This window comes from Neofelis nebulosa, chromosome 8 (genome assembly GCF_028018385.1).
Source record: "Neofelis nebulosa isolate mNeoNeb1 chromosome 8, mNeoNeb1.pri, whole genome shotgun sequence".
NCBI lineage: Eukaryota > Metazoa > Chordata > Mammalia > Carnivora > Felidae > Neofelis > Neofelis nebulosa.
Genome location: NC_080789.1, coordinates 24,993,488 through 25,256,803, shown reverse-complemented (window position 1 = coordinate 25,256,803; position 263,316 = coordinate 24,993,488). Strand labels below are relative to the sequence as shown.

At 40.4% G+C, this 263,316-nt stretch overlaps 5 protein-coding genes, 1 long non-coding RNA gene, 1 other non-coding gene and 3 pseudogenes across 10 annotated transcripts; 5 read left to right on the top strand and 5 right to left on the bottom strand.

Moving 5' to 3' along the window:
• The first annotated feature begins 39,707 nt into the window (after positions 1 to 39,707).
• SNRPF (small nuclear ribonucleoprotein polypeptide F) lies at positions 39,708 to 46,120 on the top strand. Its single transcript, XM_058741727.1, has 4 exons — positions 39,708 to 39,938; positions 41,809 to 41,934; positions 45,371 to 45,435; positions 45,994 to 46,120. Exons 1-4 carry the CDS (start codon positions 39,936 to 39,938, stop codon positions 46,058 to 46,060), a joined length of 261 nt encoding a protein of 86 aa, XP_058597710.1. The 5' UTR covers positions 39,708 to 39,935; the 3' UTR covers positions 46,061 to 46,120.
• On the bottom strand, positions 45,052 to 104,253 carry CCDC38 (coiled-coil domain containing 38). 3 transcript variants are annotated; one of them, XM_058741723.1, is made up of 16 exons: positions 104,061 to 104,253; positions 94,887 to 94,940; positions 91,071 to 91,171; positions 89,745 to 89,910; positions 84,176 to 84,240; positions 81,281 to 81,444; positions 81,090 to 81,170; positions 78,536 to 78,696; positions 76,636 to 76,725; positions 75,914 to 75,971; positions 61,636 to 61,705; positions 60,427 to 60,578; positions 58,769 to 58,904; positions 53,871 to 54,076; positions 51,312 to 51,405; positions 45,052 to 47,079 (listed from the first exon to the last, which is right to left on the bottom strand). In XM_058741723.1, the coding sequence occupies exons 2-16, from the start codon at positions 94,924 to 94,926 to the stop codon at positions 46,966 to 46,968; spliced, it is 1,698 nt and encodes a 565-aa protein (XP_058597706.1). In that variant the 5' UTR covers positions 94,927 to 94,940; positions 104,061 to 104,253; the 3' UTR covers positions 45,052 to 46,965. The 3 variants fall into 3 exon arrangements, with proteins under 3 accessions (XP_058597706.1, XP_058597707.1, XP_058597708.1); XM_058741724.1 differs by having other exon boundaries at positions 76,645 to 76,725; XM_058741725.1 differs by lacking the exon at positions 76,636 to 76,725.
• On the top strand, positions 82,788 to 84,402 carry LOC131519059 (uncharacterized). Its single transcript, XR_009265434.1, has 2 exons — positions 82,788 to 83,844; positions 83,891 to 84,402. It is a non-coding gene; the product is annotated as an uncharacterized LOC131519059 (long non-coding RNA).
• A 542-nt stretch (positions 104,254 to 104,795) lies between the features above and the next one.
• Positions 104,796 to 122,101, top strand: AMDHD1 (amidohydrolase domain containing 1). Its single transcript, XM_058741726.1, has 9 exons — positions 104,796 to 105,021; positions 106,251 to 106,357; positions 108,127 to 108,191; positions 110,670 to 110,947; positions 113,193 to 113,418; positions 115,806 to 115,930; positions 120,083 to 120,176; positions 120,756 to 120,916; positions 121,780 to 122,101. The coding sequence occupies exons 1-9, from the start codon at positions 104,885 to 104,887 to the stop codon at positions 121,865 to 121,867; spliced, it is 1,281 nt and encodes a 426-aa protein (XP_058597709.1). The 5' UTR covers positions 104,796 to 104,884; the 3' UTR covers positions 121,868 to 122,101.
• Positions 122,102 to 126,753: 4,652 nt separating this feature from the next.
• Positions 126,754 to 153,904, bottom strand: HAL (histidine ammonia-lyase). Its single transcript, XM_058741722.1, has 20 exons — positions 153,229 to 153,904; positions 152,561 to 152,621; positions 152,426 to 152,453; positions 152,021 to 152,095; positions 151,855 to 151,927; positions 151,693 to 151,759; positions 151,347 to 151,384; positions 150,400 to 150,525; positions 146,509 to 146,648; positions 145,123 to 145,170; positions 144,334 to 144,481; positions 143,484 to 143,579; positions 143,324 to 143,382; positions 142,144 to 142,224; positions 139,701 to 139,766; positions 139,452 to 139,617; positions 136,800 to 136,934; positions 132,312 to 132,420; positions 132,143 to 132,212; positions 126,754 to 128,953 (listed from the first exon to the last, which is right to left on the bottom strand). Exons 1-20 carry the CDS (start codon positions 153,473 to 153,475, stop codon positions 128,813 to 128,815), a joined length of 1,974 nt encoding a protein of 657 aa, XP_058597705.1. The 5' UTR covers positions 153,476 to 153,904; the 3' UTR covers positions 126,754 to 128,812.
• Positions 129,108 to 129,225, bottom strand: LOC131484113 (U4 spliceosomal RNA; annotated as a pseudogene).
• A 6,250-nt stretch (positions 153,905 to 160,154) lies between the features above and the next one.
• Positions 160,155 to 194,663, bottom strand: LTA4H (leukotriene A4 hydrolase). Of its 2 annotated transcripts, XM_058741720.1 has the most exons (19): positions 194,398 to 194,658; positions 187,861 to 187,991; positions 186,234 to 186,354; positions 183,491 to 183,559; positions 181,753 to 181,857; positions 180,429 to 180,481; positions 178,478 to 178,550; positions 178,065 to 178,205; positions 177,203 to 177,226; positions 176,446 to 176,516; positions 175,662 to 175,773; positions 174,968 to 175,112; positions 173,900 to 174,003; positions 173,475 to 173,545; positions 171,059 to 171,113; positions 164,201 to 164,296; positions 162,174 to 162,256; positions 161,152 to 161,256; positions 160,155 to 160,434 (listed from the first exon to the last, which is right to left on the bottom strand). In XM_058741720.1, exons 1-19 carry the CDS (start codon positions 194,554 to 194,556, stop codon positions 160,317 to 160,319), a joined length of 1,836 nt encoding a protein of 611 aa, XP_058597703.1. In that variant the 5' UTR covers positions 194,557 to 194,658; the 3' UTR covers positions 160,155 to 160,316. The 2 variants fall into 2 exon arrangements, with proteins under 2 accessions (XP_058597703.1, XP_058597704.1); XM_058741721.1 differs by lacking the exon at positions 162,174 to 162,256 and having other exon boundaries at positions 194,398 to 194,663.
• Positions 194,664 to 195,063: 400 nt separating this feature from the next.
• TRNAD-GUC (transfer RNA aspartic acid (anticodon GUC)) lies at positions 195,064 to 195,135 on the top strand. Its single transcript has one exon. It is a non-coding gene; the product is annotated as a tRNA-Asp (tRNA).
• Positions 195,136 to 206,126: 10,991 nt separating this feature from the next.
• LOC131483792 (small ribosomal subunit protein eS24-like) lies at positions 206,127 to 207,331 on the bottom strand (annotated as a pseudogene).
• A 37,287-nt stretch (positions 207,332 to 244,618) lies between these two features.
• LOC131483791 (cofilin-1-like) lies at positions 244,619 to 245,120 on the top strand (annotated as a pseudogene).
• The last annotated feature ends 18,196 nt before the right edge of the window (positions 245,121 to 263,316 follow it).

Genomic DNA, 263,316 nt, shown 5'->3' with positions numbered 1-263,316 from the left:
CTCTCATTCCATATACGCTGTGTTGTGGTGTGTGTGAAACGACGTTGTGAATTAAGTTAAGGCAAGCAATTTAGCAGCAACCAGAAGCAGCTAAATGTGGATAGGATTGCTCAGGACTGCTGCTTATGGAAGGAGATTACATCGCACTGGAGTCTGGGACATTTGCAAGCACTATGAAAATACCATTCTATGCACACATCCAGGGGCTAGGCAAACGTTGAGTAGAAAACCATGTTTTATTGCTGTGTTCATTTTGTGTCTTTGAATATTTTCCAGAAAATTACGTTACAGAGACCATTCAGTTGTGTGTTACTGATGATGACAATTCAGTTTTGGGTCTCATGCACATATTTTTCAAGACTCACCTGGGGATATATAAGAAGTTTGTATCTCCCAGGAAGAAATGGGATGAGATCAGCTTCATCCACTTGGGAGGCATTAAAATTATTCTTCTGACCAATACTGGGGAGTGGCAAAAGGTATGGGGCAGCAATTTGTATAACACTTTAGAAAATAAGCCTTTTGAGTTTTCAAATATTGGCAACGTTGGGACTTCCTTCACGTCTTATGGCTATGCTCCCATTGGAGTCACTGAAACACCTCTCTAAATTATTCTTTTTACCAAATAAATGCTAGGAAATTATAACAGTCAAGGAATTGTGGCACCAATATTAACCTAATAGCCAAAGCAAATGAAGGAAGGAAAGAAAGAAAGAAAGAAAGAAAGAAAGAAAGAAAGAAAGAAAGAAAGAAAGAAAAAGCACATTTATCATTAACCTGAGTCTGCTGTATTGAGGCAGAACTTCTCATTACAAATTTCAGAAACATTTACTATATGCACCAATCCTGCCTTGAAAATATACTTCCTTGATTGCTCTATAACTGATTCTTGTTCCCTTTAACAAGACAATGGCAAAGCAGTCTTTCATATTTAGTCCATACAAAACATTATTGTGTTTTTCTTATATTCTTATACTTAACTGAGAGCACCTGCTAGATATAACAAATTTTCATTAAATATTTTTTATTGAGTTATGTTAAAATTATTGCTATATACTAAGAACAGGGCTAAGAAGAAAACTAATGAAACCAGAATGATTCCTCATATTCTAAAGGAACCTGTACCCTTTATACCAATACCTTCCATACAAGCAGCTCAGGAGAGAAAAGTAATTAGCATTCTAATCAATTTCATTTGGTTATACAGTCTAGCTATAAATTTTATTTCCATTTTGAAGAAGCTGTCCAGGGGAAGTTTAACTACATAAGAAAAATTGGGGTGCCTGGTGGCTTAGTCCATTAAGCTTTCGACTGGCTCAGGTCATGATCTCGAGGTTCAGTGAATTAGAGCCCTAGATAGGGCTGTGTGCTGACAGCTCAGAGCCTGGAGCCTGCTTTCAGTTCTGTAACTCCCTCCCTCTCTGCCCCTCTCCTGCTTGCACTCTTTCTCCAAAACAAATAAGCATTAAAATTTAAAAAAAAATAAGGAAAATCATGCTCAGTAATGAGTTGTATGTCATTGCTTATGATTATTTTATAAAATTTCAGTAATGTTTTCAGAATTTTCTTTTTTAATTTTATGAATTAGTAGGAAGCTTAGAAAACCTATGAAATTTCAATAACAAGTTTCCAGAAGCCACATATTTGACAAATTAAATCTAGAATACTCCCAGGAATTTGGAAGAAAGCTAAAAGGGTTGTTAAGAACTAAAATAGATGGCAAAAAGTCCATGCACTAAAGACCTTATTCATGGGAGAGCTCTTCAGATGTTCACTTAAATTATTCATGCAATGTTAATAAGTTTGGTTATGCTGTTTTCTTAGACCACAACATATTAGAAGTAACAAATTAGAATGAAGTGGGATGACATTAAAACAAGGAATGAGTTGAGGCAAGCTGGTAATAAGGAGAATGAGAGAACTATAAAAAGTAACCATAAGGACAAAAAAATACACAGCAGTCTAAGTGAGGCCTTTCAGTGCAGAAGCAAAGCACCAAAAGGCTGAAAAGGTATCACCCTGTTATAACTTATCACAATGAGTCAGGTTCCTGATGGAATCTAGAATATTCAACATCAGAGAAGACCTTAGGGATCTTTGAGCCTAAGCTTACCCCATAGGAACCCTTTGAGCCTATGCTTACCCTCTTCACAAAATCTCTGTCTAATAGTCATCCAGCTTCTGTTCTAGAAACCTCAGTAAACAAAAGCCTCAAAAGCAGTCCTTTTCATTTTTGGTAGTGTTCTATATAACCATGACATCTCTCTTCTTAAAATTCTACTATGTTCAGGGGTGCCTGGGTGACTCAGTCAGTTAACCAGTCAACTTCAGCTTAGGTCATGATCTCAGTTTGTGAGTTCGAGCCCCGCATCAGGCTCTGTGCTGACAGCTCAGAGCCTGGAACTTACTTTGGATTCTGTGTGTCTCTCTCTGCCCCTCCCCTTGCTCCCTCCCTCTCTCTCTCTCTCTCTCAAAAATAAATAATAAACATTACAATTTTTTTTAAAAAAGCTCTACTTATGTTCATAGTTTAGCTTTCTGCAATTATACAGAATAGGTCCAATTTCTTTTCTGATAGATATTCAGAGACTTGAAGTCAAATTTATACACACACACACACACACACACACACACATATATATACATATATATATAATTTATTGTCATGTTAGCTAACATACTGTGTATACAGTGTGCTCTTGGTTTTGGGGGGGTAGATTCCCGTGATGAAGTCAAATTTTATTGCTCCTCTTAACTATTCTTTTCTCCAAGTGTTTAATAGTCCATTTGGCATGATTTTCAAAACTTTCACCATCCTAATCCCCCCTTTCAGATATACTACAATTTGTCAATGTTGTTCTTATATTGTGCATCTAGGACTCAACTCCAGGTTTATCTGTATTGGTGTAGAATAAAACAGAACTGGGGTCCCTTAACTTAGGTCTAAGGCTTACGTTTCTGTAGCCTAAAAATGCATTAGCAGCTTTGTGGTGTCGGCTGATATTATCCTTGAAGCAAATTAAAATCCCCTTTTCAAGGCAAGGGAATTAAAAGCAAAAATGAACTACTGGGACCTTATGAAGATAAAAAGCTTCTGCACAGCAAAGGAAACAACCAACAAAACTAAAAGGCAACCAACGGAATGGGAAAAGATATTTGCAAATGACATATTGGACAAAGGGCTAGTATCCAAAATCTATAAAGAGCTCACCAAACTCCACACCCGAAAAACAAATAACCCAGTGAAGAAATGGGCAGAAAACATGAATAGACACTTCTCTAAAGAAGACATCCAGATGGCCAACAGGCACATGAAAAGATGCTCAACGTCGCTCCTCATCAGGGAAATACAAATCAAAACCACACTCAGATATCACCTCACGCCAGTCAGAGTGGCCAAAATGAACAAATCAAGAGACTATAGATGCTGGAGAGGATGTGGAGAAACGGGAACCCTCTTGCACTGTTGGTGGGAATGCAAATTGGTGCAGCCACTCTGGAAAGCAGTGTGGAGGTTCCTCAGAAAATTAAACATAGACCTACCCTATGACCCAGCAATAGCACTGCTAGGAATTTACCCAAGGGATACAGGAGTACTGATGCATAGGGGCACTTGTACCCCAATGTTTATAGCAGCACTCTCAACAATAGCCAAATTATGGAAAGAGCCTAAATGTCCATCAACTGATGAATGGATAAAGAAATTGTGGTTTATATACACAATGGAGTACTACGTGGCAACGAGAAAAAATGAAATATGGCCCTTTGTAGCAACGTGGATGGAACCGGAGAGTGTGATGCTAAGTGAAATAAGCCATACAGAGAAAGACAGATACCATATGTTTTCACTCTTATGTGGATCCTGAGAAACTTAACAGAAACCCATGGGGGAGGGGAAGGAAAAAAAAAAAGAGGTTAGAGTGGGAGAAAGCCAAAGCATAAGAGACTCTTAAAAACTGAGAACAAACTGAGGGTTGATGGGGGGTGGGAGGGATGGGAGGGTGGGTGATGGTATTGAGGAGGGCACCTTTTGGGATGAGCACTGGGTGTTGTATGGAAACCAATTTGACAATAAATTTCATATATTTAAAAAAAAATCCCCTTTTCAGGGGCGCCTGGGTGGCTCAGTCAGTTGAGCGACAAACTTTGGCTCAGGTCATGATCTCACGGTTTGTGAGTTCTAGCCCCGCGTCAGGCTCTGTGCTGACAGCTCAGAGCCTGGAGCCTGCTTCTGATTCTGTGTCTCCCTCTCTCTCTGCCCCTCCCCCATTCATGCTCTGTCTCTCTCTGTCTCAGAAATAAATAAACATTAAAAACAAATCTCTTTTTCATATATTGATGTCTTAAAGAGTTATTGATAAAAGATAAAATACATTTTGTCTAATCAGAAGAGTTCTATTAAAATACATTGAAGGTGGTAAGCATTCAATAAATATGAGTTTAAAGAAAAAAATCAACAAACTCAGATTGGAAAATTGGAAAAATGGTGAAAACTTCTAAAAACAACTGTTGGTCCTGAATGGGATAAGTATCTATTTTCTGGGAAAAAAAAATCACTTCTATGGAAAATTTGACCCTTCAACAACACTGTATACATGTGGTATTACTATACATTTGCAAAGAAAGGAAGAACTTGGCAATGGTGATATTTTTAGTGTACCTAGTATCTTTCCTCCGTGAAACTGTAAACATGATCTCATTTATCCTTGAAGCATCAGTGTGAGGGAGGGAACAGAAATAGTTGCGTGCATTTACAGAGAAAGTGATATGAAAGATATAAGTGCCAAATTTAGATCATCCAATAAATATACACTGGAGATAGAACATGGTTTCCAGATTGGGAAAAAAAAATCATTGTTTATCCATCAATTTTCCATGAATACTATCTTACCTCTCTTGGAACTAGAAGACTACTGGGAGAAAATTAAATGGAGAATTCTTTCCATTGAAATAATCCTATATTTTGTTTCCTACCTGGTCTATGCACTTTAAAAGCATCATCTTGGGAATTTCCTTAAGCTTTAATCTAAGCCTCCTGCCACTGGCACTGTTTCTTATTTCATGTGCTTCCTGGCTACAGCTGCTCATTCCTAGGAAGGGAGTGAGAGCCTTTGAAACTACATGTACTCTTCCAGGAAGGTAAGCAGTACTTTTCTTAAAAAAAAAAAAAAAATGCACGCATGCTCTCTCATGTTTAAATTAATTATATGGAGCCTAGAAAGTTCGAACAAACAAGAGCAGTTTTGTTGTTGCAGAGATAGCTACTCTGGACAGTACTGTATTGACACAAATTTTAAACGCTTTCTCCTGTAAGTGGCTCTTAACTAGAACTTTCCGTACATACTGCTATTTCTGACACTGATGAAAAGATGTCAGAGACAAATTATTACTCTTTTAACTGTAAGAAAATAGACAAAGAAACAATTACTAAAGGCCCCGTGAGGATCCAATAAACAATATGGATGAATCCTTCCATCCATTTGTGTCTTTTACGTAATAGTGTTGTGGTTAGGAGCATGGACTGGTCTGACTCCCCAGGTTTGATCCTGGCCCTGCCACCTACTAGCTGTGTGACTGTGGGCAATTTATTTAACCTGTATGTGCAACTATTTCCACAGCTGCCATATGGCAATCATAATAGCACCTAATTAATAAGGCTATTGTTAATATTGAATGAGTGAATATTTATGAAGTAGTAGGCAAGAGCAAGACACAGGAAACACTTTAAGTTTTGTTAAATACACATAATAGTAAAATACAAATCCATCACGTGCATACACTCTCTTTTGACCTGCTCTGGAATTTCATCCTCAAGTTATATAGAAATATTTAATAGGCAGAAGCTAAACCATTGTCCTGGCTTAATTTTAAACTTCCTTTCTTCCTTTCTTTTTTTATTTTTTATTTTTTATTTTTTTTTTAATTTATTTTTTTGGGACAGAGAGAGACAGAGCATGAACGGGGGAGGGGCAGAGAGAGAGGGAGACACAGAATCGGAAACAGGCTCCAGGCTCCGAGCCATCAGCCCAGAGCCTGACGCGGGGCTCGAACTCACGGACCGCGAGATCGTGACCTGGCTGAAGTCGGACGCTTAACCGACTGCGCCACCCAGGCGCCCCATCTTCCTTTCTTTTTTTAGAGGGAGAGAGTGCGACAGTACATTAGTGAATGTGGAGGTGGGGCAGAAGGAGAGAGAGAGAGAGAGAGAGAGAGAGAGAGAGAGAGAGAGAGAGAGAGAGAGAATCTTAAGCAGACTCCATGCCCAGCTCAGAGCCTAACCTGGGGCTTGATCTCACGACCTGACCATGAATGACATCGTGACCTGAGCCAAAATCAAGAGTCAGACGCTTAACTGTCTGAGCCACCTGGGCACCCCTACCCTGGCTTCATTTTAAATGTTACACTACATCTATGAAAGCATCACACAGGAAATGAAAGTATGAAGCAATAAATCTTCTCTAGCTAGAGGGAGAGGGAAATTAACACTGGCGGAGCAGCTACAACTTCCAGGCACTTTACAATTCTCACAACTATCCAAGGTTAGGTCATCAACTCTTTGATGAAGAAACTGAAGCTCAGGGGAAGTTAGATACCTGAGCCAGGTTGTAGAGCTAAGTAAGCAGACAAGTTAGGATTTGAACTCTGGTGTGTCTGATTTTATTTAATTTTTACAATTTTTTAAAATTCGTTTCAAATGTTTATTTAAATTCTAGTTAATTAACATGTAGTATAATATTGGTTTCAGGAGTAGAATTTAGTAACTCATCACTTATATACAATACCCAGTGCTCATCATATCCAGTGTGTCTGATTTTAAGTGGAATCTTCTTCATTTCCTTTTACAAGAGAGGTAGCATGATGAGGCAGTTAGAGGAAGATTTCAACAGTAAACTGCCAATGTCTTCATTGGTTAAAAACACTCCTAGAATGTTTTCTACTTTGACAATCACAGTTTATTAACCGCCATCTTCCTGCTTATTACCCAATCTCACTTATGAGATTTAGGGATGAATACCCAACTGTCAATGAACAGCTCTACTTAGACACCTCAAATTCAACACATTCAAAACTAAACTCATCATCTTTCTCCCCTAACATGTCATTCCTCCCATATTGCCTATCCTGTGAAATGTCACAACTACCCATCTACTAGATCAACACAAAAAGAGTCGCATTTTCCAAACTTCTGCAGAACACTCTTGTACAGTGAGATATACGAAGTGTTCTGAGGAAAAAGAGTTCTGTAGTCAAATAATCTTAACGTTAAGTTAAACAGACTTCTCAGAATCTTTAACACTAAGTTCATTTCAAACCCCCAAGAAATGGATATGATATTAGACAGGATTACAGTCAGTTGCATGAACCCAACTCAGTAGCTTAACCAAACAGATTGATTTTCTTCTCATGATAAACGGTGTACAGGAGGCATAGAATCTGGTACTAGTGCAGCTGCGCGAGAAGGTCATCAGGACTTGTGTGGTTTTCTTCCTCATGGTGAAAATACGGCTGCTCTACCTCTAAGACATGTGTCCCCATTCTAGGCAAGAGAAATGGAAAAAAAGAGAAGGGAAAAAGATATATTCCGGGTTAGTCTTCAAAAGCTTTCCCAGCAGCCTTATACACCTTCTTATATCTAATTGTCCAGAACTGCATGCTGTGGCTTCTGCAGGTCAAAAGGAAATCTGGGGAGGCGAGTATTTTATTTTCAAATGTTTATTTATCTATTTTGAGAGAGGGAGAGAGAGAATTCCAAGCAGGCTCTGCACTTGCTGTGTGGAACTTGATCCCACAAACCGCAAGATCATGACCTGAGCTGAAATCAAGAGTCAGATGCTCTACCGACTCAGCCACTCAGGAGCCCCATAGGGAGGTGAATATTTTAATTGGGCTTGTTGCCACTCTGAACAAAACCAGGCTCCTACTGGAAAGAAAAGGAGGTTGAATATTGAGTAGACAGCTGTATATGTCATCAAAAGTTAGCAATTTCATCAGTGTATTTGGTCCAAGCACCTATTAGCATATTTCGTGGCTCCCCATCATTGACAGATGGAATTCATGCTGCTTGCTTGGCGCTCAGACCTTCTGTGATGTATCAATCAGCTCCCGGCCACAAGCTCTCTAGCCCCACCCACAGTGAGCTACCTGTGGTCTTTGAGATGGACAATGGAACTTCATGCCCCTTCTCTCCTCCTTCTGGCTAACTCTGGCAAATTCTCAAAAATTCAGTTAAACTGCTGTGACACCTTCTCCCCCTCCAACTGGGTTAGTAGTCTTTCTATCCTCCTTTGTATTACTATATTATTCTCAACTATGTTGTTTTTCCCCTTCTGTACTGAGTGGGGGGGGGGGGGGAACCCAGGAAGCACAATTGTATTTATACTATATTATCCTCAACTATAGTTTTTTTTTTCTTATCCATTGAGTGGGGAAAAAAACAACCAGGAAACACAATTATATTTATGTTTCAATTATAACTATGGGAAATATACATATGAAAAAGGCATGGAATATATCAGTATGTTAGAGATGATTGTTTTTCTGGCTTCTAAAATTTTAGCAATACCATATAATTGTTATGGTTGCATTTTTATTTCAAAAATAGAACAGCTTAAGGCAGAATATGATAAAGCAGGACCTGAAGAGTGGCATATAAAGTAGGCAATTAGCAGCAGGTTGAACACATTGGGCTTGGGAGGTGAGAAGAGCTATGTGAAGGATGTGGACCAAACTCGGTCCTAAGATTGGGTAGGTTTGGATGGCTGTGGTGGCAGATATAGGCAAGCCTTGCTGGTGCTGGTCACACAAATGCTCAGGCCACACCTATATGTTCACAATGAGTAGCATCCATTAGAAGGGAATCCAGGGGATCAGGAGGAGACGGGGAGGAAAAAGTATACTAAGACCAGTTAAAGGCTTTGGTGAGTCAGGCTGATTTGTGTTGGGAAATTACATTATTATAGTTGTCATTATCTGGAAATGGCATATAATAGATAAGAGAAGAGAGGATCTAGAAGAGAAGTGAAGGGCTTGTCTATGACAAGAGCTGAGTCCAAACCAAGGTGGTGATAGGGCAAATGGAAAAACAGAGAGCGATTGAGAAAAAAAAAACAAAAACAAAGAATTCACAGGACTTTGTAATCGTTTGGTGGTGGGATTGGCCAAAGAAGTTAAGAATGACTTGGTGGCTCTGAATCTGGTTAGTTGAAAAAAGTGATAGTTTCTTTTTCAGAAATAGGAGAACCAGGAAATTTCAGAATAGGAGAACCAGGAGAACCAGCTAGTCTGGGAGGTGGACCAATAGGAAATGGCCGATTGCATTTAGAAAAAGTTGATTTAGATAGAATAGCAGGCTAGTCACCTCCAGCAGACAGTTAATCTGGCTTCGGAGTTTAGCAGAGCAGTGAAGTCTCCAGATACAGGTTTAGGAATCATTTACACAAGGTTACAGTTGAAACAATAAACAGAAAGAAATCCCCAAGAGAAGCAGGATATTTTAAAGAACACTTACCATCAGTATTGTAACTTTAGATAATTTGTAATTATCATGATAAAACATTAGTGTAGGAAAGACCTTGGAAGTTATTTAGGCCAGTCTCTTTTTTCAACATGAAAAAACAACAACAACAACAACAACAACAACTGAGGACCATTGAGATTATACATTTAAAACCTAAAGCATATCTACTGTAGGCTCGAGGGTATTCAAAGTTAGACAGCTTGTTAGGGTTAGTGACTGAATTGGGTTTGAACTTTCTCTGTGTCCAGTGACTCTTACATCAGCAATCAAGAATACAAATGTTTTGCTAAAATTTTCTGGCTCTTTAGTTTAAAATCAAAGAAACTATTCTCAAAATATTAGAAAAACAGTTTTTAAAAGACCACAATTTCCTAAAGAAACAATTTGATTTAAAAAAAAAAAAAAACACCTTTGTCTATAGGTAGGATTTCAAAATAAATAATATAGGACAATGTATTCAAACTACTTATTAAGCTAGCTATGCTCCTGGTCTAACTTTAACATGATAGATCTTAATTTCCCTGGATATTTCCCTTAATTTCCCTGAAAAATTGCACTGCAATTTCAAATGTAAACATATTTCTGAGAATTTTTAATTTAAACCTCACAAGGTTACAATGCAATTTAGAGGGCAAATCTCTGACACCATTTGCTTTAACCCTAAATTCAGTATGATGGACCTCACCATAGAAGAGAGATTCAGTTACTAGGAATATCAGAAGAACTTCACTACACAATGCTTACAGCTCAAGTAATAGCTTCAGGGTATCAATGCATTTTAAAGACCTGCACGTGAGGGGCAACTGGGTGGCTCAGTTGGTTGAGCATCCCATTTCGGCTCAGGTCATGATCTCCAGGTTGGTGGGTTCTAGCCTAGCGTCAGGCTCTGTGCTGACAGCTCACAGCCTGGAGCCTGCTTTGGATTCTGTGTCTCCCTCTCTCTCTGCCCCTCCCCTACTTGCTCTCTGTCTCTCTCTTTCTCTCTCTAATCGCTTCTTGGCCTTTTGGCTAAGATCAAGTGTCTCTCTCTCTCTGTCTCTCTCAGGTAAATAAACATTAATTTTTTTTATAAAAAACCCTGCAAATGAGTGGTAAAAGACATTGGAAGTCCATAGACATAGACATCCAAGGCTATAATAAAAAGTTCATTTATGTTCGTGCAAAATTCAAAATAACACCTTCAATTTTCTACCTTAAACCTTCTCTACTTATAAATGCTATTTACTCACAGAAATATTCCCTATGAAATTTGAGGAATTAAAACCTCAAAGCCAAAGTTAACACAAAATCAATACAAAAATATTCATTGTTTTGGTGAAGTCCAAGCACTTTTTCATGCATGCAGTTGGTCTCTGTAACATAACTATAGAAGATTTCTTCATCATAAAGGGATAGTACATCATTTTCCCACTTTCTTCCCTCTTTCAGGAATCTTTGAGTAAATGCAAGTTTTATTGCAAGCAGAGAAGGAATCTTCTTTAAAATTACTAATAATTGTTAGAATACATGATATTCCTATTATCGACAGAATTCCGTTTTTGGTGACAAAAATATGGAGAATTGTATTAACACTGTTTAAACAACATTGAAATTTTTATTAAAAAGAATCCTGAGGCATCAGGGGATTTCTTAGTCTACTAATGACCCTATAGGAAATTTGTTCTGTGAAACTATCATTTCTCTGGACTCACATCCAGCCAGCAGGGGAAAAGAAGGAAGTACAGATTACTATCTCTTACTCTGAAAAAACAAAACAAAACAAAACCTGCACACTTGAGGTAATAAGTAGCTAAAGCCAGTAGCTTCAAATTCTTTTCTCCGTCTCACTGGTGTGGTCCTGGATATAGTACTTTTAAATACACACAGAGAGTTCAGTACACTTAAGGCTTCCTAGCATATGTTTTCTTTTCTTTTTTCTTTTCTTTTCTTTTCTTTTTTCTCTTTTCTTTCTTTCTTTTCTTTCTTTCTTTCTTTCTTTCTTTCTTTCTTTCTTGTACACAAAAGGATATTCAATTGCCCCTTTATGGACTCAAAATATCCTTCAATCAGTAAATAAATGTCTTGAATATGTATATCATCCAAAGGGATAAGTAAATAGAGTCGTATATAGATGTAAAAACTCCCCTGTGCAAATGTGAATGAACTTGAAATTTTGATAGGGCTTTTTTCTCCCTTATTATAACCAATAATGATAGCTAGCATTTACTGGGGACTCAATGTATGGCAGGCCCTGTGCTAAACACTCTACATACATTATCTTCAATCCTTGCAGTCACCTAGGAGGAGAACTTTAGTCATCATCCTCACTTTAACAAATGAGAATTGAGACTAGCAGCAGAGCTGAGACTATAATGCAAGCCATGTATCTCCAAAACTCATGAGCAAATCCATCATGTCCTTCAAGGGTCTTTGGGAAATGTAGAAAAACGGCAAGAAGGGCAAACTCATCATCCCAAGAAACTAGTTTTCATTTTGGCACATTTCTTTCTGATCTTATTTGTATTCATACAATTTTTGTTCCATACTCTTTTTCACTTATTATTATTATTATTATTATTATTAGAAATTCTCCCAAAACATCAATTTTCATGACCACATACTGTTCCAGCAAGTGCATATACTTTGTTCTACTTAATGCCACATTTATTTGGACACTTGGGCTATTTTCAAATTTTTGCTGTTATAAATAATACTTTTATGAATATCTTTGTGATTTAAATATTTTCTTAATCTGGGATTATTTCTTTGTAATCATTAAAATGGAAACACCAGGACAAGGAAAAGTTACATTAAAGCCACATTGCCAAATTTCTTTTTCAAAAGGGTTGCACTAATATGTGGTGCCTGTTTACCTCACTCCTACCAGCACTGGGTATTATATTTTAGAAATATAAATTTCTTAATTCACTATGTGGAAAGTGATATTTTAAAATTTGCATTTCTTTGATTGGATTGTATGTAAATTGAAATTTTTTTCTGTGCTTGCTAATCAGTTTTATTTCACTCTTTTCACTAGTTTCCTAAGGTGGAAACTTAGCTTTTGATTTTAGATCTTTCTTCTTCTTTTTTTTAAAAATTAATTTTTTTACTTTTCGAGAGAGAGAGAGACTGCACAGACAAGGGAGAGGAGCAGAGGGAGAAAGAGAGAATCGAAGCAGTCTCCGTGCTCATTATGGAGTCTGATGTGGGGCTCAATCCCACTACCCTGGGATCTTGACCTGAGCTGAAATCAAGAGTCGATTGCTCAACTGACTGGGCCACCCAGGTGCCCCAGATCTTTCTTCTTTTCTAGCATATGCATTTAATGCTGTAAATTTCCCTCTAAGCAGACTGGTTTTGCTTTGTTCCACAAATTTTGGTAAACTGTGTTTTTATTTTTTAAATTCAAAACATTTCAAATTTCTCTGGAGATTTCTTCTTTGACCCATGGGTTATTTAGAGGTATGTTGTTTAATTTCCAAATATTTGGGGGTTTTCTAGCTATCCTTCTGTTATTTATTTTTTAGCCTAATTCCATTATGGTTTCCATTTCATTCCACTTGAGAAAATGCATATTCTGCTGTGGTTGGATAGAGTATTCTATAAATGTTAACTCAATTAAATTGATCTCTTCAAGTCATCTATATCCTTACTGTTTTCACCCTTTTCAAATTCTACTTACTTTTAGCAACTAGTGAGCAAGACAACAGAAAAGTAAATAGAAAGCTAAATTACATTTAAAGCTTATATTGTAGGAAACAGATTTCCATATGTGCTTTCCATGAAGTTTTTAGTTTTTGTCTATTACCTCTTTCTAACAATGAAAAGGATGTATGAGAGGAAAAGCTGGGTAAGAGGGTGAGCCAGAAACACAGAAGAAAATGTTGAAAGGAAACACCAATCACGTCACTAGTCTGAGATTTTTCCATATTCTGAATGATCCCTATTTGAAAAAAAAAACAAAACTTATTGCCCAAGGATTTTATCTTTATCAGTCTTCTTTAGAATTCATAATTTTAATGAAAAAAGCAACAATATGACACTTAAAAAGAGCATCTATAATCTTGTGTTTTGAACTGAGCCTGTTTTCACTGTAAAATATCACCAACTCATGGGTATAGAGTTGGAAAGGTAATAGCCAGTAGAGAAAGTTTGGTTGATTACATAGTATTATAGTTTTAAAAGCTGCTTCAAAAGCAATAAGACTATTTGGGAAATCTTTTTCATAATAAATGTGTTCTTCCTTTAAAATGTAAACACTGAGCCAATCTTAGAAGCAAACATTGACTGCATACTTATGTTAAGTCAGTTGTTGTATTTTAGTTACAACAATGCAAAAACGTGAAGCATAGGTTTACTTTTTAACTCCAGTGCTGTTCAAAGATCACCTATTGGCCTCTGAAGGACAGGTGGCATGTCTGTTATAGTTTAACAAGTGGCCTTTGGGTGAAGTATAGTCATTCAGATACCTCTGGATGCTTTCGATGCTCTCATGTGTGGCAGGGTGCACTTGCTAAAAACATTCTCCTCTCTAGATCTGGAAACATAGATTCTAGATCTTAGGCATGGAGCATGTATTCCAGACTTCCCTTTTGAGTCACAAATGAAAAATGCCATCTTGCAATTGAGACAGCAATTCCTTTGCCAAGAAATCATTCTTCCTTTCTTAATATTGACATAAGTATTCCAGTTCTTGGTAAATAAAATAGCTTCCTGTTTGCAGTACATATCTGAGCATTTCATCCTTTCGATAATAGAGTTTACAGGTTTTATTTTTTAGAAGTACAGGTTTTATCTTAGAAGTACTGGTAACTCTACCAGGCTCCCCAAAGAATTTCAGATTCACCTCAAATACCAGCAACTCAATTCTGTTCTACTACTCACATTTGTTTGGTTGGGTTGAATTGAAATTATATTATGTTTATAGTTAATTTTAGGAATGTTTACATCTTTAGGAAATTGAATTTATTTTTTTATGGACATGGTATAACTCTCCATGTATCTAGGTCCTCTTTTAGACATTTCAATAGATTTTTATAATTTTCTTCATAAAAATCTTGCCAGTCTTTTATTAGACTTACTTCTAGACACTATTTTTGGTTTTTTTATAAATTATATTTTTTTAAAAATAATATTTTTTAAGTCTCTGTTGTTGGTATATTGGAATGTAATTGACTTTTTTTTGTATATTGATCTTTTATCTAACAACCTCATTAGATTCTTGGTTCTAATAATTTGTAGTCTTTTGGATTCTTCTCTATAAACAACCATACAATATGCACAATAGTCCATTTGTTTCTTTGTTTACAATCCTTATAACTTTTATTTGTTTTTCTTTGCTAATTACAATGGCTAGAACATTCAGTACATTTTGAATAGTCACAATATTGGAAGGCTGGTGCTCTTCTTTATTATCTCATGAGGTAAGCAGTGTGTTTAAAAGATGTTTTCTTCTTTTTTACACAGCACTAGGTGTTTTGTGCTAAGAGAATTCAAGTTATATTCACTATTGCCAGATTCATATCTTATCTTTAATTATTTCCCATATCTTTACCTTTTCTACTAGTTGAATCGTTCTTTATATACTTTCTAAGTCCATGTTCTAAATTAAATTTTCTCATTTCCAATGGTATGTTTTTGTGAAACTGAATACTGATTGTGAAATCAATTCCTTATTGAGAAATTATCTCTCTTTTTATTCAAATTACTTCTTAACACTCATGGTTGCCAGGAAAAACTTAATTTAAAAATAAAATTTCTTTGAGATGACTATGGGTCTATCTAACACTTTTAGTGAAGTGCTCTTTATTTCTTCCTATAATGTTTCCAGTACTTCCAAACATGTAGATTGCTTTGTTGTACAACATCAGAGGCATCACTCGCATCACCGTCTCTGTGAATGGCATGCTCTGGAATTGTGCAGTGCACAACCTGCAAGGCTAATGTGGTAACCTTGTCTATGTATTTTACTTTTCTGTCTAATTAGGACTGTGAGTTATCTCTCAAGTAAGTAGTGATAGTCTACAAATATCTGACTCTAAAATAACCCTAAGTGGGTTTCAAAAAGACTGTATGGCTATAAGCAGAAAAATATTCTGTTTGGAAGACATGTTACTATAATATAACTTTAGTATGGCAATCTCCTTCTCCTATCCCAAATCAGTATTTATTCAATGTTCTTTACTTTAGTATTGTGTAATTAAGTAAATCGTCACTCTATTTATATAAATACAATTAGGATGAGAAAAAAATGGGAAGAGTTGGGGAGGAATTCTTTGGGGGGAAGAATCAACATAAAACTAATACAATTATTATTAGTAATAATAATATTTGTGATGAGATAAGGATAATGGTAAGATGGTGATAATAATAATGAATGCTTAGCTCCAGATTTAGGCTACACTGGAACATAGTTTCTGACATTAAAAAGTCTTTTAAAAAGAGAGAGAAAGGTTTACATAGCATAGTTGTTACTTTCTCACTAAGAAATGTCAGTGATAATGAAGCATGCCAAACATACAATGACACCAGATTTTCAATTGCAACCTTTTGAACTCTTCATTGCATGCCCAAGCAAGGTCAAAATTAATTTTATCTGATTGAAACCATAAAGTTCTCTTTAGAAAGGTAGGTCTTGGGGCGCCTGGGTGGCGCAATCGGTTAAGCGTCCGACTTCAGCCAGGTCACGATCTCGTGGTCTGTGAGTTCGAGCCCCGTGTCAGGCTCTGGGCTGATGGCTCAGAGCCTGGAGCCTGTTTCAGATTCTGTGTCTCCCTCTCTCTGCCCCTCCCCCGTTCATGCTTTGTCTCTCTCTGTCCCAAAAATAAATAAAAAACGTTGAAAAAAAAAATTAAAAAAAAAAAAAAAGAAAGGTAGGTCTTAATTTTAGAGAAAAAAGATCAGAGATTGTACCCAGTTCATCTTTGTAGCTGCACATCTAGAGCTGTAAATAATATATACATATATATGTATTTTTTCACTCACTCATTCATTCAGTATTGGATATCACAGGTCAAGACCTCTCAGAGGGGTAATGCCACAAAGGAAATAACATATGTTAGGTACTTTGGTAAGCACATGCAACTTTCACTATCAAAAAAAAAAAAAAAAAAAAGCATCTGTCGGATGGAGCCAAAATAAGTGTAAATCAATCATGACCTTGATAGAAAAGGGTAAATTTGGGTGCTCTAATGTATTGGCAGATAATGATGCTAACATAGGAGTTAAAGCGAAGGCAAAAATCTAGACTACAGGTTATAAGAAAATGTTGTGAATAGTCAAGAGTTGGAAAGCAACTTAAGTTTTAAAAATAAAATAATTTGTCCTGGGAATGTATAAGGCATATTAGGCTTGATGCTACTATGAGGAGACCAGGGGCAGCAACTGTGATGAGTTCATATTTATATCACTGGTGCTGGGCAAAAATAAGTTCTCAATAAATATCTGTTGAAAATGGAGGAAGGATGATCTATTAGATAGCTATGTGACCTAGTTAAAAATATTCCAACTCACCAATGTCACATGCGGCTAAAGCAAATCTGTTTCTGAGTTGTTTCTGTGGGTGTGGTTCTCAGCCAGGATTGGTGACACATCAGAAAAGATGGCAAACAGACTGAGAACAAGTGCTGCAAAAAGTGATCTCACTATAACAGCATGGGTGGGCCTGGTAGGTCAGTTCTCATACAAGCACATTCGTTCTAGAAAATTCTCATATGACTAAGAAGAAGCTGACAGAAATTGAACAGATTTCATCATTAAACAGAGAACATCAAATAGGTAATGGAAAATGTTGAATGACGGTAGGAAGAAACATTTTTAGATACTTGCATAACCTTCTGCCTCTTTCATTCCCTTTCACATTCAGTTTTCTCCTCCCATCCCTACACCCCTACTGTCCCTTCCCTACAAGGTAGAGATGCTTCCCTATAATCAATTCAAGAGCACTGTCTTTGGAGGTTAAGTAACTTCCACAAAACCACCTAAGAGACAGAGTCAGGGTTTTGAAAAGTTCCTCGTCATTACCATTCTACAAAACTAGATTATGCAGTAGTTACATAGCAAGTAGAAAGTAAAATGCCTTAAAGGGTCCCCTGCCCCCTACATTCTGTCATTAAGCAGCAATTATCCTTCAACTCAAAGATTCCAAACTTCCTTACCAGAAAAATCCATCTAAAAGTTTCTAAATTAGGGGCACCTGTGTGGCTCATTTTGGTTGAGCATCTGATTCTTGACTCTTGATTTCGGCTCAGGTCATGATCTTGGAGTCAAGGGATTGATCCCCACATTGGGATTCACACTGGGTGTGGAGTCTGCTTGGGATTCTGTCTCTCTACCTCCCTCTGCCCTTCACCCCGGCTTGCGCACTCTCTCTCTCTCTACAATACAATACAATACAATACAATACAATACAATACAATACACTTTCTAAATTACCCACCAAAATAAAACAAGAAAACACCAAAGATCCAGAAATCTCCAGGAATAAAGAATAGAGGTGGGCAAGGACAGGGTGAGCATGTTACCTTTCACTTAACCTCTTTCATAAAGTGGGAATAGTAGTAATATGTATCTTATAGGTTTTGATAGGATTAAATAAGTTAATTAAAGAACTTAGAAAAATGCTTGGCACTTAGTAAGCATTTAATAAAAGCTAACTATTATTTATCTTTTTCCTATCAGGTGCAGTGGACATTTTTTTTCCTAATTAGCCTAAAGAAAATTTCAGTATCACTCTGTGTCTTCAGTTTCTGTAGCCCAAGATGTGATTTCTAGCATATGCTCATGTTTTTAAAAACTCTATGTAACTTATTTGGATATTCTGTGTTGTAACGTGATACAGCATACCATGAGTTACCATTTTCATCAAACACATATTGCTTTAACACAAGTGAATTAACAGATTATTGATCATCCTGCAAAGGCAGAATGGTGAAATGGTTAAGAACCCAGACTCTGACATTTTCACTGTAGTTTAGAACCCCAGATATTCTTCTCACTAGCAGACTGACTTTGAGTGAATTATCTATCCTCTGTATGCCTAAGTTTCCTCATCTGTAAATTGGGATAGTAATAATATCTTCTTAATAGGTTTGCTATGAGGATTACATGAATCAATATATAGAAAGTCCTAGGAATAGTGCCTTGCACATACTATGCACTTATGTGAGTTATTTCTTTTATACTTTGTCCATCTACTTGCAAAATTAAATTTTGTTAATTGATTTTTTAAAATTTGTCAATAAAGTGTTCATAGGGAAACAAATATCTCCACTCTAAATGCCTAAATATATTTAACATATGATTGAAATTCAAGCCCTTCTGCCCATCTGCCTAATTTTATTATATTGTAATCATTGCTTTAATCCTATTTTGAACTTCAGATACTTAGTTGGAAGTTGTTGTCTTTTATTATCTGAGCCTGTAACTTTTCCCCAAATCCATGCATATGTTTAAACTACAATATTTATATAATTTCCTGACAAATTCCCTAACAAATCAAACTGTTAGAATATAGTAAATGTGATAAACACTTAGAATATTTTATCTTTTTATACAGATCCTGCTAAACATCACAAATCTTAGGGCTCAAAGATAAAATAAAATACACGGACATATTTTTAATCTTTATGTGTAACTACTGTTTATGAAGAAGTGAAATGAACAACAGGCTCAAATCAAGCAGGGAAATATGCTAGTGACTCATCACATTTTAATGCTGCTTAATTTTCAGGCTTCCTGTGTGAATTAGCTAAGAGATACAGCAATTTAAAGAATAATGACTAAAACCTTTTCTATTTCCTGCTTAATTTCCTTCTGAAGGAAAGTATTCATTTTTAAATATTTTTCAGACATTCTCTATGTAAAGAAAAACCAGTGAATTAGAATTTTCTTAACAAGCACATCTTTTAGAAAGAAGAATTTCAGATGAAGGAACAAGTGAATAGAATAAAAGTATTTTTGCAAGTTCAGAAAGAAGGGGTCTATGTAGATCTAGATAAAAAAAATTCAATCAAATATCATCTGTGTCACGTTGATGTGATTTGTATTGTTGTTATTCTGCGAATCTTCCGATCTTGTTCCGATGTCTGGCATCATTCACATACCTGCACACCAGGTGTAAGTGAATTAGGGCAGCCCAGTAGAAATAACCTCCCTTAGGGAAAAAGGATAAATAAAGAAGGTTTGCCATTTGGGTCACTCCTTGGAAAATGCCAGAGGTACAGTACAAAAAAGAACTAAAACCACAAAGACATTAAGAAGGTAACTTACAAAGAAACCAAAGTGATTAGCTTTCTTATTTGTAATTATGGAAAAACATTACATTCACATTACTAAGGGTGTAGATGAGATTTTCTTTAACTACAGCTAAGTCCTCTCAGAACTGGATTTTTTAAAATATTATGTACAAAAGTTAAAACTCTACTTATTTAAAAGCAATTAGCTATCCAAAAATTTGTGTCTTCCTCTGCTTCCATTTCATGAATTTTAAGGCATTAGCTTTAGCATTTTTTAGAGCATAGGTTGAAAAGGCATTTTAATTTCCACCTCAGAGTAATTTTAAAACCACATCAATTATTTCTCATGTGCAGCTGTTTTTTATCCACAAATTATTGCTCTAGGCATTTTTACTTTACCACACATTTCAGAAGAGAAGGAATGAAGGGGAACCAGCTAATCTACAAATGTTTCACCAACAGTAGATCAGACCCAAAAAAAAGTGTGTGTGGGGGATTATGAACCAAAACTTCTTTAGTAATAAGAACTGCTCATTAATTGTCTAAACATTGAATATACACTCCACCTAACTTGCATTTAATTATCACCAGAAGGTGGATTCCCAGTTTATCCCCCCCGCCCCCATTTATTCATCCAACAAATACTTACTTATGTGCCGGGAAACATTAAGTGAGGTGTCAGACTATTCTCAAGAGACTTACAATCTGATTGGGAAGACAATAATTGCACATTAAACAATGAGAGAATCATATATAGCAATGAAACACTCTATAGAGACTGCGCTGCCCAGAAGAAGAAAAGTGGAATGGAGAGGATGATAGGTATGGATAAACTAGAGAAGGGCAGGCAGGTCCATTCTCCAAAGGCACAAATGAAGGTTTAAAGTGAATGGAGAATGTTTGGGATGCACTGGGTAGGCATGTTTTAGAGGAGCAGGGTACACAGAGGTGAGCAAAACAGCAGAATTTAGCACTGGCAGGGAATTTAGAGGTTATCTTTCTGAACATGCAAAAATCTCTTTTATAACATCTCTGGGGGCACCTGGGTGGCTTAGGTGGTGAGGCATTTGACTCTGTATTTCAGCTCAGGTCATGATCTCATAGTTCGTGAGTTCCAGAACCCCTCATCTAATAGTCTGGAGCTTGCTTGGGATTTTCTGTCTCCCTCTCTCTCTGCCCCTCCCCTGCTCCTGCTCTCTCGAAATAAATAAATAAACTTTAAAAAAAAATCTCTGGATGAAAGCCATTTAGCATCAACTATTATGTGTTTCTTGTTTGTTTGTTTGTTTGTTTGTTTGTTTAGCAGAACACTTATGTTCCAGTTACTGTTCTAAAGCTTCTAAAACATGAATTCCGGCAGTCTCATAACAAGCCTATGAGAGTGGTATGACAATCGTGCCCACTTTACAGATGAGAAAGAAAGGCAAGGAAAGGACAAGTAATTTCCTGGTGAGTGACTTGTCTGGGGTCCTCTCACACATACTCTGGCTGCAGAGTTCATGCTCTGACCAGGTGTTCACCTTTTCCCAGGATAGATGGCCTTTCCGCTGTTGACAGGCTCAAATGATTAGACACGAGTCGAAAAGCTTCTAAAATTTCCCAGAATTATTGGTGATGTAGATTTTCCTCATAAAAATCCAGATTTCAAGCAAAGAACACTTTGGAACTCTAACGATTTGAGTCTAAGTGAGTTAAAACGGCCATGAAGTACAGCTGTCTAGTACTTGTTTAATACTAAACCCAGTGATTTTTGAAAAATTCTCTTAAAATATATAAAGTGAACCTAATTTGAAAAATTTAGTGATTCTGTACATAAAAATAAATGTAGCTGATGTATTCACTTGTGAGGGTCTTTAACAACTTAGCAGCTCAGGATACTATAAAATATATAAAGGCCATGGGATCACTTCAGAGTAGAATTTTCCCTGTGAATTTGAAGAATGTTTATAATTAAGAATCTTCTTAGTAATCTTTAAGAACCTCGATGCTACTTGGGAACTTAGGCTTCTTATCCTAAAGCCAGATTCATATAATCCTAAATACTGGATTCGTTCACTCATTCAGCCAGTTCTGGCTGAGTTCCCTCCATGCGCCAGACATTGTTTCAAGCATTGAGGATTCCGTAGGGAACAGAACAGACCATGTTCCTGCTCTCATGACACTTAACACCCTTTGGGGTGAGGGGCACAGCTAGTATTTAATCAGGAGTGTAACATATTTTCTGCTTTGCCAAAATTATACTATATCGGATTCCCATCTGCCCCCAATTACTTCTCCTAAGAAGGAGAAAAGACTGTAAGACCTTGAGATATATAACTCAATAAAAGGAAGATATAACTTGAGCCAGAAAGTAAGTCCGTTTTTCCATGGAGCAGCATAAGGAAGTGGAGCCAGCTTTCAGGAACACCTGGGTCTAATGCTATCTCCCAGCAATCCTCCCTGAACTTCTCCCAAGCTGAGAAATTCTAATTTTTAAAAAATGCTAATAAGTTTTGAATTGTCAAGAATGATGATAAAATAAGCACTTAAATTCAGCACCTGGCATTAGCATATAAAAACAAAACATTTTATCATCGAACCAGAAATTGACAGTATGATCACATGTCATTATTGGATTGGAGCTTGGAGCTTGGCTGTAGAAATGGAAATATAAGTCTATTGATTAAGTCTACTGTGATTCACAGAGGGTGATTTCCTCCACGGAAAAGGCTGGTCATTCAGTTACGCGCTTATGATGAAGCGTTTATAAAGAGAAGTCACATGTTTCTAAGTTCTAAGGCCAGTGAGAGAGAGTTAAACCAATAACTGAAAATGTACAGATTTTATTGGATAAATGGTTAAATATTTAGTTGTGAAAATATAAGCTTTTCTCCATAGACTTAAAATGTTTATAATGATCACTTTCTTTAGGAAAAACATCCTAGAGACATTGTTAATTATAAACAAAGAAGGATCAGTACTCAAGCTCTTTGGTTTAAGGAAGCAGAACTCTGAATCTTTGTTTAATTGCCTAAATAAAACTACTGCATGGAGCCCTTTTTGCCTCTGATAAAAGCCACATGTTCCTGTATATCTGTGAGAAAGGGTTGTAGAGGTTTTTGGTGGCCATGTAGTTAGAATCCAACTAGATTCTGTTCTTTTATAGATGCTTTTATTTTCCACGTGTAATTTCACAATGGGTGCTATAACCAGCTATTTGGTCACTGCAACAAACCGGGTCTCCAGAATACTCTTGTTTTACTTTACCAAGCCCTAGCACACGTGGCAGAATTGCACAGTACTAAATTCTGGTACCAGTTGATACCATTCTCACGGCATTAATAATTTTTAAAAAGTGATCCATTTCATCTGTTGTAACTATAGCTTAAGTAGTTCAAACAAAAGGGTTGTCATGATAAAGAAGAATCCTGCTTGTTATTTAACACCTGATATTGGTAGATTGACAATGTGACTAACAGAACCATGAGTCCCCTGGAAAGAGGAGGCCTTTTGAATAAGGAAAGAATCTGGAACAAAGAAGATAAAGAGGTTTCAAGCTTAGTTGATTTTGAGTATCTTCACACTATGTAGTGAAACTTCATTAACTTGTATTCATAAAATCGATTACCGTCACCTAGTTTGGGCTAAAGATTGCTTTAGAAATATTTATGATACATGGCACCTGGATGGCTCAGTCAGTTAAACATCTGACTTTGACTCTGGTCATGGTCTCACGGTTTGTGAGTTCGAGCCCTGCATTGGGCTCTATGCTGACAGCTCAGAACCTGGAGCCTGCTTCAGATTCTGTGTCTCCCTCTCTCTGCCCCTCCCCTGCTCACACTCTGTGTCTCTCTCTATCTCAAAAATAAATTTAAAAACATTAAAAATTTTTTAAGGAAATATTTATGATGCAAAAGAATCAATAATAAAATTTTAAAGTAGTTCTTTCCAGTTAGGATGTGTACAGTGAAAACAGTTGGAAAAATAGGCACAAGGAAATATTTTTAATTTGTGGAGCAACTCTGGAAATTTAGTTTGCTCCCCAAGGAATATCAAGCTTCCAAGTAAATATCTTGGGATATTTAAACAAATGTATTATTATACATTGGGATATAAAACAAATGTATTATTATATATTTTTTCTTTTCTTAAATATTCTGGTAGAAAAAATATACAAGTACTTTGATTAGTATCTATTACCCAAATATTTCTAAAATAGATATTGCCTATTTTTGGTCAATACCTGAATTTACAGGGTTAGTTTCCATACTATTTATTCACACAATCAAACTGTGTAGCTACATCATGTGTACAGGCCTCAACCACACTTTCTCAGTTATTGTCAGAGTAAAAGCAGAGTTTAAGAAGTTTGGGGGAAGGGGCACCTGAGTGGCTCGGTTGGTTGAGTGTCTGACTTTGGCCCAGGTGGTGATCTCATGGTTTGAGGGTTCAAGCCCCACATGGGGCTTGCTGCTATCAGCTTAGAACCTGCTTCAAATCCTCTGTCCCCCTCTCTGTCTGCCCTTTCCCTGCCTGTGCTCTTTCTTTCAAAAATAAATAAACCTTAAAAAAAAAAGAAGAAGAATTTGGGGGAAGTAGGGCAAGTGCTTTTGCCTGTCTCAAGGATTCCAATCTGGCATCCATGCTTGAGCTTTAAGGAGGTCTGCAAATCTGCAGAATTAGCCTGAGACAATTTTTATGTATTTATATAAAATTTTTCATAAAGTCCATGTTTTTCATGATTATCAAAGGTCTTTATCCCCCTAAAAGAGTAACAATTATTGATTTAAGGAGTCCTTGTTTGTGGAAAATGTAGTGCTCCCTCCAATAAACTGCAATACAACTTTGAATTAAAGGATCTAAGATGATGTCCCTTCCCCATTGACTACAAATTGGCTTTGAAATTAGAGTCACAATATTTCCCTAGCAAGTCTTCCACACCTTCCTGCCATTTGAAAGAAAAACAGTTCCAAATGTAACTTTATACATTTTGGTGATATTAAACATTTCTTCTGTTAAAGTTTCTTGTATCTTTTGTCTGTTGAGCCAACAGTATTTCTACAATCCTGTTTATGTGCAGTAGATATTGAAGAAAAGATGATGAACTACAACAGACATGTCCCTAGCCTTCCGGGATGGATATATAGCAGATAGCACTCTTACTTTTCCTCATTCTCTATATCAACTGGAAAAAAAACCATTATGAAACATATCCAAGTTCATCTAATTTCAGCTAGAAAGTGCTCTTATTAAACTAAATACATGAAGTAAAGTGACATCTAGTGTTGGTTAAGTGGAATTGAACCATAAGTCAGGACACTGAGTAGTTAACTTATTCTTCCGAAACAATGTTTAACTTGGCTTAACCTACTCGTAAAAGCATGGTTTTGTCTCCTTAAAAAAAAATATTTTGGAGTAAAATTTAATAATCTGAATTGAAATGTTAATAATATTGTTTTTTTCTTTCTTAAAAAATAAAGTACTCAAAGTGTAGAGAAAAGTATAAAGAACAAAATAATACTCATGTTCTATAAGCCAATTTTGGCAAATCTTAAATTTTGCTATATTTGCTTTAGATGGTTTAAAAATAAAAGATAGTAGACATATGTGATGCCGTATGAAACTCCTTCCTGATTTTATTTCCATCATTTTCTCCTCAGAGGTAACCACTCTCTGGTTTATTATCTTCATGATTGTTTTTATGCTTTCATCATGTATTTTTGTACCTATAAAGTTTATAATACTGCATTTTTTACACTTGATATTAAAAATAACATATTATATAAATCCTGGTGCAGCTTGCTTTTTCTAGTTCAGTAGTATGTTTTTCACATTTATTCATATTGGTCATTAGCTCTACTGATTTATTTTAACAAATTGGCTGGATTATACCATAATTTATTTTACAGTTGATGGACATCTGAGTTGTTTCCAGTCTCCTGCTCTTATAAACCATGGTACAATGAATACTCTTGTATGTGATCTCTTGTGTGCACATTTGAGAGTTTCTCTAGTCTGTAGGCCTAGAACATGGGGCTCAGGTATATACTTTTAAAAACATCTGTAGATATTGAGAATTTGCTCTCCTAAAGAGTTGTACCAATTTACATCCTCACCAGCAGTGTAAGAGAATTTCTATCGCTTCTCACCAACAGTATTCTCAGGCTTTAAAGGTTTGAAAATCTGCTGGGTGTACAATGTTATTTCATTGTTATTCAGTTTGTATTTCTCTGATTTGTAATAAACTGAGCTTCCTAAGAAATATGTTTTTCCCACTCAAGCTTTTGTGAATTGCTTATTCCTCTCATGTGTTCACTGGATTCCTGACATTTTCCTTACTGAATTGTTAAGGTTTTAACATATTCTTGATATAAGTACCTTGTAGGTTTGATGCATTGCAAGTATTGTTCCCCTGTTTATGGCTTGGCTTTTCATTATGTTCATGGGATCTTTCCATTTTAGTGTAATCAACATTATCAGTATTTCCCTTTTGGTAGCTTATTTTAAAAATCTTTCATTAAGCTTTTCTCCTTTATTTTCTTCTAAAATGTTTAAAGTTTTGATTTGCATGATAGACTTCTGTGTTGTTAACGGTTGTGTATTTTATGAAGTAGGGAATTGTTCCCTCCCATGTGGATAATTGTTCCAACATTACTCCCTAAAAAGACTCTCTTTTCCTCATTGTTTACTTTTGTCTTACCATCACAGCCACTCAAGAATTTAGTTGGTAAAATTTCTCTTGTATAGTAGAACCTTGAGTTTTCCTCAATTGAGTCAAATGTTTCTACAGACCTCCACCCGAGGCTTTATCCCTACTCGTACTCCAAACCTGGTTTGCCATCTGTCTGAGAAATATGAATTGTGGGTGCTTGGGTGGTTCAGTCTGTTGAGCGTCCAACTTCAGCTCAGGTCCCCGTGTCAGGTTCTCTGCTGTCAGTGCAGAGCCTGCTTTGGATCCACTATCTCCCTCTCTTTCTGCCCCTCCCTCACTTGTGCTCTCTCTGTCTCAAAAATAAATACACATTAAAAAATAATTTTAGGGGTACCTGGGTGGCTCAGTCAGTTAAGCATCTGACTTCGGCTCAGGTCATGATCCCATGGTTTGTGAGTTCTTTGAGCCCTGCGTCGGGCTCTGTGCTGACAGCTCAGAGCCTGGAGCCTGCTTTGGATTCTGTCTCCTTCTCTCTCTGCCCCTCCCCACTTGTGCTCTCTCTGTCTCTCAAAAATAAATAAATGTAAAAAAATTTTTTTTAATAATTTTAAAAACTTATAAGAAAAGGAAACATTAGTCAATCTCAGGACCATTCTTCCTAATATTCTCAGACTTTGTGTCTATGTTCTGGCCACTAGTATTTTCTTCTTAGTTGTTCGCACTTCTATTCTGGGTTATTCTGTTCTATTCTCAGTTAGGGTGAGCAACCACCCCAGTTTGCCAAGGACGAAGGGGTTTCTTTCTCCAATGCAGGACTCTACGTGTTAAAACAGAGACAGTCCCTGGCAAACTGGGATAGGACGGTTGGTCACTGTAGTTCCTACTTGCAGTTTCAGCTTCCTTCTCGTTGACTCCTTGACTCTAACCAGGGTGCTATATCTTGCTTACCAATCATCTTTACATGGAACTTATATTTGTTGAGGTCCTACTCTATATTAAAGACTGAAGCATTTTCACATCACATAGTATCTCATTGAACACTTATAACAGCTCTGTGTGACTTTCTTTTACCCATGAGAAGAATTGCATTTAATTGGCAAGGATCACAAAATTAGTGACATAAAACAATGAACCCATGCCTAAAATATATTTTTGACTAAAAATATTTTCTTTCTACATAACTTGCTGTCTTCCTAACCTGAGGAAAACACAGCTGTAGTTGCATACATGGGTCGACACCTATCCAAATGGAACTTCTGGGGGAATCCTATCATACCTAGTCTCACTGTCTATTCATTTTGGTCTAATATGATTCCTGCCACATTTGACACTACATGAAATCACCATCATGTTATAAAGCACAGGCCACAATTCCATTTGGCATGCAGCAGGACAAACATCTCAAATGTTGCATTAAGATAAAAACTAAGAGGGGCGCCTGGGTGGCGCAGTCGGTTAAGCGTCCGACTTCAGCCAGGTCACGATCTCGCGGTCCGTGAGTTCGAGCCCCGCGTCAGGCTCTGGGCTGATGGCTCGGAGCCTGGAGCCTGTTTCCGATTCTGTGTCTCCTTCTCTCTCTGCCCCTCCCCCGTTCATGCTCTGTCTCTCTCTGTCCCAAAAATTTAAAAAAAAAAAAAAACGTTGAAAAAAAGATAAAAACTAAGAAGAAAGATAAACATGAATAGTATCACATGGCACCTCACATTGCCACATTAGAGTATCAAAATGTCACTGCGTGGTTATGGGATCTTTCCATTTTAATGCATCTATTTTATCAATCTTTTCCTTTTTAGAGCTTTTTAAAGAAATCTTGCAGTAAGTTTTTCTCCCTTACTTAATCCAAACCCCAAATGTTATTTTTATGTTAATGCAAAATCATATACAAAATACAAAATAGTATTATTTGTATTAAATTAGTCCTCCCAAATATTAACAAGAGTTAGGCAGGAGAGCAAATGATCCAATTTGTTTGGGAAACAAATTTTTTCTAGAACTTCTCAATCTTTATTTTGTTAATTTGCTTTGTGATGTCCCTACGCAGAGATAGTGTAGCATTTTCCAAATGATTTGACCATGAAGCCTTTTTGTTTTGTTTCATGACTTCTCAATGACTTTGAAATATACATGGGGAAATGCTGTTGTCATCTGTAACAGCACATTACCCTCCAGGGGGCAGCAGATTCCCTTGGCATATGGCCAATCATCTGTTCATTGAACAGAATGACAAAGGTTTTAGAACATGGTCTATTATTTCTGGTAATGGATGTAAAATTTTTAGTTCCTGTGGCAGAAATAGGCATTGAAATTTAACTTATGGTTAATAATAAAATAAATGTATGGCACTGAGATATAATAATCAAAAATAAACCAGGTGAGTCTCTGATCATAATTACATCATTGGACTGTAAAGTTCAGATCACAGGTCCAATCTTTTCCTTCTTATCTTCAAACAACAAATATTAATTGAATGTTTCATAAGCAATAAAATGAAGTATTAGAATCAGTTCCTTTCCCAAGGAACTTACTAAGAGATGGGGCAAGGGGGGCAGTAATATTTAGATAAGACAACAGCCTGGCTGCAAATTAGAAACACCTAAGGGACTTTTAAACAACAATAATGCCCGGGTCCCACCTCAGAACAATTAAATTGGAATCTCTGTGGTTTTAGGCATGGCATTTAAAAAACTGTTCTCTGATAATTTAATGAGTAGTCAGGATTGAGAACCACTGTATTAAAATGATAAAATAATGTTTTAGGTAAGCAGTTTCTGGTGTTTTCAAAGAGGAGGAGAAATTTAGGCTTTTTTTCCCCCAGATGGAATGTTTTAAATGTAGAAGTTGGTAAAGCATGTGACTTTTGATCTCAGGGTTGTAAGTGCGAGCCCCATGTTGGGTGTAGGTATTACTTAAAAATAAAATCTTAAATTCCACATAGGAGTGAAATAATATGGTATTTGTCTCTCTCTGACCAACTTATTTCACTTAGCTCCATCCACATTGTTCCAAATAGCAAGATTTCATTTTTTTTATGGCTGAGTAATATTCCATTGTGTACATACTGCATCTTCTTTATCCATTCATCAGTCGATGGACATTTGAGTTATTTCCATAATTTGTTGATAATGCTGCTATAAACATTGCGGTGCATGTATCCCTTTGAATCAGTATTTCTGTATCCTTTGGGTAAACTAGTAGTGCAATTGCTGGATGGTAAGGTAATTCTATTTTTAACTTTTTGAGGAACCTCCATACTGTTTTTCAGAGTGGCTGCATCAGTTTGCATTCCCACCAACAGAGTAAAAGGGCTCCCCTTTCTCTGCCTCCTCACTAACATCTGTTGTTTCCTGTGTTGTTAATTTTGGCCATTCTGACAGATGTGATGTGATATTATAGTTTTGTATTTCCCCGATGATGAGTGATGTTGAACATCTTTTCATGTGTCTGTTAGCCATCTGTAAGTCTTCTTTGGAAAAATGTCTATTCATGTTTTCTGCCCATTTTTAACTGAATTATTTATTTTTTGCATGTTCAGTTTTATAAGTTCTTTATATATTTTGAATACTAACACTTTATCAGATGTGGAATTTAAGAAACAAAACAGATGAGGGGCTCTTGGGTGGCCCAGTCGGTTAAGCACCCAACTTCGGCTCAGGTCACGATCTCATGGTTTGTGGGTTCAAGCCCCATGCCAGGCTCTGTGCTGACACCTCAGAGACTGGAGCCTGCTTTGGATTCTGTGTCACTCTCTCTCTCTCTGCCTCTTTCCCACTTGCGCGCTCTCTCTCTCTCAAATAAGAAAAACATTAAAAAAAAAAAAAAGAAAGAAAACAGATGAACACAGTGGGGTGGGGTGGGGTGGGGTGGGGTGGGGGATGAGAGGCAAGCCAGGAAACAGACTCTTAAATATAGAGAATAAACTGAGGGTTGATAGAGGGAAGGTGGGCCGGGATGGGTTAAATAGGTGATGGGTATTAAATAAGGCACTTGTTGTGATGAACACTGGGTGTTGTTATGTAAGTGATGAATCACTAAATTCTACACCTCAAACTAATATTACACTGCATGTTAACAAACTGGAATTTAAATAAAAACTTGAAATAAAAAATATAAAATCTTTATCTAAAAAAGATAACCTTTGAAAATAAAATGCAGGCAGAAATAAGGGCTCGGGAAATAAAGCAACTGAGAGATTTTTTTTCTTTAAGTGTTTCTGTGACTATGTAAGTAATGTATACACTGATTTCTGAACATTTGGGGGAAAAACAGAAAAAAAATCAAAATAACCCATAATCATATCACCCATGAGAGCCACCATTAACATTTTGACATATTTCTTTTGAGAAAGAGGAAAAGAGAATTGAGACAAGTTAGGAATGGAGTATAACCAGGTGTATAGATAAAATCAACCAATAGGAGAATACTTACTAGTACTTTATGAAACTAAAACAAGACATGAATGGTTCCTAAGAAAATATAAATTACATCAGTTGACTCAAGAATAAATAGCAGAAAACCTGAATAGATCTCTAACTGTGAAAAACACTGCAAACATTTGCAGAAACTTAATTCCATGAGATAAATATCATTACAATCCCCATTTTACAAAATGGGGAAATTCGAAAGGCTACATGTCAAGAAATTAGCAGAGCTGGAACTTGTCAATAGCTCCCATTATTGCAATCACCATACTCTAAGAGGTCTGGACCCCAACAAGAAAAAGCTCATCCTATGGTAGGGAAGTCATTTAACCATCAGTAACCCAGCACCTAATCTGTGCTAGGCACTGTTCTGAGTGTAGGCAATGCGAAGATGAATAAGCATGCTATGGTCCCTGTGCTCAAGAAGTTTCCAGATGAGTCCAGACAGACAAATAATTATACAGACTACACTGCAACATGCTAATTGTTATAATAGAGATAGGAAAAAAAAAAAAGTGTGGTCAGAGCTCAGAAGCAGTGATGCCATGGGTGACAGGGAAGAGCTCCTATTGAAAGTGCCATTTGAACTGGCCCTAGAAAGGTAGGCAGAGAAAGGAGAGAAAGAAGGCATTCCATACAGAGGGAGCAGCAGTTGCAGAGGTAAAATGCTATAGATAGTCTCCACGTTGACTTCTTCATGAAATCTTTCTTTCAAAAACAACGCAAAGAGACATTGGGCTGCTTTTGACAGAGGGCAGCATCCTTTCCCTATTCCATCATGACAAAAACTGCTGTTAGTTCATGTTAAAATGGTAGTGATATTTGGCAAAAATCTACTATATTCTTCCTTAATGAGTTGTCAGAGATTCTGCCATGCCATTTGTCTTCTAAGCAATGTATTATGAAGGCTGTCAGTAAAGAGTAAAGATGAGGATAAACAATGTATTCAGCAGTCAGCAGGGGGCTGAGAATCTGTTCATTCAGAATCAGCAGGGGGCTGTGGGAAAATGTCTATTCTTTAAGCAAGCCTATGAAGGACTACCATTCAAAAGAGATGGTAGGTTTGTAAGAAGCTAAGAAAGTCTTCCTCTAATTTAAACTCCCAGGAGCTTTCTGTGGCCCTCTGCTTACAGACGGAGGATGAAATGAAGCATAGCAGACATTCTGATATAAGAGTGATCTTAATTTGACCACTCACCAAAACCTAATTCAGAGACTGACAGATGAATCTGATACTATACAGAAGGTTATGTGTATGGGTAATTAAGTTGACAGTCACATATGTCAAAATAATTCACACTCAGTCTGCAGTATAGGAATTTCACTGTCTTAGTGAGGCTATTAACTATGCAGGTAATTAAGAATTAAAATTGCTTGTTTGTTTTTCCTGAAGTTCTTACAGTTTGGGTTAGAAGAGCAAAGGAACAAAGTTTAGAAAATGACAGATTTGGGCTCTGAGACTTATTCCTTGTGGGACTTTGAATAGGTTGCTTAGCAACTCTAGCTAATAATACCTACTTCACAGACTCGCTGTAAGGATTAAATGAGATAATATATGTAAAGGGTTGGCATGTAAGTATTCAATAAATTGCAGTCATAATGATGCTGCTGCTGGCGTAAATATTATTATTATATAGATTCAAGGACAGTCTAAACTTTTCTCTGAACACAGTATGTTCTGATAAGAAGAAGAAAATTTTTACTAAACATAACTATTGATAAATTAATTATATTATGAATAAAAATTATTGTGCTGATAAATTTTATCTCATACTGTCACTAATACGATCTAACCTGTTATCTATAATCAAGCAGAAACAGAACCAGTTTTAGTTCCCCTTCTTAATTTATCACATTTCTAATTGTTCTACTACACTTTAAGAATCTAGGTGTAAGTATTAGCAGCATTGAAAAATATCATTTTTCAGTTTATCATTTTAAAACAATCATAGTTTACTGCTGAATGTTCTCAACATACATGGTAAACTGAAAGGTTTAACCTACTAGAAACTTATTGTTACTTAAACTGAAAAGTGATTCTGTCCTTTATTTGAGAGGATAAAGGGTTACTCTCCTGTGATTGAAACAATAGTTACCACCCAAGGGATATTATTTATTATAATGTTCATTTTCTCCCGTTATTAATTTAAACTATTAGAGAAAAACAGTAATGTGTTGAAGCTGATAATATCCTTAAAATGACCTATTTCAATTCCTCAATTTGGTGGAAAACTAAGCCTGGCATTTAACCAAATACTAAGTGTGATACTTTTAACATTTTTGCTTTCAGAATTGCAGCATCTATAAATATACCCTATAATTGCTAGAAGTAAATAATATAACTAATCTGGTATGAAATAAACCTGACTTCTTCTAACTTGGCTGGTTCTCACACCTAAGGATAAATATCAGCTATTTGGAACATTGTAAATAACATTCAGTGCTTCATTTCTACAGTTCTTTAAATAACAGCCCACATTATTTTGGTAATACATGGAAACATTGTCTAATGCCTGAAAAGTTACAAGTGGTACTCAAAATCCCTCATTTTAGCTGTTGGATAGATAGCATCGGATGCAGAATATTTGACTTCGGGAAATTTTACACGTTTCCTGGAATACAATTAATATTTTTCTCAAATACTTGTCTATATTGTCTTGTTCACAGTAACTACATTACATATTGGTCAACAAGATCAAATAATTTTTTAACAGGAGATACTCTTTCAGTCTGAGAATAACACAGAATGGGTTTTTCCTGCAAAAACAGTTGATGTCTATCTATAAAACTTGCAGTAATTATCACAAAAAACTAATATAGACTTTTTAACCCTATACTTCAACAATTTTTCACCCATACACATTCAGTCATGCATGTAAAGCTGTCATTTCCAATCTAGACCTTTTCTGATTAGTCTTAGCTATTCTGAAGCAATGCAAATGAGAGTGATTATGTTATTGCTGTTGGGGCAATTAAATGCTCTATTTGTTTACTACTGAAAGCCCAACTGATCTGACACACAGTCAAGTTACAAATAGTTCTGTGTCTGATATTAATGAATGCCCATAATGCATTTTTCCAAAGTTATCTCTTCACAGTTAAAATGACAGAACTTTCTATGAAAATCCTTCCCCTCTAAATCAGTGGTTCTCAACTAGGGGGAACTTTGCCTTCCAGAAGACATTTGGAAATGTCCAAACACATTTTTGATTGTCACAACCAGGAGAAGAGGAACAATACTATTACCTAACGGATAGAGGCCAGGGATGCTGCTAAACATCGTACAATGTACAGGTCAGGACATCCTCCCACCCCCCCTGCTATCACCCCAATGAAGAATTATCTGATCCAAAATATCAATAGTTTAAAAGTTCTGGGGGTGGATGATGGTGATGGTTGTACAACAATGTGAGTGTACTTAATGCCAATTAACTCTACACTTAAAAATAGTTAACATGGTAAATTTTATGTTTTGTATATTTTACCACAGTTAAAAAAAAAATCAATAGCGCTGAGACTAAGAGCAAACAGGAGAAGGGATTTCTAGATGGAGAGAATATCAAGTGTAAGTACATGGAGTTGTAAAAAAAAGCGTGGCCTGTGATTCAAAGGCAAGTGTTGTGGTTTGTGGGACAGAATGGAAAGAGATGAAGTTGGAGAGAAACTTTGGAAAGGAGTTTGTTTTAGGCTGCTAGTAATCGGGAACCATCCAAGGTTGGCTAGCAACAGAATAGTATGTCCAGACTTTCATTTTGTTTGGGAGGATGGAGCTTAGAGATACCTCTGGCAAAAGGTGGGTAACAGATAAAAAGGTAGAATAGCAAGTTTTGTTTTTAAAAATTTGAGTCAGTGTAGGGGCACCTGGATGGCTCAGTCGATTAAGCATCTGACTCTTGGTTTCGGCTCAGGTCATGATCTCATGGTTAGTGAGTTCAAGCACTGTCATCGCAGAGCCTGCTGGGGATTCTCTCTCTCTCTCTCTCTCTCTCTCTTTCTCTCTCTCTCTCTCTCTCTCTCTCAAAATAAATAAATAAACCTAAAAAATTTTAAAAAAATGATTCAATGTAAACCTTCAGACTATGAGGAAAGGTGGGAGAGATTGTATGGAACAGGAGACTGTAGGAGAAATTCCATGAGATTTTGTTTTGTTTCCTCTGTGTTCTGCAAACACTGAAGTTTCCATTTGGACACATTAACTTGTTAATGCCTGTGTGTCCATTAGGAATTTTACTTGAAACTCACCACTGCCACCCCATGGAAGTATGGCAAAGAACAGCAGTATGTTTAAAGTCAATATTTAATGTTGATCATCTAGTTGAGGGCTCCCAGTTTTTTTACCCCCAAAGTCTTTTATTATCTACCTTCCACCACCCCATAACTTGATGCTGTGATTTATGAAACTGAAAGACATCATTTACTGACCAATTGCTTTCCCATTTTTATAAATTAGATACATATATAAATGCCAACCAGAGCTTCTGATCCATGATAATCGACCAGTATTTAGAGTTGATTTCATTCTTTTTTTTTTTTTTTTTAATGTTTTTTTTATTTATTTTTGGGACAGAGAGAGAGACAGAGCATGAACGGGGGAGGGGCAGAGAGAGAGGGAGACACAGAATCGGAAACAGGCTCCAGGCTCCGAGCCATCAGCTCAGAGCCTGACGCGGGGCTCGAACTCACGGACCGCGAGATCGTGACCTGGCTGAAGTCGGACACTTAACCGACTGCGCCACCCAGGCGCCCCTTTTTTTTTTTTTTTTTAATGTAGAGTTGATTTCATTCTAATCAAAATCAAAGAAGCATGACATTTCAGTCTTATACAGTCTCCATTAGCTAAATGTACAATTGTTTGACTATACTTCGTTAGTTGTTTTGTTTTTTGATAATAAAAATAGTTTGCAAAATCTCAATACTACCTACAAAGTGATCCAAGTCTCTAAAAACAAAACAAAACAAAACAAAACAAAACAAAACAAAAACAAAGCGATCCAAGTCTAGGGTTGTGTGTTTATAAACCACTGATCTAATCCACTGATTTTCATCAGGGGGTGACTGTGCCCCCCTGGAGGACTTTGGGCAATGTCTGGAGACAGTTTTGGTTGTCACAACTTGCGGGGGGGGGGGGGGGCGCGAATTGCAACTGGCATCTAGTTGATAGAGGCCAGGGATGCTGCTAAAATACATACATTCTACAATATAGGGACAGACCCCCAACAAGAATTGTTTGGCCCAAGATGTCAATAGTACCAAGGTTGAAAACTCTGGTCTAGTTCAGTCCCTCTATTGTATAAATTAAAAAAATGAGACCCAGAATTGTTAAATTCTTCCTTTTATTTCAGAAACCTTACTTTTTTGAGGGAGGGAGAGAGAGAGAGAGAGAGAGAGGGAGAGAGAGAGAGAATAAGCACATGTGGGGGAGGGGCAAAGAGAGAGGAGAGAGAGAATCTTAAGTAGGTTCCACGCTCAGTGCAGAGCCCTACAGGGGGCTCGATCTGACAACTTTGAGATCATGACCTGAGCCAAAATCGAGAGGCAGAGGCTCAACTGAATGAGCCACCCAGGCACCCCTTGTTTAATTTTTAATTAGACAATGCATTCAAGGATTCCAAAAATAGTACATATATAAAGGTATTTAGGACTTGAACAGACATTTCACCAAAGATATACTAGTGGCCAATAAGCACATGAAAAGATGCTCAACATCATTAGTCATTAGGAAAATGCAAATCAAAACCACAATAAGAAGGTTTTTAAAAATTATTATTAGGATTACTAGAAAGGCTATAGTATAAATTTTTAAAAATTGAAAATAACAGGTGTTGGTGAGAATGTGGAGAAATTGGGACTCTTGTACATTGCTTATGGGAATGTAAAATGGTGCATTATTGGAAAACGTTGAGGACTTCTTCAAAAAGTTAAGCATAGAATTACCATATGACCCAACAATTCTTCTTGTAGGCCTATATCCAAAAGAATTTAAATACAGGTTCTCAAACAAATACTTGTGCATGGATGTCCATAGCAGTATTACCCACAATAGCCAAAAAGTAGAAATAACTCAAATGTCCATCAACAGATGCATGGATAAGCAAAATGAGGTTATATAGACGCAGTGGAATATTACTCAGCTATTAAAAATAATAAAGCAGTGCTATGTGCTACAATGTGCATACCTTGAAAATATTATAGGAAGTGAAAGAAGCCAGATACAAAAGGTTGCATACTGAATTACACCATTTACTTGTCTAAGTTTATTTATTTTGAGAAAGAGTATGATTGGGGGAGAGGCAGAAAGAGAGGAAGAGAGAGAATCCCAAGCAGGCCCTTGTGCTGTCAGCAGGGAGCCCGACTCAGGGCTCAATGCAGAGCTTTAAACTCATGAACCATGAGATCATGACCTGAGCCATATCAACAGTCAGATGCCCAGCCAACTGAGCCATCCAGGTGCCCCTATGTGATTCCATTTATATGAAACATCGAAACTAGGTAAATCTAGAGAGACAGAAAGCAGATTGGTGGTTGCCAGTGCCTAGGGGGAGGGAGAAATAAGAGGTGACTACTTAATGGGTACAGGATTTTCTTTTGAGGTATTGAAAATGTTTTGGAACTAGATAGAGGTGGTGATTGCAACAACTTTGTGAATATACTAAATGCCACTGAACTGTATAATTTAAAATAGTAAATTTCATGTTATGTGAATATCAGCTTAATAAAAGGAAGTTAAATATATATATATATATATATATATATATATATATATATATATATATATTTGGTGAAAAGCTTATCTTTGTCTGTTTTCAGCCGAGTTCCTACCCATAGGTAACCAGTTTTCTTAGTATCTGAGGAATCTTCCAGTATATTGATGCACAGAGAAACAAATGGATAGATTATCTCCCTCTTTTCTTTCATACAGAGGTAGCACATTATATAAGTTATTCTATTCAGGATTTTCTCAGCAATTTACCTCTGACATGGACACTTTTGAACATCACAGGCCAGTTTATTTGGTGAAATGTTCCTAAAACTGGTTCCTCTGATATTTCCTAATGATTAGATTCTGATTATGTGTCTTTTGTAAGACTAGCACAAAAGTGCATCTTCTCATTGCATCTTATCAGGTGGCACACTATTTTGATTTGTCCCATGGCTAACAATGGTCATTTGATCATTGGATTAAGGTGGTACCTGAAAGGCTTTTACCATAAAAGCAATCAATCATATAACATGTGCTATTAAATCCACCACAAGTGTTTTCAAAGACATCTTCTGCTATCTTATATATTGACTTTTTTTTTTTTTATACATAACCTCATGTATACAAATAACTTTTATGTGTCAACTCAGATTTTCTGAGTGTTGTCTGTGTCCGGGGTCCTGTCTCTATAGTTACAGACTACTTCATGAGGTCCCAGGTTCCTCCACCTGTGGCTCCTCCCATCACGCTAAACTGTAAAGCCAGGGAGTTGATTTCCTCAGCTCCGCTCTGCAAGGAGATAAGATGGAAGTGGTAGGTAAATTCCCTCTCAGTGCCTCCCTTTGTTGAACTGTTTCAAAGCATAATATTTCAATAAACTTGTCCAGAGGCAGCCTGCATGGCCAACCGAGCGTTTCTGTGAAGGAGCTGTGGCCAGCTCATTAATGTAAAACCTAGCATCTGTTTCTCCTTCCGCGTCTTACCTTTTTTCTTTTACGCTTACTGCCCTGGGATTGTGCCTGCCAATAAAGCATTCACACTTAAATTTTTCCTTGGGGTCCATTTACAAGGATCATGGGCCTGACGCCATGGGAGAAATTTCTTTTCAACCAGAGTAATGGAAACAAGTGTGCTTTTCCTGAATTATTTTTTTAAAAATATTATGGAAATTGGATTATGTAACCAATCATATTTCTCTTTGCTAGGACGCCATAAAGTTTAGAGACAAATGTACAGCCCATCTCTAGCCAGTGCATAAGGCAATATGGTGTAAATGTCTGTATTCCAATCTTTTTTTTTTTTTTTTTTAAGTTTATTTATTTTGAGAGAGTACGCACACACGTGCGACTAGGGAAGGGGCAGAGAGGGAGAGAGAACATCCCAAGCAGGCTCCGTGCTGTCAGCACAGAGCCCAAGGCGGGCTCAATCTCACAAACCTTGAGATTATGATCTGAGCTGAAATCAAGAGTCAGAGGCTCAACCCCCTGGGCCACATCCAAAGTCTTACCCATTACTGCAAATGCCTCCATACACATTTGAACCTCAATTCCAACTCCATTTTCTTAAGGCCACAAAAACAAAAAAACAAAAACAAAACCCATCAATGCTCAAAGTGCTTACTCTCCAAGAACTGCATTTAGTATTTCAGATCAGAGAAAGGTAAAAGTCTGCATCTGGAAAAAACAAATGAGATTCTGATCAATACTGTTACATCAGAAGGATAAAAGACTGCGACTGTGCCGGGTTTCTGGTGGCAATGCAAAAGAAATAGATCTATAGGGAGGCCACCACACCATATCCTAGACTCAATTTGACCTCATCTTAACTATATTCTGTACTTCACTTTCTTTGGTGAGTTTCACCTTGGTCTAGTCTTGCTTCTCGCATTCCCTTTAAAGTGGGTTGAAATGAGCATTGCAGAACAGAGGAGACTGTGGCAGAGGGGCGCCCAAATCACAGAATCTATGGGAAAGCGAACACGAAACTCAAGAGCCCAAAACCCGTTCTCACAAATGCGAAAGGACCAGCTGGTGAGAAATCACGTCCGCTCTACAGAGTACACAGCATTTCTCAGTGGAACTCACAAGGCAGGTGAGCAAAGGAGAAACCCCCGCCCGCCTCACTGGAGAGTTTCCCTAGCAAGGGCCCTGGAGCAAGTGGGGCTACAGAAGTTTCCCACAGGGCTGTGCGCGGCGCGGAAGCCTCAAACACTCACGCTACCGCTGGTTGCCAGGGGACACTTCACAGCCACCTCCTCCAATCAGGACTCATCTCTCTGTGCCCAATCACAGAAGCCAAGAGAGCTGTAGTCGGAGGTGAAAGGTCACGCTGCTGTTTGGCGGCCATTTCTCTGGAGGCTCCGCGATTCGCGCCCAACTGTAGCTACTCCAGTCACGAGGGGCGGACGACAGCTGGGTCGGCGGCGAGTGGCCTGCAGCATTTGCTTATAGTCGCGATGGTAAGCAGGAAGAAAGCGACCGGAGTCGAAGAGCCAAGGGAGAGCGGGTGACCGGCCTCGCCGGGCCCGGGGCTTGGTTCGCTCGGTTCCCATTCATCCGCGTGGGGAGCCGCGCACCCAGTCGCCTGCCTCTTTCTCCCTGCTCTGCGAATCTGAGGCTCGCGCTCTCCTTCCGATGCCCTTCCCTCCCCAGAAGTGCCCCTGACCCCATGCCCCTGTTCGTTTGAATGTGAGCCTGAGGTACCTTGCTGTCTGGGACCACAGGGTCGAGGTAAAGATGAAGCGGTCTTTATACCCCACTTATCCCACTCCAAAATCGGCTTTAATTTCCATCATGTTGGGATTCCTGGCCCTGCAGCCCACTGGAACACAGAGTGCAGGCTTTGGAGCATTCATTTGTTTGTTTAGCAAAAAAATTTTTGAGCGCGCGCTACCAGATGCTGTTCTAGGCGCTAGAGTATAAGGTGAAAAGTACTGAGGCGGACCCTGCCCTAGCTTTACTCAGTCGGGTGTGAGAGATAGACTTTAGTCAAATAACATAAACATGTAATTACAAATAATGTGAAGTACTGAGAAGAGAGCAAACAGGATGCTGAGAGGGTGCAAGATGGTACATTAGGAGACAGGTCAGGGATGGCATCCCTGGTAGGATTTCACTAACTAAATAGGAAGTAGGAAATCCAGCCCCTTAAAGAGGAAACGTGTACGAAGCACGGGGAACACGAGCATATGGGCCCCAAGGCTGGAAAGAAAGCTTGACCAGTTGGAAAAATTGGCCGAAAGCTACACCGCTTGAAGAACATGGTTATGAGATAGGATGGGGAAGACCCTTAGGTGGTGTTAAGAGGTCTGGATTCTACTTCCAGTGCAATTGAAAGCCATGGAAGCATTTTAAGTAGAGATATCACATGATAAAGATAATACTTATGTGCATAAGTTGGAGAAAGACCAGAGTGAAAACTGGAAACCCATTAGGAGGTTATTGCAGTAGCTCCCATGTTCTTTGAGATTACACTGTATATGCTTATCTCAGAGGGGTTTAGTAGCCAAGTTCCTTGGTTCTTTTCTTTCTTTGGGCTGATGGGTGAGCAGATGAGAGAAGGAAAAATCTGAATTCACTGGGAGATACTACTACTGGTTTGTTGAATAAAAACTATCGATTGCCCATATGTAGCCCGGAGGCTTTACTAAGTCAAATAAGACCCAGCAGACCACCTAGCTCCTGGATTCAAGTGAAAGACTGAAATGTCATCTGCCCCCTCCTTATCTCTGTAGCCTCCTGTTTGGGACTCTGACATCACTGGATTGTTTGTCCTTGAGATCAACTTGTTGCTTCACTCTTTACTCCTTTTACATAGGTAGCCTCTTGTATCTAGAACAGCCCTTTCTCCCTCTAGAAATACCTCTCATCCTTTAGAACAGAAGCATTACTTCGGGCAACCTCTCCTTTTGACTTTGGATTGATTGGTACCCTTACACATGCTATCTCTTCTTACTATATTGCAGTGCAATACCTATTTGTATGTGTTTTGCCTCTCCCCCTCCCAGTGTGAGCTTCTTGAGGACAAGGACTATAGTCTACATTATTTTTTTCGCAGCCTTTGTTTTTTTATAGCCTGGAACAATGAGTGATGTATAGTAGGTATTCATTGTTTAAGGGAATACTGGATGAAATTGTCTAACCGGGTATTTAAATTTCTCATATGCTCTTCAACAAATAAAAGTGAAAATTAATGCAGTAAGTGAGAGTCAACAGCTTGCTTTATTTCGATACCATAAAATATTGGTGATTTCGGTAGAGGGGAGTAAGTAATGAAAACTGAGCTAAGGAAAAATAACTGATTGAGATCTTTTTTTATTCTTCATGCAGAGTTTGCCCCTCAATCCCAAACCTTTCCTGAATGGATTAACAGGAAAGCCAGTAATGGTGAAACTTAAGTGGGGAATGGAGTACAAAGGCTACCTGGTATCTGTAGATGGCTATATGAACATGCAGGTAAGCTAAGGAGATAAGGATCATTAAATTATATTTATTTTGCTTTACCTTAACTCCTCAAGGGCTTATAAGAATACAGTCAACTAAATTGATAAACATAAAACAAAATTCAAGAAAAAAAAGTCAAGGTCAAGAAGGCTGTTATAATTGTGATAAACTGTGTACAAGACCTGTTAAACCAAAATTCAGCCATAGAATTGACTTCTAGTGGTTAAAATAAAAAGAACTGAGATACTTGATTCATAGTGGTATAAAGGAAACACAAATGGTTTTTTGGTTTTTGGGGGGGTTTTGTTTTTGCAGAACAAACAAAACTCTCCAAGCACTTAGCTCTGAAAGACGTTTTTCAAGTGACATTTTTAAGTCTTTTAATGAATGCTAAAGACACAAAATCAAAGTAATTCAATAAAAGTATTTCTTGAGGGAGAGGATAGGCCAAGCCAAAGGAATTGTTGAACTGACTGCATGTGTGTTAAGCTAGCTTCTGTAAATGTTTAGGACAGGATTTTTTTGTTTTTGTAATTGAGGTAAAACATATGTAATGTAAAATTTACCATTTTAACCATTTTCAAGTATAGAACTCTGTGACATTAAGTACATTCACGTTATGGTGCATCCATCACCATTATCCATTTCTAAACCTCTTATATCATCCCCAACTGAAACTATACCCATGAAAAGATAACTCCCCATTTCCTCTAACCCCTGGTAAACATTATTCTTTCTGTTTTCATTCTGGGTACCTCATATAAATAGAATCCTACAACATTTGTCCTTTTGTATCTGGCTTATTTCGTTTAGCATAATGTTTTCGAGGTTCATCCATGTTGTAGCATTTATCAGAGTTTCATTCCTTTTTGTGACTGAAATAATATTCCATTGTATGTATATACCACATGTTAATCCATTCTTCTGTTGGTGGACATTTGAATTGTTTTCCACCTTTTGGCTTTTGTAGTACAATGAACATGGTTATATAAATATCTGTTAGAGGTTCTGCTTTCACTTCTTTTGGATATGTATCCAGAAGTGGAATGATTGGATATAAAGTCATGCTTTGTTTAATTTTTTGAGAAACTGCCATACTATTTTCTATTAGCAAAACATAAAGGATCAGTTTCTCCACATCCTCACCAATATTTGTTACTTTCTGTTTTGATAATGGCTATTCTAAAGACCGTAAAATAATCTCATTGTTTTGATAATCATTTCCCTGATGATTAGTGATATTGTGATCTTTGTGTGCTTATGGCAATTTATACATCTTTGGAGAAATGCTTGTTCATGCCCTTTGCCCATTTAAAAACTGGGGTGTTTTGTTTCTTTGTTACTTTTGTTTCTTTGTTACTTTGTAGTAGTTTACAGCCAGGTTTTTGATGAAAGAGTTTGAAATTATATTTTCCTGAAGCATAGGTATTTATGTGACTGATTAATGGCAGATGGATTTTAAAGGTAGTTGGTCAGTCCAATCATGACTCTAAGTATTCCAAACTGGTACTTCTTGTAGGAAGAGTATTAACAGGGGCACCTGTAGGCAAAAAGAGCTGAGATTTTCCTTAATTCAAGAGGTTACCACTTGAACAGATGATGCTTAGGTCCCCAAAGTTCTTATAGAGCATGGTTTTGGCCTGGATAATTCCTCAAGCAGGAATCATTTACCAAGGCCATAGAAAAATCTGAAGAGTAATACCAGTCTGTTGAAATGTTCCAGACTTAAATAGTGGTAGTGATTACACAGCTTTATGAATATATTAAAAACCACTGGGGGCGCCTGGGTGATTCAGTACAGGTCACAATCTTAGGGTTTTTGAGTTTGAGCCCTACATTGAGCTCTCAGCACAGAGCCCACTTTGAAGCCTCTGTCTCCCTCTCTCTCTGCCCCTTCCCACTGTCAAAAAATAAACATTTAAAAAAAATTCGGGGTGGGGGGAAAAACCCACTGACTTGTATCCTGTAAAAGTGAATTTTATGCTGTGGGCATATATCTCATTAAAAGAAAGAAGTAAAGAATACCCACAGAATATTTGGTTTTAGAAGTAATGTAGTTTCTAGTGAGCCTACCAGAGTTGTGAAGTATATCTGAATAATTACAACCACGTTAATGAGGCTTTTGAGTTTGTTTATTGAATGAAAATTTATTGACTGCCCATTACGTGCCTGGCTGTGTGAATATACCAATGAACAAAACAAAGTCCCTACTTTGAAGGAGTTTATGTTTTAGTAGTGGGAGATAGTAATATAATGTGATATCAGGTAGTAATAGATGCTATGGAGAAAAAGCAGAAACATAGTGTGCAGTGTTAGATAGAGAGCCAGGGAAACTGAGTGAGGAACTGAAGAGAGTATCTGAAGAAAATGCATCTCAGTTTGAGGGAACAGCAAGTACCTGGGCTTTGTGGCAGGAACTTGTTTGGTGTGTTTCGGGCATGGCAAGAAATCCAAAGCAGAATGACTTAGAATGATAGAAGAATGGAATGGTAGTCATAGAGGACTTTTTACGTGATTGTGATTTGTAAAAGTTGCAAATAAAGTTTTTTACCTATATGTGGAAGGAAACCTAAACTTTTTGACGTAAAGTTAGAAATAATAGTTTCCTGAAATAACTATAAATTATGGTTACTCTGAATTGTTTAACTTTCTCTTAAGAACTTATTTCTGTCTATTAGCACATAATTTTTTTTTTTTTTAATTTTTTTTTTTCAATGTTTTTTATTTATTTTTGGGACAGAGAGAGACAGAGCATGAACGGGGGAGGGGCAGAGAGAGAGGGAGACACAGAATCGGAAACAGGCTCCAGGCTCCGAGCCATCAGCCCAGACCCTGATGCGGGGCTCGAACTCACGGACCGCGAGATCGTGACCTGGCTGAAGTCGGACGCTTAACCGACTGCGCCACCCAGGCGCCCCATATTAGCACATAATTTTTTAAAATTCTTACTCAGTTCTTTGGTTTGGTTGTTGACCAATATAAAAGTATTAGATATTTTAGCTATAGATTTTGTACCCATTGGGTTCTTCAATGTGATATGGTGTTATTACTCAGTTAATACCTGGTTCCTTAGAACTGTATTTTTGGAAAGCATTTAAATCACAACTTATTCATAAATTGGAGACTGTCTTCCTTGACATGCTGTTTTAATGTCTAATACAAAGGAGTGTTACATAACTGAGAGATTTAAAAACTTACATTGAAACAAGCTTTATTATATATTCTATATCCATCGATGTTAACTTTACTGAATGTTTATATGAAACCCAAAAGTACTACAGTAGTAAAAGAAAGCTAATATCCTGTTAATTATAGATAAATGTGAGTTGTTGGTATAGAAAGGTTTCAGTTAATAAGTTGTCTCACCAGTATTACCTAATATTTTAGGTAGTGTTACACTATTTTTCTCCTATATTATTATACTAATATACTTTCTTTTTATTTAAAGCTTGCAAACACAGAAGAATACATAGATGGAGCATTGTCTGGACATTTGGGTGAAGTTTTAATAAGGTAACAAGAATAGTAGTATATGTAAGGAGTTACTAGTGAGCACTAGAAATCCCTGTTTTAAATTAGTGTCTCAATTTCAGAATTACTTTCTTTAAATCACTATTAACATAATATTCTACAGTTAGACTTAAAGAGTTTTGAAACCCTTAAACTTGTCAAAGAAGATGGAAATTTTTTGGAGTTATCCTTAAGATTTTTCTAGTGTTGATACTAAACTTTCTAGCTCTTGGTGTAACCTTTTTCAGTGGTTTAGGTGGAAGAGCTTGGTTTTGAATTTTAGTTGGGTCTGGCTGCTATTAGGGATTTTCATTATATTCATTTTGAAATAGCTTCACACCTTCAAATTTGAATCATTACCTTTGGAAGATCATAAAGATACCATTTCATAATACCTACTTGGTAAATAAGTGCCATGTGCTTTTAACAAAACTTTTTTTTAAAAAAGAAAGAAATGATGCATTGTAAATTGTAAATATTATAAATATCTAGCAATAGTAATTCAGATCTTAATGTGGTTTCCGGTTGGAACAACAAAATGGACTGTTTTTCTATTTACAGGTGTAATAATGTCCTTTATATCAGGGGTGTTGAAGAAGAGGAAGAAGATGGGGAAATGAGAGAATAGCATCTTTTGTGGGGAATTTTTTTTATATATATTTCTAGACAATAAACTTTTTTTTTTCAACTTGTCTTGTGAACTATTCCTATTCAGATATTTAAACGCAGAGCTCAAATGTTGAAACAGTTGAAGGATTATTCACAGAATTAATGCTTTAAAAGACACTCAACTTCATTCAAGTTGGTTTTCTTTTATAAGCTCAGTATTCTTTTTTTTTTCTATAGGGAGAAAATTATATGCTTAATAAACACTTATGAAGGTGAATTTCAGTGCTTTTCTTGTAATACTATATTAACTGAGACCTTTTAAAACAACTTTCTTTTAAAGTTATTGAACCACTTTTGTCATGTATAAGGTTAAATATTTCCTTAGAATTAATGTATACTGTTTCATTTTACTTAGTAGTCAACAAATTACCTGTTAATTTAAGTTTTAAACTCCTCAAATAGATGTTTTAGAGTTATACACTGTTAAAATGTATACTCCATAGTGATAAAATGTACACTATGAACTGTGGACTGGCTGAAAACAAATTAGATCATTTAAAGTCCTAGATTGTCAGAGAATGCCATTATTGCACTTTAATGCTCATTCACCACATTGCTAACGCAATGTTAAAGGAATGTAACATAAAGTAATGTAAGTTAAAGTACACTTTGGATGTGTAGCTCCAACTGGGATAACCCAAAGATATAAATGTTTAGCTTATGGTATACTACTTAGGATATGGTAATAAAAGCCTTCAACAAAAGAAAATAACTCCCATTGCCAATCCTATAACCATGAGAATAAGTGCCTGTCTTCCTTAAATTGGTTAGGCCAGCATATGGGGCAGAATATTGCCATTACTGAAAACCAAAATCTACAAAATGCCTAAAACATTCTGGCAGTAAATGTCTTAGTGCACCTATTCAAGTGAAAAAATATTCTTCCTCTAGTGATTTTGTTCTTGTATCCTTGACCAAAAGTAGTTCATGTTTGTTACCAGATGGAGGTTTTGAACGATAGGTAAGTCTTCTTCCCAGCTGAAACAAAAGAAACAATACTTACTATTTTTCATCATAACTACTTTCTATTGAATTATAAGTAAAATAATAACATTCACTTGATTTTTCCCAGGAATTACATGGCTCAAAATAGTAAAAAAAAAAATCAGTTACAAAGGGATTGATAACCTAATGGGTGTCCAACATGCTAGGCAAAATTACATAATAAATAGAGCACCATAGTGTGCGAGAAGCAGAGCAGTTAGGTTTTATGCGAAGTTGGGTGATTTAGGTAAAGTCATCAAAAAGCATATGTTTCACAATCAGCAAAACTAAAAGGCCACCAATGGAATGGGAGAAGATATTTGCAAGTGACATATCAGATAAAGGGTTAGTATCCAAAATCTATAAAGAACTTCTCAAACTCAACACCCAAAAAACAAATAATCCAGTGAAGAAATGGGCAAAAGACACGAATAGACACTTCTCTAAAGAAGACATCTAGATGGCCAACCGACACATGAAAAAATGCTCAACATGACTTATCATCAAGGAAATACAAATCAAAACCACAATGAGATGCCACTTCACACCTGTCAGAATGGCTAACATTAACAACTCAGGCAACAACAGATGTTGGCAAGGATGCAGAGAAAGAGGATCTCTTTTGCACTGCTGGTGGGAATGCAAACTGGTGCAGCCACTCTGGAAAACAGTACGGAGTTTCCTCAAAAAATTAAAAATAGAACTACCCTATAACCCAGCAATTGCACTACTAGGTATTTATCCAAGGGACACAGGTATATGCTGTTTCGAAGGGGCACATGCACCCTAAGGTTTATAGCAGCACTATCAACATAGCCAAAGTATGGAAAGAGCCCATATGTTCATCGATGGATGAAGATGTGGTATATATATATATATATATATATATATATATATATATATATATATACACAATGGAGTATTACTCAGCAATCGAAAAAAAATGAAATCTTGGGGTGCCTGCGTGGCTCAGTCAGTTACGCATCCGACTTCAGCTCAGGTCATGATCTCGCGGTTCGTGAGTTTGAGCCCTGCGTTGGGCACTGTGCTGACAGCTCAGAGCCTGGAGCCTACTTCAGATTCTGTGTCTCCCTCTCTCTCTCTGACCCTCCCCTGCTGTCACTGTCTTTCAAAAATAAATAAACATTAAAAAAAATTTTTTTTAAATGAAATCTTGCCATTTGCAACTACATGGATGGAACTAGAGGGTATTATGCTAAGCGAAATTAAAGACAAATATATGACTTCACTCATGTGAGGACTTTAATATACAAAACATGAACATAAGGGAAGGGAAGCAAAAATAATACAAAAACAGGGAGGGGGACAAAAACATAAAAGATTCTTCAATATGAAGAACAAACAGCGTTACTAGAGGCGTTGTGGGAGGGGGATGGGCTAAATGGGTAAGGGGTATTAAGGAATCCACTGAAACCATGTTGCACTATAAGCTAACTAACTGGAATGTAAATTAAAAAAATAAAAATTAACAAATCTTAATAATGAAAAAAATCATATGTTTCAGATAGGGCCAGCCTAGTAAAGCACCATATTTGAGGCCAACATTGCACTTCTCAGTAAGTGCCATAGCCAGTTTCTCCCCCATTGGTTAGAAGAGATCACTTTCCTTGGCTGAATGCCAATTGATTGGCATTTAAAAATCCTGTTAGATAAAAACGTGAGAAAACCATGTACATCTTCTTAAACATTAGTAATCCTGTTGGCTCTTACATAAACCTTTCAAGTGCGAGGAGTGTGGGAAGGGCTTCTGTCGGTGTTCCATCAGGAGAAGTTTAGGGAAACCTTCGGTTTGTACCTATTCATTTCTTCTAAGGCATTGACTCAAGTATATCAATTATTCTTCTCTTTTAGTCTCCTTTTTTCCTCCTTTATTTTGTTTTGCTTCTATATCTGAATTTGTGTAAATTAAATGGATGAGAAAACTGTTCTATTGAAGATGAGATTTGATGGGACATCTCCAGTGTCTCAAAAGAGGCACTAACCCTATGTAAGACTGCCTCCTGCATCGCAGAATTTGACATTCCTGGCCCAAGGTAACTAACAAGGGCAGTCCTCCCCATCATTTGATCAACCAAAGTGTTCTTAGGGTCTAGAATCCCAGAATTCCTCGTAACATAAACTTTTTTCTCTGTCCAAACAATTTCTTTTGGTAACCTTTGTCATTAATACTGAGAAAATTGCCAGAGATGAAGTGCCCTGACTGGGTAAGAACTATCAGAGGTCTTTGTACATTATCAGCTTATCAGATTGCTATTGTTTTTCCATTTTTCTTCTAGTTTTCGTTCTCTCATTTTTAGCCTGTTAATTCAATTCAATAAGCATTTATTGAGTATCCACTATGTGCTAAGCTTTGGGGGTACAAAGTCATAAAAATTCACAGTTTGGGGTGCCCGGTGGCTCAGTCAGTTAAGCCTCATTGATTTTGGCTCAGGTCATGATCTCCCAGTTGTTGAGATTGAGCCCCATGTTGGGCTTCACACCGACAGTGAGAAGCCTGCTTGGGATTCTCTCTCTCCCTTTGCCTGCACCCCACTCATGCACGCGTGCTCTCTCTCCCAAAATAAAAAAACCCTAAAAACTCACGGTCTAGAAGGAAAGATGGATATATTAAGAATAATCATTTCAATGTGATGAGTTTAGTGAATAGTGTGTATATGTGGATGGGTGATGAATGGTAAATTCTCCTTTGGGAGAAAGAGGACAAGTCAGGTCTTCATAGGAAAAGCTAAACTAGGGAAGTCAGACCCTTTTAAAGATGAAAGGCTTAGGGGCGCCTGGGTGGCACAGTCGGTTAAGCGTCCGACTTCAGCCAGGTCACGATCTCGCGGTCCGTGAGTTCGAGCCCCGCGTCAGGCTCTGGGCTGATGGCTCGGAGCCTGGAGCCTGTTTCCGATTCTGTGTCTCCCTCTCTCTCTGCCCCTCCCCCGTTCATGCTCTGTCTCTCTCTGTCCCAAAAATAAATAAAAAATGTTGAAAAAAAAAATTTTAAAGATGAAAGGCTTATTTAAATAAAGTAATTTAAGATCATCACTTTTTGACATATATTAACAGTTACCACACTTCAATTTTTTCAAGTACTTCGCTCAAAAGACTGGTTGTGAGGCACACAATAAACCTTCCCTGTAGGTTAGAGTTACTGTGGTAATCAATGTCCATGGTAGCTTTGCAGATAACCATGGAATTGGCTTCCCCGAATATATTTCAGACCCTAACCCAGAGGAAGGAGAGTAGCAGATAGAAACACAAGGCCCTCCATACCCAGTGTGAAGTCATGGACCACATGGACTCAGTGACTGCCCAATCCCATACTTATTATTGGACAGATGATCTTGCAATATAAAGAACCTTGACTTCTGGTCCAGAATCTGCTGCTAAACTGAAGCGACTCTGGGTAAATCATCTTAACTTAAACTATTAATCTGCTTTTACAATATGAAGATTAGAAGACCCATCCAATTATATGTAATTCTCTGGGTTTGCCGTCTTTGTTGTTGAATGAAAGAAGCAAGGTTCATGGTTACTATTTGTAAGAAGGAGAATATATACAATAACTACATAGAACATTTCCAGAAAGATGCAGATGAAACTTAGGTGGTTGCATCCAGGGAGGGGAACTGAAAATTTCTTACTTTTCACTAAATACTCTTCTATCTTTTGAACTTTGAGCCATATGCTTATTACTATCTAAAAAAATTATTTAAAGAAAAAATTCTCTGGTTTCATGAACCTGGAGCTAAAAGAAGTGAGGCGAAAGGCTTTTTTTTTTTTTTATTAATTTTTTTTTTTTTTAAATTTATTTTTGAGACAGAGAGAGACAGAGCATGAACAGGGGAGGGGCAGAGAGAGAGGGAGACAGAATCGGAAGCAGGCTCCAGGCTCTGAGGCATCAGCCCAGAGCCCGACGCGGGGCTCAAACTCACGGACCGTGAGATTGTGACCTGAGCCGAAGTCGGACGCTTAACGACTGAGCCACCCAGGCGCCCTGAGGCGAAAGGCTTTTACTAAAAAGTGGGTCTAATGGAGAATCGTAGACCCAGATATTTGAATTATCCTAAAAGTAACAAGAAATCAGAGACCAACTGACGCTGTGACCAGGAAAGACTATTTTGCTAAAGTTCACCCTTGATAAATTAGCTGAATTAGGTATTTCACAGAAGCATTCAGATATTAGATGTAGCTGGACCTACTGATAACAAAACACAAACCTTTTTCTTTGGTTGTGCCACTGCCCTTTCCAGAGCAGCTTTTAGCCTTTCCTCTTGGTGTCTTTGTTTTTCTTTCATTTTATCTTCACGTAACCTGTCAAAAAAGGAAAACATTTTTGCAACTATAAATCACAAAAAGTAGAAAAAAGACCTATAGTATTTGGTAATGAACTACCTAAATATTTTATGATTTCCCTTAAAGTTAAATAATACTTTACCTTCACTCATACTATGGCTTTTGAATATTCAGGGGAAATGTCAACAACAGATCCCATTCGTGTTAAAGTGGGAGAAAATGCTTGTCACCATTTTGGAAGGAGTAAATCTATCTACCTAGATCTTGGTCTAAAACAACCACCTCAACAAAGCCTTCTTGTTACTCCACTTCTGTTTTAGCACTTTACAGTTAATGTGGACAAGGCCACTTGAATTAACACCCAGCCTCCTCCTTTCGTCTGTTTACTAAAGTATAATGTGTAGAAAAATGCATGAATCACAGCGTATATTATATAGTTCAGTGATTACCACAAAAGTGTACTTTTCCAGTTAATCTTTTTGAATGGTATCCTGAAATTAAGACCAAGAAATGCTATTTGTCTTGTTCTCTTTAGAGTTCTTGTAAGGATAAAATTACATAAAATGACCTCTGCATATTGGGCCAATGCCTAATGCAGAATAGGCCCTCAATAAGTGATAACTATTTTATGGGCTCCTGTAATTGTAAGTGTAACATTTATTGAACATTTTTTATGCAAAATTAGGTTTATGTGTCTAACTCATGGGAAAAATAAAATTCGTTTTGATAAGAATGATAAGCAATTAGAATTAGATTCATGTATCACTATTGAAAATAAGTTGTGATTACAATCCAATGAAAATTATTTCCTATTGTAGAAAAGAGGCAAGTGCTGTTAGTGTAATCAGTCATAGAGGTCTTCCCCCCCCCCCCCATTTTCATTTTCATTTTATTTATTTTTATTTTTTCCATTTTCATTTGAGAGAGAGAGAGAGAGTACACAAGCTGGGGAGAGGGGCAGAGGGAGAGAGAAAGAGAATTCCAAGGAGACTCCACACTTGGCACAGAGCCCAAAGCAGGGCTCCATCCCACAACCCTGGGATCATGACCTGGACCAAAATCAAGAGTTGGACCCTCAACTGACTGAGCCACCAGGTACCCTAGTCATAGGTCACCTTATGGAAGGAGTAATCTTTTATTTACAATTTAAAAAAATTTTGCTGTATATTCAATAAAATCCCACCAAGATCACCTTTATATATATCCTGGACTTCATTTTTATATGGAGGAAACAATATCCCCCAGTAAGCAATAACAAAATATCTAACATTAATGCTAAATATTTGAATATTTATGTGTCAAGCATGCTTTAGTACTTTTACATAGATTATTTAATTTAATCCTCACCACAACCCTATGAAATACTATTATTAACTGCCATTTTAAAGAAAACAAAACAGACTTAAGAGAGGTTTTGTGGTCTACCTAAGGTCACAAAAGTTGTAAATGGCAGAACCTGCAGGTCACCTGTAGTGCTCGTCTGCCTCTTAACATGGGTTTTTTTGCTTTAGCATGAATGTTTTTCCACCTATCAGCATTCTGTATGTGCCACATTATACTAGGGATCATATATTTATAATCATTGCCTGAAAGGTAGTATGTACATAAAATCCTTGGGGCACCTATGTAGCTCAGTTAGTTGAGCGTCCAACTTTGGCTCAGGTCATGATCTCATGGTTTGAGAGTTGGAGCCTAGAATTGGGCTCTGTACTGGCATTGCAGAGCCTGCTTGGAATTCTCACTCTGTCCTCTCTCTCTGCCCCTCCCCTGCTTGCACTTTCTCTCAAAATAAACTTAAAAAATTAAGATCCTTATTTAACTCGGTATGGAAATTTGTAAATCAGTGCATTCTCCTGGAAAGGCCCCCAGGTAGGCAAGGCTGTGAGGGTGGGAGGGGGTGCTGTTTGAGGGATGATAATCCTCATGTAGTTGTCTTGAGGACCCGAATGAGTTAATATGTAAATGTTGTGTGTGTGAAGTGTTGGCAGTTATGCACTGAGGAAGAGTTATGCCCTCATTGCATGGCTCTTTCAAACAATTCCTTCATGTGTAGTCTCCTTCCAGTGAAAGGCTCTAATTCTATGCTTTGGGCCCTCCATGACGAGTGCAATTCCCCTTCCACAAGATAGCTGTTCAAAAATGTTTGTATAAGTAGTGAATATTCATTCTGAAAATCCATAGTTTCAGGGTAAAATGACCCTTCACCCATCCCAAACTGGATCAGTTGCCCAGGTGAACCAGTGCTCATTACCATTGCCAGTGACACATTATTTCATAAGAATATTTGATGACCGTGTCTCCCACATTAAATAATAGCTGTATGAGAAGGACATACTCTACTCATACTCATTGGGTCTAGTGCATTTCTATCGCGATCCTTGCCCTGTCATAGGGGCTTGTTCAGTGTTTGTGGAATCCCAGCAAAAAGTTTCTCAACTCATTAAGTCATTCACTACCCTCATATCATAAGACATTGACTATACTTTTGCCGCCGTTCTTTCTGTTTTATCCTCTCAATTGTCTCCACATTTTCTTTGGGAATGGATTCAATGAGATCACTCAATTCCACCAGGCGAGACTCTACTTTTACCAGCTTTTGAACTGGGTTGAGACTGCCAACATCAGCATCTCCAATGCAGACCTTGTATACTTGATTAATTTTTTTACTAAGAGATTCTATCAGTTTTTCCTGAGATTGAAAAGGAGAGCAGAAAACATAAGATCTCATCACTATTTCCTTGTTCATTCAATAAATGTAGAATTCCGTTTTACTACATTGCAATGAAATATAGTAGCTCTTATATGCTACTAAACATTTCTTTTTAAAAGAAAAACTAATAGAACAGTGAGACGATGTAACAGTGATTATATCATAATTTAGAGTCACATTATTACTATAGTAACACCTTGGATTATTTTAAAAATATTTCAGTCTGGGTATAAAAAGCAATTTTAATATGACAATACCTTTTTGCTTGAGTGTTTTCGTGTATCTGATTCCTTAAGCATTCAAGTAGAGGCACCATATGTATACATTTTAAATCCTTTTTTGGCCACTCCAATGCATCTCCTTGCAATGCAGCACGTGAGCTTCCTTTTTTTGCACTTACTACTCTTAATGAAACTGTAATCATCCTGTATGCAAGCTATCTGTATACATGCCTTATCTTCCCTTCTAGACTGTAAACACCTGGAGTTATTTTGTACATTTACACGTATATCTAAAGCAGCACTTTGCATATAACTATGCACTTAATAAATGTTTGCTGAATGAATGAGCGCATTCTCTCTGAGGGAAAAAAAAAGTTGTCAGCAAACAGATTCCCAGGTTGGCCTGCAAAGCCTACTGAATTTAATTTTCATTCATTCCATTGGAAGCCATTGCAGTATTCTGATCCAAGCAGAGGCTTAGGCCAAACCTTGCTGATCCCTGTACCTGGCCACTGCGCTGTTTTAACTGTTGGTAGAGATGCTCGAGCCTGTAGCTCATGTGTTTCAAGACCATAAAATTCTCATTCTTTCTCCACCGTGTACCCGTCATTCACAGTTAAGAGGACCTCAATAAACTGCTGGGCAAAGTAAATCATTCTCCAGGTAGCATCCTGCCCCCATGCCTGCTTCTGCTCAAGAAGATGAGAATCATCATAAAGCCAAGGACAAATAACACTCAAGACGTGGCTCCAAGCCATGGGACACCCCTCCTGGAATCAGACTCCTTACAGAGCTACCAACACTTCATTGCAAGTCAAGATCTGTTACTAATGGTTTACTTCCAACAGCTTGTCCCTCCCACCTCCTGGTTTAACCACCTTTCTGATGGTCCCATTTACCACTAATCACCCTTTTTTTTTGTCTCTAAAGTAACACTTACTGTATTTCCTGTTTATATTACAAACATGTTCCTTTTTACACCTGAAACTAATATAACTGTATGTTATACTATACTAGAACTATACTGGAACTAAAGTTTAAAATTTTAAAAAAATTCTCCTTTTAGAAAATTGGAGAAGCATAAAGTAATATTAAAGGAAAAAGTAAAAGAAAAAGCAAAAGGCCTATTTGCCATAAATCTCCTTTTTTTCTCTCCCTTTCTAAATAACATTAATTTCCTATTTATATTAACACTTCTAGAAAACTTTAGAAATAGAAAAACTATAAAAGGAAAAATAAAAGTATACCCATCCACCAAGGAGAAGTGTATATTAGGTATGTAAAAACAATTTTGCTGCAAGGGGAGTACATTAAAAAAAATTTTTTTTTAAAATATTTTGAACACTGATGCTGAGAAAAAGCAACTTTAATATGAGAATGGTTAGTAGTCGATGAAAATTTCTGAAAGAGACCTTTTGAACACTTAGAGTTTCAGAGGTGGATAGACTTTCAGGATGTCTTCTTATTTTCAGAATCTTTTTTTTTTTTTTTTTTTTTTTTAAGTTCCCCCTGTGAAACAGGAGAGGAAAAGACAAGGAGAGAGATTTTCTTGACAAGGTAAGAACAGCATAAAAAATAGGATTAGGTAATGAGGTTAAAAAATAAAGACTCACGTATGAGAAAGAGATTGAGGGCCTGGCCCAACAGTGCAGAGAGGCAAAGGAAGTGGGAAGCTCAAGCTACAGGCCTCCTGATGACAGAAGTGAAGTGTCCAATTCCTGGAGCTGCCACTAGATGGCAGGCCCAGCCCAGAGTCCCCTGCAATAGGGGCTACCTGCGAGTCTGCAAGGGATGGGAGGAGTTCCAGCTGCTCCCCGGAGATGGAGTTGGCCAGGATTGTGGAAGACCAAAACTGGGATAAGGACTTTGTATGCCTTCCAAAAGGGAAAGGAAAATGATCTGACTAGAGCGATGCTTAGGAGTAATAATTACATCAAAATTGGATAGAGGAGCAGGAAGATGTCTTGATGTCAAAGGATTCTGTAATTCTAAGCCCTGTCACATTCTGCTGTGTGCTGACTGTACACAAGTCTCAATTGAACTGGATCAGCTCCCTGTTTGAAAGAATAAAACCAGAGATGAATACATTCTGCAAAATCACAATAGCTTATATTCCATTTCATGTTCAATGAAAATGAACAAGTAACTGCTACACAAAACAACGTGGATGAATCTCACAAACGTAATTTTGAGAGAAAGAAGCCAGTTAAGCCAAATATATTACATGATTCCATCGGTATCAAGTTCAAAACATGGAAGCTAATTGATGGTAAGAGAAGTCAGGATAGTGGTCACCTTTGAGGGATGGTAGAGACTGGAAGAGGGCATGAGGATTTTAGGGATGCTTATGACAGTCTATTCCCTAATCTAGGGGTTGGTTACATGGGTATGTTCACTTTGAGGAGATTTCTTAAGAGAGAATTTATAATTAGCTTATAATTTGAGCACTTTTCAATATAATTTTATACTTAAATTTAAAATTTTATTTTAAAAGTAAATACTGAATCCATAAAAAATGTTGTTAGGGATTAAATAGGAGTGTGGACATTTTAAAAGAATAAAATCTTGATTTTATAGTTACAGTTCCAAAGTAACTATGATGATTTATGAATATCAAAATTAGATACAACTATGTTTACTCATAAAGGATTATGTTTTGCACATTTTGAGATCTGAAAGAATGGGAGTGATTCTAAGGATACTTTTTCCCTATCAATTTTCCTGCTCTGTTCCCCCTTTTCCACCCTAGCACTTCCCATCTCTAGGAGACACTATGAATTACTGGCCCCGTTTTCTCGGAGTGTGCAATACACGAATGCCAAAATTATATTTGTGACCAAAATTTATAGATAATCTTTTAAGAAGTAATTTTCAGATCAATCCTACCTTCTCTGTTTAGGGATCTGGTTGCCTCAAAATTTAAGAGTATTGAAAATGTTACTGTTTTTCACAGCCATCCTAAACATGGATGAAAGGGGTTTGGTAAGGGAAGGGTGAAATATCACTGATATTTATCTGACATTTTTTTTTATGTCAGTCAATTTCAGAATTATTTAAAACAATTGAAGAGTGGAAGCAACCCAAATGTTCATCAATGGATGAATGGATAAACAAAATGTGGAATATGAATACAATAGAATACTATTCAGCCATAAGAGGAACTAAGTTCTGACACATGCTATAGCATGGATGAACCTTGAAAGCATTATGCTAAGTGAAATAAACCAGACACAAAAGGACAGCTATTGTATGATTCCATTTATATGATGTACCTAAAAACAGGCAAATTTATAGAGACTGTAGAATAAAAGTTAACTAGAGGCTGATAAGATGGAGGTATGAAGAATAATTGTCTAATGGGTAGAGAGTTTCTATTTGGGATGATGAAAAATTCTATAGTGATGGTTACACAGTATTGCCAATATACTTAATGTCACTGAATTGTACACTTAAAATGGTTAAGTGATAAATTCTATGTTACGTACATTTTAACACACACACACACACACACACACACACACACACACGATTAAAAAAAAAAAGCCAGCATTGAAGAACTGCAAGGCGACTGTCATCACACTTCCTGCTTTAGCAGTGCATGACCCCACCCCCTCCTAACTCAGGGTACTATATACCACCCTAGGAAATGTGTGTGTGTAAACAAGCCATAAGAAACTTTTGCTTTTGTAACCCTGCCCATCTTATGGTTAGAGAGGACAATCATCTGATTGAGTTACCCCAAATCTACCTCTTTGAAAATCAAGTTCATAACCATAAATGTGGTATTAGCTTCACATATGAGATTTGAATTTTTATTTCATTTGAGATTTTTTACATGGAAATCATTGTTAGCTGAAGTTTGTTGTGGGTCTAGAAACTAATCATTCATTCAACAAACATTTATTGAGCACCTACTTAACAGGGACACTTAACATATTTAACTAGGAAGGGTAATACAGTCCCTGCCCTGGAGGGGTTTGCATCCAGCTGGGAGAGACTCATACATAAATAGATCCAATAATGGATCTATGTCAGCAAGGGAGGCTGACATCCGTTAAAAGCTCAGTGCTGGACTGATGTTGCAGTGCTTCACGTGTTAGTTATTTGCTCTTCAAATTACTAACAAAATGATCATAGACAATGAACTACTTCATGTGTATACACTCTTGACTAAAATATATTTATGGGCAGAACAATTTCAACATCATACTTTGTAATAATTAGAGCACATTTTAAGAGAATCCCAATGCCAGTTTGAATGCTTTCTATCTACTATGTAAATTGACTATTACATATGGACAAGATAACTCTAAAATGGTTTTCTACCTCTGTCATCAACCCAGGACTTGTGGTGTGCTTTAACTCCCCATTCCAATGCTTAGTGGACAGGGAATGCGAATTATTATTAACATGAGCCAAAATAAAATAACCACTGGCAAAGAATGATTACCTGAGCATCTGATTTAAATTCTCCAAAACTAAATAGCCTGGACCTTAATTCCAGGTCTGCAGCTTTTTCCTCTTCTCTCACACAGTTAGCCTTGAGCATTTCCTTGTGCTCCAAAAGAAATGCTATGTTGCTATTTCTATTGCAAAAGAAGAAAGAGACCCATGTCTGTAATTTGTGGTTTAGAAATACACCATCATTCCAGAGCTTCAACACACTTTCCAGATCATATGTTGGCATCCTATGTCTAGTGAGCCAAATACAAGTTTGTATTTTAAGATGTCAAAGTACATGCAACTTTTCAGGTAAAATGAGAAAAATGAATGCACACATAACTGCTTTTAACTTCCATCAGGAAGAATTTTCTTCCTTTGATTCCCCTGAGACCTCCAAATAGCAGAGTTGACATGTCAGGAACCCAACCAAGTTGTGGTGTGATCTAGAGATAGATTCTGACCTAGATCCCCTTTTCCTGCCCAATCACACCCACTTCCTTCCCCAAACTCATATTGTTAGTGTGCAGGTGCCATATGCTATGAGGATTGGGAGAGAGGAGGCCAGGATTAAAAGGATACACTAGGGGCACCTGGGTGGCTCAGTCGGTTAAGCGTCCGACTTCGGCTCAGGTCACAATCTCGCGGTCCGTGAGTTCGAGCCCCACGTCGGGCTCCATGCTGACAGCTCAGAGCCTGGAGCCTGTTTCAGATTCTGCGTCTCCCTCTCTCTCTGACCCTCCCCCGTTCATGCTCTTTCTCTCTGTCTCAAAAATAAATAAACGTTAAAAAAAAATTAAAAAAAAATAAAATAAAATAAAAGGATACACTAGCGGTAAAGGGTAGCTGTGAGATCATGATTTGTAGGGGCTTAACTTTTGAATAAGTTAATTTGCTCCAAAATTCAGTGTCCAAATTCAGACCTACTGTTTGAAAAGATTGCCATCAACTGGCCCAGAAAACTGTTCTGGAAAAGGCTTTACACATCTTTATAATGGGTGGATAAACAGATTTATTCTCTGCTATTTGAAGTTATTTTCCAAAATTATATAAAATTTTAGAGAAGGAATTTTGCGAGGTATCGAATCCAGCCCCCTTCCCCTGACAGAAATCCTTTTTATGAGAGCCCTGATATATCTGTATGTATGTTATAAAATGGTATAATATTTAAGTCACATAACTTTGTGAGAGTCACAGCCAAGGAAAATGCATTTATTAGCATTATTATCTAAAGCCTGATTTGATTAGGCAGGTGGCAGAGTGAAAACCGCACCAGGCAAAACTTAATGAATTGTGGAATGACTATGTTGTACACCTGAAAGCAATGTAATGTGTGTCAACTATGCTTCAGTATAAAAATAAAAATTAAGGCAGATGATATTATAATTCTTTTTAATCTTCCAAACTGCCTTTTATTATTGCTAGCTAAGAAAATATTTTGACAAGTGAAAGGATGTAGGAACTAAAATTAAACTAAAGCAAGTCTACTCTATGTAATTATAACTTCTACATTTTACACCCTGCAATGTAAATTATTATTAATAAAAAATCCCACACTAAATCCAGAGAGACCGTGAGGAAGGCTCACACAGGAATAACTTGGATTCTGTCTCTGGTTAGAGACAGAATTGATTAATAGAATAAATCTGCTTGTTTTTAATAACTTACATTTTATCCTGTATAAGTTTTTCTCTTTTATTTATATCTTCAAGACTTTCATCTACATCTTGGGAATATTGTACCAAAGTTAGATTCTGCTCTTCCAGCTCTGTGAGGACTTGAAGTAACTCTTCTGGTTCTTTGAAATAAAGTTCTGGCTCCTAATCAACCAGTAATGAATATGATTTACTTAAAAATATGCTACTTATGCACATATGACTTATGTAGAAAAATACAGTGGTGATGGTGGTGGGGAGAATACCATTCTGATTATAAGAGAGGCATGGGCGGAGAATGGCAAAGAGGCCTATTTCCATTTGAGAGGTGGCCTTCAAAAGGAGGACATTTGGGGTATTAGAGGAGTCGAAAGGTATTAGAGAAGGGAAAAAGGAAGGTGAGGAAAAGAGAAAGGAGGGATGGAGCAGAAGAGGAGACAAAGGCAGGAAAAAGGGAAAGATGGGTCTAAGGAAAGGCAGGAGAGAAGGAATAGAAAAAAGAAAAAGGAGGCCAAGTGCAGGTCATTTTCTCCCCCCGTTTTATTTTATATTTTCCCAAAACTTAATAAATACGTATTACTTTAAGTAAATTTAGTTTTTAAAAAGATGACTTGGGTATTTGCACACCATGTTCATCATATTTACTATAGCCAAGAGGTGGAAGCAACCTAAAAGTCCACTGATGGATGAATGGATAAAGCAAATGTGGTATATCCATGCAATGAGATATTATTCAGCCTTAAAAAAGAAGGAAATCTTGGCACATGCTACCACATGGATGAACCCGGAGGACATTAGGCTCTGTTACAAAGAGACAAAATACAAAACTTTTAGGATGGAGTTAGTTCAAAGTTAGCCTTATAACATTAAAGGGCTGTTTTGTTGAAGGTTGACTTATCTTACAGTATAGATACCCAGTATATCTCAAACTCTCCAATAAAATGATAAACAATCAAAAAGTGGAATTTTTACAGGATGATTGTAGATTATATATATATATATATATATATCCTAAATTATTACCTTCTTATAAACATTTATTTTTCATAAAATGATGACAAAGATGAACTATATAGGCAACTGGGAAACAGTATCAAAATCATAATTTCTTCTGAAAATTTGTGGAATATTTGGAGTAAGAAATTTAATTCTTAAAAAAAAAATGAGCATTTATACTTTTAACCAAACGCAATATTCAAATCAAGAAAGATAATCTGATTACCAGATCATAGTCCATATCATCATCTAAAAAGAATTCCAAACTATCTTCTGAACTGATACTTTCAGTGAGACTGTAAAAGAAAGAAAATGCCTGGTTTCTGAGCCATTTTCAGAACAGATTTGCTTTTATTTCTAAATTGTCTTTGGAACCTAACTGTAATATAGTTCTTTTTCAATAGCCTTTTTAGCCTTTTAGGAAACTGCTGTTTGCAGGAATCAATGGATTTCACAGGTATGCAAAAGAAAATCCGATTTAGTCCCAGACAAGGCTGACATATGCAAACAAGTGAGACCACAAAGAAGGGCCAAACCATATGGTACCAATTATTTGAGGTGCATCTACAAAAAATTTTATAAAGAAACACATGACAACGTACATTGCTGCATGTGTTTTGTCACTTCTAATGCAGTCTTGACAAACTAAACATGTGCTCCAATGCTCAAAATAAAGCTCATTCCTAGAGTAATACAATATTTGTCTTCTGAAGAGCTGATTTTTTGAAAATATTTTCTGATCAGGCTGAGGAAATGTTGGTTGGTGGGATGGGAGATGAGGTACATTCTTTTTTTCTTTTAATATTTATTTATTTTTGAGACAGAGAGAGAGAGAATGGGGAAGGGGCAGAGAGAGAGGGAGACACAGAATCTGAAGCAGGTTCCAGGCTCTGAGCTGTCAAAGCAGGGCTCCAACTCACAGACTGCGAGAACATGACCTGAGTCGGACACTTAACCTACTGAGCCACCCAGGCACCTTGAAGTACATTCTTAAAGAATAATTATGTGGTTTGCAAAGTGGCTCTGGAAAAGTCCTTTAAGAAGGATAAATTGAAAATGATTGGAAAATTGAAGAGGCATGGGCTAGGGAGAGAAAGCTGGCTATTGGTGTGATCTATGTAATTAAAACTTTCACAAAAAATACTTCAGGCTTCCCCAGGGACCAACATGGTGGAGAAGTAGGGGGATCCATACTTCCCACGACTCTCAAACAAAGAAGTGCAGAAGCCAAAGGATTTTGAACACCAGAGTCTGGGAGGAAAAGAGACTGAATCTACTAGGAAGAAAATGGGAAAGCTGGAAAAAAGATAGGTGGGTAACTGGAACTGGGGGAGATAAAAAACGGCCACGTGGGCACAGAGGGGAGGGACCCCTTTCTACAGAGAGACAAAGGGAAGAGAAAGAGTGGCTAGGGGAAGTGTCTGACCATATCTGGACAGGAGAAAGACCTGGGACTGAGACTGAGAGGGATCCGATCTCTAACTGTGGGGCTTTCTTCGGACTGGAGCTGGCTCCCTGTTCACACACCTGGGGAGGAGGGGAGCCAGGCCTGGGTGTGGTGGTATGTCAGGGGCTCAGTCCACAATTGGAAAAAGTGGTTCCCTCCCTGTAAGGCTGTGCGATAGCACTGAACCTGCCTGCATCTGCCACTCCCAGGTGCAGTGGCTGGGCTGAGGGCGCAGTCTGCAGGAGGATAACGCTGCTGATTCCCTGTAGTGCTGTGGGAAAAGACAAAGCCTGCCTGTGTCCACCACCCCAGGGGCTCGAAATGAGGGTGGCAACTCAGTTGAAGTGAGGGCGGCGACTCAGTTCTCAGTAAGAGAAGGCGGTCCTCCCTGAAGTGCAGCAGCACAAAGCCAGCTGGGACCACATATCGTCACACTGAGTGGTGCTTCCCCAGTGCCAGAGTGCATGGAGCAGGACTTTGAATCCTAGCCAAGCGCAGGGTCAGGGGAGTTGGCCGAGCAAGAAGGACCACCTCATCTGTGCTCAGGGCACAGTGAGTATGACTCAAATGGAGTCCACCAGGTCCGGCTCCGTGGAGAAGAGACTGGGGGATCACCATTCAGCAACCTCCCCCCACCACCAAGGTGGGGCCTCAGGGATCACTCCCAGGGCCCATAATAGAGATGGGTTCGGACTATGCCAAACCAGGCCCCTTGCACTGGGTAACTGCCCATCCGCTGGAGTGACACAGACCCTGCAGACAGCTACTACCTACAAGCGATGCAGCATTGCCTGGATTAACTCTAGGTCAACTCTGGATATATAGATATATTCTTCCCCCTCCCCCATTTCTCCTCCTTATCACTTCCCTCCTCTAGGCTGGATACTCTAGTTATTGTTCTGTCTAAAGAGACATATTTAATCCATTGTCTTGATACATGTTCTGCATCTCCTTTTTTACACTCCTTTCTCTCTCTGAAATAATCAAGACATATAGTTTGTCTGGGTAACTTTATCTTCGTGTCATTTTCCCCGCCTCCTTCTTTATTTTCCTTTCTCCCTCTCTGGATTAAGACTTTTAGTCTCTCTGCCTAATCAATGTTTATGTTTTCTTCCCCCTCCCCACCCCAGTCATTTCTCTCTTTGTATGTGCTCTTCCATCAGCACCACCTCCACCCTCTTCTTTACTTGTAGTCAGTATTTTGGGTTTTTGTTTTTAGTCTTTAGTTTTTTGTTTTTGTTTATTTGTTTGTGTTATTTGTTTATGTGTTTGCGTGTTTTGTCTCCAGTTTGTCTTTCTGTTTTCCTTTACAGGGCAACTCCAAGGAACAAATCAAAGCACACCTGGTGGAGGGTCCAAAATATCACTACGAGTAGGGTAATAAAATAACTAAAGTCACAGCAACAGAGAGCAAGTAACAGTCTCCAAAAAAAAATACCTCCTGAAAGGCCAGGCCCTGGACAGTGTATGACCCTCCTTTAATATAGCAGTGCTCACAGGTGCAGAGCACACAACAAGCTTTTAAAACACATAAGGGACAAAAAAAACTAGCTAAAATGACGAAATGGAAGAATTCTCCTCAAAAGAAATTCCAGGAAGTAGCTAATGAATTGATCAAAACCGATTTAAGCAATATAACAGAACAAGAATTTAGAATAATAGTCATAAAATTAATACCTGGGCTTGAAAAAAGCATAGAGGAGAGCAGAGAATCTGTTGCTACAGAGATCAAGGGCTAAAACATAGTCATGATGAATTAAAAAATTTTATCAATGAGGTGCAAAATAAAATGGAGGCAGCTGCAGTACGGATTGAAGAGGCAGAGGGGAGAATAGGTGAATAAGAAGATAAAATTATGGAAAAAGAAGAAGGTGAGATAAAGTGAGATAAAAAAAATCCAGGAGTATGAGGGGAGAATTAGAGAACTAAGTGATACAATCAAATGGAACAATATCTGTATCATAGGAATTCCAGAAGAAGAAGAAGAGAGAGAAAGGGGATGAAAGTGTACTTGGCCAAATCATAGCTGAGAACTTCCCCCAATCTGGGGAAGGAAACAGGCATTGAAATCCAAGAGGCACAGAGAACTCCCTTCAGACATAACTTGAATCAATCTTTTGCATGACATATCATAGTGAAACTGGCAAAATGCAGGGATAAAGAGAGAATTCTGAAAGCAGCTAGGGATAAACGGGCCTTAACATACAAAGGTAGACACATAAGGGTAGTAGCAGACCTATCTACTGAAACTTGGCAGGCCAGAAAGGAATGGCAGGAAATCTTCAGTGTGAGGAACAGAAAAAATATGCAGCCAAGAATCCTTTACCCAGCAAGTCTGTCATTCAGAATAGAAGGAGAGACAAAGGTTTCCCCAAACAAACAAAAACTGAAGGAATTCATCACCACTAAACCAGCCCTACAAGAGACCCTAAGGGGGACTCTGTGAGTGAAATGTTGCAAGGACCACAAAGTACCAGAGACACCATTACAAGCATGAAACCTACAGATATCACAATGACTCTAAACCCATATATTTCAATAATAACACTGAATGTAAATGGAGTAAATGCTCTAACCAAAAGACATAGGGTATCAGAATGGATTTAAAAAAACAAGACCCATCTATTTGCTGTCTACAAGAGACACATTTTAGACCTGAAGAAACCTTCAGAGTGAACGTGAGGGGACGGAGAACTATCTATCATGCTACTGGAAGTCAAAAGAAAGCTGGAGTAACCATACTTATATCAGACAAACTAGACTTTAAATTAAAGGCTGTAACAAGAGATGAAGAAGGGAATTATATAATAGTTACAGGGTCTATCCATCAGGAAGAGCTAACAATTATAAATGTCTATGCACCGAATATAGGAGCCCCCAAATATATAAAACAATTAATCACAAACATAAACAACCTTATTGATAAGAATGCGGTAATTGCAGGAGACTTTAAATCTCCGCTTACAACAATGGACAGATCATCTAGACAGAGAATCAATAATGAAACAAGGGCCCTGAATGATACATTGGATCAGATGGACTTGACAGATATATTTGGAACTCTGCATCCCAAATCAATGGAATATACTTTCTTCTCGAGTGCACATGGAACATTCTCCAAGATAGATCACATACTGGGTCACAAAACAGCCCTTCATAAGTATAAAAGAATTGAGATCATACCATGCATACTTTCAGATCACAATGCTATGAAACTTGAAATCAACCACAGGAAAAATCTGGAAAACCTCCAAAACCATGAAGGTTAAAGAACATCCTACTAAAGAATGAATGGGTCAACCAGGAAATTAGAGAAAAAAAATTTTTAAAAATATGGAAACAAGTGAAAATGAAAATACAACAATCCAAATGCTTTGGGATTCAGCAAAGGCAGTCCTGAGAGGAAAATACATTGCAATCCACGCCTATCTCAAGAAACAAGAAAAATCCCAAATACAAAATCTAACAGCACACCTAACAGAACTAGAAGCAGAACAGCAAAGACACCCCAAACCCAGGAGAAGGAGACAAATAAGATCAGAGCAGAAATAAACAATATGGAATCTAAAAAACAGTAGAGCAGATCAATGAAACCAAGAGTTGGTTTTTTGAAAAAATAAACAAAATTGATAAACCTCTACCTAGGCTTCTCAAAAAGAAAAGGGAGAGGACCCAAATAGATAAAATCATGAATGAAAATGGAATTATTACAACCAATACCTTAGAAATACAAGCAATTATCAGGGAATACTATAAAAAATTATATGCCAACAAACTGGACAACCTGGAAGAAATGGACAAATTCCTAAGCACCCACACACTTCCAAAACTCAAACAAGAAGAAAAGAAAATTTGAACAGACCAATAACCAGTGAAGAAATTCAATCAGTTATCAAAAATCTCCCAACAGGGGCGCCTGGGTGGCGCAGTCGGTTAAGCGTCCGACTTCAGCCAGGTCACGATCTCGCGGTCCGTGAGTTCGAGCCCCGCGTCAGGCTCTGGGCTGATGGCTCGGAGCCTGGAGCCTGTTTCCGATTCTGTGTCTCCCTCTCTCTCTGCCCCTCCCCCGTTCATGCTCTGTCTCTCTCTGTCCCAAAAATAAAAATAAAAAAACGTTGAAAAAAAAAAAATCTCCCAACAAATAAGAGTCCAGGACCAGATGGCTTCCCTGGGGAATTCTACCAGACATTTAAAGCAGAGATAATACCTATCCGTCTCAAGCTGTTCCAAAAAATAGAAAAGGAAGGAAAACTTCCAGACTCATTCTATGAAGCCAGTATTACTTTGATTCCAAAAGCAGACAGAGACCCAGCAAAAAAACAAAAACAAAAACAAAACAAACCCAACCCAACCAACCAAACAAACAAACAAACAAACCCCCAAAAACCAGAACTACAGGCCAATAACCCTGATAAATATGGATGCAAAAATTCTCAACAGGATACTAGGAAATCGAATTCAACCACATATAAAAAGAATTATTCACCATGATCAAGCAGGATTCATTCCTGGGCTGCAGGGCTGGTTTAATATTCACAAATCAATCAATGTGATATGTCACATTAAGAAAAGAAAAGATAAGAACCATATGATTCTGTCAACTGATGCAGAAAAAACATTTGACAAAATTCAGCATTCTTTCTTAGTAAAAGCCCTCAAGAAAATTGGGATAGAAGGAACATACTTAAACATCATAAAAGGCATTTATGAAAAGCCCACAGCTAATATCATCCTCAATGGGGAAAAACTGAGAGCTTTCCCCCTGAGATCAGGAACACGACAGGGATGTCCACTCTCACCGCTGTTGTTTAACATAGTGTTGGAAGTTCTAGCATCAGCAATCAGACACCAAAAGGAAATCAAAGACATCAAAATTGGCAAAGATGGAGTCAAGCTTTCACTTTTTGCAGATGACATGATATGATACATGGAAAACCTGATAGACTCCACCAAAGGTCTGCTAAAACTGGTACATGAATTCAGCAAAGTCACAAAATACAAAATTAATGTACAGAAATCAGTTGTATTCTCATACACTAATAATAAGGCAACAGAAAGACAAATGAAGAAACTGATCCCATTCACAATTGCACCAAGAATCATAAAATATCTAGGAATAAACCTAACCAAAGATGTAAAAGGTCTGTATGCTAAAAACTATAGAAAGTTTATGAAGGAAATTGAAGAAGATACAAATAAATGGAAGTTTATTCTTCTGATTGGAAGAATAAATATTGTTAAAATGTCAATACTACCCAAAGTGATCTACACATTCAGTGCAATCCCAATCAAAATTGCACCAGCATTCTTCTCAAAGCTGGAACAAGCAATCCTAAAATTTGTATGGAACCACAAGACCCTGAATAGCCAAAGGAATATTGAAGAAGAAGACCAAAGCAGGAGGCATCACAATCCCAGACTTTAGACTCTACTACAAAGCTGTAATCATCAAGACAGTATGATATTGTCAAAACAGACACATAGACAAAAACAGACACATAGACCAACGGAATAGAATAGAGACTCTAGAATTGGACCCACAAATCTTTGACAAAGCAGGAAAGAATATCCAATGGAAAAAAGACAGTCTCTTTAACAAATGATGCTGGTAGAACTGGACAGCAACATGCAGAAGAATGAAACTAGGCCACTTTCTTACACCATTCACAAAAATAAATTCCAAATGGATGAAGGACCTGAATGTGAGACAGGAAACCATCAAAACCCTAGAGGAGAAGGAGGAAAAAACCTCTCTGACCTCAGCTGCAGCAATTTCTTACTTGACACATCTCCAAAGGCAAGGGAATTAAAAGCAAAAATGAACTATTGGGACCTCATCAAGATAAAAAAGCTTCTGCACTGCAAAGGAAACCATTAACAAAATGAAAAGGCAACCAACAGAATGGGAAAAGATATTTGCAAATGACATATCAGATAAAGGGCTAGTATCTAACATCTATAAAGAACTCACCAAACTCCACGCCCCAAAAACAAATAATCCAGTGAAGAAATGGGCAGAAAACATGAATAGACACTTTTCTAAAGAAGACATCCAGATGGCCAACAGGCACATGGAAAGATGCTCAATGTCACTCCTCATCAGGGAAATACAAATCAAAACCACACTGTGATATCATCTCACGCCGGTCAGAGTGGCTAAAATGAACAAATCAGGAGACTATAGATGCTGGCGAGGATGTGGAGAAATGGGAACCCTCTTGCATTGTTGGTGGGAATGCAAATTGGGCAGCCACTCTGGAAAACAGTGTGGAGGTTCCTCAAAAATTTAAAAATAGATCTACCCTATGACCCAGCAATAGCACTGCTAGGAATTTACCCAAAGGATACAAGAGTGCTGATGCATAGGGGCACTTGCACCCCAATGTTGATAGCAGCACTTTCAACAATAGCCAAATTATGGAAAGAGCCTAAATGGCCATCAGCTGACAAATGGATAAAGATGTGGTTATATATACAATGGAATCCTAGTTGGCAATGAGAAAGAATGAAATCTGGCCATTTTTAGCAATGTAGATGGAACTGGAGAGTATTATGCTAAGTGAAATAAGTCAGGCAGAGAAAGACAGATACCATATGTTTTCCCTCTTATGTGGATCCCGAGAAAATTAACAGAAGATCAGTGGGGAGGGGAAGGGGGGAAAAAAAGTTACAGAGAGGGAAGGAGGCAAACCATAAGAGACTCTTAAATACTGAGAACAAACTATGGGTTGATGGGGGATGGGGGAGAGGGGAAAGTGGGTGATGGGTATTGAGGAGACCACCTGTTGGGATGAGCACTGGGTGTTGTATGGAAACCAATTTGACAATAACATATATATATATATATATACACACACACATATATATGTATATATATGCATATATAGTATATAGTATACTATATGTATATATGTATATATATGTATACATATATGTGTATATGTATGTATATATAGTGTATATATATATATATATATCGATTTCAAGTAGAGGGTAGTAATGAAGGGGAAAGTGAATTAAGTGGGTTAGGGGAGGAAGGAGATTCTAGAGCTATATGGAAGAATGAAATCATGGGACCCAAGAGTAGAAAGAGCTACTAGGGCCAAAAGAGAAGAGACAAAGATGACTCCAACATTTGTAATCTGTGAGCCTGGAATGATGGAAGTAGCCCTAACAAGATGGAGAACAGTTTAAGGGTAAGATAAGAAAAAGATTAATATTTTCTTTGTTCGTGTTGAGTTTGAGGGGACAAAATACCTACCTGGAACTGCCCTTTAAGCCATGGGAAAACAGAGAAAGAGCCATTGACGTAAGCGAATATTTGGGAAATGTCCCCTGAGAAAGCATTTGATAACTATTGTCCTACCCAACTCTTCTCTTGATCCAGTGGTATCATTTTCTTTTCTTTTTCTTTTTTTTTTCAATGTTTTATTTCTTTTTGAGAGAGACAGAGTACAAGTCGGCTCTGTCAGCACAGAGCCCGATGCAGGATCTCACAAACCATGAGATCATGACCTGAGCTGAAGTTGGGTGCTTAATTGGCTGAGCCATTCAGCTACCCCAGTGGAAGTCGGATGCTTAACTGACTGAGCCACTCAGGCGCCCCAGTGGTATCATTTTTTAATTAGTTTTTTCCCGCCTCTCTGAAATTCTTGTTACCTTTTTGGTTTCCTTTCTGACATAAATGTCTATGGTTTCTCAGCTTTCTTTCCCTCTCATTGTACCCACTCTTTGGGGTTATTTCATCCTCTCTCATAGATTCCACTACTGCTAATATACTAATGGCTCCCACATATCTATCTTTTTCTCTTGAGCTCTAGACTTCAATGTCTAACTTCCAGTGGACATCAATGTCCACTTGGCTGCCCTACAAGGAGCTAAAAATAAGACAATCCAAAATCATACTCCTTATTTTCCTTTTCAGGCCTGCTCCCCTTACTGTGATCCCAAAATTATTGAATGACAACACTATATACTCCATTGCCCCCCCAGAAATTTGAGAGTTATCTTTGACAAAATTTGTGAGTTTTTTGACCACTCTCTTTTCCTCACACTTCCCCCAATCTTTTATGTGAGCCTTTCAAAGCCTGTCAATACCACTTCCCTGAGGTGTCTCACAGCCCTTCCTTCTTTGTTCCTACGGCCACTATCTTATTGAGGCAGTTCATTATATCTCCCCTGAATTGTGACAACAGGCTCCTAACTGGCCCTTCTTATCTCTATTTTTGTCTCCCTCCATTTTATTCTATAAAATACTCCCACATCCAATTTGCTAAAATGCAAATCCAATTGAGTCTCTGTTACACTCTTGCTTAAAACACTCAGTGTCTCCCCAGGACCCCTGGGACAAATCCAGGCTCCTTAGGATGGCACCACGCTTACCCGCTCATGATACAGTACTTATCTGCCCCTTGAGCCTCTCACTTTCACAGAACCAACCTCTGCCACCTCTGTGACAAAAGGCTCCAACTTCTCCCAGAGCTTGTCTTCCCCGATGCCTCCTCCTCTCACCAGACTCAGCTTGGATGCCATCTGTTCTGGAGAGTGTTCACTTATCCTGCCCTTGCTCTCCTACTCCCTCACCTGTCATCTGGGTTAAGAGTTCTTCCTTTGCATGCCTGTGGCACTCTGAGCTTATCTTTCCAGTGGTATTATCTATTATATTGTAGCTGACTAATCCCTTGTCTGTTTTCTCACTAGATGATAAGCTTCTTGAGGGTAGAGACTGTGTTTTATTTACTGTTGGGTCCACAGGTCATTCAATAAGTACTGGTTGAATGAATGAAAGAAACTATGAGAGTGGTGAGCTTTCTGAGGAGTGAATGTGGTGCTTGCATGTTACTGTGTGTATTGATAGATTCAGAAAAGGCATTTGACAAAATTCAATGCTCGTTTATGATAACTCACAGAGAAATTAGACTAGAGAGGATTTCCTGAAGTTGATAGGTTATCTGTATAAAAATCCTACAGCTAACATTTTACTTAATGGTGAAAACCCGAACCCTCTTAAGACTGGACAAGGCAAGGATGTCTGCTCCCACTACTATTATTCCACATAGAATGTTCTACTCACTGCAGTAAGGCAAGAAAAGGATATAAAAGGCATACGTATCATAAAGGAAGAAATAAAACTGTTTCTATTTGCAGATGACATGGTGGTCTACATGGAAAATCCAAAGGAATATTAAAAAAACCCCAAAGGAACAAACCCAAAATTCCTGGAACTAATAAGTGAGCTCTTCAAAATCAGAGTATACGAAAGTACAACAATCAATTGTATTTCTATATACTAGCAATGAACACAAGAACACTAAAATTAAAAATACAGTTCCATTTACAATTTCTCAAAAAGAAAAAAAATAGGAAAACTATTATGTTTAAATCTGACAAAATATGCACAGGCCCTGTATGCTAAAAACTATGAAAAGCTGATGAACAAAAATCAAAGAAAATCTAAATGAATGGAGAGACATACTATGTTCATGGATTGTAAGAGTTAATATAGTTAAAGATGTCAGTTCTCCCCAAATTGATATACAGGTTCAAATTTGTTTCCTAGGGCTGCTGTACCACAAACAAGGTGGCTTAAAACAACAGGAACTTATTCTCTCACAGTTCTGGAGGCTAGAAGTCCAAAATCAAGCTGTCAGCAGGGCCATGCTCTCCCTGAAGTCTTCAGGGAAGAATCTCTTCCATGCCTTTCTTTTAGCTTCTTGTGTGGTTGGCAATCATTGGTGTACTTTGGCTTGTAGATGCATCACTCCAATCTCTGCCTCTGTTGTCATATGGCATTCTTCCTGCATCTCTGTGTCTCTTAAGGATACCAGTCATACTGGATTAAGGGCCTACCCTCATGGATTCAATTTGCTTATACCTACAAAGATCCTATTTCTAAATAAGGTAACATTCATAGATAGTACCATGGATTAGACTTTAATATATCTTTTATAAAGATATAGGGAGACATAATTCAAACCATAAAAAGGTTTTAACACAATTCTAATGATTCCAGCAAGTGTTTTTGTTTGTAGATATAGATAAAATTGTTCTAAAATTTGCATGGAAAGCCAAAGGAACTAGAATAGTCAACAAAATTTTGAAAAAGGAATAGAGTAAGAAGAATCAGTCTAAATGATTTCAAGACTAATAGCTTATAGTAATAAAGACCATGTGGTATTGGTGTTAGACGGCCACATAGATCAATGGAACAGAATAGAGAATCTGGAAACAGACCTGAACAAATATGCCTGATTTTTGACACAGATACAAAAACAATTCAGTGGAGAAGCCATTTCAACAAATGGTGCTAGAGCAATGGACATCCATAGGCAAAAAACAAACAAACAAACAAAAAACCTCTCAATCTAAATCTCATACCTTATTAAAAAATAATTAACCTAAAATCGATCACAGACTTAAATGTAAAACTATAAAAACTTTTCAGAGAAAACATGAAAAGTAATCCTTGGTGTCTAGGACTAGTTTAAAGTTTTAGACCTGACATGAAAAGCATGATCCACATTAGAAAAGATTGATAAATTGGACTTCCATCAATATCAAAATCTTTTGTTCTACAAAAGACCCTGGTAAGAGAAAGGACAATCTTCAGACTGAGGGGAAATATTTGCAAGCTACATATCCACAAAGGGCTAATATAGAAATATATAAAGAATTCTCAAACTTCAACAGTAAGAAACAAAACCAGACAATCCAGTTAGAAAACTGGCAAAAGGCGTGAACAGACATTTCACAAAACAAGATATAAAGTTATCAAGTACATGAACAGATGTTCAACAACATTAGTTACTAGGGAAATGCAAATAAAAAGCACAAAAGATAGGAAGATTATGCATCCAAAAAAAAAAAAAAAGGATGAGATAATGCCATTTGCAAAAACATGGATGGACATAGAGTATTATGGTAAATGAAATAAATCAGACGAGAAACACAAGTACCATGTGATTTCACTCATATGTGGAATCTAAAAGGCAAATGAATAAACAAAAAGGAGAATCAGACCTATAAATACAGAGAACAAACTAATTATTTGTCTTCCAGAGAGGAGGGGGTTGGGGGATAGGCACAATGGGTGAAGGGGAGTGGGAGATACAGGCTCCCAGTTATGGAATGAATAAGTCATGAGAATAAAAGGCACAGCATAGGAATATAGTCAAAAATATCATAATAGTGTTGTATGATGACAGATGGTAACTACACTTGTGATGAGCATAGCATCCAATTACTATATTGTACACCTGAAACTAATGTAGTATTGTATGTCGACTATACTCAAATAAAAAAGAACCAGAAATAAGATTTTTTCTAAGAAAAAGCACAATAAGATATATACATCAATCAGAATAGCTAAAATTTTTAAAAATCAAAATGGTAAATGTTGGTGAGAATGGAGAGAAACTGGATCCCTTGTTCATTGCTGGTGGGAATGTAAAATGCTACAGCCACTCTGGGAAACAAATTCGCAGTTTCTTTAAAAACTGTGCATGCACCTGCCATCCAACTCAACAGTTGCACTCTAGGCATTTATTACAGAGAAATGCAAATTCTGTGCACACAAAAAAATTGCACAAATATATTTATAGTAATGTTATAGCTCCACGCTAGAAACAATCTGGATGTTGTTCAATGAGTGAATAGTTAATTTGTAGTGTGTACATATCATCTACAGTTGGCTCTGGAACAACACAGGGGTTAGGGGAGCCAACCCCCTATGCAGTCAAAAATCCACACATAGCTTTTGACTCCCCCAAAACTTAACTACTAATAGCCTACTATTGACCAGAATCCTTACCAATAACAGTCAATTAATACATATTTTGTATGTTATATGTATTATATACTATATTCTTACAAAGTAGGCTAGATGAAAGAAAATGTTAAGAAAATTATAAGGAAGAGAAAATACATTTACAGTACTGTACTATATTTATTGAAAAAAATTCCACATTTAAGGGAATCTTCATAGTTCAAACCCATGTTGTTCAAGGGTTAACTGTAAATACTACTCAGCAATGAAAAGGAACCAACTATTGATAGATCCAACAGCCTGGATGAACCTTCAGAGAATTATCCTCTGTAAAGCATCCAATCCCAAAAGGTTACATAATGTATGATTGCATTTATATAACATTCTTGAAATGACAGAAATCGAAGCAATAGAGAACAGATTAGTGGTTGCCAGGAGTTAGGGAGAGGAGGAGGGAGGGAAGTGGGTATACTGCTAAGGGGCATGATGAAGAATCCTCATGGTGATGTTGTGTATTTGATTGCATCTTGACTGTATCAATGCCAATATCCTGGTTGTGATATTGTACTACAATTTTGCAAGATGTTACCATTGGGGGAAACTGGTTACAGGTACATGGATCTCTGTATTTCCTAAAACTATGTGAATCTACAACTATCTCAAAATAAAAAAAATTAATTAAAAACAAAACATTGATTGTTAAATGCCACAGAAGTGGAGCAACTTCAGGGTCCCTAGAATTCAGAGTATGGTATCTGCACTGACTTTTGTCATGTGTGATTGTCATGGCCCAGATCCTTTCCTTGGGGCCAGTGTACCCATCCTGGGCATCAGTATATTTTCTTAAAGCTTCCCTGGGATAGGCAGGGTTGAGAACTAGCAATTTATTAGAAAAATAATGAGTATAATTGAGTCAACAAACAAATAAGGGGCAAAACAAACAATGTTTTATGGTCCTATTGCAGCGATTTTGAATGACCTTGTAAAACTGCAAACACAGGGGTTGGCAGAGTAGCTTAAGAAACAATTAAGCAATGGTTCTGAGAGGGCCAGACCCAAGAGGCAAAGGGTAGGCAATTTCTGCAGATGGCAGTGGCAGGCACTCATGATCAAATGAGGGGAGCCCTGTGAGAACTCCATCAACACAGGAGCACCCAGAAATGGCAACCACTACCTCCAGGATCTGTTAGGATGGGTATAGATACATGGTATATTTGTTGAAGAAAGGCTAAAAGGGATATATGCTGCAAAAACATTCACAGTTCCCGAGAGTTAATCAAGTGTGTACTGTACTTTGATAAGGATGATTTCTTATTCTCTAGGGTGAAGGTGGTCTTCCTGTGGGGTTTTCCTGTTCAAAATGTCCAGGCGAAGTCCATGTCATTGGTGATGGTGGAGGTGAAAAGAAATAACATGTAATTAGAAATGATTCCTTGTTACTTGGTGCAAGATATTCATTTCTCTGCATGGATATGCCCATTACTTCTTTTTATCATTATTAGAATAATAATCACAAAAAGTGGAGTTCTTTTATTCTAGTGAAAGTGGGTTCAAGCCTAAGAATAAAATCAAAGGCAGTGGTTGTGCAGGGTGCAGGGGTTGCAGAGTACATATTGTCAAAAACATGATACAACTATTGACAGTCACAATCAGGAACATAAATAGTGAAATATTTATGGTTCTATTTCTTACCTAACCATATATATTTCTTGTATAATCACTGATTTTCAATCAACGTAAAAATTACAAACGATGTGCACTTGTGGAGGGAATGAGTTGTATCAGGTCCTTTGCCCCTGATTTCTCTGCCTGTCTTGTCCATTCATCCACCTCTCCAAGTTTTGTAATAATGTCAGAGAGAAAGAAATGGAACTCCTAGCTCCCAAGGATTACGGGTGATGTGGACACCACGTCCTGTTTTCCAGGTTAGCTTATAGGTCCTGGATTTCCACTTTGAGATGGACACCTTCTCTGGTTTTACTTTTGTAAGTGAAGTCTCAAGTCTCTAGTGTTACCTTGGCTACCTCTTCCCATAGAATTGTCGTCTGAAAAAGATGTCTTCCTGGAATCCTCAATACTGCCCTCATTTTTCTTTGTCTTTAATTCTAGAAATGGAAAATAAAAGGGAGAGAGAAAGAGGGGGGGAAACACTTCTGGGAATGAAGTTCGTCTCATGGTGAAAACGTACAGAGACAGAAATAGAGGATGGGAGTATTGCAACAAGCAATGAACGATGCAGACGGCAAGTGCTGGTCTCTGAACAGGCAGAATGGATGGGAATGGACCTAGGGGACATGAGGAGGTCTCTCTGCAGAGAGGTCTCTGCATCAGTTTGTCATAAACTCTGTAATCCCAGTGTCAGCCACTCACTCTGGACTGAGGGACTCACTGGTTTCTGAGCATCCTTCAGTTTAAAGACAAATCTAGGAGCACTAGATTTTAAGCTGCTAAATGCAAATACTTCCTGGCTTTCCCTTCTTTTTGTTTTATCTCTTGTTAAACACTGTGTACTGAGTTTAGCCAAGTGCCATCACTCTGCTCCGTACTCTGAAAGATGATCTAATTTCATCACAGCACAGGGAGAGATACAGGGAACTGAGTAGAGAAGCCATCCCTGGTGCGCTGGTAAATGTTTAACAGTCAGCTCTCCGGAAAAGACTTCCCCCTGATTTGTAGTTTACTGACTTCTATGGGGTAAATGCTCTTACCCCGGAGTCTCAGGATCAGCTCTCAGCTGAAGACTCTGCCGAGAACTCTCTGTAGCTCTCTCCTCTCCATTACTCTGCTCAGGGAACTCCAGCCTCCCTGGACCTGTAGCTCTCTTTTCAATTCATGGGGACTGCTAGGCTCCTCCTCCTGACCTTGCACCCTGGAAAAGCTCCCCAGGCAGTATGTTGAGGCCTTCATTGGGCTCTTTTCGTTTGTCTCTCCTCTCTCACGGATCATCTTCTCTCCTTGCTTCTCTCCTTGATGCCTCATACCTGAAACCTGTTGTTTCATATATTTTTCAGGTTTTTTTTTTTTTTTTTAGGCAGGAGGGTGAGTCTAGTCCTTGTTACCCCAATGTTGCTGGAAGAGGTAGTTTTCCCCTTTGATTTGCAACCCCATTTTGATCACTTACTTAGTTCTTCTATATAATACATCTATTTCTGATTCATCAAGCTAATTTCCTAACACCAGTACCAATGCTGTGTTAACTTCTGAGACTTTGTGATATTATTCCTTAAAAGATTAGTAACACCCTATATTCTCTTTTAACTTCAGAAGTATTTATCTTTCTAGATGGACCTCAGAATCATTGTGCAAAGTTCTCCCCAACCAACACTCAATTGCCTGGCAAGTTTTTGGTAACATTTTTATTATAATTCCACAAAACTTACACATTAATTTCAGAAAAATTGGCACCTTTGCAATATCAACCTTCCTCTCTAAAAACACGACATAGTTCTCTTTTTGTCAAATCTCCAGGTCACACAATTAAGGTTATTGTTGCCTTCTTGAATTTGATTTTCTTGTATATTTTCTGGTTAATAAAGTTAGTCTATCTAAGTTAATATGTGAGGTTAGTAAAGTATAATTGAGTTTGTGTCCATTTACTCTGCAGAAACCTTTAATAAAATCAAATAGCTTTTCAGATTTCGTATAGGAGGGTGAGGGGGCTCTAGGTATGCTATCATATCATCTGCAAATAAATATTTTCTATTTCTCTATGTATATCTTTTTATTGCTTTATATCTGAAATTAACTTGAGTTTCCAAATTAATAATTTATAATATCAGAGAGAGGGGAATCCTTGTTCAGGTTCTGCTTAAAATAGAAATTTTGACTATTTAATAAAGAACAAATAAATATTGAAGCAGAATATTTGAGAATTAGGGATATTTACTTCATTGAAATTAAGAATACGTGACTCACTTGTTAATACCGGAAGAGTGACATTCATACTTTCTCTACTTTTTGTCATCTGTGCCTTTTTCAGCGCTTGCTGGATTTGCCAGTGTTTTGGAGACAATTTCAGCAGAAAAAATCCATATTTCATGTATTCTCTAAGGAGGAATTCTGTTTTTGCTATCTCACTACTCAAAAGAAACAAAGGTATCATTAAAAATATCCACTGAAAGTATGTTCATTTTTTAAAAAGGTTTTATAAAATCTGTTCTTTTGATTATATATTTGAATAATAATTTATTTAATAAAAATTGTAAGTACGGTCATATGATGAGATAAGAAAAAACCACGTAGGAATGCCATTGGAATGAAATATGCCATGGGTATGCACTCACAGAATAGACTGATGATAGTTTTACTCTACTTATTTATTTCTGAGGGAAATGTATTCAATTTTAGACATAGGAAAAAATTAGAAGGTAGCTAAAGATGGGACTTATGTAAGAAAAATAAAGAAAACGAACACTCAGTGAGTTCCTACTAGGAAGTGGGGGCAATATTCAGGACACGCTACAGCTTTAAAATAGTATCATTCCTGTCTTTTGGAAGAAGAAATGAATGACATGCAAAGTCATCTGTCTAGTAAACGGCAGAACCAGCGCTCAAATCCAGGCCCGACGGACTCAGATGCCCGAGCTCTAGCCAACAAAATCCAGTGACTTGGACTGAAAACCTTTCCCCTCAGCCTCAGATTACTTTCCCATAATTATGTTACAAAGTGGATTCTCAAGGAATGTTTAAACTAATAATGAAGGCCCTCATGAAAGGGAGCTTCACAGTTGTCCTTCGAAGCTTCCTTAATCATCCCCTCTTCGATATCTCTATCAATATTACTCCTGTATCAATATCCTCAGCTTCAGTACTTTTCTCAGTCAGTGCCTTCCTTAAGCCCTGATGTGAGAGTGATATTCAAGAGTCAATAAATGGCTGGCTCACATATCACCAGGTGAAAGATGTTGGGAGTCCCTCATTCTACCACCACTTTATTTTTAGTCTGAAAGCCTCCCAGATGTTCTGCAAGAAACAAGATTCAAATGGCTGGAATTGCACAGCTTCCAAGCAAAAGCTTCAGAACAAGCTCCCTTCTGCCTTGTGAACAGATTTCCAGCCCTACCTGCAGTGGAGGAACTTCCTGGGCGATCTCAGGCCCATAAAGAGAGAAAAGGGAGAGGAGGCTGGGTGACTCAATCAGTTGAGCGTCTGACTCTTGATATTGGCTCAGGTCACGATCCCAGGGTTATAGAATTGAGCCCCTCATCAGAGGGAGGAGCATGGAACCTGCTTGGGATTCACTCTCTCCCTCTCTCTCTCTCTGCCCCTCCCTCTCCTCGTGTGCTCTCACCTCTCAAAATAAATAAATAAACTTAAAAAAAAAAAGGCAATAAATAGCAGTTGCCTGCCTCCTCTGTGCTGTTACCAGATTGTTTTTCATTGCCTTTTACACCTTTCTAGGATGAGGAGACACATAAAAAATAAGCAAGTTCTTTTCAATAAGGCCATTTTGCCATTGTGCAAAAATGCAGTACTCTATGCAAACATAGAGGCTGCTACTCTGGTTCTAGAAATAGAACAGAATCTTCTAATTATGTGATGGAGGAAGGAGGGAAGGGAATTCTCCACCTTGGAATGCCTTCAACTTTAGGCTCCTAAAATAGAAGAGGCTTCTGTAGCCAGAATGTGTTTGAAAACACACATTCTGTTAGTAGCAATTGGTTTCAAAGAAACTACCATCCACTTCGTTTATTGTATTTTAGAGGGGTGTTGTCCTCTTTTCTGAAAAATCTAGGACTTGGTTTTAGAGGAAAGTTAAGCATCAAATCCTCAAAAAGAAAAAAAAACCAAGTTTTAGCATGACTTGATACAAAGGCTAGTGTCTCCTGGGTCATGAAACTACTGTCCAAGAATGATGATAGAAGGAAGCTTCTTTAGATATTTGAAATTAGATCAAATGAGATACACTTGACTACAGAAGAAAACATCTGGGCTTGAAAATAAAAAAAAAAGATTGTGGTGAGTGGTATAATAGTTTTATCCCAGCTTTCCCCTCCTGTAATTTTTGTCATTATAGATCCCAGTTTTTAATATCGATTCTAGGTTCAACTAAGTGTAAGTATAAATATAAAAAATTTTGCCAATTATGGTTTTAAGATGGCTGTAAAATTGAATCCCAACTTTAGAGATGTTAAAATGTGGGAAGAAAAATGCCTTAGAATGAATGAAAGAGGGCACTGAGAAAATAATTTATGGTTTACTCTTAATGTTGGCTTGCTTCTTTTCAACCAGTTTCTAGGCTTTTATATTGACAAGTTAGAGGAACCTTTTCAACCAGAGGTCACTGTACTCTGATACCCAGGCAGAGACAGACGATCCTTGATTAACACATTACTTATTTTAAAAATGAGGTCATACTTATGGAATCATCAATAGATAAGGAATATTCCCACCCAGGTCTTGCTAGGCACAAGTAGGTTTCAATGGGGCATGGAGATTTGAGAAGGAAAAGATGGCACCCTGGGCTCACCTTTTCACTGCCTGTACCTCCATATTTGCTTTCTTTAGCTCTGCTGTCATTTGGAGTTTGTTTATAGTTTCCTGTGCTGCACTGAAAAGTAACAGAGATTTGTTAGTTTGTTTTGTGTTGTATTGTGTTCTGAGAAACTAAAAAGAAAGACGGAGGAAAAAAGGCAATTTGGCTAGAGTGAAAACACGAACATTTTAAGGGCGTCTACAGATCTCTGGTCATTTTCTCGAAGGAACTCTTCAAAGGCCATGGCGTCTTCTTGGAGCTTTTTTTCTGCTTTTATGAGTTGCTGTTCCTTCACTGCTATGAGTTTTTCAAACTTTTTAATTGTATTTCTTTTGGTTGAGAGAGCATACTAGGAATGTTGAAAACAGAAGTGCAACATTATTCCACGTTTCCAGCCCGTTGCTAGTACATTTCTTTCAAAGTAATTTTTTTGTTAAGTTTATTTATAAGAGAGAGCAAGCATGAGATGGAGAAAGGCAGAGAAAGAGAGAGAGAGAGAGAGAGAGAGAGAGAGAGAGAGAGAGAGAGAGAAACCCAAGCAGGCTCTGTACCTTCAGCGCAGAGCCCGATGTGGGGCTCGAACTCATGAACCATGAGATCATGACCTGAGCTGAAATCAAGAGTTAGATGCTTAACCGTTTAACCAATGGAGCCACCCAGGTGTTCCCCCATTGCTACTACATTTCAATAGTCTCATAATAAAGGGTAAAATAAATTGCATACTAAGTGATCACTTGTATTAGAAATAAAAGCATGGGGGCTCCCAAGTGGCTGTTGACTGAGTGTCGAACTTCAGCTCAGGTCATGATCTCATGCTTCCTGAGTTCGAGTCCCACATTGGCTCACTGCTGTTAGCACAGAGCCCACTTCCTGTCCTCTGTCCCCCTCTCTCACTGCCCCTCCCCCACTCATGCTCTCTCCCTCTCAAAAATAAAAATAAAACATTGGAAAAGAAATAAAAGCATGCCAAGTCTTGAGACTATATAGCCTTTATCTCATGAGGGAATTTATTTGGGGACCACCAGGAGACTGTTTCCTTTCTTTCACTTTTATGAAGAGCTCAGTATTGTTCCCAAATGGCTGTGCCCCACAAATCAAAAGTAGCTGCATATCCCCTCAGGCTCTATGCTAAGAAATAAAAATAAAAATGAAAAAAGCTACATGTCCCTCCAAAGAGCAGGTCCATCTGGTATTATCCACAATAGCCCTCCAGTATTTCTGGGCATTGAGAAATTGTGCTGTCTGTAGTCACAAAGTCTCCTCCATTAGGAAGTAGCAGGAAAGAATCAGGTTTCCCTGCCATGCCTATAACACATTTCTCCAAGCTGCCCAAGGGTAGGGGTGTTTAACCAGCCTCCAAGAGCCCTGTTTAGATCCCAAAATAAACTTTGACATCTAGGTTTTATTTTTTTAGTACATAATGTAAGAATTTGCTTGGGTTTTTAATGCCGTGCAGGAAAAAGAAATTATAAAGTCACATAATAAAAATGAATTTAAAATATTTAAATGAGGAGATTTTAAAGAAATATCAATAATTACCCCAGATTTATAACAAAACAAATTTCATTCATTACTTGACAAGTATTTATTGAGTGTCTACTGTGTGCTGGGACTGTTTCAAGTGGTGCTAACAGAGCAATGAACAAAATAAACAGATTTGCTTTTATGGGATATACATTCCAGTGGACAGGGGGATAAGTGGTCCAATGGGCAAGGGGGGCAAAGGCAGAGGGTTGCCATTATGTAGAGCCAAGAAATGCCTCCCTGATTTGGTGAAAATTAAAGAGAAACTGGAAGGAAATAGGGACCAAATCATGGGGATATCTGAGGCAGGAATGTTCCTCTCAGAAGGAAGAGCCTTCTGTGCAAAGGCCCTGAGGCAAGGGCAAGATTGGTGTGTCCTAAGAACAGCAAGGAGGCCAGTGTAGTTAGAGGAGAATGAGCTAGGTGGGGAGTGGTAGGAATGAGGTCAGAGAGAGAGAGAGAGAGAGAGAGAGAACAAGCCAGGGACAGATAAGTCACTAGAGGTCTTCAGCAGAGGAGGGGCATGTGTGGAGAAAAGACTCCTACCTTTGTGTGGAGAACAGACTGAGTGTAGGGAGCAAAAGCGGAAGCAGGAGACCAGTGTTCAGAAGTTATAACAGTAATTTGCACAAGAGATATTGGTGACGTGGACTACAGTTGCAGCAGGGGAGGTCATGAAAAGTAGTGTGATTATGGATATATTGGGAAAAATATATTTGAAAGTATATTTGGAGCTGGGTTGTAAGTAGGAGAGTTGAGGATAGCTTCAATATTTTTGTCCCAAGCAACTGGAAACGTAAAATTGCTACTCACTGCAATGGGATCACTACATGAGATGGAGATTTTCAGGGGTAGAGAAGAGTATAGAAGGGACAAACTTTTGGAAAGTCTGAGTTTGTGAAGTCTGAGGTGCCTATTGGGCATCCAAATGGAGCCGTTAAGAACCGTAGTTGCCTTTGTAAGTCTGGAGTTCAGGGAAGAGGATCAGGTAGAGAAATAAATTTGCAAGTTGTTAATAGGGAAGCGGAATTTAAAGCCATGGGCCCGGAGGGGTGTAGATAAAGTACAGGGTGAGGAGTGAGCCCTGGGGCACTCCAACATTTGGAGATTGGAGAAAAGAGGAACTGGAAAAGAAAACTGTGAAGGAGTGAGCAGCCAGTGATGAAGAAGAACTAAGAGACAGTGGGTATTGGAAACCAACCAAAAAAAGCATTTCAAGAAAGAAGTCATTACCAAATGACTTAAGGTCATTACCTTAGGTAATGACTTAGGTCATTACCAAATGACCTAAGTGCTGCTGACGGGAAGTAAAAGGAAGACTATGAAATGACAAATTGAACTTGACGATGGGAAGGTCACTGGTAACCTTGACAAAGTAGTTTTGGTGGACTGATGAGGACGAAAGCCCAACTGGAGTTGTTTAGGAAAGGATAGGAGGGACAGTAGCTCTGGAGACTGTAGTGGAAAAATAAAATGTCAAGGTGAAAATTTGGCAATGCTACGCAAGAAGTCTTCTATTTGACTAATGGAAGGAAGAAAGAAATTATTTTTACTACCTCCAGCAGAAACCTGTCTCTCTGGTCATTAATAAATTCATGAATGGTCCTTTTTGTGTCTGCACCTTCAAAGAAAATGGAAATAGACTTAGGTTTAATTCATTATCCCTCAAAAGCCTGTATAAAACAAAAGCCAAGTAATTAAATCACTGTATACAGTATGTATCTGACTTTAAAAAATCATTATACCTTCAAATAAACATTTTTCCTAATCACTCAAAAGCTGATTTCATAATAGTAACTATCATTTATTTTATGTCCATCATATTCCAAGAACTTTATTAGACACTTTATTTTTTTAATGTTTATTTATTTTGAGAGAGAGAGATTGAATGTTTGTGTGTGTATGTGTGTGTGTGTGTGTGTGTGCTGGAAAGGAGCAGAGAGAGAGGAGAGAGAGATACTCCCAAGCAGGCTCTGCACTGTCAGTGAGACCATGACCTGAACCGAAATCAAGAGTGGGATACTTAACCAACTGAGCCACCCATTTGCCCCTCGGCAATTTAAATAGATTACTTTATTTAATTTTAACAATAACCCCAACGAGGTACATATTTCTATCCCCATTCTATATGTGAGCTCAGAGATGTCAAGATACTTGCCCAAGATAATAGAGCTAACATGTGGTGGAACGGGCATATGACTCCTCAGCCTGTGCTAAAGAAGACTGAGCTGTTTTAAATCTTAGTGTTTTGGCCAATCTAGATATAAAAAACTGAAGTCCTTTGGCAAAATGTCCTTGGGGGTCACAAACCAAATTTACGGCAGGATGGAAAAAGATGACTACCTTTACTATCTAGCAATCAAAAAGATCAGTTTCCTTTCAAGGTTTCTTCGTTCTAGAAAAATTATACATAGGCTGCATTTCAATAATGTTCACTTCATGAAGAACCACCAGAATGTGGTATAGAACAAAGTCTTTTGCTTAAAATGTAAATAGAAGTAGAAAATAGTGTTTTTCTGTTTGTTTTTAAAGTTTATTTTTGAGAGACAGAGCACGAGCTGGGGAGGCAGAGAGAGGGAGAGAGAGAGAATCCCACAGGGCTCAAACCCATGAACCGTGAGATCATAACCTGAGCCAAAGCCAAGAGTCAGACACTTAACCGATTGAACCACACAGATGCTCAAAAAAATCTTGTTTCCCAAATGACCAGTGAGCCTGTACTGCATGCACTAGGAAGGAAGCCCACAGTCTTGGACCGTATTCTGCCTCTGCCTCTTACTAGCTATGAGGATGTGAGTAAATTACTCACCCTCTCCAAGCCTCAGTTTTCCCATCAGCAAAAATGAGGACACTAATTGTGGTAAATTGTCTTATTGTTCCAAACTATTTTCTGCCCCCTCTGTAAGAAGATTATCTCCCTCTTACCACCCCACCCTGCCCCGTATCAGGCTTGACCATTGACTGGATTTGGCTCATGCAATACAAGAGGAAGTGATCTGTGATGCTTCCAAGCACAAGTTTTAAGAACCACCACTGGTTCTCTCTTTCTCCTTCTGCAATAACTCCAGCAACATATCAGACAGGGGTTGTTCCTTCAGTGCAGGACCCAATGAAAAGCACCAAAGTTGAAAGGTGAATGAGAAATAAACTTCTGTTGTTGTCAGCCACTGAAATTTAGAAATGGTTTATGACCACAGCATAAGGTAGCCTAATGGATCATTACTATAATTTCTACCTCATAGTGGTGTTGCGAGAAGGAAGTGAGGCAACATGCTAAGAAACACGTCATAGCTTCTTAATCGCTAGCTATTATTAAAAATACAATTAGAACGAGTAATCACTTAATTTTCCCAGGTCAGTAATGATAGCAATTATGATTATTATAATCATTAATAGTTCTGTGATTATGGGTAACAAACAACAAGATTTGGAGTCAGACATTGGTTTGAGTTCTGTTCCACCTAGTGACCTTGAATTAGTGATTCAACCTCATTGGGCAATTTTCATCAGAGGAGGAGAGGAGGCAAAAATATCTAACAGCATTTTGTTGAGGATTAAGTAAAATAACATATGTGAAAGGAATAAGCACCTGGTTATAACATAGTTTTCTTTTTAATGCATAAACAAATTGATTATAAAAAATCCTCAACATTCATAAAATTAGAGTCGTAAAATGAACTGCCATGTACCTATCACCTACTTCAACACAATCAACATTTTACTAATCTTGTTTCATCTATTGCCACCCCTCACTCTCCCCCTCACTGGAATTAAAAAAAAAAATTTTTTTATGTTTATTTACTTTTGAGAGAAAGAGAGAGAGAGAGAGACAGAAGTATGAGCAGGGGAGGGGCAGAGAGAGAGTGAGACACAGAATCCGAAGCAGACTCCAGGCTCTGAGCTGTCAGCACAGAGCCCGATGCGGGGCTTGAACTGACAGAGTGGAGATCATGGCCTGAGCTGAAGTGGGCCGCTTAACTGACTGAGCCACCCAGGTGCCCCGCCCCTCACTGGAATATTTTAAAACAAATCCAAACCATTGTTACCATTGAATCCATAAACCCTTTAGTATGTAACTCCATCAGATAAAAGAGTCTTAAAACATAGTCATAATACAGCTATCATACCAAACAAAATGCACAATTCCTTAGTATCATCTTTACCTACTCTGGGTTCAGATTTCTCCAGTTGTCTCAAAAATAACTTTTTAAAATTAAAAAAGTTAAAATATAAACAAAGATCAGTTTGGTTGGCATAAGTCCTAAAGTCAATTTTTTATGTATAACTTCCATCCCCATCCCCCCATAAACACTACCTTTATTCCATGCCATTTATTGGTTTAAGAAACCAGATCAATTTCCCTGTAGAATTTCCTTTATAACGAGATTGCATCCTCATGGTATTATTTAACATGTGCTCAATCTCCCACGTTTGTTTGATTAGATTCAGTCTCAATTTATTTAAAAAACATTTTTAATAGAAAAAAAAGCATGAAAGTGCTTACTGTAGCTTTGATTTGGTCACTTGTGATGGGTCAGATGAATTGGAATCAATTTCAACATAAAAAAAAAACATCTTATACTGTCCTTTCTGTTTTTTCACCAATAGAATTTATTAGAAACATTTCAATAGTGTATGACACATCCTATCTTTTCCTTTTGTCCTCTCAGAGCATAGATCACATGAAAGGAATGATTTTTTTTAATTTTGGAGTTTTTTAAATTCCAAATTAATTTTAAATTTTTTAAATTTGGAGGAATTTTGGAGACAAATTCTGTGTATGCTAAACTTATACAGAGACTGATAAATATCAAGTCTAGAATTCAAAGAGAAATGCCAGACTATGTAGGAAGAGATACTTTTTTTCTAGCTGTATTGAGATATAATCGGCATATAACATTGTTTCAGTTTAAAATGTAGAACATGATGATTTGATACACATATATTATAAAATGATTGCCATAATAAGATTAGTTAACACACCTTTTACCTTACATTATTACCATTTTGTTGTTGTGGTGGTGGTGAGAACATTTAAGATCTACTCTTGGCAACTTTAAAGTATATGATGCAGTATTGTTAACTGTAGTCCCCATGCTATATGTCAGATCTTCAGAACTTACTTATCTTATAACTGGAAATTTTTACCCTTTGATCAACATCTTGCCATTTTCCCCACTCCCCAGTCCTTGGCAATAACCAATCCTCTCTGTTTCTATGAGTTTGGCTTTTTTAGATAAAAAAAAATTCTATACTGTCCTTTTAGTAAATATTATAGTCATGCTTACCACCTTAGGCTACTTTAACATGATACTATCTGGCTGACTTGGTGTGCTTTTATTCTTCCACGCCTAAATAGACTGGTTGTAGTGGGTTTCCCATTTTGGCTCTTCTAGCTATCTGGAAGGTTTTTGACAAAGAGACCACATATGATAAAGCCCTCCCGGAAGCACTAGTGTTCCTCAACACCGGAATACCTCATCACTCACTGGGGATGTGGTCAAGAGGTGTTGCCCTTTGAGAGTAAAACCAAAGTCAAGCTGCCAGCTGCATTTAGGTGGAAATGACACATCTATTATGCAGCCTAACCAATCTGTCTATGACAGTTTCTGTGTAATTTTTTGAGGTGATCTAGCAGTTGGCTGCTATTGCATACAGAAAAATAAAATAACTGGGCTCCCAAAGTAGGGGTCATTTGCTCATTTCACATCATGTGGGTCTGTTTCTAATGAGGATCCAGGCAGGAAATGTAAGGTTGGGAAATGGGGGTTTCAACCAAATCAACTCTTGATTGGAAAGAGTCAGAGGGGGATTTATTTTCAATGAAAATGTCCAAATTGCTTAACTGTGTAACTGGCAGAAACTGACAACCTGATTTCCATTGTTAACAGAGCCCAAATTGCCTTGGATAATACCAAACAATTGTACCATTTCCTTTTTGAGAGTTTACTGTATGTCATTTACTCTTAAGAGGCCAGTAACTCCTCTGTCAACTGGCATGGTGTTAAACAGGGTCATCTGCAAAACCACACTTGCTAGGTGTCTCAGAAGTGGTAGTGTCACAAGGATATTTGAAGGTGGCCACTTTGTGTAGAACTCTAAAACATATCCCATATCATTTTAAGTGCTCTTGATAACTTAAGGATCACCATTCTACAAAGGTAAACTATGAGGCACACTACTGAACCTAGCTATTCCCTACTAGAGGTATAGTCACTGATATCACTATGTTGCCTGTCATTCACACTTTTTCATACAACTATGTGCAGGATATGTGCCTCTAAGATCTTCTAAAAAGAGATAATGTGGCTTTCTTCTTCTACACTAATTATAGTCTCCCAAGTTCTTTCCTAAGTGGCTGGTTTTTTTGTTTCGTTTTGGTTTTTTGTTCCCTAAAGATTTTCTTTTATCACAATTTGGGAAAGTTACCAAAATTTTTAAGTTTCCACAACAAATCCTGCGCATTCAATGTATCTTCCTTCCTTCCTTTTTAGTTTAAAAATTTGGACAAAACTTACTTTGGTGGAAGATTTTATGACCCCCATCATCCTAGCATTAATCATATCAATGTCATTGGCTTCCAACTGCTTTCTATGTCATTTGTAGGCACTTCTTGATTCAATAAGTAAGAAATGTCCATGACATTTTGATGAACAAGTTGCCCTTTTTCATAGAGCAAGAATTAAAAGCCTATAATAACTACATGTTGCCTTCAAGTGCCCTTGAAACAGGTTATGTCTTTGCAACAAGGCTATTAGCATCCTGATTCCGGATATGTGAGTTTTATGGCCTGGAAAATCAAGACTTCTCTTAGAAAGTTTTCATATATTTCTACATCTAGAAACGAGTTTAAATGGCCCATGCCATAACCTTTAATACTGTATCATTTGGGGAGTGACTTTCTTCCTTAGAACCATGAAAAGGAGTAACAGTCTATTTCTTGGAAAAGTGTGTTTTCTTATTTAAAATAGATTTTTCTCCCAACTCTCAGCCCCCATTTACAAAGGCTTCCCCACCATAGTATGAGATAGTATACTTTTTTTTTTTACCTCCAGAAAAGCCCCCAAACCTGACATTAACAGTAAATATTCAAAACAATGTTCTTAACCAGTAATTTAGACTTACCTTCTGTTAATCTGAGAATAAGAGTGGGATCTAGCCCAAATTTTTCAAATGAGTCACCAGCTGTGTCAGAGTAGAATGCTCTTTGGCCCAGGTGTGAACGACTCTTCATTCGAGATGAAAAAGTAGACTTTTGGTAGACTCTCATGCTGCGGTTTATAAATTTTTCCTGCCCAAGTGGAAAAGCTTAATGGAATTTTTACTATATAAAATGTTGTCTTTAAAAATAGTGATCATATATAAAAATGTCATTTACAACAAGTCTTGTTCTCATTACTGATATATTTCTCAGTAGTGATACATTGAACAAGCAACTTTGAGTTCTTAACTCTGAAGGACTGGGTCTAATTTTCAGTTCCTTCTCTTAGGAAGCTGAGCACAGATATAAAGACATTGAACATTTCCCAAACAGGTGCATCACAAATATGAGACTGGAAAGTGCTCTGGCTTTATTTTCATTTTCATCTTTTAATCTTATCTTGCCCAAACTGCAGGTAACTTGGAAATTCCACTATTTTGAAAGGACTGGTTCTGTGGAATTGAATTGAAAACTTGAGAGGAAATGGACCTCTCCAGTAGACAGGAAGAAATCAGCCTTTCAGTTTCAGAATCTTTGCTCAATTTAATTTTGGATTTTCAATAAAACTATACAACTCAAGCATGAAACCATCACCTTACAGATGAATCAGTTAGTGAGCATATCTAGATACTTTTTCATTCTAATTAGGATTTTAAAAATCCTATAACCAATCTTTACCTCTAGGAATAAGGAAAGCCAACCTCATGAAATCCAAATTGTGTAATATAAGGTACAATAATATAAGTAGTGAGATTAACTGCAGGGCACACACCACCACCATCACCACCACCACCCTTCTCTCCAACAAGGATGGGCACTCCTTTCTCTACATTTCTTTTGTATGCCTCTATTACTGTGTTTTATCAAGTCTAAGATGTCACTTATTGTAGATGCACTATCACTTTATGCATTGCCAATTATGCATGGCACCCCATCTATATATGCTGGATCCCAATTTCAGGAATGAGAAAATGTGAAAAAAATATGAACATTAGAATCAGTGAAGTGGGGTATACCATACTTGTCATATGCCATTGTCATGGTGCGTCTGTCTTCCCCCAGTAGGTGGTGATCCCTAGGTCTTTACTGTTAGATGATGTTCCTTTTGTGTGTGCTTATACTCCAGCACAGTGTACAATGCATACACAGACATCTGACTCCATGTCTTAACCCAGCAAAATTAATAAAAGTGATAGATAGGAGGATAGGTTTCTAACATTAATTGGGTTTAGGCTTTAACAAAACTTTACCTTTTTCTTTGCTGCCACTTCATTTTCTTTGAAAAGAAAGAGATCTTTGAAAAAGATCTTATATGGCCTTTCCTTTTTGACTGAGTCTTCTTTTCCTTTATCTGTTAAAAAAAAAGGAAAGAGAAACATCTGTCATCCCTGCTCTGTTGACCAGAAGGGCGAGGCTCCCCCTAGCCAGGGTACAGCAAATGGATAGGTGGGTCTCTGAGGAGGACACAGGCAGCCTTTGCCTCCCCAACTGAGGCAGGGATGCAGGGCCTGGATCTCAAGGGCAGAAGACACAGCTCATCTGTCTGTTTCCCATGGCATCAAGCAGAGTGCTTAGTACTTCAAGGGGGATAAGTCTGTATTTGTTGTGTGAATAGATAAATGGGCCAATTACAAGATAGTGGGATCATATTTTGAGGCATTAAGATATTGCTTCTTTCCATCACTACAAATACAACTACATTCTCTTATACCACCATTTCAGCAGCAATAGACACAGCCAATATCCTTAGGGACATCCTCAGTCCAGACTCGAGAGTCTTCAAAAAAAAAAAACAAAAAAACAAAAAACAAAGATAATGATGAGTATTGGTGAGGATCGGAGGAATTGGAATCTCAAACGTTCTGCTAATGGGAACGCAAAATAGTGCAGCCACTTTGGAAAACTGGCAGTTCCTCAAAAAGCTGAACATCTGGTTGCCATGTGACCCAGTCATTCCACTCCTAGAAATGAAAATGTACGTTCACATGAAACTTGTACATGAATGTTTATAGCAGTATTAGACATAATGGTCAAAAGATAGAAACAATCCAAATATCCATCAACTGATGAATGGCTAAACAAAATGTGGTATATCCATACAATGGAATAATAATCGGCCATAAGAAGGATACATAATACAAGACTGATGAAACTTGGAAATATATTAAGTGACAGAAGCCACATTAATTCCCTACATTATAAGATTCCATTATATTTCATGAAATGTCTAGAATAGACACATCCATGGAGCCAAAATGTAGATTAGTGGTTGCTGAGGGCTGGAGACGAGATGGAGGAGGGTAAGAGGTGACGGCTAAAGACTGCAGGGTTTCTTTCTGAGATGATTAAAGTGTTCTAAAATGGACTGTGGTGATGGTTGCAAATATCTGTGAATACAAACCACACACTTGTACACTTAATAAAAAATAAGCCTGGCTATAAAGGGCTTGGGGCGGGGGGAGATGGAAAGGGAGAGGAAGAGAGGGAGAGAGAAGTCGACTGAATTTCTGAATGGACTTTTTGTTTTTATTTATAAAATCTGAAATGATAAAAGGTCTTTCTCTTTTTCTTTCTTTATTGCTTCCTAATGTTTGAGGGTGGAAATTTTGACTTTAAATACCACTGGCCAGAAACAGGAATACTGGAGCTTGGAACTGTTACCTTAAGTCAGTGAAAAGGAAAGGATAACTGAAGACACATCTCTCTGCCCCAGCCCCTGCACCTACTCTCACCTCCCCAAATATCAGAATGTCTTGAAAGCAACACTCTTCTCCAAGTGGCTAAGAGATTCCCAGCAGGGCTGGGAATTATTGGTCTGGAGTTTATAGGCTGCCTGAGAATTGGCTCTTTGCCCAGGGATTCAGTTGGGAAAGTGGGAGTGTCTGGGATAGAAACCTCAGACACATTTTTTCTGCAGGTAATGGATTAGGAAGAAAGAAAATTACAGAATAGAAGCCTTTGGCTCAACATGGAATGTGGAATTTTCTGATCACCTCCTATTCACCTTGTGGGTAAAGGAAGGATCCCCTGCCCTAAATAGGATGAGATGGATGAACATATGACACTCAATACTGGACTGATGAGATAGACAGCATCTGGGATGCTGGGATATTAGTCCCTTATATGCCCAGCCCAGGGGAGGAAGACACCGCCTGCCATGCAGGACCACATCATGACTGCACTTAGGAGCAGAGCGAAACAGCAGGGATTGCAGGAGACAGGCTTTGTAGTAATAAGAGGATAAGGTGCCCCCTGCTTCCCATAACAGGATGTAATTGACTTATGAAACCCATTAGGTTGAAGACCAGTGGGGTGTAACTGGTCCAGTTGATGGGGAAAATAGGTGGGGAACCTTTCTCACTGAGTGGAGGTCGAATCTGGCAAGAACAGGGAGACTTACAGTTCGACCTTTGGGGATCTGTGAAACTCAAAGATGTCAATGCAATACATGAAATTTTAGGCTTTGTGATACATGAGCAAAGACAGGTGAGGGTAAGTCCAGGCAGCTGGGCTTGGAGACAGCAGGAGTATAGAAGGGCAGAGCCAACAGACTGAGGCTCAGGAGGAGACAACAGAAGTCAAGGACCCAAACGGACTTAGGGTTGAGTGGCATTGCCAGTCTATGACCTGGTGGTACCCTATACCACCATTCTGAGGCCAGAGCTGGACCTGACATCCCAGGATGGGACCACTGATGTCTTCCAAAGGGTGAGGCATTGGTAGGCTGGACATCTCTCCCTCCACCAACTTTCTCTCCTCCTAAGAAAAACCTTACAAACTTAATGTCCACCCCACCCTAGGTGGCTTAAAATTTTAAGTGCCCGATTTTAATCCCCTCTGACCAAGTTTAAGTATCCTGGATTGACAAAATATTTTTTCTCTTCTAACTCCAAAGCCAAATTCTTTTTGGTTATAGAGAAATAGAAAAACTAAAACTCTGAATACCAAGTATATTAATTTTCTATGGCTGCCCTACTAAATTACCACAAACTTGGCAGCTTAAGACAAGAGAACTTTATTCTCTCACAGACCTGGAGTTCAGGAGTCCAAAATCAAGGTGTCGTCAGGACTATAATCCCTCCAAAGGCTCCACCTTAGCCCTTCCAGCTTCTGGTGGCTTCAGCCATTCACTGCCTGTGTAACTCCTGCCTCCATTCACAGGGCCTTCTTCTATTTTTTCCGCTAGTCATTGGATTTAGGACCGGGCTTATATCCGGGATGATCTCATCTTGAGATACTTCCATTACACTTGCAAAGACCCTTTTTCCAAATAAGGTCACATGGCAGGGACACAGACAGCTACCACCATTCTGGAGGGCCGCGTTCAACTTGCTCTAGCAAGTTTCCTGAATTATAAACTCACTATAAGCATTGGCTCTTAGCCAACCTTTCTCCCCACCTGAATTACTTCCTAGTCACATAGAACTAGGGCTGCTATAACAAATCACCACAAATTAAGGGGCTTAAAACATCAGGCATTTATTCTCTCACAGTTCTGGAGGCCTGAACTGAATGCATTGGTTTGGTTTTCTCTGGGAGTTTCTGAGGCAGAATCCATTGTATGACTTTCCCCTAGCCCATGGAAAATGCCTGTGGAATGCCTATTACCTGTAACATACTGTTGGCATTACCCAATTTTCAAATCTTTGTCAAATTTGTAAGTGAAAAAGAATTTATTCTTCTATACCAATAAATATGAATTCCTTGTATATTTGTAAAGAAGCAGGAGGAGGAGAGAAAGGCTGGATAAGGAAAGGAGAGGACAGATTTTGATAAGATGTAGTTATTCATGTCCTTTATTATGACAAATAATTGAGTTGTTTTATGTCATGAAATTCCCCAGCAAACTAGCTAAGTATGACAACTTAATGCCCTTCTGATGTGGAGATTTGTCTTTGCAGAATTAAAAAGTGGAAGAGAACTTTCTCAGCAGGCCATTTATAAACTCTGTACATAGAAAGATGCTTGTCTTGTGGCATTCTCCTTTTCCTACTCTCCCAAGTCTACCATGGAGACTGACCATACCAGGCGCAAAGCAAGAACTCATTGACAGATTCCTTCTTTACCTCCAGGAGTCAGTGGTATCGGCAAAAAATATGATGACATTTTGTCTCCTGGACCTGTCCAAAGAAAAGGAAATACATTAAAAATAAATTCTGTAAACCTGTGCACACCGGGTGATGTATGGAAGTGTTGAATCACTAAATAGTACTCCTGAAATTAATATTACACTGCATGTTAACTGGAATTTTTTTTAACTCACTGGAATTTAGATAAAAACTTAAAAAAAAATAAATTCCATAAACCTTGTATAAAGAGGCTAAATTCAACAACCAGTGGTTCCAAATAGCCTTCATTACTTTTAAAAGTAGTATATGCATAAACTCTTTGACCCAACAATTCCAAATCTAGGAACTTATCCCAAGAAAATAATCAGGTAAGTGGGATAAATGTATGTACAATAATATTTGTTGACATGTTATTTAATAAACAGGGAATTGATTAAATAACTATGGTGTACCCATAACATGGATTGCCTTGTGGCCCCTCAAAACGATGCTGTAGTCACTATTTAGCTCTGTTAACAATATATTAAAAGTAAAAAACAAAATATTTCAAAATGGTGGGAATGGTGTGGGTTTTAAAAAACACAGACCAAATCAGATGCTTTAAAAGTTGTTCAGCCAAACATTAATAGTTGTTGTCTTTGATTTGGAGCAACCCCTCCTTTCATTTTTATCAGGTATGGGATTAAAGTTAGGTGCAAAATTTAAGGAAGTAGCCCTCCAAACTCAGTTATCAAGATAAATAACATGTCAATGCAAGTTTTTTAAAAATTCCAAGATAATGCAGAGGAAAAAAAATCTATGGTGAACAAAATATTAAAACTTTAAATACAGACAGGATTCGACTGTGAATTCATGTGACCCTGAGAGGGCATGCCTCACTTGTCACACCCGCGTCCTGGCCCACAGATCTTGTCTGTATTTACATTTTTGATATTTTGTTCATGGAACTTTTTGCATTAATTTTTATTTTTAAAAAATAGTGAATTAAAATGTTTGGTTTTGTCCATGCTGAGCATGGAGCCTGCTTGGGATTTTCTGTCTCCCCCTTTCTCTGCCCCTCCCCTGCTCACGCATGTGCATGCACTCTCTCTCAAAATAAATAAAATTAAAAAAAAAAATGTTGTTTTTGCCTTCCCCTTTAGGCTTCACACCAAAGGCAAATGTTTGACTTCCTTCACCCTAATCCTATTCTTGAATTTTTATACTTTTTTGTGTTATTCTCAATGAGTTTGTGTAATTTTTACAATGAAAAAAGTATCAATGATATTTTCATTAGGGAGGAAAAAGGACGTTTAGTATTTGATATAAAAACGTGTGCCTGGGGGCGCCTGGGTGGCGCAGTCGGTTAAGCGTCCGACTTCAGCCAGGTCACGATCTCGCGGTCCGTGAGTTCGAGCCCCGCGTCAGGCTCTGGGCTGATGGCTCGGAGCCTGGAGCCTGTTTCCGATTCTGTGTCTCCCTCTCTCTCTGCCCCTCCCCCGTTCATGCTCTGTCTCTCTCTGTCCCAAAAATAAATAAAAAAAAAAAACGTTGAAAAAAAAAATTAAAAAAAAAAACAAAAAAAACAAAAAAAAAACGTGTGCCTGGGGGTGCCTGGGTGGCTCAGTTGGTTGAACGTCAGACTTCAGCTCAGGTCATGATCTCATGATCCATGAGTTCCAACCCCTCATCGGGCTCTGTGCTGACAGCTCAGAGCCTGGAGCCTCCTTCGGATTCTGTGGTTCCTTCTCTCTCTGTCCCCCCTGCCCCCACTCTCTGTCTCTGTCTCTGTCTCTCTCTCTCTCTCTCTCAAAAATAAGTAAACATTAAAAAAAAATTTTTTTTTAAAAGGTGTGCCCTTGTCAGAATGGCTAACATTAACAACTCAGGCAACAACAGATGTTGGCAAAGATACGGAGAAAGAGGATCTCTTTTGCATTGCTGGTGGGAATGCAAACTGGTGCAGCCAGTTTGGAAAACTGTATGGAGGTTCCTCAAAAAATTAAAAATAGAACTACCCTATGACCCAGCAATTGCACTGCTAGGTATTTATCCAAGGGATACAGGTATGCTGTTTTGAAGGGACACATGCACCCCAATGTTTATAGCAGCACTATCAACAATAGCCAAAGTATGGAAAGAGCCCAAATGTCCATCGATGGATAAATAGATATAGAAGATGTGGCATGCATATATATATATATATATATATATATATATATATATATATATAATGGAGTATTACTCTGCAATTAAATAGAATGAAATCTTGCCATTTGCAACTACGTGGATGGAACTAGAGGGTATTATGCTAAGCAAAATCAGTCAGAGAAAGACAAGTATCATATGACTTCACTCATATGAGGACTTTAAGAGACAAAACAGATGAACTTAAGGGAAGGGAAGCAAAAATAATATAAAAATAGGGAGGGGGACAAATATAAGAGACTCATAAATATGGAGAACAAACAGAGGGTTACTGGAGGGGTTGTGGGGAGGGGTAGGCTAAATGGGTAAGGGGCTTAAGGAATCTACTCCTGAAGTCATTGTTGCTCTATATGCTAACTAACTTGGATGTAAATTTAAAAATAAGTAAATAAAATGGTAAAAAAAAAAAAAGACACTTGTTACGATGAGCACTGGGTGTTGTATGTAAGTGATGATTCACTGAATTATACTCCTGAAGCCAATATTGCATTGTATGTTAACTAACTAGAATTTAAATAAAAATTCGAAGAAAAAAAAAAGGTGTGCCCGCAATAGGTGTGCCCGCAATGGGACAAACATCCTGTTTCAGGTTGCCCATTTATTTATTTTTAAATGTTAATTTATTTATTTTGAGAGAGAGAGAGAGTTGGTTAGAGAGAGAGGAAGAGAGAGAATCCCAAGCAGGCTCTGAGCTGTCAGTGCAGAGCCCCACTCAGGGCTCCAACTCAAACTCACAAACAGTGAGATCACGACCTGAGCTGAAATCAAGAGTCAGATGCTTAACCAACTGAGCCATCCAGGCACCTGTAGCTCCTTATTTAAATTTTGCCTCAGTTCTCTGAAAGAACCACCTTGAAGAGCTAAGAGTCCCAGAAGCATTTGTAGCAGGTGATTAAAGATACAGACTTTGGAATGGAGAAGCCTGTTGGTTTGACATTTACAGATGTGTGAGCAACATCACTTAACATTCAAAAAATATTTATTGAGTACCTACTATGTGCCAGGCACTGTTCTGGCTGCCAGAGACAGGACAATTTAAAAACAACAACAGACAAAAAACACAGTTTCTTCATGGAACCTACTTTTAATTATTTAGCATCTCTGAGCCTCAGATTCCTATTCCAGAAAATGGGGATATAATCTCACCCCTTAAAGCTTTCATGAGGATGCAATGTATATGAACAACCAAGCAGGGTGCCTAGCATGCAGACCGAACTCAGTAAGTGGGAGAAATTTTGCACTAATATTTGTTCATTAGAATGCGATTTTACTTCCATGATTATAAAAATAAAAATGAAAAAGAGAAAAGAAATTACATTAAAGCTTAAAAAAATTTGTTTAATGTTTATTTATTTTCGAGAGAGAGAGAGAAAGCAGAGTGTGAGCAGAGGTGGGGAGGGGGAGAAAGAGAGGGAGACACAGAATGGGAAGCAGGATCCGGGCTCTGAGCTGTCAGCACAGATCCCGACGCGGGGCTCGAACTCACAAACCGTGAGATCGTGACCTGAGCCAAAGTTGGATGCTCAACCGACTGAGCCACCCAGGTGCCCCATATGTTAAAGCTTATAATAGAGAAAAGATTAACAAGAACCTACATCATTGATATTATACTTTTCAGATTACTGAAGATTTTTTAAATGTTTGTTTATTTGTATGAGAGAGAGAGAGAGAGTGCACAAGTGAGGGAAGGGCAGAGAGAGAGGGAGACAGGATCCAAAGAGGTTCTGCATTGGCAGTACAGAGCCCCATGCAGGCCTAAAACACAAACTGTGAGATCATGGCCTGAGCTGAAGTCAGACACTTAACCAACTGAGGCAGCCAGGCATGCCTGAAGATATTTTTCACAGGCAGTGGATTCATTCTGATAGTGGAAATTTCACGGGCCCATAAAAAAATTGATTTACTATTGGATGGCCAATAGTTAAGATTTGTAGGGGATTTTCTTATATTTGTATACTCAGCACTCCTCCAAATCCCTAAGATTTGGTTCTGTTCACTTCTCTCTTGACATACTTTAAATCTTTTAATTCTTCTATCTATCTACATTCACTCCCCTATCCATCCTCACTTTCATTCACTTCTCCCAAGTCTACCTGCAATAAAAATTTTTATCCATGGGTTCTGGCACTTTCTCACTCAGAAAAACCAGAAGTTCCCAGTCATCTAAGCCAACCAATAGCAGGTATCTGCTCTGATTCCATCTTTCTAGTAACTCATAGAACATTGAATGGAATCGGTAGTCTCTAAAAGCTGTTATACTTCTGTACTCCTGTACATATTAATCTCCCTATTGATCAATGAAGGGTTGGTAAAGAACATAAGAGAGAAGAAGAGAACCGGCTATTCCTAGAAGAGATTATAAAGTTCTCTGAACTAAACCAATATGATGTGTCAACCAGGAAAAGGAAGCCGAAGCCATGAATGTCTTTGTTGTGCAAAATAAAAATAGCACGATGACTAAACAAAAGCTCTGTACTGAAATCGAGGGAAAATGTCATTGGACTGCATAGCAAATACCTGCAAGTTCACATCTAAAATATTTGTTCAAATCCAACTTCCGACAGACAAAAAAGATGAAGAACTCAGAAAAAACTAAGGCTTCAAAATGGTGGTATGTGTGTGTGTGTGTGTGTGTGTGTGTGTGTGTGTGTTGGGGGTCACCTGCATGGCTCAATCAGTTAAGTGTCCAACTTCATCTCAGGTCATGATCTCACGGTTCATGAGTTTGAGCCCCACGTTGGGCTCTGTGCTGACAGCTCAGAGCCTGGAGCCTGCTTCCGATTTTGTGTCTGTCTGTCTCTCTGCCCCTCCCCCGCTCATGCGCGGTCTCTCTCCTTCAAAAATAAACATTAAAAAATGGTGGTGTGTGATTTCAAGCCATCATTTTTAGAGGTGGCATAAGCTAGTGATTAAGCATAGTGAAGAGCATGGACTTTCATTGTGCTCCTTAATTCTCACACTTCAATTTCCCCATCTTTCATTTCTTTCTTTCTTTCTTTCTTTCTTTCTTTCTTTCTTTCTTTCTTTCTTTCTTTCTTTCTTTCTTTCTTTCTTTCTTTCTTTCACTTTAGGGAGAGAGAGCATGAGCAGGGGAGAGGAACAGAGGGAGAGAGAAAGAATCCCAAGCAGGCTCCGAGCTGTCAGTGTGGAGCCTGACACAGGGCTTGATCCTGCGGCCCTGGGATCATGATCTGAGCTGAAATGAAGAGTCAGATGCTCAATTGACTGAGCCACCCAGGTGCTCCTCAATTTCCCTATCTTTCAAAAGGACTGATAAGAATAACACCTACTTCATGAGATAGTTAGGTGAGTTAACATGTGTCCCTCACTTTGGACAGCATCAGATGCACAGTAAGTACCATAGCAGTACTTGGAGAAAGCATTCCAAAGAGGAAGGATACCCGGTGTGTTTGAGGAATGGCAAGGAGATTAGTGGGACTTAAGCATAGTGAACAAAGCAGAGAGTGATAGATGAAGTCAGAGAGATAGCAAGGGCCCTGTGGGTCATTTCTTCAGTGAAATGAGAATCTGTAATGAACCACTCTGATGGCTGACCTGGGAAGAGACTGTACAAGGGGATGGGGGTGGAATAAGGACACCTGTTGGGAGGCTACAGTCATTGGGAAGCACGAGATAATGGGGACAGTAGTGGAAGCGGTGAGAGGTCGTCTGATTCTAGATACGTTTGGAAAATAGAGCCTATAGGACTGGCTGATGGTTTGGATGTGGGGTATGAGATAAAGAGCCCAAGAGAAAAAGGATAGTTTCCATGAATGGAGACAGAGAAGCTGTGGGGGGAAGATAAATTGGGAATATCAACATTTCAGTTAGGAACATGTTATGTGTGAGATATGTTAGATGTCTAAGGGGACATGGGTGTAAAATATACTGTTCTTCCAAGTGAACGCCGATCCTGGCTGATTAAATCAATGCTAGCCTTCCTCTAACATTATGCAATTATATGTGGCCACTGAGTCAAATTTTTTGATGTGGATCCTCACAGGGGCAACATGGATGACGCCGTGGAAGACCCTAACCTTGATGGCAGGTAGGTTTAAATCCTGCTTCTGCCTCTTATCAGCACTTTCTTCTTAGGTCTATCCTATTAAACTCAATGCACCTTCCATAAGGTTCTTCTTACATCAGGTGTGGATGCGAATACTTTTCTTACAGGCTTGTTGCAGTTTTCAAGCACAGGTAAGGTATGCAGTGTGCCTACTTATGGTGTGCTGATAGGGAAATAATTGCCTATCATTTCTTCAAGGTAGATATCCAGATCTTTCCTCTTTCTAGTCTGTTCTGCCTCGTGAATAACTGCCAGCATTTGACAAGAATAGGAGAGATAACTGATAACCAATTTTCGTAAGAAACCCTGAACTAAAATTCCTGAAACTGGTTCATTTGAGAGGACTCTACCAACAATATCAGTGTAGATTTGGGGTACCTGACCCACCTTTGTGTGCATTCTGAACACTCCAAGCTTTATGGAAGTGGAAAAAGAAGAATGGGGTTTTATAATGCCTAATCCTAAAGTCTGAGACCAACTCCTAAAATGGACAATAACAGTATCTACCAGATACTATTCAGAGCAATTTGTGTTTGATTTTCTCAACTCTCTTTATAACTCGGTGAAAATGGATTTACAGAGTCTCTCAGTAGGAGATAAAAAGCTTTGTTTATCTCCCATATGCAAAGATTTAGACACATTCATACTCAATGGCTTTCAGTTGTTGTTTTTTTTTTTTCCCACCTCCTTCCCACCCACTTGGACAAATACTAGGAGAAAGGGCTGTGAACTGTGTCCTTGGATGGTGTGGAGAGACCAGAACTAGCAATTTTTTGTTTACCTGAGAGCCAGGAACCACTAGGTCCTTGGCCTGCTTAATGATCTGCCTCTCTTGATTAGGTCAGAAGCAGAGCACAGTGATGAGGAAATTACCTTCAGCTTGACCTTTAAGGCCTTGCTGGCGTATTTTGTGTGGGCTTTTCTATTGACATTTCTGACTGCCCCTTTTGCAAACTGAAAAAAATAACTGGGGGTCAAGAGGAAGAAAGAGTACAGGAGTAGAAGTCAGCCAATGTGAGTAAGATGATGTGAAAAATACTGTGTAAACTAAGAAATGCTATAGGGATGTTGGTTATTGCAAAGGACATTATCTATAATTAAGTATTTAACAATGACCAAGGAGGAGAGAAGTTCTCTCTTATCCTTCTTGCTTGTCTGCAGGGGCTTTTCAGGCAATGTTGTATATCTGGACTGTAATTGATGCACTCAATTCACTCACAAATAAAAATCCCCATGAAAAGAATGACTATTTCTTTTAGACTTCCCCCCAAACTTGTAAGCTTTAAGTTCATAGTACATTCTGTGAACCCGGCAGGATATCTAGTGGCTGAAATCTTTAACTTAATTGACTTGTAAGACAAATAACAGGATTAAAATGAATAGTAGTATAATAACAAGTACACCTATAATTTGAGCTAGGCACTGGGCAAAGTGTTTTACATTTCATCTTATATAAAGCTCAAACAAATCCATAAAATAGAAAAAGGCATGAGAAATGGATGAAAAAACTGAGGTTTAGGAAAGTTAAGTACATTTCCCAAGGTCAAACAACTCATAAGTAACAGAGTAGGATTAAGACAAGTTTATCGAACCCCAAAGCCTTCTATATTTCTATAATTTTACCCTCTCCTTTACGTCTACAACTTCATAAGTCTGCAAATAGGCCTGTAATTGCAAAATGTAACAGATTCAAATCTTTAGCAAAAATTTTATAATATAAAATTTTAATATTTTTCTATGAATTATGACTTTATGTTTGCTTTTCACTATTTCTATTTCTCTTGTACTATTTCTCTATTATACATTTCTCTTTAAAACTATAGGGGAGCTGGGGCGCCTGGGTGGCGCAGTGGGTTAAGCGTCCGACTTCAGCCAGGTCACGATCTCGCGGTCCGGTCCGTGAGTTCGAGCCCCGCGTCAGGCTCTGGGCTGATGGCTCGAGCCTGGAGCCTGTTTCCGATTCTGTGTCTCCCTCTGTCTCTGCCCCTCCCCCGTTCATGCTCTGTCTCTCTCTGTCCCAAAAATAAAAATAAAAAACGTTGAAAAAAAAATTAAAAAAAAAAACTATAGGGGAGCATGGGTGGCTCAATCGGTTAAGCATCAGACTTCGGCTCAAGCATGATCTTGAGGTTGGTGGGTTCCAGTCTCACAGAGGGCTCTGTGCTGACAGCTCAGAGCCTGGAGCCTGCTTTGGATTCTGTGTCTCCCTCTCTCTGCCCCTCACCTGTTCATGCTCTGTCTCTTTCTCAAAAATAAACATTAAAAAAAAAAAAAACTGTGTATAGACACACACATCTGTTTGTGACTATGTGTCTGAGCTGTGAGGAATATATGCCCCCCCGCCCCCCGTAGGGTCTCTTTTATTCACATTCTCTATTGAATTCTTCTCTTTCCTACCAATTGGTTTCTCTCTTGAATGGCCAAAATATGAGAGCTAAAGTATATATTCTTACTTATTTGTTCATCTAAAGGATTTTTTGCTTTCTCTTCTTTGTTTTTAAATGGCTTTTAAGTAACACTAAATTGACTTTCTTTTACATTTTATGGTCTTACAGGTCTCAGCCTGCGTTTATGGTCTGTTATTCGTGTTTATCAAATGCCTTCCTTTTGATTATAGTCTTTGCTGGGCAGGGAAAGTGCCTTTCCCGTCTTTGTAAGTTCCACAATCTAACACAGAGCTTCTAATAAAAGCGTCTAAACAAAATAAAATGATTAAGAAACTTAAAACCCAGTGCCTGCCAGTGTTTTCACAGCAGTTGATAGGCAAGAAGAGATGTCGGTGAGAATTACAGACCATCTTGCGTAAACAGACTTGATTCTGTCTCCAACCTTGGGGGCAAATTGAGGGTAGGCCCACCAGTCACAGCTGGGTGTGAGGATGGGAGGTGAGGGGGGCACTGAGCTGAAACCACTTTTACCTCCAAGAGTTTGGATCCAGGAGCCGGTCCAACCTATCCTTCAGAAAGCCGTTAGTAACGGGACGGAAGGACAGAAACGCCAATCGATTCTCTAGGCTCGGCTCTATCCTCCCTCGCCTGGATCCCGCTTCATCTCGGGGACCTTCTGGTAGGGGAATCTGGAGCGGAGCTGGCCAACCGAAAATTGTGCGTGGCACCCGCCACCCGGCTTCTCGGCCGCGCGGACCCAGGAGCAACTCTCCCACCGCAGCCCCCTCCTCCCCATCCTCAGGTTCCTTCTGCCCGCGGCCCGTCGCGTCCCAGTCGGCTGGGCAGAGGTTCCCCGACACTGCGCCTCCCGGCTCTCTGTGCCTGGTTCCCGCACCTGCCCCTGAGCAGAGGTTTTCCCCCATTCGGCCCCATCTGGGCGCCCTTGCCCCTCGGTGACTCCCTCAGCGGCTCGCCTGGCCACGTGATCGACGAAGCCCACCCTTCTCTCTCCCGGTGACCGAGCTTCAGTTTCCTAATCTGGAGAGTAGGGACAACAGTCTCCACATTTACTCGGAAAATAAGGGAGCGACCAAAAAAACACAAGAGATTCCATGATAACATTTATTACTAATCCTCATTCGGGTTGTTGGCACAGGAACTGCAGCTGCGACGGTCGGGGGGTGGGGGGAAGGCGCGCGTTCCCAGCGGATTGGGAAGGCGGTGGCTTCGAGCGCCCGCCCCGGCTCCACCCTCCCTGCCCCGGGCGCGGCCCGCCCACCCGCACCCTCCTCCGCCGGCTGGCCTGCCGCGGCTCGAGCTCCGCGGCCACCCGGAGACCCGCGGCGCGCGGCGACATGGCGGGCGGCCACCGCCTCCTGCTGGAGAACGCGCAGCAAGTGGTGATGGTGTGCGCCCGCGGCGAGCGCTTCCTGGCGCGGGACGCGCTGCACAGCCTGGCCGTGCTGGAGGGCGCCAGCCTGGTGGTGGGCACGTAAGTGGCCGCGCGCTGGGGGGACCGGCTTGGCCCCCTTTCCCTAACTTGTGCGCTCTGGAGGCAACCGGGGAAAAAAAAGCTTTCCGGCATCCAGAGAGCCATTGCAGGCCTGTCTTTTAGGCACCTGTTGCTACCTACCTTGTGTGACAGCTTCCGGTTGCCGTTTGGTGAAAAAACCCTCTCAAGCTGAACCCCACGCCCTCCCTGCCCCCTATCTCCAGATCTTTGGAATCTGCATCTCTGCGGTGGAGTTCTGGGACTTTAAGTTTTTACAAAACACTCTCCAGCCCTTTGTACACTAAAGCTTGAGCACCACGGAAGACGTTCAGATAGTGATGGTTTGGGGTGATAGGAAGTTAAGATTCAGCTACCAAAAAAAGGGGACATTTTCAGTTTTCACTAAGCTTCTGTGCTTCCTGCAATGACGTGAGTAAAAGAAGAGCCAAAGTTTGGGAGGGTGAGCCTGCAGTGGGAATGGAGTTTGGATGCCTGTTTGAATTGGAGAGCGCCACGGCATCGCGATTGCGCAAGATGGGCTCGGCTCTTATCTGAGGCTGCTTAGGGTTGTGTAAGAGTCCAGCTTTTAGGGACTGTGTGTTTTATTTTTAATTAACAAAGTGATAAAAAAAAAAAAAAACAACATTCCCAGTGTTATTGCTAAAAATTAGTTAAAAGCATAACAGAACCGCACAGAGGTAGGAATCCAGAGCTAATTGATGGCCGTACTCTGTAGAATCCAGAGGCCCTAGTATCTTGCTCTCCTGTGCACAACCCTCTTTCTCACTCACTTCATCACCCAAGATGGCTGCTACGCCTCTCCTTATGGTGTCCACCTTCCAGATAGTAGGAAATAGGATGAGAAAAAAAATCGTTTTGGTTACAATTTAGTCACATGGGCCACACCCAGCTGATGAGAAACCCATAAATGTAGTCTTCATTCTGGGTGGTCATGTGTTCAGCTAAAATTTAGGAATCTAGCGCTGTGGGGGAAAGGGAACACTGATCTTAGCAAACAACTGGCAATCTCTGTACACATGATTTGGCTTTTTGCCTTGCATGTGGCTAGAGTCTTTTTTTTTTTTTTTTTCAAAGACACAGATGCAAGTAGGAAATACAACAAATGTTGACTGATACCAAAACACATGGGCAACATATTTTAAATCATTAGTCAGCTTTTCCACAGCATTTCCCCAAACTTTAGTAATTATTTCTTGATTTTTATTCAGGGATGGGTTTATAAAAGCCATTGGTCGGGCTGATGCTATCCAAACACTGTTTTCTGAAGAAACGTTTGAAGAAAGAATTGACTGTTCTGGGAAATGCATCTTGCCAGGTATTAACCTCTTTTTCAGTAAAGCCCTGCATCCGGTTTTAGTAACATAAAGAAGAGTAGCAGCTTGTTTTAAATAGGGTCTCAAAATAATACTAAAATATAATAGCTACTGTGCATTGAATTTCTACTATTGAATGTCTAAGCTGCTTTACAAACATGTTTTCATCTTGAATCCTTACGACTGCCCTGTAAAGTATCATTATCTATATGTTACACATTGGAAACCTCCAGTATAGGGATGAAATATCTTACCCAAGATTGCTGGACAGGTAAAGGGCAAGCTGGGAATCAAACATTCATTCACTTCACTTCTTCCCACTCACATGCTAGAGAGAAACCAGCTGTGGTGTGTTTAGGTTCAAAGGCTGTTGGAAGAACTTTACTAGTCTATTTCATATGGGAGGCAGATAGGGCAAACTGCTGTTTCTAATACCAGAATATACTCTAAATTTACAGAGAGTGTGAAACAACACATCTCTAGGCAGAAAAGTGTGTGTGTGTGTGGGGGGGGGATCCTTAGAGATTTCACTGAAGTTTATTTAAATCTTTAATGATTGACAACAAAATCAGTTTGTTGAACCATCATCTCCTACATAATGTTCTATGGCTTCATGAAATCATCTGAAGCAAGTTTCACAAATTTTGAGTTCTATACAAAACATAGAGGCTAAAATTTACATTTTAAAAATGTATACTATGTATACCTGATAGAACTTCTACCTTCTGGCTCTTGGGAGTCAGGAGCTAAAGTCAGAGTGAAACCTTATGAAAACAAGCAGAAAATAGTAGAACGCAATCTGAATAGAGATTCTTGATTTTAGTCCAATCAGAACTATTTATTAATGAGACTTTTAATCCACAAGGTATTCAAAATATTCTGGAAAGACACACTTTACTGAGTTAGACCTGGATAAACAAACAGTCCAAATGATTGCTTTATAGTTTCTCTTCAGTTAAGCTACATTTCTTTTTTTTTTTATTAAAAGAATTTTTTTTTATGTTTATTCATTTTTGAAAGACAGAGACACAGCACAAGCAGGGTTGGGGCGGAGAGAGAGAGGGACACAGAATCTGAAGCAGGCTCCAGACTCTGAGCTGTCAGCACAGAGCCTGAGGCAGGGCTCGAACCACAGACCGTGAGATCATGACCTGAGCCCAAGTCGGACGCTCAACCGACTGAGCCACCCAGGCGCCCCTACATTTCTTTTTTTGAAGAAAGATTCATATTTCTGATTTCATATTTTTCCTTCTCAAAGTTGGGAGGGATTGTATTCTGTTTTCACACCCACGTTATTCCTTGGTGATACAGTCCTTGGTTTTGCTGAACTAATAGCTATGACATCCTATTTTAAAACAGGATGCTTAGTGAGCATGGGCTTAGTGGGCAGAAGAAGCTGTTTCTTTATTGGATATACTCGTCATGCTGAGTCACCCTCCTCCATTAGAGGCTTCTAGACCGGCCATGCAGAGAGGCTTCCTTCCTCTTGGTGGAGGAAACCGTACAAATTCTTCTTCCTCCATCATCCTCCAAGATGGCTGGCCATCACCTGCTTTCCCAAGAGTGGTTCGAGATAGTCTGCCTAGACCGGCCATGCAGAGAGGCTTCCTTCCTCTTGGTGGAGGAAACCATACAAATTCTTCTTCCTCCATCATCCTCCAAGATGGCTGGCCATCACCTGCTTTCCCAAGAGTGGTTCGAGATAGTCTGCCTACTATCTAAGGGCTTTCTATTTCTCAGATTTAAAAATGATTTGATTTATTGGTTACAGGTTTGGTGGATGCACACACACATCCAGTCTGGGCTGGTGAAAGAGTTCACGAGTTTGCAATGAAGGTAACTGCAGTAAATGATGGCACATCAAAATAAGGCACAAATACAGACACGTCTTTTTCTAAAGAGTGGTTAGGCTATCAAGCTTTGCAACAACATATGTCTACATTTCTTTTTATTTCTTTTTATTTATTTATTTATTTTTTTAAATTTTTTTTTTCAACGTTTATTTATTTTTGGGACAGAGAGAGACAGAGCATGAACGGGGGAGGGGCAGAGAGAGAGGGAGACACAGAATCGGAAACAGGCTCCAGGCTCTGAGCCATCAGCCCAGAGCCTGACGCGGGGCTCGAACTCACGGACCGCGAGATCGTGACCTGGCTGAAGTCGGACGCCCAACCGACTGCGCCACCCAGGCGCCCCTCTACATTTCTTTTTAATGGATATTTTTTACTGACCTGGACTATGGAAAAGAAATTACAACAAAACTGACTTATAACTGTCCAAATCTTTATACTATGCATAGGGCCAGCAATCTTTAGGTATGATAGTTTTCAAAAATTTTTAGCTGTAGAATCCTTATGTATGTATGTATGTATGTATGTATGTATGTGTGTTTTTTGTTTGTTTGTTTTAGACTCCTCCTTTTAAAACAGAGCTGGGCTGCCTTTTTCTACTAGTTTCTCCTCTCTTTCCCTTCCCCCATTTCACCTCTCCACCCCTACTAGCCTTTGGAGGGGCTCCAGGAAACAGTTTGAAATTCACCATTCATTGGTTCCAACTTGGAAAAATATATTGCTAATCATAAAAAATAAAATAAGTCTTGTATTTTTTTTCCCTGAAAAATGAGACTTATTAAGAAATAGAAGGTGTAGTCTGTGTCACAACTCATTAATTAGCCGTGGTCAGCCCTCACATCCCTGGTTGGAGCCATTTTCACATTGTTTCTTTCTAATAGATTTTATTTTTTAGAGAAGTTTTGGGTTCATGGCAAAATTGAGTGGGAGGTACAAAGATTTCCCATATACGTCCTGACCCCATACATGCACAGCCTGCCCCATTATCAACATCCCCCACCAGAGTGGTACCTTTGTTACAATTGATGAGCCTACACTGACGCATCATTATTATGCAGAGTCCATAGTTACTAGTGTTCTCATGGTGCTGCATGTTCTATGAGTTTGGACAAATGTGTAATGACACGTAACCACCCTTATAGTATCATACAGAGGGGTTTCGCTGCCCTAAAGTTTCTCTGTGCTCTGCCTATTCATCCCTTCCCCCGCCAACCCCTGAGAGCCAATAGTCACTGATCTTTTTACTGTTTCCTTAGTGTTGCCTTTTCCAGAATATCATATAGTTGGAATCATACAGTATGTAGCCTTTTCAGACTGGCTTCTTTCACTTAACAGTATGCATTTAAGGTTCTTCCATCTCTTTTCTTCACATTGGTTTTTAAGTGTACATCCTAACAGCTAAGAAATTTCTTCAGATATTGTGTACCTTCTTCAACACATAAGAGCTGTTTTTGTTTTGTTTCAGTTTTGCTTTTGAGAGAGAGAGAGAGAGAGAGAGAGAGAGAGAGAGAGACAGAACCAGCAGGGAAGGAGCAGAGAGAGAGGGGGACAGAGGATCCAAAGCAGGCTCTGTGCTGACAGCAGTGAGCCTGATGCAGGGATTGAACTCACAAACCGTGAGATCATGACCTGAGCAGAAGTTGGACGCCTAACTGACAGAGCCACCCAGGCGCCCCACACACTAGAGCTGTTTTTAAGACTTCTTTATTAAATCACAGAATTTCAGAGCCAAAAAAACAATCCTAGAGATTTGCAGTCCAAACATCTCATTACATAGATGGGGAACGTGAGGCCCAGAAAAGGGATGGCTGTTGAGTGAGTTCACCAGCTCGCCATGGCAGAACCCAGATGAAAAACTCTTGACAGGGGGATCCCAGGTTGGCATACTTTGTTTGCACCACACTTCTTGCTGCCTAGAGTAACTGGAGCCCAGTGGGATCCCAGGAAGAGCTTCTCTGCTTGAGTCACAGAGGTCAGGCCCCAAACTCTAGTGGCCAGATACTGAGAGGTGGAAACCCCCCTGGGTCTCTTTAGTAGATGTTTGGAATAGCTGCTGTGGGGTTCCCAAATTGTCTAAGCTTTGTTTTCTCATCCATAGGTGCTACGGATAGACAGAGTCTTAGCTGGCACACATTGGGGCCAACTGGGTTATTAAAATACTGAAATACTCGTGGGCTGGTTGGTAAATTGTTGCTGCTGCCTGAGATTGGAAGTGCTCCCCACCACATCTCCCATTTCTGCCACCCCAGTCCTTCCTGAGGTACCCATGTTCCTTCGGCACCCCCATCACCCTGGCAGAGTAGGGGCTTCCACGGCTATGTGTCCCAGCATCCTTTCCCATCTGCCGGTGTCCCTGACATATCAGTTGTTACATTATTTTGAATATCACCCCTGGAGGTAGGCTCTGTGGACCTGCCTGCAACCTCGTGCCTGTGCCTGGCCTAAGGGTGAGCCCTGTGTTCAGTTGGCAGGAGCCACGTACATGGAAATTCACCAGGCTGGAGGAGGCATCAACTTCACTGTGGAGCACACGCGCCAAGCCTCGGAGGAGGAGCTATTCTGCTCCTTTCAGCAGCGGTTGCAGTGCATGATGAGGGCGGGGACCACACTGGTGGAGTGCAAGAGCGGATACGGCCTCAACCTGGAGACGGAGCTCAAGATGCTGCGTGTGATTGAGCGCGCTCGGCGCCAGGGGCCCATCGGCATCTCGGCCACTTACTGTGGGGCTCACTCAGTGCCAAAGTAACCTCAACCTGGGGCACCCAGCTTTGATTTGGGGCATTGACAACAGAGAAGGAAGGGGGCAGGTGGTGCCTCAGTGGGGATACATTCTCATGGGAGTGGAGGTGAATCCACGCTTTAGTTCTTGCAGAAGAGTCCGGTAGAAGCCATTAGAGAGGTGTTCTGATTCTAATAGACATCTCATGCTGGTGGTTTTAGGAAGGCGATCCCCACTGGACCTATCAGTTTGCTAGTCCCTTAATGATGAAGGAGGAAGACATGTTCAAAACTCTTTCGGTTAACAAAAAGCAATGCCCCCCCACCCTTATAGATCCTTTAAAATGACAGATGCTACTGTAAATAGTTGCCCATGACAGCATAATCACACATTACAGATTCAGAGAAACACTCTGTAGGAGATAGATCACATCTGTAAGGCAAGAAGACTCAGAATGGTTTTTAATTTTGTTCATCTGTTTACTTGTTTAGCACCAAACATGTTTTCTTGTTGTAAATGTTTTTTTAGCTTTACCTTTATCCAAAAAGTTTCTCGTATATGGCTTTACTGTAGAGAATTATGTCCCTTTCTGCCTCTGTACTTTATCTGTCCTGAAATTTCTAGACCCCAAAGCCCGCAGTTCTAGAACTAAAAGGTCCAAAGAAATCCAGGACTTGACAATTAACAGGGCAAAGTCTCAGTGCAGTTTTGAGTTTTGATAATGTAGATACATAAGTGCCACAGGCTTACAGAAATTATTTGAAAGTTTAATAATTTATATATTTTTACATTTATTCACTTTTGTGTATTTGAAAAACAAGTTTAATGTGAATTTTTGGTTTATCATTTTTAATCAGAGAAAATTTAAAAATTAACATTAAATTTATTTAAAATTCACAGAACGAATTAAGTTGAAACATAAATACTTAATATTTCCAATGATGTTTTTGCATGTGTTTAGCATTTCTACTTCTGAGATTATTATTAAAGCTTAAAACTGCACTAAAACTTTTGGGACATCTGTCTACAGAAAATGGATTTTTAATTTTTCCCCAAATGGAACATAAGGTGGATGAAAGGCAGTGTAACATGGTGGAGAAGTCTCAGGCTTTGGAGCCATACCAGACCTGGGTTTGAATCCAGCTTGGCTACTTTCCCACTGGGTGATTTTGAGGGCATCACTTAACTCTTTTGAACATTGGTAAAGCAGTGAGAGAACACACTATCTATATGATTGTCTTGAGAATTGGAAACAATATACGTAAGTGCCTGTCTCCTCATGGTCCACCTCTGTCTTCCTACCAAAACGGTTTTTGTGGAACAAGAGACTTTTATGTTCCAAATATAGGGCTAAAGTGTAAAAATTTTTTAAATGTTTTTTTTATTCACTTTTGAGAGACAGAGAGTGAGCAGAGGAGGGGCAGAGAGAGAGGGAGACACAGAATCTGAATCAGGCTCCAGGCTCTGAGCTGTCAGCACAGAGCCCGATAAGGGGCTCGAACCCACAGACTGTGAGATGATGACGTGAGCCAAAGTCGGACGCTTAACCAACTAAGCCACCCAGGTGCCCCATATAGTGCTAAAGTTTTACGGAATGTTCTCCATCTGCTAATGAGTCTCTGAGGTCTACATCTTGATCCCCAAAGATACATACAGCCTGAGCCTCAGAGTATGCCAAATGACGGCTAAATAGCATGTCAAAGTTGTGTAGCCAGCAAATAGTAGAGCTCTGTGTCCGTCTGACTTCAGAAGCCCAGCCCTTTCTAATATATAACTATTTCAGAATCTTAGAATTTCAGGGCCTCTCATGATCCTCTTTCCTCGTGGTTCCAAATGGTGAGATAGGAAGCCTTAGGCTGATGCTTCTAGAAATAATGTGGAAGAAGAAAATGGCAGAGTGATTGCTAGGGCCCAGGTAGGGGGCCCTGCAGTTGGTTGTCAGGGAAGCATCCAGGATGCTCTCTAAGTGTCTTTGAGAAGAGTGTTTAGTTTCTCAGGCAGGGAGCCTTGCTGACATTCTCAAAGGCAACATGGCTGAACCAGAATGGATGAGCCATTTGAGTCTCTGTGTCCAGGGTCTGTGTGTACAGAAATCTCGTCAATATCCCTGCTATAGCCCAATTGTTAAGACTCCTGAGTTATAGCTTTAATTATTTCTCTATCTTAGGGTCATTTGCCTATAGTTTGTCAGGTTCTTCAAGTGCCAGAAAAGCCTTTCTTCAATTAAAAAAATTGTTTTTCCCATGTGATCTCATTTTCTTCCCTCAGAGGAAAGACTGCTACAGAAGCTGCTGATGAAATCATCAATAACCACCTCCCAAAGCTGAAGGAGCTTGGCAGCCGTGGGGAAATACACGTGGACAATATAGATGTGTTCTGTGAGAAAGGCGTCTTTGATCTCAATTCCACCAGAAGGATTCTTCAAAGTGGAAAAGATCTAGGATTACAGATTAACTTTCATGGGGATGAACTCCATCCTATGAAGGCTGCTGAGGTGTGGTTGACCTTTGGCTTTTCCTTTGTCAAGACTCGTGCGGTGGAAAACTTCCTTAGTTTGTTCAGAGTTAGGAATAGCCTTTCGAAAAGATAGAGAATGGGAGAACTCATTTGAACAATGCGAGGGCCGGTCTGGTTGAGACTTGGAATCGCTGACCTCTATTAGAAATTTACTTTTTTGCCGGCCATTTACTTTTATTATCACCTGCTGGTGGTATTAGTAGGAAGAGAAGTACCTTTGTGATCTTGTTTATCAAATTCAGAACATAGCTTGGTTGGAACACAAAGCTACACTGGCAGAGTCTACTAAGTTCACATGTGGCTTCCAGGGGTTTTCTGTGGCAGCTTCCAGGTGAATGTTGGTGGAGTGCCCCATCAGTAGTCACTGGATGATTTTCTGATCTGCATGTCTTGCTCAGATTCATTTATTCATGCTTTTAACAAATATTTGAGTGTGTGCCAGGCACTGTCCTAGGCACTGAGAATTCAGCAGTGAATAAAACAGACAAAATTCCCTCAGTTGTGAATCTAGATGTCACTCCTCTAAACCCTGGAGCAAAATAAATAACTGCCGTTGGGGCAAAAATACAGATGTGGATACTCCACATGTGTCTCAACGACAGCACATGTAATGTGATCTCTTAATATCACTTCCAAATCTTGTCCCGTGTTTCCTGCCCAGTGGATGACCCCATTTACCTATGTATTGCCTAAGCCAAAAACTTGGACATCACTTGGTCTCCTCCCCACCTTACCTGTCACGTTTCAACCAATCTGCAAAAGCTCCCAGTTTATTTCCTGAATATCTCTCGGTTTACTTCTCTTCACCCTACTGCCTGGTTCAAACCACCATCAGCTCTCAGCTCCCGCAACAGCTTTTCTCCTTGCATCCACACTTCCTGCACTTCAATTCATTCCTTTAATCCATTCCCTACAGTGCATCGTATTTTCCTCTCTGTTGCTGAAAACCCCTGCAAGGCTCACCAGTGCTGGCAGGATGAATCCCAAACTCAGCACATGTAGACTTACCAGGATCCAGCTCTCGCTCACCTCCCATCTTCCCCTTTCTCTGCCCTCTTTACCATGAGCCAACCACAGTAAATAGTTTTAGTATACCTAATACCCCATGCCTCTGGATATGCTTTCTCTAATCTGAGTGTCCTTTGTCTGGCTCACTCTAACTCCCTTCCATGTTTCATCTTAGCTACCACTTCTCTGGGACCCTTCCCAGAGCTCTCCAAAAATGGGTTATAGTCCCTCCGTATGCTTGTCCCACTGTGTTCAAATTGCCTCTGTGATCCCTGCTGGACCGTAAACACACTGAGGACTGTACCCACACCTTCACAGCCCTATCCCTGGGGGTTAGCACAATACCTGGCATACAGATGGCCTTTAGAGAGTAAATATTTGTTGAATGTTGAATGAATGTGAACTAGGTGGTCAACAAGATACTCTTGGTCATAGAGAGTGACTGGCCAGTTAAATCAATAGAGGTCAGTATCCAGGATGAACAAATCAAGTTTGGAAAAGTGAAGGTGATTCCAAAGTTGGAAAGAAACTCCCCCTGGGGAGCAAAGTCTGTCTATGGAACATTGGACTCTCCAGAAGCCCAAACCAAAATGTTATTAGACCTGAGCTCCTACTGATGTGGGGCCGGCTCTTTCCTGCCCTGGTGTGGGCATCGCTGCCTCCCTGGGCCATGGTGTAATGTCAAAAATTAGTCTACTTTCCTTGCCTTGGAGTGCTTACCATATCACCTTTCAGACTGGGGCAGTGTGTGTGTGTGTGTGTGTGTGTGTGGAAGGGGGGGGATATGTCAAGCTGAGAAGAAACCCACTTTAATGCCATGTTCTCATTATTACTATAAGATTACCTCCTCTTGGTATTCCTCTGACAATCAAGCCCAGACTTTTCACCTGGAGAGACATCAAGCTCAAGTAGATATTCTCGAATTATACATACAATTCCATTTTTAAAGTTTGTTTTCTTAATTGATCTCTTTTCACTGAGTGCAATGCAATCCAATATACCTTTCTTTATGGTGTTTTTATGATGCTAAAAGAATCAGATTTTATTACCAATGTCACTCAATGTTCTATTCTGATCCATAAGATTCATGAAGTTTTCTTTTTTAGCAAATGCCTGAAGAATATCAGTAAGCCCTTATGTTTAAGAATAGTTTTTAAAGTAGCACACTAGCTCATTTTCAAGTGAATGTCCTTGACAAAGCCTTTACCCTTTTGGGGGCTTCTGTTTTCAAGAGGCAGTTGCCAAGAAATTTTCATAATAGAGTGCTGTTTATTTTTGCAGGGAAAACAATGTTCTGGCACTTTGTTGATTATTGTTGTTGTTGGTGAAACCTTTCTCTCTGCCCATTCTGCTTAGCTGGGAGCTGAGCTGGGAGCTCAGGCGATCAGTCACCTGGAAGAAGTGAGCGATGAAGGCATCGCTGCCATGGCAACAGCCAGGAGCTCCGCTGTCCTCCTGCCCACCACCGCCTACATGCTGAGGTGAGCTGCCCGTGCAAGCTTTGAGGATGCAGACCGAGATGCCTAAATAGTATTTCATTGCCCTTCCAAATTCCTGAAAAATGCAGATCAGGAAAACTGAGCCCATGGGAGATGCCAATTCTGGAGTCATGTACAGAGATGCATTATTCTGAGGAAAGAGCTTGGACCCAAATGGCGTTTGAGTGGTGGGATTATTGGGAAGAGTGGAGCTTTCTCATTCTTTTTTTCCCTCCTTTTTGGGATTTTCCAATTAAAAATCATGCATCGCTTTTATCATTAGAAAACAATGTGATGGACTTTCTACTTAAAAAACATGCATAAGATGTTAGAGATATTTAGCAATATTCAGAATCTGAAGGAGCTGTTTTCTAAGAGGATGCAAGTAGGTACCACAATCTTCACAAATCCCGGAGGTGGGAGGAAAAAGGAGATGTCTAAGTATATTTTGTGAAATCTTCCCAGGAATTTTGCTGTTTGCCCTCTATGGATTGAATGCACCTAGTCCATAGTTCATCTTCATAACTGCCGTTTCGGACATTGGACCGTGTCTGGAGGCAGTTTGGGTTGTCATGACTAGGGGGCGCTGCTGGCATCTAGTGAGTAGAGGCCAGGGATGCACCTAAACATCCCCACAGTGCACAGAGCAGCCTCCCATCACAGAAAGTTGTCCTGCCCAAGGATTACCCAGCCACAATATGAACTGTGCTGCGATGGGGACACTAGGCCTTAGCGATTGAAAAGCCAGGCTTTGAGTAACCTTTATAAGAGAGAAGAAAGGAATATTGCAGTGCTTTTCTCAAATACAGTATGATTTATACACATATGTATAATATTATACATTTCTCTTATTATTACTATTCTCTTAATGTAAAGAGTAGACATAATGTAGATTACGACCAGGAAATATCAATCAGTAACCGTCCTTGCTATCTTGGCATTTACAGCAAGTCTCAGCAATCATCAACTGAAGTCATCAATCAATACTTAATCTGGTTAATTTTCCATCAACCAAGGAACACTTTTAACTCACTTTGAATCTCTTAAGATGGAGCGAAACTCTGACACTTGAAGTATGAAGGGCAGCTCAGCAATAAAATTCAGAGCTTTGTCCCGCTGCCAGAGGGGGCTGCCATCTGTGGTCACTGCAAGATGGGTTGGTCATGCAGTTTGGACAACAGGAAGAATCACAGACAAGGCCACACTTTTCTCTCTGGCTTCTCTGTTCTGGAATTTTTCTGATCTCTCCAACAGGAGCAATTTGCAGGGCTCCCTGCCATGCCCTGAATTCTCCCTCCATTTTTTTCCCCCTCTATATGCTTATTTATTTTGAGAGAGAGAGAGAGACAGAGAGAGAGAGAGAGAGAGCACAAGTGGGGGAGGGGGGTGGAGAGAGAGGGGGATGCCATAATTCTCTCTCTTTTTTCTCTCCAAATGTTTGTTTATTTTTGAGAGAGAGGGAGGGGGTGGGGAGAGAATGTGCACAAGCAGGATAGGGGCAGAGAGAGATGGGGACAGAGGATCTGAAGCGGGCTCTGTGCTGACAGCAGAGAGCTTGATGTGAGGCTTGAACTCATGAGCCATGAGATCACGAACTGAACCGAGGTCAGACGCTCAACCAACTGAGCCACCCCAGTGCCCCTGCCCTGAATTCTCTTGACTCTCATTTCCAGAGTAACAGTTGCCTTACGCTACTCAAGGACTTGCTGTAATCATTATTTTATGCATCTTTGTGTGTACTGTTTAAATTTATTCCGGATACATTCACCTTAGTTTTTCTGGCACTCCCTTGAGACTTCTACAGCCTCACTTTTTCTTTTTCTTTTTTTCTTTTTTTACCTCCTGAAGTATTTCTGGAAGGGGAGGGGAGGCCATCAGAATGAACCGTGGGGAAATTTTAAGCTCTACCTTTCCTCACCCTTATCTCTGCTTCACCCACCTCCTCTCATATATTATCCTAGTTGAGGAACATTATCTCAGGTCATCCTGCAAATTGTCAGTCATAGACTGTGAATGTTTCAAGGACCTCAGTCTTGGCCTGTAAAACCTGTAGACTCTCAGCACAACCGATTTTATCTGTCTTCCTCCCCCCGACACTGTGAGCCTGAGTAAACACTAGCGTAGAGTCTGATAGCTCAAGACTGCATCCCTAGGATGACCCGTGCCCCTTAATAAAGTGCCTGCCTGAGAAAGCCCAACCTGACAGGGGAATTAAGTGTTTGTTCCAACAAAACCAGGCGACAGGCAGCTGGACCCCTGGACTTCCTCTTAGAGCAGTAACTTTACAAAGCTTGCAATTGTAAATTCTTTCTCTGCTCCTTTTTTTTTTTAATTAAAAAATTTTTTTTAATCTTTATTTATTTTTGAGAGAGAGAGAGAGAGACAGAGCGAGCAGGGAGGAACAGAGAGAGAAGGAGACACAGAATCCAAAGCAGGCTCCAGGCTCCGAACTGTCAGTACAGAGCCCGACGTGGGGCTCAAACTCACCGACCGTGAGATCATGACTTGAGCCGAAGTCGGGCGTTCAACTGACTGAGCCATGCAGGTGCCCCTTTCTGTGCTCCTTTGAGATATAAATCTTCCACCACCCAAGCAGGATTGTCTTCTCAAGGACCTTAGAGCCCTCTCTTCAGAAGGCAAACATTCAAGAAGACAACTCTGTCCCTAGTTCCCAGCCTGGTGGGTACACTGCACCAGCTTACGCCCCTGCCTCTTTTTGTAAAGGTAGTGAAGTTTGTTTCTCCTCCAGAGAACAAACCAGTGCCAGTGAACAAACGCAGATCTTATTGGCCCATCTCTCGTGCTTTTAGAAAATTTTCACTTCCCTGACTCTACTCAACTCCCTCTGCCCCTTTTTCCTCCTCTACTCAACTCCCTCTGCCCCTTTTTCCTCCTCTACTCAACTCCCTCTGCCCCTTTTTCATCCTGATCTCCTCGTTCTTTCTTTAAATTTTTTTTTCAACGTTTTTTATTTATTTTTGGGACAGAGAGAGACAGAGCATGAACGGGGGAGGGGCAGAGAGAGAGGGAGACACAGAATCGGAAACAGGCTCCAGGCTCCGAGCCATCAGCCCAGAGCCCAACGCGGGGCTCGAACTCACGGACCGCGAGATCGTGACCCGGCTGAAGTCGGACGCTTAACCGACTGCGCCACCCAGGCGCCCCTCCTTGTTCTTTCTTAAAACACCCAGTTAGCAGCACTGCACAGATCAAAACAGTCCAGTCCACATGGGACTCTTTTCCCTTCTGCAATTGTTATTACTGAATACAGTTTGTCTTCAGCATTTTAACTAGTGTTTGGCTCTGTTTATCTCTGACATAACTTTTGTGTCATGTCTTGAAGAATAAATAATATTGTGCCAAGGAGGTCAGGGAGACATGTACCCTAGGAAGAAGCACAAATATTTTACCTATTAGATTCTTGGGCCTTCAGGATTTTAAAGGGCCACAAAAAATGTTCGAGACACTTCCCCCCACCCCCTGCCCAAGGAGGGAGAGAAATATGAATAAAAAATTGCAAAATTGAAGTTAATAGAAATAACATTTTTTAAAACTTCATTGTTTATATTTGGGAGTCAAAAAAAAGTTTGTTACATTTGAAAAAATTTAAGTTGTATTTTTCTTCCTTAGCAGGAATCTCTGGGTGTATATAAAGATTGCCAAAATAGGGGCACCTGGGTGGCTCAGTTTAAGTGCCGCCTCTTGATCTCAGCTCAGGTCACGATCTCAGGGGTTCGTGAATTCGATCCCCATATAGCGGCTCTGTGCTAACAGCGTGGAGGCTGATTGGGATTCTCTCTCTCTGCCCCTCCCCTGCTTGCATGCATGTGTGCTCCCTCTCTCTCTTTCTTTCTCTCTCTCTCTCTAAGTGAATAAATAAACATTTAAAAAATTGCCAAAATGAACACTCCCAAATTAAAGAAGTTAATCATAGCCAAGTCATTTCAAAAGCGGAATGATAAAAGTCAGAAGTCCTAGGCTTCCACATCACCATTAATCACTTAACCTTGAGTTTCTGTTTCTTCTTCCAGAACACAAAAGGGTTGGATATCTTAAGTCTGCTTCCATTCTGAACATCTAGTCTGCAGAAGCTCCACTTCCAGAGACTGACATCTTTTTTTTTTTTTTTTTTTTCCTTTCTCCCCCTTGTCTTAGACTGAAGCAACCTCGGGCTAGGAAGATGTTAGATGAAGGGGTAATCGTTGCTCTGGGCAGTGATTTCAACCCTAACGCATATTGCCTTTCAATGGTAATTATTTTTAATGTGCCTTTCTAAGCAGAGAATCAGTCTTCCACCAAGTGTATAAATAATTTAAAACTAGTTCACTAACTGCTAAAATGTTCCAAAGATCTAAAAAATATTTTCCTGTGAAACAAGAAAAAAAGTGTAGACGACAGAATAATTGGATATTTCTGCCCCACATAAATGCCTCCAGGCATAAAGAGGGGAGAGAAAGTTCTACCTGCATAATTTTTTGATTCCGCCTTGCGCGTTGTGGTTTGACAATAGCTTATTCCTGTCTTGGAGGTTAGCACAAGCTCAAAGAAGTTTTAGTGAGTGAGTGTGGAGGGGAGCTTAGTGGTCTTGAAAAGTTGTGAATAAATACTCCATACGTGGTGGAGGTGGGGGTGGGAAATCTGTATTAATAAAGGGATCTTCTCCAAAGCATAAGAATCTTTACATGTGAATTATAACTTTTCTCATACTAGTTTAGCCAGTTCCTCCTATATATTTAATTTCCATTATTGGTTGTGCTGCGTTGAGAAATGTCCAGGTAGAAGTTGCCATTTTGTTACTTTCCTCTAACACTGTTCTTTCTTGCCTTAGCCAATGGTCATGCATCTGGCCTGTGTGAACATGAGAATGTCCATGCCTGAGGCCTTGGCGGCTGCCACTATCAATGCAGCTTATGCGCTGGGAAAATCTCACACACATGGATCTCTGGAAGTTGGTAAGCAGGGAGATCTCATTATCATCAATTCGTCCAGGTGAGTGCTCTCCCAACTGAACTAGTTTCGTTTATGCCCGTTGTAATATATAGACTGGGATTAAATGCCTTTTCTGCTAATTATTAGCATCAGGCTCTGTGTAGGCTCGGATGCCCCCCAATCTCCTTTATCATCATCCCTTTCTAACCAGAAAGTCTGCCTACAGATCCTAAACCACACAGAGGAGACCAGATTGTCCAGTGTTTTCATCTGTCTTACATCTTTCATAGATCTTCAGGTTTTTGTTCTGTTGACCTGGACTTGGGACTTGTGCCCCCCAGCACAAGTTTTTCTGCTGGAGTTCTGACCGATGCTTGTGCTGGGCACGCATGTCCCAACTCTGGCTCGTCACCCTGGTTCTGATTCATTACCTCTCTGGCGTCTTCTCACTCCTACCAGATCCCCAAAGGCTTAAGTTTTCCTGCCCCTGGTTACTCACCCACAGCCTGCTGCTAATTGGGCCCCCAGTGTGACAACTGAGTCTTACTTTTCTGTCTTAAAGTTGTTAATCCTATGGCTCCTTGACCCTAGCCAGCCTATTGCAGTCCTTGGACTTCGTGTTCGACAGAAGAAAGAGGCTCTGTAATTCTACTCCTCACTCTCTCTATTGAAAATAATACTGATGTTACTTTTTGTACATCACTTAATAGGATCAAATATGTTAAGATCAAATACTTAAATAACATCATTAAACCGTATTTAAGTCGTAGACCAGTTATCATATAATCTATTTTTTTTAAAAGCCCAAATATCAATGACAAAGTATGAAGAAATTTTGAGAGAATGTATTTTTAAATTAGCATTTATTGACAAAGGGATAATTTTGGCTTGTATACATTAAAGTACGTTTGATTTCTTTCTAGATGGGAGCATTTGATTTACCAGTTTGGAGGCCATCACGAATTAATTGAATATGTTATAGCTAAAGGAAAAGTCATCTACAAAAAATGAAAGATCTGAAAGGAGAGAGAAGACTCTTCGACTGTATAAGTCAATGCAGTTGTAGTAAAAGTTAAAATACCATAGTAATTTACCAGGGTGATGTCAGATATATTTCAGTGCTTTGTTAATTCACTTGAAAAAACCAAGAGATAAATTTATTTTCTTTTAACATGTGTACCTGGACATATAAATAGGTAAATCAATTGGATCATAATCTTATAACATTAAATCATCTCACAGAGATTTGTTACAAATATTTTGAAGATTAATATGATGGAGTATCACCAGAATGCCTTTGTGGGGAAAGCAGATTGGCAATTAGGTAGACATGGCTTGGAAATCCCATTTTATTTCTGCTTTTCAAGTTTCAGTTTTTAAACTACATTTAGTGAAAATTAGGGGATGGTGAGAAATCCAAGTGATATGCCTCAAACTAAGCACGTGTAGTCTTCTATAATAGGCTAGTCCTGGGGCGCCTGGGTGGCTCAGTCGGTTGAGTCTCCGACTTCGGCTCAGGTCATGATCTCGCGGTCCGTGAGTTCGAGCCCGCGTCGGGCTCTGTGCTGACCGCTCAGAGTCTGGAGCCTGTTTCAGATTCTGTGTCTCCCTCTCTCTCTGATCCTCCCCCGTTCATGCTCTGTCTCCCTCTGTCTCAAAAATAAATAAACGTTAAAAAAAAATAAAAAAAAAATAGGCTAGTCCTTTCCCCACATAGTTTGTCTTTACAGATGTTCTTTGAATGAATTAGTGTCTTCTATGGGAAGGTGTCCCTATATTTCTAATTTCTTCTCAATTCTAACAATAGAGCTGCACAACAGATTTCAAGGCTTGTCATTTTATACATGGGTACAGTGGCCTTCCTCGAAAGGATGCATTTTGACCAAATCCATTAATGTGACTTTTAAAAGTCATTTTTAAGTTTTTGATTGTTCACATTACAAATGTGTAACAAAATTTTTGTAGCTCTCAATAAATTTTGCAGTCACTATTATTGTTGTTTCCAGCCCTAGAAGTAGATCAGTGGTATTATCTATTGCAGCTATTTGGGAGATGAACAAATTACATAATTACACATAAAGAAATAGTGGATGACTATATAAATCGGTGTTTCTAAAGCCCTATGAGTTTACTTGAAATATTTTAATTTTTAAATTAATTTTAATTTTTTTTTTTTTAAATTTAAGAGAGAGTGCACCAGTGTGCATGAGCCGGAGTGGGGCGGTGGGGGGGGGGGGGGAGGAGGAGAGAGAGAATCTCAAGCAGGCTGAGATTCAAGCACCCCTCGAGCACAGGCTCAGTGTGGAGTCTGACACAGGCTCCATCCCACAACCCTGAGATCATGGCTTGAGTTGAAATCAAGAGTCAAATGCTCAACCGACTGAGCCACCCAGGTGCCCCAACTTGAAATCTTTTTAAATGTTTGATCATCCTTATAATCACAACTGCATTATTAAACTTTGTCCTATTTATGAATAAATGATTTGAGAAGTAAATGTTAACCAAATTATCACCCATTTCAGGTTGATAAAGCCTGAATCAATGAGGCTTTACTGTATTCCATATATATTGAACCAAAATACCCCTTGTTGGGAGGTTATGGGTAACATTGCACATTACTGTCGCTCCCTGATAGCATGGGGTCTTTGGAGCATTGTCCTTCATATGCTTGGTGAAGGAGATGGATGGTTGCTGTGGGTGATGCCTCCCCAATGACCAAGCACCTGCTCAGCAGTCGGAGTTTGGGATGCAGGCGATAGATATAAAGGCCAAAACTAAAGACTAGGTGTGTTTAGCACAGAAGTATATCTTTACGCCTATGGAATAAGAAGGAGAAGTGCACCCTATTTTCCCTCTAGGAGGCATTCACTTTAAACAAATAGCATTAATGTCTTTTTAAAATGAAAGAGAAGAGGATACCCACCCAGAACCGCCTTAGTCCTCCCAGGCCAGTGTCCTGTAAGCCCTAGCAACTTGGGATCCTGCTAGAAATGAGAACTTTGGCTTCCCTCCAGACCTGCTGAATCAGGATCTGTGTCTTAACCAGCCCCCAGGTTATTTGTACGGTAATTAAGTTCTGAAAAGTACTGCAGTCTAGACCCCTAGCGACACTGGCTTTCACACTGTGCCTCAAAACACAGTTTGCTTTTGCTGTTCCAGGCCTTGCATCACTGTTCCCTCTGCCTGGACTGCTTTCCCTCACTTCTCTATGTGGTAAATCTAGTCCCTCCACACCCCCACCATGCACCCATCCTCCATGATAGATTTAATAGCATTGTGGTTTTAACTGTCTTTCCCTTTAGAATGTTAAGTTAACAGAGGGCAGGGACCTACCTCATCGTGCCCCAGGCTCTAGTATGGTGACTGGTTCATAGCAGGTGATCAAGAAATGAATTAATGAACGGCTACACAAACATACTGATAGTCACAGTGAAAGTGACTTATTAAAACATACTAAGTAGACCACCCCAGGAAGGCAGTGATAAGGAAAATGTTCTGTGAATTGGAAAGAACATATGAATTCCTTAAGTTAATGCCAAAGAATGATGCTCATGGAGGAGTAAATTGTAAAAGTAAACCCAAAGAAACAGTTCCATGGTTGGGTGGGGAGCTGGGCTGCCATGTTTACCTTTGGGGGTTGGAAGGATGTTGATGAGAAAGAAAGGCTCCATGACGGAACATTATGAAGTGTTCAGAAGATAGGTGATGAGCTCTCATAGAGCAGAGGGCTTGTGGGGAGCTAGGGTTGGCTCAGATTTCACAGGGCTTTGAATGTCACCTTCACTAGGAGGAACCTCATTCTTAAAGTCAGGAAAAGCCCCTGAAAATCTTTGAACAAGTTAGGACCAGGACAAGAATATTATAGAAAAAATTAATCTGGTTTTAGTGTACATAGTAGGCACTCAAACATTTGTTGTATGCGTGGACTCTGGTAAGACACCTTGAACAAGTCCTTTTGGTGGATAGAGTAGAAGGTATCGGGGCTAGAAGTGGAAAGCTCTTGCAGTGGCACAGTAAGATGTCAAGATGCCTGCTCTGTGCTCCACACTGGGCTAGACCAATGTTTCTTTTCTCAGCCTTTTAAAACTATCAGGCCACCCCCCAAAATTAGATTTCTCCCTAAGGAGTAAGATTTCGTCAGATAGGGCTGAGCTTGGAAGACCATAAACCATCATAATATATAAGTTCTTTTGCATCTCAAGAACCAATTTTTGCCTCATCGTGCACAATTTCACCCCCGCTGAATTGAGGGTGCACACACCAAATGCCGTGGGAGACAGGAGACAACATGGTATGCTGGAGGGAACACACATCTGGGACTTAACATCTGGGCTTTGATTTCTTCTTGAACTCTTCATCTGTAGAGGTTGGATTCCCTCCATCTCTGAAATTCTGATTCTAGACTGGGCCCTGCCTTCAGGGAATTTACAACCCAATTAGGGCAGTAAGACTGACATTAAAGAGTAGAATCAAAGCCAAAGTGTATTAAGAGCTGATTCTTCTAAAAGGAACTCGTGAAACACAATACTTTTAAAATTTAAACTGGTTTTGCCAGATATCCCCCCTGCCCCCAAAGCATGAGCATCTGGGTCTCTATTACAGTAAGCAGTAAAAGGATAAATTCAATGCCAGCCCCTGAGAGAGATTTTTTTCTGATGGGAAGTTATTCTGAAATATGAAGGCACATGTTTTCCAAGTGATTCTACTGCAGCTACTGCAAGAATCAAGAGCCTGACACCCAACTGGTAGAAACCAGCAATGAGCCATCCGTGCTTGCTTACCCACCCTCCACATCTGAGGTGTTCTGTGCTGGTAGAGTTTTGCTTCCCCTACCATACATTAGCATGAGTTCCCATGCTCTCAATGACCTAGCATCTACTTACTTCCTAACCCTTCCATCTTGCTGCTTGCACAGTGCTATTGTTTGTTTAATCCTCTGGCCACTGCCTACCTAAAGCTATAAGCTGTGAGGGCAAAGACCAGGGCCATCTTGGTCACCCTTTGTTTAATGATTGAAATTGACCAAACGTAGAATTGGTTTCTTGGCATAAATGTCTTCTGACGTTGATGTTCAGCTTACATTTCTTCTTTTTCCTCCCTTCTCCCTCTGACTGCCATCACTCAAAACATAGTTCAGTTACCTCTTCCAGGAAGCCTCCCTGATGATCCAAAGGTGTTGTGGTTATTGTACTTTCCTCTAGGACACACACTTGGCACATTAATTGGCCTTTCATGTCCCCAACTAGATGGAAAGTCTTCGAATAAAGGACTACATGTAATATTGATGTACCTTAGCCCCAGCACAGCACCTCAGAAATAGTAGCTGAGGTAGGGAAGATGCTTAACAGCTACAGATTTCAAGATCGGATGAAAATTGGCTTATAAAATAAGGAAGTATATTAGATCACCTTTGGAAATTCACCTGAAGGACAGGCTCCAGGACTGCTTTTTTCAGCAGCTCCTTAACATTGAAGACCCAGATTCCTTCCTTCCCTCTCTGCTTTGTCATCCCGTGTTGGCGTTACCCCAAGGCCAGATTCCCCAGTGGGTTGGACTGGCTGTCAACAGGCCTAGGTGTTCTATGCTTCCTCCTCATTTAAGTCAAATAGGTAGATGAGAAAGCCTGACTGCTGTGGCTCTCAGGAGAGAATGCTTTCTCAAGGCCCCCAATAAAACTTGTCTCTGTCTCATTGGCCCAAATGCAACCTCAGCCATTTCTTGAACTAATCACCAAGCAAAGGAAATGTGGTATCTTGTGGACTCACCAGGCCTATGCTGTACGCTGAAACACGTTTCTTCCAACTCTTTTCCTGGCTTTGTTTTTTGGGTATATTTTTAACGTTTACATTTAATAAATTAATATCTTCAACTAAAGTAACACCCCAAATGCAAAATGATGCTATTCATAATTAGAAGGTTTAATCAAAATATAATAATCCAGGAACCAGATCCAGAAATGAGACTCAAGTTTAACGTAGTAATGAAAAGTGTCTTGAATTGTTCAGGTTATGTTTTTGATTTCATGTATAGTGGTAAATTGTTACAGTAATGTTCTGCACATCACACGCCCATGCCATTGACTATTATTCTTCCACATTGACTTGGGCTTGAGAATGTGACTTGCTTTGGCTGAAAGGACACTAGCAAGTATGGCAAAGTAGAGGCATAAAAGCCCCAGGGCTCTGGCTGCCCTGAGACAACAGGTGAAGCAGCTCAGATGACCTGCTGGGGAGGAAGTCACAGTACCATTAACTCTTGCTGCTACTCAGGGAGAAAGAGAAAGGATAAGGAATCAATTACACTTTCTAAAGACACTTTGTGTTAACATTCATTGATGAAATCTTTCAGAAACTCGATTAACTGCAGTTAGAATAGGCTTTCCCCAAAGAGGTGCTAAACTTTGTTATAAAAATCTAAGAATGTAGTGACAACATAAGTCAATTGAGACTGAGTTTATTCTGTGTTTACCTTGTACTCTCTTGGAGGCGTGTGATAATCAGTTGCTAACAGAGCTGTATCAAAAACTCCATAACAAAGTGCCCCAGCAGACGAAAGTGGCTCGTGGGAATCCAGCCCTCTCCAAACTGGAGTGAAGAGCCATCATCAGACTGCTGGGTATACTGGCTCCGCTGCAGTTAGTGGCTAAGAATGAATAAACCTTACTCGTGCATGTTAAAACAACAACGCCAAGAACAACATTTCAGTAAACAGGTTCTCGGCACATTTTTTTGGTCACTGAATTGCTGTAGGCAACAGTTTTCACTTCTGTCTCTGCCTTTCCTATGGACAGGTGCAATCTAAAAAGTGAAAACTCTATTGTGAAAGGTACTGTTGGACCCATTTTAGGCTTTAATCAAGTAGCCAAGCTGGCAAGTGTGTCTGTTCTTTCCCTGGCCTCCTGTGGTTTTTAGAGCCACGGTTTCAGACTCCTGCGCTTGGGGTGCCTTGCACATATTTGCACAAATGGATGCAAAATGGAAGGTTAAGATCTTCCCAAAGATCTTAACCTTGGGAAGCCAAGAGGTCATCTGACCCATCCTTCATCCAGATGATTATACTTAAGCCTTCCCAAAAGATCCCTTATCTTATTTTTTGAGGAAAAAACAGACTGGGTAACACATCCAAGGCCCCATCGACCTTTATCAATAGTTCCTCATTTTAATGATTACCATTACAGAGAAGGGGTTGTCTAACTTTGAACATAAAATTCCTGATTTGTGAGACAGGACGTTCCTTAACAAAGGGTTACTATAGGAATGTGAGTACAGTACTAACACATAGGAAGAAAGTAGTAATATTAACCTCTAACTCCAGTTTAAGCATCTAAGATTTTTTTTGAGATATATAGTGATATTTGATAAATATCACTAAGGGCCACTCCAATGGCAATCTCTTTATTCATTCCTCAGCTCCTTTGCACAAAACCTCTTGTTGACCTCTTGACTAGACTATGATTCAATCAATAGAAGAAAGAGAAGCTTAAGGACAAATTATGACTTCAAAACAAGTTGTTTATCAAGGCCTATTAAAGAACACCCATCATATTATAGTGTAATTCGATCAAAGTTATCTAGTGGAGAGTCTGTCAAACAAACAAACAAAAAAGATTTACAAAAGTCTAATGCATTTGGAAAAGAATACCATCAATCTGTTTCCAGATACCATTTGAACAGTTTGAGTTCAAATAATGTTAAGTGGCCTGTGGCCTGTTGATACTGTTAAGAAAGAAAGAAAACTATAATCTGAAAACAGCTGCCGTGTCTCAAACCAAGTCAACAAGAACAAGGCGCTACAGTCAGCAACTAATACAGTCACCAGCCTAACCAAAGTAGGTTTTAGAAGAACGGAATAAAATAATGGGTTGATCTACCCAGGGAAGTTCTCAGGTCTTTTCCTCAGCATAATACTGCTTGCTGTTAAAGTACCATCTGATCTGCTAATCCATGACAAAGCCCATTAAAGATCCCCAGACTCTGGGATTTTGATGAAATTCTTATGTAGGAATTCCAGTGAAAAGGCCGTTGGAGAAACTGGTCTGGATTCTGGAATATGTTCCATTCTGTATTTTTCTATGTATGGTGCAGCTACTTCCCAAACCTGAGAAGGACAAAACAAAGTCAAATTGTTGAGGACACTGTTCTCACATGCCATGGAACATCAACCTCGTAGGACCAAAACGTCTATCGCTGACTAGACACGTAGCGGCTGTTTCCTTGCTTTTGTTCTAAGCCATTTGACATACGATCTGCGTCAACTGCTCTTTGGTTGCATTAACAGATTTTAAAATACAAAGTGTGAAACCTTTCTATTAGCAATAATCACACCTCGGATAAACCTCATTGGCTACGATACTGCCACTGCGCAAAGCTAGTCTGAAACCTTTCTGGAGTTACCATGAAGGTTTTCAGCTGCTTACTCTTCTGAAGCAAAACAAGCTAACAAACACACAAAGCCTAGAGAATTCAGTGTGGACAGCATTAAAGAAAGTTGCTCAAACGATGACCGTGTGTTTTCTAAAACAAACTTTGAATAAGGAGGTGGATTTCCTCATTTGCCAGATTTCCGTGCCGTGTGTGCTCTATTCCTTACACCCTTGCTACTCAGAGTGTGACCTGTGGAGCAGCAGCAGCAGCATCTGGAACAAGATCCCCAGGAGATTCACACGCACATCACAGTTTGAGAAGCGTGCTTCAGACCCTTGTTTATACCTCCACCCACCAACCTATTCTCTTTCAAGCATCATGTCTTCTCACGTTAAGGTCCTGTTTTTGGTTTACAACTGCTTTTTATCAGCTTGCTGCCAACAACCAAGGAGGATTTCCTGTTCTTTTGTATTACCTTAAAAAATATATTCTTTCAAAGGCTAACTTCCTCGAAAAGATACGTGCATCTCCAGGTTTAATTGCAGCGTTATTTGCAAATAGCCAAGACATGGAAGCAACCTAAGTGTCTACAGACAGATGTATAACAACTCCACCCAGTCTTAAGAGTTAACTTGAGTTAAGGTAACACACTTCTTGCTTGCCCACCTAAGGCCCTTGATCTATAACAGAATTAATTTGTTTCTTTTGAGATTTGCCGACCACTGGCCTTGGGGGATGAAGGACCAAGAACTTTCCCCGCCTGCAGAGGCCAGCAAGTATGTTTGGAGCCACCTTGGCTTTCCAACTAGCCCAGCAATGTTTTAGCAAAATGTTTTTCTTTTTTAAGATCACACAGTGATTATTGACCTCCCTTTGGTCATCTGTGGATCTTGCCCTCCTTTGCAGAAAGAACAAAGTACTCTTGGGGAGCCTGGGTGGCTCAGTCAGTTGGGCGTCTGACTTCAGCTCAGGTCATGATCTCACACTTCGTGAGTTCGAGCCCCGCAATGCGCTCTGTGCTGACAGCTCAGAGCCTGGAGCCTGCTTCGGATTCTGCGTCCCCCTCTGTACCTGCCCCGCCCCTGCTCTCGCTCTGTCGCTCTCTCTCTCTCTCTCTCTCTCTCTCAAAATAAATAAACATTAAAAAAATATTAAAAAAAAAAAAGAACAAAGTACTCTTGCACAACCTCTGGGTACCAAGAAACCAGACCTCCTTGCAGCTCCCCCACTCCCCTGGGCATCAAGAAACTGGAACTTCTTCCACAACCTCTAAATACTGAGATAACTCTGTAGCTGACATCATTGAGTCTGCATGTAAGTAAGAAATGTCATAGACCACTGCATTCTCTTAACTGTTTAACTCCCTTTAAATACCTCTGTGCTAGGCAGAAACCTGGGAGTTGGCTTTTGGACAAGAGTCTATTTCTCCCCAGGTAGCTGGCCTCCTGAATAAAACTCATATTCCTTTCTAATCAAAACTCATCTCTTGAGTATTGGCCTTTCAAGCGATGGACAGCTGAACTTGGTTTTCAGTAACAGATGAATGGATAGAGACAATGTGGTATGTATGTATGTGTGTGTGTGTGTGTGTGTGTGTTGATCATCCATAAAAAAGAAGGAACTCCTGGCATTTGTGATAACATGGATAGACCGTGAGGGCAGTATACTAAATGAAATGAGTCACAGAAAGACAAATACTGTATGATCTCACTTATGTGTGGAATATAAATAGCAACCACAATGGCAAAAACTGAGTTCATAGATAGAGGGAATAGATTGGTGGCTGCTAGAGGTTGGGGGGGAGGGTTGGAGGGTGAGCGATATGGATAAAGGGGGTCAAAAGGCACAAACCTCCAATTATAAAATAAATAAATCTTGGGGATACACAACATGATGACTATAGTTAATAATACTGTATTGTATATTTTAAAGTTACTCAGAGATTAAATCTTAAAAGTTCTCATCACAAGAAGAAATTATAACTATGTATGGTGACAGATGTTAACTAGATTTATTGTGGTGATCATTTTGCAATATATACAAATATTAAGTCATTAATTTGTACTCCCGAAATGAATATGTTATATGTCAGTTATATTTCAATTAATAAAAAAAGGCCAACCTCTCTCATCTACCTCTCGATGTGCACCAAAGTTGGCAGCAAGCAAGGGGCGTCCCCTCAAAGGGTGTAGGGCACACTTAGAAATGACAGATGTGAAGATCAAAAGGAAAAATCATTCCCCAAGAACAGAGCAATGGTTCCAGGGGAAATCAAGAAATTCTAGAGAACATGATACTCACAAATTATTACAAAAGGCTTAAAGAACTTTAAAAAATATATTTAAAAAACGAGTCAGCCTATGAGGCATCTGTCCCTATCAGAGAAATCTCTAGTCAATGAAACCAGAGGAAATAAGCAGTAAAGAGAACCTGTAGTACCTCAATCAGGGTGATGATAGGGTAGGACACCCCACGGCACTAGACAGACCTATAGACCTTTGAAGTAAAAACCTGGGACTTCGTTTTCTCTTCGGGTCTATTTAATCATTGGACCAGTTGGAGGTGGTGGTGATAGCATCACAGAAAACATACTTTTGAATGAAAGAGAACGCTCTTGGTGAAGGGGATCCATGAAACTCTCATCTCATTTTTTCTCCCGATGAATACCTGTCCCAAACTCCATTTAAAATCATTTCAGTTTCTAATCATTAGATATTTAATGTTTGGGTGCAACACAGGACACTTAAGCGGTTATCAGACAGCTTTTTAAAGTTGCACAAGAAGTTTCCCAAGTTCCTTTTTGTTCACATCCAAGGCATAGACGAGAAACAAAAGAATAAGACAATATTTCTTCACTCTCTACTCCCACTTTGCTTTCCCATAATGACCCAAAACTAAGAAATAAGCCAAGTGGCCAACTTGCCTTCTGTTCCAGGAGCAGCCTGTGCGCTGCCTCAATGTCTGGGGCCATGAAGCGATCTTTTATCCAGGGCCTACAGAGAAAGTACATCAAACCATCAGCCAAACATTCACCACTGCCAGGGTTCACAGATCTGAAATGATGGCATCTCCAGGGACCTGTTTGACTTTACCTTACAACAGAGCGCACCAGGTCATATACTTTTTCCAGAGGAGTAGTTGTTCTCAGGGGGCGTAGAAACTCTATGCCCTGGCAGGCTGCCAGAAGTTCGATGGCCAGCACTACAATAAGAAAGGTGGAGGGATGATTAAAGCCTGACTTCGTGCTGAGGGGATATAACTCACGAGGAAGTCGACACTGCTAGCCAACTAAGAGATAGTCGGTTCTCTGTCTAGTGGTAGAATAAAGCTGCCTTGGTGTTTGGTTACCATCTTAAATTTGCTTTTCTAACCTATTGGCTGTATGTTTAATGTTAAGAAGGAGAACACTATCCAGCTAAATGTCTTAGTCCCCCACTTCTTACTTTACCTGATCAAGATGGATGATATCTTTGTCCTATTTCCACCTTTGCATAAATTTCAATTTGTTTTTAGTCTTGCTATTTCTTTTGGTTTGAAATACCTGGCAATAGACTTTCATCAAAGGATTGAAGGAGCCAGCGAATGAGCAAATGAGTTTTTTGTTGTGCTGGGACTAATTCTGTAGTGCTCATTTCAAACCTTCAAACTCAAAGGCTCCCAGGCCCATTAAAACTGAAATTCTAGGGGCGCGTGGGTGGCTCAGTCGGTTAAGCATCCCAACTTGGGCTCAAGTCCTGATCTCACGGTTTGAGTTCAAGCCCCGCATTGGGCTCTGTGCTGACAGCTCAGAGCCTGGAGCCTGCTTCAGATTCTGTGTTTCCCTCTCTCTCTGCCCTTCTCCTGGTCCTGCTCTGTCTTTCTCTCTTACAAAAATAAATAAACATTAAAAAAAATTTTTTAAATGCAATCCTAGAAATTGGTACTTTGCCAACTTTCGGCTTCTTGATAAAACAATCCTTACACAGGTTTTTCCTAGCTAAGAACTTATTAAATGTACCATACCTTGTGATTGGCTTTGAATATTGACATCTAAGTTTCTCTACATTTGGATTCCATTATTTGCCAAGAAAAAATAGTTTAGAAGCGTAACGTTGATCAAACCATTTAAGTGGTTAACTGAAATGGAATATTGAAAATATTTGACTTTTCGTCTTAGAATTTATGAATTGCATCACAAACTCTGGTGAGTACAGACAAGTCACAATAGGAGAGGATGAAATAAATGAATCTATTTTGGACCTGGAAGAAACTTTACATCTTCTAGTCTAGTCCCCTCACTTCATATGTAAGGTATTGGAAATTTTAAGAAGTTGAGCTGGGGTGGACAGGGATGGCATCTGAGGTGAAATCTGCACAGCTACAAAGAGAGTGAAGAAGTGAACCATGTGAAGTCCTTGGGGAACAATGTTGCAGGCAGAGAGACCAGTGAGGACACAGGTGCTGAGGTACTGGCAGGTACAAGAATAACACTGTGGCTCCAGGGTATCGAATGGAATGGAGACAGGTACGAGTGAGAGCCAGAAGCCAGATCACACATGATCCTGGTAGGCTACAGGAAGGGGGCTGGGTTTCGTTTTGAGTACGATGAGGAAACTTGGCAAATTTGAGCAGGAACATGGTGTGATCAAAATTACATTTTAAGAAGTTCACCCGGGTTATTGTATGTGGTGACTATGGAAGAACTGTAGTTAAAACAAGGAGATCTCAATCAAAAGGAGATGATGGGGCCTTGATTTGGTGTCTTTTGACAGTAAGGTTAATTTGCTGAAGAACTGGCTCGAAGATCCGATCTGGATAAGAGTCTGATAAGGGTGTCCCCTTAACCTTCTGGCCAGAGCCACATGTTTAATGGGGAGACCATCTCAAGAATGAACATTAGGAACACACTCCGGTAGGCAGTTAATAACCAGTGTTGGTGAGGATGTGGGAGAATCAGAACTCTCAAACACTGCAGATAGGAATGTAACATGGTGCAGCCACTTTGGAAAATAGTCTGGCAGTTCCTCAAAAAGATGGAGGTCAGTCACCATATGACTCAGCAATTCCACTCTAGAGAAATGAAAATATATGTCTTCATAAAAACTTGTACACAAATGTCTATAGTAGCATTATTCGTATCAGCCAAAAGGCAGACAAAACCCAAATATCTCTCAACCGATGAATGGATAAACAAAATGTGTTAAATCCATAAAAGGGAATGTGTGGCCATAAAAAGGAATGACGTACTGATACATGCTACACCATGGAGGAACCCTGAACACATTATGCTGACTGAAAGAAGCCAGATACAAAAGGCCATATATTGTATGACACTTACATGAAACGTCCAGAATAGGCAAATCCATAGAGAGAGAAAAGTACATCAGTGGGTGCCTAAGCCCGGGGACAGGGTGGGACAATAGGAGAGGGATAGGTAAACGGTACGAGGTTTCTTTCTGAGGTGATGAAAATGTTCTAAAATTTGTGGTGGTGATGGCACAACTCTGTGAATATACTAATAACAACTCAAGTGTGCAATTTAAATGGGTGATTGTATGGTATGTAAATTATATCTCAAAACAGCTGTTAACAAGAATACTCAGCTCTCCCACATTTATCTTAAAATACCGTAGTGTTTGCTTATCCGCTGTTTCGCTTTCCACAGTTTTGGTGGCCTGCAATCAACCACCGTGTGGAAGCAGGTGAGCCTGATGATTTGTCAGGTTCCTCTTTCTGGCGAATCATCAGGTCAATAGGAGCCTGACGCTACGTCACAACGCCTGCGACATTCACCTCACTTCATCTCGTCTGTAGGTGTTTTGTCCTCTCTCATAGTCACAAGAAAGGGTGAGTACAGTCAGGTATTTTGAGAGAGTTCACATTCACATAACTTTTATTTCAATATATTGTTATAATTGTTCTATTTTATTGTTCTTGCTTATCTCTTACTGTGCCTAACTTATAAATTAAACTTTATCATAGGTATGTGTGTATAGGAAAAAACATGGTATACGTAGGACTTGGTACTACTCGTGGTGTTGGGCATCCACAAGGGGTCCTGGAACGTTTCCTCCGTGGATAAGGTGGGAATTACTGTAGTGATACTCTTGTCAGCCAACTGCTTCCAATACAGCTGCGAAAACTTAGGAGCTTAGATAACAATGCTTAAAGGAAGGCAATTCCTTTAAACAAAACAAAACAAAACAAAACAAAACAAGGGGGCGCCTGAGTGGCTCAGTCGGTTAAGCCTCCCACTTCTGCTCGGGTCATGATCTCACAGTTTGTGAGTTCGAGCCCCGCATCCGGCTCTGGGCTGACACCTCAGAGCCTGGAGCCTGCTTTGGATTCTGTGTCTCCCTCTCTCTCTGCCCCTCCCCTGCTTGCGCTCTGCTCTGTCTCTCTCTCTCTCTCTCAAAAAATAAACGTTAAAAAAAATTAAAAAGCTAAACAAGGGGTGCCTGGGTGACTCTGTTGGTTGGGTGTCTGACTCTTGGTTTCAGCTCAGGTCATCATCTCGCAGTTGGTGGTTTCAAGCCCTGTGTCAGGCTCTGTGCTGACAGTGAGAAGCCTGCTTGGGATTCTCTGTCTCCCTCTTTCTCTGCCCCTTCCCTGCTCCTGTGCAATCTCTCTCTCTCTCTCTCTCTCTCTCTAAATACATACATACATATATACATACATAAACTTAGAAAACAGTAAACAAAACAAGCAGTAATTTAGAAGGCAGAGAGAGGTTGGCCTAACGCAGTTCCACCCTAGAAGTATCTGCCAGAAGGTTTGGATCTGAATCTTGTCAAGTCTTTAGGAACAACCGCAGTATACAGGGAATGCAAGGGCTAGAGAACAAGTTAAAAGTAATGCCATAAGGGAGCCAACAGATAAATCCAGAATGTCAGTTTCTAACAGAAGACTGACCTGTTTTTTTGTTTTTTTGTTTGTTTTTTGTTTTTTTTTAATCTAGTCCATGGCATGAAGAAAAAAAAGGGAGAGGGGACTGTTCTAGATAAAAAGAAGCTTAAAGCCTTTAACACACCAAATTTAAAATGTGGGCCTTAAATCTAGATTTGAAAAAAACCCACTGTAAGGGCATTGAGATAATTGCGAAATTTTGAATATGGACTTATCAGTGACCCCAAGACTTGTTGATTTTGTTGGATGTGATAATGGCATCATGGTAGATAAAAATGCAGGAAGAAAATAATGTGATGGGATTTGCTTGAAAATAACTTGAGAAAAGTAAAAGAAAAAATGAAGCAAATGTGCTGTTGAGTCACAGTGAGGTATAAATGAGGGCTCATGGTACTAATCTTTCTACTTCTGAATATGTTTTAAATTGTTTGAAAAATACAGCCAACCAATAAACCTGATAGGTCAGCAGGTGTGGTTCTTAATTTTCAGCGAGCATCAGAATCACCTGGAAGACTTAAACCAGATTGTTCTGCTCTCTCCCCTAGAGTTTCTACTTTAGCAGGTGTTGAGGGGGTGGTGCCTAAGAGTCTGCCTTTCTCACAAGTTCCCAGGTGATGCTGATGCTGCCTGTTTTGAGGCTCACAGATGTAGAAGTTAATCAGAGAGGCTTGCCATCCCAGACTGGCTGGGTTTACCTTGCTCCACGTGCTCGATGACCCGAAGTGCCTTCCTTGCTGCCCATCCTCCCATGGAGACATGGTCCTCTGTAGCCGCGCTGGTGGAGAGAGAGTCCACCGACGAGGGGTGGCACAGAGCCTTGTTCTCAGAAACTGCAAGAGGCCGTGCAAGTTAAATATGCTTCTAATAGGAAAAATGGCCATGTTGGCTTCTCCCCATGACCAACGTCATGGAGGAGCCCCTCCAGGAGCTCTCGGTTGTTATCCAAGCACCAGATGGTCCAAAATTATTTTGGGAAATGGAAGCAGGTTGGGTTTGTATCAAAGTGAGAAGGACTTGGAGCCAATAATGAATTCTGAGATACGACCAGATGGGAACCCTAATAGTACAAAGCCCAGTTGAAAACACAGGAAACATTTAGCATGCTAGGGAGACTAGGAAAAAAAAGATGTGATGGTCTTTTCTAAGTACTCAAGAACAATTGACTGGTACTATCACCAGAGGAGGCCTTAGAATTCAGGGTGGTGTTTGGGGATGGAGACTGGACCCCAGATCTTGAGCAAGGATATTTTTCAGTTCAGACTGTTCAGTGATTATATAAGTGGAGGCAGTGGGTTAAGCACAGGCTTCATGACTGCCAGAGATAACTTGGGGAGGCTGGGGAAATCCTAGTGATGGCCTGGATTGGTGTCTCCCAAACTTTATTGTGCATATGACTCGCTCCATCTTGTCAGAACGCAAATGTTGAGTTTTGCGTGGCCTGAGATTCTGATAAGCTCCCAGGTGGTGGCTGGAATTTTGGCTCGAAGACAACATGTTAAATATGGAGGACCTAGATTCCAGAGCTCCTCCCCAGCTCCAGAAGCCAGGGAAGGCCAAACTCAGAGCGTTTTCTTCCCTACATTTTTGACCCTGAGAGTGGCTGAGTGAGACTTCAGTTGTTTTCTGTGCCATAAGGGGTCCTGAGGTAATCTAGCTACATGAACTAGGGTGGTCAACTCGTCCTGGTCTGCCCAGGACTTGCCAGGTTTCAGCACTGCAAGGCCCAGGTCCTGTGACCCTTCACCTGCCATTAGATGGATAAGCAGGCTGTAGTGAGTCTCATTCAGAAAGAGAAGTTACATGTCCCCCCAAAAGAAAACAACCCATTTCATTATAAAGAAAGCAAGTTGAGCAACTTCAATAGGCAGTTTAGGGAAGCCAAACACATTCAAACGAAGCTTTCTGAAGTCCCTAATATTTTCTAGAAATCAACCACAACCTCCCTATGTTAATGTGAGAAGTTGCTATCCTTTAAGGAAGTATTTTCATAAGGGGGTTAAGTGAGCAAACAGAAGATCCTCGGCAGAGGACATCATGAATTCAGGGTCTCTGTTGGTTTTATTGAGTTTCCATGTGAGGCTTTGGTGAGGAAAGGGTTAGGAGTAATCCTAATAGCAACTAATATTTACTTACTGCTTAGAGACATGCCGGGCATAGTTCTAAGGCTTTATATGCATTAATTCATTTAACTCTCAAATTAGCCCCATTAGGTAAATTTATCACCCCCATTTTATAGAGGAGTAAACGGAGGGTCAATAGGATTAAGAAACTTGCTCCATATCACACTCCTGGTAAATGGCAGAGCTGGGATTTGGACCCAGAGTCTCTGCTCTTGTGTGCCCATGTGATCTCCTGCCTCATGGGTAGGTTTGCCAGAAAAAATACAGAATGCTCAATTAACTTTGAATTTCAGATAAAAAACAAATAACTTTTTAGTATAAGCATGTCCCAAATAATTCAAGTTTAACTGGACATCCTGCATTTCTATTTGTTAAATTTGGCAGCCATATTAGGATTATATACTCATTAAAATGAGATCTGCATTAATTGAAGTGAGAGCATAGATTTGAGGACAAAAATGCCTGGGTTTGAATTCAGTTCCCCTTGCGAGCCGTTCAATGTTGGGTAAGTCACCTAACTTCCCAGATCATCCGGTATTCATCTATGCAATGGGGGTAATGATAGTGCCTTGCCTCACGGTATTGTTGTGACCGTGAAGTGAGTAAATATAAATTAAGTCCTTAGCAGGTCCTTTGTTCCAGGCCTTGTTCTGATGTGTTACTTAAAGTTTTAATTCGGAAATCAGTGACACTGAACCTCAGTTCTCATAGAGGGCATCTTGCTTCTTATAAGCATTTTTGCATATTGTAATCACATCTTTATGTTCTTAGAGGTCAGTATATCTAATGAAATGTATCCAATGTTTAATCATCCAGGTCCATTCATGTTTCACCTTATTTATGGATATCTTTGTCTTTTTCCTTCTGATAGTCCCCAAATTGCGATTAGGGAAAAAGCTACAAACATGCCATTCGTATGTGACGTTAAATTGCTTCCTACAGAGAAATTGTGGAAACCTCATTATTTACAAACTCATTGGGGTATTATTCTGTTTTACTTCAACTTTGTTTAGATTTTATTATATATATATATATATATATATATATATATATATATATATTTTTTTTTTTTTTTTTTTCCTAAAATATGTCAGGCTTCCTTCTGCATTTGTATTGAGACAGGTAGGATGCAAATGAGGTGGGGAAAAACCTCATTCAAGGACAAAATTTGAAACTTTCAGATAAAAAGGACGGGCTCGCGTCCTGAGAAGTGGGCAGTGTTCTTACCGAGGGCTGCAGCTGTACAATGTGCAATCATGAATCCCGAGTTCAGACCACCCTCAGCAACCAGGAAGGCAGGCAGCTCGCTGAGGGAGGGGTTACAGAGCCTTTCGATTCTTCTTTCACTAATAGCAGCAAGCTCATGAACTCCAATGGCCAAATAGTCCAGGGCCTAGAAAGAGTGACTCAATTCAGTTGAATTGAGCCTAAATTGGAATATGCTTTCAGGGTCAGGAGCAATTCTAAAAAGCTTACTTTGGCTGGGTATTCACCATGGAAGTTTCCTCCAGAAATAGTCTCTCCCCTACTGGCAAATACCATCTTTCAAAACAGGTTAAGGCTTGAATATAACATTTGCTGATCACTGCAAGTGGAGGTCTCCCCCACCATCCGAAAGTAGAGCGTTCCTATGATAATCTTTTCTAAACCGAAATGGCATAAAGGGAAGAAGTGCTTACCATTAATTTACATGGAAAATTTTTGAGCATTCCCAGACCCTCAAAATCACCTCTTTTAGTCTTCTGATACCAGAGGACACATCTTGCTAATGGATGCACAAAATAAATTAAGATAAAGCACAGATGCTCACACAGTTCAAAGCCCTGGCAGCCTGATGCTGAGATGCTGAGTATAGTTCCCAGGGAAGGAGCTCGGTGATACTGCTGTTACCGCTTCAGATTTCTTTCAGTCCGTGAAAACAAGTACTAACGTAGGTCTGTAATGCAGACTTTCAAGAAGCAGGGGATACCTATGTGACTCTTTTCCCAACCCACTAATTTGTAACACTGATAGCCCTTGTACAAATATGGGTGGAGGGAAGGAGATTCTCTCTACAAGCAGTTGTTGACATAAAGGGACAAAAACCCGAAAAAACAAAACAAATATCCCAAACCTTAGAGATGAATCATGTACACCCAACGGGGGGCCAAGAAAACATGAAACATCAATTTTTTTCCCCTGAGATTAGAGATTCTCAAGCACCACAACCATAGTAATTTTAGCGGTTAGTACTTTCCCTCAAAACGGTCTATATCTGAAACGAAGAACAGAGACTGGGACGCCAGTTTAAAAGCAAACTCTTTTTGGCAGGGGGCAATGTGAGCTTGTGCTCCGTAGAAGAATTTGCTGAATGAAGACTGTTGATGAGCAACCACCAAATTGTCTGGAACAATCAATCCTGGGAACGTTTTCAAACTCTCTACTCAGTGATCCTATGCCAGCATTCACAGCATATGGCAGCCAATAGGCTGTTGCAAACCAATCTAAGTAGGAGGCAGCTTAGACTCCCTGCATATCAATGCCCTCAAGGATCATTCCTTTGTATCATGCACTTCACTTGGATCAACAGGCACTCAGACAAAAGGCAGTAACAGATCCTCCTTGCAGATTCCAAACAGCTAATTTTCACCTCCTGGACTAGAGAATATTATCTATGAACTAGGAACTCTGAGACAGGTTCTGACTTCCAAGGAACTGGAGATGCACGTATTACACTAACTTAGTCAAGTTTGGAGTTACTCTTTTCTGTACATATATCCGTGAGCCTATTAGGCCCAATGCTGGCTCTTCTGTACCAAGCCACCCCCAGTCACAGGCCTTAGTCTTCTCTCCATTCTCTGAATCCTTATAGCAAGTAATATCTGCACCTATTTAAAACTTAAGCGTGTTCTGTTGTTCTCCAGTTGTTCCAAATTTGGTTGCCGGCTATCAGATTATAGCAATTCGAATTTAGTTCCCATAACATCTAGCAACTATGTAATAGGTGCTCTATATCTACAACAGGAAAATTCAGAAGACTATTCTTTCAAGTAACACCACCATTGTAGGAGAACTCTCAAATATGGCCTTATTGGAATTTCATCAATAATTAAGAATCTTTAATTGAGAAAGGAAAAGACTGTTGGCTGAAACTTTTGCTGGGGCAAGTGGTAGTGTAAGAATTTAGTAAGGAATTATCCCTCTCCCATATCCAATAATTTAATGGCAAATCTTTCTTTGTTTTTTTCATTTTGTTTTGTTTTATTTTGTTTTGTTTTACTCTATAAGATACCCTTTCAGGTCTAAATTATCTAAGTGTAGAAAGGATGCCTTTCCTCACAGTGCCAGAACTGACAAGAACTGACAGATGAGACAGACTGCATAGACTTCATGAAAATTCTAGTCCATTTTGGGGGGTGAAGTATGTTGAGGTGAGTGAGTTGAGGATTACTTAGTGTGGGTTTGACTTAACTGTAAAACAATCTGAGAGGACATAAAACACACATCCTGAAGTAAACTTGTCAGAGAAACCACACTAAAAGGGTCTTGTGATGAATCTTTCACAGCTGTTGCGAAACCTGTCTGCTAAGCTAAGCTGTGAGCTACTTCCAGGGTTGCTAACTCAGCACTTTGTCCCGTATTAAGAACTGAGGCCGACATGGGATAGGAAGGCATATATTCCTAAGGGTTGGGTGGTCTTCAAAGGCAGTACTGGGTACCTCTGTGACAACTTTGCCAGTGTAACTCCCGAGTGATCACATCAACGTCTGGGGGAACTATACCCTCAAAGAATATTCCATAGCAAAAACAAGATGGCTCTAAGATAACCACACCATGAAGGAAAGAAGGGCTGCATCTACACAAAAGGATCGCTTTAGCATATCTAAAAATTACTAGCTTGATTTCTATAACTACAGTTTAGTAAGCAGTCAAAAGATACAGGATTGTCTGTTGCACTATTAAGTTCTGTGGTAATGATGTTCTTCACAAACGCTATTGTGTCATTCACCACACCATGGACCTAAAATACAAGATTAAATGAGTTAATACATTGAAAACACTGATAATGGTGTCTGTCACACAGAGTCTGATACTCTTATTAGAATAGCAAGATGTTTTTTTTAATGTTTATTTATTTATTTTGAGGCAGAGAGAGAAAGAGAGAGAGAGAGAGAGCAAGCGAGCATGAGCAGGGGAGGGTCAGAGAGAGAATGAGAATGTCAAGCAGGCTCCACACTGTCAGTGCAGAGCCTGATGCGGGGCTTGAATTCATGAACCATGAGATCATGACCTGAGCCGAAATCAAGAGTTGCACACTAACCAACTGAGCCACCCAGGCACCCCGAATAGCAAGGATGTTTTAAACTGGGATTTATTTGTACTGTAGGGCTAATTTAGTGATTTTCCATAGATGTTTTTGATCAACTAGCTAGAATAGAACTTGATGAGTTAAAGGAAGTAGGGTATTTATTCTAGGGAGGACCCTATTACACTACAGAATCTGGCACCAGATCAAATATTGTTTCATTCTTGAGTTGTGTGTTAATTTCTTACTCAACTAATTGCCATTCACAAATGAGTTATAACATCTGCAATACTGGATGCCTCATGCCCACTCAGGTCTTCTGCGTTGTTTTAGTCTAAAGTTAAGCCTCACAGATTTATTTATGGTGGTTTATATCTGCTTATTAAATGAAGATAAAGTACAACCATGATGTGCACTTAATTTTGATTAGACTTTCCTGCAAACATCTCTGAAAGCTGGTTCTTGCTATATCTAGAAGGGAGAACCAGTAAACTTCCATTAACCGGTTAGGATGATGTTATCACTAAGAATTTTAAAAAGTTACGGCACTAAACCAACAGAGCAAGTTGTCTCATGTGCTTCTGTACAAGGGAATTGAGCAAAGCACTTCAAAAGGAAACAAACAGCTTAATATATAGAATAGAAACTAAAATAATTGGACAAAGGGAAGTATGACACACATAATTTTTAACAGAGGCAGTAAAGAAATTTGGATTATAATTTGGACCATTACATGACTTTTTAACACTTACCTCTTTTTCTTTTCACCCCTCCCTGAATTGGGAAAAAAAGAAAAGGCTTTTTGTTTGTTTACCTGTGGACAGCAGCGCAAGGTATATGCGTCCTGAACACGATCACAGAACCTGTGACTTTCTGTGGAAGAGGTGGAAGGGATAGCAATTTTTTCAAAGTTATCAATTTTTTCCCACAAAACATAAAACCAAATAAGCTCGCTCACAAAAACATCCCCAGACCTGCTATTTCAGAAGGGTGGTGATCCGAGTCCAAGAGTGACCGAAACCGAAAAGCCACTTCAACTTGCCCACGATGAGGGCGGACAGCATGGATGTCTAGAATTGATGGAGAACAAGTCTGAGCACTTCTTCCATTAGCATAAACTACCATTGGTGATGGTTCAGGACCATCCATGGTGCTGACACAAGCCTTCAAAATCCCAGGGGTTCTTACCACCACTCACAGTTAGAACCTCAACTCCAAAAACAAGCTTTTCCTTTGACTGTACTCTTTCTACTTTAAATATCCGAGTGCAAACTATGTGTTAAGCCCCCTGGGAATTCAACTCAAGACCTTGGGCCTACCCTAATTTAGGATTTAGGCTCCTAACGGAAGGAACCTCCACAGTGGCCAATTTTAGACAGTTTTACATCAATTTTAGGCAGATTTCTGTCCTACTACATAGAATGGTAGGGAGTCTTTCAAATTCATTACCTTCCAGGTAAACTACAACTTCTATGGTTTTTCTCTCTCAATTTTCTAATGCAGACCAACTTTAATCCTACTCTACTTCTAAAACCCTGTGAACAGATTCCTAAGACAGTGCACAGTTTGACGGGAGTTCGGCCTGGGTGATCCAGAACGCTGGGTGAATTCTAGAGTCAGCATCTGTAAAACGTGGTCATTCCAAGGATCAAGCATGGCATAACTTAGATGAAGCTGTGGCAGTATTGTGTATGCCATAGGCCCTTGGGTTTTCTCTTTTTCCCCTACCACGCATCCCCACCACTCATGTTTAAAGACCTGGACCAGCCCACCCAACCAGCTCTGAATGACTGAATAGCAACCAAATGGAAGAACCATGCTGACCAGTATCGAAGGCTTTGGTGGTGCCTTTCAGCACCTCAAGGGTCAGGGCTGCCACGATGTCAGCCTGACGTGCAATAGCACTGGCTCTCTCCACAGCTTCGCAGCCCAGGGAGGTGATCATCTGTGTCCCGTTGATGAGTGCCAGACCCTTTGGAAAGAAAGAGAGAAGTTCCTTGCTACATTTATTGTAACCTATGTACAAGTTGATTTCGTATCTTTTGCATCCCTAAGAGAAAAGTTAACCCGTCAGCTGAAGGACATTTATTTATGTTTTCTAAAGTGCAAGGCAGTAAGGCTTATTTAAGCACTTGAGGATTAAGTGCTATCCTAAAATTGCTAGTATAAACCTGGCAAGTGGAGTACATGTTAAGTATCCCCATTCTCAAGACAACAATGAACGTCCAGTGTAGCTGCATATAAAATCTTTAGCTCCTAATTATGCAGCATTTCTTCTTTAACTTGTCATCATTGTGGACAGGACATCCTAAAACATTTCTGGCCCAAGACTCTTGGCTGAGAGCACCCTGAGGAATCTTGACTTATAGCATCTGTTAAGGATCCTTAGAGATCCCGATTTGAAGTTTGAATTAAGTAAGAGAACCCCTAAACATTTGTGGCGGGCAGAATCTTCTGAATGCTTATGGACGAGTCCTTTCTTCAGTGACAAACTTTTAACAAACATGAAAGCCACATTTACTTTAAGAAATCAGTGAGACCGACATTAAGAGTGAAAATAGTATATAAATAAAAACTTGTTAAAACGAATCCATTTTCCTTGAATCTCCTTACCTCTTTTGGTTTCAGAACAACTGGTTTCAATCCATGAGCCTCCAAGACCTGCAGAATGATTAAAAAGATAAAAATGGGTATCAAATGAAATACTAGCCTTTTTCTAATTTTATAAGGAATCAATAAAATATCCTTAAAGACTAAAGATCTGTCTTATAAAAGAGCAGACCTCATAAACTGGTTCTGTTCATCCCCCTCTGGTCTATTCTCTAGTTCTGTTCTTTAATCTGAAAGCAGACTTATATTTCACATAATTTTTGTACTTAAATCAGGGGCGTTAGTGTCTACAGAAGTAACCCCGAATTTTGGGTTTTAGGTCCTTTGTGTTCAGTTTCCACGTTACTGACTCACTTTTTCTTCTGCTGCTTCCTGAGTACATGTTTACAGAGTAAGAGTATGTGAAATGCCCTAGGAGGCAGGAAGTAGGTAGGATAGCACAAAGGAAGGGCAAATAGCATTTGGAGGGAAAAGAACCAGGGGAGCAGAGATGGAAGTTTCCCAGAGGACTTATCAGAGGGAGGAACAGGAGTGAGTGAATAAGAGTACAATGAGCACGAGCTGGTCCCTCTGTCCTGGGCACAGCATATCCCAGCTGTAAGGAACCCCCAGTTTCTGTAATGTAGAACTTAGTGGGAGGGATTAGACCAACGAGACTCTTATAAACCAGTCTAAATTTAGACTTTATTCTAAGGACAATGGGAAGCATTACAGGCTTTAGCCAGGACACGCTTGAATTTGCTGTGTGATGGTGGCTGGGAAAACATTGTACAGAGAAATAAAGATCAGGCTTTAGGGAAGAAAGGTGATTTGGAACCTGTACCCTCCTAAAGATTATCTGTTCCCTTAACTTCTTCCTTCCCCTGGGTCCTCTGCCCCTTCATTGGGGAACCTCTCAGCAATTGACCTGGGATGACACCTCAAATAGCTCTTTGGGCTGCTCTGATGGAATTTGGAGACGGATGAGGAAAACATTAAAGCTTTACCAAAAGCAAGCCCATCTGATTAGCCATTGGGGTGGAAGCTTGGAGGAAAATGGAGCCTGCTTTCCAGAGGCCATACAGCAGGTACTATGATCCACAGCGCTATACTGTGAGACCAGCAACTAAATAAATTTGCAACAGTGTGTGGCCTCCGGGATAGACACTGGAAGATTTTTGGCTGCAGAATAAAATGCTGGGATTAACACTGACTGCTGTACCTTTTCACCAAGGTGACCAAGTCCAAAGGGCCAATAGTAAAGTATGGAAGCTAAAAGCCTTACCTAGTTTGACTAATGGTGGCTCCCTCATGGGGTTGCTGTAGGGATTCAGTGCTATAAAGTATGTAAGTGCAGCCGGTGCCCAGCCTAGGGAGATTACTGCAGAATGTAAGTTATTAAAGTCTTACGTATTTAGCATCAGCCCAGCCACTCTTTGGAGACCACATCTTCCCTTCTCCAATTAGCCCAAGAGCAAGATGAGAGAGTGGCGCAAGGTCTCCACTGGCACCAACCGTTCCTTTCTCTGGAACGTAGGGCAGGCAGGAGGCTGGGAGAGAAGTAGGCACCAGTTACTTGTGGCTCTCTTCACTTTGCCAGCGAGACCAACCTCTCCCAATAGGATGTAGTATCACTTTATGGCACAAATACCTGGGGAAAGACAGTTCCTGGAGCACAACTAATGCTTAATGAACCTGGCTGCACTGCTATTAAAAAAAAGGCAGAGGGGAATAAGGGTGGGTGGGAGAGAGCACCTTCCCAATAACAAAAAGCCTTCCTTCCCTTATAAGCTGCTTTAAGTTTAGACTATAAACATCTGTACTCTGAAAATTATAAAACATTGATGAAAGAAATGGAAGCCAACACAAACGGTATGACATTTTGTGCTCGTGGAGCGGAAGAATTCATATTGTTAAAACGTCCATTCTGCCAAAGCAATCTACAGGTTCAGGGCAATTCCTATCAAAACACCAATGGCGTTTTTCACAGAACTGGAACACAGAGTCCTAAAATTTGTATGGAACCACAGAAGACTCCAAATAGCCAAAGCAACCTTGAGAAGGAAGAACAAAGCTGGGGCTATCACAATCTCAGATTTCAAGATACACTTCACAGCTGTAGTAATCACAATGGTGTGGCACTGTCACAGAAACAGACAAACAGATCAACGGAAAGACTAGACAGCCCGGCAATAAATCTATGCCTATATGGTCAATAAATCAATGGCAAAGGAGAGAAGGATACATGGCGGGGAAGACAGGCTTGTCTGATGCTGGGAAAACTAGTCCACTTCCTCACACCACACCCAAAACTGAACGTGAAATGGACTAAAGGCCTAAATGTGAGACCCGAAACCATAAAACTCCTAGAAGGAAAACATAGGCAGTAATCACTTTGATACTGGCCTTAGCAACATTTTTTAAGATATGGTTCCTCAGGAAAGGGAAGCAAAAGCAAAAATAAACTACTGGGACTATACCAAAATTAGAAGTCTTACGCAATGAAGGAAACCATCGACAAAATGCAAAAGCAACCTACCGACTGTGCGATGTTTGCAAATGATATATCTGATAAGGAGTTAATACCCAAAATGTACAAACAACTTACAGAACTCAACATCAGAAAAACCAGATAATCCAGTTAAAAAGTGGGCAGAGGCTCTGAATAGCCATTTTTTTTTTTTAAAGAAGACATACAGAAGGCTGACAGACACATAAAAAGATACTCAGCATTACTAACCATAAGGAAAATGAAAATCAAAACCACAGTGAGCTATCACCTCACACCTGGCAGAATGGCTATAATAAAAAACTCAAGAAACAACAAGTATCGGTGAGGATGTGGAGAAAAGAGAAACTTTGTGTACGACTAGTGGCGCAGCCCCTGCAGACAATGTATGGAATCTCCTCAAAAGATTAGAAACAGAACTACCACATAATACAGTAATTGTACTATCAGCTATTTACCCAAAGAAAATGAAAACACTAACTTGAAAAGACATATGCCCCTCCTATGTTAATTGCAGCATTATTTACAATAGCCAAGACACGGAAGCAGCCCAAATGTCCATTGCTAGATGAATGGGTAAAGGAGAGGTAGTATTTATATACGATGAGATACTACTCAGCCATAGCAAATAATGAGATCTTGCCATTCGTGACAATGTAGATGGACTTAGTGGGTATTATGCTAAATGAAAGTAGTGAGACAGAGACAAATACCAGTTCACTTACACGTGGAATCTAAAAAACAAAATAAAAAAAAGTAGAAACAGACTCATAAATACAGAGAATAAACTGATGGTTGATGGGGGTGGGGGCATGGAGCAAAATGGGTGAAGGGGAGTGGGAGGTACAAGCTTCCATTTATGGAATGGATAAAGCATAAGGATGAAAGGTACAGCATATGAAACTTTTTTTTTTTTTTTTTAAGTTTAGACTCTTTCCTAGGGACATTACAGATTTTAGCCAGAACATGCTCAGATTTGCTGTGTGAAGCTGGTTGGGGGACACGGTACATAGGGGACTAATACAGATCAGGCTGCATGGAAGAAAGGTGATCTGAAACCCATATCCCCATAAGGATTATCTATTCCTTTAAGTTTTTCCTCCTCCTTGGTCCTCTGCCCCTTTGCTTTTACTGTGCGTGTCCTAATCAGACCTAGAAATTTTTAGGAATTGTAACAATGTATCTTAAAGATCAGGAGTTAGCTGTTGTTCATTACAGCCTTGCTTCAAAGAACAAAAAGTTAGAAATGATGTCAACATAGAATTAAGAGACTTTTGGGTGGCTCAGTTGGTTAAGCATCTGACTTTGGCTCAGGTCATGATCTCATGGTTCATGGGCTCTGTGCTGACAGCTCAGAGCCTGGAGCCTGCTTCGGATTCTGTGTCACCCTCTCTCTCTGCTCTTCCCCTGTGCGTGCTTTCTCACTCTCTTGTAAAAATAAACATTAAAAAATTTTAAAAAAAGAATTAAGAGACTCTCATATAACCAAAGAGTGTGTGCAGTCATTAAAAGCTATTGGGGGAATAAAACACTATTGGAGAATGTTTGGAAACATGTAAATTTTAACATTAGAAAAGAATTATAAAATGTTCTAGAAGGATAAGGCACACCAAAGTATTCACAGGGGTTCTCTGAGGAGGTAAGCATAGACAGCATAGTCTCTGTTTCTACTTTTGCCCAGATTCCTAGGCACCCAGCCTACTACCTCACCACCACTTATAAACAGACATGTACTGTTTTGGAGGAAATTCTCAGTTAAAAAAAAAAAAAAAAAAAGTCCTGTTCTTTCTAAAGTAAACTCAGACTCCTATAGCAGTGTGTTTTCCATCTGTAGATAAGGTTAGTGGCATGAAGCAATGCCATCCACAGGCCAGCTTCCAGATCATAGTTCACCTAGGGAATTCTCAGAACTCTAGGGACCCAGGGGGGTCCTAGACTGACCTATAAAGCATAGGTAGGTTTACAACCAGAGATGTACTATCTGCGATTGTAGGGAAGACCAGGGTGGGAGGAGGGACAGGTGGTGGAATCACTACTGGTCTGCTCAGCACAGCCATGTCTACCCATAGATACCCCATATACCTTCACCCCAAAGAGTTTCCCGAGCCTGCGCTGATCTATGATGTTCATCTTTATCTGTGAGAAGGGACGGTGGCCTCCTAAGCATTTCAAATCTTGTCTCCACATTGGAGTTTTTCTACCCTGAGAAGTAAGCTCCAAAGAGCTGAACTGCATTGTATCCTGGCACGAGATGGCTTCCTGGTCCAGAAGCAAGTCTTTGATCTCTTTGATGCTTCTGTTTTATCTTTGCAAGAAGTTAAGTTTCAGTTATTTAAGTCTGGGTATTCCACTATCTGGGGAGCATTAAGATGTCAGATTCCCGGGCACTAAGCAGAACTACTGAATTGGTCTTTGGGATGGACATCCAGGAATCACTGTGTTTCCCAGATGATTTGATGCAACTTCTCCAACCACATCTGGGCATCGCTGAATTAAAAGTTCTTTCCAGTTCTGAGCTTTGGGCCAGACTTGAGGGGTTTGTTCCAGACTTAAAGATACCAAATACTAAGTGAAGGGTGATGAAGTGTGAGTTGAAGGTACACAGGAGTAAGCATCTCTGTCCCCACCCCTGTCCCCTCAGGTAGTCTCCTTCTCACCAAGCCCATTTCCATTTGTCTCCATTATTCTATGTCATCTTGTCTCTGTTAGTCGTCACCCTGCCATCAACCAAGTCTACCTGTGGTATATGCCCAGCCTCAGGGGAGGGTCAGTCTGGGGATCCATGGCATTACCATTAAATACTTCGATAACTTGCTTGAGGGTCTCCAGGGAAATGCCACTGTATCCTTTGGCTAAGACATTGATCCTTAAAGCCAGGAGCATCCGACATCTCTCAGGGATTAGTGGTTTCCCAACACCTGCAAAACGGAATTAATGTTTTCTTCTAGAAATCTTTTCTACCTCCATCTCTCAAATCTTTTTCCATTTCAGTCCAGTCTCCTACCACCGTCAAGAAGAGACTTGACTCAGTCAAGACGCATTTGCACTGCTCTCCTTCCTGATTGTCCTGTTTGTTAAAGTCCCATCTTCTAGAAAAAGGAGAAGCTCCAGTTTTGCCTTCTTAGTTCTCTTTCCTAGAATGCTTCAGTGAGCCCCACCCTCCCCAACACCCTTAGAATAGCATCCAGACTCCTCAGCACAAGCTCCCTTGCAATCAGGTGGGACTGGATTCTTGACATCTCACCTCATCCTGACCAACTCATTCCCTGAGTTCCAGCCTTAATTTCGTTCCCTAAATACACCACTCTTGGGGCGCCTGGGTGGCTCAGTCGGTTAAGCGTCTGACTTCGGCTCAGGTCACTATCTCATGGTATGTGAGTTCGAGCCCCGCGTCGGGCTCTGTGCTGACTGCTCAGAGCCTGGAGCCTGTTTCAGATTCTGTGTCTCCCTCTCTCTCTGACCCTCCCCCATTCATGCTCTGTCTCTCTCTGTCTCAAAAATAAATAAACGTTAAAAAAAAAAAATACACCACTCTTGACATGATAGCATAGCTGCTCCTGCCCCAACCCCTTCTCTCCACCTGGTCCATTCCTTTTTCTCAGATTCAGCTGAAAGGTGGTCTTGTCTGATGCTTTCCTCTTTCCCCTCCTCCCCTGAAGCAGAATTGGCACTAGTTCCTGGAATGCATTAGCTATTCGTGGCTGTTACAGGATGCCTCACTCTGTTTGGGATGATTTACCTGAAGAATGTGAACGTACTAGGTTGACCTGCAGCTCTCTGGAAGAGAAAAGGAAAAAACCCTCTTAGATACCTTGCAGTGAAAACGTTTCCTCAGCTGGGAAAATGAAGGAAAGAACAGTTGAATCTTTGGAGAGGCAGAATAAGGCAGCGTGATGCAATGTAAGAAACCAGCAAGCCTGTGTTTTCAAAGCCAACTCGTATACAAGTTAACAGGAGACTTATCCTCCTCATCTGTAAATTGGGGCAAATGTTAATTATTTCTCTTGTTGAAAGAAGTCTCAAAGATGGGGACAGGTGGCATGTGAATGCTTGTGTTTGCTAAGGAGGGTGGGAATCAGACTTACTCTAGCTTATTGACAGGAATTATAGTTCTGGCAAATTTCCCAAAACCTGTAGTGATACCGTAAACAACTACAACAAAAAAAAAACAGACATTGTACAATTAGATGCAGGCCGTTTTGTTCTGTTAATAAAAAGAATTGTAGGACACAAAGAGAAAACAATACCAGTTTTTTCTTTTATGATGCTATCTATGACTTCCCTGGATTTTTGCACCTTCTTTTCCGCAGTTGGGGTGAGCTAGGAAAACATTGGTCAAAGCAGAGCATGTTGAAAACTTCCATACGCAGTGAAAGAGGTCAGAGGACATCCTTCCCCTGCCCTCCCCCATACCTTTATTTTGTAGTGTCCTTTTCCCAAGTTGACCAGATCCTCTGTGGTCAGGCTGTCCCCATCTAAGGCGATGTACTGCACAAAAGAAGGGAACTTCCATGAGCTCGAGCAGCTTGGCACTTGAACAAGAGCGTAGGGAAGCCTCAAGCAAAACTACATTTTGACACTCGAGAGATTTTACCCTTGCTCTGACACATGCATGTCCTAGTTCAAACGACCACTTGCTCAAGAGGAGGCTGAGTAAAGAAGGCTAGCAATGGAAGAGCATAGTTAATGCATTTGCCTACTCCACCGAGCAGGATAAAGCCCCGTCCTGACAGTGTTCACTCAAAAATTTTGCTGGCTCCACCCCTCCTTAAGTGAGGGGGACTTAATTTTCTTTATGAACAGCGGCTGGAAGTTTACCTTTTCAGGCTCCCGGTATTTGCTGTATCTGAAGCCAGGTAAAGGAAAACACTGGGTAGCGTGAGAAAGCCCCCACCCCATCACCGGCAGGGGCAGCCCCCCAGCGCAGACCCACCGGCCTGCAGGAAAGGATACAGGTAAACTCCTTCTGGTTGTGATGGAATGAAGTCGGGAGACATGGCATCCCCTTCTATAACTGAAACAAGAATGCGAGACAGGCTCCTTACAGATGGCAAAGGAGACGCGCATTGTTGCTGGTAAACCAAGAAAGGGCTCTTCCACTGCCTCTGACTTCTATAGAAATGGCTGCTTTAAAACCACTTCAGAGGCCTTCAAGTGCTCCCAGCATCTTTACAAACGACGGCGAAATGCAGAGAGGCAGGTGTCAGGCGTGGACCGGGGTTTACACGGAAGTTCAAGATCTAACGCCCACCCCCACCCCCATCCTCACCCCCAGCTGTATTTTGTATTAAATCCGAACCGCTTAGGCCACTGGCCTCCAGTCCGCTGAGGTGCTTTTGAAGGGCAGAAGGATCTTCAAAATGATTCTGTACCTGCAGAGGCATTCATTCAGATGTTGCCTTTGCTACTTCCTAGCGCTCGACTCTAGGTAAGCCACCTCATTTCTGGGTCTGCTGCCTCGTGGTAAAAGGGGGATGAGAATCCTGCCCTCTCCAGGTTATTGTTGGAACCTAAGAGACAGCACGACCCCCTCCCCCCCCCCCCCCCCGCCCCACCCACGGAGGGCAGAGAGGACACCAGGACCTCCTTCCCAGGGATGCCGCCGCCCTCCGGCCACTCACCCACTTCCACGAACTCGTTGTCCTCCAGGGCCACCTGAAGCGGGTCCTCGTCGTCCAGGAGGCCCAGGCCTTTGCATCGGCGCACGAGGAAGCGCACGTCGTCCACCGAGGCGAAGCCGCCGTTGTCCGGCTTATTCTTGACGTACCTCCTGATGGCCTCGCGGCCCAGCCAGCCCACCGTGAGCTGCGCGTCCCGGCAGGGCACGGCCAGCCATTCCCCGCGCACGTGCACCGTGTACCTGGGCATGGCTCCGCGCGACCCTAAGGAGGCCCTGCCACCAGGCCGCCTGCTCCTCTGCCTGGGCAGGAGGCTGGTGGGGACGGTTTTATCTGGGAGGGACTTCCTAGCTGTGGTCGGCGGGGAGGACACTGCTGGACTTTCAAAACACGCCCCTTCCCTTGCCTTAACTCATCCACACGTTGGACAAATATTTATCGAGGGCCGCACGGGGTTCCTGTGGGTTTTCGCAGCCGAGAGAGGGGTGGGAGAGGGGGATGCAGGGAGGCGAGAGGCCCGTCCAGCCGGGGTACAGCCCTGCTGGCGGAAAGGCCCGGCTTCTCCCACGCTGGGGGTCCCAGGTGCCCTCCTGCTGGCCTCTCTCTCAGGGTCCCGGATTTCTCCCTGCCCTGGCTTCTGTGTTCTCCATCGAGGGCAGCCTATAAACACCGTGTTCCTGTCTTTATCTAGAATTACTCAACAGTAAAATGCACCTTCTGGCCTACTGTGACACCACGGAGTGTGGCAATCTTCGTTTTCTTGTTTATTCCACAAACGTGTGTTGAGCAACCACCCCCTGCCACCACTAAGGTTTTCCCATGCTGTCCCTCAACGAAGGGAGACTGCAAAGGCCAGAGATCATTCTCACAGCTGAAGGTCACGTCTGGATGAATGAGCTATCATGGCTGGGAGGTTAACAGCTCAGACCGCCACAGTGGGACTCCAGCTCCACTATGTATTAGCTTTGAGCAAGTAAATTATTAATTAGCCTCAGTTTCCTCTTCAAAAGGGAAGAGGGGTGAGCTGCCTCACTGCTGTATTTGCAGTGTCTACCTGGGATCAAATCCTGGCTTCGCCATTTGCTAGCAATGTGACCTCTGGGCAAGTTACTTGACTTTTTCACGGCCTCAGTTTCTTCATCTCTAAGCTGGGGACAATGATTATGCCTATTTCAAAGGGCTTTATGGAGGATTAAATGAGCTCATATATGTAAAGCCCTTAGCCCAGCACATGGTAAATTGGAAACGTTACAGAAGTGTGTGTCATCACTATTATTTGGACTCTAATGCTCTGTATACCTATATTAGCTTCTAAATGTTCTTGCAGCTTGGTACATGGATATCCCTAATCCAATTAAGCATCTTCAACACAGTTAACTGCTCTCTGCACCTAATTCATTACCAGTGGATTAAGGAACTCCGAAGAGAATGAAAAAGGAATCAAAGAAATGTGGGCACTGTTTTAACTAAGCAGCATTTTAGTAATAAGCCAGTTTCTAGAGGTTTGATTATTGCAACAGAAAGATCCTGAAGCCTGTTTCCACTAAAACAGATTTGTGCTGGGAATAGAGACATAGTAGTTCATGGAAAACACCAACACCCCAAATCTCTCTTTCCTCCACAGCTTCCTGGGAAATGTACAAAGAAAGAGCTACTGCTCCTTGAGTGTTATTGAAACTTGCACTTTAGCCATCCACATCCCTGCAATTTGTCACCACCTGAATTTATTTTATTTTATTTTATTTTTTATTTAATTTACATCCAAGTTAGTTAGCAGTTAGTGCAACAATGATTTTAGGGGTAGATTCCTTAATGCTCCTTACCCATTTAGCCCATCCCCCCTCCTACAACTCCCCCCAGCAACCCTCTGTTTGTTCTCCATATTTAAGAGTCTCTTATGTTTTGTCCCCCTCCCTGTTTTTATATTATTTTTACTTCCCTTCCCTTGTGTTCAACGGTTCTGTGTCTTAAAATCCTCATATGAGTGAAGTCATATGATTTTTGTCCCTCTCTGAGTGACTAATTTTGGTTAGCATAATACCCTCCAGTTCTATCCACATAGTTGCAAATGGCAAGGTTTCATTCTTTTTGATCGCTGAGTAATACTCCATTGTGTGTGTGTGTGTGTGTGTGTGTGTGTGTGTGTGTATATATATATATATATATATATATATACATACCACATCTTCTTTATCCATTCATCCATCGATGGATCTATGGACATTGGGCTCTTTCCATACCTTGGCTATTATTGATAGTGCTGCTATAAACATGGGGGGTGCATGTGCCCCTTCGAAACAGCATACCTATATCTCTTGGATAAATACCTAGTAGTGCAATTTCTGGGTCATAGGGTAGTTCTATTTTTGATTTTTTGAGGAACCCCCATACTGTTTTCCAGAGTGGCTGAAGCAGTTTGCATTCCCACCAGCAGTGCAAAAGAGATCCTCTTTCTCTGCATCCTCACCAACATCTCTTGTTGCCTGAGTTGATTTTAGCCCTTCTGACAGGTGTGAGGTGGTATCTCATTGTGGTTTTGATTTGTATTTCCCTGGTGATGAGTGATGTGGGGCATTTTTTCTTGTGTCAGCTGGCCATCTGGATGTCTTCTTTGGAGAAGTGTCTATTCATGTCTTTTGCCCATTTCTTCCCTGGATTATTTGTTTTTTGGGTGTTGAGTTTGATAAGTTCTTTACAGATTTTGGATACTAACCCTTTATCTGATGTGTCATTTGCAAATGTCTTCTCCCATTCCATCGGTTGCCTTTTTGTTTTGCTGATTGCTTCCTTCGCTGTGCAGAAGCTTTTTATTTTGGTGAGGTCCCAATAGTTCATTTTTGCTTTTGTTTCCCTTGCCTCTGGAGACGTGTTGAGTAAGAAGTTGCTGCGGCCAAGATCAGAGAGGTTTTTGCCTGCTTTCTCCTCGAGGATTTTGATGGCCTCCCGTCTTACATGTAGGTCTTTCATCCATTTTGAGTTTATTTTTGTGTATGGTGTAAGAAAGTGGTCCAGGTTCATTTTTCTGCATGTCGCTGTCCAGTTTTCCCAGCACCACTTGCTGAACAGACTGTCGTCTTTATTCCACTGAATATTCTTTCCTGCTTTGTCAAAGATTAGTTGGCCATACATTTGTGGGTCCATTTCTGGGTTCTCTATTCTGTTCCTCTGATCTAGGTGTCTGTTTTTGTGCCAGTACCATACTGTCTTGATGATTACAGCTTTATAGTGTAGCTTCAAGTCTGGATTGTGATGCCTCCTGCTTTGGTTTTCTTTTTCAAGATTGCTTTGGCTATTCAGGGTCTTTTCTGGTTCTATACAAATTTTAGGATTGTTTGTTCTAGCTCTGTGAAGAATGCTGGTGTTATTTCGATAGGGATTGTATTGAATATGTAGATTGCTTTGGGTAGGATTGACATTTTAACAATATTTGTTCTTCCTATCCAGGAGCATGGAATCTTTTTCCATTTTTTTGTGTCTTCTTCCATTTCTTTCATAAGCTTTCTATAGTTCTCAGTGTATAGATTTTTCGCCTCTTTGGTTAGATTTATTCCTAGGTATTTTATGGTTTTTGGTGCAATTGTAAATGGGATCAATTCCTTGATTTCTCTTTCTGTCACTTCACTGTTGGTGTATAGGAATGCGACCGATTTCTGTGCATTGATTTTATATCCTGCAGCTTTGCTGAATTCATGAATCAATTCTAGCAGTTTTTTGGTGGAATCTCTTGGGTTTTCCATATACAGTATCATGTCATCTGCGAAGAGTGAAAGTTTGACCTCCTCATGGCCAATTTGGATGCCTTTTATTTCTTTGTGTTGTCTGATTGCTGAGACCAAGACTTCCAATACTATGTTGAATAACAGTGGAGAGAGTGGACATCCCTGTCTTGTTCCTGACCTTAGGGAGAAAGCTCTCAGTTTTTCCCCATTGAGGATGATATTAGCATTGGGTCTTTTGTACATGGCTTTTATGATCTTGAGGTATGATCTTTCTATCCCTACTTTCTTGAGGGTTTTTATCAAGAAAAGATGTTGTATTTTGTTAAATGCTTTCTCTGCATCTATTGAGAGGATCATATGGTTCTTGTTGTCACCATCTGAATTTGATGCACATAAGAAATCTTAAATTCCAGTACCCTGTCTTCTGACCATGCCCCTTTAGCCTTCCAGCTCCCCCCTTACTTTAGTCATCTTTGCCCTTGGACCTGGCCTCTGGTTGGCTCCTCCTTTCCTCCATTTCCCACCAGCTTCCTCATTTTCTTTCCTAGGAAGCTGGTGTCCTGGTTGCTTACCTGGGCCACTCTTTCTTCAGCACTTTGAAATCCCTTTATCACCCTAAACCTATGCCTTCCCTGAGTTAAATTCACCCCCTGGGTCATCATAACAAACTGCTATCTGTGTTCACCCTGGTGGAAGGCTCTGCTATAGAAAGTTCTGTGATGATGTACATCATGGCACTGTCATTCTACTTGCCCCTCCCCCTCAGCAGGTTTCTAAAACATTCACCCACTTCTCAACATCCATCTCCTCTAGTTTTCAGAGGAAGACCTTACCTTTTACGTCTCTGAGAAAACTGAGGCCCTTAGAGGTGAAACACCTAACCTTCTACCCTCCTCCATTCACTCAGCCAACAAATATTTTTGAATACCTGTTCTATCCCAAGCAAAATGCCAGGTGCTGGGAATGAAATAAGGGACATTCTCTGGCTTCATGGTGCTACTCTGGTGATGGATGTACTTACAAAGAAGACTACCAAGAAGTCCAGCCATCCACTGTGTGGTGAGAAAACACAAACCACTTGGGCACTCCAGTTGCCAGGCTCAGCTGAGCCCAGCTTGTGACTAATCCTGGGTCAGACTTCAGACATGTGAGGGAGGAAGCATCTGGATGATACCACCCAACGAATTGAGTTACCCCCAGCCATTTGGAGATTTCAACCCCTGCCCTAGACAACATGGAGCAGAGTCAAGCTATTTTCACTTCCCAATGACCTTTGGGTCATTTTTTTATCCATCTGGAACACATTTCCAACTTTCTTTGCTAAGTTAGATATTTCTTATCCCTGAAGACTCAGTATAGGCCTTCTCTTCCCCAGGAAGCATCTCCTAAACCCTTTGGATGGGTTAAGCGGCCCTTCCCCGGGTTGCTTTAGCATACCTCTTCTTTAGCAGTGTATAGAAATTATCTTTGTTCACCCAGAAATTATGTGTATATCCAGCCTAGCACAAATATATTCAACATATGCTTATTAGCTGAAGTGTGTAAATGTGGACTCCACTGAGCTCTGGCCCAGGTAAAGCTGTGATGTTTGTCTCTAGCGCCCTCTACCTTCTTCACCTCATCCTTCACCACCACCCTTCAATTGAAGTGTCCCTTGTCCCAATTCCCTTCCAGGTTCGTTCATCAATGGTAACTGAAACGTGACCTTAACTTAGAGTGTGGGAAAGCTTATGGGGGAGGAGAAGGCTTCAAAAGCATCATTTGGGTCCATAGATTTGCTAAAGTCTAATCATTCAGAACCTGATTATATACCAGGGATGTGAGCTGAACTCTGTCCTATGGACTTTCTGGTACGGAAGACACGTTAAAGCAGAGCCTTGAGAAACAGAATCACTGCGGTGTAGATGTGTCCAGAAGCAGGGAACTGCTAGAGAGAGAGAGTAGGGAGAATCTCAGGATTATTTCTGTATATTTAATGATACACCTCCACCCACATTTATACTCTGAGACATCACTCCTCTTGCTAAAGTTTATCTGGCCATGGGTGGACCCAAACTGGGTCAGAGTCTCACCTCTCGGAATTTGAAATTGAGACAGTCTTTCCATGTGACAAGAACTATTTACAACAGCAAAGCTGGAGGGTAGCCAGACTCTACAGTTTGGAGGAGAGAAGCAGAAATGAGAGACAAGAAAGAGTATTGCTTGCTTGGCAATTCTGGGTGTCAGTGCCCTTCTGTTTGTCCACAGGTTCTGACAACCTGCCCCTGCCCTGTATCCTTAAAATAATCCTCCTTTTCCTTTTCTGACTTCTAGTCATGAGTCGTTGTCACTTACAATCAAAGAATTCTAATACAACTGTGGTTCCCAAACCGTGTGCTGAGGCGCCCCAGGGTACATTACACTCATGGGATGCTTTGTTACATTTGGTTCAAGTCGTATCATTTTCAGTGTGTATTATATGTACAGTATATACTATAATTGTATTCTTTCTATGGGCTTTGTGCTCTACAAGGATGAAGAATGTTTGGTGACCACTAAGGAAAGGAGTAAGGTTGAACAGACAGGAGAGACTCTGAAAGGCTGATGGGAAATACTGGTGTTCGGAGTGGTCATTTGACCCTGACAGACAGGACAGCAGGACACGTCCAGTGGATCAGCAGGTGGATGCAGGGTGGGGGTAACAATGCTCCCTATAGAGTTTATACAGTTTGGAAAGGGCATTTATACTATGTTCACTGGGCGGGTGGGGGAGCAAATCCAACTGAGTGTTCATGTTATTTAAAAAGCAAAACCTGGGGTGCTAGGGTGGCTCAGTGGGTTAAGCATCGAACTCTTGATTTCAGCTCAGGCCATGATCTCACGGTTCGTGAGTTCAAGCCCTGCATCAGGCTCTGTGCTGAGCGTGCAGAGCTTGCTTGGGATTCTCTCTTTCTCTCTCTGCCCCTCCCCCATTTGCGCTTGCTCTCCCTCAAAATAAACAGACTTAAAAAAATAAAACCTTTAAAAAGCAAAACCCTAATCATGTTGAATGTTTGGTGTGTAGCAGCTTCATATTAAGGAACTTAAAATGTCATGTAAATAATATGTTGACACTTTTGGTGATCGTGCTGGGGAAAATAAATATGTAATTACAAATTTTACATTTATAAATTAAAAGACCAAACTTTGTTAAAATGCACTTTACAAAGAACATGCCACTGGCAGGGAGGAAAAAAAAAGGTAGCTCAGCTTTATTTATGAAAATCACTGACAAGATAATAAAAACCGAAAACAAAAACAACATTTTAGTTACAATGTGAGCTGAAGTTTTTCCATTTCTTTGTGACTGCAGTTTAAAAAAGAAAAATGTCTGAAATCATCATTGGTAGGTCCTCAATCCACTTTTAAATCTTTCCCCACCAGCATGGCCGTCACGGGGTGCATGCTAGCTCTGTGCTCCTGGTAGGTACGGACGGCTTGATCGTGGTATTTGTCAAAGGCAGCAAGGTCTCTGTGGGAGCGGGAAAAAAAGCAAGAAAGTTGGATAATGACTTATTACTTTGGCAAGTAATGTTTTATGTGGCAGGTATAATTTTATTATTGTGAAATTAATGAAAAGATTAATTATGACTGTCTATGTCATGGTTATATATTTTTCAGAATTCCTGCCAAACCCACAGTCAAAATAACTTCATTAAGATATTCTTAAATTCTAGCTTTTAGCCAAGATACAACTTTTCCCCTCTACCGTGCATTGCTTTATTATATGTCAAGCAACCTATTCTTCCACTTCATTGGGACATTTGAATCAAAAAGGTTTGGCTTTATCTGTTCATTTCTTATTGCATTTGAATTAACTTCAGACTCTTTCTCTTGTCCATGCCTATCCACGCCTACCCACCAATTATCTCCTACTTGCTTTTAAAGACCGTTCGGTGCACATAAGATTGCTTTCTATTTACTTCCTTTTCACCAGTGTCTAAGCCTATCTGGCCCATAATAGGTAATTGATATATAATGTTTCTAAAACAGCTAATCCAATTACCTCAAATTCTAAGTATTTTAGAAGTGTTCATTCCTATTCCAAAATTATACCTGTAATCTTTAACAAATTTAAAAATTATTTTTAGATGGGATTTTGCAAAGTATTTTAACAACTGGAAAAACTTAAGATTGTTCTTCCCCATTCCTGATCTAAATTCAAAGCACCATTTGAGTGGGTTCTTACTTGAATAAGGGCCGCGTAAATTTCATTCGTCCTTGCTCAGTTGCCATTTTTAGAGCCAAAGGAACTGCTTCCTCCCATTTCGACTGAATGCAGAGCCGTAACCATCTGAAAGGAAGATTTTTAGGGGGCGTGGGGTAGGAAATGAGGAGGAAGGGGCGGGACATACAGTCACATCTGAAGATTACTTTCATAGTGATAAGTAATCCCATTATAATTCTACTGCACACCTCTTTATATTATGTCTTTATTCTGAGAATCTCAAATCCTACTTTTTTTTCCAAATCCTTTTATATACAATTCAACAACTGGAGAAGAGAAGGAAGAGTTGTTTGTTCTTGACAAAGACCAGACATTTTAAAAGGCTAGCTTACGTTGGTGTTCATGTACCTTATCTGTGCAGTTTCTAAAGGAAATTAAACTTTGGTTTAAGACTCACACTACAAATCAGAAGAAAGATTAGTCACATAACAGAATCAGAGATTTCTTTTTTTTTTTTCTTTTTTTTTTTTAACGTGTATTTATTTTTGAGACAGAGAGAGACAGAGCATGAACGGGGGAGGGGCAGAGAGAGAGGGAGACACAGAATCGGAAACAGGCTCCAGGCTCTGAGCCATCAGCACAGAGCCTGACGCGGGGCTCGAACTCACGGACCGCGAGATCGTGACCCGAGCCGAAGTTGAACGCCCAACCGACTGAGCCACCCAGGCGCCCCCAGAATCAGAGATTTCTAACTATTCCCTTATCAGAGTCAATTTGGCTAGTTGTGGAAGAACTATTTACCTCTGGATTCCTAATTCTCCTTTTTGTCTTAAGGCCAAGAGAAGCTTAGAACAAATTCTAAGAAAAAGATTAATACTCTCATCTTACAGATACTGCAAGTATTCCTATGATTATTTATACAAGTGCAGAAGATTTCATAGGATTTCTTAAAACTCATGTATGGCTCTGACTCTGCTTTCCCTTTCTCCACATTTTAAACTAGTTTCTACTTTCTTCCACAGAGACAAGTTAAAATGATGTACCTGAATCGTATTTCAGAATTGTTAACGGCATTCAACTTGTACACCTCTTGCATTCGCTTTATATGCCCCAATGGAAGAGGTGCCTAAGAGCAAAATAAAGAAGTATGACGTATCATTTCAACAGGATTCCTTGGAAGAAAGGAGCTGGGGGGAAATTCTTAGCCAGATTAAAATCCTAAATATTTTCAAATATAGAAATAAGTTAGATAAAATGAAAACAAATGCACACTACAATACATTTTGTGCCAACTCATTCTGGATAAGGATGTTCTACTAGGGGCGAAGGGATAGTTTAATTTGTGAGGTACCTAGAGAATTAAATGAGAATTTCTCTCCTCAGACCTTCTGGTATATATAAAATCTAGCTTTCTAACTCTTTCCAGAGTCCTTCAAGTTTTTCCTTATACTTTATCTATCTTAAATTTATCCTATTCTCTGTATTAAACCACAGTTCTTTGTTTCCTCACAGATTACCCTGAGCTTTATCTTTGCATATTTCCTCTGAAATCCCTTTTAAATGATCTATATGCCTACAAAATAGCTTTTAAAACTTCTATATTACAGGTCCTTTGAGAACCTGATGAGTAATATGGACCCTTTCCTTAGGAAAAAGAGATCCATTTACCATACAAACACAAATGTCTCTATACAATTTCAGGAGTTCATGAACCTCCTGTGCCTGGCTTAACCTTAAGCTAAAATGGGGAGCAAGTCTGGTGAGGAAAGAAGGAAGACAAGTTCAGTTTGGACAAGCAGGGAGGCTGAGGTGCTGCTAGGTGGGTGGTGACTCTCCTCTGCTGCCACGACTCATCTTACAAAACCCGCCCCATGCTCGCTCCGGAAGCATCTCTGCTCTGAGTGCCAGACCGTTCCCAAACTGTTTGGTCTCAGCTAACCTCCAAGTCCGCCCTGGTAGGTCCACTGGTTAAGGTCCCCTCCTGGACCCCCAATCTTCCCCCATTTTTGCCATGCCTTTTCTGGAAACGTCTCGTCAGTTCCTCCCTTTCCCTGGCCCCAAGGCAGCGCTAAAGACATTTATGAAAAATGGCAACTTTATGCCCTAAAAAATTGATTCTCACCAAGCCCCTGTTGCCTAAAATCCATTCCTCCCTTTGTGTTGATTCCTTAGGAAACTCCGTCCAGTCTTCTTTATCCCTCTCAAGGTCCTCAGGCCCAACAGAGCATTTTAATGTGAAAGCCAAGACCCAGTCATTCCCTCCCTCTCAAAATGCAGCCTCCTCTTTCTGTTTTACATATTCTTTTTATTACCTTGGTTTGAAACCTTAAGATCTGCTTGGACTCATTCCTGTTAACCGCCAAATCCAGCCAGGCACAAACCCATGCCTTTTACCCTTCACCCCTGCCCCCTCCTTTCCTACCAGTGCCCCCTGGTACTGTCTCCCAGATAACTCCACCACCCGTGTTCCTCATGTTGATCCACCAGCAGACTTGTTTTATAATCCATCCTTTCCTGTTAAAAATGTTAGATCCCTTCCTACCTACAAAATCTGATTCTTAGCTTAGCATTCAAGATTCATCACATCCTATACCAGGCTTTCTAGAACGATCTTCATTAACTTCTGCAACACGGTGGCTTGCTACTCCCTCGGACTTGAATTTCCACCTCTGCATGATGATGCTGCTCTCCTCAAAGCTAGCTCCACTCCCACAAAACCTTTCCTTGATGATGCCATTTAGAAGGGAGTCCTTCTTTACTGATTAAGTTTTTCTCAAATGATACCTAAAATATGTCTCCTTTAATTGCCAAATTTTGTATGTGTGACCTTTCCTACTAGATTATAAGCTTTTGTGGATATGGTTTCTTTCTTTCTTGAATATTTTCATATTTATAATAACACTAAACATAATAAGCATTCAACAAATGTCTTTAAAGAAACAAATGAATTTTATAAATTTTTTTTCCCATTGGTTTTCACATTAACATTTTTTTCCAAGTTGGGTTTGACCTAAATGCTGTGCTTTTATTATGTCCATTGTAATGTCTCATGTTTTGAGCTAGTACTTACTTTCTGGAGCATCTGTGCTAAGAATTCGTTCAGCTGATGACTAGAGAGGTCCTTCAGGTCTGCTGCGGTGAATGAGTTTAAATCATCTTCTTTGGCCTAAAAAAAATGTTTCCTGGTTATTTTGTATAAAATGTACAAGTTAATAATATTTATTGGTTCACCTAACATAAAAATAAAAATTAAGAAAAAGACAGAAATATAAGGATGTACAAGATGGTAAAAAATAAATTTAAGCCTTGGCTACTTTCATAATTTTGAGATGATGTTACTTTAACTTAAAGAGCTAACATGACTCCTAAAATTTATATTACTTAAGAGAAATTAGACTATTAATAGGAAAAAAATTTTTACATCCTTTGTACCATTCAAGATGTACAGATTGTCAAAGTAAAGAAATATTACAAACAGCATGTCAACTAATTTACAGGCTAATTGTAAAATTTGGGTAAAGGATCAAATTGCATACTTTTAAATATTACACTAATTAATTGGTAAGGCCACAAACTGATGTTTCCCTCCAACCCCACACATTCTGTTTTCCCCACTTAATCTTGGAAATCATCTAAGAAAAAGAAAAATGAGTCTGTACTTTTTAATTTAGGATTCACTGCCAAAAATCTTTGAAGATATGATTAAGAGATATTAAATGAAGATTATCAAAGTAATTGTTTAAAAAATCTTTAAGTAGTTTTGAATTCCTTTCAACTAGGGTTTCTTTATTATTATTTTATTTTAATTCTAGTATAGTTAACCTACACTGTTATATTAGTTTCAGGTATACAATATAGAGATTCAACAATTCCACGTTATTACCCAGCGCTCATCATGACAAATGGACTCCTTAGTCCCCATCACCTATTTAACCCATCCTCCTATCCACCTCCCCTCTGGTAACCATCAGTTTGTTCTGTATAGTTAAGAGTCTGTTTCTTGGTTTGTTTCTGTCTTTTTTCCTTTGCCCATTTGTTTTGTTTCTTGCATTCCACATTGAGTGAAAGCATATGGTATTTGTCTTTCTCTAACAGATTTTACCTAGCATTATACTCTCTAGCTCCATCCATGTCAATGCAAATGGAAAGATTTCTTTCTTTTTTATGGCTGAATAATATTCCTCTATGTGTGTGTGTGTGTGTGTGTGTGTGTGTGTGTGTGTGTGTACGTGCACATCATCTTTATCCATTAATCTATTGATGAACACTTGGGCTGCTTCCATAATTTGGCTATTGTAAATTAATGCTGCTATAAACACAGGGGTGCATGTATCCCTTAGAATTAGTGTTTTTGTATTTATTGGGTAAATACCCAGTAGTGTGATTACTGGATCATAGGGTATTTGTATTTTTAACTTTTTGAGGAACCTCCATACTATCTTCCACATAAACTAGGGTTTCTTTTAACTTTAAAAGAAACATATGCAATGTTTAAAAAAATCAGATAGGACTGAATGAAAAATTCCTTTGTTTTTGCCACGTCTCTAGGTCCTACTCCCCAGTGACCAATATGAATATTCCTCGTATATCCTTCCAGGAAATTTAATGCATAAATATATCCTTGTAAAGAAACATTATTTTACACCTTCCTCCCTGTTCAGAACCCCCTTTACTATCTCTCTTTGGAACCTCACCTTGGTTATCAAAACTTACAGATCTCATGCTCTGCTCAAAAACATGCAAATTTAAAATATTTATTAAGGCTATGTCGTAAGTGGTAAAAACATTAAAAGCAATGGAATGATAAACCAAAATTCAAGGTAATGGTTACCTTTCTGGGAAGGCAATGTGGATAGAGAGGGGAATGAGATGGGGAGGGTTGCTCCAAAAGTACCACTGAGGTTTTCTTTCTTATGTTAGTGGTGGGTACACCTTTTTATACCTTCCGATAGGTGATACACATTTTTTCTTTTGCATTTTTTTTAATATTTAAGAAAAACAATTGAACAATAAAACAAGGCAAAGGGAGAACTAGTGATTACAATGTCCTCAGTCTGTCTCTGACACGACCCGCTCCTATTGATAGTGAACTATTTATAATCATCCGTGTTGGCTGCTGAGCCTAAAGGAATATCTAAGCAGAAATCAAGAGCAGGAGCAGTTTTAGTAGGTGGGCTGGCATACATTTTTCAAATGAACACAGAGGTCCTGGGTGCCTGGGTGGCTCAGTTGGTTAAGTGACCAACTTCATCTCAGGTCATGATCTTGTAGTCTGTGAGTTCAAGCCCCGCGTTGGGCTCTGTGCTGACAGCTCAGAGTCTGGCGTCTGCTTTGGATTCTGTGTCTCCCTTTCTGTCTCTCTTTCTCTCTCTCAAAAAATAAATAAACATTAAAAACAAAACAAAACCCAGAGGTCTTAATATATCACATTGCTGTAGAAGATCCATCCAAGCATGGATCCCTCATACTTTTCTCCATGACATGTTTGTGAACTACACAAAACATAAATTTAAGACACAGAAGAACTAAAGCATCATCTGTGGCAAGATGTGCCACCAGATTTCCCTCCCTGCATAGGAATAATTAGACCTTTCTAAATTATTTAGCATACATGATTAAACCACTTTTCCAATCATAACTCAACACCTCTGGTCCTTTTTGTTACAACACTGAACGCAGGAAGTATTCCAGGCAAAGTATTGATAGTGGACGTACATATGTGCACAACTACCCTGCTGGGTAAGGAGCTGCCTAGACACTTTCTACCCCCTCAAAAAAATCGTGAACTAGATCTAAAGGGTTAGTAATGTTCTAACTTGGTCATGATGTTACCAGAATCTTCAGAAAGATGTTTATATTTTATTTTAAATTACAGTATCTTTTCCCTTGGTTTAAGTTTATTTGTTTATTTATTTATTTGAGAGAGTGTGTGTGTGTGTGTGTGCATGCACACAAGAGGGGGGAGAGGAGAGAAAGAGACAGAGAGGATCCCAAGCAGGCTCCACACCATCAGCCCTGGGCCCCATGCAGGGCTCTATCTCACAATTGTGAGATCATGACCCAGGCTGAACTCAAGAGTTGGTCGCTTAGCTGCCTGAGCCACCCAGGTGCCCCTTCCCTTGGTTTCTTGTTCCATTGTTCTGATTCGCCTTACTTCTGATTTGTTTTTCTTCCTTCTTCTGGCTCTAAGAGGGTTCCCTCAAAACCTGGAACTTTCTATTCTTCTTTCTTATTCTCCACATTTAATGTTTTCAAGATCTTAACCAGCTATTTAACCTCAAAAACGTTTCAAATCTTTTATTTCCTCCTGTACTGTTCCAGTTCAAACCCCACAAGCCTTTTGGTCTGAACTACCATCTTATCTGACCTACTAGCTGGCTTTCTTACTAACTCTCACTTTTCCATATTAATTGATCCTATATGTTACACAGCTTGATTAATGGTCCTAATAAGCAACTCTGATCATTTCATTTGCTACTCAAAAACCTTTAAGGATCCACTGCTGTTTACAGATTGTTTTACATTCCTTAGTTTGACTATCAAGATTCTCTATCATAGGAAACTAACACATCTTTCCAACCTTGTTTTCCCTCTACTAATTCATGTATTTATCCAACAGTGAATAAATGGGGATGGCACTGGGGATATAGAGATGAATAAAAACAATTTCTGCTCTCAAGGAGCTTATCGCCTGGTGAAAGAAACAGATACAAGCAATACTGTAAGAAAATACATTTACAGTAAAAGCTTTTTAAAAATGAGCTTCACTGGGCAGTTGGGTGGCTCAGTTGGTTGAGCATTTGACTCTGGCTCAGGTTGTGATCTTGTCGTTCGTGAGTTCGAGCCCCACATTAGGCTCACTGCTGTCAGCCCAGAGCCCGCTTCAGATCTTCAGTCCCTCCCTCTCTCTGCACCTCCCCTGCTCATGCTCTCTCTCTCCTCTCTCTCAAAAACAACAACAAAAAAATGAGCTCCACTAAAACCACTCATTGGATTAACCGATACTTTCTACCCTCTCTGTAAAATGAGTGGACTCGTGTCCAGGGTGCGCCCTTTGCTCTGAGTGGGTGGGCCACCCCTTCAAAACTTGTGCTTTTCTTCTCCCACCTGTTGATTTATGTGTTAACTACATAAACTTGTTTCCAAATGTGTTTATGTCAATTGTAGTTGTAAGCAGGAAATCCTGTTAAATAATAGGTATACTGATGAAAGAGGAGTGCCAAAAAAAAAAAAAAAGAAGAAGTCTCTATAAATATTAAGTTTATTGCTCTGGACAAACTAAGTCAACTTTAACTTAAAAAGTGCTGTACAAAAAATGTTGCTACAGAATTTGTAGACAAGATCTTTGTAAACAGATGGGAATAACAACAGAAAAATCTAGAAGGAGCTACCAATTGCTTTGCAAGTGTATTTAAATTCTATTCCCACTTTAAAAGAAACCAAAATTGGGGCACCTGGGCGGCTGAGTTGGGTAAGTGTCTGACTTCGGCTAAGACCATGGTCTCACGGTTTGTGAGTTCAAGCCCTGCGTCAAGCTGTGGGCTGACAGCTCAGAGCCTGCTTCGGATTCTATGTCTCCCTCTCTCTCTGCCCCTCTCCTGCTCCCACTGTGTCTCTCTCAAAAATAAATAAACATTTAAAAAATAAATAGATAAAAAAATAAAAGAAACTAAAATTGGAAGTTACAGGTGCATCATGAATTTAGTTTATGCAGTTGATACACAGCTTTGGCCCCATAGTAAAAATCTGAGTAATTTATGTTTTAAAATAAAATGTTTTCCTTATGATTAGTTTTTATGACACCATGCTTTAGCCAATTTTTTCAATTAACTGGTTCACTGAACTGGCTAACTGATTCATTCCAATCTGATAAGAGTACTTTAATGATAGCACACACGTGTGCACGCGCGCGCCCGCACACACACACACACACACACACACACACAAAGACAGAAATGGTGTGATAAGGCTGTTTAGGATCCTATGGGAGAAAAGGAAGGAAAGCCTTACTTAGCCTGGGATGAGGAGAGAGTGAGGGGTGGGAGGAAGCAGAGAGGGCAGCATTATAGAAGGCAGGAAGGAATGGAAAAACACTATCTTAATGAAACCCCATGGAACTTAACGGAAGTCATTGTGGCTATGGCCCCATGTCAGAAGGGAAGAGGAGGGTTGGGAGATGAACCAGATGAATAGGCTCTAAGCTCTAACCAGGCAGAACTCACCTATCTGCGTAGGTTCCACGTTTTGTTGCTGCTTAAAAAAAAACTTTGTTTGGACTTTGTCCCTTCCACCCAGAATGTCCTCCTCTACCTCATCCATGCCCAAACCATATCCAGTCCTAGCTGAAATACCCTCTTCTGGACAAAGCTGTCCTCCATGCTGCAGCTAACCCCAATCCACTGTCCCCCGCCCCAGGTGGAGGTACTGGCTCTTTCTGGTGACCTCTTGTGACTTCATTTGTTTCTGTGCATACGCAAGTGGTTGGTGGGGGGGACAGGGACACAGAGAAAGAAAGAATCTTAAGCAGGCTCCGGCTCAGTGGAGCCTGACACAGGGCTCCATCCCACAACCCTGGGATCATGACACGAGCCAAAATCAGGAGTCAGAGGCTTACCCGACTGAGCCACCCAGGTGCCCCTGTATCTTTTTCATGCTGCTCATCACTTACTGCTTAGCATCAGTTACTTATAACTAAACTTTAGAAACAAGTGTCAAAAGGCAACATCTAAATTTGTTGCAGATAACAGGATGAAGGGTAGCAAAATACACTACTCCCAAATATGCCACTTTAGTATATTGATTATTTCAGTTGTAGGCTCTTGAAAAATAGGAAGGGCAAGGAGAGGTTTTCTCTGCACTATGCTCATCTGCCTAAAGACAGACCTTCCAAAAGGAGCTCAACTGTTTCATCAATCAGGCAAGACTGACTCCTATCACAGAAAAGGAAACTAAAAGTTGACACCACAGCCAGACAAACTTTGTCACAAACTGTCATACCTTCCATCTGTTCTCCTGAGGGCCCATTTATCTTTCCTAAAAATCATTTATTTTCCCCACTGAAATGGTGTTTAGTCCTGAATGAGGCACATCTGAGCTAGTCATTTTTCCATGGGCCTCTCCCATGTACGCATAAGATATACATGTTAATAAATTTGTTTTTCTCTTGGTAATCTGCGTTTTATTATAGAACTCTCAGCTAAAAACTCAGAGGGCAGAGGGAAAAGTACTTTTCTTCCCCTACAAGGATTGCTCCTACATTTTCTGATATTTTTCATTAAAGCGCTGTCCAGGGTACATCTTCACTCAGGTTTCTCTAAGGGTTATGTTTCAGTATATACACAGAGAGGCTCTTCTTTAGGAGGCTTCATAGATGTGAACAACACCGATCGACAGAGCAAACGTGCCTCGGTTCTTCCCTAACAGCTGGCATTAGCACTCACCTGAGACCAGTTTAGACCTACCTGGTATGGGTAAGCGCTATATTTGAAACAGTATCTTACAAGTGATTTATGAGGAAAAGAAGAAAGAGAAAATGCAAATATTTTTGCATACCTTTTTTAAGACTTGAAAAAGGAGCAAGAAAAATGAGAACTAGTACCAAACATCTATTTGCTCCCCCCCCCCCCCCCCCCAAAACTTAACTTTACACATTGAGGGCTGGTATCACTTGGGACAAACTTGACTTATTTTCTGTTGTTGTTTAAGATTTGATTTATGTAAGCAATCTCTCCACCCCGAGAGTTGTAAGCAAACTCACAACCCCGAGATCAAGGGTCACATACTCCACTGACTGAGCCAGCCAGGCACCCCCAGACTTGATTTATGAATAACCTTTCCAAATACATGAGTTTATAAGTAAAGTCCCTGATGAGTAGAGACATATTTGTACATTTCAACAAGGATCCAAAAATCACACATCAGTACTCACCACCATCCACCGCTGACTTAAGGCAATGCAAGCATTTGTCAGAGTCATATCATAGCTGCAAAGATGAAAAAATACTGGAGATTAAATTTCATAAAGATGTACATGCTTTCCCATAAATGCAACGTTGAAACTACAGAATGCACTTAACTTTCAAAGTTCTTTTTATTTTTTTATTTTTTTAAATTTTTTTAATTTTTTTAACGTTTATTTATTTTTGAGACAGAGAGAGACAGAGCATGAATGGGGGAGGGTCAGAGAGAGGGAGACACAGAATCCGAAACAGGATCCAGGCTCTGAGCTGTCAGCACAGAGCCCGACGCGGGGCTCGAACTCACGGACCACGAGATCATGACCTGAGCCGAAGTCAGCCGCTTAACTGACTGAGCCACCCAGGTGCCCCTCAAAGTTCTTTTTAAATAAAGATCAGGAACACCAGAGTGATGGAAACAGGAAATCTTCTACCTGACTTAAATATTCTGGCATCATCTAAGAACCTGGAAATCCACGTGGATACCAAATTAGTGAAGCACCTGACTATCCTTCAGAGAGAACACCCCAACATCTCCGCAAAGACAGATGCTTCCGTAGCGTGTGCTGAAGGAGCTGGGACTCAGTTGGGCAGATCTAGTGTTTGCTGTATGGCAGGCACAGTTCTAGGTGTTCATGACAATGTGACAACACGCTGCTTTCGTGGATTTTACATTCTGTTGTTCCAGCTATCTAGTCATCCCAAAAATCTGCGAGTGCCTACGTGACAGGCACTGTTCTAGACACCGGGGAAATAACGGTGTCCCAGGAGACCCTTGGGAGACTCCAAAACAATGTGATGATTTTATTTCTTCTCAGAAGAAAGTGGAAATAAACTCTGATTGTAAAGCAAAGCAAACTGCATTAAAATTTGTGAGTTCTCAACTTAGAAGATAAACCACATGTTTTGCAACGATGGAAGAGACTGTAAAATGTGTGCAAAATTCTTGCAAAATATCCCTATTTGTCCATAAATCATGCTTGCTTGCTGTGAAATGTTTCCATGAGAGAACAGTAGGGAACTTGCCCCTGAGGGTCTAAATTAAATAAGTTTTGATTAGAAGTTACCATTGAACCTGCTTAAAGAGAGTTTGTGCCCTAGGGGAGATTACAAATGGGTTAAAGCAGGGAACTCCTTTGAAGCAGCTGCCAGTCAATCTCCATAAAGTAGTCAGGGTGTTGACTGCAGGGAAAGCCTCTTGTTTGTCCCCAAAACCAAAGGGGATCAGAGGCAGTAAACTGCTCAGGCAGTAAATCACCTTCAGCTAGAATATTTCTTAGCACTGATTTCTAAGGAACAAAAGGGCAGTACAAAACCTCTGCTTATCTCTTTCTTGTGCCCTGAAACTTCCTTCTCTGTGTCACAAAAAGAACCTTGTAAGAATTAGCCCTTACTTATGGCAGGAGGAGAAGCAACCCTTACTTATGGCAAGGTCCTAAGAACAGTAGTGAGCAAAACCAGACATGAGCCTTGCTTGCATGGTGCTTCTGTGTAGGGAAGGAGAAAGACTTTGGTAATCACACAAACCAATTTAAAACGAATACTGTGGTAACAACAATGAAGAGGCCATACACGGCACCAGAAAACCCTATACAGGGACTTGACCTGGTCATAGAGGTCAAGGAATGTTCCTTTGAGCAAGTGGTTCTTGAGCTGAGACTGTTAATTAACCCGGGTCAAGACTACGCCATGTGGCGGGAAGGGCTAATAGTAGTGAACAACCTCAGTTCAGGTCTCTGACCTCAGGAGGGTATTTAGTTTAAAAGGCAGCACCCCGGAGTGGCACCTGGATGGCTCAGTGTCTGACTTTGGCTCAGGTCATGGTCTCACGGTTTGTGGGCTCGAGCCCTGGGTCAGGATTTTCTCTGTCCCTCCCCCACTCATGTGCACTCTCTCCCTAAATAAACAAACTTAGAAAACAACAAACAACAAGAACAACAACAGTATACTGGGGAGTAAAGACTGCCAGGGTTTGAATCTCAACTCTTACTACCTACTGTGCAAACTTAGGGAAGACATTTTACCTAGCTAAGCCTAATGTGTCTTCTCTGGAAATGGGATGACAACTTATAACACTGTTGTAACGATTAACATAATACTTATACAAGTTATTTCTCATTACAAAGGTTTTGAAGGAAAGGGAAATATCGTACTCTTCTCTGTATCACCAACCTTCAGCTAAAAGGAGGCATTCCGTAATTACTTGCAATTCATTGATTTATATCACGGAAATGATTCTTTTGACCTCAGGGTTAAGGTTCAAACACCTATGAAGTCTACTCGCTAACTAGTTACAGCTTAAGGAAGTCATAAAACCCTCCCCGTATCTTGGAGGAGCTTGAGGATTTAGGAGAATGAGAAGGAAAGCATTAACAGGTAAGTACTGACTTGGGTTTTACAGGAGGCATTCCAGGAGAGTACAGCCAGGCATTCCAATCAACTTGATTGAGAATATCAACCTGCAAACAGGAAGGGCACCCAGTTTGCTACAGAATAGGCTTTTCCATTGGAAACAAAAAGAATCTAAAACAGACTTATAGGTCCTCAAATCTGTAATTTTGTCTATACTGACATAACTAAAATAAGAAAATTATAATGCATTTCTGAAACATGCTATTGCAGATCTCTCTGAAATATATACACATTAGTTCATGTTGTTGAGATCACATTTTAAATAGGAAAAAATACAATGAAAGGTTGAATCTTAAATTCTAGACCAGTACTACTATTAAGTAATTCAAATCAGCCTATCAAATAGCCATTAGATGAAGATATATTGGGCATGAAAAATAAGAAAGTTTTTAAAAGCCAACCTTATCTTTAAAGTGGGAATACAGGAAATCCTTCCAGTCATCAGTGGTTATGCTCTTATAGGAAAACTTCTCAACATAAGCTTTTAGAAATCCTAGGAAAACCTCTAAGAGTTAAAAAATAAAAAGAAAAGAGAAAAAGAGAAGTTGATTAATGGAAAGGTAACTATTTAATATTTTGGGGGGTCCTTAGTGTAGTACTATTAACCATAGAGAACAGAGAATTTTCAGAGAATAGCAAAACCAGTAAAGGCTCCAGTGGTGAAAGAATGTTCAAAAAAGGAGGTAGGACTTAAGGTGGGCCTTGAAAAATAAATGTAATTTAGTGGAAGGGAGAAGAGAAATCGTAATTACAATTAAGAGGAAGATACAATGAAGAAACATAGGGGGCGCCTGGGTGGCTCAGTTGGTTAAGTGTCTGACTTCAGCTCACAGTTTGTGAGTTTGAGCCCCGCATGGGGTTGGAGCCTAGACCCTGCTTCAGAGTCTGTCTCTCCCTCTCTCTCTGCCCCTCCCCTGCTCATGCTCTCATGCGTGCGCTCTCTCTCTCTCTCTCAAAAATAAATAAATATTAAAAAAAGAGAAAGAAACATAGAAAGAACCCACAACACAAATTCTAAAAGCAATGGCCTCGGTGTGACCCGAAAGGAGAAGAATAATTTGGGACTGGCAGAACGCGTATGGGTGAAGAAGGGCCTTCAAAGTCCATGAGCAAAGGAGAATACCTCAACACCCATTGACAGGGGAAGGTTACATAAACTCAGCACATTTGTATAATGAACGAGTATGGTGGCATTAAAGAACATTAAGACAGATTTGTATGTTCTGACATGGAAGGATGTCTAACAGTGGTTAGCTAGGGAGTGGAAAGGGGCTGAGGGACTCTCACTTGTTACTCTTACAAACTTCTGTACCACATAATTTTTTTTCAATAAGTACATACTATTTTCATAATTTTTAAAATACTGATGTGTTTTCTTTAAAGACAAGCACCACAATTTTATTTAATTTTAAATAAAATTTAATTGCTCTCAAAAAAAAAAAAAAAATCAGAAAGTGCCAACTACTTGCCTGGGCCCCCAAGAAGTTGTTCAAGGTAAAAGAGTAAAGCAAAGCCCTTCTCATAGGGAACTGAAGAATATGCTACATCAGGGTCCACATTCGTCAGATCAACCACAAGTTTGGTGTAAGGATGTGTATCTCCAAACGTCTTTATCTGCAAGACACAGAATTCGATGAATGTTCAAATATGAAGACTGGTTACCACCATGCAAGCCCAGAGGCATAACTTTAGTAGGACAGTCTAGAGCTTAAACTGAGAGACTAGAAATTGTAGGGTATGTTAGCATAAATTTCCTGAAGTCTATTAATGGAATGGCTACTTGTGTCATGTTCCATAACATTTCCTGCCCAATAGTGGGTTTTATTCTTATAAAAAACTAGAAAGATGTTTCAATTCCTGGTCAGCAAATTCAACCTTTAGGAGGGAGCACTGAAAAATGACATAAATATACCAAATAAAATTCAAACTAAGTAACTGACTACATTAATTGTAAAGACCCAATGAGGTCCTACTGGTCATGAACATGACCTTACACAGCATAATGATTAGCATGTATCAATGGAATATTATACCAGACCTGCTTGATTTTCCACACCTGTAAAAATGGCTTTCTTGTTGCTACCTAGTAAAGTTAGTTTACAAACTATACTTGAATGCCTGTACAACCTTGGATGAATGCTTTTCACTCCATGACTCACTTACTGAATTCTGTAGTTCTCCCCATCCTCCCAGAGCATGAAAATGTCTGAACTTTTCACCAAACAGTCGTCCACAAATGTGGCGTTCCAAGTACACAGTATGTCCTTCGTTTAACCTGAAAAAATTTTTTTGTTGTAAATAAAATAAAAACAGTGACACAGTCGAAAGGAAAGAGCATTTTAATGAACAAAAATTTCCTTTTGGCTTTTCCAGAGTAAAGCATTGTAAAGCACAAACACTACAGTCAAAGCAGATTGCCTAAGTGGCTATTCTGCATTCCATTCAGAACAATGGGAAGCCCAGCCCAGCAGATAGCCTAGGGGAAAATTAAGCCTTGGTTCTTGTTTGACGTGTGTATTAAAATATGACCATAGCAGGAACTAAATAACAAGCTTAAGCTGAATACTCCACTCTCCCTAACATTGTGACAAGTGTTGCAGAATTTTTTTTTTAACTGTCTATCAAAGAGATGATAACAAAGAACAAGATGTTTCCACAAAACAATTCAGAGGGCCAGGAAGTAAGGGAAGAAATTAATAACAAGGACCAATAAAGAAATAATAGGGGTGCCTGAGTGACTCAGTCGGTTAAGCATCTGACTCTTGGTTTCAGCTTAGGTCACAACCTCACAGTTTGTGAGTTGGAGCCTCATGTCAGGCTCTGCGCTGACAGTATGGAGTCTGCTTGGGATTCTCGCTCCCTCTTTCTCTGCCCCCCACCCCCATCGCATCTTTCTCTCTCTAAATTAAAAAAAAAAAAAAAAAGAAATAATAAAAAAAAATCTTACCAAAAGTGGTCCCAAGTTTTGTTGGTCACTAGATTTCCTGTCCAACTATGAGATATTTCATGTGCAATAACCTAAAATGGAAATGATTCACAGTAAATAGTGGAAGGGGTTAGGAGTGAAATGGATCACTTTAATCTAAACTCCAGTAGACACTCTAGGTCTTTTAATTCCATGTTTAATTTTTTTTTTTTTTTTTTTAGCATCAGCTGAGATATTCAGGGAGTTAGTTCAGCATATGAATCATACTTTGACCAAGGACAAAAGTACAGTTTAAAAAATTAGAAACAGGGATGCTTGGGTGGCTCAGTCGGTTAAGCGTCCAACTTCGGCTCAGGTCATGATCTCACAGCTCATGGGTTCAAGCCCCATGGCAGGCTCTGTACTGACAGCTCAGAGCCCGGAGCCTGCTTTGGATTCTGTGTCTCCCTCTCTCTCTCTCTGCCCCTCCCCTGCTTGCGCACTATCTCCGTCTCTCAAAAATGAATAAACGTTAAAAAAATAATAATAAATTAGAAACAAAAAACTATTTAGAAAATATTAAGTGGAGATATCACTCCATTAAGACGTATTTCATAAACGTATGAAGATCAGACCATAAGTTATGAAATCTATTAAATCTCACTGTTAATGTAACAACAACCCCCAAATTATCTTTTATAGCCATATCTTCAATGTAACAATACAATGGGTATTTTAGAAAAATCAGTTGACTTAATAGTTCTTGAGGGTAAGACCCTGATAACAAATTTTAACTTACATTGGAGAGTGACTTGTCTCCTGCCTAAAAAAGAAGAAAGTTATCTTAGTATTCAAATTACAGACTATATTTATTTATTTATTTTTTTCTTTTTTTTTTTTTCTTTTTTTTTTTCAGACTATATTTAGAAGGCCGCCTGCATCAGGATGTATTGTGGTATCAGTAGTCCACTGTATTTCTACTATGGCACTCCAAAGGGTATGTATGGAGAAAATTAACCAAAAAATGCAGGACTAAAAAAATAGCGTCATGCTTTCTCTCCCTCATCTCAGGAATTTTTCCAGGACCAGGAAGGCCAGTATACTTATCTGTGATTAACTTTCGGGAAACATGTCTCCTACTTCCATTTTTGATATCTGCCCTAATTTCCCTCATGTACCTTATTCTCTCCTTATTGCCCACAGTATATTTAAGAAAAGTCTGTAGTGATTTAGAGCAGCTTACAAAGGCATATGAGCTATAGCTATACACCGTAGGTCCAATCCTTCCCTATGCACGGTCAAGTAAGCTTTGGTTTATTTTGTTGTACCAATACCTCTACACCAAGTGTAAATGGTCTAGTTTCTCTGTCTGGCTGCATCATTCATCAACAGATTATTGTTATACAGCCTTCCCTCCCCCAACGTCCCCGCACACCTTGGACATAATATTCTTTTCTCCCTAAGGGCCAAATTATTTTCTTTTGAAAAATAAGATGATGAAAATAACCATAATAAGCAATAAAATCAGGAAGGAAGAGGAGTTACATAAATAAGAGAAAATATGTTTTTAAAAAACATATTATTAGGAGTCTAAGGCTCTTCGTGTCTAGCTTTATGTTTGGGGAGAACTCGGTTTCAAAGGAAGAAATATTTATACTTACCAGCAGAGTAGGAGTTACAAAAGTGAGGCAAGGATTTTCCATGCCACCGTAAGGGAAGGATGGTGGCAGGACTAACAGGTCATACTGCCCCCAAACATACGGTCCTCCCAGATCTTCTGCAATTTTAAGCATAGATTCAGTCTGGAAAATTAATGCATATATATTTGTATGTCTTAGTCATTCATCACAATGATGGATTTCTTAAACGTGTATATTGCTTTCTATGAAGGTTATGAGTTAATGATGCTCATTTTAAATGATATTGGCACAAAAAATGTAGCAACTACAAATTCACATAAAATAAGGTGTATTTGATTCTCTTACTACATCACTTAACACCATAACATTTCATCCTTAAAACCTTAAATCTACTGTCTACCACGATTATTAAAAAGGGGAACTAGATGACCAACCTCAGAAAATTCATAAGCAGACTTTTCCACCTGCTCTTTCTCAGACCAAACCAGTGTTCTTGGGCCAATCTTCCTGCAAAATTAAAAAGCTTAATAAGTGAAATTCAAGACAACTTACCTCCCTGGTTCTAGGAAAGAGCTGAAGTACTATACACAAATCCTTGCAGTACTAGTGTGATTTACCATGTGCTTATGGGGAGGAGGTGAGGTTAAATGGCTTCTCTGAGATACAAACCTGCTGTTGTATATGCAGCTCTAGAAGGAGGCACAGGCTAAGCCAAATGAAAACTGAGACATAAAGTGCCTTGATTGGCTCTGGTAAGAACTTTGGGGACCTAGTTTCCTCCCACAATCTCACAGCTATAGAAACCCAATCATGGCTCAGTAAGAGGTTATTCCAGAACAGGGGCAGATGTAAACTTTGTTATGCATTTATAGGTTGAACACTCATATAAGAAGAAACAAGTAGAAAAACAAGGAAATCATGTCACATGCTGCAACATGACTGAAACTTGAGGACATTATGCCTAATAAAACAAGCCAGTTACAAAAGAATGAATACTCTAGGATTCCACTCATGAGGTATCTAAAGTAGTCAAATTCATAGAAACAGAGTAGCATGGTGGTTACCAGGGTGTGGAGGGATTTAGAAATGGGAGTTGTTTTCTAAAGGGTATAGAGTCTCAGTTTTGCAAAATCAAACAGTTTTGAAAATCTGTTTCACAATAATGTGGATATACTGAACACTACTGATTACTGAGCTGTACATGTAAAAATGATTAAGATAGTAAATTTTGTGGGGTTTTTTAAACCACAATTTAAAAAAAAAGAAGGACACCTGGGTGACTCGGTCAGTTAAGCTTCTGACTTCGGCTCAGGTCACGATTTCATGGTCCATGAGTTCAAGCCCCACGTCAGGCTCCGTGTTGACAGCTCGGAACTGGAGCTTGTTTCAGATTCTGTGTCTCCCTCTCTCTCTGCCCCTCCCCCATTCACTCTGTACCTCTGTCTCTGTCTCTCTCTCTCAAAAAATAAACATTAAAAAAAATTTTTTTTTTAAAAAGGAAGAAACAAATGGAACTACATATATCACTTATATAGGGCTAGAACTCAAAAATATTTTTTTCATCTACATTTCATCTTAAAAATTTTATGTAGCACCAAACCCCGAACAACAAGATTTTTGCCTAGGTGTCCTGTCCCAGAGAGGCAGTGGATTCTAGGTTGTTGCTTCTCAAACTTGCATAATGTGCCTACTGATGCTCTGGGAAGCTTGTTCATCTGCAAACTTTGATTTAGTAGGTCTGGATAGGGCCCAAGAATTTGCATTTCTAACCAACTCCCAGGTGATGCCAAAGCTATTGGTTTCTAGACCACACTGAGTAGAAATGTAACTTGCATTGTCTAATACATTTAAAGGGAGCCACAAGTATAAGCTGCCTATTTAATTTTAGATTGCCTAGTAGTCACATTTTTAAAAAAGTGGGGGGCGCCGGGGTGGCTCAGTCGGTTGAGCGTCCGACTTCGGCTCAGGTCATGATCTCGCGGTCTGTGAGTTCGAGCCCCGTGTCGGGCTCTGTGCTGACAGCCAGGGCCTGGTGCCTGCTTTGGATTCTGTGTCTTTCTCTCTCTCTGCCCTTCCCCTGCTCATGCTCTATCTCTGTCTCTGTCTCTCTCAAAAATAAATGAACATTAAAAAATTAAAAAAAAAAAAAAGGTAAGAGCATGCTCATTCTATAATACTTGGAAAATCTGAAGGGCAACTGGTAAAGACTTTAATTTAAAATTAGTTGCTATTTACATTTTATAATTAGATTTGATTTTTCCAGAGCTGTCAGCTTGGTATCTTGAGAAATGCACAAATGAGCTATTAGTTAATAATCCTGCCAGAGATTCAAGATGCCTAAAGTTTAACCTTTTCATAAACCTCAAGATTTGTTCGAAAGCTTACCTGCTTTCTAAAGCTCCAACAACTAAAGCGATCAGGTAGCAGGGGATCGGAACCTAAAGGGAGTGAAAAAAAAACAAAACGAAAAACAATAAAAAACAACCCACACACGTGCTCAAATTAGTGCTTAAAAATGTTATAGAGTAAGACAATTCATATTTAAAAGTAAATAAATTCCTTTTCAAATTTCACAGTTCTCATTTTTAGGGAGTCAAATAGTTCAAAATTGTGATGTAAAACATTTCAAAACATCTATTTCTCTTTCAGTTTACTAGGAAGGACAGATTCTGAAATGTGAAAATCATGATTGCACAAGGTCTATTTCAAGCATTTCTCAAAAAGTAATCTGTAAGAAGGAACTGTGCTTTTTCTCTTAAGTTTTTCAGTGTTTTCCTTGATCTAAAACAATATTTTACTTTCTTTTTTAAAACCGCTCCTGGTATATTTGAGAGACATATAAAAGAATCCAGCAGTAAGAGGATGCTGAAGGTTTGGGAGCCTGGAATCCCAGATGCTGGTGTAGGAGCAAAACTGTCCGCTGTGGCTCAATTACATGTACTGTGAAGGAGGTCAATTAAAAACAAAAACAAAAACAAAAACAAACATGCACAGGGCCGCCTGGGTGGCTCAGTTGGTTAAGTGTGAGACTTTGGCTCAGGTCATGATCTCATTGCTCATGGGTTCAAGTCCCGCGTTGGGTTCTGTGCTGACAGCTCAGAGCCTGGAGCCTGCTTTGGATTCTGTGTCTCCCTCTCTCTCTGCCCCTCCCCTGCTCGTGCTCTGTCTCTGTCTCTCTCAAAAATAAATAAACATTAAAAAAAACCTAAAAGCACTATGTATAAACACACACACACAATTCATCAAAGGTCAAAGATGCAAGTCAAATTACCAGCTTAAATTACACAGGAATTTTAATTTTAAGGATTGTAACACAGTGTTGTTGGTTTTTTTCTTTTTTCTTTTTTCTTTTTTTTGGTCTAATATAGCCCTTCCATTTATAAACACTAAATAACCACATGCCTGTACCGTGGTACCAAGGCGGGCAAAAGTGTAACTTAAAATAACAGAAAATCTGCTACTAACTGGGATAAGAGAAAATGGGATCAGGCCATGCTCCTCACTTTGCTTATCCAGCAACCCCTTTCTTTAGTACAACTCTGTAAGTAGAACACAACATTTTATAGGCACAAAAGAAAAAGAAATGAAGAAAAAAGAAGCTGCTTCCTAAATTCTGAAATATTTCAAATGTAATTTTCTCTCTGGATGGGTAAAAGCTATTCGTAGTTCACCACAAATTAAACCAAAACTTTAGACGCTAAGAACTTACTTTTTGGCTGAATCTATAGATTTTCCTGCTCGGGTCTTCTGGGTCAGGTGCTTCTCCATCACGAATGGCACTCATAAGTGCCACCAATTCTTTAGGAACAGACACCTAATCAAGAAGAGAAGTCATTTCCAGTTATAAATAAAAGATGCTATGTATCTTCAACTCTGTATGTAAAATAATGTATTCTCCCCTTCTTAACTATGCAATAGACTGTTGGCCAGGTAAGTTTGTACATATCAGGTTTATAAATAAAGCTAGCAATACATAAAACTGGCTTCTTTCAAAACAAATGTGAAGTATCTATCTATCCATTCATCCATCCATATTACAAGCATTAGGTAGAAACTAGTTTAAAATTCTAGCTGTGCTACTTACTAACTGCCTGGACTGCTGGAATCAAGGACTATCCTCTCAGTATTAACGATCGAGGAAACATCCATTCCAAGTTCTAGACTTTCATTTTCTTCTTGCATGGCCCAGTATTTAAAGCTATCTCTGGGGCAGATACAGAATCAGGAGCTCCAGAACCAGTGCTACAACAACCATAATTCTAGCACTGAAAAGCATTTGGGAAATAATTTGGTTCTGCTTCCTCTCTCTATTTAGGCAGTGATGTGTTATACAGATGAGACAACTGAGGTCGTGAGGTCATAAGACTTGCCTCAGGTCATGCAGTTATTAAGTGGTAGAGGAGAGTCTAGAAGCTGAGATTCTTTGCCTCCAAGTATATAGTGTTCTATAGCCCTATACACAGTAGGTGTGGTCTGGTTGTGGGATGATCTCAGAATCAAGAAGGCCCCGTAAAGACAGGTTGGTCCTCAATTCTATTTGCTTGGTCCAAATAGGTCTGGCCCGGGAGCTAGTATGTATGTATGAATGTATGTATGTATTTAATATTATTTAGTGATTATTATTTATTTAGTATGTATTTATTATCATAGTCCTTTCTGAAAAACGGTTAGCAGTACCTATGACAAGAACAAGACGGAAATGTATTCAGTAAATCTGCAATATATGCCTGTTAGGATACCTAGATAGAAGTTTACGTGGTTACAGAGCACATTTCTAGAACCTTTAATCCTGCAAATGTTAATGTTTAAAAGTTAAAATACATTGTCCCCAAGTTCTTGCTTTGAGGTCCTTTATTCTGAATTTCTTTTACAATCAAAATAGTACCCATTTCCTTTTATTACACTTATATTCAAAACTGCCTTTAAAAGAGAGATGCAGGGGCATCTAAGTGGCTCTGTCGGTTAAGTGTCCGACTTCATCTCAGGTGATGATCTCACGGTTCATGGGTTCATGGGTCTGAGCCCCACGTTGGGCTCTGTGCTGACAGCTCAGAGCCTGGAGCCTGCTTCAGACTCGGTGTTCCCCTGTCTCTCTGCCCTTCCCTCTCTCGCTCTCAAAAATAAATACACATTAAAAAAATTAAAGAAAAAGAACTTATTTAAAAGAGAGATGCAGGGGCACCTGGTTGGCTCAGTCGGTAGAGCATGAGACACTGGGTCTCGGGGCTGTAAATTTAAGCCCCATGTTGGATGTAGAGATTATTTAAAAATAAAATCTTGAGAGATGCAAAATGAGGACCCCAGCTTGTTTGGTACATATTTCATATAGAATTTAATTAAGTAAAGTATTACTAACTATAAAAATCCAACTATTTTCTCTGCTTATCATTTCTACCACATTTACTTACATGAGTCATTTAATTTAGTTAATAATTTGTGATACTTACCTCAGCACTATAGGTTGATTTCACAGAAGGAGTGTCCTGGCAAGGAAGAATTGCTCTGCAGTGGATGGCCTGGGCGGGGGGGGTGGTGAAGAAAGAGAAAGCTATTCTCCCTTCTTATAAATCAAGTTATTAAGAAATCATTAAAATTGCAGCACTGTCCTTAGACACATTCTTTTTAAAAGTATGTCTCACACTTGCTCAGATCTATTGAAGTAGCAAAAACAGACTTGTGGACAAAAAAGTTTGATTTTCCATTTTGTATGGTCAATCGTCACATTTCAGTTGAAGCAGGAAGCAACCTTAAACATTGTTTCCTACTCTCTACTTAGAGTAACAGTAGTGCCCAGTGAGAAGCTGTTAGGGACCCTGAGAAAAAAAGGCTCGTTGGTGAAATAAAATGGCAAACCATGCATTCTACATCCCTGTCTTAATGAGTCATTTGGAACATAGCCTCCTGAAGACTCTGAAAAGACCTACAATAAAGAAACCTGTTTGAATTCTTACAATTGTTTTTGACGGGGAACTATTTTTCTCTGGTCAGTTATTAACATCTCATGGGACGTCTGTGTTCTGAGGAAAACAGCTTGGGGAATGTCGCTAGAGTCTTGACAAGTAAAAACGAAGATGAAAAGGAGAAAGAACAGTCTTCCTCAATACCATCTAGACAGATTCATTCACATGAGATGCAGTGTTTTTCTGCTTCCCCATCCATCTGTCACGAGTGCCGGTTCTATCAAGAAGAATGGCCAGAGTACCCATGATTTTGTACCCTGGCCGACAAATAACTCTGGACTGACTGCCGGTGAGCAAAGCAGCCCCAGCCTCCTTGAGACAGTCCCCTGAGCTTAAAGGAGCACGGACACTAACATCTCTGTCTGAACTTGTTACAGATCCTAGACATACTTGCTGCCACTGCACGCTTCCTTACACCCCCCAAACTCTAGCCCTTTTCACTTCCTATCTAATAGATTCTCCAAGGACATGGGATCCTGAATGACTTCTACCTGGATTAAGTAAGACTAGAAGAACCACCTGATTCTCCGAAAACAGGCCTCTAAGACCATGTCTTTGGAGTTCCTTAACGATCTCTAGTTGGTGGCTCAGCAGCACCAAAGTGGTTTTGACAAGTGTCTCACTGGAAAAGCCCACACCCAGGCACACGTGCGGAGGGCAACCGTAGCAAACTTGTCGAACAAAATCATGTCCAGCTTCCCCATTAACCGCAGTCATTTCTTAATTTAACTGCAATGTCTTTCCTGTATTTCAAACACTGTTGCCAATGAGAAGTGGAATACCATATTGAAAATTCGCATTCTTGTGACTCTCAAATCTTGCACATGTTGCCAACTTTAGATTATGGACATTCTAAAAGAAGTACTGACTGAAAATCAGATGTTTCTAAGAGAGCACACAACTTGTACACTTGTGCCTAGAAAACTGTATCTCTTTCAGATTACTGAACTAAGGGTTTCTTGGATTAAAAAGGTATTCCAATTGCCAATAGAAAGGAAACATGTCTATTTTGTGTTCCACTATGGCTTCTTTTTTAATAGACTTGTATTCAAATTTGAGCCTAACATAGTATCTATCCCAGAGGAATACTGAGAGGATTAAGTATGCAAAGTACCTAACACAGTGCTGGAAAATACAGTAAGTGTTTAACAAAGTGAGTTCCTTTAATTGTAAATTATTTGATTACTAACAGAATTAGGTCTTTTTTCTTTTTAGAAGATAGTTTGATATGTATTATCCTTGTGACAGATTGTCTCTAATTATAGGATTCTTTATTCTTAGTTTTTATTTTATTTATTTTTATTTTAATATAATTTATTGTCAAATTGGCTAACATACAGTGTGTAAGGTGTGCTCTTGGTTTTCGGGGTAGATTCTCTTGGTTTTTGGGGAATCCCAACAAATGCCCTCCTCAATGCCCATCACCCATTTTTCCCTCTCCCCAGCCTCCCCACCCCGCCATCAACCCTCAGTTTGTTCTCTGTATTTAAGGGTCTCTTATGGTTTGCCTAACCTCCCTCTCTGTTTGTAACTATTTTTTTCCCCTTCCCTCCCCCCCATGGTCTTCTGTTAAGTTTCTCAAGATCCACATATGAGTGAAAACATGATATCTGTCCTTGTCTGACTGACTTATTTCACTCAGCATAATACCTTCCAGTTCCATCTACATTCTTAGTTTTTAAAGAGAAATGGTTTAAGTCGTGTCATTTTAACAGTATTTTAATATATTTACAAAACATATACAGTTGTAAATGTGTAAGAAAAATCTGGAATAGATGCAAACCTAACTCGGTGGTGGTTACTTCTGGGCAATGATGTCTGCAGAAGACTGAAAAATCTGATCTTTCACTTTCCATTTATAATTAACACTTTCATAACCAGTACATATCACTTTTGCCTTATTAATTTTTTCCTTTCTATTTTATAACCATTTCTTGAGTGCCCACTCAAGAATGCCAAGTTCTATGCCAGGTGCTGGGGACAAAAATATAAATATGACCTAGATAGTCTACTTCAAAGGGACATGATTTCAAACCGAAGGGAGTTTCTTTTTAAAAGTAATATCTGAATGTGTTAATAATGAGAGATATCAATGAAAATACATATTGTTGTTATAACATACATTAAAATGCTATCTTAGGTGAGACCTGAGACCACTGTCCACTTTGCTTCATTGAACTGAATGTGCTGGGAATTCTATGTATAATGAATCATTCCAGATCTCTTTTACCTGGCACTGACTAAAGAGATATGGGTGTTCCTTCCCAGAAGTTTGTTCAGGAGTGAGCCACTGAAGAGCAGAAGACTTTGGAGATGTCTCAAAAGAAATTTCTATAACGACTTCTTGATTCCTGTATGCAACAAACAAATACATTAGTAGCATATAATTCAATCTAACTAAAGTTTGGGTTCATAATACACAGAGTATATACTATAAATAATATTTTACAAGGTCTCGTGACTGATGGAGCCTAAGCTCTAGGAATGCTGCCTCCTACGTAGGTCAAGTTTGCCTCTCACGTTCTTACCTGAATGCCAGCTTCCGGGTCCTTTTCACTCCACCATGCTAACTGCTTATGGAGATATAACAGGAACAGGAACTAATATTCATGGAGTACACTACTGATTGTCACACGCTTGTGCTTGTGGTGGTATCGTAATCTTTTATGATAACGGGAAAGTGGAAGAAATAATTTTTGAACCGTGACTACTCCAGCAGTGGATGCCACAGCACGACACAGAGTTGTACTGGCCTGCAAACTTACCGGACAGGTCGACACTGAGAAGAAGCATTTAGAAACTTGTAGTCATTTTTACATCTGCTGAATCTAGTAATCAAAAATGTGTGCTTGCTTTTAATCTCTTCTTCCTAGCAATTCATTTTTATTGCATTTTATAAAAGAATCAGCCTGTGACAGGTTGGAAATACCAAGAACTGGCCCTTTACCCCAGACAGTTTGAGCAGCACTCATAATGAGGAAATAGCAAGAGTTGTGGAGACCGGCAGCCATGCCTATGAATCCTGAATCTACAACCTACTGGTTCAGGGAGCTTGGGCAAGTTATTCGACCACCCTCTGCCATAGTTCTTTATCTGCAGAAAGAGGTCAATGATATCTACCTGACAAGTTACATGTGGTTGTTTCTTTTTCTTAAACAGGAAGAGGAGGCATGAAAATACTGGCCACTGGAAGGTGAGGGTAGATCACTCTTGTTTTAGGCCAATGGTTTTCCACCCATTCTCCCCTTCCCAATTTATCAAGGAGTGGGATACACCCCTGATATGACAACTGTGGCTGCCACTTTCTTTAATAAGTTATTTTATTTCCCTGAGGTTCCCTCTCCTCATTTGTAAAATGGAAATCACACCACAACGGTTATTGTAAGGATTAGATAAATTATGTAAATTCGGTAAGTTACATAAACGTATTTAAAGCATTATCTCAAGACTGGTATACAGAAACGGTTCTGTTTGTCATTGCCATTATTCCATTAATAAAAGTGGCTGGCCTCTGGGGAAAAGGTGAAAAATGCACAGCTTGTAAAAGTTTCCCAGGTGATCCTGAAATGCCTCCTTAAGATGGCATGCTCCCATCATCACTCTAGGTATTAGTAAAATGATCAGTAAAGAAGTAACAGTTATCAAAACTCCTATTCTTCAGGATTTTGTACAATGAATTTCTTTAGTATCTTAAGAACATATAATTTTTACCATAAACTTCAATCTGAGGAGATCAGTAAGAGCACCAGTTACTACCTATATTCAAACTAGAAATAGGAAAGGAAAATTGTTTACATTAAAAATGCTTTTTCTCTATGATTTAGCTATGTAAAAGAGAAAGATAATAATATTCATACTTGCTCAGAGCAATAGGAAGAGAGATTTCCATTGGTGATCCTCTGTAACTTTGTCTTTCTCCAAGAGCATATTTAACGTCTTGTCCATTGATGACCACTTTTTCTATCGTGAGGTCCTTTGTATCCAAAATCTAGAATTAAATTAGTGTTTTTAAGTGATAAGAAAATTGTTGTATTTTCAGGGAAAACTAATATTAGTTATGGGTTAACTATAATGATCACAGAGTAGAACTAGTTGCTCACAGAGAGTAAAATTACAAGAATTACAAGAAATTACAAGAAATTACAAGAATTAAAGAAGTCAAAAGTCAGTGTAGGTCCTGTCTCTTGGGGCTCTAAGCTTCCTGAAAAATTTTTGGTTCTAAAGTTTGCATATATATCATTAGGTAATTCTGGGATAGTCCCACAAATTTGAGGTTTTAAGTGGAAGTCAAATCTAATTTAAAATGCCTTTGTTCCTATCTCCTAAAACTTAACTTCCCTGTTATGAAAAAAATTCACCTCGAACTTAAAAGTTTCTTTCACCACCACTCCTTGATGTATCTCACCATGTATTTCTTCCTGAAATTCCAACTCCTATGTACTTGCATCTATCCCAATATTAAAAGAACCCCTGGCACTTGCTGGGCAAATACGCAGGCTGTATACTGCCATTATGTACCTTGAAAAAGCTCAACCTGGGTGGGGCGGGGAGGGGGCGGGGGGGCGGTCAGCTCCTACCACATGACCTACCAAGGACTGGGAGAGGGTGTCTACTTGCCGTGGCCCATCAAGGACAACTGCGTGGGGCAGGAAGGGAGTGGCAGCAGGTGTCTGAGTGCTTTCCATCCCCATAATCCTCCATCCGAGCCCTAGAGACCATACCTTTCATCATCTCTCTCTCTTGCTCTAGAATCTTCAACCTTCCTATGCCACAAGACTGTTTCCAAACAACCTGAACAAGTCTCCCAATGTTACTTTTTAAACTTCACTTGATCAATCTGCCTTGATACCTATTCATTTGTCTCCTTCCTTTCTTTTTTTAAAGTTTATTTATTTTGAGAGAAAGAGAGATCGGCAAAGAGCATGCACACCCACAGGCGAGAGCATGAGCAGGGGAAGAGAGAGAGAGAGACAGAATCCTAAGCAGGCTCCGTGTTGTCAGCACACAGCCTGACATGGGGCTCAAACTCACAGACCCTGAGATCATGACCTGAGCTGAAATCGTGAGTCAGACACTTAATCCACCGAGCCACCCAGGCACCCCTGTCTCCTTCCATTCTTAAACTCTATGGGCACCCTATGGCTGCTACCTCCTCTTCCTCATCAATCTCTCCTCCTTTTTTCCTTTCTCCCTCTTCAGTCTGGCTTCTCCATCCTCTGCTACTGAGAGGGCAGGGCACTCCTCCTGATGGAGAGGTCTTTTCTGCTCTGTAATCTGGACCCCCATCCACTCATAGCCCTTATGGGCCACCTCATCTGTTCGATGTCCTTTCCTTGGCTTCTTTGAGTTTAAACATGAATGGTTTTCCTCCTTGTCTCATGCCATTTCCTCCACCTCTTTTCTAGCTCCTAAAAATGGATATGTCCCAATGTTCTAGCTTGGATCCCTAAATTTTCTTACCATATTCGTCACTCTCTCATTCTCACTCATCCCGTATCATCAACCAGTACCTCTGTGCTGATGACTACAGTCTGTTTCTACAGTTGTTACCTCTTCCCCAGGACTGCTGCTGGGTTTCTTAGTTGCCTGCTTGACATTTCCATGGGAAATATTGCCTCATATTCAGTGGGCTTCTCAAAATTCCAAAAATGAAGCTACCTGGATGTCCCTGAAATCAGTTCTCTCCCTTTATTTCTGTTCTGTTAACAGAATCCTCAAGGTACCTAAGGTTTGAGACTTTCAAATAATCCACAATTGATCCCGCTTCCCAATCCCCCATAGCCAGTTAACAAATTTTTCTTTCATGCTGTCCTCATACTTTCTTCTCTGTCCTTCTACCACCACTGTAGGCCAGACCCTGCCTTAGAACCACCTGCGGTCTGATCTCCCTACTTCTGGCATCTTTTTACTGAAATCTGGCTGCAGTAGCATGGGGAGTTAGAGGACCAGCTGCTTCTCTTTCAAGTTGGTTAACTGAATTATAAACTCAGGAAAAGTCACAAGGGCAGTCATCAATTTGATTCCTACCTCTCTAGAGTCAATGATAACTTGGTTGGAAAAAAATCTCCATTCTGGTTTGATCTTTTTTTAAAGCAGCCATATTTGTTAGGGGAGCCACCTGTTTTCCTGCTAATAGGGAATTATTCCTTTTGGGTTACTTTCTTCTGGGGGCACCGCAACCATCTCCCTTACTCTAAATTAGTAGAACTGACTTATCTTCTTGCACTTGCATATTCAGAATATTTGGTTTTATTAGATTTATATCTTATTCAGAATGAGAGGGTTACTCCTTTGTGCCTTCCTATTCCAGTACCTATTTCTGGCTAACTGATTTATTTTAAAAACTTAATTTGAATATCTATGTATATAACTACTCATGTTTACACGACTTTCATAACCAAAAGGATGACTCAACTGGCTCATTTCCCAGAGGAACATATTCTATTGTCTGTATTGCCTGAACTTTTCAAATCTATTCAGTCAGAGAGTCAGATTACTGTTATGACTATTTTTTTAATCTTTTTCATATCCTCTGAACTTAATACAGTAGTTGGTCCAAATCTCTCCTATAGCATTTATTGTACCATATTATATTGCTACGTTTTCTCTACTAGCTTGAGGGTTCTTAAAAAGACAGAAACCTTCTTAGGTTTGCATTCCCAGAGTTCAGCACAGTACCTGAAAAGTAGTATGTATCAGTTGATATCAGCATGAAGCAAGTGCTGAGCCAAGAGACAATAGAAAACACAGTGGTTAAGCTATATATCTCAAGTCTTAACCTCAGCTATCATTCTCAAATTAAGAAATTCCCCTTCAAATTTCACTAATAAATGTTATTAAGCAATTGATCAAAAATAGTAATAGGGACAAAAAGGAAACTGGATAGTTGAAAAGCTGGAATTAGTACTTTTCAATAAAGTTTTACTGAACACCAACTGTATATAAGACCAAGATACCCACATGCAGTTGTAAGAAACAGACCTACTAACAGTAGGAAGTTACTGATTTACTATATCTCACAGTATCCTCTTTGAATAACACCCCCAAAACCAGCTGGCTAGATGCCATGGAATATATAACCAATTCCCTTTTTGCACAGGCTGCTGGGAAGCTCCACGTTAAACCTCGCAACCCACTTCTCTTTTTTTAGGACTTTGTGCCATACATTTGATTTCCCTACCCTTATTCTCTCTTCCTCCAAATTCTTTAAAAAATTTTTTTTAATGTTTGTTTATTTGAGAGAGAGAGACAGAGTGTGAGTGGGGAAGGGGCAGAGAGAGAGGGAGACACAGAATCCAAAGCAGGCTTCAGGCTCTGAGCTGTCAGCACACAGCCCGATGGGGAGCCCAAACCTACAAACCACGAGATCATGACCTGAGCTGAAGTCTCATGCTTAACTAACTGAGCCACCCACGTGCCCCTCTCTTCCTCTAAATTCTTAAAGTATTTTTAATCTTATAATATTGTATATGCTTTTTTAAAGCAAGCTCAAATTCTTTCTTCAACAAAGCATGGCTCTAAATTAAAAAGCTTTATGGGGCGCCTGGGTGGCTCAGTTGGTTAAGCACTGGACTTTGGCTCAGGTCATGATCTCATAGTTTGTGGATTTGAGCCCTGCAGCAGGCTCTCTGCTAACAGTTCAGAGGCTGCTTTGGATTCTGTGTCTCTTTCTCTCTCTTCCCTTCCCCTGCTCACGCACATGTTCTTTCTCTCTCTCAAAAATGAATAAACATGAAAAAAAATTAAGTTAAAAAGCTTTATGCCTCAGTATTAGGTCTCTACATTTTCTACTTGTTATTTGCAGGATGCTGTAACGAAAAAAGCATGGGGTTATTGTTAAAACCAAAACTAAAACAACACCTTGATTTGATTCCCAGCTCAGCTATTTACTTAGTGAAGACAGGAGGGTTTGCAGTCAGAAAGATCTGTGTTCACATCCTGGCTTCTGAAACTTACTAGTGAATGATCTTGGTCAAGACATTAAAAACTCTTTGAGCCATCAACTGACAGAACACCTAAAGAAATTGAAAATTTTAATACAAGAAACAAATGCTTGGAAGTTATCACAAATGAGTATTAAACTTCAGTGCAAATAACCCAAAACTTCAGAAGGATTTTCAGAAAAGCTGGGATTTAGTCCTAGCAGGGTTCCTTCAACATTCCCAGCATCAAGGACTCTGAGAATGAAGTGAGAAAGGACACTTGATGTCCTAACCCAGCACTGCCACTGGGTCCACTCTATTGGTGGTGGTGAGGATGAGGTCCTCTCACCTTCAAGATACACTTAGCACATTTTTAGTGCAGCCCATGTAAACTTTAGGCACTGCTTTCTAATTGAATTCATCCATTAGTTCATCAAACTAACAACACATCCTCTACCTGCCAGGTGCTATACTAAGAACCTGAGATACAAAGAGCCATGAAACACAGAACTACCTTCAAGAGCCTGTAATCTAGCGGAGGAAAGATGCTAATGTTGAATAAATAAAACCAAACTCTTGGCCTCAAGTTGTTGTGATAAATAAGCAAATTACAAACAGATGTCACTGTATACAACTACACTTCCTTGCATAAAATCTAACATTATAATTCTAGGCTCTAATTTACTAAACAGACATGCCAGCCAGACATCCTGATTTAAAAACCTTACTTCTCTCAAGATTTGGGGAATGAAGAAAACCATGGGCAAGTTTTTAGATTGGAACATTGAATGTACATTCTTTTCCAGATTGAAGCATCCTGTCTTGTGCTTCCTCAAGGATCAGAGTTCAGTCTTTATTTTTACAGAACAGGTGAGAGTGCAAGGTCGTATTAAGCAGTGATAAACTATCAAAATCTACTTTCTTTTAATAAAAAGAGAGATTGCATTGAAATGGCCAATCCTACCAGGGCAAAGCTGCCTGCAATAAAAGATAGCATGGTACTTCAGGCAGAACAAAGTACAACCTACAAGGAAATAGATATCTTCTTGCCTGTGATATTAATTTTCTTCCTTGTAGTATTTTTGGTGACTAAATATCAATATATAGAGGAGTCCACCTACTTTTCAAATCAGAATCAGTCTAGCAAGATGTTAAAGGACAAAGAGTAGGTTACCTGCTACATTAGTTCATATTAATAAACTCAAAACACAGGCCTATTACACAAACAGGAGTCATGAGAACCACCAATTCTTATCTAAACTTATAATTATACCCAACTAATTGACCCCACTAATTTCCCACCATCAAGCCTACAACATATGGTGATCAGGTTGCTTAAGGCTGTGCTTTAGTAGATGCCACAATACTCTATGCAAAATACACTGGGCCTGGCATTTTAAACCCTTGTCCCTCTTATTTCTAAAATGCTCACCTATGAAATTCTTCAGGTGAAAGGTACAATCCAAATACTATCACTTTGAGTAAGAGCACTGAAAACAAGTTATGTTGTACACATAAAACAATTTAATAACGCTCCATAAATCTAAACAAACTTTTCATCACTCAAGTGGCTAGCGATCTTGTGAAAGTACATTACTTTCTAAGAAGCGCAATAATTACTCGCTCCTTGGAACCAACTATAATGCACTGCGTTGAGAAAAGCCTGAATGGCCCAACGGTCCTTAAATTATTTGAAGAGAAGGGCAATAAGAGTCAAAGGTAGAAGGACCATGACCCTGGAGAAAAAGAGCTGCATCTAGAGTTAGCAGAGACTGGAAATACCAAAGCAGTAGGGATAGACGGGTCTGGAGCTGGAAATCCTAAGGGATTTGAGAAACACTGGTAGGGAGGCTGAGGAAAGACTACGATAGGTCGATGGGTCCCGTCCTGCAGACGTGCAGGTTGCAATAAGGTGCGTGGGAGCAAAGGATCAGCATCCGCAGGACATCGGGTGTGAGACTTAGATGAGACTGTGGACTGAGGAAGGTGCGCTGGGGGACTGGAAGAAATCTGGGGCCCGAGGAGGGAGTTCTGGGCTGCAGGCCGAGGAAATGGGGAGGCCACAAGGGGGTTAGCGCCAGAAACTAGGATTACAGGGGAGGGAGGGTTCGTGCTAAAATGAAGCCTGAGCGCTGGGTGAGGAGCAGGGCGTGGATGGGGCGCTAGGATGTGCCCAGGGACTGGGAAGAAGAGTCTGGGGAGAGGGGCGCAGGAAGAGACACTTAGGTATATTCAGGGGCTGACGGAGGGATGCAGAGACATAAGTGGGTATGGGAGGAGGAGATATAGGGTGAGTGGGGGCTGAGGAAGGGGAGGCTGAGAAATGAGTGAGGGCTGAAGGGGAGGTGTGGAATGTGAGTTGAGGGCTGCAGACGGACCGAGGTGCGGGGCTGGGAAGGGGCGGCAGCGGGGAAAGGGACGCGACGCGGGCGGCCGGAGAGAGGAGGACACTGGGCGCTCGTCCCACCGTACCAGGCTGCGCAGATTGTCCTCCTGAGACTGCACCGTGAGCGCGGCGGTGCCGGTCAACACCCGGCGGGTAAAGTCGACGCTGCAGCGTAGGTGCAGGTGCTTGGTCCGGCAGACCGAAGCCGGAGAGGCCAAGGAGCACGTATCCACTACCTCGGGCATGGCTCTGGAGAGTCCCTCCGCACGCCGATCTGCACCCCAAAACCCAGCTGCCAGACTACTCGACTGAGAGTGAGAGGAGGGAGGGAGGTAAAGAAGAGCTGAAGGACTCGTGGCGCCCGCCGGGAAGGGAAGTTTCTCAAAGTGAGAGAAGAGTAGGTTGCCCCGTGGCTGGAACTACAAGTTCCGTGATGCAGAGCGAGGAGGCGTGCGCTATGCTCCCTGGGAGTGTGTGTGGAGGGGTGCTGAAAGGACTGGGGACATTCCTGAAAGGGGAGGAGGAGGAAGAGGAGGGGAGTGGGAGCAGCCGGTGGAGGGGTGGGCCGACGGAAATGATCCTAAGTGTAGCGGGGAGATCAATTGAATGCTTCCATTTTAGTTTCGTCCAACTTCGGTAGAAATTGCAATGGCAATTGAAGAATGTCAGACCTGTTGGTAGTAGCGGGCAGTAAAGATAGGGCAGGGTCAGAAGTAATAAGAGGCCTAGCAGAAGGCCTGTCTTCGTGCAGTTCCTCGTTAGTATAGTGGTGAGTATCCCCGCCTGTCACGCGGGAGACCGGGGTTCGATTCCCCGACGGGGAGGCACAAAGAGGTTTTTTTCGTTTTCCTTTATTACCTTCACAACAACTGTGATAAAAGTGCACCTTCAAACATTTTAAAAGTTTTTTCGTTTTCTTTTATTACCTTTACAACAACTGTGATAAAAGTGCACCTTCAAACATTTTAAAAGTTAGTACGGAAGAAATAACCAATGTCAAATTACCTGTAAGCGTTACTTTTTAAGAGTTGTTTGGTTGCTGGCTTGCAGTGTTGGCAACCCAATACACGTGAGCTAAATATTGCATCAGTTCAACAGGATTTTCTTTAGTGCTTCTTAGGTACATTTCCAAGCCCTGGAGAGCAAAAACAGAATAAGCCAATATTCCCGTTTTAGAAATTTAGGAAGGTCATTTCAATATACTGTAATGAGAGAATTCCGTGATGTTGAGTATGTGCTGGCCACAAGATTGGAATTTGGAGCTGAGACATCTAGCTCGGCTCTGGGGCTCTTCCAGAAGGTGAGGAAAGATTGAAGGATGATTTCCTTTGGGATGGGACCTCAGAGTTGAAGCTGGAAAAACTGGGAGAGGACAGGATTCAGAGGACTTTAAATAGCTGGTTCTTTAATCCTGAATTCATGGAGCGGGGTGGGGGTGGTGGGGGGGGGGGAGGGGGAGGCGGGGCATTGAATTTTAAACAAGTGAGGGACATGGTCAGATTCATGTCATGGAGAGAACGCTGGTGGTTATTCAGAGAATGGCTATGAGTTATCAAAAACAGAGGCAGGTGAGTTAGGAAACTATTAGAATAGTCCAGGAAGAGGATGCAGGGGGCCTAACAAAAGAGAATAAGTAAAGAGAGAAAAGAAGGAATATTTAAGAGATAAGTGGATTCACAGACTAAGAAGCAGCCTAAAGTGTTTCTCAGATTTTTGGCTTCAGTGTGTGAGCAATCATTAAGGTGAGCAACCATATTAAGAGGACAGATTTGGGCGGGATGATCTAAGTTTAATTTTGGACACTCAAGAGTTTTAGAATGTATAGGAGTCAAAGTGGAGATGTCTGTGAATCACTTGGATATTTAAATCCATAGATCTGGGGAAGTTTATGGCAGATATCAGAACATCCGGGAATGTGGCAGGTGAAGCTCTGGCAGTGAATGAACTCAGTCCAAGTAGAGTGTGTAAAGGGAACAGCAGTGAAAACAGGTTGAAAGCTGGGAGAACAGCAGGTTCTAACAAACAAGGCTAAAGGAAGGAGGGAATCCTTTCACAATGTATGCATATATCAAATCACCACAATGTATACTTTAAATATATTACAGTTTTATTTGTCAATTATATCTCAATAAAGCTGAAATTTTTAAAAAGGGTCAGGAGAGTAAGAACTCATGAAACAAACTAGGAAGAGCCAACCAGCAGTGTCAAATGCAGCCTGGAGGGCCATTAAAATAAAAAATAAAAAGCCTCCTTTGGATTCAGCAACGGGGTGGAAGTAGGCAGGATGGTGGTTTTATTGAGGTTTGTAATTTCGTGGAAGGTGGATGCCGGAGAGCAGTAGGTTGAGCAATAAAAGAGAACAGGGAGATAGAACGTGTCAAGACGTTTGGCCAAGTTGAGAAAGGAAGACAAAAGAGGAATAGAGAAGAATGTGGCATTGAGAGTGTTTTTTATTTTTTTTAGGGAAAGAGATTCTTTAACATGCTTAGATATAGATGTGAACGCGTTTCTAGAGAAGAAGAAATTGAAGATTTAAGAAGTGTGGTTGGTGTTGGCTTAAGCAAGCCAAAGGAAAACAAAATAAAATAAAAACATCCAAAACTATGAAATCCAATATTTTACACGTGCAAAAGTCTGAATTTCATAGGACCTAAGAATCCGTGACATAGTTGACATTTGCACACATTTTTTTGAGATTTGCATTTTTTGACATTTGCATACATTTGAAGATCAAGTGATCTTCCTCATGGAGAAAGGATAGTTTGTTTTAATAAAAGAATGTCAATATCATCATCTTCTATTATCGATTACCAGGAGCCCACAGGGTTTATACCAATGTGTGCAAAAAGAGGAAGTCACAGGCAACCACAAATGAATTCCTCAAATTGATTAATAGATTAGTCAAAAGATAGATATTCAGTAGCAATTACCTTCTAAGATACCACTGACCCCAAATACAGTGTACAAAATTAGCAATTCACAAACAATAGAAGTTTTCTTCATATCCAGTGGTGGATTGGGAAGGTTTAAAAACATGAAGCTTGGGCCACGTGGGTGGCTCAGTCAGTTATGCATCCAACTTTAGCTCAGGTCACGATCTCATGGTTCATGGGTTTCGGCCCTGCGTTGGGCTCTGTGCCGACAGCTCAGAGCCTGGAGCCTGCTTTGGATTCTGTGTCTCCTTCTCTTTCTGCCCCTACCCCACTCACGCTCTCTCTCTCTCTCTCAAAAATAAATAAACATTAAAAAAATAAAAACATGAACTTTTCCATTGCTTCTATAAAAGAATGATAACAATAAGAATGATATACAAAAGGAGACTTTATTAAGGATGAAATGTAAAATTTTATTAAAAGAAGTAGTAAATATATTTACAGAGCCATTTGAACAGGGAGTATTTTAGCTCTACTGCTCACCTGGAAAAATTACTTAATCCCTAGAATCCTCAATCTTTTCAGGAAAATTGAGATACCTGTGCCTCATGGGGTTGTTGGAAGGATGAAATGAAATAATGCATGTGAAGTGCTAAGCATTGTACTTGGCATAGTGATCATTTGTTACATGTTTGCTGCTATTATTTTTATTGGCTTTTATTTTGTCCATTTTGGTCATGTTAATATGTGTTTTTCCTTGTTTTGTTAGCCAGAGTTTTTAGGAAGACCTGGAAAATGAGAAGCAACCAAGACATGGGAAATCAGCAGATAGAGCCAAAAGAGACCTCTAAAGAGAGTTCCCAACATTAGTGATGATCACCTGTTTTTGAAATATATTTACATTTAGGAAACTTGGGAAATCGCAATAGGTGTATTAACACATGACTTCCTATTTCCATCATGTCTAGCTCTTCAGGGTCACCTTCACACGCCAAACTTCAGCCAAGCTCAGAGCAGCTTGTGCAAGAAAGATCTCAGCTCTCTGGAGCTCTTCCTTAAGACTTAACCTCCACCCAGTCCCCAGGGCTCCTAGAAAGAGTTCTCTCCCAGGAGCTCTCTCCCGTCCCTCTCGTCTGGACAGGAGTCTAGCAGAATCTCTTTTCCTGACAGAACAGAAGTGTACGTGATGCCCTTCCTGTTCTCCTTCCAATGGGTGAGAAAGTGGAAGAAATTATTTTAGCTACTTTTTTTTTTTTCATGTTTAGTTCACAAAATGGTTGAGGCAGCCCTGACCCATTTCTGCATTTTTCTATGAAATCTGTTTTTGTGTGTTCAAGAATGTTATACTTGATATTCACATCTGTAGTCTGGTCGTAACAAGAAAAGGTGAGGGCAGCTGGGGAGGCCAGAAATGAAGGGAGCACAAGACAAAGTTCTTCCCAGTTAGTAAAATAGCATAAGCGACCCTCTCCACCTGCCCTGACTCCTTCTACCTCCTCTCTCCCCCTCCCCGGCCCCTATCCCTGGTTGAGAGCAGGCTGGGTCTGGAGAGCCTCTCACACAGATTTGCCATTTGCTTCTCTGTTTGTGCCCACGGGAGGGACTGGCCAGAACAGGATAGATTGTCAAGCTGTGCTGGGTGGGCCTGCTGGTCACATGACCTTCTCTGTTTCCCCCACACCAAGTAGGGTTCCAAGACCAGCAGTATCAGTGTCTCTTAAAAGCCTCACCAGAAATACAGATCTCAGGCCCTGGCCCTGGCTTGCTGGCTCAGAATCTGCTTCTTAATAAGATACTCCCAGGGATCAGTATGAATATTAAATTAAACCACTGCCTTAGAGACTCAAAGGATACTTTTGGGATTGGAGGAAATTCAGTTCAAGAGTTATCAAACATATCAGGACTCCTTCTCTTGGAGTCCTGGCCCTGGATCCTCAAATCGGTACTCCTCTAATACTCTAATGTCATCCCCAATACAGCATAAGTATCAGTTTATTTGTCCTTTTTCCCCACTCGATGGAGTGTCCTGAATTTCCAGATGGTATATTTTCCATCTCTGAGTGTGTTTGTTGGATGGATGAATAAATGTACAAATGAATGAGGCTTTCATATGAGGTTCCAGGGATACTTTTATTCAGTGCTTTACTCTTTGATTGATGGCTTTGAAGCAAAGAAAAAGCTGCTTCTTGAACTCTTTCTTGTCCTCTGATGTCACCAGGCAATATGTTTGCTTGCAACAGAAAATGCACTTACTGTCCTCTTGTAAATGGTAAACCCTTTACAAACATTTTCATTGGACCATAGTATCTACTCATAAAAGTGCACATATCATAAGTGCATAGCTCACTGAGCTTTATAAACTGAACACACACCAGTGCAATCAGTACCCAGATTAGATACAGAGCATCACCACCACCCCACTAGATGGCCCCCTCAAATTCTCTCCTATTCTCTATAAGCCTCGCTCCCCGGAGGTAATCACTGCTTGATTGCTCACAACATATTACTTCTACCTGTTTTGTTATTTATATTTCCTTTACTTAAACAGAGATGTACAGTAGGTACTCTCATGCCTGGATTCTTTAGCTCTTATATTTGTAAGATTCTTCCATATTGTTATGTATAGTTCTGGGTTATGTGTCCTCATTGCTGTGTAGTGTTACATGTGTGGGTAGACCACGATATATTTATCTGTCCTACTATGGATGGACATTAGGATAATTTTCAGTTCTGCATTACTGTGAATGGTGCTGCTATAGCACATTCCAGAACATGTCTTTTGGTGGACATATTGCAGCCAGGTTTGGACGTGCTGCTTTGACCCATGCCAGGTCCCATTCCTTTGGGACCTCTGCACCAAGCCAAAACTCATTCATTGCAGCAACCCAGGCTCTCTCATTATGGACTCAAACCCAACAAGCTCCCAGCTGGAGTAGGGAAAGGTGCATCAAGCAGGAAGGGAGGCTGTTTTCAAGTTACAAGAAACAAATTTTCTTCACAGGGACGCCTGGGTGGCTCTGTCAGTTAAGCTTTTGGTTTCAGCTCTTGGTTTCAGCTCTGGTCATGATCTCATGGTTCTTGGGTTCAAGCCCCGCATGAGTTCAAGCCTCACATGAGTTCAAGCCCTGCACAGGGCTCTGCACTGATAGCACAGAGCCTGCTTGGGATTGTCTCTCCCTCTCTCTCTTCTCTCCCCAGTGTGTGTTCTTGCTCGCTCTCTCCCCCTCTCAAAAATAAATAAACTTAAAAAAATTCTTCCGAAATGCTGATCTAAATCATACTTTATTTTCTTCTCAGTCCCTACTGTTTCTTTTCTAGGTGCACCTGATTGCAAGATTCAACCGCACTGGGGTTTTTTCTGACTCAGAGATTCCGGCTCTACTTACATTTTTCCTGCTAAGTAGCCAGTGGTATTTCATCAAAGTAGGTACTTACACCTTTTGTTCTGATGGCTTAAAGCATGTGTGGGGTTTGACAAGTGTCATTACTGATTTCAAAAACGGTATTTCTGCCTCAGGTTGGTTGGCGTTGAGCCCAGTTTCTCTTGTTTGCCTGCAGAGCAGGGGTGATTGCTATTTGCTTGTGAAATACGTTTGCAGCAAAGACCTACCTAAAAGTCTTTCCTTCTAAACATTCTTCTCCTTTACAAATTTGTGTTTGAAGAACTAACTAGTATTTTGTCATTTCTTATAAAAGGGCTCTTGTGCTTTGTATTTGGAATTGAGCAAACCCAAGTAAGAGGCTCATATAGTTGACTTCTCACGTTCTCCGGCAGGTGTGTGCCTTAGTACTTCTCCAGCTGAGGCATGCACGTCCCCTCACCTCCCACCCTGCTTTCCACTTCCCTTCCAAGTGCTGCCTCCTGCGGGCATCCAACACAGACCCTTCTCCAGCCAGACTCTACTCTTTCCCAGGGGTGCACCCCACTGTTCTCCCCCAGGCCAAGGTGCTGGACTGATTCCCTGCTCATTCCTCTCTCCCCTGTTTGCTGGCCCCCTTCTCCAGAAATATCTTCCCAATGTATTGTCCTTCCCTTGTTGGTCCTGAAGTTTTCTGAATAGGAACTTTACACACACACACACACACACACACACAACACACAGAGTTAACCCTCATTATTTGCAGATTTCATATTTGTGAGTTCATCCACTCACTAAAATTTACTTGTTACCCCAAATCAATACTTGAAGCCCTTTCATGGTCCTTTGTGGACACATGCAGAACAGTGAAAAAATTGAGTTGCCTGAGGCTCACATTCTCAGCTGAAGCTGAACAAGGCAAAGCTGAGCCTTCTTGTTTCTGCCTACAGCTCACACTGTAAACAAGTGTCCTTTTTGTGGTGTTTAGTGTCATGTTTTTCACATTTTTGTGCTTTTTTTGGGGGGGGGGGTCATTTCACTGTTCTAAATGTCCTCCAAGCAAATGCTGAAGTGCTGTCTTGTTTTCCTAAGCACAGGAAGGCTATGATGTGCCCCATGGAGAACATACATGTGTTAGAGAAGCTTCGTTCAGGCATGACTCACATTGCTGGGGGCTATGAGTTTGATGTTAATGAATCAACCCTGTATTAGATAAGGTATCTTTGGACAGAAGCACACATAAAACAAGGTTATGTATTAAGGCGCTCCTGGGTAGCTCAGTCAGTTAGGCGTCCAACTTCAGCTCAGGTCATGATCCCATGGTTCATGGGTTTGAGCCCCATATTGGGCTCTGTGCTGACAGCTCAGAGCCTGGAGCCTGCTTCAGATTCTGTGTCTCCCTCTCTCTCTGCCCCTCCCCTACTTGCACTCTCCCCCCTCCCTCTCTCTCTCAAAAATAAACATTAAAAAAAAATTAAAACAAGTTATGTATTGATTGAGAAATGCCACCAAAAGTTCACAGAACCCCACTGTGTTTCCCCTGGGAGCAGTGGTTCAGGTTTCACTAATTCAGTGCTCACTGCAACTTTATATAGAGCACAACCACAGCAGGTAAGGAGAGTCAACTGTACATATTCTTGCCGTTCCAGTCAGTTCACATTTGTTTCTTTCAACCTCTCTCTGTTCCCAAAGCAGTTAAGGTGACAAGCTTTCCCTGGGGATACCTTACTCTCTCAGAGCACCCAGCTCAGTACAATGTGGTAGGTGGGTCCTCAGTAGATGGGAAAGGAATCCAAGAAGGAGGGGAGGGAGGATGGGACAAAGGAAGGAGGGGTGGGGGTGGGGGGAGGAAAGAACAGTGGAAGCTGAGATTATTGCTTGTCAAAGAGAGCTTGGATTCCCGGAATTTCACAGTCCTCAAATGCTTCCTCTTTATTTCCGAGAGGAATCATTGAACTAGAATAACATAAAATTAGAAATTAAGTGTTATTTTGTGATAGCTTTGGCTTTTATTTCTGCTCTTTAAGGAATCACACAGAGCAAATCTTCCAGATTCTTTGGAATTTTAAAAAAATGTTTCCTTTTCCTCCTTCTACCCACTCTTCACCCATTGTTCACTTGGAGCAGAAAGCCCTATAATTCCCCAACTCTAGGCCAAAAGGAACTGTACTCAAGGCAGGCTTAAATACAACTCTGAGATATTACCAGACACCTTTCATGGGTAGCAAGCAGCATGGATATTGGCTTGTCCTTGGGAAGTTCATTACCTTATTGGGCAAATGAAGACCATAAAATGAAACCGCTAGAGAACAGAGTGGGTGACTGAATAATTAAAGGGTATTCAGGTGGACCAGTCCACAAATGCTGTAGGAGTTCAGTGGAGAGGTCTGTGGGCATCTTTCTGGAAGCAGTGAGGCGTGCATGGAAACATAAAGCAGAGGTCTCATTTTTTTAAATTGCTAACCAATATCAATAAAAATTTGGGGGGCACACCCTCAAAAAATGTGGGGTTTTTTGCTTGTTTATAAATTCTTTACATGTGCTAATGTAACTAATGAATATTTCATGGCACAAAATACATTGAGAGGAAGGGTCATGGTCAATGATAGTGAATATAAATCCTTAATTTTAAATAACCATCTTCATAATTTTGCTTTGCATCGTATAGAGCTACCTTCCTGTCAGATTTGATTTGATCATCATTGTTTCATTTTGTTTGTTAAATCGAGGTAACCTACCTTATCTTGGAATAGAAGCATTAGTTCTGCCATTTTCGTTTGCTTACTTATACTTACACGGTAACTTCTGCATTGAGGCTGCAATCTGTGAAACCTAAGCATAGCACTTCCAATTACCTGAGCCTCCAGAAAAGTCATGAGCCTACATAGGGGTTTGGCCAGGGGCAACAGAAATAATGCCAGCCCACTGAGAAAAGTTAAAGGGACAGTAGAAGAACAAAATACAGTTGTTTATGATTACATCTCACAAGTCGTATCTGTGAAGCAGACCACTTTCATAAATAAAATTAGGGGTTTAGTATTTCCTGCCTGTACCCAAATGATTGCTGCATGCATTGTCTATCCTGCTTTGGAAACCTCTCCTGAGTGAATGTGTAAAGTTTGGATGGGTAATTGAAAGGGACAGTAATTCCTAAGACGTTAATGGTTAAGAGCATAGTCAGATACCAAATGCAAATTCAGAAAAATAGCTCACACTTCTTGAACCCCCAGATGTATTTCCAAAGGACGAATCCATCACATTTTACCTGTGATGCCTATGTGCACTGGGGCTGTGCATTCCACCCTGGCCTAGTGATCAGGGCAGGGATTCATTGAGGTTTTCTGTCCCCTAGAACCGGAAGGAATCACAGCCACTGGAAACTTACCTTTCCAGGTTAAACTAGCATCACTGAGCCTTGAAAAGTGACATACCATCACCTCTGCCATATTTGATTGGTCACACAAGACCAACCCTGATACCATAGGAGGGAACTACACAAAGGCATGAATACCAGGAGGTAGAGGACATTGGGAGCCTTGTTGGAGCTGGCTACTACCACGAGGCAGGCATTATTATCATCCCCATCTTACAATGGAAGAAACCGAGGGTCCGATAAATAAATAATTTGCTCAAGTCACTAGCTTGGAAAAAGCAGACCGTGGGTTCCAACCAGGGAGTGTGACCCCAGAGCACATCCTTTTTGAGCACAGCACTGTAGCCTGATCTCACCGCAGGCCTTTTTCTAACTTCCTTTCTTCACCCCACTGCATGAAACATTGCAAATGAGATAGATTTCCTTTTGCTTAGACCATTTCAAAAGTCATTGTTTCTTAAGGGTGGAGGTTGGAGGGTTTCCAAAGAAGGAAATACAATGAGAATATCTGGCCAAAGTCCCTAACATGTACACGTTAATTAATTAACTAAGAAAATGCCATCCAGAGACTGAGAATAACAAGACCATTGACCCGATTTCAGAATCTGACATTTACAAAATGATCACAAGGTAGTGGGTTTGTGTGTACATCCTGTTCCATTTCTCCCTTCCTGGTTGTTTCGGTCAGGTTGTCTCACGAGTCTGGGTGGGCTAAATTGAGCAACATTTTGCTAAAATAAGTCTGCAATATTAGACCTTAGGAAACAAAAGCCGGAAAGAGAAACTACATTTCCTATAAAAAGTGGAACTACTGGATAACATCTTGACAACAGTATGACTGGATAGAGGGCGATCTATGTGTGAGAAGGAGTAGGACTATATATGATGTTTAATGTTATCTGTATAAATGATCATGAGAAAGGTAAAGTTTTGTTGTTCTTTTGTTATGATGTTTTCTTAACCAAATCTGTAGTTGCACTGAATTGTAGGCCATCATTTTAAACTAGATATGGCACGGCATTCATCAATAAACACATTTTGTTTTATTTAGTAATTTATGTTAGCATTTTCTCTACGTCAGGCCCTATTCTAAGTGCTTTAGACATATTAACATAATTTTTAAACTTCTTTTTTACAACAATTTGAGGTATACAGCATAAAGATTTGATATTTGTGTATATTGCAAAATGATCACCACAATAAGTCTAGTTAACATCTGTCACCATACCTACAGATTTTATTTTCTTGTGATGAGAACTTTTAAGATGTACTCTTTTAGCAACTTTAAAATATGCAAGAGTATTATTAACTGCAGTCACCACGCTGCACATTATATTTCCGTGACTTACTTATTTATGACTGGAAGTTTGTACCTTTTGACCCTCTTCGTGTATTTTGTCCACTCCCCCTGCCTCCAACCTCTGGCAACCACCAATCTGTTCTCTGTAACTCTCAGGTTGGTTTTGTTTTTAATTCTATATATAACTGAGATCATATGGTATGTAGGTATATACTTATCTTTCTCTTCCTGACTTATTTCACTTATCATAATGCCCTCAAGGTCCATTCCTGTTGTTGCAAATGGCAGGATTGTTTTTATGGCTGAACCATGTGTGTGTGTGTGTGTGTGTGTGTGTTTGTAAGTGTAGGTATATGTGTATATATGTGTGTATAACTGTATGTATACATATACACACACACACAGACATACACACCATATTTTCTTTTTCATTCTTCCACTGATGGACATTTGGGTTGTTTTCATATCCTGGCTATTATAAATAATGCTGTAATGCACATGGGGGTACATATATCTTTTCAAGGTAGTGTTTTCATTTTCTTCAGATAAATACCCAGAGTGGAATTGCTGGATCATATGGTAGTTCTATTTTTTTTAAGTTCTTTCTTTTTTTTTTAATTTTTATTTATTTTTGAGAGAGAGAGAGAGAAGGGGAGGGGCAGAGAGAGAAGGAGGCACAGAATTCAAAGCAGGCTCCAGGCTCTAAGCTGTCAGCACAGAGCCTGATGTGGGGCTCAAACTTACTATCTGAACCATGAGATCATGACCTGAGCCAAAGTCGGGTGCTTAACCGACTGAGCCACCCAGGCGCCTCATATATATTTTTAAGTTCTTGGCTTATTAATCCTCTCATGAAAAATCTGCACCATCACCACAGATAAAGTCACTGTGGAACCTTTATTCCTTCTGTTGTCCAATCTCTGGCTCACTTGTTGCTTGCACCAACCTTGGCTTCTGCAGTCCCCTGACTTCTTCATTCTGTTCTTATGGTCCTTTCCCTGTTTTCTGCAGGTCTTTTTCTTCTCACACAGGCCATGTCTTGCAAGTCTATGTTTGGGTTCATTTTTCTGTGCATCATCCAAGGAACCATAAATCATGCCAAAGCCAGTTGTTTTGCCACCACCAAAATGGGTTCTGAATCCAAATACAAAGACGGCATCTGGTGTGGTCTTGTCCGTTCTGGCTAGTTTTCCCTGAATTTCTGTCTTAAGTACTGTTGCCTTTCCAGGGTGAAGAACATCAATGAGCACTTGTTTCCTCTGAAGTAGTTGGTTGGTCATGAACTTCCTGGCCCAGATAGGTACTGTGTCCTTCTTGATGGTGGCTGAACTTCAAGAAGCCAGGGAGGAAAAGAGAATGACTATGTGGTAGTCCTATCTTTAGTTTTTTGAGGATCCTCCAGACTGTGTTCCATAATGGCTGCATCATATTTATATTCCCACCAACGGTGCACAAGGTTTCCCTCTTCTTCACATCCTCACCAACACTTGTTATGTCTTGTCTTTTTGATAATAGCCATTCTAACAGGTGTAAGGTAATATCTCATTGTGGTTTTGATTTGCATTTGGTTTTGATTTTGATTTGCATTTCTCTGATGATTAGTGATGTTAAGCATCTTTTCATGTGTCTGCTGGCCATCAAGATGTCTTCCTTGGAAAAACGTATTTTCAGATCTTTTGCCCATTTTTTTAGGCAGATTTTTTTTTTTTTTTTGCTATTGAGTTGAATACATCTTTATATATTTTGGATATTAACCTCTTATCAGATACATGATTTGCAAATATTTTCTCCCATCTGGCAGGTTGCCTTTTCATCTTGGTGATGGTTTCCTTTGCTGTGCAGGAGCTTTTTTGTTTGGTATAGTCCTACCTGTTTATTTTTGCTTTTGTTGTCTTTGCTTTTGGTGTCCAATTTAAAAAAATCATCACCAGGACTGAAGTCAAGGAGCTAATCGCCTATGCTTTCTTCTAGGAGTTCATGGTTTCAGGTTCTACATTTAAGTCTAATCCATTTTGAGTTTATTTTTGTATATGGTATAAGATGATGGTCCAGTTTCCTTCTTTTGCATGTGGCTGTTCAGTTTTCCCAATACCGTTTATTGAAGAGATTGTCCATTCCTCATTGTACATTCTTGGCTCCTTTTGCCACAAATTAATTGACCATATATACTTGGGCTCACTTCTAGGTCTTCATTCTGTTCCATTGATCTATGTGTCTGTTTTTGTGCCAGTGCCATACTATTTTGATTACTATACTTTGTAATGTAGTTTGAAATCAGGGAGCATGATGCCCCCAGTTTTGTTTGTCTCTCTGAAGATTGCTTTGGCTAACGTGGAGTCTTTTGTGGTTCCGTGCAAATTTTAGAATAGTTTGTTCTGTTTCTATGAAAAATACAATTGGAATTTTGATGGGGATTGTATTGAATTTGTAGCTTGCCTTGGATAGTACAGAGGTTTCAAAGATTTTAATTCTGATACTATGTTGAATAAAAGTGGTTAGAATGGTCATCCTTGTCTCATTCCTGATCTTAAATGAAAAGCTTCCAGCTTTTCACCATTGAGTAGGATGTTAGCTGTGGGCTTATCATAGATGACCTTTACTGTTTTACATATTTCTATTAATCCTGACAACGACCCTGAGAAGTAGGTATGATTACTTTTCCCATTTTACAGACGGGGAAACTGAGGCATGAGCACTGTCCTGGTTAAGTTCCACATTACACAAGTTACAAAATAACCTAAGGTTAAGTAACCAGCCAAGATTACACAGCTAGTAAGTTTCAGAATTGAGACTGGGTTCCAACCAGGCACTAGAGCTGCAGAGCCTGGCTTTTAGTCAAGCTTTTTGCCTGGAACAAAATATGGATGCCTAGGTCATTCTCTTTTGTGACCTCATAGGCCGTTCTTGCCACTGGCATCCCCTCCCTCCCATTCTCACCCCTTCTCTTGCCTGACCAGCAATTTCTGCGCTTTTTTTTTTTCCTAAGAGTCAATTCATGTTTACCCTCTACTATGAAGCCTTCCATGACTTGGAAGTCATAAAGGTTTATGCACCTATTTCTTTGTGTTCTTAATATGCTTTGATCATTTTATTGAGACATGGGCTATTTTTTAATCTACTCGGCTTCTAGTCTACCTTCTCTGTTACCAGTTCTGTGATGCACCTCTCCCCCATTTTAGGGGTGGTCCGTGTGACCTGAGGCTTTCCTTAATGCCACAATTCAGAGGCAACCATGTGAACCAGGTTGGTCTAATCCAAGTGAATCCTGGGACATGACGGGAGCTGGTGGAGAGAAACACATGATTCCATTGCAGGTCCAGAGCTGCCGGCAGCCTTCTGTCTTCACACTGTGCCCGAGAATGAAGCCAAACTGAAGACAGGGAGAAAGGAAGGAGAGTGAAAAAGCCTGCTGGAGACATTGTTTGAACCTCTGGGTCAAACCCCACCTAAATTCAAGATACACCTTTGGACTCGATGAGCTAGACTTCCCTTTTTCAGCTTACTCCAGATGGAATTTTCACTCATTTGCGACCAGAGAATACTAACCAGTAGATGTATTCTACCATGTATCTATAGGTATTTGACTGTACCGATGTGAACTAGACCATAATTCTTTGGGGGCAGTAGATGCTGAATAAATATTTGTTGAATGAATTTAGCTGAGGAGTGTTTTGGAGGGAACTGAGCCTAGAGCGGGGACACCTTTATGGAGGCTAATGAACTTAGCTGGTACAAAATATAATCGAGGGACTGAAGAGTGGGATTGAAGAAAAGGGACAGGAATCAAAGAATGAACAAGGCAGTGGTACAGAATGGGGTGCACAATAGTTACATTGAAGCTCAAGTGCTACCCCATTCTGTGTATTTATGTACCATTCTGTGTGTGTTTTAGTAGACTTCTCTTGAGCAGCCAACTAAATTAAATTTCATATTGCTAGCTGGTTATTGCCTGTCTAAATTACCCATCTCTGCCAGTTTGTCACAGTAGAAAAATTAATGTTAGACAGAGGCTCACGTATGAGCCAATAACCGTGATTATCACAAAAAAGGAGCTTTGTTAAACAACATTCAGGTCTTCCTAGGGATAGGATTGGGAGTTGAGAGGCCCATACAACTCAGCGTGCGGTGATAGGCAGCTCCTGGACAATGTAATGGAGCATCAGCTAAGAGCAAAGGCCCTGAGTAAAATGGAAACTGGGTGGTGAAGTTGTCCTTGCCTTCCCTAACCACCAGCTAAGAGGACATCCAGTAAGAGACCCTGAGAGTTATGTGCAACAGCACCCTACAGCCAGCTCCAGGACCCAGCGGAAGGGAGGAACAAGGCGCCTCTTCGCTTCCCATCAGCTCACCTAAAAAAGGAGCTAAGTCCTACTTAGCCTCAACATCTTCACTCTCAGCCTGCCCCAGGACAGGCCAGAGGGCAAGGGAGGTACCATCCGTTTTGCTCTGGGATTATTGTACTTTTGCCCTCCTACTTTGTCACTGACCTGCAGACTGCCAGCTGCAAGGTGGATTCTGGATAACTTATGCCCAGATCAGCCATGGAGAAGACTCCATTCTCCGGGATAAAGGATCTATAGCAGTACAGAGGTACCATTCTGTGATGATGGAAATGTTCTGTATGCAGTGCATTATGACAGCATCAGCCACAGTGGCTACTGGGCACTTGAGATGAATTGATGGCTAGTGCAATTGAAGCATTAACATTTTTAATTTAATTTAATTTTTAAAATGAAAATTTAAACAAAGACCAGTGGTTGCTCTATTGGATAGCACAGCTCTATAGTTTCTTTCTCTCTCCTCTCTCTTGGTTTGCCTCTTGTACCTATTTCTTCACCCGTCCCTCTCCCTTCTGCTGAAATAGCTTCTGCGGAATATGGACTTTCACATTCTGGGCCAGTGCCCTAACCCAGTGGATGCACAATGAGTCAGTCAGTCTTTTAGCTAAAGAGGAGGATCCTTTTTTTTTTTAATGTTTATTTATTTTTGAGAGAGAGAGTGAGACAGAGCGTGAGAGGGGGAGGGCCAGAGAGAGGGAGACACAGAATCGGAAGCAGGCTCCAGGCTCCGAGCTGTCAGCACAGAGCCCGACGTGGGGCTCGAACTCCCAAACTGCGCGATCATGACCTGAGCCGAAGTCGGAGGCTTAACTGACTGAGCCACCCAGGCACCCTGAGGATTCTTGATCATGACTCAAAAACATAAAAAAATAAAATGGTATGCTATCATTTCAAATTGTTAGTATTTTACACAACTCCCTTAGCTGGTTTACTTCTTATTAGGAAGAAACTATAAGAGCAGGAAAGATGCCTGTAAAGAGTTCTGGAGCCAGACTTCCTGGTTTAAGATCTGACTCTCTCACTTATTAGCTGTAGGCTCTTAGGCAACTTACTGAATTTCTTAGTATCTCAGTTTCCTCCTCTGTAAAATAGCAATAATAATATTGCTATATTATTGTGGTGGGTTGTGGTGAATCTTAAATTGTGTGTGTGTGTGTGTGTGTGTAAAGCACATAGGACAGAGATCAGCACATAGCAGGTGTTAATCAACATTTACTAATATTATTCCCTCTGCTTGGCAACCTTCTTTGCACAGAGCAGGTGCTCAAAAGAAGTTTGAGAGAATGAGGACTGGATTAAGTGTGTTGCCACCAGGTGGCAGTAGTGCCTCACTTATAAGGACTAACCAAACCACCAGAGGACTTCATTGGAGTTGGCGAAACTCCCTCCTTCATGAAGTCCCAGATGCAATATGAAGAACTGAACCCCTTTCCTCTTCTGTCCTTCCTTTTCTTCTAATATCTGCCCTCTCTCTACTGTGATAAACCTTTCCTTCCCCTTGCCCCCCGCCCCACCCGTGTATTAGCCTGCTAGGGCTACCGTGCAAAAGACTGGATGGCTTAAACAGCAGACATTTTCTCACAGTTTTGGAGGCTAGAAGTTCAAGATCAAGATATCTTCAGGGTTGGTTTGGGTGAGGCCCCTCTCTTGGCTTGTAGATGGCTACCTTCTCACTATATCCTAACCTGATTCTTCCCTAGGCACGTGCAGAGAGAGCGCTTTGGTATTTCTTCCTCTTCTAGTAAGGTCACCAGTCCATATTAGATTAGGGCCCTACCCTTATGATTTCACTTAGCCTTAATTACTTCCCTAAAGACCTTATCTCCAAGTACAATCACATTGGGTATTAGGACTTCAGCATATGAGTTTGGGGAGACCCAATTCAGTCCATAATACCACTTTTATTTATAAACTCTGTTCTCATATTTCTTACCAATGTAGCTTTTCTTTCTTACTTCCTGTTATTCACCCATCCTTGAATCTTTATATGGCTTTTCTAGGACTTGTACAGGTTGTAGCTGAACAACTCTAGGGGGCATCATTCATATCATAGCGTACATTTGCATATTACGACAGCATTGAGGCAGATGGCAGTAAGATGTCTTGAAGAAGAGTCTTTTTCAAATTCACACAAAGGTGCTGGCCCCCTCCACTGTGTTCCTGTCCTTCTCATCATTGTTGCTTCAGCTTCTCTCCTTCCTTACTCTCCTCTTTAGGCTGAACCTGCTCCATGTTCATAAAGAGATTAATTCATCACAGCACACATTATTCAGTACCTTAGGGCCAGGCTGTCTTGTGAATACCAAACGGTGCACCCTACCCTTGCACCTTTAACTAGCCAGTCCATCCACACCCAGCAGGACAACACCCAATGGAATGAGCCTCCAACAGTCCTTGGATCATTCACTGTCTGCCTTTCCCTTGTACAGACATTAGGACCCAGGCAGGGAAGGGAAGAGGAGACATGTAGTATTGTAATGTAAACTAGCATTTATTGAACACTTACCATGCGCTGCACACAGTTCTAATTCTCTCTGCGTATTACATTTAATCATCAAAACTGTGCTCTCATTTTCTAGATGAGAAAACTAATCTGTAGACAACGGGCAGAGACTCCTAATTGTTCCCTAATTTCTGTCTTCTCTATTTTTCTTTAAGTAATTGAAGCTGATGGATTTTGGCTAGACCCAGGGGTGCCCAAGAATGGCCACATTTCTCAGCCTCCCTTGCAGTTTGATGTGGCCACATTACTTAATTTGGGCCAGTTGGATGTGAATAGAAAAGAGGGCTGCAATTTCAGTGTTCCATCCTTGAAAGGAAGCTTCTTGCTCTCTCTGTCCTCTTTTCCTTGTCCCCATGCTTGGACAGTAGTGAGCCAGCTTTGACCATGGAAACAAGGACCATAGGATGAAGAAGAGAAGAGCAACGACATAGAAGGAACCTGGTCTGTAGATGATCTTATGGGACAAAGCCATGTACATGCTGACCCTAAATCTACCTTTGGATTATTATGTGAACAAGAAGTAAACTTGTCTTGTTTGAATCACTATAGTTTGGGTGTCTTTATTACAGCATCTTAGCATGTTCTTTCACTAAAATGGAGAAGTTAAGTAACATGCCCAAGATCACCAAGGTAATAAATGACAGCAAAAGGATTTTAACTCAGGTAATGATTTGAATCCAGAACCCGAGCTAATTGTACAATAATCCAAAGCCTAAGCTTAACCACTGACTGTATAATAAGATCTTATTCCTCCAAAAGTTCATAATCTCCAGGCAAGACCACCCCTTATATTGGGCTTTGAAGGACAGCCAAATGGGCTGTAAAACACAAACTGTATAATCTTTTCATTGAATACCTGGAAACCCCATGATTATTCCCTTCTTTGGGGCAGTAGAGTTCTGGTTAAAATGTAAACACAATGTGGGAGGGGCAACACAAAAATCCATTATAACCATGGAACTCTTGGTACTAGGTAATTTCTCATGCTATCTGACCTGTCAAGGTTGAGACAGAAAGGGATAATGGACACACAAAAAATTTTTTTTCAATATATGAAGTTTATTGTCAAATTGGTTTCCATACAACACCCAGTGCTCATCCCAAAAGGTGCCCTCCTCAATACCCATCACCCACCCACCCCTCCCTCCCACCCCCCATCAACCCTCAGTTTGTTCTCAGTTTTTAAGAGCCTCTTATGCTTTGGCTCTCTCCCACTCTAACCTCTTTTTTTTTTTCTTCCCCTCCCCCATGGGTTTCTGTTAAGTTTCTCAGGATCCACATAAGAGTGAAACCATATGGTATCTGTCTTTCTCTGTATGGCTTATTTCACTTAGCATAACACTCTCCAGTTCCATCCATGTTGCTACAAAGGGCCATATTTCATTCTTTCTCATTGCCAAGTAGTATTCCATTGTGTATATAAACCACAATTTTTTTATCCATTCATCAGTTGATGGACATTTAGGCTCTTTCCATAATTTGGCTATTGTTGAGAGTGCTGCTATAAACATTGGGGTACAAGTGCCCCTATGCATCAGTACTCCTGTATCCCTTGGGTAAATTCCTAGCAGTGGACACACAAAATTTAATGGAATGCCACAAGGGAGGTGGGTAAAATAGAGCATGGGAGAACAGAGAGTCCAGGAAGGAAACAGAAGAATCCTTTGCCTTGAAAGAAGGTGTGGTAGACAGAGTAATACCCACCCACCCCCCAAAGACATCCATGTCCCAATCCCTGGAACTGTGAGTAAATTACACTACAAAAGGGATTTGGTAAATGAAGGATCTTGAGATAGAGAGATTATCCTGGATTATTTGGGTGGACCCAGTCTACGCTCAGGGGGCCTTATAAGGGAAAGAGGGAGGCAGGAGAGGGAGAGTCAGAGAAGCCAAGAGGATGACAGAAGCAGAGGTCAGAGAAAGAGAGATTTGAAGATGGTACACTGTGGCTTTGAAGAGGGAGGAAGGAGCCATGAACCAAGGAAAATTCTCCCCCAGAGCCTCCAGAAGAATGAAGCCATGCCAACATCTTGATTTTAGCCAAGTCAAGCCCATTTTGGACTTGTGACCTCCAGAACTGTGAGATAATACATTTTTTCAAACCACCAACCTTGTGGTACTTTTTTTAGCAATAGGAACTACTTATACAAGGAGTGTGGTTGTCTGGGTCCCTGAGAGACACAAGTGGCACATGAACAGACTGTAAGTAATGGTTTTATGGAGGTCAAGGGCACCACAAAGTGATGGAGAAGCACCAAGAGATTAACAACAGCAGGAAACCAGTACCATCCTGAGGCCTGAAGGGCATGGAAGAAAGAAGGGCATCACTGAAGACCAGCAGAACTAGAGCCATGGAGAAGACACCCAAGAAGAAGCTGAGGCCACATGGGCTGGGCTGTGGGTTGGGCACATCTCCCAAAGGTGTCTGTTAGGTACAGTAAGCTCTGACGGCAAAGAATTCTTTTGTCCCTAATAAAATTGGATTCACAATAAATTCCTCAATCTCTGAGGTCAAATCAGACAATATTAGAGTTAACTTAATGAGGAAGGTTCTCCATTAGACGCCCTTATTTTTATGTCTTTTCATTCTGGTTCTAGCCTATTCTTTGTCTTGCATATGTAAAAATGCCTTTAGTGATTATGACTTATGCTTCTTATTTCAATACATCCTTTTAGTGGAAAAAAATATATATATAAATGGATTATAGGGTATAAAAAGAAATGCAGTTATCCATGCATGCAAAAGCTTAGCTCATTGGCCAAAGCTGTAAGCTGAGTACCTCCGTGCACCTTGGGGCAATGACCCATATTTCAAGCAAAGTAGCAAGGGGAATATTTCAAGTGTCTCTAGTTTTAATATAGTGCATAGGTAGTGGCTACCCTGATCTTGCAAGTCATACCCAGAATCAATTGGGGGAATGTGCAAGGCGACGTGGGTACTTTGATCTTTTCATAGTTTCCTTCTTGGTAAATAAATTTATATTTCAAGCCGAATCTCATCTTGCAATTTCCTGCCAACTTTAGTTCTCTGTAAAACTTATCTTTTCTTTTTCCACCTCTGCCTCCAGCCAACAAACACCTTACCTTTTTAATTGTCTAGATTTAAATACAATGTTTTAGAGAAATGAAGCATGTGATAACAGTTCCTGCAGCCCTTCCCCACAGCATGACATTAATTGGGACCTCTGTGTTCACTCAAACTTTGGAATTGCCCCCTGATTTATATTAAATATACCTACATTTGAAGACTTAGAGGTAATCTAAGTGGAAACAGCTTGATTCTCTAAAGAAAAAATAATAAAAATCAGAGTAAAATAATTATAAGCAAATTGGAAGAACAGACTCAATTTTGTCACCAATAATTTTTAGAATTTGTAGAGTGTCATTTGTTATTACTCTCTGTTTCCACATCTCCAGCCAAAACAAGTTCTAAGCACATTTGAATGTATTTTTATAGATGAAGTCAATGAATTTAACATGATCATTTTTTAAAACTTTTAAATCCAGATAAATTATGTAGTGAAATCCCATTCATTTGGATTTCGCCCATGTTTGCCATGATTTGGATATGAGTTGGTTTAAAGTTTACTTTTCCAGTTACTGGGGGAAAGGGTTTACTAGGAAAATAATATAAATATGATTTCAATCTATTTAAGAAGTCAAATGGCTTCCAAGTACTTGAAAAAGCTTTGACATTTTCAATTTGCATGTAAGTCATTTACTTTGATAATGACAAATGATTATCAAGGTTCCTGACTTCACCGATATTTACGTTGGACTTTGTAAGTCTACAAAACATTTCTGTGAGTCAGAATTTTTGTTCTCACTGTATAGAGACATTCATTCATTTCTTCATTTAATAAATATTTTATCGAGCACCTCCTATGTGCCAAGCATTGGTCCAGGTGCTAGAAAGAAAATGGTCTGATTAAACTGGGACCTATACACAGGTTATATTCATCCTCTTACCACCCCCACCCCCACCGTATCATCCCAGTAGGTATTAAACCTGGAGGGCCCTTTAAGCACAGAGTGTATGTCTTAGCTACCTGACTCTCAGAATGCCCTGTATCTAGAACTGAGCTTGGCACATAGTAGCTGCTCAATAAATGTCTGTTGAATGAAACACTTCTGACTCCCAGTCCAGTGCTCTTCTGCTATCACACATCTAACACTTGTGTTAGGTGCTGGGCTACAAAGTATATCTCAACTAATCCTCCAAATAATGTTAAGAGGTGATAGTATAAGTCTCTTCTAAAGTGAAACTCAAGGGGCTGAAAGTAACTTGACCAGGGTCACGTATCTGATAAGTGGCAAAATCAGAATTTGGGTGCAGGAGTGTTTAATTCCAATGCCATACTACCCTATACTGCCCCCAGAGCTGACTTGTAACTATTAGGTAGCTATGTGCTAAAATTCAAGATCCACAAAGGCAGGGATTTTATACTTTGCTTTGTTATTACTGTATTTTCAGAGCCAAGAATGTACCTGGAACACTTTGCCACCATGTATGCTCTTAAAACATATATATGTAGTATAAATAAATTATTTAATTAAAATGATCTGACAGGATATCCATTTGGTAACATGTTGTTTGACATTTATTGTGTTACTGGCAATCACAGGCACTGTGGGTTGCTATTTCTTCCATCACTCCAGTTGGAATAGCTCTGATTCTGTGTCCATCTTGCTCAAATATGACTCAAGGAAGAGGCATCCTATTCCTGCTCTAAGCCAGAGATTTTCAAGTAAATGTCATTTGGCAGTGTCTGGAGACAGTCTTGGTTGTCATAATAGGGGGACGGTTGTGCTTCTGACATGTAGTGGGTAAAGCTCAGAGATTCTGCTAAACATTTCACAGAGCCTAGGATAGCTTTCCACAATAATGAATCATCAAATCCAAAATGTCAGCGGTGCTGAGGTTGAGAAACCCTGGTCGAAGCCAATCGCGGCGTTTCCACTTCTCATGCGGTGAGTGCTTTAGATCCGATCATGTGAAGTAATTCTGGTCAATAAGACATGAGCAGCAATCCATGAGGGGAATGGGGCAGAGAATATTGATTACCTGCCCTTATTCATTTTTCCTTTTTAGTAGTAACACCCCTTCAGTGTGAGCTAGGCATATGCCCATCCACAAAACCATACTGCTCAGCCTCCCTTGCTGCAGGGTATGACCATGTGGCTGTTTTGGCCAAGGGGATATGAGAAGAAGTGTTGAGTCTCATTTCCAGATCGTGTGTTTAAAAGGGGATTGCTGTGCTTCACTTTTTCTCTTTTCCACTTCCCGCAGACTGGGAGGTGATATTGGTGATTCAACTTGAAGACACAGCGTGACTTCAAGAGTAATAAGACAGACTTACTTGTATTGGGATTGGTACATGAGAGATAAACACGCTTCTCTCTTATTCAAACCATCATATTTTTGAGACTTTCTGTTTTAGCAGCTTGACTTGTATTCTAATATGGAGTGCTTCTGACTAAGCTTTTCCGCTCTGATAAAAGACACACGTGTACCTACACACACGCACACACACACCTGCACACACACAGGAAATGACTCTGTCCAAAAGACGATGTGGGGTTTGTGCAGAATGTCTGGAACCATGAATGCCATCTTGTTACCATGAGGTAAGGTAGCCAGAGGGACAAAGCTGACCTTCCAAGTGAGAATGGTATGGGATGGTTGTAAAAAACCCATCTTTCTAGACATTGTTGAAGCATTAAATTAACTAACTTCGCTTCTGCCCTACCACAAGACTTCTTGTTAAGCAACATAGTAAATTCTCAATATCATTTAAACTATTTAAACTTAAAAAAAAAAAATTATAGCCCTGTCCTAATTAATTCCCTTTATGTACTCAAGCATAAAGATTTTACATGTCATTATAAGTACTCAGATGTTTTTTGGTTAACTTATATTGCCTTCTTCCTTATTTTCTATCCACTATCAAGTTAATCTGAATCTGTGAGATTTCTTTGCTGGAGGTGAATATGTTGGAAAAACATACACTACCAGTCCCTTGAGGAAATGAGGATACGGAGAGCATTGCCCCTGAAAATGCTTCCTGGTTGGAAACTAGAAGAGCCACTTTGAGCAGGTAGAATGAAATTGGATAAGAGACTCAGCTTCCAAGCAGTCAAGAGCAGGACTGCCACAGGGAATTGTGTAGGCTGTGAGCTTCAGCAGGGAGGATTGGGGTGGGGTGGGGTGTTTTAGGGAATGCCGGTTCCATGTCAACGGTGCCCCCTAGTGTTCTGTAGTGCACGACCTGTGTAACTACCCTAGGTCATCCCACATTAGAGGGTGCCCATGTCCAGTATTTTTTTTAATTTTTAAAAAAGTTTTTATTTATTTATTTTGGGAGAGCACAGGCAGGGGAGGGGCAGGGAGAGAGGGAGAGAGATCCCAAGCAGGCTCCACACTGTCAGCACAGAGCCCAACGTGGGGCTCGAACTCACTGACCGTGAGATCATGACCTGAGCTGAAATCAAGAGTTGGATGCTTAGCTGACTGAGCCACCCAGGCGTCCCCCATGTCCAGTATTTTAAACTAATTACATCCATCTATTTTGCTGCCACTAAAGCCTCACTCATAACCCTTCCCTAGTTATGCTGCCTGGAGACTCCCTGGAAGCCATTAAGCTCATGCTAACAGGCTTGCAATGTAGGCAAACTCCTTAGGTGATCTTGAAATGACAGCAAAGGCTGTTCCCCAGAGGCAATGACAAATCCTCTTTGCTTTCCTCTTGGCAGGTGGTTTAGAGAAGGGTCTTTGCTCTCTCCCTAAGCGCTCTGCTTTTCACATTTGCGTACCCACCACTGAAGGGCCAGTGGGAAGATGAATTTCCATTCACTTCCTAACAGCAGCTGGCTCCTCCTTTTGGACTCATCTTGAATTGTTTGCCAGACCAGCCAATTAGTCTCTTCACCCTTCCTGAAACTTCCCAGGGAAGCAATTCCACAACCAGCAACTCCCTCATTATCCCACTTCTTCTAAGCACTGTGATTCTAAGTGTCCACCATGAGAAAGAAGCTGATTTGCACAGATTCTTTAACCCTTCCTTGAAAGACTTCAATCTCTCTCTCTCTCTGTGTCTCTCTCTCATACACACACACACACACACACACACAGCATCTACACCCTGATCCGAGGTAGGAAAACAAGGTAAGAGTATGCAGCATTCAAGAGTACATTTGAAAGCGAGACTTAATTTCAGTTGGAGTGTAGTTTAGAGAAGTCACAATTCTGCTTAAATACAGTGTGGAAGGCAAAACATAGGGACTATATTTCCTGATCTGCACTACTGGGCACAATAAAGAGTTTTTCCTAATTTATGGATGTTAGTATGAAAGAAATTGTATAAGGGCATAAAATCAACTTGTTATATACATTAAAAATTTTGTGAATGTTTATTTATTTTTGAGAGAGAGAGAGAGAGAGCACGAGTGAGGGAGGGACAGAGAGAGAGAGAGGGAGACACAGAATCCAAAGTAGGCTCCAGACTCTTTGCTGTCAGCACAGAGCTCGACGTGGGGTTTGAGCTCAGGAACTAAACTGTGAGATCATGACCTGAGTCGAAGTTGGATGCTAGCCGAGCGAGCCACCCAGGCGCCCCTCAACTTGTTATACGTTTAATAAATTATTAGAAATAAGTGGCCCAATTCAATTGAGCTCTCTATTCTCAATTTACTACTAAATCCTCCTTTAGTTCTTAATTTCAAAGTATAATTACATCTCTCATTCCCCAAACCCAGGAAGAATGATTGGTTACCTTGCAGAGTGGGCCAGAGATTCTCCTGGTTCAGTTATCTAGGGCATCTATTTGAATATTGTTACTTCTCTGATACCTGAGCAAAGTGTCCATAGGCTGTACAGAGTGTGAACTGTTTCAACTCCATGGACACAGGGGCAAGGGGACGGGGTAAAGATATTTGTAGGGCAAGCTCTGTGCACACAAGAGTGGGGGTATTCTGTTCCTCCACTTCTCTACTGTCATTATTGCAACTTCTCTGGGTCCTGTAATTACCTCAGATGGGAGAGGAGGGGGTTTGAATTCCTCTTGGTGGCTGGGGTGGTGGCTAAGGCCTGGACATAGGGTGAACCACACTGAGGACAACCCCCACCCTGAGACGAGCTCATTTTCATGTCAATAATCACAGGATTGTTGTACTTCAGTGAGTGAATATCAGTGAGGCACTCAGAACGGTGCCTCGTACACAGAATGCAACACCGAACACCTAAGAACGCAACACCGTTCCCTTGCGTTCGTTCCTCTCCTCCAGTGCCTTATGCAAACATGAACTCGACAGGTGTTTGCTGAGTGGATGGACGTTCAACTCTGTGCACCCTGGTGGCTTGAACTGTCTCAGAAGATCTCCCTTTTGGGAGATCGTTTGGTTCTTTTTCTTGCCTCCCTTAACAAAAGGGGCATTTGCTCAATACCTGAGCTAAATCTTGAACAAAGAGCTCCCCTTGCAGCTCTGTTCAAAGCGAGGAAGCTTCTGACTTTGCAGTAAGCTGGGGACCCCTGTTGGCAGCAAAAGAATAAAGGAAACTGGAAGCATCTGGATAATAAAGCTGCCTAAAGTCACTGCAGGAAGTAGCAGCTGTCTCCAAAAATGCCATTGCACCAGATTTTATATATAATAGGGAGGGCTGGTCCCTCTGGAGAGGAGACAGTCAAGGGTTCCTTCAAGAAGGAACCAACTTCTGAAAATCAGGAAACGTCGAAGTACTGACAGTCCAAGGGAAGGCCCGGCACCTCCCCAAAGTGAGTCATTTACTCCCGCGGAACCCGGAAAGTCAGGCCTATTTCTACACCTTTGTGGTGCCCCTTCCCTTACTCTATCCCCCAAGAATGTGGTCCGTGAGCAGATTTATACCTTTCCCACCCTTTCTTGCCGGAAGGCTCCCTTCCCATTGTTTCACAGGCTGGCAACTTCTCCAAACTCTCCCTGGGAAGCCCTGCCCTGCATCACACCCTCTCCTGTCAACCACAGCCTCACTTGCTCTCACACCTGTCTTTCTGGGGCCCTTTAACCGTGAGATCTTCCATTTTACAAACCAGTTAAAGGTGTGTAATTAGGCTCCTAACAGCCGTGCTGTGCTGCCTCCTTTTCTCTCATTCCCTTATTCCAGCCTCGCAGCGGGAAGCACTCTGTTTTTCGAAGAAACCAGAAGTAAGTCGCTGGAGATTCCTTAATGGGGACGGGGTTTTCTTTCGGGGCGATGAAAATGTTTTGGGACAGGATGGAGGTGGGCGGTTGCACAATATTGTGAAGGTACTAAATGTTGTGGAGTCATACACTTTAAAGTGGTTAATGTTATGTGAATTTCACCTCGGTACAAAACTTAAATTACTTTTCCTGCCAAGTAATGGTTCAGATTCTCGGGTAACCAGGGTCAGGGAAATACTGTACATGGAGGAATGAGGAGAGACACCCAAGGGCTTGCCTTCCTCACAGCCAGAGACCAAGAGGGCAAAGAAAAAAGAGAAGACAAGCCCAGGTGCCCCAGGGCGTGGGCTGAGGCACTTCCTTGCCAAGGCCTCAGCCAGCCATTGAGATAAAGCTAAAATACCTGAAGGTTTAACTTTTCTACAAGGGCAACAACATTTCTTTTTCTTTCTTTCTTTTTTTTTTTTAATTAAAAAAAAAATTTTTTTTTTTTAACGTTTATTTATTTTTGAGACAGAGAGAGATAGAGCATGAACAGGGGAGGGGCAGAGAGAGAGGGAGACACAGAATCAGAAGCAGGCTCCAGGCTCTGAGCCATCAGCCCAGAGCCCGACACGGGGCTCGAACTCACGGACTCACAGACCATGAGATCGTGACCTGAGCTGAAGTCGGACGCTTAACCGACTGAGCCACCCAGGCACCCCAACATTTCTTTTTCTGTGACAGTCCCTTTGGCTGCGTTGGGGATAACTGGCCATTCAGGTTCTCTGCATGAAGTTGTTCATCCCATAAGCAAACACTGCTGGAGTCTGACAACAGCCTCTAAACTGGTTAATTTTAGCCTCTAAAGGCTAATTATCAAATTTTTAAAAAGCCAGCATTCACAGAGTTTCCTTTCACTTCTGCCTTTAGTAGAAGCTTCTGGAGGCATCCTGCACCTGGGTTAGGGTTTTCAGAGAAAATAAGGGTGCCCTGTTCAATTTGAATTTCAGATAAAGAACAAATACTTTTTTAAGCGTAAGTATATCCCATGTGATATTTGGGCCATACTTATATTGAAAACGTGTTCATTGCCTGTTTGTAATTCAAATTTACTGGGATGTCCTGTATTTTTACTTGTTACGTCTGGCAACCTCTGAAGGACTCTCTGAAATTCTGACTGATAGGGTTGTAGGCTATGCTCAGACCGGGAGTTCAGAGCAGGCACGGTCTCCTCTGGGGCTTGTACTACGTCATCAGCCTCCCTCACCAAACCCCACCTCCACTCCATGAATATTCAGTCTCCCAAATGATTGTCTGGCTTCAAAGACCACAAGCCTCAAATTTGTAGCAAATGCCAGGCCTGGTGGCAGTAGTAGCCCCTGTGATGTACATCAGGTGGGCAACAGCCTGCAGCATTGAAGCTTCCAAATGCAAACAAGCTGTGATCAGGCAGAGTGTAGAAGGGGCCAACCAAATCCCACAGCAACCTAGCTCCTGAAGAACATTCTGTGCTGGCAAGACCCACTTCTGGTAGAAAATTTCCTAGAGGGGCACCTGGGTGGCTTAGTGGGTTAAGCGTCTGACTCTTAGTCTTGGCTCAGGTCATTATCTCACTGTCCCTGAGTTTGCGTCCTGCATCGGGCTCTGCACTGACAGCGTGGAACCCACTTGGGATTTAGCCTCTCCTTCTCTCTGCCCCTCCTCCACTGGGTGCATGTGCATGCATGCTCTCTCTGTCTCTCTCAAAATAAATAAATAAACTTAAAAAAAAATAAAAAAGAAAAGATCCTGGAGAGTTGCTAGAAGCTGGCCATTCTGGACTTTGACATTCTTCTCCTGCTTTTGTTCTCCTGAGTTATTCTTAGGCCACTGAAGTCTATGTGAGAAAGAAGACTAATCACAGTGGGAAAGTGGTTTGACAAACAATTAGGAACTCAACACAGCTTGATTATGCTACCCTGGCTGTGGGCTGGATGACCATTATTTAAAAAATATTTTTTTTGATGTTTACTTATTTTGAGAGAGAGAGAGAGAGAGAGAGAGGGCAAGCGAGTGCAGGGGAGGGGCAGAGAGAGAGGGAGACACAGAATCCGAAGCAGGCTCCAGCCTCTGAGCTGTCAGCAGAGAGCCCGACGTGGGGCTTGAACCCATGAACTGCGAGATCACGACCTGAGCCGAAGTTGGACGCTTAACCAACTGAGACACTCAGGGGGCCCTGGACCACTGTTAATGCCCACTTGCTTCAGCTAAGATCTAGACTCACGTACAGGGCAATAGATGGAGAAGAACTCTGTGTCAGTATCTAACCCCTGGAAATAATTGACAGGGCTGGTAGTAAACAGCACCCTCCCACTTCATCAAGCCCATCATTCAGCCCCTTTCCTTCATTTGCTTGAAGATTGAAGGGGGAGAAAGGCTTGACCCTCATGATGGAACTCACCCCAGTGTCTGTCTTACCCTGCAAAGTTCAAACAAATCTGCTAGAGGCCGAGGTGGCGATCTTGTCATGTGTGTCTCCCTCAATGGAGGCAGTCTGCCAGACCCCCAGAAACACACAATGCTTTGGCTCCCACTCAAAAAACACCAACATTCATTGCCGACAATGTCCCCACCTACCACCAGTCCCTGCCCACCCCTTCCTGGAAAATGTGATGGAGGAGGGGTAATGGGTCAACTCCAACACCACCTGGCCCTCAGCAGTAGACCTGGCCGCCGGCCCGGAAGCAGCCCTGGCCCGGTGCACAGACAGTTCCTTGGGGACGTGCACGGGGTGGCACATCCTTATTCTCACAGCTTCAGCTTCCTGTGGGCTGTGGAGTCACCTCTGTTGGTTTGGGTCTCTCTGACCTTGGATGATATGGGAAAGAGGCCAGTGGGTGAAATTGGGAGGCTGAGCTGTGATATGTCACAATCCGGCTTAGGGTGGGACACTTTGTCCCCAAAGAGGGAGGGTGACTTCCTACCACACCCAGCCACAGCACAGCCTTTCCCGGGACAACAGGCCCTCCCCTTCTCCCCATCTAACTCTAAAAATATATGCCACGTACGATGGCCCAGTTGCCTTCGGAGGTAATCCAAACCTGGCCAAGAGCTAACACTCAATTCTTTGTCTACTGCTTCAGGAAGTCTTAACTCCCTTTAGGATAGCTGGGTTTTGGAGACTTTCTGGGGGGTGAGTGGAAAGTATAAAAGCATACTTTCAGAGGTTTGCTCACTAAACAGTGTTTGGCTGAAAACTCACAATGATTCCAGCGGCAACTGACTGAAATCGTACACTCAAATCGATGTTCGCTAATCCAGAAATCTTGTAAATATGATATGTTTCTCTCAAACATTTCAAACTGGAAGTGACTCTATCACATTTGCCTGGTCAGACAAAACGCCCGGCGGCCTCAGCCAGCTCCCAAAGGGAGAAGACGGTAAGTGAAATTTGGCTCACTCAACACGGTCTTGAAAAGACTAAGCAAAACAATCACTAAAATAGTCGGGGAACCTGATGATAGGACAGATCTTCCTTCTTTCATAGACTCAGTGGAGTAACTGAATTTCCTATGCACACAACCTGTCGGGGCCATTCAGATTACTGAAGTGAATGAAACGAGAGAGGTTTTATTTCATCTCAAGTTTTCTCTAGCTGTCCTTTTTGGAGGGCCTTTTATGTGTCCCTCGTCAAATTTCTCCTCAGCCTGGGGCTCCCTATTTGTCATTCCATGCCCAGGAATGCTCCCAGCTTGAAAATTCTTCAGGCCTCACTTTAAGTTTCTCCTCCCCAGAGAAACTTTTCCTGACTCCCTCCTTCTTTCCTGACTATCTCCTCCTGACTACTACCTTAGCTTAGGTTTTCTTGTTATAATGTCTTCCCGGTTCTTGTTACCATTAGAGCATTTACCACAAATGGCATTTTCATGTCGAGTTATGTCTCCTTCCTAAGCTATAAACTCTATAAACACAGTGTTTTAGGGGCGCCCACGTGGCTCAGTCCGTTAAGCAACCAACTCTTGGTTTCGGCTCAGGTCATGATCTCACGGTTCTAGAGTTCAAGCCCCACACAGGCTCCCCAGTATTAGTGCAGATACTCTCTTTCTCCCTCTTTCCCTGCCCTTCCCCTGCTTGCGTGCATGATCTCTCTCTCTCTCTCTCTCTCTCTCTCTCTCTCTCTGTCTCTCTCTCAAAATAAACAAACTAAAAAAGAAAAACACAAAACACAAAAACAGTGTTGTAGGTTGAATTGTGTCCCCTCAAAAAGATATGTTGAAGTTGTAAACTTCTGGTGCCTCAGAATATAACCTTATTTGGAAATAGGGTTGTTATTGGTATGATTAGTTAAAAAGAGGCCATACTGGAGTAGGGTGGGTCACTGCCCCAACATGACGGGTGTCTTTTTATATAAAAAGAAGAGACACAGAAACAGAGGCACACAGGGAGAATGCCATGCGAGGATGGAGGCAGAGATCAGAGGTCCAGCTGCAAGCTGAGTGCCAGCATATCACCAGAAGTTAGGAAAAGGCAAGGAAGGATTCTCCCCTATGGTTTCTGAGCACGTGTGGCCCTACCAACACTGTGATTTCAGACTCAAAGGCTCTAGAACTGTGAGAGAAAAAAATGTTTGTTGTAAGCCACACCATGTGTGCAGTGCTTTGTTACAGAGCCCTAGGAAGCTAACAGAAGCAGGGATGCTGCCTATTTTGCTTCTTGCTGTATCCTCAGCATCTAACTCCGTGCCAGCATAGAGTAGATGCTTAATGAAGATTTGCTGAGTGAACAAACAGCAGCCTTGAAGATTCGCCTTTTTTAAAAAAAGAATTTCAGTCTGGTTGCTGACTGTGCTTGAGGTCAATTAACATGATCTTGTTTTACACTCCTTTGAAGGATGGTACCTTTTTTTCTTTAAGTTTATTTATTTATTTTGAGAGAGAGAGAGAGAGAGAGAGAGAGAGAGAGCGCACAAGCGGGGAGGGGCAGAGAGAGACAGGGACAGAGGATCACAAGAGGGCTCCGCGCTGACGCTCGAACCCACGAACCACGAGATCATGACCTGAGCTGAAGTCAGATGCTTAACTGACTGAGCCATCTAGGCGCCCCAGGATGGTATCTTTTTAAATACAACAATAGTGTAACAAGCGAAAGAAGGAACTGACAAAATATTCTTTGCTACCTTTCCCCTGATAGCTCTCCATAGGAAAAGCACTGAAGTGCTTGAAGGATTCTGGCTAAAATTTAGAACTTTACCTGGAGGTTACTACGCATTAAACCTGGGCGTCATAAGGAAGTGCATAGTGGCTGAGTCTGTTAGCAACACTTATTAGGAAGGATCCCGGACAAGCCCCAGTTAGGTGTTAGGGGTTGGGGTGGTATAAAGAGAGGGAATACATCCTCAAGGACTCATAAGGCTCAGTGGTGTGTAGGTGGATAGGATTCACACAGAAATGACAGCTAACCTTTCTTGAGGGAATCAGCAAAGTGTTTACAGAGGAGGTGACTTTTGAACTGGTATGTGGTTGGGGCTCAGTGTATATCACCCCGAGCATAGCAATTTCAGGAGCACCATAAGGGTGGAAAACAAATTATAGGAAGTTAAGAAAGTATTTAGTAAGGTTAAATTATACTTCCAGGCAGTTTGGCTTAAAAGGAAGAAGAGGGAGGGAGGGAGGGAAGGAGAGGGAGAGAGAGAGAGAGAAAGACTTTTTTCAGTCTTCCCATCTCAATTATTAGCATCTGGCCAGCTGCTCAGACCAAAACCCTATGTATTAGTTGGGATGTGCTAGCTGTCTTAACAAACAACTCCAAACTCTCAGTGGCCTGAGACAACAAAGGTTTATTTCTTACTCGTGTCAGAGTCCAGTGTATGTTGGCTGGGGAAGGAGTGTTGGGGGAGGGGATGCTTGCGCTCCACGCGGCCAGTCAGGACCCAGGCTTCTTCTACCCGGTTCTGCCGTCTTCTAGCAAGGTGCTACTCAGAATGTGGTCCACAGGCCAGTGCGGGTTCATGAACTCTTTGTCACCATTTTGTGCCAAGATAATTATGGAACTGAGAGTGTTCAGAAATTATAGCAGTTTGACAGAATAATTTTAGGTCTATTGAATCTAATAATAAAAAATAGAATTGGGCTTATATTTTGTCTTTTTTAAAATGTAATTTTCTCAGTGATTATTTTTACTGTATTTTATAAAAGTAGCAGGCCATGATAGATTAGAACTAAAAAGAAAAGCTCCTCACTACATATAGTTTCGGAAGCACTCTTTTAGCACCTCAGCCTCAGAGTCCTAGGTCTCTCTGCCCCTGATCAGCAGAGAAAGGAGGAGCGGGGGCATGAGGGTTGTGTGGGAGATCTGAGGCCCCGGGGTAACAGATGCTATTTCTGACAAAATCTCATCAGCCCAGTCTTGGTCACATGGCCCCACTTAACTGCAAGGGAGCCTGGGAAATGTAGTCTTGCTGGGTGCCCAGGAAGAAGAGGAAATAGAATTTGGTGAAGTCATAGCATTGTTTGCCATTCTGTAGGTGCCATCTTGACTGGTTTCTTTATGGCCTGTGTACAGTCCACCGGCTATCACTGTTATCTCTGCCTCCATGGTATAGCCCCAATGTATCCACATCTCTTGTTTTCCCACTTCTCCTGTCTTACTCCAAGCCATCTAGTGGGTCTCCGTACTTCCACTCTGCCCTGCACACTTTTGCATTCCCACTGCCTCTTCCCTAAACAACCTTTCTCTGCCCAATATCAAGGGTAAAGTTTTTACTTATGATTGAAATAATGATGTCTGATTTGCTTCAAATAACCCAGTGGGGGAGGGAGGTTGGTGGGAATATAGATGATAGGTATTAGTAATTGTTGGAGCTGGGTGATGGGCACATGGAGATTTAGTATATTTTCTACTTTTGTATTTGCTTGAGATTCCTATAGTAAGAGGTTTTTAAAAGTAAACTTTTAGACCATAAACGAGGTTATATCCAAGGTGACTGCTCATGGTTGTGCGGTTATGCTGTGCTCAAGTGTGCCGGCCTGGGGGGCAACGGGAGGCAGAAATCTGCAGGACAGCATCTCTCAGGGGGCCCGGCATTCTCCCAAAGGAGTCTCTACAGAAAATGGTGGCCATTATCATGCCTTTCCTCGGTTTAAAACCTGAGGATGAGTTTCCACTGTAATTGGTATATGGCGATTTTTTTGTAATGCCTCAACTTGACAAAAGAGTCCACAATCTGATGTCTGTAGTCCTGTTGTCATTGCTGTTATTATAGGCTGAATAATGGTCCACAGATATGTTATATCCTAATTTTTGCAACCCATGAATGTGACTTTACATGGCAATGGCAAACAGGACGCTGCAGGAATGATTGAGTGAGGAAGGATCTTGAGTTGGGGAGATTCTCCTGGATTGTCTGGTTTGGCTCAATGTAATCACAAGAGTTCTTTGAAGTGAAAGAGGCGAGGCAGACTCTCAGGAGAGGAGATGCTGGGAGCAGAGGGTGGAGGGCTGTGACTGCTGGGGTTGAAGATGGAGGAAGAGGGCATAAGCCCCCTAAATGCCAGCAGCCTCTAGAAGCTGGAAGAGGCAAGGCAAACAGAGCCCGTGGAAGGAACGTGGCCCTGTGACACCTTGATTTTAGCCCATGAGATTCGTGTCACACTTCTGACTTACAGAACTGTAAGATAATAAATTTGTGTTATTTTAGGCCACTAAATCTGTGGCAGTTTGTTACAGCAGCAATAGGAGACTAATACAGTTATATTACTTGATATCCACATGCTGTCAAATCCAGAGGTCGACCTGTGGACATCACACACTCCTTGCTGGCTACTGTCTGCAGACCAGGCTCCGTCAGCATTGTCCATCTTCCAATCTCATCACCTGCCTTTTTCCTTTCACTTGCTTTGCTTCAGCCCTATGAACCTTCTTTCTCCCTTAAACTCCTTCAGGCCTTTGTTTGCCATTCCTTCTGCCTGAAATGCTCTTCACCCAGCTCTTACATGGCCAGCTTATTTAAGCATTTGGGTGGCAGCATAAGTGTCACCTCCTTAGAGATTTTCTTTGACTATTCCCTCTAAAGTAGCCCTTCCCACCCTTCTCTCTCATTACCCTATTTCATTTATTTTACAGCACCTATTATTCTTTTAAATAAGCTATATTTTTAGAATAATTTTAGATTTCATTAAGAATAGTTATTCTTTGGGGCGCCTGGATGGCGCAGTCGGTTAAGCGTCCGACTTCAGCCAGGTCACGATCTCGCGGTCCGTGAGTTCGAGCCCCGCGTCAGGCTCTGGGCTGATGGCTCGGAGCCTGGAGGCTGTTTCCGATTCTGTGTCTCCCTCTCTCTCTGCCCCTCCCCCGTTCATGCTCTGTCTCTCTCTGTCCCAAAAATAAAAATAAAAAACGTTGAAAAAAAAATTAAAAAAAAAAAAAAAGAATAGTTATTCTTTTAGAATAATTTTAGATTTATAGTAACACCCCCCAAAGATCATATAGGAAACTCCCATATACTCCTGCCTGCACTCCCAATATCCCTTATTATTAACATCTTACATTAGTGTGGAGCATTTATCATGATTAATGAGCCTATATTGATGCCTTATATGAAACTGAACCAGACTTTGTTCAGATTTCTTTAGTTTTAGCCCAGGATCCTTTCCAGGGTCCCATCCTCATCCAGCGTACCACAGTACATGCATTGAGTTCTCCTGTTGGCTGTGATAATGTTTTTTTGATGACCTTGACAGTTTTGAGTACAGGTCAGCTCTTATGTAGAATGTTTCTCAACTGAGATTTGTCTGGTGTTTTTCTCATGATCATCCTGGAGTTTGGGGGACTCCATGATTATTACAGGTTCAAGGGAGAAAGACTATAGACGTAAAAGAGCATTTTCATCACATTGTATCAAGGGTTTATGATTTATGATCTGGTTTGGTTTATGTTGGTGTTGACCTTGATCACCTGGCTGAGGTAGTGTTTATTAGGTTCTCCACTAGAAAATTACTCTCCCCCCTCCCTCCTCCACTTGATCCTGTACTCTTTGGAAGGAAGTCAGTATGCACAACCCATACTTAAGGAGTAGGAAGTGACAGCCTTGCTACTTTTCGAGTTTATTGTATTTATTTGTTTGATTATGTGTTTTGAGCATTGTTACTGGGCTAACCCACAGATATTCCCAGCCTCCTTCTTACCTGTTTGCAAGCAGATGCAGGAATCCCAGATGCCTGTTTTCCTTGTTCCGTCCTGACAAATGAAACGGAAGGAAGTCAGTCTTCTGGTATGTTTGGGAGGAGGCTTTTTCTCTCCTCATAAAAGAGGTAGCCTCTGTTGTTCTATTGTTACCTTCTTCTTTGCACCCTGAAAGTGGAATCCTGGAGCTGCTGTGGCCACCTTGTGACGACAATGAGTGACAAGCATAATGGCAAAAAGTCAACATGCTAAAGACACCAAAGCAGAAATACATTTAAAAAAAAAAAGTACAGGGGCGCCTGGGTGGCGCAGTCGGTTAAGCGTCCGACTTCAGCCAGGTCACGATCTCGCGGTCCGTGAGTTCGAGCCCCGCCTCAGGCTCTGGGCTGATGGCTCGGAGCCTGGAGCCTGTTTCCGATTCTGTGTCTCCCTCTCTCTGCCCCTCCCCCGTTCATGCTCTGTCTCTCTCTGTCCCAAAAATAAATAAAAAGCGTTGAGAAAAAAAAATTAAAAAAAAAAAAAAAAGTACAGTTGCTTTGATGGCAACTGATGCCAGCCATCACCTACCTTTGGACTTAGTGTTATTGAGAAGAGTTTAAGCCATTGCTAATGAGGCTCTAGTTCTTGTAGCTGAAAGCATTCTCTTTTTTTTTAATGTTAATATTTTTTGTTTGTGTTTGAGAGAGTGTGTGTGTGCATGCACACATGAGACAGAGAGAGAGATAGAGAGAGACAGACAGAGGGAGAGGGCGGGGTGGGGGGAGTAGGACAGGGGATCCGAAGTGGTCTCTGTGCTGAGAGCAGACAGCCTGATTTGGGGCTCGAACTCATGAACCATGAAATCATGACCCAAGCCAAAGTTGGATGCTTAACAGACTGAGCCACCCAGGTGTCCCTATAGCTGGAAGCATTCTTAACTGATAAGGTATTCCTTGCTTGTCTTCCAAAAATGAAGTTCTATAAGGACAGAGACTTTGTCTTGTTTCTCTCTGTTTCTAGGGGTTGACAGAGTAGATACCTAGTATGTTCTCATTGTATGAGTGAAGAGACAGATGACAGTTTAAGGGAGAGGGAAGAATTTTTTTTTTAATTTAAGAAAACTAGGGCATATTTGTAGGATAATAAGAAGGCACCAGAATAGAGAAAGAGATTGAAGGTATAAAGAGGAGGGGAGGGAAAAGATACTTCATGAAGGATGGTCTCAGAAAAAGGGGAGGGAATGGGATCCCATGGCCTAGTGAAGGTGTGTGTTAGATAATAAAGGGAGAAACAATCAAATAGAGGCTCTTAATCTCTTCAGTCAGGAATCTGATTGATCTGAGAATCTGATTTGAGAATCGGGAAGCTATGGAGCCTTTCTCCAGAAGAAAGCATGTTGTCACATATAACCATATTTTTACATGTAGTTTCATGAAATTTGCCGATGCTGCTCCTGCAATCATCCACGGCTCCTTAACGTTTACATTTTAGGACCAGTGCAAATAAAATGGGAGAACTGATATCAGGTTATTAACTTTTTAATGTCCTAACTAAGGACATTGAAGAATAAAAGTTACTGTTTACAATCTCATCTTTTCATTAAAGAAGGGTTATGTTCCTCTCAAAAAAGCAGGAAGGACCTAATCTTTTAGAAAGTACTACTATTTATGTTGGGTAAATTTAGCATCACAGATAACTCACTGCATTGTCCTTAATAAAAGCACAGTGCAGGTTTTAAAGTCAAACAATTTGAGTCAGCTCTGTTCCTTACTTGCTGTGTAAGTAAGAAACTTGGGGAAGCATCTAAACCTCACTAAGCCTTGGTTTCCATCACAGCAAAACAGGAGACAATAGAACCTAACTCATGGTTGTTGTGAGATTAAGTATAGTAATGCCAGTAAAGCAAATGCTAACACCCAGAGATGACCAGTTAACTCTGGGGAAAACATCCTTCTGAATATGGATATAAAAATGATCATAGAGGGGCACCTGGGTGGCTCAGTCGGTTCAGTGTCTGACTTTGGCTCCCGGTCATGCTCTCGCAGTTCCTGGGTTTGAGCTCTGCATCAGGCTCTGTGCTGATAGGTCAGAGACTGGAGCCTGCTTCAGATTCTGTGCCTCCCTCTCTCTCTGCTCTCCCCTGCTTGTGCTCTCTCTCTCTCTCTCTTTCTCTCTCAAAAATAAGTAAGCATTTTAAAAAATTTAATTAAAAAAGATCATAGATACACAGATATAGAAACAGCTATAGATACAGCTAGAAACACATGTGCATGTGCACCCATGTGCGCACATGCACACACACACACAGCCACAAGCACATATACAAGTCAGATGCTTCTGTGTGTATTTCTTTGTACTCTGCTTTCTCTCTCTCTTAACAATATATGTGAATATGTATCCTTGTACAACACTATTTTGAATGGTTACATGGTATTCTAGAAAATGGCATAGCATCATTTATTTCACTGATCTTATCTTGTTGGATGTTGAATTTGTTTCCAGTTGTTTGCAATGATAACTCTGCAATGACCTTCGTAACTGAAGTTTTCTCATACCTATGATTATTTCCTAGGAAAAAATCTTATATGAAGAAATGGTAGGGGCGCCTGGGTGGCGCAGTCGGTTAAGCGTCCGACTTCAGCCAGGTCACGATCTCGCGGTCCGTGAGTTCGAGCCCCGCGTCGGGCTCTGGGCCGATGGCTCGGAGCCTGGAGCCTGTTTCCGATTCTGTGTCTCCCTCTCTCTCTGCCCCTCCCCCGTTCATGCTCTGTCTCTCTCTGTCCCAAAAATAAATAAAAAACGTTGAAAAAAAAAATTTAAAAAAAAAAAAAAAAAAAAAAGAAATGGTATATTAGAAACATAAATTAAAAAAAAAAACAGACTCTGGGGGCACCTGGCTGGCTCAGTCGGTTAAGCCTCCCACTCTTGATCTCGGCTCAGGTCATGATCTCACAGTTTGCGGGTTCAAGCCCCATGCCGGGCTCTGCATTGACAGTGTGGAGCCTGCTTGGAATTCTCTCTCCCTCTCTCTCTGCTCCTACCCCATTTGTGCTTTGTCTCTCTCAAAAAACAAAACAAAACAAAACAAAAAAACAAATAACATAAAACAAAAAACAAAAACAAAAACAACCCAGACTCTGAACCATAGAGAACAGAGGGGAGATGGGGCAGATCGCTGAAACAGGTAAAGGGGATTAAGAGTACATTATGATGAGCACTGAGTAATGTATGGAGTTGCTGAGTCACTATATTGTGCACCTGAAATTAACGTAACACTGTATGCTAACTACACTGGAATTAAAAAAATATATCTAAAAAAAAATGTCTTACACAGTTTAAGTTTATTTGCCTTATAAAGTCATTTTGACCTCCAGAAATATTACGTCAATTTCTATTTCTCCCAGCATGTATGAAACTGCCCATTTCTGAGCTCTCTCACATTACTATTTTACTCTTCTAAATTTTTCCTTTTCTTTGGAGAAAAATTATATTTGATATTTTAATTTATATTAACGTGACGACCAGTAAAGTCAGGTTTTTCAAATGTTTACTGGCTAATTATACTAATTACTTTGTGAATTTGCCATCTGTATCTTTTATATATTTTTAGAATATTTTCATTTTCTTTTTTTTAAATAATTTTTTAAATGTTTATTTTTGAGAGAGAGAGAGAGAGAGAGAGAGAGCAAGCTCAAGCAGGGGAAAGGCAGAGAGAGAGGGAGACACAGAATTCGAAGCAGGCTGTAGGCTCTGAGCTGTCACAGTGCAGAGCCCAATGTAGGGCTTGAACTCACAGACTGCAAGATCATGACCTGAGCCGAAGTCACAAGCTTAACTGACTGAGCCACCCAGGCACCCCCATTTTTTTTTAAGTTTATTTATTTATTTTGAGAGACATAGAGAGAGCATGCTCAGGGGAGGGATAGAGATAGGGGGAGAGTTAGAATCCCAAGCAGGCTCTGTGCTTTCAGAGCCCAATGTGGGGCTCAAACTCACAAACCAAATCATGAGATCAGGACCTGAGACAAAATGAAGAGCCATCAGGCTTCCGAATATTTGCATTTTCTTATTGATTAGGAGTTCTTTATATAACAAAGCTAATAATTCTTTTCATTCATTATGTTGCAAAAGACTGCATCATTTATATTTCTGAAACCTAATTGCTCAAAGACCTACCGAAGGCCTTGGGTGCTAACAACTATCTTGTTCTTTCATAGGCTTGGAGTTTTTAAGCCAACACCTTGGGTCTGATTGTTTAAATAATTTTAGCTGTATGAGCTGACTCTCCTTTTTCTACCTTGAAAACAAGAGTAAATTTTTCACCTCCAACCTAGCCATTGATTGATAACAGCACAAGACTTTAACATTATTCTTATTTTCCAAGTCAGTAGTGTCTTCCTCTTGTTGATAGTTCACATGCTATGGCATTCCTTATGATACTCATAAGCATTTTGGATACAAAAAGAACACATTCTGTAATTATCATGATGTTTTGTAGAACCAAGTATGCTAAAAACAGTCAAACACATTCTAGACCCTTAATAAGTATTTGTCAAACTGAACGAAAGGAAACTTCTCAGAATGTTACAAAGCTATAAAGTCTGATATAAAATAGCACGATTTGCTTTTAAAAACTTGTTTCAGGATGGAAGTGAAAGGTGTCAGTAATTGACTTTCCCTTTAGAAGGTGATCAAAGAAATTATGGCATGCCTCACTTTTTTATTTCCTTTCTTTCTTTTTTTAATCTTAGATTGCTAGACCAGACTCAGCTAGTTCTGCAGCTGTGTTCTTGGCTGGGTAGAAACGCATCTCCATTTTCTGCTCCAGTGACCAACTATTGTACTGACCATCTCTACCTTTCTTTTAGTTATGTGAAGCAAAGCTCTTAAAGTTACCTGAATATTTGCATAACACACATTGTCCTGAGTTTGTTTGAGCGATTCTAAAGTAAACAGTTTTTTGGCTTTCAAACTTACATGGCACTAAAGAATGGAATTTAGGGTTGGCTCAGGGGGCGGATTAGACGAGGTATTATAAATTCCCGAGTGTGCCCCAGGATTAGGGTCTGGCTCTTATAGACTCCAAGATTTTCAATTAAAGCTAGGAATATTATCCTGAGTTTATGTTGTTTTCCATTGCTGCTGCTGCTTTCTGCCAAGCAAGAGTTCATGACGGATTTTTTGCCTGTTCTCAAGCAAGTAAGAGTAGGCAACACTTACATAGCACCCTTTTTCATATATTAGGCACCAGGCCCCATTTTTCACATTAACTCATTCAATCCTGATACCAAACTTATAAGGTAGGTTGTATGAGGACAATGATAGTTGCTGTAACAAATAAGCCATGGGATGTTATTGATTTAATCCAATAAGTGATTATTTCTCATTGCCTGTAACCCATTTACAGGTGTTTGGTAGAAAGTTTAGGGACCCAAACTTCTTTCATTTTGTAGCTTTTCTATACCTTAGAGCCCCACAGTCTTTCTCTTCTAACCAGCAAATGGAAAACAAAAACAGGGGATTCTCTGTTGGAGGTTTTAAATGTGTGAGGCCTGAAGGCATTGCACATCTGCCCATGCCATTTTCCAGAACTCAGACACATGGCCTCATCTAACTGCAAGTGTTGTTAAGAAATACAGTCTAGCTGTATTTCCAGGTAAAAGAGAAAGTGCTTTTGGTGAACATACCGATTCTGTCACAGTCCACTCTTTGGTTACCAAATAGCCTCACTCAACTAACCCTTCTTCCCACACAAACAACACACTCATTCCTTTCCCCAAAGAGACAATCCATTGCCCCTTGCAGTTACTGCAGTTATCTAAAAATCCAGCATTTCTGGGTACTGTGTGGCCTTCTCCATCAGGATGGGATGTTTTCTTCATTGTCCATTGATCTCTGAACTGAAGGGACAAACTTCCGTGTCCCATTCATACCCAATATAAAGTGGCGGGCAAGGACAAGATAAAGTAATAGCTGTGCCCAGTTGGAAAGGGAAGACAGAGACACACAGCAATGCGGATAACTGACAATGGTGAAGGCCCAGTGGGAAGGCATTGTGCTGTGACCTGGTCCTAGGAGTAGGAGTAAGTACCTTGGCTCCTCTTTTCTTACTATAGCCTGATTTTCCACTCTGGGAGGAATTCCATGTCCTTTGTTTTCTGTAGTCCTCTCTGCTTTCTGGAAGGTTCTTCCTTAGCTGTTATCCTCCGTGGCCACCTATGAACCCATGAGATGGGTGTGGAGGAGCCTGTCCTTTCTGAGGGCTACACAGCTTCTGAAGCCCACTTCCTACTTGTGCAAATTTGGAGACTCAAAGGTTGGTTCAAGGTTCTAACTATCAAAAGCCTTTTAAATCTAGGTTTATTTTTCTTTGGCAATATCACTCCCTAAAAATTCAGAATGTGCTAATCTTTGCTTCCCAGAAATCCCATGAGCAAAAGTTCATACCCAAAGTTTTTTCCTATACATGCTTCTCAAGCTTCATTTATGTATTTGCTTCCTCTCTCATGCTTCTGTCTGTTGAGCTGAGAGTAACTGTCTTGAGACTATCTAAAACAATAGGCATGGATGGGAATGTCACATCCTTACTCAGATCGTTGTTAGTAGGCTTGAGTCAGAAGGGGATTTTGTTGCTCAAATATAGTTAGCATTTGGGATCCAAAATGAGTAGGCTTTTATAACCCTTGAGACCGACTATTTCTGGACTCTGTAGCCTCTTTTACTTCTGTTTACAAACCAGCCAATCTTTCCTAAACCCCTCTCTTTCTCATAATTCTCACTAAGAACCGAGTTGTACAAATGCCTACCTCCTTAACTCGGTGCCCCACGTGTCTCATCTCACCCTAGTCCCTGACCTGGGAAAAATCAACACATCCTATTACTCTATTTCCAGCCACTTCCCCTGGACTACAGGCTTAAGTAGGCATAATGTCTGCCATTGAAGGCAACAGTTGTATCAGACTTTTGCCACTTTACGAAACAGGTTTCTTTCTTTCTGGTTTCTTATATCACTTTCCTCGCTAATTACCACTCAACTGCTGAGCTGGTTCTGTATTGTTTTAGGTTTTGGTGATGGCAGCACTCCACTTCTAGCTGCCATTTTTTATATTGCTTGGCATAACAGTAGCTGCTATAACAAACCTTGGAATTTCAGCTTAAGACAATAGTTATTTCTTCTCATAGCCAAGCCAATGTAGGCACCTTCCACATGGTGACTAAGGGCCTCCAGCTGCTGCCACCTTGACTTTTGCCATATGCTGGGATCATGGAGTCCTTTGCTTTCAGACAGAATCAGTGAAAACATAGAGGATCATCTATGGGAGGGTTTTAATGGTCAGGCCTAGAGGTGGTACACATTAGTTCTGTCACATTCCATTGGCCAGAACCCAGTCATTCCACATCGAGCACAAAGGAGGCTGAGGGATATAATCTAGTCCTGTGCTCAGTGAGAATAGGGATCAGGCTTTGGGGAATACATGAGAGCCTCATTGATAAACATATAGCACCGGAAGAACTGAGTCATAAACCAGCAAGTTCCTTGTGTTTTCATAGCATGTTTGTCTCTATAAAGAAGGAATGTGTCCTTATAGAGGCCTAAGTGCTTGATCACATCTGAGAGTGAGAGTAAGGACTTTGTTCTTAAATGGTGAGTCATGGCAACCCTTTCCTGGGCACATTTTCTATAAGGATAAACTTAGAATAAATTCTACCTGTACCTCCTCCTCCCCCCCACCCCCCCACCCCCAATTTTTGTCTTTGCGGATAACCCAAGGATTTTCTGGTGCCAGAGAGCTTGTACTGGATGGCCATAGGGAGGTAGTGTCAGGATGGGGAGCATTGGGGCTTTGTCAGAGTAAAGGGCTGGACACTCATTTCTTTCAGAATGTTGACTGATGATGTTTTCTCTTAGAGCAGAACTTGAGTGCCTATAGTTTTGGGATGTGACCCCAAAAAGCACAATTAAGGAAGTGGGAGATGTAAGTCAGAGAGGAGAGAAAACCCAACAAATAGGTTATTGTTGGGGCAACAGGGACTCAATCTTAGTAGAGATCTCTTGAGAAACCATGTGGGGCATGCTTTAGAATTCTCCCAGTAAAAATCAAGGAGGCTGGGGCATTTTTACAACAACTCCCAACCATGTTGATTGAGGGTTGGTCCAGGAGGATTAAGTACCACCTCCCCCATCTATGGGCTATATTTACAAGCAGTCTAGCAAGCTCCTGTGACAGGCCGAGGGGAAGACATCTGCAGACACATGAGAGGGGAGCTGCGAGCCTGACCTAGGGTCTGTCCATTGCTGCAAGAGACCTCGGGTGGTCCAGAGAAAATGGGGCACCTGCTGAGATGGGAAGAGGCACAGGGAATGAGAAACAAAGACTCAGATATAACACAGACTCTCAAAATCCACCTGGCAGACCTCATTGGTTGTAGCTGTCCTCTGGGTGGGGCTGAACTCTGCCTCCATTGTGTATTAACTAGTATTAGCACTTAACATAACACTCTCCAGTTCCATCCACGTTGCTACAAAGCGCCAAGAGACTCTTAAAAACTGAGAACAGACTGAGGGTTGATGGGGGGTGGGAGGAATGGGAGGGTGGGTGATGGCTATTAAGGAGGGCACCTGTTGCGATGAGCACTGGGTGTTGTATGGAAACCAATTTGACAATAAATTTCATATTTAAAAAAAAACCCTAGTATTAGCAGCCAGCAGTAATAGAGCATTTACTGTGTCCAGAAGCTATACTAAGGGCTTGACATAAATGATCTCATTTAATGTTCATTGACCATCTACTATGTACCAGGGGAAAAGCAAGAGATGAAGAAAACTTACTCTCTGTACTTAATTTAAACTCTGGCAGGAGGGATAAAGAGAACACAAAGGTTTTATACAGCAAAGGATCTATTGGAGTCCAGGACGGTTACAAATAAGTATGGGTCTCTGGGACATGAAACTGACTTCTGGATGGAGGATCAGGTGTTCCTTAAGGAAGAAAAAGAAGGAATTTGAACCTATCCTTGAAGGATGGGTAGGAGTTTGACAAGCATATTGGGGGAAGTGCATTTGTGGACAAAGTGATGGAGTGTTTGGGAAGCTGGAGAGGAGGAGACAAGATGGACATTGCTAGGAAGCTGTCACAATATGATCGAACCTAGGAGTTAGACAAATCTGTAAGCCAGATGTGACACCAAGGTCAAGAAAAAGAAGCCAAATCAAGCATTAAATTGAGGGTAGAGAATATCTCCAGTAGAAAGCAATAAGTATGTGGGAGAAGAAAAGTTTTGGGGAGGAGCGAGATACAGGGGGGTAGAGGCAAGTGATTCAGGAATAATGTCATGATTGCTAGATGTCTGTAGCAATCCATTCAACCGTTCAGTATATACCCCTCATTCATTGTTCTCATTCATTCAACAGATATTTACTGAACACCCACTGTGTTCCAGCCACCCACTTACATAATGAGGACACAGTAGAGTAGAAATCTATGACCTCATGGAGCAGATGCAGACAATACCATGTTTTAAAAATATCTAGTATTTCAGATAAGTAGCATGGAGAAAACCAAGCAGCGAGGGGTGACAGGGAGTACTACGTGGGGAAGAGGGCTGCTATTTTAATGAGAGTGGTCAGGGATGGCCCTGCAGAGAAAGTGACGTATGAGAAAAAGCTGAGGTTGTAGGGGAGTGAGCTATGCATCTCCTTGGCAGAAGAATGCAACTGTGAAGACCCCAGGCAGGAACAGGGCCTTTTGGTCTGGAAATAATGGGGAAACTGGGCACGGCTGGAGCAGAGCGAGTGAAGGACATGATGGCTGGTGTGCGGTTAGAGAGAGGAAGGCAGACCAGATGATGAAGGTCAGTGGTTTTCAGTGGGGTGGCACCATTCGATAGGGCTTCTGAGATTCATGGGGCTGTATTTGTTCTAGTGTAGTTGTGTCTAAATATTTCCATGTTAAAATACATAATCCATATTTTATTATGAATTGCTTTCTCTTAATTCTGCTCTGTAATTTAGATAGGGCATTATGTGATTTTCTTTTTTAAAAATTGTATGTGGAGTGTGGTGATATTATCCTTAAATTTGATTTCTGGACTGTAAAGGAGGTGTTACACAATGTTTGCTACTAATGGAGGCTTTGAGTCCACCAGGGTCAAGAGCTTCTGAAGAAAGACCAGAAAGGCCATTGTAAGGGCTGTGGATTTGACTGCAGAGCAGAGTGGTCCGAGTAGAGTTAAACAGAGAAATATCATGATCAGATAGGATTAAACAGTTCTCACTGGCTACTGTGTAGAGAGCAGACTATAGAGGGCAAGAGCAGAAGCCAGGAGGCCAGTCAGGAGGTTACTGCAGCGTCTTAGTCTGTCCAGGCTGTTGTAACAAAAATACTATAAACTGGGTAGCTTATAAATAGCAGATGTTTATTTCTTACAATCTTAGAAGCTGGGAAGTCCAAGATCATGGTGCTAGCAGTCTTGGCATCTGGTGAGAACCCAGATGGCTTTCCTTTGGCTGTCACATCACATGGTAGAAGGGACCTCTCTTATAAGGTCACTAATCCCACTCATGGGGGTAGAGTCCTCACGATGTAATCACTCCCAAAGGCCCCCACCTCCTAATACCATCACACTGGAGATTAAGTTTCAACATGAATTTTGGGGGGACAGACATTCAGACAACAGCATGAAGTAACAGTGGAAGATGATGGTGACTTGGATTGGGATGGTATAGTGTGGAGGGAGAAGTGGTGTAATTCGGGAATATTTTTTGAAGGTGGGAACTGTAGGGTTTTCTGACAGATTTGATGTGGAGTACAAGAGAAAGAGAGGAGTCAAGAATGATACCATATTTTTGAACTGAGCAATGAGGGATATTGATGTTATCAGCTGGGATGGGAAGCCTATATGTACAGTAGGTTTTTGAAAGCACCAGAATTTATAGGACACCAACTATGTGCCAGGCACTATTTTAGGCACCAGGAATTTTCACAGGTCTGATGTGGAACCTTACATAAAGAAGTTCTTCAGAACAGAAGCTGAGGCTAGCAAGGACCAGGCTGCTCTGACATGTAGGATTCCAGCTAGAGTGTAAGTCCTCTGAGGTCAGAAGCATGATCTGGCATCTTGGTCATCTTGGCCACCCACTTAGTATATGCTTGGTCACTATCCGTTGAGTGAATGATGATTCATTGTCTCTAATTTCCTTGATGATCCAAGTGAAAATGGGATAAAAGTCTACCCTGTGTGAACCCATGAAATTATTAGAATAGCTGTTATGATTTTATCTTTTTTTTTATTTTTATTTTTATTTTTTTTAGCGTTTATTTATTTTTGAGACAGAGACAAAGCATGAACGGGGGAGGGTCAGAGAGAGGGAGACACAGAATCTGAAACAGGCTCCAGGCTCTGAGCTGTCAGCACAGAGCCCGACACGGGGCTCGAACTCACGGACCGCGAGATCATGACCTGGGCCAAAGTCGGCCGCTTAACCGACTGAGCCACCCAGGCGCCCCTGTTATGATTTTAGACAGGGGTTTCTTTTAGCCCATTTTGAATATTCTTATATGGCTGTGGCACCTCCAGGCCACACACAGTGTGTTTTATCCCTGAATCTGCATGCAGGGCTTACCACATAGGAGGTTTTGTTGAATGAATATTTATTGAATGAATACATTTTATGTATTTTTGTTTTGAGAGTGAGAGACAGAGCTGGCAAGCAGGGGAGAGGGGCAGAGTAGGGGGAGAGAGAGAATCTTAAGCAGGCTCCATGCTCACTGCAGAGCTTAGTCCCATGACCCTGGAACCATGACTTGAGCCTAAATGAAGAGTTGGATGCACAACCAACTGAGCCACCCAGATGCCCCATTTTATGTATTTTTAAAGAATATGTTTATTAGGTAGATTTTATGATATAATTATAGTATCTATTTCATTTGTTTCCCAAGTTTTACTTTCTATTTTATAATGGTTATTGTATATATATTCTTTATTAACTATAGTTTTTATGGTTGTGTAATAATCTATTTTACCTGGATAAACTATAATTCCATTATTTTCTCATTAGTCAACATTTAAGATTCTTTCAATATTTCAGAATAATAAACAAGATATCGATGAACATTTCCCTTAATGTACTTTTAATGTATGTAATGTATTTTAATGTACTTTAGGTTATTCCAGTAGGGTGTTAAGATTTCTTGATCAAGGATTATGATAGACATTATTAACATTTGCCAATATCTGTTTCTTCACTCCTTTTGGGCAGGCAGAAAACTTCACTTCTCAGCCTCCTTGCCATTGGGTAGGGCCATGTGATGTGACTAGTTCTGGCCAATGAAACATGAGGGGAAGGGACACGTAAACCTTACCTCTCTACCAACCTGAGGAAGGTAGGCTGAGAGAGCAAGAAGTCAATGTTTGTTATATTAAACTTCTAGGACTCCAGAGTTAATTTGTTGCCATAGCTGAACTATTCTATCCTGACAAATACACAGACTTTGGACCTTATTATGGATTAGGGTATATACAGGAAAATTGCACAACAGTTGTATATAGTAGATACCCAATAAATATCTACTTACTGACTCAGTGAGACTGCCAAGAATACATGAAAATACCAATTTCATTGTTATCAACAGTAATGGATTTATTATTTGATTGTTCTAGCCAATTTAATAGGCAAAAATATTGCCATGGCCAACAAAAAATGAACCAATTTCTTTGCTTCTTGAAAAGGCTGAACGTTTTTTCATCTGTTGTTAGCTACTTCTTCTGTGGTGTATTATTTGTTCAAAATCTGGGGCACCTGGGTGGCTCAGTTGGCAAAGCATCTGACCCCTTACTTTGGCGCAGGTCATGATCTCATTCTTCATGAGGCCGAGCCTGGCATCAGGCTCCATGCTGACAGTATGCAGCCTGCTTAGGATTCTTTCTCTCTCTGTCTCTGTCTCTCTCTGCCCCTCCTCCACTCATACAAGCTCTCTCTCTCTCAAAATAAGTAAATAAACATTAAAAATCTTTTATTCATTCTCTATAACTATTTATTGAATGCTTTCACTGTTTTAGATATTGGGGATATAGTGGTAAATGACCTTGTTATCATAGAGCTTTTATTCTAGTATGGGAAAAAACGACACGTAAACAAATGCTTACATATTTTAGTTAGTGGTAAGTGCGATGAAAATCCAGGTCAGTGGCTTCAAGATAGACTAGGTATGTCTTCACACGGGGTCATGTAACATCTTTCTGATAACATCAACTTTTGAAGAAAGGGAATGAGCCAAGAAGATACTGTGAAGAAAGGTGTTGCAGGTGGAAGGAATAGCACATAGGATGGCTGTAAGGTGGGGGTACCCTTGATATTTTGGGGTTACAGTGAGAAACAAGTCTGGCCGAAGCAGAATCAGCAGGGAGAAAGTAGTAGGAGATGGAATTGAAGAGGTAAAAAGCTAGAACATATAGGGTCTCCAAAACCACTGTTATATCTTTTGACTCTTCTTTGGAGTGTTATGTGAGCCACTGGGGGCTTTCGAGCTCAGGAGTGATGTGATATGATCTACTATTTGAAAGGATTACTCTGGGAGCACCTGGGTGGCTCATTTGGTTGACCGTCTGACTCTTGGTTTCGGTTCAGGTCATGACCTCACAATTCATGAGATTGAGCCCATGTTGGGCTCCACGCTGTCAACGCATAGCCTGTTTGGGATTCTCTCCTTCTCTCTCTCTGCCCCTCCCCCACTCATTCCTGCTCTCTCTCAAGATAAATAAACATTTAAAAAAATAAATAAAAGGATTCCTCTGGCTTCTCGGTAGATGAGATGACATGGGAGAAAGCAGGGGACAATATTTTGATGGAAGATGAAGACAGCTTAGACCAGGGTAACACCATGGATAAAGTGAGAAGGGGTCAGATTCCTGATGCATTTTGTAGTGGAGCTGATAGGGTTTAATGATAGACTGCACATAGGGCCGGCTGAGAGAAATGAAGGAGTCAAGAATTATTCCAAGGTTTTTGACTTGAATAACTAGAAGAATGTAGTTGCCATTTACTTTGTTGCTTTATTGAACCATATTTGGTATTTTTCATGGCTCCGGAAAAAGCCATGAGAAATCAAAAGAACAGTGTACTGGGGGGAGCATGGTGTTCACTTTCCAGATCCAGGGGTCCACTGATTGACTGAAAGCAGCTGTGGTCTGCGTCCTGGCAGCAGTACAGTGACTCTCACCTTCTCTGGCTCTCCTCGCCATCTCCTTTTCACTTCCAGAGACATGGCCTCTGGTGTGGCTATCTCTGATGGCATCAAGGTGTTTTAATGATATGCAGGTGCACAAGCCATCTATGCCGGAGGAGGTGAAGAAGCACAAGAAGGTAGTGCTCTGAGACCTACAGGGGGACAGAAAAGTCCTCTGGGAGGAGGGCCAGGCTGGCAGCAACCCCTATGTGCTTTGTCTGCTGTTACAGCCTCTGTGATGCAAACTAGGAGATGGAGGAGAGCAAGAAGGGGACCTTGTGTTTATCCTCAGGACTTCTGAGTCTGCACTCCTTGGGAGCAGAACGACACATGCCAGCTCCTAGGATGTCATCTAGAAGAAGCTGATGGAGATTAAGCATGAATTACAAGCAAACTGTTAGGAGAAATTCAGGCACCAATGCACCCTGGCAGAAAAGCTGGGGGGAGGCAGTATAATTTCTCCCTGGAGGAACAGCCTTTGTCTTCCTCCTCCTTCCATCCCTGATGGTTCCAGCCTTCCTAAACTACTTTTGATCTGATTCCTCTTAGGTCGAAGCAGATCCAGTGTCCCTAGGCACTGCAGTTTATGGAGGGTCTGTATTTTTTCAGCAACAGTTCTGTTCCCCACTTGTTCCTCCTCATTCCTTTTTAAAATTTTTTTTAAATGTTTATTTTTGAGAGAGAGAGAGTGCTGCATGAGCAGAGGTGGGGCAGAGAGAGAGAGAGAGAGAGAGAGAGAGAGAGAGAGGTGGGGGGGGGGGAAGACAGAGCATCTGAAGCGGGGAAGTAGGCTCTGAGCTGACAGCAGAGAGCCCGATTCAGGGCTTGAACCCATGAACCTCGAGACCATGACCTGAGCTGAAGTCAGATGCTTAACTGACTGAGACATCCAGGTGCCCCCCATACCGCCAGCTTCTAACCATGGTAGTGACCGTGCTCCTCTGTTTAGTTCTGTGTGTAAGGGGAATGTTGTGAACATGATCCCCCCCCTCGGGACTGGTTCCCCTCCCCTTTTCCCATGGTTGCAGCCACTCATGGAAGTAAGACTATAAGAGACCATCAGTTAACACACACATATACACACACACACACACACACACACACACACACACACACACCAATGAAAAAAAATTGGATTTGAATTAAAATAAATAAATAAAATAACATAAAAAACAAACAAAAAACTGTGGTCTGTTTATGGCCACGGCGGTTGGTTTGGGGTGGGCATTTGACCTTAGATGACCCTATCAGGGGCCCAGGACTTACATTTAATAATTTGGGACAGCTACTCCTTCTACTCAAAATGAACAAAGAAGCATGCTCCCTGAGGCTTCCAGGAGTCCTCTTGCTCTTTTGAGAGGAACCAGCCCTGGAATGAACCTGACATCATAGAAAGCTGAGAAAAGACATAAAAATGCTGGGTCTTTTGTGAAGTGGTTGAGTCCATCCTGGCTTGAAATCTACCCAGAGACCATTCAGTTACATGAGTTAACAAACTCCCTTTCATTGTGTATGCGAGCTTGGGCCGTGTGTTCTTTTTTTTAAAAAAAAATTTTTTTTTTAACATTTATTTATTTTTGAGACAGAGAGAGACAGAGCATGAACGGGGGAGGGTCAGAGAGAGGGAGACACAGAATCTGAAACAGGCTCCAGGCTCTGAGCTGTCAGCACAGAGCCCGACGCGGGGCTCGAACTCACGGACCATGAGATCATGACCTGAGCTGAAGTCGGACGCTTAACCGACCAAGCCACCCAGGCGCCCCTTGGGTGGTGTGTTCTATTCCTTGCCACCAGCCCCGTCCTAATTGATATAAGCAGCTTTCCATGTAAACGCTGTCCACAATTCTCAGGCAGAATGCTCTCACCACCTGGGATCTCAGAACATAGGAAATAGTCACCCCAGAAAATCTGCAAACCATTTGAGGCTTAGGATTGGAGAGTGACATCATGTTCTGGGAGAGGAAAGGCCACCTTCAGAGCAGATGCTGTCCAAACTCCTGGAGGAATGGATCCCAGGAACTGTCAGAGCAGCAGACATCACCGGGCATCGAATGATCTCGGCTGCATCCCCGGCAGTGAGGGCCGGGTGTTCTTCCTTCAAAAAGAGGGTCTTTGGCAACTTGCTTCTGGACACCGAAGTGTTTACAGTCATACTCACCAGTTGCCAGAGGCATGAGATGGAAAGGGATTCTGAATGCGGAGTCTCCATGAACACCAACAGCTTGTGTCAACATTTGTTTCCGAAAACCTTTACCAATTTCTGCTCCTTTCAAGACCGTTTAGGTTCATGATGAGCAGGAGAGGCTGTGGAGTCAGATCGCCTGGACCTCTCTCCTGGCTCTGCCAGCGCTCGTGGACCCAGAAGGGATCTCAGGGCTGAGGTCAGCCAGCAGATAGGGGCTCTGAGACATCGCAGTCTCAGCAAATGCTCCGCACAGGGTAGTCACCCCAGATCGGAGAGCACTGCTGTGCAGTAGACTTCCTGGAGCCTCTTCTCCCCTAATTGTCTTGATTGTCATCAAGTCTGAAACGAATTCTAGTCTAGTGACTAAAAGCATCAACAGTCTGCAGCCAGACCACGAGAGTCTGAATCTTAGATCTGTCACCTACAGACTGTGCAAGTTACTTAACTTCTCCATGCCTCAGTTTCCTCCTCTGGAAAGAGGAGGTAATAAAAAGGTGTCTCCTCAAGTTGCCTGGAGGATAAATGAGTTACTATGGTGACTCTTAGAACAGCGCCTGGCATCAGTGAATATTAGCTATAAAGTTGCCTGCAACTTGCTAATCAGTAATGACACAGAGATGCCAAACGCAAACATGAATTGAAAGAGAAGAAAGAAATGCATACGCAAAGCTGAGTGCCCATTAATGTCTGACAAAAAAGAGAATGGTTGGGATGCCTTTCAATGAGGCCCAGATCTTCTCTCTCCAGCCAGGGTGGGGTTTCTGGGCTGGAACCAATGAGATGGAAGGGGAAGCCCAGCCATCTCCTTCCCGCCACCATTAGCCTTCTGGCCCCGCAGCCGGTGTAGCTTTTCTTTTATGCTGCGTCAATGTTACTCCGAGTAATAACAACCATCCCTCACTTTTTAATTCCACCGTAAGTTTAGGGAGCCCTTTCACAGCTCTCTGTATCCCACTACCCCCCTCCCCCGCCCCCAGTAGAGTACTGTCTTCCCATTTCACAGATGGAAAAAACACAGCATGAGCTTGCCATCCAGCATCCATAATATTCAAAAACATGCAAGCACCAGGGACTCTTTTTTTCCCTTCTTTATGTTTTTTATTTTCAAAATGTTCTACAGTTTAAAAGTGGATTGCTAATTTTTTCTTATGTGTTAATAGTGCTGGTAACTCCTATTGAATAGCCTACATGCCAGGCACTGCTTTAAGAACTTTTTGTGTGCAAAGGCATTTACTTCTCACAAGAACCCAGTTTGATAGCTACTGTTATTTTTCTCCTCTTACAGATGAGATCACAGAGGCACAGTGACCTGCCATGATTAGGTTTGAACTTTCAACAGTTTGACTCCAGAACCAACACATATAATTACTGTGCTAGCCTACATGTTCGTGGTAGAATTTTAATAACACCAGTAAAGAAAAAAGATGAATTTTTAGGAAAAGTATAATGCCAATACTCAGATATAACTACTGTTAACATTTGGTGTAGGTTAATGGTTATACATCAGGCAGGGGATGGGAGTGGAAGAAAAAGGCATACATGGGGATTATTTGGGGAGCTTTTAAAATATGCCTATGCTTAAGATATTATACCTGAGGGAGAAGGCAAGCATATGAGTATTTGGGGGAAAAAAGTTAGGTGATACTAGTAAACCGCCTCTTTCTTCTTTCACATGCCAATGGCTCCACCCCCCTCCTAGTTGGAAGCCACTGGTGTATTTTTCCAATCTTCTATGCATAGCTCCATGTGCACACATAAATATACACTTCTAAATAACAAATCAGAAACTAATAAAGAATAGTAAAAAAGAAAAGCAAGCAGGTGATGCTGGCCTATTATACGGTGAAATTCCTAATTGCCCTGGATTTTGCTGTACCTCAAAGGCACATTAGTAAGGACAAATACAAGTTTCCAGGTTGGAACCTGCTAGGCTTTTTCAGCATCAACAGCCCTTCCTGTGAATTTGTTGTTTTGTGATTTGGCAGGTGGAAGTGGCCAAATAATTCTGTGGCCCAGGTTCTCCCAGGGGTCTTGTACCCTGGGCTGATTTGTGCTTTATAGTCTTACAGACATAGCTCCATGCCAGGGCGTTGGACAACTGCCTGTGCTTGTATTTTTCCCCATTTAGGCCTGCACAAGCGCATGGGACAAACCCAGCAGGATGCCTGGTGTGTTCTGGAAGGAGTGAGAGCCTGAGCCGTAGAAGGGAGAGCCAGAATGAGGTCTTCCTGTCTCTGCTTCCTGTGATGGCCCATCATAGCGCCTGTGACACTGCTTCCAGGTGCTGACTTTCTCTCCTGCGCCAGTCAGTGGACCGTGTGCTACTTACGTGCAGGAAGCAGGTCTGGTGATTTTGTCTTTCTTCCTCTTTGTATCTTGATTGCTTGGAATGGTGCCTGGGACAGAGGGAGCAGTGGCTTCGTGTCAGGTTGAATAACAGGCATGACCACGGCGAATGTCTAGAGGCAGCTCTGTGCCTCAAGACAGACTAATAAGACAGAAGTTTCCATTCCAGTCTTTACAACAACCCCATAAGAGAAAGTCTAGAGTCTATTATTCTCCCCATTGGAGAGCTAAGGAAATTAGGCAGGGAGAGGTTGAATAACTTGTCCAAGGTCACACAGATAAGCGGCCGTCTGCAATCAAACCCGGGAAGCTGAGCTCCAGTGTTCAAATTCATCGTGCCTACTCTTTGTTACTTCTGTCATGCTCTCTCCTCTGATTCAGTGGCCGCAGTGATCACTTTAAGATTTTGCGTCATCACATGACTCCCTGATCAAGAACCTTCACAGCCAGACTCCCTAGCGTGGTGCAGAGGCTATCTGCAATTGTCTCCAGTCCTCTTGCCACTTCAGAGCAGCAAGAGTTTGATCCCAACTTGATTTACAAGCTGTGAAACCCTGGCTATATTGCTTAACCTCTCCACTCAGGCTCCTCAACTGTAAAATGAGGGCAATAATGATACTGACTTCATACCGCACTAAGGAGAACTTCATAACCATCGACATGGGAACTGCTTAGAATGTGGATTTGCAACCTTTTTCTATAAGGTGTCAGGTGGGAAATATTTTCAGCTTTGTGGTCATACAGTCTCTGTCACAGCTACTCAACTCTGCCACTGCAGTGCAAAAGCAGCCATAGACAATAAGGAAAGGAATGAGTGTGCCTCTGGGCCAATAGACAGTTTTTTATGGACACTGAAATGCGAATTTCAAATCATTTTCATGTGTCATGAAATATTTTTCTTTTCTTAAATTTTTAATGTTTATTTATTTTTAGAGAAAGAGAGAGAAAGGGAGGGAGACAGAGGCAAAGAGAGGGGGAGACGCAGAATCTGAAACAGGCTTCAGGCTCTGAGCTGCCAGCACAGAGTCTAACGCAGGGCTCAAACCCACGAACTGTGTGAGACCATGACCTGAGCCAAAGTTGGACACTTAACCGACTGAGCCACCCAGGAGCCCCAGAAATATTCTTCTTTATATTTCCCCCAACCATTTAAAAATGTAAAAACTTTCCTTAGCTCATGAATAGTATGAGAACAGGTGCCAAGCTATATATATATGGCCCATGGGCTGTAGTTTGAAGACGCTTAGTTTGGGATATTGTCTGGTACAGAAGAAGAGCTTCATAAATCCCAGAGACACAGTGTGAAGTAAAGAGGAAAAAGTAGGAGTTTGTAAGGTGCTGGGGGCTTTGACTTGGTAGGGATGTGTGGATGGAAGGGATGGGCCAAATATAAGAGAGTAAGTTGAGGAATAAACATCTGCTGATTCCATCCTTACACTGACCCAGCACCTTCCATCCTAATTACAGAGGAGATGACTGAGCCTCAGAGAGGTTAGGTAACATGCCCAGAGTTGCACAGCTTTTAAATATTAAAATCAGAACCTGAATCTGGTTTTTATAGGATACCAAAGACTGCTTTTTCTACTTTATCCTAGTGCACTGAACACATAACAAGAACCTATGATGTGTCAGAGGCGGTGACACATCTGGGAACACAGTGGTATCAGAGATTTAGCTCTGACCAAATGGAGTATAGTCTCATAGGAGATCAGATATTCAAATAGGCAATTATAACTCAGGGTGAACACTCCTATGATAAGAACTCATGGGAGAAGCTCAGAGTTGAAGGTTCTAACCCACATTGGAGAAATCAGAAAAGGCTTCTTGGAGGGAGTAAAGTCTAAGTGAGACTGTAGATCAAGAAGGAAAGACCCAGGAAAGCACCACATAGGGAATAATAATATTAAGGTACAGTGTCTTGACTGGTTAGCCTGGTTGTCTGTTGGTGCCTCCTACCCCTGAGAAATCTGGTTCTGAGATTCATAGCCTTTGAAGTTCCAATACTCTTTCCAGGAGGGTCCCTGAGTTTTCTGTCCTTAGGTGTTCTCTGCCCCCACCTCCCTGTTCCTGAAATGCTACCATAGTTTTGCCCCACAGCTCCCTGGAGACAAGACTCAGCCCCTTCTCTGTTTTCCTTCGTTATTTCACGTACTCCATGAATTTGGTAAACCTGACTCAAGATTTTGGTGGAGGGAGGGTGTAAACACGGGGAGGGATCACTTCAGGAGCCCAGGGCTTCCGCCCTCTCCTGGCCCCCCACTTCCTTTCTGGAGCTGCAAACAAAATCCTCCCTTTGTCTTGCTGGGAGGGTCCCACCCACCTCCGGCCCTAAGGATCTCAGTTTCTACTTCTAGCGCTTAGCAAAGTATTTTCTCCACAAACACAGCTCTACCTTCCTAAGAGGAATTCCGATGAATAAAGTGTTCTCTTTACACATATATCCTCTTATTTGATCCTCCTAGCAAGCCTCCAGAATAGCTGCCATTGTCCCCATTTTGCAGATGGGAAAACTCAGTAACAAGCTCAAATGATAAAGTTGAGAGTTAAGCACAGGACTGTCTGATTCCAAAATCTTTTTCAGGCACTCTATTCTAATACCACTGTGATTAGATCTGGAGAAGGGGGGGTGATGATGGATATAATCAGAAACTGGGTCCATAAAGAATATTAATTTCGCCAGGGACGTTGGTTAAGGATTATGGTGTTCGGTTTGGAAAGAGAACTGCGACCTGGCTGCGGGTGCCCCAGAACACTCAAGCCTGGGGCTCATTCCACGGGCTTGGCCTGAGAACATTCCTGAAAATAGCACTGCAGTTCTTTGATAACTGAGCAGACGCTAAGGAGACAGGGAGAAGAGGAAACAGGAAATGAAGAGAGAGGAAAGGAAGCTAAAGAGAGCCGGTTCTGTATTCAACAAACAATTTTAGATTCAAAATGAATCTGCTATTGAAGCCAGAAACTCTAGAGAGGTTCACACGGGCCAAGGTTTTTGGCCAGCTCTTCAGAGAATTTGGTTCCAAGCTGGGGAAATGAGGTTACTACGAAGCCAGAGTCTCAACATATGAATCAAAGCCTCCTTTTCAGCATCCAGAAGGATTTGGGGGACGGAGTCCCTAGCAGTTTCAGTGCTGCATGCCTTGGACCTCGGCCACATGTGGGTATGTGAGTGCGTGGCTCCTTGTGAGCCCAGAGGAAAGCTTGACGTGCACCAGGGAACAGGAGCCCCGCCTTCAGGAAGCCGTGAGCGAGGAGCAGCTAAAATGTGCTTCCTCTTCCCCTCTCTCTCCAGCCCTGAAGGTCACTGTGGGCTGACAAGCCCTTCCCCCACACCCTGCAACTGAGTTCAGCTACCCTTACCCCACCCCTGCCCTCACAGTGGCCCTCAGCTGAATCTGCGAGGTTGCTCTTTACCCCTATCGCTCTCCTGGCTGGGCTCTCTCTTTGCACTTCTGCTCTCCAAGATGAAGGGAACCAAATGCCACTATCACACTGGCAGACCCTAGCTGGCCCCAGAGTTCTGCTTCTGTTTCATGAGGGTAGTACAGTGGGTAGTCCTGGAAGTAGGAATTCCTCTTCAGCATCCAAAGCGAAGATTGCTTAGAACAGTGTCTGGTCTCTGGTACATGCTGTAGGGCTGTAAGCTTTTATTCTCTATCCTGGCCCAGCTCCTAGGTATGCTAGAGTGAGCAGCAAACAAAAGAGATGGGGTGGGGGTGATGGAACTTGAAGTTTAAACATTTGAGAGCCAGATGGGGCAAGTGCATACACAAAGCCCAGGAGGGGGAATTAGCAAGGTACCTTTGTAGAAAAGCAAGTGGACCAGATGGAATCAAGTGAAACATTCCTATAAGTAGTGGGAACAACTTAAAACTTTTGGGGCCACATTGTTTAGGGTCTTGATTGCCAAGCTAGGGTGTTTGAACTTCATCCTGTAGGTAATGGGGAGCTGGATGATTTCTATTTTAACACACACATTATTTTGCTATCCTAGATTAAGACTTGGCATTTAATTGAACCCCTACAAAGTTCAGAGGTACAAAGTTGAGCTTGGTGTGAAGTTGAACTCGACCATGCATTTGGGTTCTGTGTCTTTCCTCTCTCCTGCCCCCTCCCTCCTGTCCTCTCTTCTCCCTTCCTGCTCTCTTACTTTCTCTCCCTGCATTTTACCAATTCTAAAACTCTGTGCATTGCATCTTTCTTGTAGTTGATTCCTAATCCTAGGAATCTTCTCATCAACCTGGTGAAAAGATTGGAAATCTGACATGTTCTTTTCTTTTTTTTTTTCTTTTTAAAGCAAGATTAGGCAGCTAATTGTACATTCCGTACAGAAGGGAAAGTATCTAATTTCTCATCTCTGAGGTTGTCAGATCCCGTCCCGTTCTCCCAGGGACTTAATTTATGCTGTCTGGGTTATCATGGGATAGTCCATATGAAGCTCTGATTTGAGTTACTTGTGGGTCCCATTCTCCCCAATCCTAATAGACCAATGGTTTTCAGCCAGGGAGCAATTTGCTCCACAGAAGGCCTGTACAAATGTCTAGAGACATTTCTGGTTGTCACAACTTGGGTAGGGTTGGAAGATAATGTGCCACTGGCATTTAGTGGCAGGGGTGGGGCAGGGATGCTGTAAACACCCTACAATGCATGGGACAGCCTCCACAACAAGAAATCATCTAGTTAAAAATGCCAGCAGTGCTGAAGCCTCTGAGAGAGAAAGGAAAGTGGAGTGAACTGAGTCACTATCTGTGTGGATAGGATAGGGATGGGGCAGGATGACTGACCTGAGGAAAAGGTCCACTGGGAGCAACTGTTCTGAGAAGCATTTGGCATTAGAAAGAAGACCAGAAATTTTTTTAATAATGCCTATTTTTATTGTTGAGAAAGAGAGCATGAGTGGGGAGGGGCAGCGAGGTGGTGAGTGGGGCTGGAGAGAGGATCTGAGGCAGGCTCTGAGATGTCAGCACAGAGCCTGAGGTGGGGCTCCAAATCACAAACCGTGAGATCATGACCTGGGCCGAAGTTGGACGCTCAACCGACAGAGCCACCCAGGCACCCCCAGAAATTTTAATACACACTTATGAGCAAATGCAATTTGCCTATTTTTAACTAGCTTCCCTCTGGAAGTAATAGAAGTTCAGTATATAGCCCCTAATGATAATTAGTCTACCAAAAACGTAACCACTGGAAGCCTCCACTTGTTAAGTGTCCTGTGAAACCTGATGTATTGATGGCTTCTGAAATGCTCCCAGCGTGAGTACCTACAGCTGTGTTCAGCTTTATTTTGAAGGCCCTTGTGGCTTTGACTTCAGAAACATAGGTAATAGTCTTGGAAGGGAGCAGGTACCAGACATACATTTTGGTGGGGGACTATGTAGCACCTAAAGCATTTTATATCCAGGTGGTCAGTCCTTGAACTTGATCCTCTTAGTAAGAATGTGGTTGATTATTAACTGCATTTGGAGGAGTAGAGACTGATCCCAGTGGTTCTCTGGGTCCATAATGTCTCTCACACATCAGCTGGTCTCAGTCCTCTTCATAGTTAAGTTCTGCCCACCAAGCTTGGTCCTTGACCTTGTGTCCTCATTCCCTAGTGTCCTCATCCAGTCCCAAGACATTAATCCTCTCCATATGCCAGTGGCTCCTGATGCTCACAGGCAACCCCATTGCATTGTCCTCCTTCCCTGAAGGACCATTTCACATCTTCCTTCTCCTCAAACCTCCACCATCCCTGCCCCATCACTCTACATGGATGACCTCATTTCCTGTTTAGAAAACAGAAGCAATCAGAAAAAACTTCTACAGATTCCACCCCATCTACCAGCATCCGTGTCCTTTTGCTTTTCTTCCTCCCCAGTCACCATGGTCCAGCTCTAGGCTCCTCCCCTCTGCCTCCTGGACATCATTTGCCTCCTTTCTCCTGAATTTGTACTTTCCCACCCCTGCATTATTTCTATCAGTTTATGTACAATATATTCCATATTCTTAAAAAAATCTTCCTTGATCCTACATCTCCCTAGCAGTTGCCCCAGTTTCAGCTCCATTTACCAGCCAAAAAAAAAAAAAAAAAAAAAAAAAAAAAAGAAGGTTTGCCTTCTCATCTTCATTCTCTGCAACTTGTCTGTCCTGAACCTTTTTATTTATGCTTTCATCCCATCAAACCAGCAAAACCTACTCTTTTCAAGGTCACCATGACCTCCATTTGAGACATTCAGCAGCATCCACCCCGTGGGGCACAGTCCTTCTTGACACACTCCTGACAGCCTGGGAGAGCTTGATTGTTTCCTTAGCAGTGAAAATGTCTTCCATGCAGGGAACATTTAGAATTTAATGGCAGAGGTGAAGTAAATCAGTATTAAGTTGTCTTATGTTAAATTTGGGAATATCTGTGTATTTGATATTTTAAGACTCGTAATGTTTAAATGAATTTGGTGTATCAGAAGACAAGATGCTACATTCAAAGACTTCTGTAAGAGACTTAACAAAACTAATTTTGTAATCAAAGAATTTTGAACCAGTTACACTTTATTTATAAGCTTAATTTTTTTGGTTTTACAAGAATGACTGAAATAGTCAGGATTTTTTTTTAGTCACCTAATTCATAGTTAGTGAATTAACATAGAGGGTAAGAGCCAAAATCTGGATTCTAGAGCCAGACTTTATGGTTCACAAAACAGTTCAGTTATAAGTAGCTAGATGACCTTGTGAGAATTGCCCTCCGTACCTCAGTTTTCCTGTATTTATAACAGGAATGATAATAATATGAGTTATCTGCTGGAATTTCTATGAGAATTAGAGTTAATGATGTAAATTGTTTACGATAGTTTCTGGACATGGTAAGGGCTGTGTTAGCTGTCAGTGAAAAGCAAATAAAATATATTAAATTTATAAATGCAGTTAAAAACCTTTAAAAAGTTGTTTAGTGAACTAAGTCTAAGTGGAACAAACCCTTAATCAAACCCTCCCATAAAACAAGTTGTTAAGATTTCCCTTGGAAATCGCATAATAAGATTTGTAGAAGTCACTTGAGAGCTTGAAGGAAGAAGAGGGATTCTAAGCTTGTTACTCTAATAAATCAAATATGGCTTAAAAATATAAGTAGTCCCAAAGTACACTTGGGGACAAAGTAGTCCCCAAGTACATTACTTGGATGACAAAGTTGTCTTCTGGGGCATTCGAAATCTCACAAAGGCCGAGCTAATTTCCTAAGAGCCCTGGCATCTATCGGTTGCCCCCTGGGATTTGAAAGCTTCTGTGGAGCAGCCCTGGGGCCCTATGGTGAGGAGCCAAGCTTAGGGGAACCTGCAGCTTGAAGCGAAGCCGCCCAGCGAAGCCCCACTCAGTTTGCCAATCCTCAACTGATGCATAGGTAAGTGAGCGAGTGCTTTATGCATATTAACACAGGTAATCCTTATAATAACTATATGAAGTACGCATCATTAATATTCAGATGAAGAAACTGAGGCCTGGGCAAGTTAAGTAATTTGCTCCAGGCCACATAGCTAATTAGTGGTCACACAGTAGGGATTCAAATTCAACAGTCTGGCTCAAGTCCGCGGTTAACTACACTTTGATATCGTCTATTCTAATATAATCTATGACATAAAAAAATTGACAGTTGTAGCCCACTACAGTGATTTCATGACCCTGTGATTTTAAAAACCTCCTCCAAGGAGTTATTCTGTGAGAGCAAGAACGAAAAATCAAACTGTCTCTCAAGAATCTTAAAAACAAAATTTCCACAGTTGTGTTCCTAGTTTCTGTCATCACTATCTTCCCCCTGACCCCCAAGTAAAAGCCCTCTGAACGTGCTCTTTTGTGCCTTGGTGGTGAGGAGCTCAGCAGATAGAATAACATGGGCCAGACATGCTCTCCCCCTCACTCACCCACTTCCCCTCAACTCCCAGGTGCTACAAAATCAACAGGAATTCACAACTTCCTGATGAAAAAGAGTGACTGTCACCAGCATGTCAGGGAAAGGGAATGGCTGCCTCCTAGTGCTCTCAGGGGCTCTTTGAGCTGTCGCCTCATGAAGAAGAGTTTGGGTCTAAACCGAAGAATAAAGTCTGATTCAACGACAGGAGTTTCTGAGGGATCCAGACCACCGAGTGGGTCAGGGCAGTGAGAGCCTTGGACAGTTTGAGAACTTGATTTGAAATAGAGGCTATAACTGTAGCATTACAACTTTGAGACAAAGGGAACCAGTTAAAACTCTCATTCCATTGTGTATGGAAAGGCCAGCCATGGGCAATAGAACAGCTCTTTGATTTTGTTTGGACACATTGGAAAAAAGTATTTTCTCCAGTTTTATTGAGAAATAATTGACCTGCATCACTGTATACATTTAAGGTACATAGCATGATGGTTTGCTTTATGTGTATCGTGAAATGATTATCATGGTAGGTTTAGTGACCATTCATGATCTCATATAGATATAATAAAATGAAAAGAAAGAAAAATTTCCCCTCATGATGAAAACTGGTAGAATCTAGACTCTTAACCACTTTTCTATATGTCATAGAACATTCTATATACTCATCCTGTTGTACATTACATCCCTAGTCCTTCTTTATCTTGTAACTGGAAGTTTGTACCTTCTGGCCACTTTCCTCCGATTCCTCCTCCTCCCACCCCTGCCTCTGGTCATCATGAGTCTGACTTCTTTTGTTGAGTTTGGTGTTTGTGTTTTTTAGATTCACGAATAAGTGAGATCATAGGATATTTGTCTTTCTCTAACACCTACTTAATGTCTTCCGGGTCCAGCCATGAGAAAAAAATAATTCTATAATTACAAGTTCCATGTGAAAAGGAAATAGAAATACAATTTCCAGGTTTACATATATATAAGCCTCAATTCAAAACTGATATCAGAGAGTATTGATTTTTTTTTAAAAAAAAGTTAAGTGGAGGCAACTGAAAGTATGTGGAAAAGGTGTTTTATATAACAATCTTTCAAAATTTCTCCTATAATTTAAATATTTTAAGTAAAAGTAATAGGAAAGTAATCAGTGCTGTCCCACTGCACCTTACCTTGCAGGGGCTGTCTTCAGGGATTCTTTAAGGCCGCAGATTACAAGCTGGCTGCAGTTGAGAGATTGACTGAAAGCTTCCATACTGTACATTATCTCTTTTTTTTCTCTTTCTTACATTTAAAAAGGAAAACCCAGAAGGATGCAGAAAAACACAAATTTGTATAAATGAGGGTATGCCAAGAGAGTGGGCAGTTTGACTTTATGATCTCATGAAGGAAAATTCATGACCCTATGTATACACACACGTATGTACACATACACACATATATACATATATGTACATATCTGTACATATATGACATATACATGTGTGTGTATATGTATATATATATATATATATATATATATATATATAATAAAAAATATATAAAATAAAATACACACACACACACACACACACACACACACCCCAAACCAGCAATGGGGCTTTGTTTATATTGCAAATAAATATTTTTTAAATGTTTTTTTTATGCGAAATAGCACCTATTCACTTTGGTGTTAACTTCATCCAGAGTGTCTAACAGAATTATGAACAGCGTAACAGTCTCGTGCTGATTCATGTTCTCGAGGTGCCTTTGGAGACACAGCCTCTGGGCTGTGACTCCATTTTACACAGGTGTAATAAACTCTACTAGAACAAGGGGTGGTCTGGGGACTTTTCAGTTCCAGGCTATAGTCAGCTATTGACAAATTTTTGCTTCCTTGTTATCCCTGGACAATCTTTGTTTATCCCAGGATCTAATTTATATATTAAAAATTATATTGTAGCTGTTTTTTAAAGAACTCCATAAGACTCATAAGATAATGAGTAAAACACTCTGATCGCCAATTAATCAATCTTCAATCCATTTTTACCAAGTCATACATCTTCCACCCACTGTGGAAGACACCAAAGTAGAGATTCCTGTACGGGGTTTGGGAGACATGAGATACTCATTTTCTTTTTTAGTTTTGGAAATTTTTGTTTTGATAGGATTTCAAACTTACAGAAAAGTTGCAGGAAGAATACAAAGATCCTGTATGCTCTTCCCCCAGATTTCCCAACTGTTAACAATTACCTAATTGTTTTTTGTCATTCTAACATTGTGTGTGTTCGCGTGTGTGTGTTTGTGTGTGTGTGTGTGTACTATTTTTTCTGAACTGCCGGAGAGTAAGTTCAGACATAATGCTCCTTTACTCCTAAATATTTCAGTGTGTATTTCCAAAGAATGAAGACATTATCTTACAGTACAGTTTTCATATTTAGAAGTTGAAACTGATACCATATTATTTTCTAATGTACAGTTCTTATTCACATTTCATCAATTGTCCCAATAATTTCCTTTGTAGAAAAAATAGTTTATTTTTCTGGTCCAGAATCCAATCCAGGGTTACAAGTCATACTTAGTTATCATGTTTCTTTAGTGTCCTTTAATCTGTAAGTGTAATCCTCAGATTCTGTGTCATGGCCTTGACATTTTTTAAGGGTAGTGACCAGTTACTTTGTAGAATGTTCATCAGTTTGGGTTGGTCTGAGATTTCCTCACTATTAACTCAGGTAATGTATTTTTGGCAAGAATGTCTCAGAAGTGATACTGTTTCTTTTCACTACATCATATCATGAGACACATCATGTCTGTTTGTTCCATTCTTCGCAATATTAGCTTTGATCATGAAGTTGGTGTCTGCCAGGTTTCTCTATTGTAAAATAACTATTTTTCTCTTTGTAATTAATAGGTAATTTGTGGCAGAAACTTCCTTATTAAACTTTTACTGACTAATTTTAGAATCCAACTGATGCTTCCTTCTGAATCAGTAACTATGACCATTTCTAAATAATAATGATTTTCTTTTTTTCCTAGCTTTACTGAGGTATGATGACAAATAAAAATTGTATATATTTAGATTGTACAACTTGATGTTTTAATATACATATGCATTATGAAATGATTATCATAATCAGGCTAATTAACATATATATATCACCTCACATTTTTACCATTTGTGTGCCTGTGGTAAGAGCATTTGATCTCCTCTCTCAGCAGTTTTCAAGCATTTAATACATTAGTATTAACTGTAGTCATCATTCTGTGTACTGGGCCTCCAGAACTTATTCATTCTTCATATAACTGAAAATGTGTGCCCTTTGATCAACATTTCTGCTCCCCTCAACCCCCAAGTCCCCTTTCTATTCTTGATTACTATGAGTTCAACTTTTTCTTTTCTTTTTCTCTTTTTTCTTTCTTTCCTTTCTTTCTTTTTTTAATACTCCACATATAAATGGCATGGTGCAGTATTTGTCTTTTGGTGTCTGGCTTAATTAGCATAATGTCCTTCAATGTCACTCATGTTGTTATAAATGAAAGTATTTCTTTCTTTTTCAAGGCTGAATAATAGTCCACTATATGTATGTATATATGTGTATATATACACCATATTTTTTAAAATATGAAACTTATTGTCGAATTGGTTTCCATACAACACCCAGTGCTCATCCCAACAGGTGCCCTCCTCAATACCCCTCATCCACCCTCCCCTCTGTCCCACCCCCCATCAACCCTCAGTTTGTTCTCAGTTCTTAAGAGTCTCTTATGTTTTGGCTCCCTCCCTCTCTAACCTTTTTTTTTTCCTTCCCCTCCCCCATGGTCTTCTGTTAAGTTTCTCAGGATCCACATAGGAGTGAAAACATATGGTATCTGTCTTTCTCTGTATGACTTATTTCACATAGCATAACACTCTCCAGTTCCATCCACGTTGCTACAAAAGGCCATATTTCATTCTTTCTCATTGCCACGTAGTATTCCATTGTGTATATACACCACATTTTTGTTATCCATTCATCTGTTGATGGATGCTTAAGTTGTTTCCATATCTTGGCTATTGTGGATAATACTGTAATGAACATGGGAATGCAAATATATCCTCAACATAGTGATTTTATTTCTTTTGGATATATACCTAGAAGTAGATTGCTGGATCATATGGTATTTCTATCTAATCACTGATGATTGGATGAAAAGGCAATCCACAGAATGACAGAAAATAATTGCGTATTATATACCTGATATGAATCTAGTATCTACAATATATAAAAAACTCTCACAACTGAACAACAACAGACAACCCAATTACAAGATAGATCTAAATAAACTTTTCTCCAAAAAAGTTATACAACCTTGTTAGCCATCATGGAAACTCAAATATTGAAACCTTGATGGTTTCACACCAACTATGATTACTAGAATAATAATAATAGTAACAAAAACAACAACAACAAACAACAATAGATATAAGTGTTGGTGAGGATGTAGAGAAATCACAACCCTCATATATTTGTTGCTGGTGGGAATATAAAATGCAACCACTTTGGAAAGGAGTCTGGCAGTTTCTGAAAATGCTAAACCTAGAGTTATCATACAGTCCAGAAATTCTAATCCTAGGTGTTCATCCAAGAAAATTAAAGACCTATGTCCACATGAAAAAGTATACACAAATGTTCATAGCAACATTACTCATAATAGCCAAAAAGTAGAAACAATCAAAATACCTATGAATTGATGAAAGGATAAACAGAATGTACATCCATATAACATCCATATAATAGTATAATATATCCATATAATAGAATATTATTCAGTTATAAAAAGGAATAAAGTACCAACAGATGCTACAGCATGAACGAACCTTGAAAACATCATACTAAGTGAGAGAAGGTAGACCTAAAAGGCCAGCTGCTATATAATTCCCTTTATATGAAATTCCCAGAGTAAGCAAATCTATAAGATAGAACGTAGATTAGTGGTTGCCTAGGGCTGTGGGGCAAATAGAGAGTGACTGCTAATGGGTACAGTTTCTTTTCACAGTGATGAATAATGTTTCAAAATTGATTGTGATACTGTTGTTCAACTCTGTGGGTATACTAAAAACCATTCAATTGCAATGGTAAGTGAATTATATCTAAATAAAGCTGTCCTATAGAAATAAAGAGAAAGGAGAGAGAAGAGGGAGAGAAGAAAGGAAAGGAGGGAAGGAAGAAAGAAAGAAATGAGGCTAAACCATGGAAAGTCATGGGGGTGGGGTTGCTGGGGATGAGGTCATCATGGCAGACAGTAGTTAGTAATAGAAACAGAAGAAGTCATCACATTGTGGAAAGTCCTATAGGCCACAGTAGAGTTTGGCTTTTATTTTAATTGCAATGGGCAGGCATTCAAGGGTTTTAAGCAAAAGGGTGATATGGTCTGATTATAAAAAATAACTCTGGCTCTTGTGTAGAGATTATGCTTGGGGTGGGGTGGCAAGCCTGGACACGAGGAACTCAAGTGAAAGGTTCTGTGCTATGTACTGGGTCACAGTAATGGGTAATGACACGCTTTCATGACTGATTCCATCATTTACAACAAATAATCTTCATCCTTCTCTCTGCCTCTGGCCCATCCTCACTTCCTCCTATACCCCCTCCAGCTTCTTTTCCAAGGAAAGGGAACGTGGTAAAATAAGCAAACACCATCACCAGATCTTCAGCCTATTCACTATACTTGGTTTCGAAATAGGACTATTCTAGTCCATTCAACAATTCTTTATGGAGTAGGAGAACAATAGAAGGGCATGTGGACAATGAGATCGTGACTTTTCCCAGACACTGTCAGAAAGGAGTTCATGGTCACCATGCTCAAAGCAAAAGAATGTGCCCAACTGGGGTTTTGAGGATAGAAAAGCCAAAAATAAAAGAAGATATTCTTGATTTTTGAGTTACAGTTACACAGGAAGTAGGGGCACACATTCATGATGTTTAGGAAACTGCAAAGGATCAAAAAGAAATACACAGCTCACTCTTATCACCTCTTGGAGGTTAATCACTAACCCTCATATAACACACCCCAACCTGAGCATCAGCTAGTCTTCCAAGGATTCCCAAGTTCCTGCTTCTGGGGGCTGATAAATGACATTACCCAGAAGGTGTCATGTGACATGGTTAGCCCATCTTCTTCTAAAACACCAATCAAGAAGTTCTCTTCTTACCAAAGTGGTATAAACTCCTGGAAGGAAAATTCAGGTGTTATGGGCCCTACAGCTTTTGGAGACCCTCTTTAAGGAAGAGTACAGAATTACAAGTACAAATTTAGGTATGAAATGAGTATTGAAAAAATGTTAGATGTTGACACATACCACAAACACCACAAAATCCATTAAAATAAC

What these genes read in the sequence shown, in the direction of transcription:
- SNRPF (XM_058741727.1), top strand. An exon ending in ATGGCTATATGAACATGCAG is followed by an intron (nt 41,935 to 45,370) that starts GTAAGCTAAGGA and finishes TTTTATTTAAAG; the next exon opens with CTTGCAAACACAGAAGAATA. An exon ending in TTGGGTGAAGTTTTAATAAG is followed by an intron (nt 45,436 to 45,993) that starts GTAACAAGAATA and finishes TTCTATTTACAG; the next exon opens with GTGTAATAATGTCCTTTATA.
- CCDC38 (XM_058741723.1), bottom strand. Translation starts at nt 94,926, where the DNA reads ATGTCATCATATTTTTTGCCGATACCACTGACTCCTGGAG. An exon ending in TATGGGAAGAGGTAGCCAAG is followed by an intron (nt 75,972 to 76,635) that starts GTAACACTAGAG and finishes CATTTTGAACAG; the next exon opens with GAAAACCCCACAGGAAGACC. An exon ending in CAGAAAGAACGGCGGCAAAA is followed by an intron (nt 51,406 to 53,870) that starts GTATAGTCAATG and finishes CTTTTTTGACAG; the next exon opens with GTTACGTGAAGATAAAATGA.
- AMDHD1 (XM_058741726.1), top strand. Translation starts at nt 104,885, where the DNA reads ATGGCGGGCGGCCACCGCCTCCTGCTGGAGAACGCGCAGCAAGTGGTG. An exon ending in TGGGAAATGCATCTTGCCAG is followed by an intron (nt 106,358 to 108,126) that starts GTATTAACCTCT and finishes TATTGGTTACAG; the next exon opens with GTTTGGTGGATGCACACACA. An exon ending in ACCACCGCCTACATGCTGAG is followed by an intron (nt 115,931 to 120,082) that starts GTGAGCTGCCCG and finishes CCCTTGTCTTAG; the next exon opens with ACTGAAGCAACCTCGGGCTA.
- HAL (XM_058741722.1), bottom strand. Translation starts at nt 153,475, where the DNA reads ATGCCCAGGTACACGGTGCACGTGCGCGGGGAATGGCTGGCCGTGCCC. An exon ending in ATGGTGAATACCCAGCCAAA is followed by an intron (nt 139,618 to 139,700) that starts GTAAGCTTTTTA and finishes CACTCTTTCTAG; the next exon opens with GCCCTGGACTATTTGGCCAT. An exon ending in CATCGAGCACGTGGAGCAAG is followed by an intron (nt 132,421 to 136,799) that starts GTAAACCCAGCC and finishes TTCTTATTGTAG; the next exon opens with TGCTGGCCATCGAACTTCTG.
- LTA4H (XM_058741720.1), bottom strand. Translation starts at nt 194,556, where the DNA reads ATGCCCGAGGTAGTGGATACGTGCTCCTTGGCCTCTCCGGCTTCGGTC. An exon ending in CTTCCTATTGCTCTGAGCAA is followed by an intron (nt 186,355 to 187,860) that starts GTATGAATATTA and finishes TGTTGCATACAG; the next exon opens with GAATCAAGAAGTCGTTATAG. An exon ending in AATCAACCTATAGTGCTGAG is followed by an intron (nt 181,858 to 183,490) that starts GTAAGTATCACA and finishes CTTCTTGATTAG; the next exon opens with GTGTCTGTTCCTAAAGAATT.